The sequence below is a fragment of the Trachypithecus francoisi genome, unplaced genomic scaffold, assembly GCF_009764315.1.
Source record: "Trachypithecus francoisi isolate TF-2019V2 unplaced genomic scaffold, Tfra_2.0 Lachesis_group8, whole genome shotgun sequence".
Lineage (NCBI taxonomy): Eukaryota > Metazoa > Chordata > Mammalia > Primates > Cercopithecidae > Trachypithecus > Trachypithecus francoisi.
The window spans coordinates 32030682-32319039 of record NW_022681473.1 but is presented as its reverse complement, the minus strand read 5'-3'; the positions used below and the strand labels follow the sequence as shown (position 1 = coordinate 32319039).

At 39.4% G+C, this 288358-nt stretch overlaps 2 protein-coding genes, 1 long non-coding RNA gene and 1 pseudogene across 4 annotated transcripts; 3 read left to right on the top strand and 1 right to left on the bottom strand.

The window, feature by feature from the left end:
- The first annotated feature begins 106404 nt into the window (after window positions 1-106404).
- Window positions 106405-125768, top strand: EIF3M (eukaryotic translation initiation factor 3 subunit M). Of its 2 annotated transcripts, XM_033208039.1 has the most exons (11): window positions 106405-106561; window positions 109627-109759; window positions 111194-111332; window positions 111934-112057; window positions 112457-112551; window positions 116693-116776; window positions 117743-117842; window positions 118804-118885; window positions 123838-123981; window positions 124897-124957; window positions 125420-125768. In XM_033208039.1, the coding sequence occupies exons 1-11, from the start codon at window positions 106520-106522 to the stop codon at window positions 125538-125540; spliced, it is 1125 nt and encodes a 374-aa protein (XP_033063930.1). In that variant the 5' UTR covers window positions 106405-106519; the 3' UTR covers window positions 125541-125768. The 2 variants fall into 2 exon arrangements, with proteins under 2 accessions (XP_033063930.1, XP_033063932.1); XM_033208041.1 differs by lacking the exons at window positions 109627-109759; window positions 111194-111332 and having other exon boundaries at window positions 106435-106561.
- CCDC73 (coiled-coil domain containing 73) lies at window positions 125381-270608 on the bottom strand. The gene is made up of 17 exons (XM_033208038.1): window positions 270465-270608; window positions 239627-239698; window positions 224151-224222; window positions 221469-221504; window positions 220432-220506; window positions 202706-202744; window positions 195076-195211; window positions 194755-194834; window positions 176418-176546; window positions 175551-175610; window positions 174687-174791; window positions 163325-163435; window positions 157676-157810; window positions 139318-139504; window positions 136803-138323; window positions 134477-134610; window positions 125381-126147 (listed from the first exon to the last, which is right to left on the bottom strand). The coding sequence occupies exons 1-17, from the start codon at window positions 270597-270599 to the stop codon at window positions 125944-125946; spliced, it is 3231 nt and encodes a 1076-aa protein (XP_033063929.1). The 5' UTR covers window positions 270600-270608; the 3' UTR covers window positions 125381-125943.
- Window positions 193239-237682, top strand: LOC117081728. The gene is made up of 4 exons (XR_004436254.1): window positions 193239-193322; window positions 223566-223619; window positions 229280-229326; window positions 237195-237682. It is a non-coding gene; the product is annotated as an uncharacterized LOC117081728 (long non-coding RNA).
- LOC117080500 lies at window positions 268629-268990 on the top strand (annotated as a pseudogene).
- Window positions 270609-288358: the final 17750 nt, after the last annotated feature.

Below are 288358 nucleotides of genomic sequence, written 5' to 3'. Positions count from 1 at the left end.
GTCACATTTTTATTAAAGTTGCAAGTCCCAGCATCTAATACCAAAACATTTCTGGACGTTTGTATTATTAGTGATTTAAATTTTCTCTCTGAGCTTTTTTAGTATTCCAAATTGTCTACAATGAGCATGTATTTCTTTTACATATTTTTAAAATGCCTTTTCAAAACGTAATTCCTAACTATAACATGTTAGGAGAAAATCTGCAGGACTTAGCGCTTGAAGAAGAAAAACACAACACCAAGAAGTACAATCTATAAAAGAAAAAATCAGTAGATTCAATTTTATAAAAATTAAAAAACAGCCAGGGGCGGTGGCTCACGCCTGTAATCCCAGTACTTTGGAAGGCCAAGGCGGATGGATCACCTGAGATCTGGAGTTCAAGACCAGCGTGGCCAAAATAGTGAAACCCTGTCTCTACTAAAAATACAAAAAATTAGCCAGGCATGGTGGTGCATGCCTGTAATCCCAGCTACTCAGGAGGCTGAGACAGGAGAATCCCTTGAACCTGGGAGGCATAGGTTGCAGTGAGCCAAGCTCACACCACTGCACTCCAGGCTAGGGGACAGAGTGAGACGCTGTCTCAAAAAATAAATAAACAAATAAAAATAAAAAAGTTTGCTCTGGGAAAGACCTTGTTAAGAGGATGAAGAGACAAACTGCAGGCTCATAGAAAATATTTGCAAACCACACATTATGACAAAGGACTTTATGGTAGATATATATATCTCATATCTACAATATATAAGTAACTCAAAATTCAGCAGTGAAAACAATCTAATTAGAAAACAGACAAAATATATGAAAAGGATTCCCTGAAAAGCACATGATAAGCTATTCAACATCCAGCATCACTGTCGTTAGGGAAATGCAAATTAAGACCATGAGGAGTTATCACCCTTTACACCAGCTAAATTTAAAAATAATGATGGCCTTTGGGAAGCTGACATGGGAGGATTACTTGAGCTCAGGAGTTCAAGACCAGTCCTGGTAACATAGGGAGACCCTATCCCTAGAAAAAATAAAAATAAAATAAAATAATAGAAGTAGCAATGGTAAGGATGCAGAGAAACTGAATCATGCATACATTGCTCGTGGAGTATAACATGGCATAGCCACCCTGGAAACTGATTTGGCAGTCTTTCCGTTTTTAAATTAAATTTAAATTTTTTCAGACGGGGTCTTGGTCTGTTGCCCAGGCTGGAATGCAGTGGCACAATCACGGCTCACTGCAGCCTCAACCTCCCAAGCTCAAGTGATCCTCCCATCTCAGCCTCCTGAATAGCTGGGACCACAGCCACTTGCCAGCAAGCCCAGCTTATTTTATCTTATCTTTTTTTTAGAGAGAGGGTCTCATTGTGTTGCCCAGGCTGGTCTCAAACTTCTGGGTTCAAGCTAGCTTGCCATCTTGTCCTTCCAAAGTGCTGGGACCATAGGCGTGAGCTACTATGCCTGGCCTAGCAATTTCTTAAAAAACTAAACACATGCTTACCACATGACCCAGCAATTGTACTCTTAGGCATTTATCCCAGAAAAATGAACACTTAAATCTACCAAAAAATCTGCACATGAATGTTCATAACAGCTTTATTTGTAAAAGCACAAATCTACCAACAACTGAAATACCCTTCAAGGCCAGGCACGGTGTCTCACGCCTGTAATCGCAGCACTTTGGGAGGCCGAGGCGGGCGGATCACGAGGTCAGGAGATGGAGACCATCCTAGCTAACATAGTGAAACCCCGTCTCTACTAAAAATACAAAAAAATTAGCCAGGCGTGTTGGCAGGCACCTGTAGTCTCAGCTGCTGGGGAGGCTGAGGCAGGAGAATGGCGTGAACCCAGGAGGCGGAGCTTGCAGTGAGCCGAGATCGCGGCACATCCATACCATAGAATACTATTCAGCAATAAAAAAAGGGCAACCCTATTGACATACACAACAAGCTGCCGGACCTCAGGGGTATTACGCCAGTGAAAAAAGCCCATCTCAAAAGGTCACGTTCTATATGATTTCATTTGCAGAACCATCTTGAAATGGCAAAATCACAGAGATGTAGAACAGATGAGCAGCTACCCAGTTAGGATTGGTGGAGAGGAGGACAATGGGTTACTATTATTATTTTAAGACTCACTCTGTTGCCCAGGCTGGAGTGCAATGGCATGATCTTGGCTCACTGTAACCTCCGCTTCCTGGACTCAAGCGATTCTCCTGCCTCAGCCTCCCAAGTAGCTGGGATTACAGGTGGCCACCACCACACCCCACTAATTTTTGTATTTTAAGGAGACACGGGTTTCACCATGTTGATCAGGCTGGTCTTGAACTCCTGACCTCAGGTGATCCACCCACCTCAGCCTCCCAAAATGCTGAGATTACAGGCATGAGTCACAGTGTCCAGCCGGCAATGGGTCATTCTAACGGAATAGACTGAGGGAGCTCTTCGTGGTGATGGAATAGTATTATGTCTTTACTGCAGTGGTGATTACACAATCTGCACCTGTGAGAGTGGCATAGAACTATACATATACATTGTATCGATGTTGACTTCCTGGTTTTCATTCTACTATAGTTATGCAAGATTGTAATCATGGGCAAAACTGAAGGTACACAGGACTTCTCTGTACTATCTTTGCAACTTCCTGTGAATTTATAATTGTTTCAAAATTAAAGAGTGTTTTTAAAAAGCAATTCATCCATATGTAGAAAATTTGGTATATGCAGAAAAATAGAAAGAATGATAGTTTTAAAATTCATAAGCTTTATGATATTCATTTCATAATGCTGGAATGTATTGCTTAATTTTTGTTTTTAATTTTTCTGAGATAAAATTCACATATCATAAAACAACATTTAATGCGTTTTTTGTTTTGTTTTTTTTTTTTAGAAGCAGGATCTCTCTCTGTTGCTCAGGCTGGAGTGCAGTGGCACAAACAGTTCACTGTAGCCCCGAACTCCTAGACTCAAGGGATCCTCCCACATCAGCCTCCCAAGGAGTAGGTGGGACTTCAGGCATGCACCACCATGCCCAGCTAATTTTTTTTTTTAAAGAGTTAAGTGTCTCACTATCAGTTGCCTAGGCTTGTCTTGAACTCCTGGCCTCAAACTATTCTCTTGCTTCAGCCTCCCAAAGTGCTGAAATTACAGGCGTAGGCCTCCTCACCTGGCCCACTTTAAGCATTTTAAAATGTACAATTAAAGGGTAGTTTTGTTATATTCATAATATTGTGCAATCATCACTACTACATAATTCCAGAACCTTTCACCACCCTCAAAAGAAACCCCATACCCATTACCAGTCACTCCTCCTTCAGCCCTCCCGCAAGCCTGTCGCAAATGCTTTCTGCCTTTCTGCCTACTCTGGACATTTCGTATAAATGGACTCACACAGTATACAGCCATCTACCTCTGCTTCTTTCACTTAGCATCTTGTGGTCAGGGTTCATCCGTGTATGTAACATGTATCAGCACATCATTTCTTTTTACAGCTGAAGAATATTCTGTGAATATGCTTAATTTTTGTCTTTATTTTATTACACAAATTTTTTTCCAAGCAATCCTCCTGCCTCTGATTCCCAAAGTGTTGGGATTACAGGCATAAGCCACTACACTCAGCCTAATTTTTGTTTTAAATAAAATTCTTCACTCCCCTCTTTTTTTTTTCTTTTTTTGTTTTGTTTCGTTTTGTTTTTTTGAGATGGCGTCTCTATCATCCAGGCTGTAGTGCAGTGGTACAATCTCAGCTCACTGCAACCTCTGCTGCCTGGGTTCAAGCAATTCTCCTGTCTCAGCCTCCGGAGTAGCTGGGATTACAGGCGGCTGCCACCACGCCCAGCTAATTTTTGTATTTTTAATAGAGACGGGGTTTCACCATCTTGACCAGGCTGGTCTTGAACTTCTGACCTCGTGATCCACCTGCCTCAGCCCCTCAAAGTGCTGGGATCACAGGCATGAGCCACCATGCCCAGCCTTCACTCCCCTCTTGTAGTCTCTTTTACATGTGGTTACTTTGGTGAAATCTCTCCAGCCTTGATGAATGACCTGTGACCTCTGTCCATTCACAGTGAGGCTAACATATGTGGGCAGATGAAGGCCCTTAGCTTGCATCTTCCCACTGTCCAGAATCACCTGCTGACATAAAGATGCTTTATCAGGTGGATCATTACGTGGGATCCACAGGATCTGTACAGGTGGGACTCACCACGTGGCCCATCTGAGATGATACGCCAGCAGAATGAATGACGGCGGGAGTGGAAGGGAGGAGAGACTGGCAGCATGGCTACCAAGCAGCAGGACAATTTCAGGGGCCTCCTACTCACAAGCTTGACCACCCCCCCACCCCCAGAAGACTAAGCATGGAAAGTCTTTCCCAAAGCAACATTTTCCTAACCCCTCGTGGAAGACTGAACCCCTTCCCTTAGTGTCCCTCCTCTCCTCATTGTCCTCCGAAGTCTGGAGCTGGCCTCCGGTGATGCAGTCACCAGGAGCCTACTGCCAACCATCTCTCCCTTCTGTCCATGACATCAGAACTGGGCCAAAATGACTGCGTCTACAACCCACTTGCATCTTAGTGGATGTACAGTCCATTCACTGAGCCCTCATGATGTGCCAGGCACCATACTGAGACTTAAACATTTGTTATCCCACTTAAATCTCTCAGAAACCCTATCAGGTGAATGCTTTTATCATTCCTGTAAATGATAACAGATTCGGTGGTGGAGACTCAGAGGGTTTTAGGGTCCAATCCAAGATCTTATCACCACTGAATGGCAGGATCAGGATTCACCACACGCCTATGTAAACAGCCAAGCACATGAAGAGTGTATAGTCTGGGCGGGGTGCCCCCAGTGGCTCACACCTGCAATCCCAGCACTTTCAGAGGCAGAGGCAGGTGCATCACCTGAGGTCAGGAGTTCGAGACCAGCCTGACCAACATGGTGAGACCCCCATCTCCATGAAAAATACAAAAATTAGCTGGGCATGATGGCAGGCACCTGTAATCCCAGCTACTCAGGAGGCTGAGGCAGGAGAATTGCTTGAATCCGGGAGGTGGAGGTTGCAGTAAGCCAAGATTGCACTACTGCACTCCAGCCTGAGTGACAGAGCAAGACTCTGTCTCAGACAAACAAACAAAAAAAGAGTATATACTCGAGCCAGACTTCCTGGGCTCAAATCCAGGCTCCTTGTTAGTTATTTGACTTTGCCTCTGTTTCCCCATTTGTAAAATGGGTGAATAATAATACTTGCCTCTTAAGATTGTGGTAAGGATAAAATACATGAATCTGTCTACAGCACTGATAGCTACATGCCTGGTATGTAATAAGGGCCATGTAAGTGTTCACTATTGCTGTAGTTATTGCTGTTACTATACGGCCTCTTAAAAATGAGATAGAAAAGCAGGGAAAGTGCAATGATCCATTTCCCTTGCCTAAAGGGATTTCTCCTGGCCAAGTAACACAAGAAGTGCTATCTCTAGGCTGCTGCTCCCAGCCCCAGCCAGGGCTTACAGCAATAGGCAAAGTGAAACCAGCCATTTCTAAAGCTGGCATTAAGTCTTTAAATTAACAGGAAAGTGGGGGTGGGCAAAGCAGGGAAGGACAGTTCTTTTCTTATAAGAGCCAGCAATGGATTTCCTTTGAAGAGACATTACATGGTCACTCAGAACCCTGCCCATGATAAGCATTTGATTAAGAGTATCTAGTGGTAATATTTTGTAGATCTCTATTGCTACAACAAATCATGGACTATCAGTGCTCTTTACTACTGGAAATAAATCATTAGTGCCTTTAAATCAAGTCAGATTAGAGAACCAATTCCAGAAACTCCAGAACCAATTCAGAAATCTCATTCTTAAGAATCTGTTCCAGCCAGGCACAGTGGCTCACTCCTGTAATCCTAGCACTTGGTGAAGCCAAGGCGGGCGGATCACGAGGTCAGGAGATAGAGACCATCCTGGCTAACACGGTGAAACCCCATCTCTACTAAAAAATACAAAAAAGTAGCCAGGTGTGGTGGCGGGTGCCTGTAGTCCCAGCTACTCAGCAGGCTGAGGCAGAAGAATGGTGTGAACCTGGGAGGTGGAGCTTGCAGTGAGCCAAGATCGCACTACTGCACTCCAGCCTGGGTGACAGAGCCAGACTCTGTCTCAAAAAAAAAAAAAAGAATCTTTTCCTTTAGAACCACTCTAGGCACCTAGCAAGGAGCAGTACAATTCAATAACAGATTGTTGTCCAACACCACCACTCGCCATTGAATTCTTTCTTGGGTAAAGCCAAGAACCCTCCCAGGCTAAGCCTCAATTTTGGGGCTCACCTGTCCTATAATATCTGGTGATCATGAAGGGACAAAGACAGTGAGTGAGAAATGAGGCAAAAGACTGGCAGGACCTCTTTTCTGGTCACAATCCTGCTGACCAAAACAGTATCTGGTCCAGACAGGATAACATAAATAAACCAGCAGGAACCAGCAGATGGCAACGAAAGTGACTCCCAGCTTGCTCATTGGCATAAGACACTCCAGCCAGCAACATGACAGTTTACAAATGCCATGGCAATGACCTGGAAGTTACCGCCCCTTTCCATGGCAACAACCTGGAAGTTACTGCCCCTCCGCCCCTTTCCTAGAAAGTTCTAAATAACCTGCACCTCAATTTGCATTGACCTGCCCCTTAATTTACATGTAGTTGTTTTTTGTTTATTTATTTTTGAGACAGGGTCTCATTCTTTCGCCCAGGCTAGAGTGCAGTGATGTGATCACAGCTAACTGCAGCCTGGACCTCCCTGGCTGAAGGGATCCTCCCACCTCAGCCTCCTGAGTAGTTAGGACTACAGCACATACCACCATGCCCTGCTAATTTTTGTACTTTTTCTAGAGACAGAGTTTCAAAAAAGAATGTTACCAATTGTGCCTAGGTTTACAGCTCTGAGTCCCTGATGAAAACTCCAGGTTCTCATTGCCTACAGGAAGCACAGGATTGACAGCTGATCTAGTTTAGGCTGGAGAGGCTTTTACCAGAATCCCAGAGTACAAGGAAGGTCTGACTTGGAGGAAAAAAAATCACAGCTAGGACTTGCATCCAAGAGAATAGCTCTTAGCATCCTTAGGATTTTTTTTTAATCTCTATAAAGAATCATATGCCTTTAGGACTATGGAGCCTTACGTTAGTTTGATTGTATTAGCATCTTTTATCCCATGCACCAGTTAGTAGAGGGCACTGCTCTCCATGCCACAAAATCCCCTAGTTGAACTCTTTATTTTACAGTCAAGAAACGGAAGCCCAGAGTCATCCAGCAATGTAGTAATAAAAGCTTAGAACCCAAGACCCCTGACTTCAGTCTATTTCTCTACCATCTGAGCCACACTGACAAAAGACAATTTTTTAAAGTTCTTCCTAAACAGATCACTCCTCCTCTCTTTTACAGGGCCAGCAGGTCACCTCACTGAGGATAATTCTATCCACAAGCTAATTCAGAACAGCCTGAAGCATGTTTCATCATGAGCTAGAGCTTCTGCCGGGATGAGGAGGGAGGATTCAGCTTTGGTTTTCGGTACTGAACTGAACTGAGGGAAAAGTTCAATTAAACAACCCTGTTGATTCAGAATGACAAGGGAATGAGCTCTCTGAATTATCTAATGCTTCTGCACATGTTTGTTGAATAAATGAATATATGGAACATTAAAACATAAAGCAAGATGGGCATTGTGGCTCATACCTATAATCCCAGCACTTTGGGAAGCTGAAGCATGTAGATCATGAGCCCAGGAGTTCAAGACCAGCCTGGGCAACATAGTGAAACCTTTGTCTCTGGGAAAAATAGAAAAAATTAGCCAGGCGTAGTGACCCGTGCCTGTAGTTCCAGCTACTCAGGAGACTGAGGTGGGAAGATCACTTGAGTCTCAGAGGTTGAGGCTATAGTGAGCCATAATTACAAACTGCATTCCAGCCTGGGAGATAAAGAAAGACTCTATCTTTAAAAAATCATAAAAATAGACCGGGCGCAGTGGCTCATGCCTGTAATCCCAGCACTTTGGGAGGCTGAGGCAGGTGGATCACGAGGTCAGGAGATAGAGACCACTCTGGCTAACACGATGAAACACCATTTCTACTAAAAACACAAAAAATTAGCTGGGCGTGGTGGCAGGCACCTGTAGTCCCAGCTACTCGGGAGGCTGAGGCAGGAGAATGGCATGAATCTGGGAGGTGGAGCTTGCAGTGAGCCAAGATCGCTCCACTGCACTCCAGCCTGGGTGACAGAGCGAGACTCTGTCTCCAAAAAAAAAAAAAAAAAAAAAAAAAAAATCATAAAAATAAAATATAATAACAACAATTCTACCAGTTCTACCAAATTTAATTCAGTCTTTCTTCCCATAGTGTCTCAAGGTCATAACAATGAGTATGGATCAACCTGCAGAATTCAACTGATGGAGAACAGGGATTTGCCTGGCAAGGTGGCACATTCCTGTAGTCCCAGCTACTCAGGAGGCTGAGGGAGGAGAATCTTGAACCTGGGAGGTGGAGGTTGCAATGAGCCCGATAGTGCCACTGCACTCCCGCTTGGGCGACAGAGCAACAGTCTGACTCAAAAGAAAAAAAAAAAAGATATCTGATGCAGGACAGGTGAGCCCCAAAGTTGGGGCTTAACCCACAAAGGTTCTTGGCTTTGCCCAGGAGGAAAGAATTCAATGGTGAGCCAATCGGGAGACAGGGATAGAAGGAAACATCCTTATTGAGGCAGCAGTGTTAGAGCTCTGGCAGAGTTACCGCTCTGTGACTGCTCCTGCAGAGCCGGGCTACCCCACAGGCAGTGTGCTGGGAGTAGCAGCTCAGGGCAGTTTTGCAGTCATATTTATACCTTCTTCTTCTTCTTCTTCTTCTTCTTCTTCTTCTTCTTCTTCTTCTTCTTCTTCTTCTTCTTCTTCTTCTTCTTCTTCTTCTTTCTTCTTCTTCTTCTTCTTCTTCTTCTTCTTCTCTTCTTCTTTTTTTGAGACGGCGGCCAGGCTGGAGTGCAGTGGCGCGATCTCGGCTCACTGCAGGCTCCACTTCCCAGGTTCACGCCATTCTCCTGCCTCAGCCTCCCGAGTAGCTGGGACTACAGGGGCCGGCTAATTTTTTGTATTTTTGGTAGAGACGGGGTTTCACCATGTTAGCCAGGATGGTCTTGATCTCCTGACCTCGTGATCCACCCGCCTCAGCATCCCAAAGTGCTGGGATTACAGGCGTGAGCCACTGCGTCCGGCCATTTATACCTACTTCTAATTACATGTAGATTAAGGGATGGTTTATGCAGAAATTGCTAAGAAAAGGGTGGTAACTTTTGGGGTCCTGCATCATTGTCATGGAAAGGGACAGTAACTCTTGGAGGTTAGCATGGCAATGGGAAACTGACATGGCACACTGGCCAGTTTGTCTTATAGAAAGCTGCCTCTGACCGAGCATGGTGGCTCATGCCTGTAACTTTGGGAGGCTGAGGTGGGCAGATCACCTGAGGTCAGGAGTTCAAGACCAGCCTGGCCAACACAGTGAAATCTCATCTCTACTAAAAATACAAAAGTTAGCTGAGCGTGGTGGTGCATGCCTGTAGTTCCAGCTACTTGGGAGGTTGAGGCAGGAGAATCACTTGAATCCGGGAAGTGGAAGTTGCAGGGAGCTGAGATTGCACCACTGGACTCCAGCCTAGATGACAGAGTGAGAGGCTTGTCTAAAAAAAAAAAAAAAAAAAAAAGGACCAGTTGCCGTGGCTTATGCCTGTAATCCCAGCACTTTGGGAGGCTGAGGTGGGCAGATCACCTGAGGTCAGAAGTTCGAGACCAGCCTGACCAACATGGAGAAACCCCATCTCTACTAAGAATACAAAAAATTAGCTGGGCATGGTGGCGCATGCCCGTAATTCCAGCTACTCGGGAGGCTGAGGCAGGAGAATCGCTTGAACCCGGCAGGCAGAGATTGCAGTGAGCTGAGATCATGCCATTGTACTCCAGCCTGGGCAACAAGAGCAAAATTCCATCTCTAAAAGAAAAAGAAAAAAAAAAGAAAAGAAAAAAAAGCTTCTTTTGCCTGGTCCCTGTTTTAGCTAGTACCCAAATGGATCCAGTGTCCAAGCACTGCCTCTGGAGTTGAGTCCCACCTCCTACCTCAATATAGAAAAGGTATGGGATCAAAACCCAGAGTCCCAAGTTTTTCTTGCTGTATTACATCTTCCTTAAGCATTTTTTTTCCTCAAACTCCGTGAGTCCCAATTCCTTTGTCAGTAAAATAATAATTGTAGCATCTGTCTCCCAAAATAATGCTGTTATTTGAGAATAACATTTTTATCATAATAGTGGATTTATGACAGGATAGAAGGCCCAAAACCCAAGAATTAACAGTCATACCATTGTAGCTGCATATACTACTAGATTTGTGTTTGTTTGTTTGATTTTTTATATGTCAAACAAAACTTTAATAATGTCTTTAAAGTTTTTTAGAAGGCATTTCTTCACTCTGAATAGTCTTGTGCTTAAAATTCAAGCTTAATTTTTCTCTGTACCATAAATATTTCTCCAAGTGGGCTTAAAAGGGGGCACGAAAGGATCAGTTCCATGAAGAAGGCAAAAATACTTTACCAGAATGCCATGCCAAATTGGATAGCACTCTCAAAGCAGATTAAAGTTGTTTCAAATGCTTCAAAGAGGAAGACAAATCTAATCCCTCAAGGCTTCCTTTAAATCCATATTCCTTAATTTCAGAAAATTTCCCAAGTCTTTTAAAAGGCCCAAATATCAGTTTACAGTTTGGAAGTAGTCATGGAGAACATTTCCAATTTTTGAGACCATGCTTCCTTCCTTACAAAAGGGCTCAGTGAAGCTGGGTCTCCTTCATAAAGAAACCTGCCCCAGTGGACCATGACCCCTTGTTTTAGGAGTAGAGTGGGACAGCCATCTTTGGGCCCTGGGTCTGGAGCTCGTGACTAATGACTACCTGGAGAATTCCTTAAAGAAGCAGAGTCAGGCCAGGCACGGTGGCTCAAGCCTGTAATCCCAGCACTTTGGGAGGCCAAGATGGGCAGATCATGAGGTCAGGAGATCAAGACCATCCTGGCTAAGCCGGTGAAACCCCGTCTCTACTAAAAATGCAAAAAATTAGCCGGGCTTGGTGGCACATGCCTGTAGTCCCAGCTACTCAGGAGGCTGAGGCAGGAGAATCTCTTGAACCCAGGATTTGGAGGTTGCAGTGAGCTGAGATTGTGCCACTGCACTCCAGCATGGGCAACAGAGTGAGACTCCGTCTCAAAAAAAAAAAAAAAAAAAAAAGAAAGAAAGAAAGGAAAAAGAAGCAAAGCCAGGCATTCTCCCTGTGATTTCTGGGCGAGATCTGCATGTCTGTCATTGTGTGGAAGAATGCCCAGTCCCTCCACTATGTAACACCAATGGAAAGAAAGTTTCCAAATGAGAAGAAAAACAAGGCTGGGTGCAATAGAGGCAAGTGAGACCATTTTCACAGCTTCAGAAAACAGCTCTTCTGAAGCCACCTTCACCTGCTCAGAGAAGCAAACTCTTTCCCCAATTCTTTTCTTGCTGCCATATCCACACAGCAGTTATAACAGACCCATTATAATGAATATTTATGGAGACTACCAATGTGCCCGCACTGTGCCAAAGGTCTTACATGCAGGGTCTCTTTACATCCTCTCAATAGCCTGGAAGCAGATACACTTCCTAGCCCTATTTACAGATGAGGAAGTTGAAGTTGTAGATGGCTCGTTAAGCTGCCAGTGTCATCGCTACTTAGTGGTTACGTGAGACTCAAACTCAGATCTTCCTGACTCTGAAGTCTGTGCTTAACCAGAGTGATGCGCTGCCTAAATACAGTCTCGTGGCAGTGCAGGGTTGGACCCGTGTTGAACACTTCTTTTGTACCTCCGCTCTGGAATTTTGTTATAATTAACAATAGCTACCTGTGTCCCAGCTAAGTGTGCTGAGTGGTTTACATGCATGGTCTTCAGCAGGTTTAAATGGCATAAACTCCCCTGACCCCGGAAACACTTTCTACCTCCTCTGTCAGACTCTTTTCTCCTTTCTCTCCTATTTCCTTCCCTCTCCCCGTGTAGCTCGGAGACACTGGGTGAATTCTGGTTGCCATTTTACCTTGCCTCCAACCTGGCCTAAAATGCAAACTGTGTTGTTAATGAAAATAGGTGTATCTTTTCTGCTGTTTTCTGTTTTAGTGTGAGGAGAAGTTACAAGTGTCCCTCTCTGCTCTCCATATTCAAGACATCTCCCTGTAGACACAGTGCCAGAACAGTGACCTCAGACCACAGCTTGGACGCTGATTACAAGTAATCCAGCTCCAGAGGTGATAGAGTGTCCTTTCTTTAAAACGGAGATAAAAATAGCGAAGAAACAACACTTTCCTTAGTTCTCTGAAAGGTTGGCATTCTTCCAGAGTAGACTTATGTACTTTTTGTACTTGGAGGAAAAAAAGAGATGGGATCTGGTCCAAGAATAGTCCTGCAAACAAGAGAAATATGGAGCAGGCAGCTGGAGCTGAGCATCCAAGTGGTACCACCAGCTGCAGGCCCATTAATTAACGATCCCTGGTATGTAGCGGTTCCCGTGACCTTGATTCTCGTTGAATTCACAGAGATAATTTTTACAGAGTCTCTACTTTTCTCACTGCAGTATATTTATCCAAGGAGTACCTTGCATATTTCCCCCCATCTCTCCAAGCAGTAAATTTATTCTAATTGCAAAGAGATACAGTAAAAGCCTGATTGAATACTTGGCAGTTTATAGAGATTTATTTCGGGAGCTTAAGGGGGGTTTTAGAGTGTGTGACTAGAGCAGGGTTGAGGGGAGCTGGGGAAGGGAGCCCAAGAGAAAATGTAGATTTAATGGATCTATAAAATGACCCTGCTGTAGATAAATGCTTGTTCCAAAGAAGTTTAAACAGCCTGACCCAAACCAGGGTCTGTGACAGCCAGTCCAACATGAGGTGTCTGTAGCATTGCATGTTTTTCCTCGGGTTTTCAGGTTTCCATATGAAATTTGTTATTCTTCAGGCAGAGATGAGGTGGTGGGGAGTAGAATTTGTTTTCCAGAGGGAAGAAAGCATATTGAAGCACATGTTTCTTAGTACTAAAAGCTATGAAAAGAGGCAAAAGTAAACCTCCAGCACCTGCCCTTAAAATCACTCTGCCTTTTCTCTAACTTCCTTGAAGCTGAATTCTGAATTTTAAGCCTAGGATTTTGGAAGGCAGATCATGAGAGTGAGAGCCTGCTCTTTATACCAGGAATGTTGAACAACAATGGGGAGCCTTGCAAAGTCCACTTATCCCAGGCACTTCCAGCTGATAATGAGACAGACGGACACTCTATCCCGTAACCGGGCCTTCTGCTAAGAATAGGCTTTGCATGTACACACTACTGAACCTTTCCCCGAAAACCTTCTAGGCTTTTCATCCCATGAGTGACATTCATCTTTCTTGCAGCTGCCTTGCAAGTTCTGCTGAGGATGAATTTTAGGCTTTCAACTGTTAAATTGGTTATATTGTAAATCTAATCACCGTACTAAAATGAAGACATTTGTTCTGGAGGGAAAGGCAACACAAAAAAGGGTTTTAAGTGGACATTCTTGGGGAGGAAGAAGGAATGCACAGGCCTCTTTGGGCAGAGGCTGCCTGAGGGTCAGCAGTCTGTGGGCTTCCCGGCGCTTTTGCTTTCTTCAGGAATTGGCAGGAGATCTTGGGGGGAAATTTTAAACTTATTTGATTGTGAGATATAACCGTCATACACAAAAATGCGGTTTAACAAGTTGTTATAAAGTTAACCCCCATGTCAAGAAGCATAATATGGCTAACCCTCCCTCAAAGCTTCTCCCATGCTCCTGGAGATAACAATTATCATGGCTTCTACGAGAATCACATCTCTGCTTTTGAAAACAATAATTTAGCACCAAAGTTTGCACCTAGATAAAATCCGGTTTTGAGCTTTATATAAATGGGAGGAATGCATTGTTCTTCTGCGTCTGGCTTCTTTTGCTCAACCTTGTGTTTGTGAGAACCATCCACCTTTCATGTAATTGCAATTTAGATTCATTGCAGACAGTATTTTTTTATTTGTCCATGTACAGTTGATGGACATTTAAATTATTTCTAGCTTGGGGATGTTACTGGTAAGCCTGCTGGGAACACTCTTGTGCATGTATGCTGATGCACATGAACATTTGCTCAGTCTCCCTGGTTGAGACCAAACAATCCTATTAGAACACAGCTTGGGCTGGGTGCAGTGGCTCACGCCTGTAATCTCAGCACTTTGGGAGGCCAAGACGGGCAGATCACTTGAGGTCAGGAATTTGAGATCACCCTGGCCAACATGGTGAAACCCCAATTCTACTAAAAATACAAAAATTAGCCGGGCGTGGTGGTGCCTGCCTGTAATCCCAGCTACTCAGGAGGCTGAGGTGGTAGAGTCGTTTGAACTTGGGAGGCAGAGGTTGCAGTGAGACGAGATCATGCCATTGCACTCCAGCATGGGCAACAGAGCAAGACTCCATTTCAAAAAAAAAAAAAAGCCAACTTTGAGACAAGGATGTGGGTATAGGAAATCTGTTTGAGAGGTGGTCCCAGGAAGCAGAAAGTAGAAAGAGAAAAAGACAAAAGCCAGTCAAAGGTGCATTAACAAGCAGGTAGAGCCTTGGGAAATGATGGCTTAATCCCTCTTGAGACCCTCTGAGAAGGCATGTGGGGTACACCTCAGAATTTTCCCACCAGCGAACAGAAAGACTGGGGCATTTATCCAATGACCCCCATCCCCCACTGGTTGTGCCTGCAGCCCAGCACATTCCCCTAGCCAAGGAGAAAGCTCACAGAGAAGCAGAGCTATGTGGATGCTTGGGTGGGGATTCTCCAGCCTGTGGGAAATGGTCTGCCACTATTGCAGCTGAACACCAAGATGGACCAGAGAATCCGGGCAGGACAGCAATAATGCCTGCTGCGGTAACCCTGAGCCAAAGCAAAGCCCATGTCATGGGGTGGCAGGAACCCACAGCCCTGCGAAGAAGGCTGACCTGCCAAGAGGAAAATGAGGTAGAGAAGCACGAGAAGCAAGACAGACAACACAGTCACAGAGAGCAGAGCCTGGCCGTCACACCCACTGTCTTCAGCAGCCACCCACAGGAGCCCACCTGGCAGTCACCAGATGTGACCCAGGACTTGTATTCTGGCAATGACTCTTCCGTTTTCCTCCCATAATTATTTCCAGCTCCTGCTCATACAATTGTTGGTCAGTCTTTCTGAGCTGCACTGACCTGTATGAAGTGCTATGGATGTCAAAGGACTGCCACCTACCCCTGTTTGCTTCCTGAGTTACACCCTCTGCTTCTTCCTCCAATGCCTTGGAGGACCCAGAACCTCTCAAAAAAAACTGCATGCTATTAATAACATCCAGCATAACGCTATCCCTTTTACTTCTTTGCAATAGGCCCAGTGTTATCATCCATATCCCTTAGTCAGTTAGTCTGGGTCAAAACTGTTTGCCAGGACACCAAAGTGATGGCACAAAGCGAGGCCAGGGAAGAAAGGGAGACCAGGAAAGAAGGGGAGGCCAGAGCAGAGTAAACACAAACCTCATGGGACACATTCAATTCCCATGCTGTAGTATCAGCTCATTGGCTGCAGGCAGTGGCAGTCCTGTGCCTTAATGTTCACTGGCTGAGAACAGGATCATTCCTTTGCTCTAACTCTCACTGACTGAGAACAAATGATGACACTCAGAAACTGGGGAGAAACTGTATGGACACATGGAGGATTTTTATTTTGAAAAATATTTCAGATACGAATAATGCTATAATGAATTGGGATTGAGGTAAATATTGAATACTAAAAGTATTTCTTGCCAGGCAAGGTGGTTCATGCCTATAATCCCAGCACTTTGGGATGCTGGGGTTGGAGAATTGCTTGAGGCCAGCAGTCCGAGGCTGCAGTGGCTATGACCATGCCACTGAACTCCAGACTCGGCCACAGTGTGAGATCTTGGTCTAAAACAAAACAAAACAAACAAAAATGTATTTATTATAAAAGTATCTGGCCAGGCGCGGTGGCTCACGCCTGAAATCTCAGCACTTTGGGAGGCTAAGGCAGGCGGATCACGAGGTCAGGAGATTGAGACCATCCTGGCTAATACAGTGAAACCCTGTTTCTACTAAAAATACAAAAAATTAGCCGGGCGTGGTGGTGCATGCCTATAGTCCCAGCTACTCGGGAGGCTGAGGCAGGAGAATGGCGGGAACCCGGGAGGCAGAGCTTGCAGTGAACCGAGATCATGCCGCTGCACTCCAGCCTGGGAGACAGAGTGAGATTCCATAAAAAAAAAAAAAAAAGCTTCACAGAAACTTCTAGAATAGTGTTTGACCACATATCTGGGTACTGTGGCCTAGCCAATTTGACACTTTTGATTGACCCCAAAATTAACCATCACACGACCCATCTCTGATCCCTAACAATGATTGCCTTGAGGTCTATGTTGCAAAGGATTCTGAAGCCACATCCAGATTCAACAGGAAAGAATACCCTTATAAACTAGTAATGTCTGCTCTGAGCACAAAAACGAGGAGCAGCAACCTGTGCCACATATTTACTATTCTTGTAATAGAAGTTTGGTTTGTGTTTATTGGATGAATGAAAAAGTGACAAATCTTGCCAATTTTGCCATTAAGTTACCCTTTATTCAAGCTGTTCTCTTTCTTTTTTTTTTTTTTTTTCTGAGATGGAGTCTTGCTTTGTCTCCCAGGCTGGAGTGCAGAGGCACAATCTCGGCTCACTGCAACCTCTGCCTTCCGAGTACAAGAGATTCTGCAGCCTCAGCCTTCTGCGTAGCTGGGATTACAGGCGCGTACCACCACACCCGGCCTTTTTTTTTTGTATTTTTAGTAGAAATGGGGTTTCACCATGTTGGCCAGGGTGGTCTTGAACTCCTGACCTCAAGTGATCTGCCCGTCTTGGCCTCCCAAAGTGCTGGGATTACAGGCATGAGCCACTGCACCCAGCCCAAGCTGTGTTCTAATAGGATTATTTGGTCTCAACCAGGGAGACTGAGTAAATGTTCATGTGCATCAGCATACATGCACAAGAGTGTTCCCAGCAGGCTTACTAGTAACATCCCCAAGCTAGAAATAATTTAAATGTCCATCAACTGTACATGGACAAATAAAAAAATACTGTCTGCAATGAATCTAAATTGCAATTACGTGAAAGGTGGATGGTTCTCACAAACGCAAGGTTGAGCAAAAGAAGCCAGACGCAGAAGAACAATGCATTCCTCCCATTTATATAAAGCTCAAAACCGGATTCTTATCTAGGTGCAAACTTTGGTGCTAAATTATTGTTTTCAAAAGCAGAGATGTGATTCTCGTAGAAGCCACGATAGTGGTTATCTCCAGGAGCATGGGAGAAGCTTTGAGGGAGGGTTAGCCATATTATGCTTCTTGACATGGGAGTTAACTTTATAACAACTTGTTAAACTGCATTTTTGTGTATGACGATTATATCTCACAATCAAATAATTTAAAATTTCCCCCAAGGTCTCTTTCTGCCAATTCCTGAAGAAAGCAAAAGCGCCGGGAAGCCCACAGACTGCTGACCCTCAGGCAGCCTCTGCCCAAAGAGGCCTGTGCATTCCTTCTTCCTCCCCAAGAATGTCCACTTAAAACCCTTTTTTTGTGTTGCCTTTCCCTCCAGAACAAATGTCTTCATTTTAGTATGGGGATTAGGTTTACAATATAACCAATCTAACAGTTGAAAGTGTTTCGTATTTTTAGTAAAGACAGCATTTCACCATGTTGGCCAGGGTGGTCTCGAACTCCTGACCTCAAGAGATCTGCTCGCCTTGGCCTCCCAAAGTGCTGGGATTACAGACATGAGTCACCACACTGGCCTAAACTGTGTTCTAATAGGATTGTTGGTCTCAACCACAGAGGCTGAGCAAATGTTTATTTCTAGCACACCTGACTTAGAGAGCCTGGTGTTGTGCTAGGCAGTGGGGCACACAGAGAACCAAATCCAGTTTCTGCCCTTCAGGAGTTCTGATAGGAAATAGACTTATAAATATTTATATTTGAAAATGGTAAGTTCATTTTGTGAAAGTATTATGAAAGCAGAATAACCATAGGTTGGGGTGTTGAAGGTTCATTAGATGCTAACCAGGGGAAAGAGTGCAGAGAGGACTTTGCAGGTGGAGGAAATGCTGACAGAAGTAAGGAGAGGTGAGAAAACACTGCTCCTTGGCTGCCTGGCTTTGTCTCAGCTCAGCATCTTCACTTTGTGTCTGGCTTTCTCCAAGGAGGAACAGTGAGGCACCAAGAGAGACCCTCAGAAACTCCGGGTTCAAGCCTCCTATTCTTTTCCACATTGATGGGGAAGGTGTCCATGGGTTTTAAAGCCAGAAAAAATATTACTTTACGGTAAAAGGAGAAAGGTTTGGAAGGGTTAGAAAATGGAAAATGGGGGCACAGAGCCAGTGATAAGTCAGTTTTATGTTGCACATAGCGATTGCTCCTGGAGTCATCACAGGAGTGTTTATAATCAGGATAAATCAACGCTTTGGATGAATTCCTGTGATTCTTCTGCTTCTGAAAAGCCAGATTATCTCTGTCTTCTGAAGATCTGCAAGAGATTTGTCCTCACATGGAAGAGACCCGAGAGCAGGGCTGAAATGCAAAATATTTAACCACTGTACTGTACATACCTGACCAGTCAGAAACCACACAGTGTGGAGACACTGGGGACAGCCAGCCCAAGTGTGTAGAGGTTGAATCCCAAACCTGTCTTTGAGACCTGATATCATATTCAACCCTCCGTTTTGCACAAGAGATCCCAAGTTTCCTGGGATCACCATCTAGCCCTCTCCACTGCAACCCATAGCCTCAAAGTCCATGTAAGACAAGTGCAGGACCTGATTAGGTCTACCCTAAACTTGATTCACATCCAAGGCTGCCCATGGGGAGGATGTCTTATTCTTTAATTGTTTATTTAAAAAATTTTTTTAGAGACAAGGTCTCACTTTGTCACCCAGGCTGTAGTGCAGTGGTGCAGTCATAGCTCACTATAACCTCGAACTCTTGGGCTCAAGCGAGCCTCCTGCCTCAGACTCCTGAGTAGCTGGGTCTACAGGTGGGGGCTGTGGTTCTCAGCTAATTTTTTATTTTTCTTTTTGTAGAGACAGGGTCTCACTATGTTACCCAGGCTGGTCTCGAACTACTGGCTTCCAGTGATCCTCCCTCCTCGGCTTCCCAAAGTATTTGGATTACAGGTGTGAACCACTGCTCCCAGCCAGTGTCTTACTCTTCACGCGTCTCTGGATTCTTTGCTGCTCGTAAGTTAGCGTGTAAAATCCTTTTTAAGTGGTAAATAAGTCTGCCATTTTTCTGCAAGACTGGTTTATGGAACATATTATGAAGGATGCAAGGGAATAGTCAGTTTAAAACAACAGACTCAGGCAGGACGTGGTGGTTCACACCTGTAACCCCAGCACTTTGGGAGGCTGATGTAGGCAGATCACGAGGTCAGGAGTTCAAGACCAGCCTCACCAACATGGTGAAACCCCATCCCTACTAAAACTACAAAAAAATTATCCTGGTATGGTGGTGTGCACCTGTAATCCCAGCTACTTAGGAGGCTGAGGCAGGAGAATCACTTGAACCCTGGGCAACAGAGCGAAACTCCATCTCAAAAAAAAAAAAAAAGCTCTCAGGTGTGCAAGAAAAGTCATTTTAAAATTTTTAGTTTTAGAGACAGGGTCTCATTCTGTCACACAAGCTGGACTGCAGTGGCACAATCATAGCTCACTGCAGCCTCCAACTCTGAAATGCCATTATTATATATTCCACAAATGAACCTAAGTCTGACACCAAGCCCTCATCCTGCCAGGCTCTTGAGAAAGTTAACCGTCTACCTCCCTTCTCTCCAGTCCACAGGCTAGTGCAGAAGTCCAGAGGTTTTATATAACATAAAGCCCTGCTTTGCCATGGTCATTCATTTAGCTAACACATATGTATTGAACTCTTACCACATGTCAGGCCCTGCTCTAGGAGCTGATTAGTGGCGATGTACAAAAAGAGGTAAAATCTGTACCTCTCCTCCAGGCTGAGCAGGCACTTTTGTACCTCGCCTACGGCCAGGGAAGGACTCTTTGGGGAGGCAGCCTTAGGCCTCTGTGGGAGCACATGCAGCCTCTCCCCACTAAGTGCTGTCCATCCAGCCACTGCTCAGAAGTGGGAGGCAGATCCCATCTAGAGGAATCTGCACTCTTTCCTGGTCAGGCATCGCTTCTCCTAAACTCATCTCCTCAAAACCATCCTCCCTTGGCCCTCCCTCTCCAGAACACCCTTCGTGGTGCCTCAACATGGAAAACCATTTTTTTTATGATAGTAAATGCTATATCTATTTCTTGTTATAACACATATATCAGAATACTCCAAGCAAAATTGTTTGGTGTTATATTCAAAAATTTAAATAGTGGTAAAATATACACAACATAAAATGTACCCTCTGAACCACGGTTGGGTGTTCAGTGGCATTAAATACCAAGGGCAAAATTTTTCTTTTCTTTTTCGTCTTCTTCTTCTCTCTTTTTTTTTTGAGTCGGAGTCTCACTCTGTCGCCCAAACTGGAGTGCAGTGGCAGGATCTCGGCTCACTGCAGCCTCCACCTCCTAGGTTCAAGCAATTCTCCTGCCTCAGCCTCCTGAGTAGCTGGGAGTACAGGTGCGCACCACCATGCCCAGCTACTTTTTTGTATTTTTAGTAGAGATGCGGTTTCATCATGTTGACCAGGCTGGTCTCAATCTCCTGACTGCATGATCCACCCGCCTTGGCCTCCCAAAGTGCTGAGATTACAGGTGTGAGCCACCGCGCCCAGCCAAAGTGCAGAATTTTTTATTCCAAATTCCCACTCCACACATTTGGTAAAGACATAATTGTGTGCACATTCTATGGCTGGGCCTCAGGAGACCCGTGAAGGCTTCAGTGGTTGATCTGGTCCCTCATCACATTCTGTTCAGAGTCCAGTTCCCTTTTCCTCATCTCCTGAATAGCCCTCAAGCTCCAACACACCAAACCTGGTGCCTATGCTGGGTACCACCTCAGCCAGCTAAAGACGATGCTCCCTGATAAGCCTATATTGAGTAAGGCATCATCGATCAGAGTCTAAGGATTATTTGGGAGTTTCTGTACTGTAACTGGAGACATTGGGGACTAAAAAGCCTCCAAGACATAGGGGAATGGATCTGTACAGATGACATTTCATTTATTGTGACAGGATAAGACTTTTGGATAGAAGGGTAGTTTTGTGTTTCACTGTCTTATCCTGTGATGAAGTCCTGTGATTTTCTTTCTTTCTTTTTTTTTTTTTTTTTTGAGAGAGAGCCTCGCTCTGTCACCCAGGCTGGAGTGCAGTGACATGATCTTGGCTCACTGCAACCTCCGCCTCCTGGGTTCAAGCAATTCTCTTGCCTCGGCCTCCCAAGTAGCTGGGACTACAGGCGTGCATCACCATGTCCAGTTAATTTTTGTATTTTTAGTAGAGATGGGTTTCACCATGTTGTCCAGGCTGGTCTCAAACACCTGACCTTAAGTGATCCACCCCCCTCAGCCTCCCAAAGTGCTGGGATTATGGGTGAGAGCCACTATGCCCGGCCTCCTGTGGTTTTCATATGTTCATCCTGCATATTTTTATTTTCCTTCCTTTTTTTGCTTTTTGAGACAGGGTCTCACTCTGTTGCTCAGGTGAGAGTGCAGTGGCTGATCATGGCTCAGTGCAGCCTGAAACTCCTGGGGTCAAGTGATCCTGCTGCCTCAGCCTTAACCTCCCTAGTGGCTAGGACTACAAGTGCATTCCACCACACCCAGCTAATTTCTTTTCCTTTTTTTTAGACAGGGGTCTTGCTTTCTTGCCCAGGCTAGTCTTGAACTCCTGACGTCAGCCTCCCAAAGTGCTAAGATTACAGGCTTGAACCACCGCACCCAGTTGATTCATCCTGCAATTTAAAAAAAAAATGATTTTGTAGCTCCCTCTGCAATCTTATCTTCTGTAAATGGTGTAAACAATTACTGCTGTGCAAGGACTCTGATTTCTGACTTCTTCCACGAGTTCTGTTTTCATATATTTAACTCGTTGCTGGATGCTTCCATCTGGATATACAGTCAGCTCTCTGTACCCCTGGGATCTGCATTTGTGAATTCAACCAACTGCGGATCAAAGATATTTGGAAAAAATAAAAAATAGAAAATAAAAAAACTATGACAATTTAAAATAATACAAATTTTAAAAAATGCAATGTAATAATTATTTATATAGCATTTACATTGTATTAGGTATTGTAAGTAATCTAGAGATGATTTAAGGTGTATGGGAGGATGCGCCTAGGTTATATGCAAATAAGATGCCATTTTATATAAGGGACTTTGATATATAAAGGATTTTGGTATCTGCTGTGGGTTGTGGAATCAATCCCCTGTAGATACCGAAGGACAACCGTACTCATGGAATCTCAAATTCAATGTATATACAACCAAAGATATCATCTTTTCCCTCACACCAAGTGCTCTTTCTGATATTTCTGTTAATGGCACCATTTTCCATCACCTTCATGTTTACAAGCTTCATAAGATCCCCGGGTCTTTCCTTTCCCTTGCTTCCCATATCTGGATAATTGGAACATTCTACAGACTCGACCTCCGTAAGACCTCTCAATCCACTCCTTCCTTTTCATCTCTACTATTAGTCATCTGGTTCTGGCCCTCCTGAGCTCCTGCCTGGACAGTAGCCTCCAAGTTGGTTTATTCACATTGGTGCCTGGTCTTCCCACTATAATCTAAATCAGTCTTCGTAGGTACATTTGTAATTATGTTACTAAACTGTAAGCTGCTTGAAGGCATGGACTGCATTTTATTCATTTTTATATCCCTAATGCCTAACATAGTACCTGGTACATGGTATATATTCGGTAAAGGCTGAATTGAATTTATGTTACCTTCCGGCTGAAAAATGTTCAATGACCTTGTATTCACTACTGAATGAAGTTGCCCCCTGGCATTTAGAGCCCTCCATGGTACAGTTGCTGTTTAACTTTCTGTTCTTTTTTTGCCATTAATACCGTATTTGCAGAGCAAAACAGAATGACTTGCTTTTCTGCAAACATTCTTTCCTACCTCATTATCTTTGCTGGTACTTTTCTTCCTTTTTGGAATGCACATCTATTAAAATTCTAGTAATTCTTTTTTTTTTTTTTTTTTTTTGAGACAGAGTTTTGCTCTTGTTGTCCAGGCTGGAGTGCAATGGCGTGATCTCAGCTCACTGCAACCTCCACCTCTCAGGTTCAAGTGATTCTCCTGTCTAAGCCTCCTGAGTAACTGGGATTATGATGCCCGCCACCACGCCCAGCTAATTTTTGTATTTTTAGTAGAGACAGTGTTTCACCATGTTGGCCAGCCTTGTCTTGAACTTCTGACCTCAGGTGATCCACCCGGCTCGGCCTCCCAAAGTGCTGGGATTACTTTGGGAGTAACAAATACTATAGAAGGCAATGACTTAGTTGAAAGTGTCCAAGGCTGGGTGTCAACACCTTGGATTCTGGGTCTGTTACCAGCTAACCACATAGTTAGTTTTAAGTCATTTGTTCTCAGGTTCCTTATTTGTGATATCAGCAACAGGCAGCCCCTTCTGACTCTGAAATTCCATGAATTAAAGGTCCTTGCCTCTTACATTCAGTCATTCAGTGATTTCGCATATGTTAAACTCCTACTATATGGCAGTGTGCAAAAGGCTGGGCATATAGTGGTGAGCAAGCTTGGCATAGTTACTGTTTCATGGAGCTGCCAGTTGAGAATAATTTTCTACAGCCCACGATCAGAACACCATTTTGATTTCCAGAATGAAATTTCTTCAGGTTAAAAACTGGTAATTTGCCATCTCATTCTTGTGTGTTTCAAGTTGTGACATGAAGCTTTAGAATCTAAACTTATGGTCTATCTAGGCTTACCATTCTGTTTCACCAAACAGTTCCATTGTAAGAATAAAAAATTTAACGTGATCTCTTAGGTGCATCTAGTTTTTAAATTTCATCTTTAACTTTCTTTGTAAAGATTCAGTCCTCTACAATTTAGAAAGCAAATTCTAATGATAGAGCATCAACTGAGAGCTACTGTGGGCAGGCTCTGTTCTAAGCATTTTGCATGTAATATTACCTCATTTAATCCTTAGAATAACCACCAAGTGATAATACCGTTTCCATTTTGTAGAAGTTAAATAACTTGCCCAAAGTCACACAGCTGGTGAAACTGGGCTTTGACCACAGGCAGTATGTCTCCCACGTCTGAGCTCTGAGCTCCAATATTAAACTGCTACTGTTGTTAATAATTAATTGAATATTGTCCAGTAGATTTTCTGCTGGGAATGTAAGGGTTAACAGCTCTGGAATAGCTGAACAATCATATGGGATTTTTAAATGTCTCTAACTCCAGCCAGGTAGTGTACAAAGGAGGTAATGAAACATTAAAAGCTTTTATTTTTTTGGCTGAGAACTAATCTTCAAGGTTATGGATATATCTATATGCCAGAGAATATTGCACTTTAGATAATAAGTAACTATAAAATTGGTGGTACTGTTTTAAACCCGACAGCTCCATATGTCTGATGTGTTTTCTGAAAGTATTTCAAAGATAAGACTTTACTCTCAAATCTGAAATAGGTTCTTTAAAGATTTCCAACACTATAGAGTATTTATATAATTGGATCAAATATATGGGGGAAAACTATAGTACTAAGAGTAGAAGAGTATTTTAATCATAAAAATATCTTCCTGTCAAAGAGAAACAAAATATAGTCAAGGAAATGCAAACCACACCATGTCAGTGAGAATTCTTGGCATTTCATTTTAGAAGCCATTTTGCATGGAAATGAATAAAATATAAACACAGTACTTTATCTTGGATATGACAAGAAACTTCAAGATTGTAATGTGCATTAAGATAACATTCCAAACCTATCCTTTCAAGTTTTCAGCCAAGAATTTGTTTTTATAATTTCTTTGCAGTTGGCAAACAGCTAACCTCTACTTGAGATATCAATTTTCATGCTTATGATCCCAATCCCATTGTGTGTAACTATTAACTTGCTGTGTGACCTTGACTAAATCACTCCCCTCCACCCCGACTCAAATGAAGGGGTTAGATCTCTCAGTCTCCTTCCAGTCTTAAAATTCTGTGATTCTAGTCTATAGATTATGACACATGCCATAAAAAATACTACAGAGATTGAATTTTTTTAAACTTGGGCTATGTAAGTATTTTGTAAATGACCAAGCGTCAGCTATGAAGAGAATATGAACTGTGGCATCCAGGGTCTGCCAGTGATTTACTTGTCTTTGGTGTTGGTTAGCAGCTGCTGTGCCTATTTCAAGTCACCAAGCACTTTCTTTTCTTCCTTTCTTTTTTTTTTTTTTTTTTTGACAGTGTCTTGCTCTGTTGCCAGACTGGATTGCAGTGGCGTGATCTCGGCTCACTGCAACCTCCACCTCCCGAGTTCAAGTGATTCTCCTGCCTCAGCCTCCCAAGTAGCTGGGCTTACAAGCATGCACCACCATGCCCAGCTAATTTTTGTATTTTTTGTAAAGACGGGGTTTCACCATGTTAACCAGGATGTTCTCGATCTCCTGACCTCATGATCCACCCCCCTTGGCCTCCCAAACTGGTGGGATTACAGACGTAAGTCACGCACTTTCTGTAGTTTACAGAAACAGTAGACCATCCATGTGCTTCCTAGACTGCCTGACATAGTGGAGTCTGAGAGATTCAGGACAAAAAGAGCAGTGATCACACCCTACTTGGTCCATTAGCTTACTTTGAATACCTTCCTCCTAAGCTGCAGCGGGATGTGGACCTTGTGACACGCTGCTCACATTCCCCTGTAGACTGAAGCACTGTGCCTGCAGCTGCTGGGAGCCTTGGCAGCTAAGAGCCTCGCTGGAGCTAGCCCTTGGCTGAAAGGAGCTGCTTTGCCCAAAGCCACATATCCTTCTGAGGCAGCCTACATCCAAGGACAGAAGATTCAGTGGAAGGGTTGGTTAACCGCTGGCCTCTTGTCCCAATGGGTCCAACTCTGGAGGGTCACGCCCTTGCCAGAGCTCCTACAAGGTAAGCCGAGGCCTTCATTGTGGCCACTCCCACCACACTGCAGCTCAGCGTTTCCCTCCAGCCACAGATATTGCCCGGAGCACTCCCCACTGAACTCCCTGCACGGAGATCTCTGTCTCACAGTCTGCTTCCTGGGGATCCAGACCTGCTACAGAGACGTACAGACCTGAGTTCCAAATTAACCTCTGCTTACTTCTAGCTATGGGGCTTGAAGTAAATTCCTTCCTCAATAAAATGGGAATAACAATAACTACCTCATAGCATTTTTTATTATAACGAAATCACTCCAAAGCACATAGTAGATGATTCATAACAATAAGTTAGCATGCATTGAGGCATACTTCACATTTATCATGTGTCATGCATTGTTTTAAGTACTTTACTACCCAAGAAGTAAAGAAGTGTGAAGAAGATAATATCCCTATTTTGCAGATGAGAAACAAGTACAGAGAAGTTAAGCAGCTTCCCCAAGTTCGCACAGCCAATCAGATGTAGTCAAGAATTCAAACTCAGGCAGCCAGACTGCAGAGCCAGTGTTCATAGTTAAAACTCTGCTGCACCTCATTGGTGAAGAAAAAGTAAAAAAAAAAATTTGGATGATGATAAACAAAAGCCCAGTAATGTCACCTTATTTCAGAAGTAGCTTTAAAACAAGGCAACAACTTCCCTTGTGCTCCCTTTAAACTGGTTGTCCATTGGCAGCCAGTAGAAGGTGTTCGTTTCCCATTCCCCTTCTAGTCCAGGCAGGTTTATATCATAATTTTTCTCACATAGAAAAAATGTGTTAACAATGCTGGTTTGGACCCCTGTTATACTTTTAAGGTCAGAGAGATCTCTTTTACTGCTTAAGGCACAAGTCTGTTAAGGTTTTTATGATTTGCAAATGAAGTGGTTTTTTATCTTTTGCTATTAGACAGCTAGCGTATAAGAGAGTGCCTTCTACACCAAATAAATTAATCATTTAAATAATTTACAGCTCCAGGTATGTTTGCCAGACTAGCATAACTGAATAAAGTCAACAGATTAAATGTTCCCTTGGCAATTGGTGAGGGTCTGAGACACAGCACCTGGGCTGCACCACTGGGCCTCTCATTAAATCATAGGTAAGAGTTCAGAATGCTGGGGTCCCAGGTGACAGACAGGAGCTGATTTGGGAGGATAGAGCTTTTGTTCCCATCTAGGCGTCATGGCGGTCATTACCCTTGATTCTGGGCAGTGGAAAACTCTCAGAAAAATAGAGAGAGAGAAGGGAAAGAGAGGAGAGAGAAAGGAAAGAGAGACAGAGCTAGAGGTGAGACTTCTTTCTCTTTCTTTTTCTTTTTTCTTTTTTTTTTTTTTGAGACGGAGTCTTGCTCTGTTGCTCAGGTTGCAGTGCAGTGGTGTGATCTCGGCTCACTGCAACCTCTGCCTCCTGGGTTCAAGTGATTCTTGTGCCTCAGTCTCCTGAGTAGCTGGGATTACAGGTGTGCGTTATCACACCAGGCTAATTTTTCCATTTTTAGTAGAAACAGGGTTTCACCAGGTTGGCCAGGCTGGTCTCAAATTCCTGACCTCAGGTGATCTGCCCACCTCAGCCTCCCAAAGTGCTGGGATTACAGGTGTGAGCCACCATACTTGGCTGCGAGTCTTCTTTTTTTTTTATTTTGAGATGAAGTCTTGCTCTGTTGCCCCCACTGGAATGCAGTGGCACAATCTTGGCTCACTGCAAACTCTGCCTCCAGGTTCAAATGATTCTCCTGCATCAGCCTCCCAAGTAGCTGGTATTACAGGTGCCTGCCACCACGCCCAGCTAATTACAGTGTTTTTAGTAGAGACGGGGTTGCACCATGTTGGCCAGGCTGGTCTTGAACTCCTGACGTCAGGTGATCCAACCACCTTGGCCTCCCAAAGTGCTGGGATTATAGGCATGAGCCACCACGCCTGGCCGCGAGTCTCCTTTCAATGTGAAAACACTTTATTTATGTCACTAAATTTGGAATTTATCAATATAAGAGTGTCTGTTCATATAATCTCAGAGTAAAAGTCAAACATAATTTGGAAATATTTTGTATATGAAATCACTATTTATCACTGTCATGGTCAGAACAAGAACTAGGCAGAAAAATTGAGAATATTTCCCTCTCTCCAGTTTCTAGGTTTTGACCAGAACCTGCTTGTGCCTAGGAAGAAAAGTGTAGTCTATAAAACTGATAGCAACAGCAGAAAAACATCAGAGGACAAGATCCAGGAACCTATGCATAATATCCAGTTTACTTCTTGGGAAGGTTTTAAGTGTCAGAAACCAGTCATTTGATCTGTAGCAAAGGGAATTCTTACATGAAAATATGGTTTTAAATTTGCCCATTTAGTGATGGGAGGGTTCAGATGACCAGTGAGAAGTTGGGGCGGGGAGGCAGCAGATAATATGTGTTTAGCTGGGGGAAATTCCACTTTTCGATCATATTCATTGCACCCAGTAGACACACAAGGCCCTCTCTCGAGGTATCATAGGAAGCTAAGTGCTATAGGGAACATATGAAAGGCAGAGCTGTGCTTACGCTTCTTAACCATTGTTGGCACAGCTTCTCTGGAGATGAACGAGATAGGAAAAAGCCATTCCAGGTATATTGTACACTGACACTGCTAGTGATTACTAGACCTGGTCCTCTGATTGTCCTTTTAGCGAGGAGGTGAGAATTGGAGGGAAAGAATGTAAGAGTGGTGGTGGTGATGATTTAGAGTACCTGACTCGTAAAGCATCTGAATTTAAGGTAAAAACATTAAATTGGATTCATTGCTGAATTCTCACTGAACACACAAATCTTGTTATTTTCCCTCGGAAAGAAAAGGTGGAAGAGAAGCTTCCCATGCCTAGTTTATGACTATGGCCTTGAAAATGTCAACAGATGTATTGTCTTGTTGAGTCTGCAGCCAGGAAGGCAGAAATCAACTGCAGCAAAGCAGGTGTGAATGTCCCCCAACTTCAGAGGCAGCTCACTTTGAAGCTGGAAAATCAAGGACGCTAGTACCTTCAAGGAAACAAGAATATAATTATCACAACACCCAATTTGCCAGTGACCTTCCATTCCTCAGGCCTGCCCTACTCCCTTTGCTGGCACCAACCCAGGTCCTCACAGACTGAACTCTGTGTCCCAGGCTGCTCAGATGGAGGAGCAACCCACTCAAGCACCCTTTGAAAGTGTTCTTAATCTCTTTCTACTACACTGCTTTTGCTGACATAAATCCGCCAGCCCAAGGGGCCTCAGACCCCTCCACAGACGGAGGCCCATTCAGGCCAAGTGGAGTCAGAGCGGCTAAGCTGTAGAATTTATGCTTCCTCTCACCTGTGCCGTCTGTCTATGGCCTCAGCCCCGGTCTGTTTTTGAAGGTTTGAGCATAACCCCGCAGCTTCTTGCCAAGTCGGCCATCATCACCTCCGTCATAGAAGCAGATTTCGCAAGGCCATTGGAAGCTAACAACAGTGACTCTTAACTTCATTATTGTGTTTGAAATGTTGAAAGCAGAAGCCTAATAAAAATGAGTTCAGGAAAGAAAGAAGAGCTATAAATTATTATTTGAAAGGAGTGGCTAAAAAATTCATCTACTCAAAATACCTAGGGGCTAGTTCTCAGTTACAACAATAATCTAATATTTGGTTTCCTTTCCTTCACAGTGCAAAAGGCCCTTTCTCTTAGCACGTACTCTTTTCTGCTTCTACAAGTCAAGTGTTCAGAGTCAAGAGGCACATAACACTCCCTACCCAGCTCCTTTGCACACACACGTATGCACATACACACATGCACACACACACATGCACACATACACACAATCTTGGTCTCAAGGGGTTCACTAAATTGTACTAATTCTTTTAGACTACCAGCAACTTATCCTGCATTATTACCAATGAGTACATGTTGCAGTTTAACATTTTATTTGTTTTAAAGTAAGAGTAAAATTCTATTTCCTTGATTTCACAAAGACTGCCTGTGCTAATCTGTATATTTAATGTAAAAATGCCAGAAGCATTTGTGCCCTGTAAAATACAAAACAAACTGTGGATGGCCATATCACTATGATTATTATATAGGGTTTTGAAAAGTACAGATTAGGCCTGGCGTGGTGGCTTATACCTGTAATCCCAGCACTTTGGGAAGGCGAGGCGGGTGGATTACAAGATCAGAAGTTTGAGACCAGCCCGGCCAATATGGTGAAACCCCGTCTTTACTAAAAATACAAAAAAATTAGCCGGGTGTGGTGGTGCACGCCTGTAATCCCAGCTGCTCCAGGGGCTGAGGCAGGAGAATTGCTTGAACTGGGGAAGTGGAGGTTGCAGTGAGCTGAGATCGTGCCACTGCACTCCAGACTGGGCGACACAACGAGACTCCGTCTCAAAAAAAACAAAAAACAAAAAAAGGAAGAAGAAGAAAAGTACAGATTAGTGGTTCCTAAATGGTGAAAATTCTCCTTCGCAGGGGACACTTGGCAACATCTGCTGGAACCATTTTTGGTTGTCACAACTTTGGGGAGCAGGGTGCCACTGGTGCTCAGAGACCAGGAATGCTGCTAAACATCCTACAGTACACAGGACAGCTCCCATGACAAAGAATCATCCAGCCACCCTGTTCTACACAATGCAACAAAGCATAAACATAAGAGAGATAAAGTTTAGAAAATAACTGACTTTCATTGTCATTAATTGCAAATGACATGTGTCACCTAGAAAAAAATCAAAAACATTAAATAAACATTAAAATCCACAAAAATAGTAAATAAGGTAGCTGGATAAAATGTTTTTGATTGCCGGGTGCAGTGGCTCATACCTGTAATCCCAGCACTTTGGGAGGCCGAGACGGGCGGATCACGAGGTCAGGAGATCGAGACCATCCTGGCTAACACGGTGAAACCTCGTCTCTACTAAAAATGCAAAAAATTAGCCGAGCGTGGTGGTGGGCGCCTGTGGTCCCAGCTACTCAGGAGGCTGAGGCAGGAGAATGGCGTGAACCCGGGAGGCGGAGCTTGCAGTGAGCCGAGATCGCGCCACTGCACTCCAGCCTGGGCGACTGAGCGAGACTCTGTGTCAAAAAAAAAAAAAAAAGTTTTTGATTATGTGACAGAGGATGTCTTTAATTTTCCTATGAGTTTAATCTATTGTACAAAAATTTTCTGACAATGAAAGGAATAGTTTTACAAAAGAATACTTAGGAGGTAAGATCACAGTTTTTATGAAGTTATAAGTTATAGTTATACAAAAGTTATAATGCATTTCAAAACTATGAGAATAATTTAGAAATTTTAATGACCTAGAGCAGGGGTTCCGAAGCCCAGGGCTATGGATAGGTACCCATCGTGGCCTATAAGGAACCTGCCTATGCAGCAGGAGGTGAGTGGTGGGCAAGCAAGCATTACTGCCTGAGCTCCGCCCCCTTTCAGAACTCCTGAGGCGGCAGGAGAATCTAAATTCTCATAGGAGAGCAAACCCTACTGTAAACTGCAAATGCGAGGGATTTAGGTTGGACAGACACTCTTTATGAGAATCTAACTGATGATCTGCCTGATGATCTGAGGTGGAACAGTTTCATCCTGAAACCATCCCATCCCCCACCCCACCGCCTGATCTATGGAAAAATTGTCTTCCACGAAACTGATCCCTGATGTCAAAAAGGTTGGGGACTGTTGACCTAGAGTACAACACGGAATATAAAACATTATAGGAAACCCAGTTAGACATAAGTTTTCAAACCATAAGTTAGACTTTAGGACATTTTTTAAAAGGTTGTTTAGGCCCGGCATGGTGGCTCATGTCTGTAATCCCAGCACTTTGGGAGGCCGAGGTGGGCAGATCGCCTGATGTCGAGATTGAGACGAGCCTGGCCAACATGGTGAAACCCCATCTCTACTAAAAATACAAAAATTAGCTGGGCTTGGTGGCAGACGCCTATAATCCCAACTACTCAGGAGGCTGAGGCAGGAGAGTCACTTGAACCCGCAAGGCGGAAGTTGCAGTGAGTTGAAATCACACCACTACACTCCAGTATGGGTGACAGAGCAAGACTCTGTCTCAAAAAAGAAAAAATATAGTAGGAGGTAGCGAAGGTACGCATATGTGTGTGTATATATGCATACACACACACACACACAAATATACATATATACATACACACATACACATGCACACATACATACACATACATACATATAAATATATAAATATGCACATATAGCGTACACATACATACACATGTAAGCATCTCTTTTAGAAGAGAACTATTTCCCAAGTGTTTTTGAATGAGGGTAGTCTTCCAACACATCGTTGGAAATCAAGAGATAGTCTACAGCAATAGATCATGATGATCCACTAGACATAAACTTTTTTAGGGGAAAGCCCATATTTTATTCATCTTTCTGTCTCCATAATTGACACATATCAGGAACCCAGTCAATGTCCACAAATTAATGCAACAATGGAGTTCTCACTACAGCGATGGAGAGGTTCTTGATGTCTGTTAGACATTCAGGAGGAGTGGAGCAAGCCAGGCTGCAGGGATCAATATGCCTCAAGGCCCAGGCTCTAGTTAATACCTTCAGAACTTGAAATTTGAGGATTTGTACCTGTTTACAGGGGTGGAAGGAACAGATTTCCAGAAGTAATGAGAATAAAAAAAATTAGAAAATTTCAAAATCTCAACCAGGTTTGGTGGCTTATGTCTGTAATTCCAGCATTTTGGGAGGCCAAGGCAGGAAGATCACCCGGGGCCAGGAGTTTGACAGTAGCCTGGGCAACATAGTGAGACCCTGTCTCTAAAGAAAGAAAATGAGCTGAGCATGGTGGCGCACACTTGTAGTCTCAGCTACCTGGGAGACTGGGGTGGGAGGATGGCTTGAGCCCCAGGAGTATGAGGCTGCAGTGCATTGTGATTGCACCACTGCACTACAGCCTGGGTGACAGAGACCCCACGGAAGGAAGGAAGGAAGAAAGGAAGGAAGGAAGGAAGGAAGGAAGGACAGGAAGGAAGGAAGGGGAAGGCAGGGAGGGAAGAAAGAAAGAGAAGAGAGAGAAAGACCGGAAAGGAGAGGAGAGGAGAGGAAAGCAAAGGAAAGGAAAGGAAGAAGGAAGAAAAGAAGTAATGAAGGAAGGAAGGAAAGAAGGAAAGGAGGGAAGGGGTATGGGGGAGGGAGGGGAAAGAAAGAAAGAAAGAAAGAAGAAAATCTCAAAATCTCATTTGAGCTATGACTTTTAAACTTCTGCTCTTCCGAAGCTTTTTCTAATTATCTAGTCTTTTTTCCTACCCTAATTGCTACCTCCTCCCGCCCCAGATAAAATCTATGTATGTTCAAGTTCAAGTTGGTTCCGGCATGGTAACAACAAGGCCATCACTGCCAGCAGGACTGAATGGACCTTTTACAGTACACTCTAGAAACCAGTGATTCTCTGTTTGCTGACACTTTCTTAGGACCACCATGAACTCAGGCACTCCTTCCACATTTCAGTTTATTGGGTTACTGGCTGCCTGGGACTTCTTAGTCATTTCAGTTTTTCTAGGTTGGCAAAGGAGGAAGATTGGGGGTCGATCTTATTCAAACAACCCTGCAATGTGTCAGGAGATTCATCAGTGTCCTTATCACTTATGTTTTCTTATATGGGTTGTAAGTCAGGGTCACTGTGATTTTTTTAGACAGCATATGAAAGGGGAGAGGCAATAGATCATTGCAGAAATAAAAGACAGAGCTACCCCTAAAAGCAGATGTCTTTTCTCATGAATGTGGGAGATTTATGTGCCCAACTCTTCACTATTCATTGCTTGGGAGGTGGGTAAGAGATTTGGCTTCAATATTTATTGACCTATGCAGCATAGGGTAAGTACTCTTGCTTATGTTAATTTCATTTAATTCTCAAAACCACACTGAGAGGTGGTATTATTATTTCATATGAAAGTAAGAGAGTGCATTAAGTGCATGCTTGGGGAAAATACCATATTAAATGCTTTCCATGCCTCAATTTTTGCATCAATCCTGTGAGGCAAATATTATTATCTCCCCTATTTTACAGATGAGGAAACTGAATCCTTAAGGTCAAGTATCTTACTGGCAGTACCCAAAGCTTGTGAGGTCGGACTCAAGATTCCAACCCAAGTGGGCCTAAGTAACGTTCCATTTTCTCTGCAGCCTTTTGCACACCATTTGAAAACAGAACTCCTGTTGAAACGGCCACTCTGAAATTTTTACTCATGGTGTGAAAGTTGGTAACTTTCAGGCTGACTCCTTAGTGGTTTTGATCCAATCATAAAAACAGGCTTACTCTTTTGGCCTACCAATTTCATTTCTAGGAGTTTTTCCTGAGGGAATAGTCAGATACATAAGTGCAAATGTTGTACAAGTAAATTCTATACATTGTTACTTAAGTTATTTATTACTGAGTTATTTATATTGTTACATTGTTACTAATCTATTATTTAAGCTATTTGATGCAAATGTCTAATAAAAGATAGGGCTAAATTCATTATGGTACATTTATACTGTTTTTTCTTTTTTTTTGTTTTTTGTTTTTTGTTTTTCTCTGAGACGGAGTCTTGCTCTTGTTGTCCAGGCTGGAGTGCAATGGCGTGATCTCAGCTCACCGCAACCTCCACCTCCTAGGTTCAAGTGATTCTCCTGCTTCAGCCTCCTGAGTAGCTAGGATTACAGGCATGCACCACCACGCCCGACTAATTTTGTATTCTTAATAGAGATGGGGTTTCTCCATATTGGTTAGGCTGGTCTTGAACTCCTGACCTCAGGTGATCCACCTGCCTCGGCCTCCCAAAGTGCTGGGATTACAGGTATGAGCCAACGCTCCTGGCCTGAAAATTTTATGACGTCATTGAAAGTTCTGTTGTAGGCCGGGCGCGGTGGCTCAAGCCTGTAATCCCAGCACTTTGGGAGGCCGAGATGGGCGGATCACGAGGTCAGGAGATCGAGACCATCCTGGCTAACACGGTGAAACCCCGTCTCTACTAAAAAAAAAAAAAAGAAAGTTCTGTTGTAGATGACTATTTGATGATATGAGGACACTCCTGTAACATATTAAATACATAAGCGGATGCCATCCCAATTATGTAATATTCATACAGGGTACATAATTTGCTTTTTTTGTTGTTGTTGTTGTTGTTGAGAGAGAGTCTCGCTCTGTCGCCCAGGCTGGAGTGCAGTGTCCGGATCTCAGCTCACTGCAAGCTCCGCCTCCCGGGTTTACGCCATTCTCCTGCCTCAGCCTCCTGAGTAGCTGGGACTACAGATGCCTGCCACCTTGCTTGGCTAGTTTTTTGTATTTTTTAGTAGAGACGGGGTTTCACCGTGTTAGCCAGGATGGTCTCAATCTCCTGACCTTGTGATCTGCCCGTCTCGGCCTCCCAAAGTGCTGGGATTACAGGCTTGAGCCACCGTGCCCGGCCTGCATTTTAAATATGTATATGCATATATATGTTTGAGATGAGGTCTTGCTGTGTTGCCCAGGCTAAAGTGTAGTGGTGCAATCTTGGCTCACTGCAGCCTTGATGTCCTGGGCTCAAGCGATCTTCCCATGTCAGCCTCCTGAGTAGCTGGGACTACAGGTGCACACCTCTATGCCTGGGTAACTGTGTTATTTTTTCATAGAGATGGAGTCTCACTGTGTTGCCCAGGCAGTCTCAAACTCTTGGCCTCAAAAGAGCCTTCTAGCTCAGTCTCCCAAAGCACTAGGATTACATGTGTGAGCCACTGTGCCTGGCCTTGAAAAAAATATTGAAAGAGATATACTACACTTTATCAAAATATATGACTATGTTTAATTTGGCTCAAGGCTGACAACAGGCCTTCTTTTAGCCAGAGGTTCGATGCAGGGTTTTTATGAGGTTCTGTAAGGGTCAGCATGTCTCCCCATTGCACATGGGAACAAAGTCCATACTGCTTAATATAGGATGCAAAACCTTAAATGAATCTGGCCTTCTGACCACCTATGTACTTTTGCATTGTTCATGATGCCTCAGCCACAAGGTCTTTTTGAGCTCCTGGGTTGCACCTGCTCAACCCTACTCCTGTGCAGGGCCTTTGCACATGCTGCCCCTTCTGCCTAGGGCACGTTCCCCCATTCTCCCAAGGCTGCCTTATTTCTTCAGGTCTCAGCTTACATGGCACCTCCTCAGGGCGTCCTTCCCTGACTGCCTACTGTAAAGTAGGCTTCCCCTTTTATTCTCTCACACAGCATCCTTTTCCTTTTGTATTCAAGCACATACCACAGTTTGTAATTTTTTCATGTGTTTACTTATTCAATGCCTACTTTCTTGTAGAATCTAAGCTCAGTGAGGGTAAGAGCCATGACTTTTTCTTCAGGTGCCTACTAAGAGATTATTAATGGTAGGCACTCAATAAATATTTGTGGAATGAATGTACAAAATTACTACGAAGTTATTAGGCACTGACTCCATTGCTTGTTGGAGAAAAGGCCAGGTGCGGTGACTCACACCTGTAATCCCAGCACTTTGGGAGGCCAAGGCAGGCAGATCACCTGAGATCAAGAGATCAAGACCATCCTGGCCAACATGGTGACACCCCGTCTCTACTGAAAATACAAAAATTAGCTGGGCGTGGTGGTGCGATTCTGTAGTCCCAGCTACTCAGGAGGCTGAGGCAGGAGAATCACTTGAATCCAGGAGGCGGAGGTTGCGGTGACTCGAGATCACACCACTGCACTCCAGCCTAGTGAAAGAGTGAGACTCTGTCAAAAAAAAGAAAGGAAGGAGGGAAGGAAGGAAGGAAAAGCAAAGAAAAAAAAAGAAGCAACTTGTTGGAGAAGGAAGGCAGGGACTAGACAGTAGTAGGCTGTATAATCAGAATAACACACAGGCTGCAACCATCCCTGCAAGGAAATGCTTCACTTATTTCTAAACCATTCTCCAAAAATGGCTCATTGGATCTGAACTGTCTTACGTCCTACAAGTAATATAAACTGAAGAGAAATATCACTGAGCACAGGCCTCCTATTATTCTAAAGTATCTGGGGCCAGGTACAGACATGATGTGGAACCAGCCTGTGCTGCTCTGGAAGTGCTCACAGCTCCTTTTGTCCCACGCAGTCCCTCTAAAGCTGACTCCCTTCTTTGAGCAAGGAGAGAGAAACTGCCAGACTATAGTCTGAGGGCTTCTCCCAAAGTCCTTGAAAACCACTGTGCTTCTCTAGGGCCCCGGTTCTCAAGTAGACATCATCACGTGCCTTGAAGAGCCACATGGAAAACTAAAACGGTGGGTAAAGGAAAAGACAAATCCCCTGGGCTGGGCGCAGTGGCTCACATCTGTAATCCCAGTGCTTTGGGAGGCCGAGATGGGCAGATCATTTGAAGTCAGGAGTTCAAAATCAGCCTGGCCAACATGGTGAAATCCCATCTCTACTAAAAATACAAAAATTAGTCAGGCATGGTGGTGCCTGCCCAGCTATAGTCCCAGCTACTCGGGAGGCTGAAGCAGGAGAATCACGTGAACCTGGGAGGCGGAGATTGCAATGAGCAGAGATTGCACCACTGCACTCCAGCCTGGATGACAGAGCAAGACTCCGTCTCAAAAACAAAACAAAACAACAACAACAACAAATCCTTTTTGTATTAAAAGAAAAAACTTCATATGTAAAATCCCGTAGCAGCTTTAAGGACAATTATGGGAAGAAATAGAACAGATAAAGCTAAACATTAACTTAATATTTTTTCTCCTGTAGATTGGAAAATGGCAACCCATATCTGACTCCAGAAGCTGAACATGTAGGAGCAACTTAAGGCCCATCAGTGTCCCTGGGGAATGTTGTCCATAGACTAGAAAACTGGGTGTGGGGTGGGGGCTGGGGACAACGTTAATATTTTCCAAGCCCCATTCAAATAGCAACTTCTATCTCCTACCATGTACTCTATGATGCTATCAATTTTTCCAGCAGTTGATGGCAAATTCACCTCATAAATCAATCTATACAAGAGGTCAGAGGCCAGCCACAGCCAATTAAAACCTCTCTGCAATAATTCATCCAAGATCTGAGTAAGGATTTTTTTTCAAGTCCTAGGAGGCTCTTGTTTATTCTAATCAGATCAGTAGAGGAAGAACTAAATTCTAATCAGAATCAGTAGGGCAGGACTTGCATTTTTCTCTTATCCTAGAGCACGAAGTCAGATATTTTTATAAGAGAAGGAAGAGGAAAAGGAGAAAGATATGAGGAAAGAGTGGACTGAAGAAATAGAGGCCTTTTCTCTACATTAAGAAAAAGCTCTCCCCCAAGTTGGACCTGCTTCTAGTGGTTTCATCTTGGAGAGGTTCTATTCCAACCTGCTGGAGCTCTGAGTCCTGCCAGTGTTATGTTCCACAAATACAACAAAACTGCTATTTAGTGAGTGCCTGCAACATGGAAGGGACCCTGGAAGATTAAAGAGTCCAGTAAGTTTGTTGCTTTTCGGAAACTTCAGACTATAGGTTACCCAGGTGTGAGAAAGTACTAAAAAGCTAGGAGGCTATATGGCATATGCTATAAGTATATAAATATATAACTGCATACACACACACAAACACACACACACACACTATAGCGATATGATCATAGCTATCTTTTCACCTGGACAAATTACTTAGCTTTTGAAACTTGTGTTTCTCATCTGTAAGATGGGCAGTAATAACAGTACAAACCTACAGGCATGTGGTAGATTAATGAGATGTTTGCAAATTCTAGCATGCTCTCTACCCCCCAGAGTGCTCACTGAATGCTGGCTATACCTTAAAACAACATTAGACTCTAGGCTCTGCTGCAGGGCTCCCTGGTTATCAGCTCATTCGGTTTCAAGTTCTTCCCTCCAGACCCAGGTCCAGCCTACCTCTTGACTGAGTCTCCTGGTACTTGCAATGATATCTACTGGAGGTCGGGACTGAGGAACTGCAGTCTCCTGCAGGAGCAGACCAATGGACAGCCCAGCACACCCCCATGTGATTTGCAAGGTTCTGATTTAATCTGTCTCCCAGACAGCATCAGGCACATAAGCAGACCTTCTAGCTACTTTTGAAAACAAAATACCTTATTTTTATTTTCTAAATGTAAATATTTTTTAAATTGCTTATTATAACAGTTTGCCCAGATTTGAGGTATATAATGAAAAAAGTTAAGTTTCTCTATCTCCACCCCTTTTATGTTACCTCCCATTCCATTACCCCCATCCTCTGAGTCAAGGGTAATGGTTTTGTGAATATCCTTCCACGACTTGTAAATACTTTTAAAATACTTCTAAAACGTCGATACACACACATGTAATCATGTAGACGTATGATAAATATTACTCTGTAGCTTGCTTTCTTTCTCCCCACTGGCCAAAGTATCATGGACATCTTTCCCAGCTATTATCCAGAAACTCCAGGCAAAGCTGTGAGGTCTTTACCAAGTTCTACAAGAGGCTCAACAAAGTAACTCGAAACATCCGCTTTGTCTTGCTCATTGTTACTATCTTCAGTTTCATCCAAGGAGGTCCAGGGCATTAGGTTCCAAAGCCTAGTTTGGGGTAAGGAATTATGTCGAAGAACCCATAACTATTTTATTTCTCCATAAAACTAGAGAAGCTATGGCTATTCATGGTCTGTTTCTCTCTTTCCTGGGAAATACTCGTTGACATCAGCTTTTCTCTAGATTTTAAGACATATGCAAGGGAAAAGTGGGAGCAAGTGACACTCTTCCTCTTAGAGGTCTCTCTGCAACTACCAACACCACACGGCCCTATCTGAGGACGAAGAAGTGGTGTGTGTGCTTGTGCAGACAAGTTTCGCCCACTCTGGGGTTGCCATGTACAGGATGGGTAGGACCTGAACGACATCAGTCAAGTACGCACGGCCCTTAGAAAGCACATCACAATAAACAGTACAGCCAAGACTTTACTCCAATGTCGGAATAGCTAGCATTTTAATGAAACTGGCGGGAGTGAGTCCAAGAGTAGACTTAGAAGTCACCTTTCTCTTCAAGTCATAGGCAATTTCTGAAAAAACAAACAGGAGGTGGAATCCTGTCCTACACCCAGGACTCCAGAGAGGGAGGAGGAAGAGCCGAAATTCATAGTGGTTGTGCCAACCCAACTGTTCTCTTCTCTTGTTCTGTATCAAGTCAACACCATCAGGAGGGGAAGACCCATCTAGAGGGATAAGGATGTTTTGGGGATGAGAACATGAGTGTCTCTCAACTCTGCCAGGAAGACAAGATATCAACACACCCTCACATCCACCTTGTGTTGGTACAGGAGAATGTGTAAAGAGACACTGGGTGAACCAAGATATACCAGAGACATATGAAAGAGACACAAAGGAGAGTATGTAAAGAGACACACCTGAGTGAATCAAGATAAGAGTAAAAAAAGAAAAAAGTTAAGTATCTTGAGAGAGAAAAGAGTGCTCTGACACCAAACTCAAGCCCCTAAATCCTACCTAGCTCTAACAAGGAGGATAAGGCTCCTTCCTACTGGAAACAGACCAGTCTTCGTAGAGTTATCACATCCACCTTGTTTATTATTGTCTGAGAGCCAGAGAAAGGGGCTGTGTTTTCGGTAGGCTAAAGGGAAATCAGAACACTTCACATGGGATTCATGAGCATCATGGAGCCTGATAGAGACTAGAAAGCAAAGGTCACATGGCATGGAGAACTTCGGCAACAAACACACATATACATTCTCTAATCACACTCTGGGTGTATGTTTATCATTAGAACATAAGTTTCCCAAAGAGGGGTGGGTGTTTTATTCCCTGTCCACCCTGGGTCAGTCATCCTTTCACGAAAATGAGATTTATGAATCAGGAGCTCAATAAACATTTGTGAAATGAACTCAGTCAGAGAAGAGGCTCTGTTCTGATTGTCAGTAGAAACAACTTCATCTTCAGCTAATAATGTTCAGAGTCTGGCATATAAGGGACTAGACTAGCCAGGGCATGAGGAATAGACAAGCAAAAGTTAAAGAAGATGTTGCCTCCAGCCTTCCCAATGGATTGAACAGAGTAGCCATCTGCTACTTTGTGGATGACTTCATCTGTTTAAATTTTTTTTTCAACTTTCTCGCTGAAATTATTTTAACATGGTGGTCAAATTTCCTTCATTCCCAATTTTGGACATGAGACTTAAAATATTTATATAATTATTTATTTTTGAGACAGGGTCTCCCTGTGTTGCCCAAGCTGAAGTGCAGTGGTGCGATCACAGCTCACTGCAACCTCAACTTCCCAGGCTCAGGTGATCCTCCCACCTCAGCCTCCTGAGTAACTGGGACTACAGACACACGCCACCATGCCCAGCTTACTTTTTGGGTTTTTTGGAGAGATGGGGTCTCACTATGTTACCCAGGCTGGTCTCAAACTCCTGGGCTCAAGTGATCCACCCACCTCAGCCTCTCAAAGTGTTGGGATTCCAGGCAAGAGCCACCATGCCTAGCCTAAAAATATGTATATCTTTATAAATACATAAAATATTATTTATAAATATTATAAAATACATATATATACATTTTTTAAGGAGTATGTGTAAGTCCCTTAGCCTAGAACCTGATGTGTGCTCTCAAATCCTGGTTCCTTCTCTTTCTCCCATGCTTTGAGCTTTACTTCATGAAAATTTGAGTAAAGGCATGCAGATTCTTTCCTGAGAGCATGATTTGACAGGATAAAGAGTCATGAAGGCCAAGGAGGAGTTCAGTGGGGAGCTGGGGGAAAGGTGCTGTTTTGGTGAGTGCTCCTAGCTTGCTAGCAGACAAGGAGTACTCATGGGAACAGCTGCAAAATCAAGATCACTGGATGCTTAGAAGCCAGACTGAACATACACAAGACCGTGTTTCAAGAAAAGTCCAACTGACGGGAACCTAACTCAGACTCTCCTCAGAAAACTCCTTCTGTAGTAGACTTTGTTATGGTTATCATGTATCTAGTTCATTCCCCACTGTAAAAAACAAAAACAGGCCGGGCGTGGTGGCTCACACCTGTAATTCCAGCACTTTGGGAGGCCGAGGGGGGCGGATCACGAGGTCAGGAAATCGAGACAATCCTGGCTAACATGGTGAAACCCCATCTCCACTAAAAATACAAAAAATTAGCTGGGTGTGGTGGTGGGCGCCTGTAGTCCCAGCTATTTGGGTGGCTGAGGCAGGAGAATGGTGTGAACCCGGGAGGCAGAGCTTGCAGTGAGCCGAGATCACACCACTGCACTCCAGCCTGGGCAACAGAGCAAGACTCCGTTTCAAAAACAAACAAACTAACTAACAACCTGTTGACAGACTTGATGAAGAATGCTATGCTTACTTTCTCCAAACATGACCCAGAAAAAAGTGACAATGGAAGATGTCCCACTGTAGCAGATAATAGAAAGAAGTGAAATGTTTCTCCAATCCCACCCCCATTTTTAACAATGAAATTTACATTATTTAGAAATTTAAATTATCTGTGGCCAATTATAACATTTTCTTTCCACAGATTTATAATGTGAAATAATTAAATGTGTTATTTTGTTTGAAAGTGTTTAAAGGGCCGGGCGCGGTGGCTCAAGCCTGTAATCCCAGCACTTTGGGAGGCCGAGACGGGCGGATCACAAGGTCAGGAGATCGAGACCATCCTGGCTAACACGGTGAAACCCCATCTCTACTAAAAATACAAAAACTAGCCGGGCGAGGTGGCGGGCGCCTGTAGTCCCAGCTACTTAGGAGGCTGAGGCAAGAGAATGGCGTAAACCCGGGAGGTGGAGCTTGCAGTGAGCTGAGATCCGGCCACTGCACTCCAGCCTGGGAGACAGAGCCAGACTCCGTCTGAAAGAAAGAAAAAAAAAAAAGAAAGTGTTTAAAGTTCTACAGTGAGACACAGGAAACAAAAGGAAGACTCTTCAGTTTCCTTAGAAATAAGGAAACATGAGGATAAGAAAATGGTGTGATAGGGGCTGGGTGTGGTGACTCACACCTGTAATCCCAGCACTTTGGGAGACCAGTAGGCGGATCACTTGAGGTCAGGAATACAAGACTAGCCTAGGCAACACGGTGAAACCCCGTCTGTACTGAAAATACAAAAATTAAGTGGGCATGGTGGTGCACACCTGTAATTCCAGCTACTTGGGAGGCTGAGGCAGGAGGATTGCTTGAACCCAGTTGGCGGAGGTTGCAGTGAGTCAAGATCATGCCACTGCACTCCAACCTGGGTAACAGGGTGAGACTCCATCTCAAAAAAGAAAGGGGGGAAAAAAAGAAGGAAAATGGTATGATGGGTAATTCTGCCTTCTGGCTAACTTAAACTCTGATATAGGCACTGCCCAGTCTTTGTGAAGGCTTTGACAACCTGGCATTTCTCAAATTTGTGCAAGACTCCTTAGAACTCCTGGTTGAAAAGGTATAAAATTCAGTGAGGAACTCCAAAGTAAGAATCTCATTTTTTTTCCTCTGATTTCATTTGATTCTATTAACATTTGTTCTCCTAGTATTTTTTCTTTCCCAGCCACATTTTCCTATGTCATCATTTCAGTTTCCAATACTGCTGCAACTATGCCTTTAGAATATCAAAATTGTTGGCCGCACGCAGTGGCTCACACCTGTAATCCCAGCACTTTGGGAGGCCGAGGCGGGAGGATCATGAGGTCAGGAGATGAGACCATCCTGGCTGACACGGTGAAACCCCGTCTCTACTGAAAATAAAAAAAGAAAGAAAGAAAGAAAGAAAACAAATTAGCTGGGCGTGGTGGTGGGCGCCTATAGTCCCAGCTACTTGGGAGGCTGAGGTGGGAGAATGGCATGAACCCAGGAGGCAGAGCTTGCAGTGAGCTGATCGCGCCACTGCACTCCAGCCTCACGGAGGTTCACACCTGTATTCCCAGCACTTTGGGAGGCCAAGGCGAGTGAATCACCTGAAGTCAGGAGTTCGAGACCAGCCTGGCCGACATGGTGAAACCCCCGTCTCTACTAAAAATACAAAACTTAGCCGGGCATGGTGGAGTGTGCCATGATATATCTCATAATAGTAATAATAAAACAAAAACAAAAAATAGTTCCTATGGGTACAGTGTCTCATATCTGTAATACCAGCACTTTGGAAGGTCCGGGTTGGTGGGTCACTTGAGCCCAGGAGTTTGAGACCAGCCTGGGCAACGTGGTGAGACCTCTTTACAAAAAATACCAAAATTAGCTGGGCGTGGGGGTGCAGCCTGTAGTCCCAGCTACTCAGGAGGCTGAGGTAGGCAGATTGCTTGAGCCTGGGAGGTTGAGGCTGCAGTGAGCCATGATTTCACCACTCCACTCCAGCTTGGGTGACAGAGCAAGACCTCGTTTCAAAAAAAAAGAAGACTTCATCTCATTTTGCTAAACAGGAAACTGAGTCTCAGGCAGGAAGCCAAGTGATGAAAGCAGAGACTGAGAACCACCAGCTCTGGTTGTGACAGTCTTGGGGACCCTGGATGCATCTCTCCACACATGTGGAGCAAAGCTCACCTTTCCTCAACCATTCTAGCCCTGCTGGCCCCTTGCCTACAGGTCTGATATGCTCAGGAGCCATTACAACTCACTGCAGCCTCTTATTCCCAGGCTCAGGTGATCCTCCCACCTCAGCCTCCTGTAATCCCAGCTATTCAGGAGGCTGAGGCAGGAGAATCACTTGAACCTGGGAGGCAGAGGTTGCAGTGGGCCAAGATCATGCCACTGCACTCCGGCCTGGGTGACAGAGCAAGACTCTGTCTCAAAAAAAAGAAAAGCACTTGGGACTACAGGTGCATGCCACCATGCCCAGCTAATTTTTGTATTTTTTGTAGAGATGGGATTTCACCATGTTGCCCAGGCTGGTATGAGGTTTTAATAAAATAAAATAATGAGAGTAAAGTGCCTGGCATGCAGCCAGGAATTTCTGCAAATGTTTAGGCTAACTCCACCCATGTCTTTATTTTATTTATTCTTTACCACTGCCCTAGGAGGTAGGTGTTATTATTATCCTCATTTTTACAAATAAGGAAACTAAGGTTCAGAGAGTTGGGGATATTTGACCAGGGTCACACAACTATTAAGTGTGGATCCAGAATTCAAATCCAAGGCTGTCTAAGCCCAAATTTTATGTTCTTGGGTTTTATGCCATGATGCCTGTGGGAAGGAGAAAGTCTGAAAATGATTCTCTGTTCCTTGATCCAAAGGAATGCACTGACCAATAAAGCTTTTTCTTTTGATAGTTTGAGTTCATTACATCTTCGAATTTCTTGACATTATTTCTTTAAACTAGGAGTTGCAAACTCTTCCTGTGGCCGATTGCAGGTAATGTAAGTGAGGGAAGCAGGCGAGGTGTAAGACAAGAGGGAGTGCTTACCTGCTTCTCTTGTTTGACATCAGAACTGTGGCCTTTGCATAAGGTTTTTAGGTTTCTTCTATTTATTCTTCTTCTTCTTCTTCTTTTTTTTTTTTGAGACAGGATGTGGTTCTGTCACCTAGGCTGGAGGACAGTAGTGTGATCAAAGCTGGCTGTAGTCTCCAACTCCTGGGCTCAAGCGATTCTCCAGCTTTGGCCTCCAAAGTAGCTAGGAATACAGGTGAGCACCACCATACCTGCCTAATGTTCTTTATTTTTTGTGGCGATGGAGGTCTCACTTTGTTGTCCGGGCTGGTCTCAAACTCCTGGCCTCAAACAACCCTCCTGATTCATCCTCCCAAAGCACTGGGATTACAGGTGTGAACCATCAGGCCTGGCCTACTTATTCTTTTAAAAAAGATGTGATTATCCACAAAAAGACTTACAGCAGCATTATTCAAAGAGCACAAAAAGGCCAGGCAGAGTGGCTCATGCCTATAATCCCAGCACTTTGGGAGGCTGAGGCAAGTGGGTCATTTGAGGTCAGGAGTTTGAGATCAGCCCAGCCAACATGGTGAAACCCTGTCTCTACTACAAATACAAAAAAATTAGCCAGGCATGGTGGCAGGTGCCTGTAATCCCAGCTATTCAGGAGGCTGAGGCAGGAGAATCACTTGAACCTGGGAGGCAGAGGTTGCAGTGGGCCAAGATCGTGCCACTGCACTCCAGCCTGGGTGACAGAGCAAGATTCTGTCTCAAAAAAAAAAAAAAAGCACAAAAGAATTGGCAAAAACCCGAATGTCCACCAATGGGTGAATGAATAAACAAATTTTGGTAACATCCACACAATGGAATACCACTCAGCAATCAAAAAGAAGAAACTACTGATGCATGTGGCAACACGGATGAATTTCAGAAAACATTTTTGCTGGCCGGGCGTGGTGGCTCATGCCTATAATCCCAGCACTTTGGGAGGCCAAGGAAGGCAGATCACCTGAGGTCAGGAGTTTGAGATCAACCTGACCAACATGGCAAAACCCGGTCTCTACCAAAAATACAAAAATTAGCTGAGCATGGTGGCGGGCACCTGTAATCCCAGCTACTAGGGAGGCTGAGGCAAGAGAATCACTTGAACCCGGGAGGTTGCGCTCCAGCCTGGGTGACAGAGTGAGATTCTGTCTCAAAAAAAAAAAAATTTTTTTGCTGAACGAAAGAAGTTTAATATTAAAGAGTACACACCTTGTGAGTCTATGTATATGAAATTCTAATTTATCACAATGGAAAACAGTTACCTGGGGCTGGAAAGTGGAATGGATTGTGGGGATTGACTGTGACAGACACCAGGAGGTTTTGGGGGTGACAGAAGTGTGTTATATCTTGATTGTACCAGTGGGTTCACTACAGTGTGCATGAGTGTCAAGACTCAGAACTACACACCTAAAATAATGCACTTAATTAAATGTCAATTATGCGTCAATAAAGTTGAATTTTTTAAAAAGCACTCTTGAGTCTCGTTTTCTTTTTATTCCCCCTTGCTGTCAGAACCATGCGTGTGGTTCGTGTTCACATGTTGTAAAGGTGTTCTGAAGAGATTGAGTGTCAGAGTTGCCACATCCTATAACCCACATCATTCTGGGAAAGATCAGATGGGTCTGTTTGGAAGTCAGTGCTGTTTTCCATCACCAAGGGAACTGCTGCGGAACGCCGCCCCCAAAGTTCATTATCTCAGCACTTCATGTTTTGTTTTTGTTTTTTCAAAATACAGAAAAGTAATTAGAAGACATGATGAGCAATAACCTCTGTGCCAAATTACCTTGTTTTAATTTGATGATGCTTTTGAATTGTTCAAGCTCAAATAATTAATTTTATAACTGCCAGGTCTTGATAGGATTTTTTTTTTTTTTTTTGGAATGTGCATGCCAAGAATCATAAGGAATGTTTTTCACGGTAAAATCTTAACCCCCTAAGACACACAATGACCACCGGACCACTGATCTGCTTCAAATATTCGAAAGATAATAAGCCACAAGTTCACAGGAGGAAATTATTGTCTGGCCAACCTCTAGCAGTTGAGGTTTCACGATTTCTTTAGTGACATTTATAAAAGCCCATTGCTTTAATCAGACCATAAGAAGACTGAATCAGGTTTCAGATTCACTCGGGGTTGATAATTGAACTCATTCCTGAAAGGCCTCAGGAGCACTAAAGCACTGAAGTGAAACCATGGAAATTAGGGATTTGAATAGGAGAATCGTGAACTTTGGTAAAGAAAACATTCCCCATGGAGGCTGCTCATGGAACAAACTTTGCCAAAACCTATTAATAAGATTAATGAAGATAAAATTAGGGAAAACACCATGAATCTTGTTGTCTATGGGAGGAAAGAAGAGAAAAGGGTAAAAAAATCAGGCTTATTTACACACTTGACTATGTCATCATGAGCCCACAAGAAGGGGCCCAATACCATCTTCCTTTCTGCAGAGAGAATGCAATGTCCAGTTCTTTATCCTGCTGGCTGCTAGGATTTGCCTTTGGTATAGTTGGCCTGTCTAAATGAAACCGGAACAAAATCCCAAGCCATCTTTTACAAATGTTTGTTCTCCACAAGGGCAGGGGAACTTCCTAAGTGGGTAAGCTGGCTGAAGATCTGAGCCAAGCTTGGAAAAGAGGAACCAGGCCTGTCCTTGAACTCGCAGAGCTGAGCACAGCAGCACACACATGGTCCACCCTGGCTTGGAGCCCCGAAGTGGAGCCCAGCCCAAAACTTCTCTGGAAAGGTTATGGTGCGTTCGAAGCACAGGCCTCACGTCTACCTCTAAGTGTTAGCCATTATTGGTAAGGGCAAGTAGGGGGCAAGCCTTTTTAAATCAGGTTTTTACTGACACAACCTTAGAGGATGGCCTCACAACCCCTAGACACTGCTATTAACTGAAAGAGTGGCCAAGTTTTAATCTCACCTAGAAGATGGCTGACAACCACTGGGGCATCTCATGAAAAATGGATCTGTAAGCCACATGCAATCCATTCCACTTTCAGACTATTCATCTATTCTATACATTTCTTTTCTTTTCTTTTTTCTTTTTCTTTTCTTTTTTTTTTTTTTTTTTTTGAGACGGAGTCTGGCTCTTTCACCTGGCGATCCCAGCTCACTGCAACCTCCACCTCCCAGGTTCAAGCGATTCTCATGCCTCAGCCTTCTCAGTAGCTGGGATTACAGGCATGCAGCCACCACGCTCGGCTAATTTTTTGGATTTTTAGTAGATAAGGGATTTCGCCATGTTGGCCAGACTGTTCTTGAACTCCTGACCTCAAGTGATTCATCCACCTCGGCCTCCCAAAGTGCTGGGGTTACAGGTGTGAGCCACTGCGCCCAGCCCACTGGCCTTTTCCTATTTTTTTAATGCATATAAGGCATATTTGCACCATAGGGCCTTTGCACATGCTATTCCCTCTGCAGATAACTCCTTTGCACTCGGTCTTTAAATGTCACCCCCTCAACCATTCCATGGCTTTGAGGCCACATACAAATGGAGGGAAAGGATGAGTTCATATTTTGGTACTGGTTCCATGCCCCAAATTTGATTATTCCCAAGGATGGATAAGCTGATGTTAGATAAGGAAAAAACAGTGCTACTTACAATAGTCTATCCCATTGTTTGATCATTTTATTCTAGTATGGGGTTCAGAAATCTTAGACATGTTACTTCAAAAATCATAAGATCATTAAGATCTACAGAGGTGATAAAAATCACAGAGTTGAAAAAATGTCTTTTATGGAGTTAGTGAAAATTGACTGAAAAGTCTCTGCTCTTTTATTCAGAGTCTTTATCTAAATAGATCGCTATCATGGTTTTCAGCAGTGGATGCCTGCGTGACCAATCAAGACCTCTTGAAACCATGGACTGAACTTTCGTCAGTTTTCACATCAGGTTAAGAATGGCTTAATTTTAAAAGCACCTCAGCGAGATGCTTTAATAATCTTTTCCTTGATTTATATTTTTAATGTTCTTACTTCTTTAAGAACTTGTGAATATTTGGCTTTGATAACTCTTCATTGCCAAACCTACCAATTTCTTGGTGGGCCAAGAATGCCCATGTTTTACTGATTCTGTGTTTTCAATCATTAAAGCGTTCTGTAGCTGACCACATTCTGTTTTCTGTTTTTTTCTAGTCATCTTAACTGATTCAGAAAAAGCTAAGTTTAAGTGGCCTTTGCTGGCTGGTTGGTCCTGGAGCCACTTCCCTGGCTCCTCCAAATCATCAATCCTGTCCCATGCTGTGTCACCAAGCACCACTAAGCAGCCTCTGGGGCGTGGACAAGTCTCCTTAGACAGGGTGGCCTATCCCAGGTTGGATCCAATCCAGAAATGTCCAACACAGGCTCAGCCAAGTTGACGATGGAGTAGAAGCAATGTTAGACCAGGTGGTCTGAGGGTGTGACATTGAAGACCCAAAGCAAAGTAATTATCTGCAGAGGGAACACCATGTGCAAAGGCCTTACAGTGCAAATATGCCTTATGTGCAAAAAAAAAAAAAAAAAGAAAGAAAGAAAGAAAGAAAGAAAGAAAGAAAGAAAGAAAGAAAGAAAGAAAAAGGCCAGTGGACCGTGCACGGTGGCTCATGTCCTGTAATCTCAGCACTTTGGGAGTCTGAGGCAGCAGATCATTGGAAGTCAGGAGCTGGAAACCAGCCTGGCCAATGTGGCGAAACCCTGCCTCTACTAAAAACACAAAAGATTAGCTGGGTGTGGTGGCATGCACCTGTAATCTCAGCTACTTGGAAGGTTGAGGCAGAAGAATTGCTTGAACCCAGGAGACAGAGGTTGCAGGGAGCTGAGATTGCACCACTGCACTTCAGCCTGGGCAACAGAGTGAGACTCCATCAAAAAAAGAAAGAAAGAAGGAAAGAAAGAAGGAAAGGAGAGGAAGGAAGGAAGGAAGGAAGGAAGGAAGGAAGGAGGGAGGGAGGCAGGGAGGGAAGGAAGGAAGGAAGGAGCCAGTGAAACCGGTGTATGGTGACTAGAGGTCACATGGATGAATCACTCTAAATACATTCTAATACTCTTTTTTTTTTTTTTTTTTTTAGATGGAGTCTCGCTCTGTTGCCCAGGCTGGAGTACAGTGGCACAATCCCCGCTCTCTGCAAGCTCCGTCACCTCCTGAGTTCACGCCATTCTCCTGCCTCAGCCTCCCAAGAAGCTAGAAGTACAGGCACCCGCCACCACGCCCAGCTAATTTTTTTGTATTTTTAGTAGAGACGGAGTTTCACCGTGTTCGCCAGGATGGTCTCAATCTCCTGAATTTGTGATCCGCCCGCCTCAAGTCCCAAATTCCTGAGATTACAGGCGTGAGCCACCGCGCCCGGCCCATTCTAATACTCATAATAATAATACAGCCTTGATACAGATGACAGGACCAGCAATGAGAGAACTGAAAATTTTCACTCAGGTTGGGACTCCCCAAGACAGTGACTGGATCAAAATCCTATTTCTGAACTTCCTGGATTGACTAATCTTTAACTGGTGGTTGTTAAAATAAAGTTTCTCTATCATGGCCTCATTTCTGCGTAGTCCCTTCGCATTCTAATACCTGACTCTCTTTTTCCATCCTGGACACTTCGGGCTGCCAGCATCCCTACAACGTTCACGTTCTAGAACCACTCAGGACAGCTTGTATCTCTCTCTTGACCTGCCAGAGCTTCTTATGGCCTAGCAAGTCATTTTCCTGATTATTACCTCTCCTTATCCCTAATATCTAGTAGTTTCTACCCATTGTTCAGCTTCCACTTCTTTGGTTTTTCCCCCAAGCTCCACACCTCTGGAGCGACATAAATACTCTACCTGGCCCAGTCTGCTTCTAGATACACTACTCTACACCTGATGGAGAGCTCGTGCCTAGAGTTCACTACCCAACCCTTAGGACCAGAAAGATGGCAAGGCACTTAGGGAACCAATAATGGTTTATAAGCAATGTCAGAATCAGGATAAAGAATTTGGGCTGCAAGGCCTGGCGTGGTGGCTCACGCCTGTAATCCCAGCACTTTGGGAGTCCGAGGTGGGCGGATCACGAGGTCAGATCGAGACCATCCTGGCTAACACGGTGAAACCCCATGTCTACTAAAAATACAAAAAAATTAGCAGGGCGTGATGGCAGGTGCCTGTAGTCCCAGCTGCTTGGGAGGCTGAGGCAGAAGAATGGCATGAACCCGGGAGGCGGAGCTTGCAGTGAGCTGAGATCACAGCACTGCACTCCAGGCAGGGCAATAGAGTGAGACTCCATCTCAAAAAAAAAAAAAAAAGAAAAAGAATTTGGGCTGCAATATCTAAATATGTTCTCAGAAACAACCTGCACAATATTTGCTGACAAATGAATACCAGCCACTTCTACAGCAAAACTTTATTCAGCTCAATCAACTTCTCTAAACTCAGCACCTCCTTATTTTCTGAACCACTCAATTCAATATTGTGTTATTTATAAAGTTTTGCACTTTTTGTCTTGTGAATATTTTAATATTAATCCTGAAAAGATTTAAAGTTCTCGAAGAGCAAGAATGGTGCACTGCATTTTATTTGTAAATTTTGTAAGTTTCACAAGCGTGTTGCACACACATAGAGTTAGTGCCTGACAAACACTGACTGATGGATATTTCACTGTTTTAATTTAGCTTTAAGTTTTTGGCAGTAGAGCAGAGGTCATGCAAAGTGTAAGCCTCATTGGTAGATTCGTGTCACTGGAGCTAAATGCTACCTCTAAAGTGGTGGCTAAAGTTAGAAAGATGGGAGGCAGAGCAGGATAGCACTCCCACATCCCTGGAAGCCTGCAGTTTCACAATTGTGGACAAAAGGGCAGCCCTTCCTGCTTTATGTGATGATTAGATTGTTCATTCATTTGTTAATTCAGTGAATTATTTTTGAGTCATGAGCATGCACTACGCATAAGGCAATGTACACATTATGGAGGATACACAAAAAAATTCCGAACCATGATGTCTGTGTGCCCTAGCTCAGCCTGAATTACGATCTGATAAAATCCCAGCTCTTTCCCATGAAGAACCTTGGGAACAGGATCTGCAAACAATGGGCATCCCACATCAGTGTCTGGGCTGTTGTCCGGACCCCTACCTCCATGCTGGAACAGGTTGTCCTGGTGGAAGTAGAAACCATGGATCAGGACTTTTGAGTCAGGACACTTCAGGACTTTGCTCTTCTTTTGTAGCAAGATGTCAAAAGCATTCTAGGAAACCACAAGAAACCAGAAGGAGGGAGAAATAAAGATTTTAAGCTACTCCATGTACATTGACTTTATCTTAAGTTGTACTTGGGAATTAACCAATGATCACAAATCAAATGAAAATAAAAAGAACTTAAAAATCTGTTTCGCTACTTCATGGGTGCCAACAGATCAAAGACAGTGGTAACTACACTCAGCACGCATGCTAAATAGAGTTTTCTTTTCTTTTTTTCTTTTCTTTCTTTCTTTCTTTTTTTTTAGACAGAGTATTGCTCTGTCACCCAGGCTGGAGTGCAGTGGCATGATCTCGGCTCACTGCAACCTCCACCTACCAGGTTCAAGCAATTCTCCTGCCTGAGCCTCTTGAGTAGCTAGGATGACAGGTGCGTGCCATGACATCTGGCTAATATATATATATATACACATATATTTTTTTTTTAGTAGACAGGGGTTTCACCATGTTGGCCAGGTTGGTCTCGAACTCCTGGCCTCAAGTGATCTGCCCGCCTCAGCCTCCCAAAGTGCTAGGATTATAGGCATGAGCCACCTCGAGTTTTCATTCATGGATTCATTCATTCATTTGTTGGGTCATTTGCTCTTTCTTTCACATATTCATTTATTTAACAAGTGCTTATTGAGTGCATACTCAGTGCCAGGTACTACAGTAGGACCTGAGGGTGATATAAAGATGAATAAGATACTATTAATACCACTGGCCTTAAAGCACTTGGAGGAAAGAAGAGGTGATAAAATGTGCATTTAAAAAATAGGGATTTAAAATGTGATAAGTTAAAGAGAATTAAAGTGCTACGGGGACAAAGATCTGGCTAAAAAGAAGGGCTTCCCACTTTGGGAGTCCGAGGCAGGCAGATCACCTGAGGTCAAGAGTTCGAGATCAGCCTGACCAACATGGCGAAACCCCGTCTCTACTAAAAATGCAAAAATTAGCTGGGTGTGGTGGGCGCCTGTAATCCCAGCTACTCTGGAGGCTGAGGCAGGAGAATCGCACCACTTCACTCCACCCTGGGCGTAAGAGTGAAACTCCGTCTCTGGAGGGAAAAAAAAAAAGGACTTCATAGTGGAGATAGCTGGGACCTTGGAGAAAGGGCAGGAAACAGTTACGTGGATGTGGGAATGGGGCTGAAGATTGCTTACTTGGATGTGGAAAAGTGAATAGTTCCATTTGACAGGAGCAGAATGGGTATTAAAAAGCAGAGATTCACGAATACCCAACTATGGAAGTTTGTGTTACATTCATAGACCAGATGACTATATAATAGAGATCATGACACATTTGAGAGTGAAAAGGGTCATAAAAATCATTAAAATTATATATATATAAATTTATTGACTAAAAATTTTTTATTATATAGGTAAATCTTTTTTAAAAGTTCTATTTGAAAACTATTTTCAAAAATGAAATTATTTTAAAATACTAAAACGTATCTATCTACATCTAGATATGTAGATAGATAGTGGGGGATATTCAAGCAGAATTTTTTAAACTCTTAATATGTTGATCATCAAAACATTAATAAATAACATAATCAGAACAATCATCCTTGGTGAATAGTCACATACTTGAATCAGTTCCTTGGGTGGAATTTGTTTTTAATACGACGGCACTAGTATTTTTCTGAAAAAGGTATTATTTTTTAAATTTTCAGAAAATTGATCTTCAAAGTTGCATTTTAAAGTTAGTTTGAAACTTTTGAACTTTTAGTCGATTACTTTTTGTAGACTCTAATGCTTCTTTAAAAACAGGCTTTCTCGGCTGGGCACAGTGATTCACGCCTGTAATCTGAGCACTTTGGGAGGCCAAGGCAGGCGGATCACAAGGTCAAGAGATCCAGACCATCCTGGCCAACATGGTGAAACCCTATCTCTACTAAAAATACAAAAATTAGCTGGGTGTGGTGGCACACACCTGTAGTCCCAGCTACTCAGGAGGCTGAGACAGGAGAATCACTTGAACACAGGAGGCAGAGGTTGCCGTGAACTGAGATCATGCCACTGCACTCCAGCCTGGCAATAGGGCGAGACTCCATCTCAAACAAACAAACAAACAAACAAACAAACAAAAAATGCTTTCTCTATAAGTCCTGAGGTGCCTGTTAAATCACAGAATAAACTATACTAAATGGAAGACATTATCAATTCTATTTTTAAAGTAAAACTTGTGAGCATTTTATCCCTATTTTACAAAATTAGCAATTTATAAAATGCCTTTTTAATCAACTTCAATGAGGTGTAGCTTACCTATAATAAAATAACCTATTTTAAGTGTACAGTTTGATAAATTTTGACATATGCACCCACCCATGACACTACCAACACGATTAAGCTACAGAGTATTTATATCACAAATAATTTTTTCTTTCTTTTTGGACGGAGTCTTGCTCTGTTGCCCAGGCTGGAGTGCAGTGACGTAATCTGCCTTAGCCACCCGAGTAGCTGGGACTACAGGCATGCACCACCACGCCCGGCTAAGTTTTGTATTTTTAGTAGAGAGGGGTTTTCACCATGTTGGCCAGGCTGCTCTCGAACTCCTGAACTCAGGTGATTCACCCACTTCGGCCTCCCAAAGTGCTGGGATTACAGACCTGAGCCACCATGCCCAGCCATATTACAAATAATTATTTCAAAAAGTCATTTTCATAATTAGTTTCACCACCCCATGTCCCCCTCTCAGAACCATTATTTCTTTCCCTTACTGTAGATAAGTTTTGCCTGCTCTGGAATTTCATATAAATGGAATTATACATGATATAGTCTTCTGGATCTGGCTCCTTTCACTCAACATAATTTGTTTTTGTTTTTGTTTTGAGATAGAATCTTGCTCTGTCACCCAGGCTGGAGTGCAGTGGCATGATCTCACCTCACTGCTACCTCTGTCCCCCAGGTTCAAGCGATTCTCCTGTCTCAGTCTCCTGAGTAGCTGGGACTAGAGACGCCTGCCACCACACTCAGCTAATTTTTCTATTTTTAGTAGAGATGGGGTTTCACCATATTGGCCAGTCTGGTTGTGAACTCCTGACCTTGTGATCCACCCGCCTTGGCCTCCCAAAGATTACAGGCATGAGCCACCATGCCCAGCCAACGTAACGTTTTTATTTTCCTCTGTTCCCCAAGCTGGAGTGCAGTGGTCTGATCATGGCTCACTGCAGCCTCAACCTCCTGGGCTCAAATGATCCTCCCACCTCAGGCTCCAAAGTAGCTAGGACTACAGACAGAAGCCACCATGCCTGACTAATTTTTGTATTATTATTATTTAGAGACTGGATTTAGCCATGTTGCCCAGGCTGATCTCGAACTCCTGGTCTCAAGTGATCTGCCTGCCTTAGCCTCCCAAAGTGCTGGAATTACAGGTGTGACAACATAATGTATTGAGATTCTTTCATGCAGTTGCATACTTCAGTAGTTCGTTCTTTTTATTGCTGAGTTGTATGGTTACCGCACAATTTCTTTATCCATTCACTCGTTTTCCAACTTTGAATTATAAATAAAGCTGCTATGATTATGGATAATAAATACCTAGGAGCAGAACTGCTGTGTCATACAAAAAAATGAATGTTTAATTTTGTAAGAAACAGCCAGACTCTCTTCCAAAGCAGCTATACATTTTACACTCCCACCATCAGTGTACAGGTGGAGTGAAGAGAATTCCAGTTACTTCACCTGCACTCACACTTGGTATTGTGTCTATTAGCCCTTTTAACAAATAAGTAGTGCCATATCATTGTGGCTTTAATTTGCTTTTCTTTGATGCTAATGATGTTGAGTATTTTTTCATAGGCCTGTTGGCCATTCATATATCTTCTTTAAAGAGGTTCCTATTCAAATATTTTGCCTTTTTTGTTTGTTTGAGATGGGTCTACTCTCATTCCCCAGGAGTGCAGTGGCACGATCACAGCTCACTGCAGCCTCGGCTTTCTGGGATCGAGTGATCCCCTAACCTCAGCCTCCCAAGTAACCAGGACTAAAGTCACACACCACCATGCTCAGCTAATTTTTGTATTTTTAATAGAGATAGTATTTTGTCATGTTGCCCAGGCTGATTTTGAACTCTTGGGCTCAAGTGATCCACCTGCCTTTGCCTCCCAAAGTGCGGAGATCACAGGGGTGAGCCACCACACCTGGCCATTTTTGCCCATTTTAAATTGTTATCTTTCCTACAATTGAGTTCTAAAGACCCATTATGTATTTTAGATACGAGTCCCTTTTCAGGTATACGTATTATAAATATCGTGTTTTAGTCAGTAGTTTACCTTTTCTTATTTATTTATTTATTTATTTATTTATTTATTTATTTTGGAGACAGAGTCTCACTCCGTCACCCAGGCTGGAGTGCAGTAGCACAATCATAGCTCACTGTCATCTCAAACTCCTGGGTTCAGCGATCTTCCCATCTCAGCCTCCCAAGTAGCTAGGACCTGGCTAATTTTTTTTTTAAGAAATGCGATCTTGCTATGTTGCCCAGGCTAGTCTTGAACTGCTGGCCTCAAGCAATCCTCCCACTTCAGTCTCCAAAGTATTGGGTTTGCAGGTGTGAGCCACTGTGCCTGGCAAGTTTCTCAATTTAACACCAGTTTTATTTCTACCTCAATACTGTGCTCCACCAAAATTCAGATTTTTACTATCACCAGAAACATAATTTTATCTTCAATGATGGATGTTTCACCTTTGACCAAATGAACTTCCAAATATTTTACTGATTTCATGAATTGAATTAAAAAGTGGAACCACCATTGAAATGAATTTAACTGGGTTTCTATTTGAAATGTCTGATTCACGCTTGAACCCAGGAGGCAGAGCTTGCAGTGAGCTGAGATCCTGCCACTGCACTGCAGCCTGGGTGACAGAGCAAGACTCCATCTCAAAAAAAAAAAGAAAGAAAAGAAAAGAAAAAGAAATATCTGATTCAGTCCCTATAATCAAGTATCATCACTTGACTATAAGTTTTCATTCATCTAATGGAGCCAACACATTAACAGATTTTGCTGTATATTTCTTACACATGCACAAGAAAAACACACACACATATATATGTATCAGGTACCTGTTGTGCACTACTTCAGTTTCTCAGCCTCACCAGTTCTGCTCACTCATCACATTGGAGCATCTAAACTTTCACCTCAGACCTGCACCTTTGGTTTTGGTTTCTTACTTTCTTTCCCAAAGCTTCTCTGTGAACATCTGGACAGAATGTTTGACATGCACACACAGCCTGGAAGTGAGAGGAGGTAATGGTCCCTGGAAGGAACCTTTAACCAACAGGGAACAGGGGCCAGTTTTTTTTTTTTTTTAGATGGAGTCTCACTCTGTCGCCCAGGCTGGAGTGCAGTGGCACGATCTCGGCTCACTGCAAGCTCCGCCTCCCAGGTTCACGCCATTCTCCTGCCTCAGCCTCCCGAGTAGCTGGGACTACAGACATGCACCACCACGCCCAGCTAATTTTTTATATTTTTAGTAGAGATGGGGTTTCACTGTTTTGGCCAGGCTGGTATTGAACTACTGACCTCGTGATCTGCCTGCCTCCGCCTCCCAAAGTGACACTTTTATCTTTATAGCAATCTCACAGTATTGTGAGAATTACTATTACTAGTTTTCTATTTGGAAGATTTAGAAACAGTGACAAATTTCAGAATAGACATAGTTTATTGGAAACTTTTCAAGCAACCATTCAGACATCTGTTTGGGTTTTTTCTACTCATTATTCATTTACTCAGCAAGCATTTGTTGAGCACCTATTCATTATAACTATTCTGATTATTCGAAGTTGGTTGTCATGCAATCAATATAGTTTATCACATCAACATATGATCAGTACAATTCTATTGCTGCATCTCATTCTTTTACCAGTCTTAACTGAATCAGATAAACCATATAATAATAAAAACTTAAGAATAAATTAGTTTTTAGATTAAATGAACTCACTCTGATGTTCAATTTCCAGACAATAATTGCCCTTCAGAAATGCCAGCAGGACACAAGAAGCTGTAAAGTCAGAGAAACGTGAATATTAACTGAACAGCCGGGTCAGTTATGATGTCATTAAATAAAACACACACTCACATAACCAAAGCCAAATAGACCATAAAACGGCTGATTTCTTTCCACATAGAAAGACCAGATGCATCTACCTTAAGAGTGAGCACTGGTTTTACCAATTAGGTTGTATATGGTAATTTCCATAAATTAAATGAGTATAATCTGAAGCTCCAAAGATTTGGTAAAAATATATTGAAAGCATGTGGCAATATAAAATAATTTTAGACCAAAAAAGCACTAACGAAGGAGTATTGAAATAGAAAAAATTGATATTCCCAACGCTTTCTGAATCTGATGGTTGAATAGGATACATGATGACATCATAATCAAGAGAATAACAAATATAATTAACAATCATTTGATAAATTTTGGCCAAAACTTTGGGTTTACCTCCCAAATTAAGACGTCAAATGATTCTAACAGCTGAAGCATAAGTCCTTTTACAGATTAAAATGGACATAATCTAGTTGTTAGCCAATAGAACAGTTTTTTTAAAAATTTTGATGCTAGATAATTATGTTATTTTTAACCCATAGTTTGGAAAGAGTTTAAAATATTAAATAACATTGCCCAAATAAAACTTGTTTTCTTCAATCTGTAAGTGAAGTTTTTTGATGCTTACATGCAAAAGAAAAATTAGAATAGAAATATTGCAGAAAATCTGTTTCATTTTAGTAGTAAGTAATAGTCATCCATGGATCTATAAATTGTTATAAATGTCTATTGGGTCAGGCATGGTGGTTCCCGCCTGTAATCCCAGGACTTTGGGAGGCTGAGGCAGGCAGGTCACCTGAGGTCAGGAGTTTGAGACCAGCCTGGCCAACATGGCAAAACCCTGTCTCTACTAAAAAAAAATACAAAAATTAGTTGGGCATGACTATGTAATTGTAATGAAGACTTTATTGAGAAGAAAAATTTTAACTCATAGAGGTTTATGATTATAGGAATTTTTAAAATGTTTTATTTCAATTTACCTATTTCTATGGTAGAGAAATATGAAGGAATGATCAATGAAAGAATTTTGAGGTTAAAATAATTTACATATGATGAAATTCTGTGGTGGGGGAAGTAGAATGAAATATAAGCTCACAGGCTGGGCGCGGTGGCTCACACCTGTAATCCCAGCACTTTAGGAGGCCAAGGGGGGAGGATCACTTGAGGTCAGGAGTTCAAGACCAGCCTGGCAAACATGGCGAAACCCCGTCTCTACTAAAAATACAAAAATTAGCCCTGCATGGTAGCACATGTCTGTAGTCCCAGCTACTTGGGAGGCTGAGGCACAAGAATCACTTGAACCCAGGAGGCGGAGGTTGCAGTGAGCCTAGATCATAACACTGCACTCCAACCTGGGCAACAGAGCAAGACTCCATCTCAAAAAAAAAAAAAAAAATCCCTTGGATACACTTACAAGAATAACAGTTTATTTTTAAATGCCAATGTTTAAAATAAGTTAGAAATTATATTCTTTGCAACTATCTAAATGTATGATAACACTTTCTGATGATCAATCAACATAAATTGTGCAAGGGGTGCATTGTCTCTCAAAATAAATTCGGTAGATATGGGAGCAAAAGTATTGGAAGATCCCCGCTGTGGGATGTAATATCCACCCTGAGGTGAAACGGTGAGGGAAGGCTGGCCAGGGAAAAGAGGCTGGGGGCTGGGTGGCAGTCCCTGTAGGGCATGAGCCGAGGCTGGGAGACTGAGGAGAGAGACTGCTGACACATTTAAAGGAACAGGATTTTAGTGAGACTTGGGGAGGTCTCAGACAGGTGGCCGATGCCATGGGAGTAGGCAGATCATCTGAGTGAAACATTAGAATAAGCAGAGCAGCAGTCAAAGAACAGAGCCTAAAGCCACAGGTGGAGAGGAACCCCTGAGAGCACTAAAGTGTAGTTCAAGGGGTGGGAAGAGAATGGGGAGGGACATCCAAGATGGGCTGAACCCGCCAATTCAGAACCCCACAGATACAGAGGACTGAGCTAGTAAGTGACAGGATCAGGACCGACCCAGGCTTTCCTGATTTTTCCTAATCTTGTGTTCGTTCCATTTAGTATGCTACTTCTAGTATTTGACTTATGTGTTGAAGTATAACGTGCTATTTCTTCTATATCATATGTGACTTTTTTCCAGTCTTTCCATTACGATCAAATCTACTTCTTTGGAAGTAAAGAGAGGTGTCTGTACTGCATAGTCTCAAATGGGAAGAGATATTTCTGTTAGATCACAAGTCCTTGCCTTCCAATTAGAAGATAGAGAAGTCACACTGGTATAGCTAAAGCGCATGGCTACTCAGGGCCAACAGCAACTCCAAAATATGCAGACTTCTTGGGAGCACTGGTCTGAATCTTGGCAGGTTCAACGTGAGAGCTTAACCTTTTAAGACAGATAAATTGGGTCCTTGGAATGCCCCTGTTTAGTGGGCTCATAGGAGTCTTTCGGATGAGTCCCTTGCTAAGTAAAGCTCAGTCTGTTTTGTGTCAGCTCTACACAGTCTCAAGATAATCTCAGACTGGATTTTCATGAAGCCAAAGCCAGCAATAGGAAATTCAGTCTGTCAACTCTTTATTTGTCATGACAGAAATTGCTATACTGTTCGCTGCAACACAACCTATCATAGTGAAGTTTGGAAACTGCCTATGCATCCAAAAATTAATAAATATTTGAATAAATTATGATCCATTTATAGGAAGAAATAGCATGCAGCCACTGAATATTAGACTTTCTGAGAATCCCAGAATCTTACATAGCTAATTTTTAAAATGACCAAACTTATATATATGTATATATATTTTTTAAGCAAGATCTTGCTCTGTTGCCCAGGCTGGAGCGCAGTGGTGCAATCATGGCTCACTGTGGCCTCAGCCTCCTGGGCTCAACTGATTCTCCTGCCTCAGCCTCCCAAGTAGCTGGGACTACAGGCACTTGCCATCACACATGGCTAATTTTTGCATTTTTCATAGAGATGGGGATCTCCCTATGTTGCCCAGTCAGGTCTTAAACTCCTGGCCTCAAGTGATCCTCCTGCCTCAGCCTCTGAAATTCCTGGGATTACAGGCACGAGCCACCCTGCTCAGCCTCTGAACTTACATTTTTGACACATATTGTCAACAGTATTTACACAGCATTGATGAGTACCTTTATAACATCTCCATTTACCAAACATGGTATTAATTTGGCATATCCTGTAGCCTCTTAACCATGACTATGACAGAAAACGTCTAGGTTCCAATGGATTCATGGAATGGGAGAAGTGTAGTTAACTTTAGAAGTGGGGTTTTAATCCTTTACAGTATACTAAAAGATGTGAAACTCTTGAAAAGTTAAAAGTGCCATATAAATGTGTTATCTCTGTTAAATGCTTTTTCTAATCTAATTAAATAAATATTTCTTTGGCCAAGTAAATACTTTTTCTAGCCTAATGCTTTTTCAGTGTCCAATTCTGACATCGTAACAATAGCACAAGTGAAGTCAGAGAGGCTATAATGAAAAGACTGTAATGAGTTTCATGGAGGATGTGGAGAAATTGGAGCCCTCATACATTGCTTGTGGGAATGTGAGATGGCACAACTGTTTTGGAAAACAGTTTGGCAGTTCCTCAAAATGTTAAATTTAGAGTTACTGTACGACTTGGAAATTCTACTCCTCGGTATATACCTAAGAGAAATTAAAATGTATGTCCACGAAAAATCTTGCATATAAATGTTCACAGCAGCATTATTCATGATAGCCAAAAAGTGAAAACAACCTAAATTTCCATCAACTGATGAATGAACAAACAAAATATGGTCTATCCATATAGTGGAATATTATTTGGCCATAAAAACGAATGAAATACCAATACATGCTACCATGGATGAACCTTGAAAATATTATGTTTAATGAAAACATCTAGTCAAAAAAGACAACACACTGTATGATTCCATTTCTGTGAAACATCAATAGTCAATTTATAAAGACAAAAGGTAGATTAGTGATGTGTTAGTCTGTTTTTCTCGCTATAAAGGAATACCTGAGGCTGGGTGTGGTGGCTCACGCCTGCAATCCAGCACTTTGGGAGGCCAAGGCAGTGGATTACTTGAGCCCAGGAATTCAGTACCAGCCTGGCCAACAGAGTGAAACCCTGTCTCTACTAAAAATGCAAAAATTAACTGGGCGTGGTGGTGGGTGCCTGTAATCCCAGCTGCTTGGGAGGCTGAGGCAGGAGAATCACTGGAACACAGGGGGTTGAGGTTGCAATGAAATGAGATTGAGCCACTGCACTCCAGCCAGGGCGATAGAGTGACTGTCTTAAAAAAAAAAAAAAAAGAAGAAGAAGAAGAAGAAAAAAGGGAATACCCGAGACTGAGTAATTTATAAAGAAAAGAGGTGTATTTTGGCTCACTGCTCTGCAAGCTGTACAGGAGTGCTGCCAGTATCTGCTTCTGGTGAGGGCCTCAGAAAGTTTATAATCATAGCAGAAGGTGAAGGAGGAGCAGGCATCACCTGCCCATAGAGGAACCGAGAGAGAGGTGAGGGAGGGGTCACAGGGCCACACTCTTTTTTTTTTTCTCCTGTCACCCATGCTGAGGTACCATGGTGCGATCTTGGGCTCACTGCAACCTCAGTCTCCCAGACTCAAGCGATCCTCCCACTTCAGCCTCCCAAGTAGCTGGGACCTCAGGCATGCACCACCATGCCTGGCTAATTTTTGGCATTTTTTATAGGGATGAGGGTCTCCTGATGTTGCCCAGGCTGGTCTCGAACTGTGGAGCTCAAGCAATCTGCCCGTCTCAGCCTCCCAGGTGTGAGCCACTGCGCCTGGCCTGCACTCTTTTAAACAACCTGCTCTTGAGTGAACTCTGAGTGAAAACCATAAAGTGAACTCATTACCATGAGAAGGGCACCAAGCCATTTACGATGGATCCTCTCGCAGGACCCAAACACCTCCCACCAGGCCTCACCTCCAACACTGGGGATGACATTTCAACATGAGATTTGAAGGCAACAAAACATCCAAACCACATCAAGTAGTTGCACAGAGCTGGGGGAATTTGGGGAAAAATGGGAGTGACTGCTAGTGGGTATAGAATTTACTTCCAGGGTTATGACCTGTTCAAAAATTGATTGTGGTGATGGTTACACAACTCTGTGAATATATTAAAAATGATAGAATCGTACACTTTATTTGGGGGAATTCTGTGGTATGCAAATCTGGTAAGAAATAAACTCAGAGACAAAATGCTCTTTGATTAAATGCAATGGAAAGTGGAGCATTTGTTTCTTCTCTGAACGTGAAAGGTTAGAAGTACGTGAAAGCCAGGATTTCAAAGGAATGGGAAAATGTATATTTGGAGCCACCAGCAACAGGGGACAATACTCACTCTAGAACTTGGATCAGAAATGCAACACATTCAGACTAATTTTATTTATTTATTTATTTTTATTTTTTATTTTTTTCTGAGAAGGAGTCTCACTCTGTCGCCCAGGCTAGAGTGCAGTGGCGCGATCTTGGCTCACTGCCAGCTCTGCCTCCCGAGTTCACGCAATTCTCCTGCCTCAACCTCCCTAGTAGCTGGGACTACACGTGCCCACCACCACACCTGGCTAATTTTTTGTATTTTTAGTAGAGACGGGATTTCACTGTGTTAACCAGGATGGTCTCGATCTCCTGACCTCGTGATCTGCTCGCCTCAGCCTCCCAAAGTGCTGGGATTACAGACGTGAGCCACACCTGGCCTATTTATTTTTTGAGATAGAGTCTTGCACTGTCACCTGGGCTGGAGTGCAATGGCACGATCTTGGTTCACTGCAACCTCCACCTCCCACATTCAAGTGATTCTCCTTGTCTCAGCCTCCCAAGTAGCTGAGATTACAGGTGTGTGCCACCACATCTGGCTAATTTTTTTGTATTTTGAGTACAGATGGGGTTTCACTATGTTGACCAAGCTGGTCTCGAACTCCTGACCTTGTGATCCGCCTGCCTCGGCCTCCCAAAGTGCTGGGATTACAGGCATGAGCCGTGTGCCCGGCCATTCAGACTAATTTTTAAGGCACCATCCACAAAGTTGATGCAATTAAACAAACTAAATATAAACCCAAACTGAAGTTTTAGACCTCCCCAGTAAAAATAATTTAAACTATCACCCATCTCAGTGGAAAATCATAATTTGCATGGTATTTAGAAATGCCAGCTCTGCCTATCACAGGAGCCTAATCTGCCCATCAGAAGTGGATGCAATTTTGATATATCTTTGACTTTAGCCAGGGGGAGGAAGACATTCCCACATAATAATCACATCCTTATAGAAATTGAAAACGTATGTTCGAGCCATGGTGGTCCTGCAGAAATATAACTCAGAAAGGGTCTCTTGATTCATTGTCACCATTCATTTTGTTCACTGGAATAACCAGAGTTTTACCAGCCTTATACCATGACTGATAGCTCTTTCATAAAAGGATATTTTATAAAATATTGAAATGTAGCCTATTTCTACTTGATAAATGCCTGGACCTGTAAACTTTGAACCCTCGTTGGCCTTTGTTGCTTGTGACCTTGTTTAAATGATTAATGTTCTTTTAACGACTGCAGGCTTTAGAAGGCAGCATGCATTCGCCATGCGCAGGTCCTTTATTCGAGGCAAAATGAAGTTGTTCAAGCATAAAACTGCTGATAATATGCACTCTAGGACATAGTTGCATCATTTTTTAGTTTCAGATATCCCACTAAAGAGGAAGGTTTTGTAGGTTATGTATTCTTGAGATATATACTTTTTTTAAACCGTTGTAAAGGGTCCTTCAGTTTTTTAATTTCTGAAAAAAAATATGAACACTATGTTGACACAATTTATTCATCATCTCTAAACTCAAAATGAATGGATAATTAGGATTACTTTGTCATACTTTTTTTTTTTTTTTTGGACAGGGTCTCACTCTGTTGCCCAGGCTGGAGTTCAGTGACGCGGTCATGGCGCACTGCAGCCTTGACCTCCCAGGCTCAAGTGATCCTCCTACCTCCATCTCCCAAGTAGCTGAGACTACAGGCTGTGCCACCATAGTGGCTAATTTTTGTATTTTTTGTAGAGACGAGGTTTCACCATGCTGCCCAGGCTAGTCTTGAACTCTTGGGCTCAAGGTATTCTCCCACCTCGGCTTCCCAAAGTGTGGGATTACAGTCATGAGCCACTGAGCCCGGCCTTAACAGACATTTTAAATTTTTATTGTTTGATGAAGGTTTTGCAGCATTTTGTACCACTTTGGTATTATCATCAAAGTTGGTGAGTTACATGATTATTGAACTATGCGAAGTCTCAATCCCCCGCCCAACTCCATCTCCTGTTAAAATTCAAAACTTAAATATCAAAGGTCTGCATTTATCAGAAGTCACTAGAATTACTTTCAGAGACTGGATGAAAAATGGACTGGATCTTTCTTAACTAACATAACTCTGGAAATGGTGAAGACATAACAAATTTTTGTCATTGGCTTTATACTAGCCTTGAAAACAAAAGCCAAAAAAAAAGGAAAAGTGAAGAAAGGAAAAAGGAAAAGAAGTTCTATCAGCCTACTAAATGTTTTATGAGCCCAGTGTCCCCTGAAAAGGTTCACAGGGAACTTTTTTTCAAATAAAATCAGTCTTTAGCAACTTGCTTGGTATATGTCATTATTCTCAGTGGGTAAAGGGGTATTTGCAGCTCTGAAAATGAATGTGTTTCATAAAATACATTTTCTTATGACTATGGTAAGCAAAGCCCTTTTGTTTATGGATGGGGAGCTGGGTGGAGAGAAGCAAGAGGGTTACCCTGTCACAATTAGGGAGAATGGCTTTGTTTTAAAGAGCCCATTTCCCCTGAAATCAATAGATTATTACCTCAGCACTACAAACAAGGTATTTCCTACCTCACCCAGGATCCACACCACTATTTGTAGGGTTTTTCTTTTTTTTTCAGCAGTTTACATAAAATATTACTAGAGGTAAGGTTTTTTTTTTTTTCTCTAATGGCTCCAAGGTTAAAGTTGAAAATACCAGCTTGATGTTGTGCAGAGATGTGGCTATATTGAATGTCATTTCCACAGTTTCCAGTAAATCATTTCATTATCCATAATAATAATCTTCATTGGCTTTACAAATAATTGCTTTGCTAAACTTAAAGGAAGTCTGATTTTAATTTGCTATCTACATCTGCATTCTTATATTCTTTTTATAGATTTTTAACAAGTTATCAGTAGAATCTTCCTTCACTCAAACATAAGTGAAAGTTTTATCTATCTTGAGATATCACTGAAATAATTTATTGCTGGGGAAACAAAACCTTTTGTCTCAAAATAGATTTCTTCCCGACAGCTGTGGTATTTCAGGGAAAGCACCAAAACTATGATGGTCTGGACTGCAATCAACTGTTCTTAATAGGAAATTTTACAGACTTTTAATAAGATATCCTCAAATAATTTATGGAGAGAGGTTTTGAAGTGAAGAGGCATTGTTTGGCAATATGTTCTTCCTCTAATCTCAGGAAATTTAAATAAAAGAGTACTCATTTCCTCTGAACTCAGCAGTTCTCCTTTTATGAAAGACTTAAAAAAAACACCTGCTGCAAGAGTCCCAAAACATGGTTTACTTGCTTCAAACAAAATTGTACAGAAATAAATAAACAAACAAACAAATACACCAGCACTGGAATTCTCTTGTAGACTTCCTGACCTGTGACAGGTTAGGAATTTTCACTAAGGAATCCAAAAGGACAGGGCTGTTTGAAAATCAGAAAAGAAATATCCTTTGTTTACAAACTGTATGTAATCATCCCCAAATATCCTGTTCCCTTGGACCAGTGGTTTCCAATCTGTCCCATATGGCAGGGATCCCCAACTCCCGATCTGTGGCCTGTTAAGAACCCCGCACCAAGGCAGGAGGTGAGCAGCGGACAAGCAAAGCTTCGTCCATATTTACAACCACTCCCCATCGCTTGCATGACCACCTGAGCTCCGCCTCCTGTCAGATCAGTGGCAGCATTCGATTCTCATAGGAGCATGAACCCTACTGTGAACTGTGCATGTGAGGGATCTAGGTTGCACGGTCCTTACGAGAATCTAATGCCTGATGATCTGTCACTGTCTCCCATCACCCCCAGATGAGATTGTCCAGTTGCAGGAAAACAAACTCAGGGCTCCCACTGATTCTACGTTATGGTGAGTCGTATAATTATTTCATTATATATTACAATGTAATAATAATAGAAATAAAGTGCACAATAAAAGTAATGTGTTTGAATCATCCCAAAATCATCCCAGCACCCTCCACACTCCAGGGTGTTGGTGGAAAAATTGTTTTCCACCAAACTGGTCCCTGGTGCCAAAAAGGTTGGAGACCGCTGCCATATGGGGATCCCTATCCCCCACCAAGCTGTTTTCTTGATGTTATCTAGATACTATTGCTAATTCTTCCCATTAAAGCTTCCACACTCATTTAATTTATCACCATTTTGTTGCAAGTTTTGTTTTGTCTGGTTTGGTTTCGGTTTATAACATTGTTGTTTTCTGACTTAAAAATTGAACTTTAGGCCAGGCGCGGTGGCTCACACCTGTAATCCCAGCACTTTCGGAGGCCAAGATGGGCGGATCACGAGGTCAGGAGATCGAGACCATCCTGGCTAACACGGTGAAATCCCGTCTCTACTAAAAAAACAAAAAATTAGCCAGGCATGGTGGTGGGCGCCTGTAGTCCCAGCTACTCGGGAGGCTGAGGCAGAAGAATGGTGTGAACCCAGGAGGCAGAGTTTGTAGTGAGCAGAGACCCCGCCACTGCACTCCAGCCTGGGCAAGACAGCAAGACTCTGTCTCAAAAAAAAAAAAAAATTGAACTTTAAACTCTCTTTACCTGTATTTATAATGATAAGTTCATTATCACGTTAAGCCAACATTCATTCCATTTGGTTCCTGAATGGTGTAGCCAGCAGATGGACTAGATCTGTGCCTGTCGTGCTTTAACACAGCATGTGTGCACAAATCACTTAGGCTTTGTGTTTAAAAAGGTGATTCTGTCTTAGCAAGTCTGATTTGAGGCCAGAAATTTCCCATTTCTAACAAGCTCTTGAGTGATGCCAATGGTGCTGGCCCTCGGACTGCACTTAGAGTAGCAAAGAAAGGTCCCTTCCAACTTCAGATGTCATTTCCTAGGGTTCCAGGCGGGTTCTTGTAGAGTCACTGAAGAGTTTGTGAAATGGTCCCAAATCCTGATGAGAAATGTTAAAAAGTTTTGGCAGCTACATATATTCCCTTCTTTAGGAAATGCAATCAGGAGAAGCAAAAGAAGCCCAGCATTCACTGATGAGCAGCAAGTGTGATGTCTCGGGTCAAGAGAAAACGGCTTTGTTCATTTTCATGTTATCGCCTTCTCTCCCTCTCTCCCTTTTCTTCCAATAACCTTGACCTCTCTCCCCCACACACATTCAGTTGGGTAGCTCCTGTACTTACATAAATTTTGCTTTTATTCACCAACAATCATTCAGAAACTCACAACTGCACTGTTAAAAGAAAAGAAAAAAGATACTGAGCTGTGCCTCTGACAAGATATATACAAAGTTACTCAAAGCATCACTGATCACTGTGTTCTCAAAGAAGGACGGGAGGCAATGTAGATTCACTATGTATGTTCCTGAGATATCCTGAGGCTTTAGCCACTAATACACGAGGCTTCTTTCTCCAGTGTAACTCATTCCTACCTTATTCATGGTATACTTGTAGCTAGGGATGAATGATTCTTAAACCTGCAGCCAAGATACAAATCAAAAAGCTTCCCCAAGGTTAAAAAATAATTGGCTAGCCTAAAAGCTACTGTTATGGGCCAGGTTTCATGGATTATTCTTTTTTTTCCCCTTTAGGGCAAGAGGTATACTAATTTAGAAAGGTAGAAAACTTGTATCTTAGTTTTCTGATATCTTGTTTCCATTTTTCTTTTCTTTTTTTTTTTTTTTGAGACACTCTCGCTCTGTTGCCCAGGCTGGAGTGCAGTGGTGCCATCTCAGTTCACTGCAAGCTCCGCCTCCTGGGTTCACGCCATTCTCCTGCCTCAGCCTCCCGAGTAGCTGGGACTACAGGCACCCGCCACCACACCCAGCTAATTTTTTGTTTTTTTAGTAGAGACGGGTTTCACCGTGTTAGCCAGGATGGTCTCGATCTCCTCATGATCCGCCCATCTCAGCCTCCCAAAGTGCTGGGATAACAGGCGCGAGCCACCACGCCCAGCCTTGTCTCTATTTTTCAAAGGTAAAGGTCAAGTGGCCAGGCACGGTGGTTCACACCTATAATCCCAGCACTTTGGGAGGCTGAGGCAGGCAGATCACCTAAGTTCGAGACCAGCCTGCCCAACATGGTGAAAACCATCTCTACTAAAAATACAAAAATTAACTGGGCATGGTGGTGGGCACCTGTAATCCCAGCTACTCAGGAGGCTGAGATGGGATAATAGTTTGAACCCAGGAGGTGGAGGTTGCAATGAGCTGAGATTTCACCACTGCACTCCAGCCTAGGCACAAGACTCCATCTAAAAAAAAAAAAAAAAAAAGCCTGAGCATGGTGGCTCATGCCTGTAATCCCAGCACTTTGGGATGCCAAGGCAGGCAGACCACAAGGTCAAAAAGTCAAGACCATCCTGGCCAACATGGTGAAACCCCATCTCTACCAAAAACACAAAAATTAGCTGGGCATGGTGGTGCAAATCTGTAGTCCCAGATACTTGGGAGGCTAAGGCAGGAAAATCACTTGAACCAGGGAGGCAAAGGTTGCAGTGAGCCGAGATCACACCACTGCACTCCAGCCTGGTGACAGAGCGAGACTCTGTCTCAAAAAAAAAAAAGTACAGGTAAAGGATAACGACCTGAATTTCCCATTCCACTTTGTAGATGAATACCCAGTTTAATGAAAGAAGAGACTTCAAGAACATTCATGTTACATTGGGTGAATGTAAGTGGAAATAATTTTTAAATCTTTGAAGATACTATTTTTTCTAAAATTCCAAATCCATTCATGTAAGCCTTAGACCAGACCATTTGTATCATTGAGAAACTAAAGCAACGAATGTCTGACATAAATTCGAAAGCCCTTCAGCAACTGCAACAAAGCAAACAAAATGATGGAGAATGCAGCAGGGAACGAGGGAGGGGAGAGCAGGCTGGAGTTAAACAGTTATCTCCTTCTGGGAAGGTTTCCTGTTGGAGGAACATTTAGAGCTATGAGGGAGAGAGGGAATGCCCACTCAGCCGGTATAATCAATTCAAAGGGTCAGTAGTGTGGCAGAGGATACCGACAGATGACCCTCAGTTCCAGTTATTTATTGCTGCATAACAAGCGATCCCAAGACTCAGTGGCTTACAACAATAGCTCTTTTTCTTACATCTCACAATTTTGTGGGTCAGGATTTTGACCAGGGTATAGCTGTTCCATGTGGTGTCAACAGAGGTCACTTGGAAGTATTCAGCTGGTGGGTGAGCTTATCTGCAGGATCCAAGATGGCGTCACTCAAACGTCGGGAGACTTGACATGAGGACGTGAGGGATGGCTGTAAGACAAGGCTCAGCTACATTTGTCGACCAGAATGCCTTCATGGGGCTTCTTCAGCATGGCAGCTTGAGGAGTGGGACTTCTTACAAGAGCCACCACATGAGTGATCAAGGGGGAATCTATATGACCTTTTATGATCTATCTTTGGAGGTCACGGTCACATAGCATCACTTTCCTGTACTTTTTGTCAAAGCGGTGATAAGCCTGCCCGTTTTCAAACAGAAGTGATACAGACCCCATCTCTTGAAGGGATAATATCAAAGAATTTGTGGCCTCTTTAAAAACTGCCACACCGTAAAACTCATGAAATACTTCTAGAAATGGTGGAGCTCAGTAATTAACTATTGGTTACCAAGTGAATGTAAACTCAAACAAATGTACCTTATTTCTCAGTGTATACATAAAAATATATATTTAAAATAAAAGCTGCTGCTTCTTTGTCTCATTCTATCACCCAAGCTGGAGTGCAGTGGAATAATCTTAGTTCACTGCAGCCTCCAACTCCTAGGCTCAAGCAATCTTCCCACCTTAGATTCCTATAGAACTATATAGGAATGTGCCACCACACCTAGCTAATTGAAAAATGTTTTTTCTAGAGATGGGATCTCCTTATGTTGCCCAGGCTGGCCTCAAACTCCTGGCCTCAGGCAATCCTCTGGCCCTGGCCTCCAAAAATACTGGGATTACAGGCATGAGTCACCATGCCCAGGCGAAAGTTGGATATTCTTATTCACATTATATTCAGATGTACCAAATAAGTCCTTTAAAATTTTGTTATTCAATTTGGCAAAAATTCAGTTGCTTTTTTAAATATTACATCACAGCCCTGTCTTATTTTATTGCCATCTACTTTGTAAAATAAGCAAACAATGGTATCTACTGTCAATTACATGACAATAAATTGTAGCTTTTGCTAAGAGCAATATACTATCGCTTATTGTAAAGTATTTTTCATGTTAGAATTTTATGCACTTCCTCTGAAAAATAGATAATGAGTGGATTACAAAGTGTTTCCATGTCTATGAATTTCATTACATGGGGGAACAAATTAGTGTTGTTAGAAGCAGTAGTCATAGTTCGTTTAATGGCCTTGTACCAGATATCACCTTCGTTTCTTTACTAACCATTTCTGAAATCCTGCCCACAACTTTGCAAGTAGGTTATTAAATTTTTATTAACAAAATAAATTAAAATTTGGAAAAGATTTTTTCGAGAGAATGATGTAAAATGAGGTTCTTACACGTCAAGTTATTCACTGTCCATATTGGTCTCTCTGCTCTGGCAGCAGCTGAGATTTGCATACAGTTAATAAAAATAAAATTGGCAAGAATTTGAAAAATCGAGACCCTGGAATAGTCTGGCTCATCAGAGAAAGTGGCAGCCTCACACCATCTTAAGGGGACTGCCTAAGCACTTAATTCTCTTAGATGATGTGTTCCTAGATAACCTCTCTCTAGCCTTTTATATGTAGGTCAATTAAATATAAATATTCTTGGGGAGTGGGTACAGGGTTTCTTTGGGGGGTGATGAAAATGAAATTAGATAGTGGTGATAACTGCACAAGCTTCTGAAAAAAATACTGAACTGTACATTTTTTAAAAAGTAAATTTTATAGTATGTGGATTATATCTTAATAAAAATATAAACATTCTATTAATAATACAGGATCCTTATAGAAAAATGTGGAAAAGAAATGTTAACAACTGAAAACCTTTAAAAATACTTTAACAAGTGAAGTTATTATATACAATCTGTGTAGAGCACAATCTAATTTATATTTTCTACCATGTGTTGACAGTACCGGCAACAGTGAGGTATTAAATTCTGCAGTCAGGCAAAATGAATAGTGAGTTAATCTTTGCCACTTGTCCCCACTTACAATCACCACGCCAACCACCCTCCCTAAACTGTTCATTAAAATGTCATGGAAAGAATGTGACCTGGCCTCTACAGCCTTGCTTTAATAAGACTATCGGCACCACCAAATCAATATGTAAACCCACATACTCCATTTTTATCAGCTATTCAAAGCAGTGTTTATGTTGAAACTCATTTGAAGCCACAGCACCCAAAAAATGCCCACTAACCTGAGAATTGCTGCTTGTAGCTGTTAGCATTTGCTTGTTTGTGTAACATGGATAGCTTCCCTTTCTGTCATTTCTTCACTTCAATGGTTTTACCCATTATTAAGGCTCACTTTGTGTTAAAAATACATTTTTATCGGTCTCTTCACTCCAAAAAGGCCACAAGAATGCCTGCCAATAACTAGTACTTAGAGAATATGATTTGCTACTAAAGTACTGAGATGATCACAAAAAAATGTCTTTCAAATTCCAAGCATAAATTGTCAAAGAAAAGTTCATGAATTAAATCATCAAATGCTAGCGTTGTAGCCATAATACAAAAGCCTCCACCATACTCTTCCACCACAAAAACACTGTCCCATTTTCACCACTGGAAATCAATCTATGCTGGATTTGCTTCTGAAAATAGAAGGGACTATGGTGCTGCTAAGAGCACTGAGAGAGCAGATCAAAGTCATGTACAGCAGCGCAGCCAGTAGGGCAGGAACTCACTGTGAGTCGGGGGCACAGACACTGAAGTAGCGAAGTCATTGGGGGCGTGCTTTTGCCTGCAGCACTCCCTCTCTGGTGTTCTCAGAACCCCTGGGGGCTCTGACTACCCTTGTGATGCCTGGAGCCCTTTGATGTGTCTCCCCACCCAAGCTGTCACCTCTGACCATGCCCTGTGCTTCCAAATGAGTCCTCCCATATCCCTATCAAAGCTCCAATTTCCTCATTGACCCCTCCCCATCGATGTTAGAAAAGTGATATAGAACACATACATGATGATGCTTTGAAAACTGCACAGCTCTATATAAATGGCCTTTGTTATTGTAACCAACATGTTAATCCTCAGTGTGGTTTATGTGCATATTAAAAGAGGCTGCTTGTGGTGATACCTTGACCCAAGGAATAAATCTCTAGTGGTAGAATGGTAAATGGGAGGAACGTTTTGGGAAACAGAGGTTTCCCAGCCAGCCAGCCAGCCAATTAGCTATAAATCACAAGGTATAGGTGTTATCTACTCTGCAACTTTGTTAAACAGACAAGGGTTCTGAATTTCATCGGTGTATAGTTAGACGCTAAACTTGGCATCTTGAGTGTTAAATTGTTTATTACTGGGTGGATACTATCCACATGGCTTAAAAAATGTCTATCACCTCAGTGAGTTTTCCACTATATTTATCAAAAATTTATTATTTTCTTGGAGCATTGGTTGTCCAAGGGTGTCCCTTGTACCCTGGCCCTTTGTTTAACCCACCAGGCACCATGACCTCACTCTTCCTGAAAGGAAGGCACAATCAGCAGCAGCCTCGTGGATCCCAGATTGTCTCATCACTTCTGTCATCTTTCACTCTACTGTCTCAGATTCTTGGCTCCACATCCTGACTTCAGTTAAGCTAGTTACGCTACTGTCTCTTCTGTTTGAAGATCCACCCACACACATCTCCTGGTTTTTTGAGCTTTGGATTTTCACAAGATTCTAAACTCCATTCCCTCTCTTAGTTTTGGTACCCCACTTAGTTTCTGATGAGAAGATCCTTTAAATTCGCTCCTTTAAATTCAGCCTTACCTTGGCCTGGCACAGTGGCTCACACCTGTAATCCCAGCACTTTGGGAGGCCAAGGTGGGCGGATCACTTGAGGTCAGGAGTCCAAGACCAGCCTGGCCAACATGGTGAAACCCTGTCTCTATTAAAAATACACAAAAGGGCAGGGCACAGTGGCTCACGCCTGTAATCCCAACACTTTGGGAGGCTGAGGCGGGCAGATCACAAGGTCAGGAGATCGAGACCATCCTAGCTAACAGGGTGAAACCCCCGTCTCTACTAAAAATATAAAAAATTAGCCAGACATGGTGGCAGGCGCCTGTAGTCCCAGCTCCTCGGGAGGCTGAGGCAGGAGAATGGTGTGAACCTGGGAGGTGGAGCTTGCAGTGAGCCGAGATCACATCACTGCACTCCAGCCTGGGCGACAGAGCGAGACTCCATCTCAAAAGTAAATAAATAAATAAATAAAAATACACCAAAGGCCAGGAGAGGTGGCTCATGGCTGTAATCCCAGCACTTTGGGAGGCCGAAGCAGGTGGATCACCTGAGGTCAGGAGTTCAAGAACAGCCTGGCCAACATGGTAAAACCCTGTCTCTAAAATACAAAAATTAGCCAGGCATGATGATGCATGCTTGTAATCCCAGTTACTGGGGAGCTGAGGCAGGAGGATCGCTTGAACCTGGGAGGCAGAGGTTGCAGTGAGCCGAGATTGTGCCACTGTACTCCAGCTTGGGCAACAGAATGAGACTCTGTCTCAAATACCACAAAACTAGCTGGGTGTGGTGGTGCATGCCTATAATCCCAGCTACTTGGGAGGCTGAGGCAGGAGAATCACTTGAACCTGGGAGGTGGAGGTTGCAGTGAGCCAATATCATGCCACTGCATTCCAGTCTGGGTGACAGAACAAGACTCTGTCTCAAAAAAAAAAAAAAAAAGGAAAAAAAGAAAAAGAAAAAGAAACATCAAGCCTGTATTCCCAGCACTTTGGGAGGCTGAGACGGGTGGATCACGAGGTCAGGAGATCGAGACCATCCTGGCTAACATGGTGAAACCCCGTCTCTACTAAAAAAATACAAAAAACTAGCTGGGCGAGGTGGCAGGCACCTGTAGTCCCAGCTACTCGGGAGGCTGAGGCAGGAGAATGGTGTGAACCTGGGAGGCAGAGCTTGCAGTGAGCTGAGATCCGGCCACTGTGCTCCAGCCTGGGCAACAGAGCCAGACTCTGTCTCAAAAAAAAAAAAAAAAGAAAAAGAAAAAGAAACAAAATCTTACCTTTAACACTACTGATGGTTACGTGAGATAATAATTTGTTATATAATGGCCTACTTAACCTCATTTTACTGGGACAACCTGAGAAAATGATTCTTTTATTTTGTACAATTATAAACACTATTTAACTAAACTTATATGGTGCCAAAAGCGTGACATATTTTTGCATGTCTTAAACAGAAAGTATTTTCATCATATGGTATTTAATGCCTCACATTTAACTTGAGGAGACATTTTGTCATTACCATTTACGCTTGCTGTGCAAGCAGCAGTGGAAATAAATAATGCCCACGATTTTTTTGTTTGTTTGTTTTGGCAAAAATAAGTTGCTTTTTGACACTTCAGATATCAAGGTAAATTCAGCCAATTTAGACTTGGCCCATCTTTATACAACATTTTTAAAGGAAGAGGGCACTGTTACTGGTATTGTACTTTATGTGTGCATGGTTGGTGGCAGTTCATTTAAGGGGTAAACATCAAGGCTAAATCTGTAGTTTTATAAACGTAAACAAACTGGTTTGATTTTAGCTGTGACCAAACAGATACACTCGGAAGAAATCTTTGTTCCATCCCGATCCATATAACTTCCAATTTCCAAGTGGTACACACGATAGATTAGCACTCTGCGTCTGTCCAAGTTCCTTCTAAATAGTAGCGTTCTTATACAGCAGAGGCCAGGAAGCAGAAATGACACCTCCTAGAGTCACCTGAAGCTAAGTTTGTGATTTCCTAGCGTTGCTGTAACAAATTACTACAAATTAGGTGGCTTAAAACAATAGAAATGGCCCAGGGCGGTGGCTCACTCCTGTAATCCCAGCACTTTCAGAGGCTGAGGTGGGTGGATCACAAGGTCAGGAGTTCAAGACCAGCCTGGCCAAGATGGTGAAATCCCGTCTCTACTAAAAGTACAAAAATTAGCTGGGTGTGGTGATGCATGTCTGTAATCCCAGCTACTCAGGAGGCTGAGGCAGGTGAATCGCTAAAACTCGGAAGGCAGAGGTTGCAGTGAGCCGAGATCGCCATTGTACTCCAGCCTGGGCGACAGAGCAAGACGTCGTCTCAAAAAAAAGAAAAGAAAGAAAAGAAATGAAAGAGAAGAGAAGAGAAAAGCAAAGCAAAGAGAAAAGAAAAGAATGATGTCACAGCTCTGGAGGCCAGAGGTCCAAAACCAATGTGTTGGCCGGGCTGTGTCCCTCTGGGGGTTCTAAGGGAGATTCCTTCCTTGCTTCTCCCAGTTACCTGTGCCTCCAGGCATTCTTTGGTTTGTGACTGCATCACTCTAATTTCCACCTCGTCTTCACACACCCTTCCCTTCTCTCTGTGTCTTCTCTTCTGTCTCCTATAAGGACACTTATCATCGGATTTAGGGCCCACTCAGGTAATCAGGATGATCTCATTTAAAATATTTAATATAAATGCATTTGCAAAGGCCTTTTCCTCCCCAAATAATGTCATATTCTCGGGTTCCCGGTGGACCAGACTTCTGGAGAGCCAGCCTTCAACCCACTGCGCCAGGGCTTCTGTATGTAAACTAGGCTCTGTCCGTGAGATGCACCGTGTGGAGTTGCAAGGCAGAAGTGAGGAGGGAGCTATCTTTCTACTGCTCCGGCTGAAGCTGTTGGCAATCACGGGTATGGTGACCTTGGGATTTACTGAAACAAGTTAACAGGGAACAGCCTTTAAATTAGTGAAGGTCAAAGGCAGTTGCAGGACCGTGGGGTGGCTTCTTGATTTCGAGAGTGCAGCTCTAGCTCTGTGTTCTTCACATCAACAGGGGCCTGATGATCCCCACCTTCCCAAGTGGAGCAGATACAGCTCCCTTTTGAGTCAGTTCTTCGGTGTTGTGCTGGGAGCTTCTGGGGTCCAACCTAGAACCTACAACTTTAGTATATAATTCCCTGTATTCAATTTCTTTCTGCTTAAAATAATAAGTTAGTCCTGTTTCCTGCAACTGAACTCTGCCAATACATTTTTTTTTTTTTTTTTTGCAGCTGAAAGTAAATTTTTAATATTTAAAATAGTATCATTTTACCCAGCACTTTGGGAGGCTGAGGCGGGTGTAACACTTGAGGTCAGGAGTTCAAGACAAACCTGGCCAATGTGGTGAAAGCCCGTCTCCACTAAAAATACAAAAATTAGCCAGGTGTGCTGGTTTGCACCTGTAATCACAGCCACTCAGGAGGCTGAAGCAGGAGAATAACTTGAACCAGGGAGGTGGAGGTTGCAGTGAGATGAGATAGTGCCACTGCACTCCAGCCTGGATGACAGATCAAGACTCTGCCTCAAAAATAAAGTAAAATAAAATAAAATAAAATAAAACAAAATAGCATCACTTTAGATTCAGCTCTATACACTCTCTTAGGTTTGGCTCATGGTGAGCAGGCCAAAAAATGATTTGAATAATGAAGCATAAGAGTTTTTTGGTTTTTTTTGTTCTTTAGACTGAGTCTCGCTGTGTCACCAGGCTGGAGTGCGGTGGCACGATCTCAGCTCACTGCAACCTCCACCTCCCGGGTTCAAGCAATTCTCCTGCCTCAGCCTCCCAAGTAGCTGGGACTACAGGAATGTGCCACCACACCTGGCTAATTTTTGTATTTTTAGTAGAGACATTGTTTCACCATGTTGGCCAGGACGGTCTTGAATCCCTGACCTCATGTGATCTGCCCGCCTTGGCCGCCCAAGGTGCTGAGATTACAGCATGAGCCACCGCGGCCAGCCTAGGAGATTTTTTTAGGGTGATAAAACTATTCTGTGTGATAGAGTAATGGTGGATAAATGATGCTATACATTCGTTAACACTCACAGAATTTCACAGCACCAAGGGTGAACCTTAATGTATACAGATCTTTAAAAACTCACGTAGGAAGCTGGGAATCTTCTGAAGAATATGACCAAAGAATCTAATCTATTACAATTATATGAAACAAGCCCAGGCACAGTGGCTCACGTCTGTAATCCCAGCACTTTGGGAGGCTGAGGCTGGCGGATCACCTGAGGTCAGGAGTTCAAGAGCAGTCTGGACAATGGTAAAACACTGTCTCTACAAGAATACAAAAATTAACCGGGCATGGTGGCCTGCGCCTGTAGTCCCAGCTACTCGGGAGGCTAAGGGGGAAGAATTGCTTGAACCCAGGAGGCGGAGGTTGCAGTGAGCCGAGATCATGCCATTGCACTCCAGCCTGGGCAACAGAGTGAGACTCTGTTTCAAAAAAAAAAAAAAAAATCAGCTGGGTGTGATGGTGGGCACCTGTAATCCCAGGTACTTGGGAGGCTAAGACTAGAGAATCCCTTGAAACCAGGAGGTGGAGGTTGCAATGAGCTGAGATCGCACCACTGCACTCCAGCCTGGGCAATAGAGCAAGACTCCGTCTCAAAACAAAACAAAATAACTACATGAAACAACTTCATTGAAGGATTGGGAAGGAAACATGCCAACCTAAGTAACTTTGAACATGAGTAAAATCTCTAAAACTAGAGGCAAAAGGAACTTTTTTAAAAAGTATTTTTTTTAAATTCCCTTTTAAGTAATTATTTCTTTTCTTCATTCTTACCTGGGGCATTCTGTGTAGAAGATATGAGTCCTGTCTTTTTCTCATAAATAAACTGCATATTCTCAAAAATGTAAAATGTTTTCCTAAGCTAATGCAAGTGTTATACAATGGTGGCCCAAGGGCCTGATTCAGCCTACGGATATATTTTATTCAGTTTTCACAATGTTTTAAGAATACTGGAGTTAGTTGTTCATGTTTCAAAAATCCGAGGATTATGCATAGAGATACGGACTCCCAGTTTTTCTGAAAAAAATCAGAAGCTCCAACAGGACTAAGCCCATATTTGCATCTCACAGTGTGCATGGCAACAGTGGTTACAGCTAAGAAGATGCTGGATTCTTCTTTTTTCTTTTTTTTTAGAGATGGAATCTCGCTCTGTCACCCAGGCTGGAGGGCAGGGGTGCGATCTCGGCTGACTGTAACCTCCACCTCCCAGGTTCCAGCAATTTTCCTGCCTCAGTCTCTTGAGCAGCTGGGACCACAGGTGCATGCCACCACGCCCGGCTAATTTTTTGTATTTTAATAGAGACAGGATTTCACCATTTTGCCCAGGCTGGTCTTGAACTCCTGAGCTCAGGCAATCCACCCACCTCGGCCTCCCAAAGTGCTAGGATAACGGGCGTGAGCCACCACACCTGGCCGATGCTGGACTCTTTAGAGAAGGTTTGTTACGCAGTTTGTCACGATTTCCACTAATTAGGCCCGCATCACTTCAAGTAAGTTACCTGCATGCCCCACATGCATCTGACTTTGCCATCACCACGATATTGGAAAGATTCAGGAAAATCCAGCCCTGCACCCATCTGACAGCTTCCCCTTACCCCTGTTTCCCAACGCTTCCTAAGTTGCTTCCTGTTTTCCCAGAGAAAAGAAACCTGACAATGTGTGACTTCAAATAGCATCCTTTGCATTTCAGAGAACATCTAAAAAAGACTCTTTAACTGAAAGCAGTGACTTTTGTTTTGTTTTGTTTTTTTGTTTTGAGACGGAATCTTGCTCTGTTGCCCAGGCTGGAGTGCAGTGGGGCTATCTCAGCTCATTGCAAGCTCCACCTCCTGGGTTCACGCCATTCTCCTGCCTCAGCCTTCCGAATAGTTGGGACTACAGGGGCCCGCTGCCACGCCCGGCTAATTTTTTTGTATTTTTAGTAGAGATGGGGGTTCACCGTGTTAGCCAGGATGGCCTCAATCTCCTGACCTCGTGATCCGCCCGCCTCGGCCTCCCAAAGTGCTGGGATTACAGGCGTGAGCCACTGCGCCCGGCCAAAAGCGGTGACTTTTTTTATGACACCCATCTAAGCACCATAGGCCTATTCTTGCCCACAAGAGTTTACCTCACTATTCTACCTATTTATGAGCTAGGTGTTAGGCATATTCTCTGTATTGAAGCTTGAGAGGTAGTATGTTCTTAATTAGAATCAAGATTCTTTTTTTTTCCTTAAAATAGGTGTAGTAACAGTGAAACAGACCAACTAGTGAGTCTTTATCGCTGAAAACTACTCGTTAAATTTATTGGTTCTTTGATGTCCAATTCATGGCAAACTCTCATGGTTATTTTGCCAAAGGAAGTCAAAGTCATCAAGTTGCATATTTTAATGGGGATTGATACACTTTGATGAAAGGAACTTAGTGCGATTTTTAAAGAACATCCATTTCTCTTCTTCCTAAGTACAATAACCTTGCCGTGGCCCCTCTAGGCCACTCAACACCGGTGTGAATTTGTTGTTCACAACCCATCTGACAAAGTGTTCTGACTTTTTCACTTAAATATCAACAACTTTCCATTATCCAGGAGAAAAAAACATCATTATCAAAAGTCTTTCTCATACTGATTCTACGGAAACCACTGGCCATATATAGGAAAAATAACAAGCAGCAGAAGTTTAGATTGGGACATTCATCTTTCCTTTGTGATAAAAAGTTAGGCTGTGACTTGGGAACTCACGACATGCTTCATTGGCAAAAACGCTCTCTTTCTGCTTGAAAGCGTGGGTACTTCAGAAGGGCCTCCCCTTGCTGGGACGAGTAAAAACAATATCATTTTCCCTGATAGCTGCCGAATTGAAGTGAAGGCTTATTTATTTAAACTTTTGAAGCATGAAGCAAAATGCAGCCAGTATGTACAATGTCTGTCTTAGAGACCATAAGTCAGAGATAAGAGTTTATGAAGCGTTAGGTCAGCAGGATGAGTCCTGCTTTCTCATGTAAACCACACAGAGCCGAAGGTTGCAGCATTGGCCTCTGAATCCCCCTTAAAAAGCAATGGTTTCAGCTCCATCATTCCCACTATTACACAATTCCATTACTGCTCCTTTCTTTACAAAAATATGTTTTGAATTATTCCACTACTGATTGTTGGTGAAAAGCTCTTTTATTACTTGCTAACAGCATTTGTTATTACCAAGAGTAGTGAGTCTGAAAGCCTTTGCTCTTCATCCATCCGAAGGTCAGCCCCACACAACACCGTGGGGTTGCCAAATCCCATCACATCAGCACCTGACTGCTCCTGTGAGCTTCACATATTTCTTAAAATCTGGCTTGGAGGCCTGCAGCCTGACCTCCTGCAGTGGAACCTCCTAGCGAGTTATCTCCAGGGCTGCTTGAGCAAAAGTTCAAGTTGCTAAAACAGGTGTAAAAGGTGAACTTTAACAACCGCCCTGTTAATTAGTCCTTTTACTTTCACCTAAACACAAGCCCTGCACTAGATCCCAGGAACCTTCTAAGGCGCACAATTTTTCTTAATTTTTTTTTGTTACGCTCCAAAATACACTGCCCTACCTCCCATCACTCCTTTTAGGATGAAGTTCTATATTCCTTTCCTATTGTGGCTGTAACAAATGGCTACAAATATAATGGCTTAAAATAACAAAACTGTATGCTCTCCTAGTTCTTCGTTTGTTTTTATTTGTTTTTTGTTTTGAGACAGAGTCTCACCCTGCTGCCCAGACTGGAGTGCAATGGCGTGATCTCGGTTCACTACAATCTCTGCCTCCAGGGTTCAAATGATTCTCCGGAGTCAGCCTCCCGAGCAGCTGGGATTACAGGCACCCTCCACCACGCCCAGCTAATTTTTGTATTTTGAGTAGAGACAGGGTTTCACCATGTTGGCCAGGCTGGTCTCAAACTCCTGACTTTGTGATCTGCCCGCCTCGGCCTCCCAAAGTTCTGGGATTGCAGGTGTGAACCATCGAGCCCGGCCTAGTCTCTCCTAGTTCTGAAAGACAGAAGTCTAAATTGAGTTTCATGAGGCTAAAATCAAAATGTCCACATGGCTGGTTCTTTCTGGAGGCTCTAGGGGAGCGTTTGTCCTGTGTCTCTCCGGCTTCTGGAGTCTCAGGCGTCCTTTGGTTTGTGGCCACAGCACTTCAGTCCCTGCTTCCTTTGTCACATTGCCTTCCCTTTCTATTGTCAAATCTCCGTCTCTCTCCCTCTTGTAAGGACACTTGGGATTATGTTTAATGTCTACCCAGATAATCCAGGATAATTTCTGCATCTCAAGATCTTTAACTTAATAGTATCTGCAAAATGTCTTTTGTCATATAAAATAACATTCACAGGTTCCAGGGATTAAGTTATGGACATCTCTGGTGGGAATGGGGATGTCACACACAATTGGCCTATCTTAGACCCTAAGTGCAAATTAATGCTATTGCTATTATTTTCTTCTATATAGTAAGTTTTCTTTTTAAACTTGGATGTTCAAAGAACACGATGCTTTATTAATGTAGCAATTCTCTAACAAAAAAATCTTCAGGAGTCTGTGGATCCTTACAAATGGATGGAACGCTAAATATTCAAAGGTTTTGATATTAAATCTAAAAAAATTTAATTCAATTTAAAAAAAATTTAATTCCCCTACTTCTCAGATTGTGGTTTCTAAATACCATTTTCCTCTAAAATGACCCAAACCTTCTTGGAGAAATAGCTGATTCTAGGTCCATGGTTGGAAATCCACAAGATGAGCCTGCAGCATCTTTCTGTGAAAGTTAGAATGCCTTCAAAGATGGTCTGAGGTGTCTTAAAAGGATCGAAGAGACAACTTGAAAAAGTTCCCACTGGCCAATAATCCCAATGGATACATCAAATATACATAAATTCGTGAGTTTAAACTGATATTTTATTTTATTTTATTGTGACAGAGTTTCACTCTTGTCACCTAGGCCGGAGTGCAATGGCATGATCTCAGCTCACTGCAACCTCTGCCTCCTAGGCTCAAGCAATTCTCCTGCCTCAGCCTCCCGAGTAGCTGGGATTACAGGGGTGCACCACCACATCCAGCTAATTTTGTATTTTTAGTAGAGACAGGGTTTCACCACGTTGGCTAGGCTGGTCTCAAACTCCTGACCTCAGGTGATCCGCCTGTCTCAGCCTCCCAAAGTGCTGGGATTCCAGGCATGAGGCACCGCACAGGCCTAAACTGCTATTTTAAAAAGACCTCCCTTGTTAGCTTTGAAGAATGCTGGGGAATCAATTTACTATTTAAAATTTGGTAGATAAAGGGAAAGAAACAAGAATTTATCCTGCTTTTCTTGTGCAAACTATATCCCAGAGTAATCAAATAGTTGATGAGAGCAAGTTTCTTTTTATAGAATTATTTCAGCTGATACATGATGAAGGAATTCTGGAATTAGAAACATCAAGCTAACCCCTAATTAATTAGAGGATTGTGCAACACCTAATGGATTAATGGATCTAGATAATGTTGATTTGTGGCTGCTAATATCACAAAAACTGAAATAACCAGGCATAGATGCCTCCTGGTAGAGATACAAACCCACAAACCATTACCTATAAAGCATCTCTCACACCTGTAATCCCACCATTTTGGGAGGCCGAGGCGGGTGGATCACAAAGTCAGGAGATCGAGACCATCCTGGCTAACACAGTGAAACCCGGTCTCTACTAAAAATACAAAAAATTAGCCGGGTGTGGTGGCGGGCACCTGTAGTCTCAGCTACTCAGGAGGTTGAGGCAGGAGAATCACTTGAATCCGGGAGGCGGAGGTTGCAGTGAGCTGAGATCGCACCATTGTACTCCAGCCTGGGCGACAGAGTGAGACTTCGTTTCAAAAAAAAAAAAAAAAAAAAAATCCCACCAAAATGAATCTAATCAAAACTCTAGACCTAATAACCATATATATACAGGAAATACAGGGGAGAAAAGAACATGTTAAACAATGCTATATAGGTACAGTTTATAACATTCATATGGGAAATACTCTACAGAACCAAATTGCAAGAAAAAAAAAGATGGAGGGGTAAATTTATAAATTAAAAGAGATTCAATGACCAATCACAAGGTTTAAATTCTAGTGCATCCTTGTTCAAATATATGTGAAAATTAAACAATAAGACAATCAAGGAAATTTGGACTCTGACCAGATAGTTGATGATGTTAAGGAATTGTGATTTATTTATTTAAGAGGGTTTTTTTTTTTTTTTTGGTTTTTTGTTTTGTTTTGTTTTGTTTCTGTTTTTGTTTTGTTTTGTTTTTTTCAGACAGAGTCTCACTGTGTCATCCAGGCTGGAGTGCAGTGCTTCTGTCTCTGATCACTGCAACCTTCACCTCCCAGGTTTAAGCGATTCTCGTGCCTCAGCCTCCCGAGTAGCTGGGATTAAAGGTGCATGCCACCACACCAAGCTAATCTTTTGTATTTTTAGTGGAGATGGGGTTTCACTATGTTGGCCAGGCTGGTCTGGAACTCCTGGCCTCAAGTGATCCTCCCACCTCAGCCTCCCAAAGTGCTGGGATTACAGGTGTGAGCCACCGAGCTTTGCCTTAAAAGACTTTTTTTTTTTTCTTTTTTTTTTGAGGCGGAGTCTCGCTCTGTTGCTCAGGCTGGAGTGCAGTGGTGCGATCTCCACGCACTGCAAACTCCAGCTCCCAGGTTCACATCAGTCTCCTGCCTCAGCCTCCCGAGTAGCTGGGACTACCGGCGCCCACCACCATGCCTGGGTAATTTTTTGGTATTTTTTAGTAGAGATGGGGTTTCACAGTGTTAACCAGGATGGTCTTGATCTCCTGACCTCATGATCCACCTGCCTCAGCCTCCCAAAGTGTTGGGATTACAGGCGTGAGGCACTGCGCCTGGCCAAAATACTATTTTTAAGGGCAGCTCTAGGTTCACAGCAAGATCCAAAAAAAGGTACAGAGATTTATTTCCCATTATCTCCCGCCATCTCCACACAATCACAGCCCACTCCATTATCAACACCTCCCACCAGAGTGGTACATTCCTTACAACTGATGAACCTACGTGGACACATCATAATCCCCCAAAGCCCCTAGTTGACTTCAGGGTTCACTCTTAGTATTGTAAATTCTATGGGTTTGCACTAATATATAAAGGCATATATCCACCATTATGGTATCATCCAGTGTATTGTCACTGCCTTAAACAGTCTGTGCTCTTCCTATTCATCCCCGCCCCACACCCATCCCAGACCCTGGCAACCACTGAGATTTTATTGTCTCCATTGTTTTGCCTTTTCCAGAATGTCATGTAGTTGGAATCACACAGTATGTAGAGCTTTCAGATTGGCTTCTTTCTCTTAGAAGTATGCATCAAAGTTTCCTCCACACCTATTCATAGCTTGATAGCTCATTTCTTTTTAGCACTGAATAATATTCCATTGTCTGCATGTGCCACAGCTTATCTGTTCACTTACTGAAGAAAATCCTGGTTGCTTCCAAGTCTTGGCAGTATGAATAAAGTTGATATAAACACTTGTGTGCAGGCTTTTGTGTTTTCAGTTCATTTGGATAAATATGAAGGAACACAACTGCCGAATCATGTGACAAGAATATGTTTGGTTTCTTAAGACACTACCAAACTGTCTTCCAAAGTAGCTGTAGCAATTTGTAATGGTATGAAGAGTTCTGTTGCTCCACATCCTGGCCAACATTGGGTGTTATCAGTGTTCTGGGTCATTCTAATAGTTTAGTAGTGGAATCTCCTTACCGTTTTTTGTTTGTTTGTTTTGTTTTCCTTTCTTGAGACAGAGTCTCACTGTGTTACCAGGTTGGAGTGCAGTGGTGCAATCTTGGCTCACTGCAACCTCTGCTTCCTGGGTTCAAGTGATTCTCCTGCCTCAGCCTCCCCAGCAGCTGGGACTATAGGTGTGCACCACCACGGCCAGCTAATTTTTGTATTTTTTAAAAGAGACGAGATTTCACCATGTTGGCCAGGATGGTCTCGATCTCTTGATCTCATGATCCACCTGCCTCAGCCTCCCAAAGTGCTGGGATTACAGGTGTGAGCCACTGCGCCCGGCCTTTCCTCACTGTTTTAATTTTTATTTCCCTAAGGACATATGATGGGGAGCATCTTTCCACATGCTTACTTGCCACTTTCTCTAGTGAGGAATCTGTTAAGGTCTTTGGTCCATTTTTTAATAGAGTCTTTTTGTTTTCTTATTGTTAAGTTTTATAATTAAATTTTTAGATGTGGTAAGTTAAAAAAAAGAAGTCCTTCTCATTGAGAGCCACCTACATAAATATTTATAGACAAATAATATAGTGTTTGGGATTTGCTTCAGAATAATCTGGGTTGGAGTGAGGACCAATGCATGAAACAAAATTGGTCATTAGTTAATAACTTGTGAAATACTATTATTTTCACTTCGGGGAATCTTGCTTTAACTCTTGGCTTAAACCTAATAGCAACAATGTTACCAAACACAGATCATTCAGGGCATTTGTTTTAAGTTATACACAGTCAAACATCATTAGCTGCAGCGCATTAGTAATCCAAAATTCCCCATGAACTTGTTAGCAGGCAACATAAGATTCCAAGTTCAGGTGTTGGGGCACCAACTAGCTCTTCCATGTACCTTACATTTTATATGAATTTCACTTGAATGTCCCATTGTGTTTCGTCATATGTTAGGACTAAACACAAGATTTAAACATGTAATAAATCTTAATCAAGTTCATAGATTGCTCTTATTACCTGTTCTCAAATGTATTGATAATAGTCGAGGTTATAAATCTCAGATTGGTTTCTCCCCTACTGTGCCTTGACATTGGAAAGAAAATTACAAGCAAAATTCAGATCATCTCCTAATGTAAACTTTTATTAAGAAGAAAGGATATGGCCGGGCACAGTGGCTCATGCCTGTAATTCTAGCACTTTGGGAGGCCGAGGTGGGGGTGGATCGCCTGAGGTCAGGAGTTCAAGACCAGCCTGGCCAACATGGTGAAACCCTGTCTCTGCTAAAAACACAAAAATTAACCTGGCATGGTGGCATGTGACTGTAATCCCAGCTACTCCAGAGGCTGAGGCAAGAGAATCACTTGAACTGGAGGGGCAGAGGTTGCAGTGAGCTGAGATCGCGACACTTCACTCCAGCCTGGGCATAAGAGCGAAACTCTGTCTCAAAAAAAACAAAAACAAAACAAAACAAAACAAAAAGGCCGGGCGCGGTGGCTCACGCCTATAATCCCAGGACTTTGTGCTGGGCGGATCATGAGATCAAGAGATCGAGACCATCCTGGCTAACATGGTGAAACCCCATGTCTACTAAAAATACAAAAATTAGCCAGGCATAGTGGCGGGTGCTTGTTGTCCCAGCACTTTGGGAGGCCGAGGTGGGCGGATCGCGAGGTCAGGGCGTCGAGACCATCCTGGCCAACACGGTAAAACCCCATCTCTACTAAAAATACAAAAAATTAGCCGGGCGAGGTGGTGGGCGCCTGTAGTCCCAGCTACTCGGGAGGCTGAGGCAGAAGAATGGCATGAACCTAGGGGGCGGAGCTTGCAGTGAGCTGAGATCGTGCCACTGCACTCCAGCCTGGGTGACAGAGCAAGACTCATCTCAAAAAAAAAAAAAAAAAAAGGAAGGAAGGAAGGAAAGATTAAAAAATTAAAAATGTTCAAAACAAAACAATAACATGCTTATTAAGTATAAAGATCTTCCAACTAAAGAGTTAGCTGTCTCTCAAGAGTCACGCCATTCTCTCAGTAAACCAGACTCAACATCTTGCAGTCATCATTGATGTATCTTGTGTGCTATTTTGGTTAAATATTTTTTAAGTGGTTACTATTTGCAGGCACTGATGATACAGAGGGAATAAACACACTCTTGTCGGTGAAGGAGTAAGCCTAGTGGGCGAGAGAGATGGATGAACAAAACTAGCTGGCACTCATATGACTCAAATGCTTATGGGGAGATGTTGATCAAAGGGTAGAGACTTTCAATTATAAGACAAACAAATTTGGCTGGGTGCTGTGACACACATCTGTAATCCCAGCACTTTGGGAGGCTGAGGTGGAAGGATTACTTGAGGCACGGAATTCACACCAGCCTGGCCAATGTAGCAAGACCCTGTCTCTACAGAAAATTTAAAAATTAGCTGGGTGTGGTGGCACGTGCCTGTGGTCCTAGCTACTCAGGAGGCTGAGGCAGGAGGATCACTTGAGTCCAGCAGTTAGAGGTTACAGTGAGTGGTGATCACATCGCTGCACTCTAGCCTGTTATCTAGCCTAGATAACAGAGTGAGACCTTGTCTCAAAAAAAAAGAAAAGGAAAAAAGATGAACAAGCTCTGGGGATATAATGTACAACATGGGTGGCAATGGATGTGTACAGCATGGGCAGCTCTATCCCAATGCAGGATTTATTTTCAAACATCGAGGGTTCTGCCACTTTTTTTTTTTTTTTTTTTGAGATGGAGTCTTGCTCTGTCACCCAGGTTGGAGTGCAGTGGCACAATCTTGGCGTACTGCAACCTCTGCCTCCTGGGTTCAAGTGATTCTCCTGCCTCAGCCTCCTGAGTAGCTGGGATTACAGGTGCCCGCCACCACGCCTGGCTAATTTTTGTATTTTTAGTGGAGATGGGGTTTCACCACGTTGGTCAGACTGGTCTTGAACTCTTGACCTCATGATCTGCTGGCATCAGGATCCCAAAATGCTGGGATGACAGGTGTGAGCTACCGTGCCCAGCCGGTTCTGCCACTTTTACAAAGATATACACTTTGTCATAATCTATAAAGGAATGTACAAATGTACATACAATGGAAAATGTAATAATAGTACACGTATGGAATTACTTGAGATAGTAGGGGATAGAAAGATATTATTCAAAAGATATTATTACTCAAACTTGACTTCAAAAAGAAGCCTAAGACATAATTTAATGGGGAGTAACTAATTAGTGTAGGCTTTATTTTGGGGATGATGAAAATGTTCTAAAACATAGTGGTGTTCTTTGCACAACTCTGTGAATATATTAAAAACATTGAATTGTAAAAAAAAAAAAAAAAAGACAAAATTTAATATGCCTAGGATCTGTTTATACCCAACAAATATCAGAGAAGAAAAGCACTTGGTAGACTGAGCCAAGGTGTTTCTGTAATGAGGCTTACTCAGGTTTGTAACCAAGAAACTCACGATTTTGAAAATATCAAAATGTCATTATTTGTTTATAAAGCATTGCTTTTGGAAAAAAAAAATGGATTGCATCATGCAACCAGTTATAAAGTTTTCTACCTGGTAAAATGTCTCCTGTTTTCTCCTCCCACTCTGCCTCATCTAAGGGAGTGGAGCAATAGAGGTGTTTTCAGCAAATCATCATCACCTAATTAGGGCAAATTACGTGACTTCCATTTCTTCTTTCCTTCCTTCCTTCCTTCCTTCCTTCCTTCCTTCTTCCTTCCTCTTTCTTTCTTTCATTTCTTTCCTTCTTTCTTCTCTTTCTCTCTCTCCCTTTCTTTATCTCTCTCTCTCTCTTTCTTTTTTGAAACGGAGTTTCACTCTGTCACCCAGGCTGGAGTGCATTGGTATGATCTCGGCTCACTACATCCTCTGCCCCAGGGCTCAAGTGATTCTCCTGCCTCGGCCTTCCAAGCAGCTGGGATTACAGGCATGTGCTAACACACCTGGCTAACTTTTTGTATTTTTAGTAGAGACAGGGTTTCACCATGTTGGCCAGGCTAGTCTCAAACTCTTGACCTCAAGTGATCTGCCCGCCTTGGTCTCCCAAATTGCTGGGATTACAGGCGTGAACTACCGCAGCCAGTCGACTTCTTTTTTTTTTTTTTTTTTTTTTGAGACAGAGTTTCACTCTGTTGCCCAGGCTGGAGTGCGGTGGTGCAATCGCAGCTCACCACAACCTCTGCCTCCCGGGTTCAAGCGATTCTCCTGCCTCAGCCTCCCTAGTAGCTGGGACTACAGGCACACGCCGCCATGCCTGACTAATTGTTGTATTTTTAGTAGAGACGGGGTTTCATTATGTTGGCCAGGCTGGTCTCAAACTCCTGACCTCAAGTGATCTGCCCGCCTTGGCCTTCCAAAGTGTTGGGATTACAGGCGTGAGCCACCACGCCCAGCCAGGGCTTCACTTTCTTTTAGGGAGTCCAAATGCCCCCAATCTCCATCCCTCTCTAGCTTCTTCCTCTTGCATTGGATCATATTGTCATGTACCTGGTACTTCTTTGAGTGGGTATGTTTTCCTTTCCTTGAGGTACTGCATCTCTCCAGACTATAATCTCCCCCAAGGGTGGTTTTCTCTCATTTCTGTAAAACTTCCTTAGCTCTTTGTACAGTGGAGTGATGAAATAGGCATTTAATAAATTAAAGTATCATTGGGTTTGATTCTTCTAGGGAGATAGGAATGGGGTCATTCCTCTGCTTCTCTCCTTGATTCTGTGGGCTTCTCTAAAACAACATTCCCAAACACAGCACAGCTGAAATAACAACAGCACCAGCTTGCAGTTTTACAGTACCACATACTTTTCAAAGTGTTTGCACATCTCTTATCTCATTTATTTCTCACCAAAGTCCTAGGAGGTAAGCAGAGCAGATACGGTTCTTCTTCTTTGATAGATGGTAAAACAGAGGAAGAGAGAGGTTAAGTGACTTGTCCAGTCTCTCACCACTCCAGTACATCTGCCAGAATTATCTTCCTCAAAATGAATATAAACATGTCATTCTACTGCATAAAATCATCAACAGGATTCTGGCTGTCTACAGGGTAAAGTGCAAACTCCTTAGCGGGACATGTGAGTCCCTCCGCATCCTGGCCCCTGATCCTCTCCAGTTTCATCTTCCATGACTTCACACAGCCTTCCACACTCTCCCAGCCTCACAGAGCTCCCACCAGCACCCCTGCATCATCAACTCTCAAGACTGCATGCTTTTGGACACGTGGCTTCTTCCTCTGCCTGGAACACCCTTTTGGGTTTAAAACTCCCACTACCACCTTCCGAACTAAGAAATTCCTGCTGAGTCCCCTACAGGTAGTAAATGAAACCTCCTTTACATTCTCCATTCAGACCTCCCCTCTGCTGGCTAAGCTGGCCCTTAATTGCAACTCCTACTTTGATGCTTCCCCTGGCCCTGTTCTAGTTTTTTCTCCCATAGAAATTACTGTCTTCTCACATACTATAAGATTTGCTGGCCGGGCGCGGTGGCTCAAGCCTGTAATCCCAGCACTTTGGGAGGCCGAGACGGGCGGATCACGAGGTCAGGAGATCGAGACCATCCTGGCTAACACGGTGAAACCCCGTCTCTACTAAAAATACAAAAACTAGCCGGGCGAGGTGGCGGGCGCCTGTAGTCCCAGCTACTCGGGAGGCTGAGGCAGGAGAATGGCGTAAACCCGGGAGGCGGAGCTTGCAGTGAGCTGAGATCTGGCCACTGCACTCCAGTCCGGGCGACAGAGCGAGACTCCGCCTCAAAAAAAAAAAAAAAAAAAAAAAAGATTTGCTTATTTTGTAAGTTTTCTTGTCTGTGTTCCTCTGCTACAATGGGAACCCCACAAATAATGCAGGGCCCTTTGCTGGTCTTGCCCACTGCTGTATCAAAAGCATCTGGAATGGTATCTGACCCATAAGGCATGTATAGTACATTCCAAAACCATTCATTAAGGAACTGCTGCTCTGACACTGATGCTACACTGGTGGAATACAGTCCCTTTGGTCCAGGAGAGAGAGAAGTGAATGAAATCATTGCAATACACAGGGTAAAGGCAGGACAGAGGCACGCACGCTGGTGATGGGAACCCAGCTAAGGAGCAGCCCAGGAGACAGGGGCTGGGGGCAGGGTGTAGATGAAAGCAGCAGTCAGGAAACACTTAGGCTTCATCCAGGGGGCCATATGTGAAGAGAGGCTTGACAACCATATATAAGTCAACCAACTTCAGAAGGAATGGGGAGAATCTTTGCATTTGAGGAATTACAAGTAATTTTTAATAGTATAATTAGGTTGTATATGGGAGTAGGAGATAAAACCAAAGAAGTGACATGTTTTTATCATTAAGGAAAAGGGAAACAAAACTTCTAAGCAAGAAGGACTGTGTGTGTGTTCGCCTCAGATTCAAATGTAATTGTGTTGTTTCTACCTCCAAAACAACTATGCTTTACAATACACTTTCTCTGTAATGAAAAACTGCCAGATATTGGGAGGCCGAGGTGGGTGGATCACCTGAGGTCAGGAGTTTGAGACCAGCCTGGCCAACACGATGAAACCCCATCTCTACTAAAAATACAAAAATTAGCCAGGCGTGGAGGTGGGCGCCTGTAATCCCAGTTACTCCGGAGGCTGAGGCAGGAGAATCGCTTGAACCCAGGAGGTGGAGGTTGCAGTGAGCCGAGATTGTACCACTGCACTCCAGTCTGGGCAACAAGAGTAAAACTCCATCTCAAAAAAAAAGAAAGAAAGAAAAGAAAAGAAAAGGAAGGAAGGAAGGAAGGGAAGGAGAGAAAGAAAAACTGCCAGATAAGATTAAAGATTAATTCCGATTTTAATAGTTTAGAGAGGAAAACTGTCTGGATAGGGGCATTTCATCTTGATCCCTGGAGACTTTAGAAGAAAATCCTAGAGCGTGTATCCTGAAATATTAATCCTGCTCATTCAGGGAGCTTCTGGATCAGCAGAAATTTGATATATTTTGCCTTATTAGGCCCCTTCTTTTGCCCTTTTTAGTTTGAAAAGAGCTTTCATAGCTAGAGATCTACTGAGTTAGAGATGAATTGTGGTATGTGGCTTGATTTCAAGAAGGTAATATTTTTATTCTTTGATTGGCCCAATATTTTTAAGCCATCTCATGAATATCAAGCACTGTGCTAGGCCCCTTGCTATAAGGGTGAATAACACAGGGGCACTGCTGTTAAGGGCTCATAGACTGGTAGGGAGAGGCATGCTGTAGAGATCAATGCAGAGGGCAGATAAAACAGGGAGTGCTTCATTCCTCTGGGGAGAGGGAGAGAGGGAAGTGGGCATACAAGGTGTTTTAGAGGAGCATGCTTAATCTGAGTCTTGAAAGTTAGTGTGCATTCATCAGTGGACATTGGACAGTGAATGTCACGGTAAAGAGAGAAGTGCAAGCAAAGGCTTGAGGATCTGAAACAGGCTGCTGTGTTCGGGGAAGTACAAACAGTTCAATGTGTATGTGTGTGTTTGTGTGTGTGTAGGCACTGAGGCATGTGAGTGCTGTATACGCTACGTTAAGGAGTTGGGATTGTATTCAATAGGCCAGTGTTTCTCAAATTGAAATCCAAGAAACACCTGCATCAGACTCTTTTAGAGCTGCCTCCTTAAAATACAAATCCTGGCCAGGCAGGATGGCTCACACCTGTAATCCCAGCACTTTGGGAGGCCAAGGCGGGTGGATCACCTGAGGTTGGGAGTTCGAGACCAGCCTGGCCAACATGGCAAAACCCTGTCTCTACTAAAAATACAAAAAGTAGCCGGGCATGGTGGTGCATGCCTGTAATTCCAGCTACTGGGGGGGCTGAAGCAGGAGGACCGCTTGAACCTGGGAAGCAGAGGTTGCAGTGAGCCGAGATCGTGCCACTGCACTTTAGCCTGGGGAACAGAACATAGTGAGACTCCATCTCAAAAAAAAAAAAAAATCCCTGGCTGGTCACGGTGGCTCATGCCTGTAATCCCGCACTTTGAGAGGCCAAGGAGGGCAGATCGCTTGGGTCTAGGAATTTGAGACCAGCCTGGACAACGTAGTGAGACTCCATCTCTACGGAACTTTTTTTTTTTAATTAGCTGGGCATGGTGGCACAAGCCTGTAGTACAAGCTACTCAGGAGCTGAGGGAGGAGGGTAGCTAGAGGCCAGGAGGTTGAGGCTGCAGTGAGCCATGAGTGCACCACCGCACTCCAGCCTGAGCAACAGAGTAAGATCCCGTTTCAAAAAAATTTGCAGATAGCCAGCCGGGCACGGTGGCTCACGCCTGTAATCCCAGCACTTTGGGAGGCTGAGGCAGGCAGATCATGAGGTCAGAATATCGAGATCATCCTGGCTAACACAGTGAAACCCCATCTCTACTAAAAAAAAAAATACAAAAAATTAGCCCAGCGTGGTGGTGGACGCCTGTAGTCCCAGTTATTCGGGAGGCTGAGGCAGGAGAATGGAGTAAACCTGGGAGGCAGAGCTTGCAGTGAGCCAAGATCGTGCCTGGGCCACACAGGGAGAGTCCGTCTTGGGGAAAAAAAAAAAGTTCCAGGTAACCAAAAAATATGAGAAAAAATCCATGATACCACACCTGTCAGCTATTCAACATCAATAGGTCCTTATTCTATAAACTTTTTTTTTTTTGAGACAGAGTCTTACTCTGTTGCTCAAGTTGGAGTATAATGGAGCAATCTCAGCTCACTACAACCCCCACCTCCCAGGTTCAAATGATTATCCTGCCTCTCAGCCTCCCGAGTAGCTGGCATTACAAGTGGCTGCCATCACGCCTGGCTAATTTTTGTATTTTTAGTACAGACGGATTTCACCATGTTGGCTAGTCTGGTCTCGAACTCCTGACCTCAAGTGATACACCTGCCTCGGCCTCCCAAGTGCTGGGATTACAGGAATGAGCCACCGCGCCACCGCACCTGGCCCTCTATACTTAAACCTTTTTTTTTTTTTTTTTTTTTGAGACAGAGTCTTGCTCTGTCGCCAGTCTGGAGTGCAGTGGCACGATCTCAGCTCACTGCAACCTCCGACTTCCTGGTTCAAGTGATTCTCCTGCCTCAGCCTCTCAAGTAGCTGGGATCTCAGGCATGCACCACCACGCCCAGCTAATTTTTGTATTTTTAATAGAGATGGAGTTTCACCATGTTGGCCAGGATGGTCTCAATTTCCTCACCTTGTGATCCGCCTGCCTCGGCCTCCCAAAGTGCTGGGATTACAGGCGTAAGCAACTGCACCTGACCTATACTTAAACTTAATAACAACACAAGAACAATCACAAGAAAATTCTCCCATCTAACATAATGCAAGTATGCCTCATACAAATAAAACACACTCACTCTCTGTCTAAAAGAGAGACAATCTTTAAAAAAAAACTCATCCAAATATTGCATCTAGCTCATAATCTTAGTGAACAATGCGCAGATTCAGATATGTTTCCTCAGGGCATAGTGAACTTAATGCTAAAAGATAAAGTAACTGTCTCCAACACACTGACTGGATAAGAGAAGGAGCAGGAAGGAGTCACAGCTTCAAGTGAGAACAAGACACTGGGAAACGCATGGCAGTCGCAGCAAATCTCAAACCATGGCTTCTGGCAGAGAGAATGAGGAATCCTTGCCTTGGTGGTGATGAGATCTTGGTTAGTATATTAGGCTGTTTTTGCATTGCTATAAAGGAATACCTGAGATGGGGTATTTCTAAAGAACACAGGTTGAACTGGTTCACAGTTCTGCAGGCTGTACAGACATGGCACTAACATGTGCTCTGCTTCTGGTGAGGGCCTCAGGAAGCCTTCGATCATGGCGGAAGGTGCAGTGGGAGCAGGCATGTCACACGGTGAGAGCAAGAACAAGAGAGAGGGAAAAGGGGCAAGTCTCACGCTTTTACACAACCAGATCTCTTGTAATGGAGCAAGAACTCAGTGATCACCAAGGGGATGGTGCTAAACCATTCACGAGGGATCCACCCCATGATTCAGTCACCTCCCACCAGGCCCCACCTCCAACACTGGGGAATACATTTCAACATGAGATTTGTAGCAGACAAAGATCCAAACCCTATCAGTTAGCATGTCTGGTAGCCCCTGGTTCTGCCCTCTGAAGGAATCCTCAGAGTTCATTATTATCCATGACCTCATCTGAGAAGAGCTTTGGAAAGGATGCCTTTCCCAGGGGTGTCACAGAGCCTTCACAGCCTACTTCTAATTAGTGTGAGTTTAGGGGCCTGGCATGGCCTTAGGTGTTGAAAAACCAAAGGCTGTTGCCCAACAAATCTGGAGTTTATTTGCTAATATGCTGCAGGGAGACAGTTTTCCACGGGTCTCTTGTATCTCTACGTATCTTGATATCAGAATCACTATTTTTTGTTTCAGACTATGTTTTCAAGGATGTTTGTAGAGTATATAGTCTAGGATGATAGAGATGTTTTCATACCGAGCAAAGGGCAGGCAAGCTTATTGTTCATCATAAAATATTTGGGTTCCCTAAGCTTGTGGCTCCTTATCTGTAATGCTGCCTACAGTGTGTGTGGACACATGTCTGGGCACATCCACATAGCCTCCCATGGGACTTGGGGATTAGGGAAACTGATGCAATGTACTGTTGTGCTCTGTTGCTTACTCTGCTGTAATAAAACCCTTTGTCTCTGATACATAGACCTTTTGTCCTCTACCAACACCCATGAAAAATCAGCCGGCCAGGAGGATCACGAGGTCAGGAGATCAAGACCATCCTGGCTAACATGGTGAAACCCCGTCTCTACTAAAAATACAAAAATTAGCTGGGTGTGGTGGCGGGTGCCTGTAGTCCCAGTGACTCGGGAGGCTGAAGCAGGAGAATGGCGTGAACCTGGGAGGCGGAGCTTGTAGTGAGTGGAGATCATACCACCGCACTCCAGCCTGGGCGTCAAAGAAAAATCAGCCTCGGCGGGACATGGTGGCTCACGCCTGTAATCCCAGCACTTTGGGAGGCTGAGGCGGGCAGATTGGGAGGTCAAGAGATCGAGACCATCCTGGCCAACATAGTGAAACCCCATCTCTACTAAAAATACAAAAATTAGCTGGATGTGGTGGTGGGTGCCTATAATTCCAGCTACTCGGGAGGCTGAGGCAGGAGAATGGCTTGAATCCAGGAGGCAGAGGTTGCAGTGAGCCAAGATCACACCACTGCACTCCAGCCCGGTGACAGAGTAAGACTCCGTCTCAAAAAAAAAAAAAAAAGAAAGAACAGAAAAGAAAAATCAGCCTGGTGCAGTGGCTCATGCCTGTAATCCCAGCACCTTGGGAGGCCAAGGTGGCAGATCATCTGATGTCAGGAGTACCAGACCAATGTGGCCAACATGGTGAAACCCCATCTCTACTAAAAATACAAAAATTATCTGGGCGTGGTGGCACACACCTGTAATCCCAGCTACTCGGGAGGCTGAGGCAGGAGATCACTTGAACCAGGGAGGTTGCAGTGAGTCAAGATCGTGCCACTGCACTCCAGCCTGGGCAAGAGAGTGAGACTCTGTCTCAAAAAAAAAAAAAAGTGCAAAGCTTCCTGTAAGCTTCACACAGTACTAGCCATGGGCAAAGATCTTTCCTAGAGTCTTTATGTCTTTTCTTCCACCTACCAGACAACGTGTTCTGCATTCCTCTTGCCTTAGATTAACAATTTTGGAGGCAATTTGAAACCATCGGCCCTGGTGGGAAAGGATGTTTAATCTAATTGTTATTAGTAGGTTGAGATGTATTCTGGCTGAGAACTCCTACAAGGAGATTCTTTAGAAAGGCCTGAAGCCTGTTTTTATCCACTTGCTGCAGCTAGCCTTGCCAATTTCAGGCAGGGGCCATAAACTGGCATTTCAACCCGCAGGGCTCTAGAGCAAGGAGTTCTCAGTCAGTTGAGATTGGAGGCTCTAGGCAGAGAGTGGCTCTCACCCTAGCATATTATTAACCATCTCTTCTTACAAAGTAGCTTTTTACCCCTCTCCTTTGGGACTTTGCTGGAAGTGGCAAGAATATTATTCTGGCAAGAAGTAACCAGGATCTGTCAACATAAATTATATCTACTTTTCCCCCTAACAGCAACATAAAACATCATGGTTTATGTTCCAAGAAACAAAAGGAGACAGGTTTCCATGAAGAATGTTTTGATGTCATATAACAAGGCTCCTTCTAGCCGGTGAAATCCTTGTGCTCATTGTCAAAGCCTGACTTCTTTCACTAAACCAGTGCCAAATTATAGGTTCTATTACTTAAAGCACTGCACTTCTGGTGCCAAATCTGTTGTCCATAACAAAACAAAATTGACATATAGTGGCTTAGGCAAATAAGGTGTACTTTCCTTACAAAACGAGAAATCTAGAGGTAAATTCCGCAAGGCTGAAAAGGCAGTTCTGTAATGAACAAACCCAGGTTCCTTGTAGCTTTCTAGGTGATCCTTTAGCATGTGGAATGCAGCCTTCTCAGCGTGTTACCACCAGGCTGCAAAATGGCTGCCCCACCTCCAGCTCCACCTCTACATCTAAGGTAGGAAGAAGGGGAAAGGCAAAAGGGTAAGGCCTCCTCTAAGTATACCTCAGTTTAAAAGCTTAGCCAGGCGTGGTGGCTTACGCCTGTAATCCCAGCACTTTGGGAGGCCGAGGCAGGGGGATTACCTGAGGTCAGGAGTCCAAGACCAGCCTGGCCAACATGATGAAACGCTTTTCTACTAAAAATACAAAAATTAGCCGGGAATGGTGGCGGGGCCTGTAATCCCAGCTACTCTAAGGCTGAGGCAGGAGAATCACTTGAACCTGGGAAGAGGAGGCTGCAGTGAGCTGAGATCGCACCACTGCACTCTAGCCTGGGTGATGGGAGTGAGACCCTGTCTCTACAACAACAAAAAAAGAGAAAAACTTTTATATGATAGCCATTCTTGCTATTGTCTTTTTTATGAAGTGGTATCTCACTGTGATTTTCATTTGCCTTTCCCCGATGGCTAATGAATGTTCTTTTTTTTTTTTAAACCCGAATGATGAGTACTTGTGTATGTTCACTGTGATAACTCACCAAAGGGTACGCTTATTATAATTTGTGCATCTGAATATAGTTATACTTCAATACAAAAGTTTATTTTTATTTTTATTTATTTATTTTATTTTATTTTATTTTTGAGACGGAGTCTCGCTCTGTCACCTGGGCTGCAGTGCAGTGGCCGGATCTCAGCTCACTGCAAGCTCCACCTCCCAGGTTTACGCCATTCTCCTGCCTCAGCCTCCCGAGTAGCTGGGACTACAGGCGCCCGCCACCTCGCCCGGCTAGCTTTTTGTATTTTTTAGTAGAGACAGGGTTTCACCGTGTTAGCCAGGATGGTCTCGATCTCCTGACCTCGTGATCCGCCCGTCTCGGCCTCCCAAAGTGCTGGGATTACAGGCTTGAGCCGCCGCGCCCGGCCAAGTTTATTTTTAAATTACATGTTTTACATCAAGAAGTCTTACATTCTATTTTTAAAGTGAAATCACCGAAAAGGAAAGAGACAACAGCAGCAGCTGTTAAATGAGACAGACCTGAACAGGAATTGCTGGCCAATGCTCTGCATCTCTTAGTAGCAGAGGTGCCTTACTCCTCTGAGCCTCTATTGCTTCATCTTCTCTCTCTCTCTCACACACACACACACACACACATACACACCCCAAAACAACATTAGCTGGGCGCGGTGGCTCGCACCTGTAATCCCAGCACTTTGGGAGGCTGAGGCTGGTGAATCACTTGAGTTCAGGAGTTCGAGACCAGCTTGGCCACCATGGTGAAACCCTGTCTCTGTTAAAAATATGAAAATTAGCTGTGCGTGGTGGCACAGAATCCCAGCTACTTGGGAGGCTGAGGCAGGAGAATCACTTGAACCGGGAGGTAGAGTGAGCTGGGACTGCACCACTGCACTCCAGCCTAGGTGACAGAGACTTCGTCTCAACAACAACAACAACAAACACTCACAGGGTTGTGGTTAGTGTGGCACCTACAGGAACTCAAAATAATAAGAGTTTTTTCCCAAAAACTTAAAAATTATTAGCTCATAAAATTACTCTTGCATTCGCATTATTTGCAGTTGCTAAACCTTTTCCCTAGCGCATTAAGTTTCCTACTCTGGTATAGACAAGCCTTGCTAAAATCATTTGAAAAGCATGAATGATGAATATGTCTTCCTTGGAATCAACAAATTTATGCATGTTTCAATAAATGCCTATATCATTTGAAGTGAGGAGGTTAACCTTATGAATTTTCTCTTAATACAAAGACTAATGTGAAGATGAATGCTTTCTAATGGTCAAAGTGTTTTGAGATTTATGGTGCTGCATGAGTTCTACTGCTGGATCTACTGCTCAGGTGCAATATATTTCAGTAAGTCACCAATCAACTGACTTAAATATCCTTTGTTTCACCTATAAAGTCAGTACAATCACATTTGCATCGCTAGTATACAATTTAATTATTAGCTATAAATCTCTGAGATCCTAAGATGGTAGCTTTGTAAATTCAGTGTGACACTGCAACAGCACTAAGAGAGATTTCAAGATTCCCACCATCAGTATGCATTATACAAATTTGTTAACTTGCCCTAACATAAATCTTTTATTTACAAAATTATGACTTTAGACTTCAAACTTTTCTCTCTGTGTCAATCAAGATTAGTTTTGCCTGTATAGAAGAAAAAAACAATATAATAATGCACTAAACAATATGGAGGTTTATTAAATTCATGGGTAGGCCGTCATGGGCTGGCATCACACTCTCCTAATGTCGTCAGGGATATGGGCTCCTTCCATGTTTCCTCTCCACCACGTGGCCTCCACCAAGGCCAAGTCTTAGTTTTAGTTTGGTTGCTGTAGCACCCACCATCAAGTCCATGTTTTAGGCAGGAAAAAAAAAAAAAAATAGTGGGAGGTGGCAGGGGGGCAAGGGCAAAAGAGTCAGTTTCTAGAAACTGCTCTCAAAATTTCCATCCACATCTCACCAGCTACACCTAGGTATAAGAAGGCTGATCAATTTCGTTTCATAGAAGGGTGCATTGTGGCACCTACAACTACACCTTAGTTCTGCTGCTAAGGAATAAGAGGGTGGATATCAGGTTGACAGTCTTCGTCACACTTAAAAAATATATTTTTCATGTGTTCCTAGAATGTTGTGATCACTCATTTTGATTCAAAATTAAAATTTTTTCATTCAAAATTAAAATTTAAAGCAATTTTCAGAGATTTGTCGCAAATCAATCTAGCGAGTTAACATTTAGAGTATCATTCACTAATGCAACAAATACCTTTGCACCTTCTCTGTATCAGGCACGTTGATAAAAAAGGGATGGAATGCAATAATGAACACATCTCAACTTTTTCAGAGCTCATAGTTTATCAGCTCAGTAAAAGTATGATGTGCTAATTAATATATTATAAAAGACACCCATTTAGAATGGATTACCCTCTATACATAGTATTTAGGTAATCAACTACATATACTATTTTTTCTTTTTTCAAGACAGAGTCTTGCTCTTGTCGTCCGTGCTGGAGTGCAGTGGTGCGATTTCAGCTCACTGCAACCTCTGCCTCCCAGGTTCAAGCGATTCTCCTGCCTCAGCCTCCCAAGTAGCTGGGATTACAGGTACTCACCATCACGCCTGGCTAATTTTTGTATTTTTAGTAGAGACGGGGTTGCACCATGTTGGCAAGGCTGGTCTTGATCAAACTCCTGACCTCAGGTGATCTGCCTGCCTCAGCCTCCCAAAGTACTGAGATTACAGGCGTGAGCTACAGCGCCCGGCCACATATACTATTTTAGCATAAAAATATCCTTTCATTTATCAGATGAATAATTCCATTGTTTTGAGATGCTGATACAGACTTGAAAATAAATATTAGATATTACTGTCATGCAAAGCATTCTTGTAAAAAAAAATAGCTTTGCTCCAATAATAAAATTTCAAGTGAATATATTAATATGGCTCTTGCAAATATAATACTTAAAAACATACTTAAATCCACATTTTCCAGAATTTTTAATCAGAAAGGAGATAACAAATGGAACACAGACAAATTGAACAATAAAGAAAAACTGTAAATATTTGGTTGTATTTTTCAGGTAAAAATTAGGGGCTTTGTTCAACTCCCTGGTGATTTCTTTTCCTTTTTTTTTTTTTTTTTTTTAGATGGAGTCTCACTCTGTCACCCAGGCTGGAGTGCAGTGGCGTGATCTCGGCTCACTGCAACCTCCACCTCCTGAGTTCAAGTGATTCTCCTGCCTCAGCCCACCAGGTCCCGGCTAATTTTTGTATTTTCAGTAGAGACAGGGTTTCACTATGTTGGCCAGGCTGGTCTGGAACTCCTGGCCTCAAGTGATCCACCTGCCTTGGACTCCCAAAGTGCTGGGATTACAGGCATGAGCCACCGCGCCAGCCAAGCTTTTAAAGAATTAAAGTTAGGTTTATTCAGAGGTCTTACTGAGGATTGCAACCTGGGAGAGTCTTCCAAAGTTTCTGTTAGACTGCTCCAAAGCATTGTTTCAGCACACAGCTTGTGTACGTCAGTGGTGGCTCTGCTTGTGCTCAGAAGTTACATTAAATGTGCTCAGAAGTTACATTAGAGCGAAATCTCATAATGGTTTGGGTGCCAGGGTCCATCTGGTTACAGATTTTGGAGGCATAATCATTATTGCTGTCAGACATTATCTCATGCACACGAAGAGGCAGAGGCTAAGATCACTGAACTTATCTTTTCTAAAACTGCAGTGATTCAGGCAAGAGAATGGGGACCTGTGCTCTATCCCGTTTATCTTTAGGGTATTCTTCCAGAGGGTTGCCCTCAGTCACAGAGTCAGGGGCTTTGCGAAATTCTCTAGCAAGCAGAATGAGCAAACATACCTTCTTAGGTTTGCTACTTTGTCTCACAAGATTCATCCTGACCTAGGTGAGGACAGGCATTTCCTGCCCAAATGTTGCATTTCCCAAGACTACTGGGCCTGCCACACCCCCATCCTGTGTTTGTGTATGGGTGTGTGTTTTTGAATGAATGAAAGTTTAAAGTTTTAAATAACTGTCCATATCCTCTCACCACCCCTCTCAAGAATTTCCCTGGGTGTTCTTTTACTTCACAAGGATCACAGAATGAAAAAATAATAATAAAAACAATAGTAAAAAAGAGACAAGTCTTTTAAATATTTGATAAAATGGTATTGTATTTTTGAGTTTGTATTCCTCCAACTTTGCAATAATGATTGGAGGGGAGGAGCTCAGGGATTATTCCTTCAGAATCAACTGGTATTTGTTGACTATCTGCTGTGGGCTGGGCACTGAGGTGGGTGTGGAAATGCAGGGTGAACATGACACAGGTTCCCTGCCTTCAGTTTCAGTTTCCACATTGTTAAGGTTATTCCATGCAAGAATGAATCCTTTCAAATTCAGTCTAGCCAGATGTTTTGTGTCCTCTGTCCCCTCAACCTTGTTTTTTTCCTTTGCTTGGCACTTATTTTATATTGTAGTATAATTGTGGTATCAATAAACTGCACATTTTTAAACTGCACAATTTGAAAAATTTTATGTTTATAAAATTTTATCATGACACAATCACAATCAAAATAATGAACACATCCATAACCCCCAAAAGCTTCCTCAAGCCCCTCTGTATCCATCTTTCCCTCCACTTTACCCAGTCCCTGCCCCCAGGCAACAGCAGTCTATAAAGCTGTCATTATAGTTTCTATTTTCTAGAGTTTTATATAAATGGAACCATACAGTATGTCTGGCTTCCTTAACTGAGCAAAATTATTTTGGGATTCTCAACTAAAGAACAAAAATCAAACTTTTATTTTAAGAGATGGAGTCTCACTCACTTTGTCACCTAGGCTGGAGAGACTGAAAAAAAAAAAAAAAAAAGATTCATCTGTGTTTTTGCATGTATAAATAATTCATCCTTTTTTGTTGAACAGCAGTATTCCATTAAGCAGATGTATAACAATTTCTTGATCCACTTTATTCATCTGTTGATGAACATTTGGATTGTTTCCTGTTTTTTGGCTATTGAAAATAAAGTGTTAACTTTCTGGAAACTGCCTCCTAAAAAAGCTAAACATAAAGTTACTATATAAGCCACTGATTCCACTCATAGGTACATACCTAAGAGAAATATACGTACACACAAAATCTTGTGCACTAACGTTCATGGAAACATTATTCATAATAGCCAAAAAATGGAGACAACCCAAATGTCCACCAACTGATGAACAGATGAACACAATGTGGTATATCCATAACAATGCAGTATTATAAGCAATAAAAAGGAATATAGGACTGATACATGGACTAGCTTTGAAAACATTATGCTAAACTTAGTAAGTCAGACAGGCCACTGTGTATTTTGTGATTCCACTTACATGAAAAGTCCAGAAAAGGCAAATTCATAGAGACAAAATGTAGTGTTTGCCAGGGGCTGGAGAGGGGTGGGGCCAGGGGTCTGGAGAGGGGTGGGCCCAAGGGGTCTGGAGAGGGGTGGGGCCAGGGGTCTGGAGAGGGGTGGGGCCAGGGGTCTGGAGAGGGGTGGGGCCGGGGGTCTAGGGAGGGGTGGGGCCGGGGGAGTCTGGAGAGGGGTGGGGCCGGGGGGGGTCTGGAGAGGGGTGGGGACGGGGAAGGGGGGGCTGGAGAGGGGTGGGGCCGGGGGTTCTGGAGAGGGGTGGGGACGGGGAAGGCGGGGCTGGAGAGGGGTGGGGCCAGGGGTCTGGAGAGGGGTGGGGCCGGGGGTCTGGAGAGGGGTGGGGCCGGGGGGGGTCTGGAGAGGGGTGGGGCCGGGGGTCTGGAGAGGGGTGGGGCGGGGGTTCTGGAGAGGGGTGGGGACGGGGAAGGGGGGGCTGGAGAGGGGTGGGGCCAGGGGTCTGGAGAGGGGTGGGGCCAGGGGTCTGGAGAGGGGTGGGGCCGGGGGGGGTCTGGAGAGGGGTGGGGCCGGGGGTCTGGAGAGGGGTGGGGCCGGGGGTCTGGGGAGTGATCGCTGATGGGTAGTTTCTTTTTGGGGTGATGAAAATGTTCTAAAATTAAACAGTGGAGATGGCTGTGCAACTGTGAAAATACTAAAAAACTACTGAATTCTATACTTTATGAGATGGAGTGTCGCTCTGTCGCCCAGGCTGGAGTGCAGTGGCACGGCCTGGGCTCACGGCAACCTCCTTCTCCCAGATTGAAGCGATTCTCCTGCCTCAGCCTCCTGACTAGCTGGGATTATAGGCGCACGCCACTATGCCCAGGTAGTTTTTGTATGTTTAGTAGAGACGGGGTTTTGTCATGTTGACCAGGCTGGTCTCCAACTCCTGACCCCAAGTAATCCGCCCTCCTCGGCCTCCCAAAGTGCATAAGAGCCACTGCGCCCAGCCAAAGCTGCTATTTCTTAAAAGCGGCAGTGAACATTCTTGTACAAGTCTTTGTAAGGACACACAGTTTGGGTAAATACTTAGTAGTATAATAGCTGGGTCATATGCTGGGTGGATGCTGAACTTTTTGAGAAACCGCCGCTCCTCTGCAAAGTGACTGCACCATTTTATGTTCCCAACAGCAGTACAGGAGAGTTCCAGGTCCACACAAACCCATCCATACTTCGTAAGACACAATAAGCTTAACATTTCAAGGGAAGGTGGACTTGGGGAGGCGCCAGCGGGAGGCAACATCAAAGCAGATAGCTACACGAGCCTGGAACCTGAAGGCCGCGACAAGCGTCGCTGGTGGAGACCCAGTAAGTCCCACCTACTAGGCCAGCCCGAGAGCGTACGCCACGCCCTGCTGCGCTCCGCGGCGAGAGCGCGCGGTAGGATTGGCTCTCAAGGCCCCGCCCCAACAGGTCCCCGCACAGGGTGACCCGGAAGCAGTTGCGCGGCAGCGTAGCGCGGTCCAGTTCCCTTTTCCGGTCGGCGTGGTCTTGCGAGTGGAGTGTCAGCTGTGCCCGGGTCTTCGCCATGAGCGTCCCGGCCTTCATCGACATCAGTGAGGAAGATCAGGTGTGCCTTGGACTGCGGGTGCCGCCACAGTGGGGTGGGGGATGTCTCAGTAGCGCGAGGGACCGGTGCCGAGCCCGGGCCGGGACGGCCGGGGCTGACACCCGCAGCTGTCCTACACGCCAGAATGGGGAGGCCGCGTGGCTGGGGCGCGCGTTCCTGGCCTCGATTCGCACCAGCTCGCCTGCCGGCCGTCCCCGCGCGGGTCCCGACGCTCCACCGCCAGCTTCCTGGTCCGCGTCGGGACTCACTTCTGACGACATAGTATTTTTAGACTGATTAGGAATGATGTCGGCTTCCTTTCCTCAAATGCAGCCACATCCGGAGTAGGAGGTGGTGAATCTGTAGTCAGCATAAGCAGGGTAGGGAAAAGTAATTTTGTGCTAAAGATCAAAATGCCGGGCCGGGCGCGGTGGCTCACGCCTGTAATCCCAGCACTCTGGGAGACCAAGGCGGGCGGATCACGAGGTCAGGAGATCGAGACCACCTGGCTAACACGGTGAAACTCCGTCTCTACTAAAAATACAAAAAAATTACCCAGGCGTGGTGGCACACGCCTGTAGTGCCAGCTACTGGGGAGGCTGAGGCAAAAGAATCGCTTGAACTCGGGAGGCGGAGTTTGCAGTGAGCCAAGATCATGCCGCTGGGCGACAGAGCGAGAGTCCCTCTCAAAAAAATAAATAAATAAATAATAAAATAAGATTAGAATGCCCGTATTACTGTGCGATTACAGGCGAAGACGACCCGTATTTTATACTTGCTTTCTGTTCCTACTTGTACGAGGGTGAGAGTTGTTCTGTACCCCGGAAGTATGGTATCAGTTCAGCTCTTAAATTCTGTGAGGCATACACCTGATGGACCATACTGATATTTTTAAATTTCCCGTTTGGCGTTTGCTCTTTGGTGTACAGGGCTGATGGTTCTCATTTTCCCCATAACAAAAGTTTAACCTTAATTGGGAGTTAAACATGACATGGTATTCTTAAAGTTAATTTTGTGTTACTGAAAACTCTTCTGTGGAGTCCAAGTTTGTCGTTTTATTTCTGTTACTCTACTAACATGGAAGTAACTTCCAAATGATTGAATATCATATAAACTTCGCATGTCTAAGACAACTTACAGAATTGCGGGAGGGAGTGATTACCCCTCCCCCCCATGGTAGGAATGCAGTTCCGATGCTCAGAAGAGCAAAGAAAGAAGGGAAAATGCAAAAGGTGGAGAAAAGGTCAAGGATGGGGAGGGGATTAAACACAGATAGGAATATATGAAAGACAAAAAAAAATACCTGATTAGAAATGGAAGCATGTTACCAACAGTTGGCTGTTAGGTTAACTGAGAAAGTATTTGGATTTTCTTTTTTTTTTTTAACATACGAAGGGATTTGTGAATGGAGAAAGTTCTTGTCATTGATCATATCTTAAAGTGCCTTCTCAGGCTGTGTTTCTGTTCTTGTAACATCAGTTGCATTGTAGCCAGTCCTTTCAGGGAAATATGAAATTGCTCAGGATTAGTTTAACTTTGGTCAAATTCTCAGCTTGGTTAGAGTTAAAATGGAATTCTTAATCTTTTTTTGTTTTCTTTTGCTTATGCTGCTCCACAACCACTGTGGCAGTGAGGATGACAGAAAAACAGCAAACGTGGTTGAATAATTCTTAGAAAAAGTTTACTTTGTATCTGTTTCCTCCATAGAGAAGCATGAAGCATAATTTCTGGTGGTATTTTTGTTTTCTCTGACATGGTGACAGTTTGTTTTCTTTTTTTAATCTTGCTTATAATACCAACTCCTATATGAAGTTACTGTGTGCTTGTTACCTGAAAGGATAGTACCGTCAAATCTGCAGGTTTAATACTTTCCTGAGGCAACTAAACATGCTTGGGGGTTTAAAAATCTTGATGGTTTTGATTTTTTTTTTTTGGCTTGGTCTAGAAATTGTAATGCCAGTGCATTTACTAATGGTATCCTTTCATCTTCCTGTTGCACATTCTCATTTAATTATCTTTAAAACCAGGCTGGGCATGGTGGCTCATGCCTATAATCTTAGCACTTTGGGAGGCCAAGACCAGTGGATCACTTGAGGTCAGGTGTTCGAGACCAGCCTGACCAACATGATGAAACCCTGCCTCTACTAAAAATACAAAATTAGCTGGGCATGGTGGCGCATGCCTGTAATCCCAGGTACTTGGGAGGCTGAGGCTGGAGAATTGCTTGAACCCTGGAGGCAGAGGTGGCCGTGAGCCGAGATTGCGTCACTCCACTCACGCCATTGCACTCCAGCCTGGGCAATAAGAGCAAAACTCCATCTCAAAAAAAAAAAAATCTTCATTTGTTTGGCTGCCATAGATAGAGTCCCAGGAGAAAAATGGAATAGATGTATATAATTTGGTAGTAGGGTAGGAAATGTCCAAGTGACTGAATGTGGTACCGTAATTGTGTTTTTATAGGTCTGAAGATGCATGCTGACTCGGGTATGCATTTCTAAGAGATTAGTTGCATAGTAGATGCAGTTCGATGTAATTTTAAGGCAATATTCACAGGCATTACCCTTTTGTGAACCAAAATGCTTATTATCTCAAATAGATTCTCAACTAATTAACAAATGATTACCCTTTTGCCAAGGTAATGTCTGTAACTTTTCTAGTAACCGTGGTTAATGCGTGTACTTGAGAGCAATACTATTGTTCATTTCTTTCAAAAAAGAGAAATCTGCCAAGTCAGATTGATTTCTTCTCCCCAGCAACCACACCCCCACCAAACTCTTTGGGTTATATTATCAAAAAGGTTTTTGCTGTGTGCTGGAAGTCCAGCAGGGTGCAGACTACATGAGAGAAATTCTGAAGGTGATCCATGGGGGCTGTAGCGTCTCTAAAGAGCCACTGAACCTTGTGGAGGAAAACCTGTGGCTCTTGTGGGATTGCCAAGATGGATGAGGTGAGGGAGGAGTCTTCAACATTATTTGAAATAGTTGTTGAATACAGTATTTGCATTTTAGTTTTTCAGAAAGAGGACAGAATTTGAGATTGTGCTTTGTCATTTATAGTCAGTTTTATAATAGAGCAATCCTCAACAGGCTGCTGAGCTTCGTGCTTATCTGAAATCTAAAGGAGCTGAGATTTCAGAAGAGAACTCAGAAGGTGGACTTCATGTTGATTTAGCTCAAATTATTGAAGCCTGTGATGTGTGTCTGAAGGAGGATGATAAAGGTTTGTTTTTAATTTTTTCTTATATTTCCCAATAAAATCTTTTGAATTTTTCTTGTGAATTATACAGTCGTCCCTCATTATCCGAGGCAAGGAGGATTTGGAACCCTCAGATACAGAAGGCTGACTGTATTTATGTGTTTTGAATTTTAGACTTAAGGACTTTTAAATAGATGGGTAGTGGTTGTACATATTTTGGAGGCACAGGTGATATTTTGATATATGTATGCAATGTGTAATGATCAAACCAGGGTAATTGGAATATCACACATCTTTTATGTTGGAAATATTCAACAGTTCTCTTCTAGCTATTTCAACTATACAATACACTGTTAACCAGAGTCTAAACACTGTTGTTTTCAATCTTACCTTCACACATGCTTTCAGTTTGTGTAATCTATTATGCCTATCAAGTAAACCTATTTTGAGAAAACCTCTATTTTATGCACAGGTATATTTCTTAAGTGTTACTACACTAAATGCTGATAATCTCAGAAAAAAATGAAGCTCTTTCCTGTTCATAAGTTTTAGATTAACATCAAGTGGGATACAATTTCAAGTAATCTAATAGCCATGTAATTACTAGGCCAATTTCCTATTTATTGAGATAGAATGGGAAATTTTCAGAATTGTGAGTTCAGAAATCTCTAGTTAAGGTTTAGAGATCAAACTTGGATGCTGATTTCGGCAGCACGTATATGAAAAAATTAGAGATTAAATTTGGGATGTGATTAATATCTGTAATACTTACAAATAACTAATTCAAGCAGAGAGTTGACAGCTTTAATTTCTGATTTCCTATATGTATATACAAAGTTTTCCTTAATTAAGAAAGTATCCTAGCCCCAAATCATGCCAGTAACTTCCAAATGATTGAATATCATGACAGTAAAAATTGAAACTTTATATACATGTAAATCAGTCTCTGTTTTACCTAGTTAGAAACCACATCTTAGGCCAGGTGTAGTGGCTCACACCTGTAATCCAAGCACTTTGGGAGGCCAAGACAGGTGGAGCACACGGTCAAGAGTTCAAGACCAGTCTGGCCAATATGATGAAATCCTGTCTCTACTAAAAATGCAAAAATTAGCCGGGTGTGGTGGCGGACGCCTGTAGTCCCAGCTACTCGGGCAGCTGAGACTGGAGAATCGCTGGAACCCGGGAGGCAGAGGTTGCAGTGAGTGGAGATTGTACCACTGCACTCCAGCCTGGGCGACAGAGCGAGACTTCATCTGAAAAAAAAAAAAAAAGAAAAGAAACCACATCTTAGGTAACAATTTCCTTCCTCTTTAATAAAATATACAAGTTGCTTTCTGAATGCAAAAGTGTCTTATATTTGATGGTCTTCGTTGTATTAAAACATTGGAAATGCATACTTAACTAGACGCATTGAGTATTGTAGTATCACTGTTGATTTTGTTATCCATACTTGTGTAGATGTTGAAAGTGTAATGAACAGTGTGGTATCCCTACTCTTGATCCTGGAACCAGACAAGCAAGAAGCTTTGATTGAAAGCCTATGTGAAAAGCTGGTCAAATTTCGCGAAGGTGAACGCCCATCTCTGAGACTGCAGTTGTAAGTTGAAATCTGAAAGAAACTCGGTTTTTCAAGGGGCTATTTTCATGTTACTAACTTTTTTGCTGCTGTTGTTGAGACAGAGCATGGCTCTTTCGCCCAGGCTGGAGTGCAGTGGCGTGATCTCGGCTCACTGCAAGCTCCGCCTCCCGGGTTCACGCCATTCTCCTGCCTCAGCCTCCCAAGTAGCTGAGACTACAGGTGCCTGTCACCACGCCCGGCTCAATTTTTTTCTTTTTTTTTTTGGTATTTTTAGTAGAGACGGGTTTTCACTGTGTTAGCCAGGATGGTCTCAATCTCCTGACCTCGTGATCCGCCTGCCTCAGCCTCCCAAAGTGCTGGGATTACAGGCATGAGCCACCACACCCGGCTCATGTTACTAACTTTTAATGGTTCAGAGCAGGAATTCTGAAACTTTACTTTCAGCTGTGGCTCTTATTAGCTGTGACCTTGGGCAAGTGGCTTGACCTTTCTGTGCCCTAGTTTCTTTCTTTGTAATATGAAGTTATTAATGATATCTGCCACAGGTTTGTGGTGAGAGCTAACCTCAACTTAAAACTGGTTGCTGATTTCAAACCTTGTTTATTTGTTTGTTAACCAGGTTAAGCAACCTTTTCCATGGGATGGACAAGAATACTCCTGTAAGATATACAGTGTATTGCAGCCTTATTAAAGTGGCAGCATCTTGTGGGGCCATCCAGTACATTCCCACTGAGCTGGATCAAGTGAGTTACTGAGTGGAATAGTTGTTCTGCTTATAAAAGATGTACTTTTTTTTTTTGAGACGGAGTTTCACTGTTGTTGCTCAGGCTGGAGTGCAATGGCACAATCTCAGCTCACCACAACCTCCGCCTCTAGGGTTCAAGCAGCTCTCCTGCCTCTGCCTCCTGAGTAGCTGGGATTACAGGCATGCACCACCATGCCCGGCTAATTTTATATTTGTAGTAGAGACGTGGTTTCTCTATTTTGGTCAGGCTGGTCTCGAGCTCCTGACCTCAGGTGATCCGCCCACCTAGGCCTTCCAAAGTGCTGGGATTATAGGCGTGAGCCACCATGCCTGGCCAGAAATGTACTTTTATAATAAATGTGTTACTCAGTTTTCTCCTTTTGTCAATCTCTTGTAGGTTAGAAAATGGATTTCTGACTGGAATCTCACCACTGAAAAAAAGCATACCCTTTTAAGACTACTTTATGAGGCCCTTGTGGATTGTAAGAAGAGGTATTCAAAAGTAATGAACTAACTTATAACTTAACAGGCAGTATAAGTAGATGGGGATGTTTTTTAAAGAGAAGTAGGGTCAGTAATTTTGCTTTACTCTGTTCTCCACAGAGTTGCTCTAAATCTATTTTTATAAATTTGACCTACTAAGTTAAAGATAACTGTAAAGATTAGAAGTGGTTTTCCCTCATCTTTGAACTTTTTAAAAAGTGAAATTTGGCTTTTTTTCCTAGAAAAAGAAAGGATGGGGGGCCTTTCCAACATGGGCTTCAACCTATTGCTGTAGCGTGAGCTTGGTGAATGTGGTGAAGCATCTCATCATTTTTGGATGGTGCAGTGGCAGACTACAAAAAACTTTGTGTTAATTCCCTCTCTCCACCCATGTCCTTCCTCTTGCTTATCACACCCTAGACATAGCGAGCCTATGTCAGGTATAAAAGCACCATGCTCTTTGCCAGTCTGGACCAGGAGCTGACCCTGGTTCTTGTGTAGCCCGTGTACTAAGAATGGTTTTTACATTTTTAAATGATTGAGAAAGAAAATCAAAGAAAGGGTTGTATTTCATGATATATGGATATTATATGAAATTCAGATTTCAGGGTCCATAACATTGGTATTACATCCATGTGTATTCATTTACATATTGTCTGTGCCTGCTTTTGCCAAGAGTTTAGTTACAACAGATACCATTATAGCTTGCAAAGCTTAAAATATTTACTCTCTGGCCCTGTACAGAAAGTTTGCCTGCCCCTTGTCTAAGTAGTCTTATTACAGTCAGCTTCATTTCTCTGCCAGAAACACCCCTCCCGTATTTCGGTGAGTGCCTCCCTTTTACAGCACCCTCTACCTGTATGCTAGCGTTTAACACCCTTGGTTGAAAGTAAGGTTGTAGGCTAAGTGAAGGCAAGGAACCTCTGCTAACCATCGCATTCCCAAGAAGATAGCACTTATTGGGCACTGAGTGGATAAATGCTATCCACAGTAGGGCACTGGAAGGGGATACTTGCTTAAACATGAAATTTCTGACATTCTGCCGATCTAAATGTTGAGAGTTGGTTTTCTTCTTTAGAACACATAAAATACATATTTTAACATATTTTAATTAGTAAAATTTGAGAGTTTGCCTAGCAGTTAAGTAAAAATGCTTCACGTTTATAGGTGCCCCCTTCATGACTTTATTTATATTGGTGGTTGATGCACGTGGTGTCTGTTGTGCATTTTAAAGGGTGATACTGGTCACTAAGCTCTTACATGTCAGACACCATGATGTGTGCTTCAAATGGATTAAAAAGATTTCTTTAGCTGAGAAGATTGAAGTACACTGTGGTTGCTAAAACTGGAAAATGACTTGTACCTGTGCTTACAGTGTGGTACAAGATAATGAGTAAGATGTGGTTTTTTAAAAAGTTTTTCTTTGCATTTTTATAGTTCAATCATTATATGTTTTAATTTTTATTGAAAAGTTAAAAATTCCTTAGTTTTTTATTCCTGGTACCACTACACTACCATAATTTTACAGGGCAACACACCTGATGTAAAGGAAAGAAAAAGACAAAGCTACAACAGATAAAAGACCTCAGGAATGTACATCTAATTGACACTACACTGAATTCATGAATAGCTGCACTTTTTACAAACTTTGGCTATGACAGTCCTGAACAAGAGAAGGCTTTCCTGTTTAAGCTGCAGTAACTTTTCTGACTGTGGATCATCATTCCTCGGTGGCAGACTTGTACAGTTCCTCTAATGCATTTGGATGATTGCCTCAAAGTAACTTGTGGCTTTTCTGACTTCTCCTTGCTTGTGCTCCTGCTAAAAACTGTAGCCCTTTTCTGCTGTTTGTAGAACCTTGTGCTACCATATTTACCACCATAGAGACTGCCCAAGCATTATCCACCAAAGCTGCCCCCTTTCATGCATGGGTCCGTAATTTGATTGTCATTGTCCACTGTAATATCCACAATCATTATAGTTCCCACCACCACCATAATTACCACTCCCCAAATTTCCTTCTTCATTGTAACTATCATGCCCTCCACTGCTGCCACCATATCTACCACCACCATACCCGCCTCTACTATCAAAACCAGGACAACTGCTGTAGTTGCCACCATCACCTTCAAATCCATTATATCCAGCAACCCCTCCTCCATAACTACTACTGCTGCCACCACCCCAGCACCATAGCCTCTTCCACCAGAGTGTCTACCCATGGCCAAAACTGCCATCTCCAGAGCTTCCTCCACAACCCATAAAGTTGCTAGATCCACTCTACAACGGCACCTGTTGTTTAAAAAGGGCCCTTTTCACTTCACTAACGCCTGTTAATGGAGTGTTATTTCTGAACCACAATTTTACCAACTGTATCACGATCATCAAAAGTTACAAAAGCAAATCCTATCTTTTTTCCATTCTGCCCGTCCTCCATGAACTTCTGTGGTTTCAATCTTGCCATACTTTGCAAAGTAGTCTCTCAAATTATGTTCTTCTGTATCTTGTTTAACATCACCAACAAATGTTGAATGGGCGTTGGCCTTCCCAGAACTCTCTCTGGAAACAGCTGTCTTTGTGTGATCGAGCACACATTGCTGCATCCACCTCTTCAACACAAGAGTAAGTCACAAAACCACAGTCTCTGGAACATTTTGTTTGGGGGTCTGATTACCACACAACCTGTGAGTGTGCTCCAATTTCTTAAAATATTCTCTAAAACTACTATCTCTAGTTTCAAAGCTCAGACCACCAGTAAACAAGTTTTTCAGCTACTCTGGCTCCTGTGGATCATGGCCTCTTTCAGGTTGAGTTCAATATTAATTTTTTATTTTTAGAGGCGGGGTGTGGCCATGTTGCCCACGCTGGAGTGCAGTGGGTATTTGGCTGTTCATAGGTGCAGTTGTAGTGCAAAAAGCCTTGAATTCCTGGGCTCAAGCAAGCCTCCTGAGTAGCTGGGACCATTGGCACGTGCCACTGTGCTTAGGCATTTGTATCACTACATTTAAGATGCGGGTTACCGGCTGGGCGCGGTGGCTCACACCTGTAATCCCAGCACTTTGGGAGGCTGAGGCGAGCGGATCACGAGGTCAGGAGATCGAGACCAGGCGTGCTGGTGGGTGCCTGTGGTCCCAGCTACTCGGGAGGCTAAGGCAGGAGAATGGTGTGAACCCGGGGGGTAGAGCTTGCAGTGAGCCGAGATCACGCCAGTGCACTCCAGCCTGGGCGACAGAGCGAGCCTCTGTCTCGAAGAAAAAAAAAAAGAAGAAAAAGTTGTAGGTTACCACTTAGCCATGCTTATAGTGATATTTCTGAATCTTAGTAAACCTTAGTTTTGAGAGAAGTTTTAGATAGCATTTATCATTTTAAAATAAATGATACCGTTCCTGCTGATTTTACCCAGGTTGAACTCAGATATGGGGAGTAAGTATTTTTAGAAATTGAAAAAAGGAAAAAAAAAAACCTCTTCCTCCTAGTTAACAAAGCTTTCTATAAGCTGAAGATTCCACAGTTTAAAGGAAGTCATGAGGAGTAAAGATAAACATTTTCTAAAAGTCCAGTTTGAATGACTGCATTTATTTTGCCCTATTTACTGCAGTGAGAACTGATCATCTATCTAACTGTAAGAATAACTTAATTGGAAGGGTATCTTAAGTAGAGTTACTTAAATATTTGGTCTTGTCTCAACTTCAGCCATACTGTCCTAACAGTTTCTGGGACACAAAACTTTTTTTCCACCTAGGGCCTTTATACTTGGTCTTCCCTCTGCTTGGAAAGTCATCTTACCCCACTTTCATGAACCCAGTTCTTTTCATGGCCAAGAAAAGGATATTTTACATCCTTTTGGTCTCAGCTTACATGTCATCTCTTCTGAGGGAGACTTTGCTTTCTCACTGTACATAAAGTAGCCTTTCCTTTCTTGTTGCTTTGATTACATCACCATTTATTTCCTTCATAGCACTTACTTTCCTTAGTTGTCCATCTTTCCTACTAAAAGGAAGGTTTCATGACTTTTCCCATAGACAGGGATTTTGTCTCTCTTAGTCACCATTACATATGTCATCAGCATAGTACCTGCCTCTTAAAAATATTTTTAAATGAATGAATAGCAGTAATACTTTCAAGTTCCTAAAGCAGTATTTCTTTTTAGTGATGCTGCTTCAAAAGTCATGGTGGAATTGCTTGGAAGTTACACAGAGGATAATGCTTCCCAGGCTCGAGTTGATGCCCACAGGTACTGTTAAACGTTACTCTACTGAGGGTTTGTCAGCAGTTTAGAGGTGAGCTACAGTATTAAATTATGTAACTAAAATCATGTTTGCAACCATGAGTGATCCAGAGCCATTTGATAGTGTGCATTTCCTGGTGATTCTAATGTAGATACTAAAATTCAAGGTTTGATATTGGAAGAACTTGTAGCTTGAATATGAAATAGCTGCATGGTGTTTACTGGGTGGGGGTATTGCTGGTATGGGGATGATGATCCCAACCCAAGAATTAGAACCTAATCTTGGGCCAATTAACCCTAATATTAAAGCTTATAGGTGGAAAGTTGATGGCTTGCCAAGAATTAACCCATTGCTAATGAGAATAAGGGCTTTTAACAGTCTTAGATCTAACTGGTAACAAGAATAGAATCAGTTTTCTAAATCTTTGTAATAAGGATTGTGAAACTTCTTGACATGGTCATTACTTTGTGTGAACCTCTACATGATAGGAGTTGGTAAAAAGGAAAGTTGGTGGTAAAGGTCCTTGGCTTTGAGGTCAGACTGCCTCCATTCACATTCTTACTCCACCTCTTAATTAGCACTTCTGAGCTGCTTCATAGTTGATAAAGGGGGCATAGTTAATACTGTTTGTCTCCTAGGTTGTTCTGAGGAATAAATGAGATATAAGGCAAGTGAAGCACTTAGTGTCTGGCATATGGTTCTGGCTGCTGCTTGCTATTTGATTACCTTGGTGCTTTCTCTCCAGCTGTGTTTTTTTTCTACAATTAATATATTTCATTTTGTTAAAACAGATGAACCTGATAAATTTATTGGCCTGTCTTAACCCTATCCTGTAACTTTTTTAATGTTGTATATATGTTTTGGACTGTTAGATATTTTACTGAATTAAGTATATTTTATGATCTGCAAAAACTCAGTGAAAAGCTAGCATTTCAAAACCCTGAGCTTACATTTTTTGTTCTCTAATTAAGGTGTATTGTACGAGCATTGAAAGACCCAAATGCATTTCTTTTTGACCACCTTCTTACTTTAAAACCAGTCAAGTTTTTGGAAGGCGAGCTTATTCATGATGTAAGTAGTTTATCCTTTAATGTGAAAAATGTTCTCCTTTCCTAAATTTTCCAAAGAAAAGCAGGACTCTTTTTCTTTGCATTAATAAAAGTGACTAATGGCAAGATATGGAAAGATAAAGAACTATTTATTTTTATATCAGTAACAGACATATTTAGGACCAGCTTTTCTCCAACCACTGAGCACAGTCCTATTCTTCCTCCCTTTCTTAATTTCTTTCTTTTTTTTTTTTTTTTTTTTTTTTTTGAGACAGAGTCTCACTCTCACCAGGCTGGAATGCAGTGGCATGATCTTGGCTCACTGCAACCTCCAACTCTCTGGTTTAAGCGATTCGCCTGCCTCAACCTCCAGGAGAAGTAGCTGGGGTTATAGGCACATGCCACCACACCCAACTAAGTTTTGTATTTTTAGTAGAGACAGGGTTTTGCCATGTTGATCTGGTCTCCAACTCCTGACCTCAAGTGATCTGCCCACTTTGACTCCCCAAAGTATTGGGATTACAGGCGTGAGCCACTGCGCCCGGCCACCTCCCTTTCTTTCATCTTCTCACTTACTCACCATTATAGACTTAGATAATACAAGTTTCTTTTTTATTACATATATACTGTTCCTAGCCCCACTTAGGAAGATAAATCTGATATTTAAAAACACATGAACATTTTTCAAATGCAAGTATAAATATATTTTGGACTGTTGTGCATCTGGACTATGCCATTAGCCACCATCTTTCAGTGTGGATAATTTAGAGCGCAGTGTATTTACTGATTCATTTTAAAAGTGAGCCATATGAAAGCAGATGGTTTGGTAATTTAATGAAACAGATGATATTTCTGCATTGAACAAAATGTAGGAGTGTCTTTAAAATATCTTTACAGTATCTTAAAATATCTTACAATATCTTAAAATATCTTAAATCTTAATTCTGTATTGATGGTATCTTTTTTGTCTCTTATCTGTATAGCTTTTAACCATTTTTGTGAGTGCTAAATTGGCATCATATGTCAAGTTTTATCAGAATAATAAAGACTTCATTGATTCACTTGGTAAGTTTTGGGGTTTATTCTTTGAGGCACAGACAGAGGTGGGAATATGCTACACTAACAGTTATGTACTATGTGGTCCAGCAAGTATGGTTGTGGCCTTATTTGTAGATAATCCTAAAAGGAGTCATGTATGATAGAACAGCACAAAAATAGGTAGTTTAAAATATTACTTAGAGTGAATTGAGAATCAGAAACCAAGAAGGTGTAGGAGGTGGCATTTGTGATAGAGAATGAAACTGGGAGTATGAAAACAAGTTGGGACTGGGCAAGGTGGCTCACAGGTGTAATCCCAGCACTTTGGAGGCCGAGGCGGGTGGATCACAAGATCAGGAAGTAGAGACCATCCTGGCTAACTAACATGGTGAAACCCTGTCTCTACTAAAAATACAAAAAAATTAGTCGGGTGTGGTGGCGGGCGCCTGAAGTCCTAGCTACTTGGGAGGCTGAGGTAGGAGAATCAACCTTGGAGGTTGAACCCGGGAGGCGGAGTCAGAGGTGGAGGTTGCAGTGAGCCAAGATCCTGCCACTGCACTCCAGCCTGGGCAACAGAGCAAGACTGCGTCTCAACAACAACAAAAAAAGAAAACAACTTGGTGCCTGTAATCCCAGCACTTTGGGAGGTTGAGGTGGGTGGATCACTTGAGGTCACGAGTTCAAGACCAGCCTGGCCAACATGGCAAAACCCCATTTCTACTAAAAATACAAAAATTAGTGGGCATGGTGGCACACACCTGTAGTGCCAGCTACTCAGGAGCTTCAGGCAAGAGAATCACTTGAACCCCAGAGGCAGAGGTTGCAGTGAGTTGAGATCGCATCACTACACTCCAGCCTGGAAGACAGAGTAAGGCTCCGTCTCCAAAAAAAAAAGAGAAAACAACTTGGACCCTTTTTGTCTCATTTAAGAGCTTGCTGAACTTTAGGCCCTTCCAGCTCTTCTGTACCACAATTCTTTGAGGTAAAGTTATAGCAAGAATCGGGTGCTTAGAGAAGACTGAGATAGAAATGGTTCCATTGGTACATTTGTTTTTAAAATTTAGGGATGGAGTGAGCAGAAAAGCAACTGAAAGAATTACCATTATTTTGATCATAATGGTAACTTTCAGAAATGTTTTAAGAGCTGATAAAATTTGATGATTAAAGGTACTTTATTAAGCTAAACATTCTTAAAATAATATTGTTTCTTTGTAGAAGACCTTATTCCTTAGATATCTGGTTATTTCTATTTTTGGTTCCTTTTTTTAAGCCATAGCCACAGAATGGTAACAAATAGTTTTTTCCCCCTCTACTGTAGTATTTTATGCTTGGATACCCCCGCCATTAACAAATCACAGAAGTATATATAGTATTGCCAGTTAGATCTGAAAGATGGAATTAGATATTGGAAATGTAATTTTACATGATAGTAAGACTTTTCTAACTGCAGTTTGTTGAAAACAGCATAGTCTTTATTATTTTTATCTTTGAATTTTCTTGTCTAGCATATCAGAGTTCAGCAAATGTTTGTCAAATTGAATCAAATCTTATTCTTACTGAGCAAACCCTATATATGTTCAATATTTTAATTTCCTTCTGGAGCATGTTTTTAACATGTTAAAATACAAAGAGAAAACTTAGAAAATCTGCAGTTGAACAGATTTTAAATGTTGTAAACTACCAGTTTGTTTTACACTGGAGTCAACTGTGAAGCTAAGCTGCTTTGTTTTCCTAGTAGGCAATACTCAAAATACATTAGAGATTGATTATATTTTCCATATTAAGACTGAATTTTTTTTTTGTTTTTTGAGACTAGTCTTCCTGGTTCTTGAGGATACAGATGAATATATGATCTACTTTGATTATACTTAGTCTTCAATTTGGTAATCATTAATGTTTGTCACCTCTAAATTGTGTGCCTCTATTGGAATTGGGGACTTATTCTGAACATAATAGGGCATTTGAAATACACCAAGATAAAGTAGATGTGTGTTTGTGTACAAAGCTTTGCCAGGTGCACTAGACCCAGAAAACCACATTCTGTCCCAGTTAATTTGTTTTGTGGCATGAAGCTATGTGATGGAATGTTAATGTCAGCAACCTCTTTATTTATGCACCAAGGAAAAAGGAGTAGTAATTAACACTTTGACACTCCCCCATTGATGTGTAATTGACTGTTTCAAAGGAGCACTGGTTCATAAGCTATTGCATGCATTAAAATTGGGTTTTCTATATTGCAGCATTTTAAGACAGGGGTCAGTGACAATGCAGAAATTGCTCAATGATGCACTTTTTTTATTACTGCATTAAGGTTTTGACATATTAGTAATGAATAAATGTTTCCATAAATTAGATTTTTTATAACTTTAAAATTGAAATACGACACAGCACACTGTGACTTCCTCCTTGAAGATAGTATTTTAGTTTTATGAAACAAAGCACAGCTTCCTACAAAATCTTTAACTCATACTGCACTGCCTTAGTAGTTTGATTTTTCAGAACAAGAGTCCTAAAGGTTTTAACTTTGGTTCTCTGTTTTAAAGTTAGTTTAAACATCAATTTAAAGTGTTTTTAGATGCAAGTTTTCACGTATAAAATAGATAACGGTTTTATGGAATTCTGCCTAGAAATAATCTTCATTCCTCTGATAAGTTTTTTCATTTACGGTAAGATTGTAACTGCAGAGAAGATGAACAGTAAAATAGATTTAATTTTAGGAGTATTTAAAATAATACAGATTTCAGAAGTTTCTATCATTTTATCATATTGAAAGAGAATTGTCTGTCTGTACCAGTAGAACTGAGAATGTTAAGGAATTTTTGAAAAAATCTTGAATACTTGTTCATTGATAGGAAAAAATTCGTAACATTGCTTATTGTGCCAACTAGAATTCAAATTCCTTCATTTGCCTTACATTTCTTGAACATCTGTGCACATCAGTATTCTATTAGAAATTTGTTTATATGCTTTTCAGAAAACATCTTTATATTAATGTGTATTTTTTAAATTATATAATTAAACATTTATTACAGCTGAAAGCCTAGTGACAACTATCTAGATTCCACAAGTTGCAATCAGTTTGTCAGAACATTTTCTTTTATTAACACTGACAACTTAGGCCAACAGTAGCATTATCTTGTGTCAACTGAATTGCCCTAACATGTTCACATGTAATCCGGTGTTATCCAGTTGCTACCTTTTGCTTCAGAAAGTTAATCAGCATCTAATTTGCATTTGTTAATTAGGGTTAATGTGCACTAATTGATTTCTTGATGCCTGTAGATTTCCATTAAACCCAGTTAGCAATACTTACTTGTGTACCTCATTCATTTGAGTTATGATGACCATGTTTTTGTTGAATCTGTGCCAAATAGGAAGCCTGTATCATAATTACAGCTAATTAACAGATGATCATGCCCTATGTTAATGGGCTTCCCTAATCTTCCACTAATATAGGAGTGTTATAAATTTAAAATTTATTTATGGAGTGTTTAGAGAGATAACTTTTTAAACAATACAGACTTGAAGCTCTGAATGTATTAGAGGGCACTTGATCATTTGCTGATGTTACATAATTTAAAAGTTCAGTGAAAAGGAACATGTAAATCTAGATTAGTTTTAGAAACTTGGTTTTATAATTAATAAATTAGCATCAAAACAGGTATATATGATATTGTGTTAGAATTCTGCTCTTAGGACTAGGTTATATATTTAGGATTCCTAATTTTTAAAGTTTCTAGCCCTTTATTTTAGAAATGAACCTATTCTAGGCCTATCACTGCTACTTTTTTACTATGTCACCATTTAATCTCTTTGCTCCCTAGTTTTGTTTTTAAAGTGAAAGGATCAGGACTGGGTAATTCCTTAAGTTTTCTTCTAGGCCTAACACATTGTTATCTGAATAATTATAACAGCATATTTCATTAGAAATTATAATGCAGGCTGGGCGCGGTGGCTATAATCCCAGCACTTTGGGAGGCTGAGGCGGGTGGATCACGAGGTCAGGAGATCAAGGCCATCCTGGCTAACACGGTGAAACCCCGTCTCTACTAAAAATACAAAAATTAGACGGGCGAGCTGGCGGGCGCCTGTAGTCCCAGCTGCTTGGGAGGCTGAGGCAGGAGAATGGCGTGAACCCAGGAGGCGGAGCTTGCAGGGAGCCGAGATAGTGCCACTGCACTCCAGCCTGGGCAACACAGCAAGACTCCATCTCAAAAAAAAAAAAAAATTATAATGCAAAATTTGAATTATTTGTGCAGTTTTCTACTTTTGCCTTATAAAGAACAATTATCACTGTTAATGGTACTCTTTATACCTAGTACTAACTGTTTTGGCCTATAAATGTTAAATGATACACACACCTCAACAGTTTTGATTTGTAAGTAGTTTTGAGTTTTAAATAGTGACCTGAAGCAAAATGGAATGTTTTTAATAACTGAAAATGTTTGTGAAAATATTTTAAAACTTCACGTTTACCAGTAATAGTAACACAGAAAAAACTAGTAAGTAGATGAGAAATCCTCTGTGTTTAAATGAAGAGCTGTTAGTGCGAAAAATAAGCTTAGGTAATTTAACTAAATATAAATTGTTCTTATGAAATGTACTTTGTAGATTTTATCTCCTAAAATGTATAACTATTTAAAAATGTAAAATGTACAAAACTTTTAGGGTCTAAAAATAATCATTTTATGGCCCATTCTTAACTTTGAATCTATCACCTATGGTACTATAGAAAAATTATTTTTAATACTCCATGGAGTCAGTTTATAGTTTGCAAATAAATATAAGAAGCTTTGTCAAAATTATTCTGTGTAAGTGCTCACACAATAATTTCCGCAATTACAAAAGTAAAAATAATGCCCGCAGCTTAACATGAGATGTAATTGGATCAGGACTGGGTAATTCCTTAAGTTTTCTTAAAAAGTGCAGCTCTTTCATTAGTATGAACACTCATCAGGCTTCACTATTCTGTTATGTAGGCCTATTACATGAACAGAATATGGCAAAAATGAGACTACTTACTTTTATGGGAATGGCAGTGGAAAATAAAGAAATTTCTTTTGATACAATGCAGCAAGAACTTCAGATTGGAGCTGATGATGTTGAAGCATTTGTTATTGACGGTAAGACAGATAGAACATTTTCATTTATTTCTAGAATTTCTCATCTACATGGATCATAGTAAGATTTTTATCTGGAAACTGAACCTTACACAACAAAAATTTGTTTGTAGCAGATGTGTGTTTAGTAGATTAGTGGATATATTTGTTGTAGGGTAAAAATTAGTAGAAATACAAACTGCTATATTCTATCCCTTGAAATCACATAGAAGAAAGACACTTACGCAATACACCATTGTGGTTTTAAGACGTGGATTTAAGACCAGGCCCTTCCTTTGTGAAACAGGAATGTAGGAATTCATTTGTGGTTGTAAGGATTAAATGAATTAATACAGGTAAAGCACAGTGCCTGGCACATAGTATCTACAAGTGATCTGGCAACAAGTGATCTACAAGTGTTAACCATTACCAGTTTTTTTATGATGAGCCTAGAAAGAAGAACTTCTTCCTGAACAATTGGATTATAAAGCAACTTAACTGCTCAGGAGTTTTATCTGAGTTTTTTAAATTTGAAAGTTGGGATTATGTAATTAAGATTAATAAAAGATTCAGAACTATTGACCTTTTTTCCCCTAATGATCTAAGTCTTCTATAAAGAAGTAATAACTTAGTAGGAAATTAGTTTATTTCCCTATATGAGATGGTAGGGGAAGAACACCTAGAATACTAAAAAAAAAAAAAAAAAACTATATGCAATATTTATTTAATATAGATGATCCCAGCAGCCATACGAGAAACGCATGACCTTCCACTTGCTTGCCTCATACTGTTTTGCTTATTAGATTTAAACAGTCAGTGTGCAGTGTTGGGAAACAGTATAAAGTTTTATTATGGCTCACTTGGTCACAGTTTTCATACCTTAGCTATTTTTCTTGGAAATTTTCCATATAACATACAATATAAAACATCTTTTTTCAGCGGTAAGAACTAAAATGGTCTACTGCAAAATTGATCAGACCCAGAGAAAAGTAGTTGTCAGGTAAGATATTTAATGCTTTGCGGCATTTTATAGAACGATTTAGTTTGTTTCAATTATTTCACTTAAATGTTTAGAGAACCAAGGTGGTGTTATCAGTTGACTGTAGTTAAATAGTTGCTATTTATCATAATTTTATTAAAGTTCAGACTGAATGTGATTAGCTTATTTAATGAAAGAGTCCTATTTTCCAGCACATTTCATTTAATGGCTTAGCATTGGCTAGAATACTAATGACTTTTATGTCTGCTTTATATAGTTGTTCAGGAGAATTAGAAGGCTTAGGATCAATACAGTAAAGATTTTTTAAAAATAATTATGTAATTCTTAAATTCTTTTACAATTCTAAATTATGTCTGTTGTGTATATTTAATATTGCTTTTAACTGGATTCAAATCTGTAGTAGTATAAAAAAAAACAGGATAATAGATTGACTAACACTGTGTTTAATTCTTCAATTTTTAGTCATAGCACACATCGGACATTTGGAAAACAGCAGTGGCAACAACTGTATGACACACTTAATGCCTGGAAACAAAATCTGAACAAAGTGAAAAACAGCCTTTTGAGTCTTTCTGATACCTGAGTTTTTATGCTTATAATTTTTGTTCTATGAAAAAAAAATCCCTAAATCATAGTAAAACATTATAAACTAAAAAAATTTGCCTAGTCTGGACAGTTATTGTCTCAAATTTATACTAAAATCACAAACTCCAGAGGATATGAAGTAATAAATTACAAAGTGTCACAATGTCTGTCATACAATACATAAATTCTGTTCTGTAAAAAAAGATATTGAAGAAGCAATGAGCACTTTAAAGAAAGGATAATATACAGAGGGAAGACAGAAGTAGAATAATACAATTTCTTCACATTAGAAAAACTTGGAAAAGTGAAGACAACTATAGAGTTACATTTTATTCTAGTAAAAACTATACCAACATTTCAGTTATATAATTTCACTGCAGAAAGCACTTATCTATATTATTTTAATCTGTTTTTTTTTTCTCCAACATCTCTTCTGCTTTTCTTTTTTTTGGTTGGTTGTCATTTTCTAAAGTTAGTAACTTTTCAGTTTCACTTAGTTGATTTGTAATGAGGCTCTCCCAGTCATCATCACCAGAAGTATTTTTAGTCTTGATTGCCTGTAAATGGCTTTGTAGCGGAGTTGTTATCAGAGGTTTTGTTTTCACCTAGGAAAGACCAAACTAATTTTACTTTTGAAATTATACAAAAGACTTTAAAGAGTCTGTAAAGCCTCTGCAGTTATGAGTATGTGGTAAAACCACCATCTCTTGGCTGATGTTCACTACCTTAGTAGTTCTGGCACCAGAAAACTATGTAATGTGAATGTGTAGGCTTATGTAGTAGATCTTCAAAATCTCTAATATGTAACGGAAGTAAAGTGTACAAAAACTGCCTTTTACTTCATGTTTCCTCCCATGCTTCAGAGCACCATTGTTGAAGAAACAGGAAGGAGCAATGAGATAGTTGGAAGTTGGCATGTTTTCAAGACACTATATTGGGTAATTTTAAAAATAGTGTGTTAAATAACTTTTTCATTTTAAGGTTCTTTTCTGATGTTAAAATACTTACTGGAAATTTAGAAAATAGAGTAAAGTAGAAAGAAACTAAAAATCATTAGTAATCCCTTATCCAGAGAGGCTTGTTGACATTTTGGTGGTATTTGCTGCTAGCCTTTTTTTCTATTTTTAGCCTATTTGATCATTCTATAGAATTTTATGTATTTTCCTCTGTGAGCAGTTTCTTAGGTCATTATAAACAGTTGTCTGTGGCTGCAAAATACTCCCTTTTATGGATGTTTGATGATTTATCACCTACTATGGAATATTTGTTTCCAGTTTATCCCTACCAAAAATTAATTTTAGTTCTTTTTTTTTTTTTTTTTGAGACAGTCTCGCTCTGTCACCCAGACTGGAGTGCAGTGGCACAATCTCTGCTTACTGCAACCTCCGCCTCATGGGCTCAAGTGAGTCTCCTGCCTCAGCCTCCTGAGTAGCTGGAATTATAGGCGCGTGCCACCACACCCGGCTAATTTTTGTATTTTTAGTAGAGATAGGATTTCACCATGTTGGCCAAGCTGGTCTCGAACTCCTGACCTCGTGATCCACCCACCTTGGCCTCCAAAAGTGCTGGGATTACAGGCGTGAGCCACTGTGCCCGGCAATTTGAGTTAATTTCATGCAAAACAATCTTTGATATTTTTGAGAGATTCCCAGATAAAATCTTCTCTTCAGAAGGAATACTGGGCCAGGCATCATGACTCATACCTGTAATCCCAGCACTTTGGGAGGCTGAGGCGAGTGGATTGCATGAGCTCATGAGTTGAAAACTATCCTGAGCAACATGGCAAAACCCCATCTCTACCAAAAACTAGCTGGGGATGGTGGCACGCGACTGTAGTCCCAGCACCTCGGAAGGCTGAGGTGCAAGAATCACTTGAGTCCAGGAGGTGGAGGTTGCAATGAGCCAAGATCATGCCATTGCACTCCAGCCTGGACAACAGAATGAGACCCTTTCTCAAAAATGAACAATAGATAAAAGGAATACTGAATTGTTTTCATTTTTTTTATTTTTATTTTTATTTTTATTTTTATTTATTTTTATTTATTTTTTTTTTTTTTTGAGGCGGAGTCTCGCTCTGTCGCCCGGACTGGAGTGCAGTGGCCGGATCTCAGCTCACTGCAAGCTCCGCCTCCCGGGTTTCCGCCATTCTCCTGCCTCAGCCTCCCGAGTAGCTGGGACTACAGGCGCCCGCCACCTCGCCCGGCTAGTTTTTTTGTATTTTTAGTAGAGACGGGGTTTCACCGTATTAGCCAGGATGGTCTCGATCTCCTGACCTCGTGATCCGCCCGTCTCGGCCTCCCAAAGTGCTGGGATTACAGGCTTGAGCCACCGCGCCCGGCCCTGAATTGTTTTCAAAATAACAATTATGGTGGCCTTTTTTTTAGATAGGGTCTCACCCTGTCACCTAGGCTGGAGCTCAGTGGCACAATCACAGTTCACTGCAGCCTTACCTCCCCGGGTTCAGGTGATCCTCCCACCTTCACCTCCTGAGTACCTGAGACTACAGGCGTGTGCCACAACACCTAGCTAATTTTTGTATTTTTTGCCATGTTGCCCAGGCTGGTCTCTCTAACTCTTGGGCTCAAGTGATCCGACCACCTCGGTCTCCCAAAGTTCTAGGATTACAGGAATGAGCCATACTGTGTTGTGTTTCAGTTGTAAGGGGTATACATGTGTATTTTAGAAATCTGGAACAGGATAAGAATTGCATTAAAATCACCCAAGATCCCAACCACTATTAAAGAATTTGTGTAAATCTTCTGGTCTCTTTTCTCTATCCACTTTTTAAATATTGGGGTTATATTTTTATTGGTTTATATGCTGTATTAAACATTTTTAGCATTTCCTCCTGTTCTTAAGTTTGTTAAGAGGATAGCTCCATCATATTCTGTGTTCTGTAATTCATTTCTGGACATTTAAATTGTAAGAAAATGGTCACTGTTAACTAGGCTGCAGTGAATATCATTTGTTCATAAATTTTTGTGAAGATCTTTGAGTACTGCCTTACGTTAAAATCTTCTTCAATTTGACTGGTAAAAGTGGCATGTTAGTAACATTGTCATTTTCAGTGTTAGATTATGTAGTAATAAGTTTATTTTATTTTTTTGAGATGGAGTCTTGCTCTGTCGCCTGGGCTGGAGTGCAGTGGTGCCATGTCAGCTTACTGCAACCTCCACCTCCCAGGTTCAAGCGATTCTCCTGCCTCAGCCTCCCGATTAGCTGGGATTACAGGTACCCACCACCATGCCCAGCTAATTTTTTGTAGTTTTAGTAGAGACAGGGTTTCACTATGTTGTCCAGGCTGGTCTTGAACGCCTGATCTCATGATCTACCTGCCTCGGCCTCCCAAAGTGTTGGGATTACAGGCGTGAGCCACTGTACCCGGCCTAGTAATAAGTTTATTTTTAAAATGAACTTAAATGTTTAGAATGGTAAGTTCACGGCTCCCTAAGGAGTATTCTTTTTAGATTGCTCTTTTTGGTTCCCTCCCTGAAAATTCTGTAGTCAACCACTAGTCCCCTCAGAGTTTTACCTCTGATTTTTGGGGTGATTCTTTGTTCATATTTGTCTAATTGGCTTTGTTCTTCCAAAAGTGTCTGCACAGGACTGCTAAGAGAACCTAGGCAAGTCATTTAATTTTTCTGGGCTTCAGTTTATTCATTAGCTTCTTTTAGTTCCCAGATGCTATTATCACAAAGAATAATTGGATAAAAATGTACATAAATATTTCTGATAGTGTCTGCTATGTAAGTGTGTTCACCATATTTCATTTAGCCCATGGGGCCAGAAAGGATTCTAATTCATGCAGTATGAAAAACAGATGGGGAAAACTAGATAAAATCTAAATCTAGGTTGCTACTAATTCTGAAGTAAAATGACTGATGATCTGTATGATTTAATGTTTCTCTTTTGCCATCAAAATGCTAGGTTCATTTTGGTGTATTTGGCATCCAAGTACAAATTAACAGTTTCCCAAAATCCTGATTCTTTGACTTTTTTATCTTGATGATGGAAAGGAAGAACACATTTACACATAATTGCTTTAGTGTCCTTCCCCTTAACTACCCACTTGCTGAGATGGGTAGGAGCAGGGATTGACTTTAGAGAAACAAGATATAGTGTAGATTAGCTAATGTTTGCACTTAACAAAACTTGTCCTGTTTAACTTACCTGAGGGTTCTGCAGCCTACTGCAGTAATTTTAATTCTAGCTGTTGTCAGATATATTGCCTTGTATCTTTGTTCTTTCCCCTTTATGCTTTTTAGAAATGTACCACCTGTTTCTCTTTCAGCCTGACTTGCAAGATCTAATTTTTGGCCTAAAAATTTCCCCTAGCTTGGTGTACTAGTCCTTTTATTTCTGCCTGGGATTATATTTTAAAATTTAACTTAAATGAATCTAATTCATTGGATATATTAAAAAAAAAAAAAAAGTAAGTGGCTTGCTTTGCTTACTCTGGTCTTCCATCCTCATTCCTGGATATAATCAAGATTGCAGTAGGCTAACAACCTAATGCCAAAAACAATGAAAAACATACTATCTTTTCAAGTTACTTTGAACCCATAGAGAGAAAGTAGATTGGTACTTAATACCTTCCCTGAATTTAACAGAATTGATGTGGACTGTACATAAAATATGTTGAAAAGTAAAAAACTATTTTTTGGCTATAAGTCTTCATAAAATGCATTTATAACAGAGGTTGGTAAACTTTTTCCGAACAGGGCCAGAGTGAATATTTTCAGCTTTGAGGGCCAAATGGCCTCTTAAAACTGCTCAATTCTCAGTGCTGTGCCAAAATAGTCTTTACAGTGTGCAAAGGAATGGGTGCGGCTGTGGTCTATTAAATTTGTAAGGAGATCTACTTTTGGATTTGCCCCACATTACATGATAATTTGCAGTCAAGCTTTAAGCTGGGACAATGAAGCTTACCATAGTACTTGCACATAGTAATAAGCACTCAGAAAATGTCTATTCAGCCAGTGAATTGAGTTTATTTTATATGCGCCAATCTTTGAGAAGAAACTTTTTCTATGTGAAAGTTAAAGTATAATATAGCATTTGACTAAGAGCCATGATACCTAGCCTGGGTCCACCACATGTTGTGACTTAATGACCCTGGAAAGTTATTTCACATTTACGTCACTGTTTAATCTATAAAAAATTTACCTTGCTGATGAAAAAGTTAAAAATTCTATAAAAATAATTTTTTTTTTTTTTTTTTTGAGACAGAGTCTTGCTCTGTCACCCAGGCTGGAGTGCAGTGGCACGATCTTGGCTCACTGCAATTGCAACTTCAGCCTCCCAAGTAGCTGGGACTACATGCACATCCCACTATGCCCAGACAGTTTTTGTATTTTTAGTAGAGACCTGGTTTCACCATAATGGCCAGGCAGGTCTCAAACTCCTGACCTTGTGATCTGCCTGCCTTGGCCAAAGTGCTGGGATTACAGGTGTGAGCCACTGTGCCCAACCAAAAATAAATTTGCCTGCCTCGGGCTCCCAAAGTGCTGGGATTACAGGTGTGAGTCACCACGCCTAGCCAAAAATAAATCCTTAAAAGCAACATTAGTTGCAGATAGAGCATTATGAATTAGACAAAAGGAACTCCCCTATTAGATTAATTATAAAAATGGGCTTTCAAGTGAGATGTGAAATTTCCGCTGTTTGAAAGTAGAACAGCTATCTTATAAGGGTTAAGGATTCACCCTAATTAGAAACGGATGTTTCGTTTTGATGCCCTCAAGCTTCATGTTTGTTTTGATTCTATGACTTACCCAGTTGGGCAAGGTTACAACTTAGATTTTCCAATGCCAGAGTTACTGCCCTTTAGTCAACACATTTTAATGATACACACTTATACATACCAAGTGGAAACTATACTGTTGCTTATGAGTTCAGTTAGGAAAATGTGACAAGGGTATATTAGTTCGTTCTCATGCTGCTAATAAAGACATACCGGAGACTGGAAAAAAAAATAGGTTTACCAGACTTAACAGTTCCACATGACTGGGGAGGCCTCATAATCATGGTGGAAGGCGAAAGGCAATTCTTACATGGCGGCAGCAAAAGAGAGCTTGTGCAGGGAAACTCCCACTTTTAAAGCCATCAGATCTCATGAGACTTACTCACTATCACGAGAACAGCACAGGAAAGACCGGCCCCCATGATTCAGTTATCTCCCACCTGGTTCCTCCCACAACATGTAGGAATTGTGAGACCAATTGTAATTCAAGATGAGATTTGGGTGGGGACATAGCCAAACCATATCATTCTGCCCATGTCCCCTCCCAAATCTCATGTCTTTACATTTCAAAACCAATAATGCCTTCCCAACACTCTCCCAGTTTTATTTCAGCATTAACTCAAAAGTTCAAAGTATCATCTCAGACAAGGCAAGCCCCTTCCATCTATAAGCCAGTAAAATCAAAAGCAAGTCAGTTACTTCCTAGATAAAAAGTGGGGGTACAGGCATTGGGTAAATACAGCCGTTCCAAATAGGGTGGCCAAAACAAGGATCTACAGGCCCTATTAAAGTCCAAAATCCAGCATGGCAGCCAGGGCATGCTAATGCAAGAGGTAGGTTCTCATGGTCTTGGGCATCTCCACGCCCGTGTGGTTTTGCAGGGTACAGCCTCCCTTCCGGCTGCTTTCACGGGCTGACATTGAGTGTCTGTGGCTTTTCCAGGTGCACAATGCAAGCTGTTGGTGGATCTACCATTCCGGGGTCTGGAGGATGGTGGCCCTCTTCTCCCAGCACCACTAGCCAGCACTCCAGCAGGGACTCTTTATGGGGGCTCTGACTCCACATTTCTCTTCCACATTGCCCTAGCAGAGGTTCTCCATGAGAGCCCCGCCCCTGCAGCAAACTTCTGCCTGGACATCCAGGCGTTTTCATACATCCTTTGAAATCCAGGAAGAGATTCCCAAACCTCAATTCTTGACTTGTGCACTCACAGGTTCAACACCACATGGAAGCTGCCAAGGCTTGGGGCTTGTACCCTCTGAAGCAATGGCCTGAGCTATGCCTTGGCTCCTTTTAGTCATGGGTGGAGTGGCTGGGATGCAGGGCACCAAACATGGTGGGATTTGGCTGGGATGACAAAGCCAAACAGCACAAAGGGACCCTGAGTGCAGCCCACAAAACCAGTTTTTCCTCATAGGCCTCTGGGCTTGTGATGGGAGGGGCTGCCGTGAAGACCTCTGACTTGCCCTGGAGACATTTTGCCCATTGTCTTGAAGATTAACATTCAGCTCCTTGTTACTTATGCAAATTTCACAGCCAGCTTGAATTTCTCCTCAGAAAATGGGATTTTCTTTTCTATCATATTGTTCAGGCTGCAAATTTTCCAAACTTGTATGCTGTTCCCCTTATAAAATTGAATGCCTTTAACAGCGCCCAAGTCACCTCTTGAATTCTTTGCTGCTTAGAAATTTCTTCTGCCAGATACCCTGAATCGTCTCTCTCAAGTTCAAAGTTCCACAAATCTCTAGGACGGGGGCAAAATGCTAGCAATTTCTTTACCAAAACATGATCAGTAACCTTTGCTCCAGTTTCCAACAAATTCCTCATTTCTATCTGGGATCACCTCAGACTGGATTTCATTGTCCATATCAACATTTTGGTCAAAGCCATTCAACAAGTCTCTAGGGAGTTCCAAACTTTCCCACATTTTCCTGTCTTCTGAGCCCCCCAAACTGTTCCAACCTCGGCCTGTTGCTCAGTTTCAGAGTTGCTTCCACATTTTCGGGTATCTTTTCAGCAACACTCCACTCCTGGTACCAATTTACTGTATTAGTTTGTTTTCACCCTGCTGATAAAGACATACCCGAGACTGGGAAGAAAAATAGGTTTAATGGATTTACAGTTAAATCTGGGGAGGCCTCATAATCATGGCGGAAGGCAAAAGGCAATTCTTACATGGCGGCAGCAAGAGAGAAGAGAGCTTGTGCAGGGAAACTCCCATTTTTAAAACCATCAGCTCTTGTGGGATTTATTCACTATCATGAGAACAGCACAGGAAAGACCTGCCCCCATGATTCAGTTACCTCTCACTGGGTCCCTCCCATGACACATGGGAATTGTGGGATTGACAATTCAAGGTGAGATTAGGGTGGGGACAAAGCCAAACCATATCAAGGATAGTTCCTGATTTTTGTCTCAACTCTCCCAGAAGAGTTATACTATCTCACTTGAGGTTTCTCCTATTTATAAAGGAAAATAAAATACATTGTTAATAGCTGTTATTTGTTAAGGATGTGTTAGTACTATAATATTCGTTTTGTATGTGCTAAAGAGAAAGTTGTTTAATAGTTTGAACACTACAACCTTTTTCTTGCTAAAGTTCTACACACTATGATATAAAACTTACACATTTAACCAGATAACCTTCCTGCTATAGTTAGTTGATTTCCTTATGACAAATAGACTCTTGGAAGCCATATAATTTCTACAAATACTTTAATACATATATCCATACAGTATCACGTGGGTACTTGATCCTTTCACACGTGTTCTAATTGAAATAGTTTTAAATTCTTTCAATCTCAGTTTCCAAAAATAATGTAAAGTAACTTAAGCATTATTAAAAACAATTGGACTTGATTAGCTTTTAGACATCTTTTATTAACATAAAATTTTAAATGCTCAAATACCACTATTTCCAAATTTAGATGAGTAAAAAATAGAAGTACATATCTGATGCCTCACACTCTCCTTCCCAAAACAGGCTGGATTGTATCTATTTGATTTATACACTGTGACTTTTTCCTGCTGTTTTCTATCAACCTTAATTGTGAAAAATGGTGCCATGTTGCCCTCTTGATATTATTTTGGAGATCAGTTAGGTCTTAAAGCATCCAGATGCATACAGTTCTACACATATCTGTAGAATTAGCTCACTAAGGTCTGCTCGGCAATATTTTTAATTGACTTACATGTTCTGTGGGAAAAGAAGAATCATAAAAAGTCTTTGCAATTGCATTCTTCTCTTCACTGGGTTCTCCCGTGGGATCTGGATGGATACTCCAGTTATTCAAAGTGTCAGCAACTCTGTTAATGCTGGTAGTATCTGATTGACAAAGAGGAAATGGCAGCAACTGAATTTTTCTCTAGGTACTCATTTTAGTGACTGAACTTGTTTCTGATCTTTTGCTTTTGTATTTAAAAAGCAACAAATTTCTATTTTAATGTTGACTATTTTGCAGTTTTCCTAGACTTTGCTCTTATATTAGGCATTTCATTTCTGAAAACAAACAAGATTTTATTATTGCTACTTTCTAAAACCTGATTACTAAAATTCCACATCAAAAGCAGTGAAAGAAATGGTATAAATACCTTCTAAAACAAAATAACTCCTAAAATGTTATCATTATTCCCCTGGTTACTGTATTTCCCACACATGTAAGCATTTATATAGTGAACATTTTACCAACTGAGATTAATGGAAAAAGTCAGAACCAACTACATGCCAGATTTATAAACTATTTAAAGAAATTGGCCACAGTGAGAAGTCCAACAAAGGGTTGTTTAGAAGGGGTCACACTGAGCTTTAATAAATTGATAGAAATTAGTTAGAGAAATATGTAAATTATAAAGGTTAAAAGATACTGATGGCATATTTAAGAGTATTTTACAAGTTGAATTTCTACAGAATTTTAGGTATCGCCCTTTATATCTTATATATCACTGAAATTTAATTTACAAGAAAGGACTTCAGAAAAAAATGGCAGATTTTTAGACCAGCACCTAAAGCAGTACCTAACCAAAAGTTAACGGAATTTTAAGTAATATATTTTGTGGCATTGAAAAATTGCAGTTTGGGAAATGAGGTTATAGTGTTTTGGTTATTTGATTTTTGCCTACATTATTTCCCATTGGTATTAGTAAACAAGATACATTTTTGTTTTTAATCACCAAATATTCTCTTTACATTTTTCTCAATTTCCTTTTTAAAAGAAGCCTGTTAAATCTGAGGGCCATACAAAAGCTTTCCTTGGAATCTGCATCTTTTTAAGGTGTCTAAGTGCACAATGTTAAACCCACAAAGTTCCCTTAAAATCTAAGAATGCCTTTAACAACCTCAGCAACTTTTGACTATGAGATTGCTATTAAAAGAAAACATGCTGTCCTGAAAATAAAAACAATAAAAAACCATTTTCCTCATGATCATACTTCTTAAACTACTGCTTTTTATTTTCAATTTACATTTATACAGCACCAATTCATGATAATGTAGTATGTGTTTGTTTTTAAATTCTTTTGTAAAAAATTTCCAGGCCGGGTGTGGTGGCTCCCAGCAATTTGGGAGGCTGAGGCAGGAGGATCACTTGAGCCTGGAAGTTCAACACCAGCCTTGGCAACAAAGTGAGATCTGTATCTACAAAAAATTTTAAAAATTAGCTGGGTGCAGTGACGTGTCTGTACTCCCAGCTGCTCAGGAGGCTGAGGCGGGAGGATTCCTTCAGCCTGGGAGGTTAAAGTTGCAGTGAGCTGTGATCACACCACTGAACTCCAGGCTGGGTGACAGAGCAAGACTCTATCTCAAAAATCAATCAATAAATAAAAAACAAAACAAAAACGTAGACAGCCATGTATTTCAATGTATTCCATCAATATTAAGTCATGTATTTCATCCATTTACCTCTCCCCCTATTTTTTTCTGGAGTATTTTAAAATAAAACTTGGACATTATGTCATTTCATATGGCAGTTTTTAAGAACAGAACACTCCCTCTATTCTCTTTAACATCTGAATGCATTAATATATGTTAAGGAATTCAATTTAAAGTGTTTTCAACTGACAAATACTGGTCATAGGAAATATATTAATGTTATGCCTCATTATTACTTATAAAACAGAAGGAAGAGGTGGATTTCTGGTGTGGGTGAAGGGACAGATAAAAATAGAAACGGAAAGGTAGAGAAAATTGGGCAAAGAAAGACAACACAGGAGAGAAACTAAAATGTTCTGAGGGAAGGAATTTTTTCAGGATGAATGATGAGCATATAGAAAGAAGAGCAATAAATATGCATACTTGGCAGAAGCCTTAACTACTTCACTGCATTTGCTCTAAAAGTTAAAAAACAAAAGAATATTAGGTAGTTGTTCCTAATTTAAAATAATGACCCACATCTGTTGTTTTTGCTATTCCTTAATTAAGACAAACTTTTAAAACAAAATTTACAAAATATGACTGTACACATTTATCAAGAATAAGTAGAAAAATATTTTAAAAATTAAAATACTACTTTTTTTTCTTACCTGGTCCAATATTCTTTCCAACATCATCCACACCAATATTTTTGCAAAGAGCCATTGGAATGATCTTTTTGTTTTCTGATGGATCTAGTGGTCTCTCCTTCAGCAACAAAGAAATGCTAGGGGTTGAACTGCTCGCTGTTTGACTTTCAATGTGATTTACTTTTGACCAAGGACCGGGGTCTGAAAAATTCATGTATACTGGAGTTTTCTCAGTTTTTTTATCTGAAGTTGAAAGATCAAAGGTTGACCTTCCGCTTCTGTTTACTAAATCTCCAGATGGCTCTATGTGAAATGAATGTGATTCCTCCAGCTGTCCTTTACTGAACATTTTTCCTGAAACGATGTCATTTAATGACTCTGTTTTCTCTGTATTATTTAACAATATATGCTGTCTTTCATGAATGCTCACAACAAGGAAGAGGTCATTTTTTGTGGCTTCAGTTACCTGATTCTCATCAATCTGATTCTTTTTATTGGAAAACTGTATTTCTGTGCAAGTTTTCATGTGAACAGCAGTTTTCACATCTTTGGCTTGTAAAGAATGACTATTCTCATTGTTAAGATGAAGATGGGAAATGTTCACATTATTGTTTTCTAAGTATCCCAAACAGTTATTAAATGGACTGTTTTGCATATCACTCATATTTTCCCACATAGTTTTTCTCCCAGGGCTTGAGTTGGGTTTCACCAACATAGGCATACTATTAACATTTTTATCTGAGTTCTTAAGAAGTACTTTTGAATTATCACTAAAAGCAGCAGATGAAACGTGGTGGTCGATTACTGTATCACAGGTAACAGTTAGTTCAGGTTTCTCTGAAGTATCATTACAGACTTGCAGAAAATCTGAAGTTTGTTTAGAAAGTAATATGCTGCACTCACTTTTTTTAGTTAACAGTTGTATTTGTTTTATTTTACATTGTTTATCATCTAACATAACATTACTTGAATTCTGTAAACTATATTTCTGACATGGAACAAGATTTTTTTTTATATCTAGAGATAAATCCAAATCTGCTTTGGTTTGGTCACTATTGGTAATTTCCTTCTCCAGAGCATGTTCTCGAGTCCCTGGACGCGATCTGAATTGTTTGAATGGCTCATTTTCAGAAACATCTTTATTATTATTATTATATATATTGTGTGCTGTCTCATTTAAAATACTGTTAAATGGTGTTTTGTTATTTTCAACCTCTGGTTGTACATCTGTATGGTGAACATCTAATCCTCCGGTTCTTTCTAGGTGTATTTTTTCTGTTTCTGTCACTGTATCTAACACAACAAAAGGATTATTTGGTGATTTAAATTCTGTACATCCATTGTCTTTTTCCAAGCATATCTTGTCTTTTACTTCTGTAGTAACTGATTTTTTATTGTCCGTAACATTCGAGGTTTGTACTTGACTAATTACTTCTTTATCTAAGGAGAGGGTTTTGCTTAAGGAGATTTCACTTTGATTTTCATCCTGAGAAACAACAGTATCAATTTCATTCTTGAAGCTTTTTTCAAAAAGCTGTAAATCTGTCATGATGGGAACACAGTAAAATTTTATATTATACACTAAAGCCTGATTTCATAAAACATATTTATCACCTATTTTTATAAAAACAAATTTAACCTTAAATATTTTATGGGTCAATAATTATACAAACTTAATGACATCAACATTACCTAAATACTGGGTTTCCTTTGTTATAACAAGTATATCTTTAGCATGCTAAATATTTGGCTGTACCCATATTAAACTTTAATTTCATAATAGCAAAGTATTTTTGGTTTTGTAAAGGGAAAGTGAGTTGAGGTATTACAAAATGGTTTATTTTTCTCGTCTGTTTGCTTCATTTAGGACATACAGTACAATCCCACATAAATACATAGCTGATAAAAATGAATTTATCCTAACAGGTTATGCTCTGATTTCCATTACTACCTAGGTCCAGCTGTATCTAGAAATTGCTAGCTGGCTTCTTCAAGACTGACAATCATCACTTTTATTCATTACCCAGTGAATATTTTTAACTTCTTGAATAGTTTTTGGACAAGTATATAGAATTATCTACTTAAGACATAAATTTTATTCATCTATATTCTAACAAAGATTTCAACTTTTTAGTATAGTTAATCTAGAATATAAATTTCAGGTTTTTGAAAGATTTTTTTCAAAGTCCAATCATTCTCTCTACAACATCTCCACCAAGTGGTTGTTCAGCCTAGGTTTGAACACCTCCAATCAGTATCATCTTTAAACAATACTTTTTCAAGATGGAAGGATTAATAAATTACTCCAATGGTTACAGAAAGGTTATCTGAATTCAGAAAAATGCCCTAGGTCTGGTCATCAGGTTACTGGTGACTCCAAGAACATTCTCAGCAAAACAGTGAAGGCAGAAACCGGAATGCAAAAAGACTAGGAATAAGTCATGAAGAGGGGAGACAGAAATGTAATTTTCTCAAAAATACTTACTGTAAACATCAACATACAAATTAGAAAATACCAATATAATTTTAAGGTTACCTTCTATAATGATTTCCTCTATAGATGAGCCTTCTTTCTTTTCTTTTTCTCTGTATTCAGTATCTGAACAAAAATTCTCCATATTTTCTTCCCTTATTTCTTGCTCAGTATTATATTTCTGTATAATGGTGTTTTCTGATTTTTCAGTTGACATTTCACTGTTTTCATTATTTACTTCTGGAGCATTCTAGTGTAAAATGGAAGAGATTCTTTTAAAAACATTGTTTACAAGTATAAAACATTTAAGCAAATGTGATAAATGTGGAATCTGCGTTTCAGTTCAACCATTCAGCAATTTCTATTTGAAAGTCAAATGATTTTTTAGTAAGTTTAATATATCATACTCTATAACGACATCACTTTACATTCCTTTTATATAGTCTATCATTTAAGCAAAATGGAGACATTTATACATTTTCAAACATGCATACCACATTATTATATAATAGCACATATTACATGTAATAGAAGAACCACCCTATTATTAAAAACAAGATAGACATGGCAGGTAAATTGTTTTGAGCAGGAGTCTATTTTTTAAAGAGGTAAGTTCTTGCTATGTTGCCCAGGCTAGAGTGCAGTGGCTATTCGCAGGTGCGATCATAGTGCACAACAAGCCTCAAAATTCTGGCCTCACACTATCCTCCTGCTTCAGCCTCCTAAGTAACTGGGATTACAGGTACTCACCACCATGCCAGGTTTAAAACAGCGAATCAGTCCAACATGCTTTTTCTTCCCCTATATATTGAGCACATGTTACATGTGAAGCACTGTACTAGGCTTTCGGATACAATGATGAACAAAATACAGTCTTTGTCTTCAAAAAACTTACAGTCTGGTATGAAAATAAGAAAATAAGTAACAGGCAACTTTAATAGGATGTGGTAAGTGCTCTGATAGGGATAAATACGGGTTACCACGGGCACATACAGGAATAGTCCTGTCCCTGTTTTGGAGAGTCAAGGAAGGTTTCTTGGAGAAGGTGTTAGCTAAACATACCTGAAGTATGATATGGAGTCACAGATGGGGATAAGGAGGCACTCCAGAAAGAATAAATGGCATATAGCAATGCTTAAGAGCAAGAAACATTAAGAGTATATTTATGGAACTATGATTTCATTTGGCTAGAGCTTACATGCAGGAAGAAGAATGAAGAGAAATGATGCTTGAGGTAAGCTGGGCCTAGGTCATTAAGGGCCTAACACAGCATGTTAAGGAGTTTCAGCTCTACCAGGAAGACACTGAGAAGTCACTGAAGGGTTTTAAACAAGGAGTGAATAACATGATCTGACTTTCCAGACCATTTTGGCTGTAGTACAAAAAAATGGACCAATGTTTTCGAAACGTCATTGATGGAAACCAGTAATGAGAAATATTTTATAACTCAGTAGGCACATCAAACAGTACTACTGTTATACACACTAATGTTTCCTATGCTATTTCATTTTAAAAAGAATTCTGGTCACAAACCACCAAACTAATTTCCATGAACCACTGATAGGTTGAACCTAGAAGTCTGAAAAACACTAAAGGGAGAGAACACATGGGGCAGAGTGGTGCATCAGGAGAGTGCTGCAGCAGTCCAGGTGACATCAGTAAAAACAAAGAGCTGTGAACCCATTGGTAATTTATGGAACTAAAGTTAATAGGACTTGGTCAATGATTGCATGTGAAGGCTGAGGGAGAAGGTGAGTCAAGATTGACTCCCATAGTTCAGATTAGGTAAGTAGATGACTGGTGGATGTCATTCCTTGAGCGAGAAAACAGGAGTAGTAGTAGATTTGGAGGAAAATATCATGAGTTCAGTTTGAACCTGCTGAGTTTGAAGAGTTAGTAATACATTAAGGTGGTGATATCTAATGAACCTGTATTTATTTATTACTTTTGCCTTTTAAATAATTCCAACTTTTAGATTTAAGAGTATACATGTGCAGGTTGGTTACATGGCTATATTGCATGATGCTGAGGTTTGGGGTATGACTGATCCCATCCCTCAGGTAGTGGGCATAGTACTCAATAGTTTTTCAACCATTGTCTCCTTCCCTCCCTACCTCTTCTAGTAGTTCCCAGGATATATTGTTGCTATCTTTATGTTCATGAGTACCCAATGTTTAGTTCCAACTTGTAAGAAAATTGGTATTTGGTTTTCTGTTCCTCCGTTAATTTGCTTAAGATAATGGCCGCCAGCTTCATCCATGTTGCTGCAAAAGACATAATTGCATTCTTTTTTATGGCTGTGTAGTATTCCATGGTGTATATGTACCACATTTTCTTTATCCAATCCACTATTGATGGGCACCTGGGTTGATTCCATGTCTTTGCTATTGTGAACAGTGCTGCATTGAACATAAAAGTACATGTGTTTTTTTGGTAGAGCGATTCATTTTCTTTTGGCTATATACCCAGTAATAGTTTTGCTGGGTCAAATGGTAGTTCTGTTTGAAGTTCTTTGAGCAATCTTTCCACAATGGCTGAACTAATTTACATTCCCACCAACAGTGTATAAGCTTTCCCTTTTCTCTGCAGCCTCGTTGGCATCCGTTGTTTTTGACCTTATTTTTATTTATTATTTTTTTTTGAGATGAAGTCTCACTTTGTCACCCAGGCTGGAGTGCAGTGGTGCGATCTCAGCTCACTGCAACCTCTGCCTCCTGGGTTCAAGCGATTCTCCTGCCTCAGCCTCCCGAGTAGTTGGGACTACAGGAACGTGCTGCTGCGCCCAGCTAATTTTTTACTTTTAGTAGAGATAGGGTTTCACCACGTTGGCCAGCTTGGTCTTGAACTCCTGACCTCAGGTGATCCACTCGTCTTGGCCTCTCAACGTGCTGGGATTCCAGGCATGAGCCATCGCGCCCAGCCTCTTCTTTTTTTAATAGTCATTCCAACTGGTGTGAGATGTTATCTCTTTGTGGTGTTGATTTGCATTTCTCTGATGATTAGTGATGTTGAGCATTTTTTCATGTTTGTTGGCAGCTTGTATGTCTTTTTTTGAGAAGTGTCTGTTCATGTCTTTTGCCCACTTTTTAAACAGGTTATTTGTTTCTTGCTTGTTCAATTGTTTAAATTCCTTATAGATTCTGGATATTAGACCTTTATCAGATACATAGTTTGCATGGGTTGTCTATTTACTCTGTTGATAGTTTTTTTAACTGCTTACAGAGAGTGTATTTTGAGAGGAAAAGAATCTAAAGGATAAAATGCTGATGAAAATCTCCAAGGGAGAGGCAAAGAAAGAGAAAATTGTAAAAGAGATTGAGAAAAACAGTATGTTTTTTACCAGAAACTTTGGATTGGATTAATATGAGTTCAAATTTTGGTTTCAATATTTATTAGCTGTGAAATCCTAGAAGGAAACTTGTGGTAGTTTGTATTAATAGTAGCTATTGCTCTATAACAAATTATCCTAAAATGCACTGGTTTACAACAGCAAACATCCCACAGTTTCAATGGGTCAGGAATTCAGGAGTAGTTGGCTTGATGGTTCTGACTCGGCATCTCTCTTGAGGTTCCAATCAAGCTATCATCTACAGCTCCATCATGTGAAGCCTTAACTGGTGCTGGAAGAGTCTCACTCATATAGCTGGCAGTTGGTGCCAGCTGTTGGCTGGGGTGCCTAAATTCTCTTCCAGGTGGTCTTTATCGTCCAGGACCTCTCTTCACAGGACAGCTTAGACTTCTTTTCATGATGGTTGGGAGGGTGGGAGAAAGAAAAACACACATGCACCCAAGACAGAAACCATAGTTTTCTTATAATGTAATCTCAGAAGTGACATTGTATTACTTCTACTATATTCCACTCATTAAAACCAAGTCATTAATCCAGCTCACACTCAAGTGGAGGGGATTACAAAAGAGCAATGAGTAACAGGAGGTGGGAATCACTACAGGCCATTTTAGAGGCTGACTACAACAATATTTACACTCTGTGAGGCTGTTTTCTCATCTATAACAAAAACGCTGTAAAGACAAAAATCAATGTGCAAAGAACACAAGCATTCCTATATGCCAACAATAGACAAGCAGAGAGCCAAATCATGAATTAACTCCCATTCACAATTGCTACAAAGATAATAAAATACCTAGAAATACAGCTAACAAGAGACGTGAAGGACCTCTTCAAGAACTACAAACCACTGCTCAAGGAAATAAGAGAGGACACAAACAAATTGGAAAACATTCCATCCTCATGAATAGGAAGAATCAATATCGTGAAAATGGCCATACTGCCCAAACTAACTTATAGATTCAATGCTATTCCCATCAAACTACCACTGACTTTTCACAGAATTAGAAAAACTACTTTAAAATTCATATGGAACCAAAAAAGAGCCAGTATAGCCAAGACAATCCTAAGCAAAAAGAACAAAGCTGGAGGCATCACGCTACCTGACTTCAAACTATACTACAAAGCTACAGTAACCAAAACAGCTTGGTATTGGTACCAAAACAGACATAAAGACCAATGGAACAGAATAGAGACCCCAGAAATAAGACCACACATCTACAACCATCTGATCTTCAACAAACCTGACAAAAATGAGCAATGGGGCAAAGATTCCCTATTTAACAAATGATGCTGGGAAAACTGGCTAGCCATATGCAGAAAACTGAAACTGGACCCCTTCCTTACACCTTATATAAAAATTAATTCAAGATAGATTAAAGACTTAAGTGAAAAACCCAAAACCATAAAAACCCTAGAAGAAAACCTACCCAATACCATTCAGGACATAGGCATGGGCAAGGATTTTATGATGAAATCACCAAAAGCAATTGCAACAAAAGCCATGGGATCTAATTAAACTAAAGAGCTTCTGCACAGCACTAACATCAGATCGAGCAGGCAACCTACAGAATGGGAGAAAATTTTTGCAATCTATCCATCTGACAGAGGACAAATATCCAGAATTTGCAGTGAACTTAAACAAATTTACAAGAAAAAAACAACTCCATCAAAAAGTGGGCAAAGGATATGAACAGACACTTCTCAAAATAAGACATTTACACGGCCAATAAACATATGAAAAAAAGTTCAACATCACTGATCATTAGAGAAATGCAAATCAAAACCACAATGAGAATACCATCTCACACCAATCAGAATGGTGATTATTAAGAAGTCAAGAAACAACAGATGCTGGCGAGGCTGTGGAGAAACAGAAATGCTTTTCCACTGTTGGTGGGAACGTAAATTAGTTAAACCATTGTGGAAGAGAGTGTGGTGATTCCTCAAGGATCTAGAACAAGAAATACCATTTGACTCAGCAATTCCATTACTGGGTATATACCCAAAGGAATATAAATTATTCTATTATAAAGATACATGCACACGTATGTTTACTGCAGCACTATTCACAATAGCAAAGACATGGAACCAACCCAAATGTCCATCAATGATAGACTGGATAAAGAAACTGTGGTAGATATACACCATGTAATACAATGCAGCCATAAAAAGGAATGAGATCATTTCCTTTACAAGGACATAGATGAAACTGGAAGCCATCATCCTCAGCAAACTAACATAGGAACAGAAAACCAAACACTGCATGTTCTTACTCATAAGTGGGAGCTGAGCCATGAGAACACATGGACACAGGAAGGGGAATAACACACACTGGGGCCTGTCTGGGTAGGGGGCAGCAAGGGGAGGGAGAGCATCAGGACAAATAGCTAATGCATGCGGGGCTTAAAACCTAGGTGACGGGTTGATAGGTACAGCAGACCACCATGGCACATGTATAACTATGTAACAAGCCTGCACATTCTCCACATGTATCCCGGAACTTAAAGTAAAATAAAATTAAAAAAAAAAAAAGAAAGAAAGAACCTCTAGGGCATAGCCCACTTGGGCGGGGCGGGAGGGATGCTATAAAGATTAAATTATGTATATAATACACATAGTGGATAGTTGCCCAATTAATGCTGTAACTATTATTATAATAGTATTCTTACCACCATAAAAACGTGGCCTAAGAGGTAAAGAAAAAAAAAATCAGATGAAAGAAATAGAAGAAAAGGAAAAGAGAATTCAAGAAAGAAATAGTATCAAATGCTTTGAAGGGACTGAAAAATGTAATATCCAAAGGGACTGGATGCAATACCCATTTTATTTTATTTTATTTTTTAATTTACCTTTTTATTTTTTGAGACGGAGTTTCGCTCTTTCACCCAGGCTGGAGTGCAGTGGTGTGATAGCTCATTGTAACCTCTGCCTTCCAGTTTCAAGTGATTCTCCTGCCTCAGCCTCCCGAGTAGCAGGGATTACAGGCGCACCACCACATCTGACTGATTTTTGTATTTTTAGTAGAGACAGGGTTTCACCATGTTGGCCAGGCTGTTCTTGAATTCCTGACCTCGTGATCCACCCGCCTCTGGCTCCCAAAGTGCTGGGATTACAGGCGTGAGCCACCGCGCCCGGCCATAATATCCATTTTATGGAGCAAAAGGGCAAAGCCAGACTGCCCTATGTTTTGGTTTGTTTTTGTGACAGGGTCTCCCTCAGTCCTCCAGGCTGGAGCGCATTGGTGTGATCATGGCTCACGGTAGTCTCAGCTTCCCAGGTTCAAGTGCTCCTCCTACCTCAGTCTCCCAAGTAGCTGGGACCACCAGTGTGTACTGCCATGCCCAGCTAATTTTATTTAAAAAATTATAGATTCAATGCTATTCCCATCAAACTACCACTGACTTTTCACGGAATAGTGAGACAAAGGTTTCACTATGTTCCCCAGGCTGGTCTTGAACTCCTGCACTCAAGCAATTCACCTGCCTTGGCCCCCAAAAGTGCTGGGATTACTTACACGCATGAGCCACCATGCCCAGCCCAGATTGCCCTATGTTGAAGGATAAATGGGAAGTAAGAAAGCAAGAAGTACAAGTTTAAACCAATCTTTCAAGAAACTTTGCTCTACAAAGAAGACACTTAGGGTATTTAGAAATGGGTGTGAGATCAAAAGTATTTCTATTATTTGTTTACTTTTTAAAATGGGAGGGACTTAAGCATGTTTAATTGCAAATGGGAATATACAAATGAACACAAAAGGAATATAACTGATAAACACATAAAATATGTTTAATAAAACAAAAATGCAAATTAAAACTGATGAAGTATTAAGAAGGTTGGAGAAGACAGGTACTCATATACATGGTTGGTAGGACTATAAACTGGTACAACCTTTCCGGAAAGCAATCTGGCAATATGTGTCAAAAATTGTAAGTGAGAGGGCAGGGCGCAGTGGCTCATGCCTGTGATCCCAGCACTTTGGGAGGCCGAGGCGGGCAGATCACAAGGTGAGGAGATTGAGACCATCCTGGCTAATACGGTGAAACCCCATATCTATTAAAATAAAATAAAAAAATTAGCAGGATGTAGTGGCATGCGCCTGTAGTCCCAGCTACCCGGGAGGCTGAGGCAGGAGAATCGCTTGAACCTGGGAGGTGGAGGTTGCAGTGAGCTGAGATGGTGCCATTACACTTCAGCCTGGGTGACAGAGCAAGACTCCATCTCCAAAAAAAAAAAAAAAAAAAATTATAAGTGAGAAAGCTCTTTGACCCAGCAATACCATTTCTTGAAGTCTATCCTAGAAATAGTCACAAACATACACAAAGACATTTGTACAAGGATGCCCAATAGGGAAGTGGATAGATTAATTACAGCATGTCCTAGTCACACAATGGAAACTATGATGTAGATCTATTTTTATGGACTTAGAAAGATATCCACTATTTAGTAAAACTTTTTAGCAGTTCCTCAAAAAGTTAAATATAGAATTACCATTCCTCAAGGATCTAGAACTAGAAATACCATTTGACCCAGCGATTCCACTACTAGATATATACCCAAAGGATTATAAATCATGTTACCATAAAGACACATGCACACGTATGTTTGTTGCGACACTATTCACAATAACAAAGACTTGGAACCAACCCAAATGTCCATCAATGATAGACTGGATTAAGAAAATGTGGCACATATACACCATGCAATACTATGCAGTCATAAAAAAGGATGAGTTCATGTCCTTTGTAGGGATGGATGAAGGTGGAAACCATCATTCTGAGCAAACCATCACAAGGACAGAAAACCAAACACCACATGTTCTCATTCATAGGTGAGAATTGAACAATGAGAACCCTTGGACACAGGGCGAGGAACATCACACACCAGGGCCTGTCGTGGGGGCAGGGGGGAAGGAGAGCATTAGGATAAATACCTTATGTAAATGATGAGTTAATGGGTGCAGCAAACCAACATGGCACATGTATACATATGTAACAAACCTGCACGTTGTGCACATGTACCCTAGAACTTAAAGTATAATAAAAATAAATAAATAAAAAGAATTATCACAGGACCCAGCAATTCTACTACTAGGTATATACCCCAAAGAACTGAAAATATGGACTCCAATAGATGCTAATGTTCATAACAGCATTATTCACACTAGTCAAAGGGTGGAAACAATCCATGTATCCATCAACAGATGCATGGATAAACAAAAGGTGATATATCCGTACAATGGAATATTATTCCACATAAAAAGGAATTAAGTTCTGATACATCCTACAGATGAACCTTGAAAACATCGTGCTAATAAGCCAAACAAAAAGGACAAATACTGTATGATTCCACTTACATAAAATATAGAGAATAGGCAAATTCATAGAGTCTGAAAGTAGACTAGAAGTTACTAATAGCTGAGGAGAGGGGGTAATGGGGATTTACATTTAATAGTTACCAAGTTCTTGTTTGAAGTGATGAAAAACTTTTGAAAGTAGATAGTAATGATAATTGTATAACACTGAAAATGTAATTAATGCCACTGAATTGTAATTTTAAGTATAACCACTTGAAAATGGTTAAAATGGCAAATTTGTAAATGAAAAAGGCTACAAAACATCACAGTAAGTATATTAATTTTTTAAGTGCACATACATGAGTATCTAGGTGTACTTGTCTCCAGATGAACACATGTACAGAAAAACAACTGGAAGTTTGTATACCAAAATCTTAGCAATCACTTCTAGGTGGTGAGACTGCATGATCTTCACTTTCTTCTTTTAAAGTTTCTATACTGTCTACATTTCCTAAAATGAAAATATATGACTTATGAAATGATTAACAAGCTACTTTTAATTTGAAAGTGAATGGATGCTGAAAGATTTATTTATGAATGCAAGTCCATATTTATTGCTATAAGGAATCAGAGGGTGTATGAATCACTTGCCATTTATCACTCTCAAGCTATGTTGTATTAATGAATATTAAAACGATAATATATATCTCCTGGCTGGACTACTGCCATGTTCTCCAAGCTGGTCTATGTGTCTTTAGTTTTGTCCCACTCTAGTCTATCACATCATCAATAAAATGATCTTTCTGAAAGGTAAATCTGATCATTTTACTCCCTTGCTTTGAAGCCCAAAGTTCAAAGAGTCAAGAACAAACTTCTATGAATGGACTATGTGCCCTCTTTAGTCTGTTTTCTGCCTATTTTTTTCAACCGTTTCTGCTACTTATTGCATTGCCAGCATCCTATATTTGCAACTATTCCAAACTACTTCTAGTTTCTATATTGAATAATGATATTACACATTTCTGTTTGCCTATGTTATTCCACATACTTGAAATGCTATCTCTGTCTGGAAATTTCTTATTTTTGTCAACTCAGCTAAAAATTCTCCTACAGTGTGAGGTCTGCCTTGAGCAGCCCGTTCTCATCTAAATAGAGTTAATCTCTCCTTCCTTTGTGCCACTACTCTTACTCTGAATATGCTGCTTTAAGCACTTTTCACACTACACTGCAATTACTTTTTAACCCGTTTCTTCTACTAATTGGAAATTCCTTGAAACGTCATGTGTTTTTTACTGTATTCCTATAATTTTCCACTGTATGTGACACAGACAATAGTCAATAAATATTTATTGAATATGTACACAGATAAAATGAAGTAAATGAATGTTAGCAAGCACATGTATTAAGAATATCTACTTTATTAAAGACATGTATATTATAAAAATAAAAATATCTGCTTTAAGGACTAATTACAGAGCTCTTTAAAAATAGTATACTTCCCTAGAATGTATATTATATGATTTTTAAAATTTAGATTTCCAGCCATACCAGAGTACTTGACTTGCCTTCCCACTGTAAATAACTAGAAAACTAGATATAGTGTATGAAACAACAGTTTTCAGACAACGAACTACAAACAGGGAAAAATTGTGTTCTCTGAGAGAAAGAGGAAAAAGTGAGATGAACCCTATGATTACACAGGCTTACTACCTAGACACTTTCTACACCATAGCACAAGGAAGGGGCACTCTTGCAAAGCAAGATGATCTGAGTTGAGAAGACAGACATCAGAATTTAAAGAGGCTAAACTGGCTGTCATGTGTGAGGCAATGTACTGAAGATGAAGGAGCTACCCAGAAAAAGAGCTCTAGACATCTGCTATTTAATCTGTTGCTGAATATTAACTGGGACATATGAGGAGTAAAAGTCCATGAAGACATACAGGGGAGCCACAAGCTGAGCAATTTCCAGAGCTCCCACAGGTCTAGGTAAACTCTGAGTTCCAACAAGCCAGACAGGAGCGAACTTACTGAATACCTGGGACATTTTGTAGAGATCCCCAGCAGATCATGCCTTTCTAGCAGGTATGAAGTAGCCTCAGAGTTAAGGGCTATTCTAGATGCTTCCATAAGTTTAAAAATAAGCCTCAAAATGATGAAGCTTATCAGCAAGTAACTTAACCTCCTGCGAAACTTTGACATTCTTGAAATAAAGATAGCAAAATCTAGCAATCAGCAATGTAAAATTCAAAATGTTCTAATACAATAAAAAATTTACTAGACAGGTAGAGAAGCAGGAAAATGTTACCTGCTTATGTCACTTTTTATAACGTAATAAAAACAAATACAGAAATGATAGAGCTAATAGAATTAGCAAAGGAACTTTAAAACAGCTATTACAAATGTTCAAGGATTTAAAGGACAATGATACGAACATAATGAAGAGAAAAATTTTTAATCCCAAAAGAAAAAAATGAACCAAATGGAAATTCTAGAGATGAAACTTACAGTAAATAAAATTAAAAACTCACTGAATAGGCTTAATAGCAGATTAGACATTTTAAAAAGAAGTATAAATGAACTTCAGGACATAACAACAGAAACAATCCCAACTGAAGCAGAGAGGGAAAAAAAGACTGAAAAAATACGCAACAGAGCCTCAGTAACCTGTGGGACAGTATTAAGCAGTCTAACATATGTAACTGAAGTCCCAGAAAGCAGACGAAGGGGACAGAAAAATAATAATTGAAGAAATGATCAGGCCGGGCGCGGTGGCTCAAGCCTATAATCCCAGCACTTTGGGAGGCCAAGACGGGCGGATCACGAGGTCAGGAGTTCGAGACCATCCTGGCTAACACAGTGAAACCCCGTCTCTACTAAAAAATACAAAAAGCTAGCCGGGCGAGGTGGCTGGCGCCTGTAGTCCCAGCTACTTGGGAGGCTGAGGCAGGAGAATGGCGTAAACCCAGGAGGCGGAGCTTGCAGTGAGCTGAGATCTGGCCACTGCACTCCAGCTCGGGCGACAGAGCAAGACTCCGTCTCAAAAAAAAAAACAAAAAAAAAAACAAACAAACAAACAAACAAACAAAAAGAAATGATCAAAACTTTTCCAAATTTAATGAAAACTATATATAGCAAAGAAATTTAATAAATTCCAAGCAAGATATGCACCAAGAAAACCATACCAAGGTATATCATAATCAAACTACTTGAAAACAGACATGAAGGAAAAATCTTAAAAGCAACCAGAGATATAAAGACACTTATAGAGATGGGTTAGAAATATCAGAATTGTCACAGCCTCTTGCCAGAAGCAATGCAAGCAAAAAAAACATTGGAATGGCATCTTAAAATTAATGAAAGAAAAATTATCCATCTAGAATTTTATATCCAGTGAAAATATTCTTTAAAATTAAGGAGAAATAAACCACCTTTTCAGACAAAAGCTGAGAAAATTCCTTCCAGCAGATATGCACACACACACACACACAAACGTTAAAAGGTAGTTCTTCAGGTTGAGGAAATATACCAGGTGGACACATGGATCTAAACAAAGGAATAAAGAGTGACAGAAGTGGTAAAAGTGGTGGTGAATATAAAAGATACTTTATCTCATTTTTAATTTTCTTTATCAGGTAATTCTTTGAAATAAATAATATATGGTGGGTTTTATAACATATAGAAGTAAAATATATGATAACAACACAAAGGACAGGAAGGAGAAAATGATAATGTAGTATTGTAAGTTTCTTAACTTATCATAAACCTTGGTATAATATTATTGGAAAGTATACATGATAAACTCTAGAACAAGGGTTGGCAAACTACAGTCAAAGGGCCAAATGCAGCCTGCTGCCTGGTTTTTTTTTTTTGGGTGGGGGGTGGTGGGGAGGGAGATGGAGTCTCACTCTGTTGCCCAGGCTGGAGTGCAGTGGTGGATCTTAGCTCACTGCAACCTCCACCTCCTGGGTTCAAGTGATTCTCCTGCCCCAGCCTCCCAAGTAGCTGAGATCACAGGCGCAAGTCACCACACCCGGCTAATTTTCGTATTTTGGTAGAGATGGGGTTTCACCATGTTGGGCAGGCTAGTCTCAAACTCCTCACCTCAAGTGATCCACTTGGCTCAACCTCCCAAAATGCTGAGATTATAGGCATGAGCCACCACACCCAGTTGTTTCTGTAAATATAATTTTATTGGTACATAATCATGCCCACTTCTGAATGTACTTAATGCCACTGAACTATACACAAAAAAATGGTTAAAATAGCAAACAATGTGTACATTTTACTACAATAACAAAATACAATCAATAGTTCTCAAAAAAAGAGAACATTAAATATTTCCTCATGTTAAAATTCAACATAAGAAAAGGAAATATGACTACTCCCATAAAAAAGTAACAAGATGAAAAAAGATATATAATGCAAATGTTAATCGAAAGATGAAATAGCTATATTATTATCACACAAAACACACCTTAAGACAAGCAATATTACTAGGACAAATATGGATATTTCATAATGATAAAAAGGTCAATCAGGAAATCTGAACAATAATAAATGTGTCATAACAATCACAAATCATATACCTAATAACAGGACTTACAAACACATGAAGCAAAAACTGACTGAACTGAAAAGAGAAAGATAAGTTCACAGTTATGATTAAAGATTTCAACATTCTTCTTCCACTAATTGATAGAACAATTACACACACACACACACACAATCTGTAAGGATAGAGACTTGGGCAATACCAACCAACTTGACCTAATTGACATTTATAAAACATTCCACCAACCAACAGCAGAATACACATTCTCTTCAACAGCACATGAAATATTTACCAAGGTAGACAATACACTTGGCCAAAAAATAGGTCTCAGTTCATTTAAAAGGATTAAAGTGTTACCTAGAATGTTCCCTGACCAAAACCAAATTAAATTTGAAATCATTAATAGGAAGATATTTGGAATTTTCTCCAATGTTTGGAAATTAAACAACATATTTCCAATGGGTGATACTCATACCCATGGGTCAGAGGAGGCACCACAAGAAAAATCCTAAAATATTTTGAGCCTGGGCAACATGGTGAAACCTCATCAAGAAAGAAAGGAAGGAAGGAAGGGAAGGAAGGGAAGGAAGGGAAGGAAGGAAAGAAGGAAGGAAGGAAGGAGGAAGGAAGGAAGGAAGGAGGAAGGAAGGAAGGAAGGAAGAAGGAAGGAAGGAAGGAAGGAAGGAAGGAAGGAAGGAAGGGAGGGAGGGAGGAGGGAGGGAGGGAGGGAGGGAGGGAGGGAAGGAAGGAAGGAGGGAGGGAAGGAAGGAAGGAGAGAGAGAGAGAGAAAGAAGGCGAGAGAGAGAGAAAGAAAGAGAGAGAGAAAGGAGGGAAGGAAGGAAAGAAAGAGAAAAGAAAGAAAGAGAGAGAGGGAGGGAGGAAGGAAGGAAGGAAGGAAGGGAGGGAGAAAGGAAGGAGGAAGGGAAGGAAGGAAGGAGACAGAGAGAGGAAGAGAGAAGGCGAGAGAGAGAAAGAAAAAGAGAAAGAGAAAGGAGGGAAGGAAGGAAAGAGAGGGAAGGAAAGAAAGAAAAGAAAGAAGGAAGGAAAAGAAAGAAAGAGAGGGAGGGAGGGAGGGAAGGAAGGAAGGAAGGAAGAGAGAGGAGAAAGAAGCAAGCTAGCTGGTATGGTGGCGTGCACCTATAGTCAGGCTGAGGTGGGAGGATTGCTTGAGCCTGGCAGATTGAGGCTGCAGTGAGCTGTGATCACACCACTACACTCCAGCCTGGGTGACAGAGAAAGACCCTGTTTCTCTCTTTCGATAGACATATAGGCAGGCAGATAGATAGATAGATAGATAGATAGATAGATAGATAGATAGATAGACAGACAGATAGGCAGGTAGGTAGGTAGGTAGATAGATAGATAGATAGATAGATAGATAGATAGACAGATAGACAGACAGACAGGCATAAATGGGGTTTTGCCATGTTGCCCATGCTCAAAATGTTTTAAGATTTCTCTTCTGAGGTCTTCTCTGACCCATGGGTATGAGTATGAGTATGACCCATTGGAAATATGTCGTTAAACTTCCAAAAATTTGAGAATTTTCCAAATATATTTCTGTTAATGACTTCAAATTTAATTTAATTGTGGTCAGGGAACATTCTAGTTAAGACTTTAATCCTTTTAAATGTACTAAGACTTATATTTTGGCCAAGTGTACTGTGTATCTTGGTGAGTATTTTACGTGCTGCTGAAGAGAATGTGTGTTCTGCTGTTGGTTGGTGGAACGTTTATTTTTGTTGTTTGTTTTGTTTGAGACGGAGTCTCACTCTGTAGTCCAAGCTGGGGTGCAGTGGCACCATCTTGGCTCACTGCAACCTCTGCCTCCGAGGCTTAAGCAATTCTCATGCCTCAGCCTCTCAAGTAGCTAGGACTACAGGCATGTGCCACCATCCCTGGCTAATTTTTTCTGTTTTAACAGAGGTGGGCTTTCACCATGTTGCCCAGGGTGATCTCGAACTCCTGAGCTCAGGCAATCCACCTGCCTCAGCCTCCCAAAGTGCTGGGATTACAGGTGTGAGCCACCGCGCCCAGCCAGTTGGTGGATTGTTTTATAAATGTCAATTAGGTCAAGTTGGTTGGTATTGTCCAAGTCTTCTCTATCCTGACAGACTGTGTGTGTGTGTGTGTATGTGTGTATATTTGTTCTATCAATTAGTGGGAGAAGAATGTGAAAATCTTTAATTATAACTGTGAATTTATCTTTCTCTTTTCAGTTCTGTCAGTTTTTCCTTCATGTTTATATGTGTGTGTGTATGTTGTGTATACTTTACTAAAATACATATATATATTATATATATATATATATATATAGTTTTTTTAACTGAATGAAAATGAGAAAAGTACATATCATAATTTGTGGGATGGAACCAAAGCAGTGCTAAGAGGAAATGTTATAGCTTTAAGTGCTTATATTAGAAAAGAAAAAAGGCAAATAATCTGTTTCAAGCTTAAGCAGCTAGAAGAAAACCAATTTAAACCCAAAGTAAGCAGAGTAAAGGAAATAAGAAAATTAATAGCAAGAATCAATGAAATAGCAAATAAACATGGCAGAGAAATGAATGAAACCAAAACCTGTTTTGTTTTTTTGTTTTGTTTTGTTTTTTTCCTGAGACGGAGTCTCACTCTGTTGTCAGGCTGGAGTGCAGTGGCACAATCTCGGCTCACTGCAATCTCCGCCTCTCAGGTTCAAGGGATTCCCCTGCTTAGTCTCCCGAGTGAGCCACTGCACCTGGCCCAAAACCTGGTTCTTTGAAAAGGTATCAATAAAACTGAAAACTTCTAACTAAAATGATCAAGAAAAAAAGACAGCAAGAGAGAGAAGATATAAATTACCAATATCAAGAATGACAGAGGGACATCAATTTGACCCTAGAGGACTAAATAATAAGAGAATATTATGAGCAACCCTAGCCAATAAATTTGACAACTTATGAAAAGGACAAGTTCTTTGAAAGATAAAAAGTACCCAAACTGGCTCTTTTAGGGGTCCCACAACACCCAAAATCAGTTTCATTAGGAGGACTCATAGGACTCAATATATACCCATACACACAGCTAAGATTTATTATACAGAAATAATACAAAGAAAAACAGGTAAAGAAAAAGGCACATGAGTTGCAGTCTGGAGGAAACCAGACTTCCAAAGGTCATCTTCTAGTAGAGTCACATAAGACAAGCTTAACTCCTACAGCATTTAATTGTGACAACATATGTGAATTGCTGTCTACCAGGGAAGTTCATTAGAGACTCAGTGCCCAAAGTTTTTTGGGGGAGGGTGCTGTTCATGCAGGTACCCTCTATCTAGCATGTGCCAAAACTCTAGAATCCCAGGAAGAGTTGTTGTTCAGAATAAACCACATTGTTTGTACTAACAGTTTAGGTACAGTGAGCCACTCTTGTCAGGAAATGGTGAGAATCCTCCCAAAATTCAAGTTTCCAGGCATCAGCCAGGGGCCAACTTTACTAGTGGGACTTTCTAAGTACAGCATTCATAGGGGTGCTATGTTAACTCTTTCCTGCACACCAACATAAGAAGAAATGAGAATCTGAATAGCCCTGTAAATAATTTAAATACTGAATTTGTTATTTAAAATATTCCCACCAAGAAAGTCTACATAGCTCCACTGGTGAATTCAACCTAACATTCAATAAAGAAATCATACCAACTCTACACATTGAAAGGAATATATTCCAACTGAGTTTACTTGACCAGTATTACTCTTGATACAAAAACCAGTTCAAAGATTGCAAAGAAAAAACAAACAAAACTTATAGATCCACATTCCTCATCAATACAAAATCCTTAACAAAGCACTAGCAATTTAAGTCCAGTCATATATAAAAAAGATAATATATTATGACCAACTCAAGTTTATCCCAGGAATGCAAGGTTATTTTAACACCTGGAAATCAATTGATGTAATTATATGAAAAGAATAAGAAAAACAATCATCTTAATAGACACAGAAAAAAGCATTTGACAAAATTTAATGTTCATTTGTGATAAAAGCTCAGCAAACCAGATATGAAAGTAAACTTTCTCAAACTGATAAAGAGTATAAACAAAAACATATAGCTAAATTGATAAGAAATGGTGAAAGACTAGTCTCCATTTAAGATGAGAAACAAGGCAAGCATGCCCACTCTCACAACTGTTATTCAACATTAGAGGGTACTAGCTAGTGCATACATTGAGAAAAAAAAATGTATACAGAGTTTTAGAAATAAAGTAAAACTGTCTTAAACTTGCAGACAATATGATCATATATTATAGAAACTCCCAAAGTTCAACAAAAACAACTATTATAACAATAACTTAATTTAAGAATGAGGTCAATATACAAAAACCAATTGTACTTCTAAGCTGGGCATGGCAGTTCATCCCTGTAATCCCAGTTACTCAGGAGGCTGAAGTGGGAGGATCACTTGAGCCCAGGAGTTCATGTACAGCCTGGACAACATAGTAAGACCTTGTCTCGAAAAAATGTACTTGTATATATAAGCAATTAACAATCATAAAAATGTTAAATACTGTTTACATTAGGATCCCAAGACATAAAATATCCAGGAATAAATTTAACCTAAAATTTCCAAGACCTATATGATAAAAACTATGAAACACTTCTGAAAGACATTTTAAAATATCCAAATAAATGGAAGCTATACCATGTTCATTGACTGGAAGACTCAATGCCAAACAAAACCCCACAGACTTTTAAAACAGAAATTGAGACACTGATTCTAAAAGTGATAAGAAAATATAGGACTTAGAATAGCAAAAAGCTGTTTTTGGAAAAAGAACAATATTGAAGGACTTAGCTATGTTTTATAGCTTCTTTAAAAGCTATATTAATAAAGACAGTGTTGTATTGGCTTAAGTATAGACATATAATCAATGGATCATAATAAAGAGTCCAGATATAGATCCACACATATTTGATCAACTGATTTTCAAAGAAAGTACTAAGGTACAATGGGAGAGAAAATAGTATTTTCGACGTATATTTGTGCTGGGACAATTGGAAATTCATATACAAAAATGACCTTCAATCCTTATGTCATACTGTATACAAAAATTAACTAAAAATGTATTAGAGACCACATGCATATACTCATTTTTTTAAAGTTGAGAAACTTAAAGTATAAAACAGGGGAAAAAATCATAGTGACAGTCTTAATTTCTTTGATAGTTTGTACCCCACAACATACTTAAATTTTACCTGAAACTTTTTGTCTTCCTCAAAAGTTTTTTGATTGCATAATTTGTTATAATGTTCTTGTAACTTAATATGAGTTTCTTTAAGGGATGATAATTCATTTTTAATCTTATTAATTTCTCCATTAAGTTCTTCAGCCTATTATAAAATATAACCAGAATAAACAAGTATATCAAGTATATAAACATGTTTTGTCTGAAAATATTTCATTAACGAAAGTTTCAGGAAATAGTCAAAGAATCAAAACAATCACAAAGTCATTATTAATATTAAGAGCTACCATTTATTGGATTGGGCTGACTACTTAAAAAGAATAATTGCATACTCATCAAAACCCTGAGGTATTATTATGCCCAATTTACAGGTAAGAAATGTGAGGCTCACAAAAGTTAAGTAACTTGTCCCAGATCAAGCAGATACAAAACAGCAGTGAGGATTTAATTCCAAAGCTAAATCTAAGGACTGTGTCCTTAATGACAACATTAAACTAACTCATCTCATAAAACAAATTTATTTAAATTCATTTAAAAAAACAAAAAATTAAATTCATAAATAAGAACTTATGAATTTTACATTCTACAAATATTATACTTTCATTGTTTTCTTAAAGTTTAATTTTCTTGTTACAAATTGCATATACAGATTTGAATTCCACTAGATGAATACTAAGCACTAAGTGGTACCATAGAAACTGACATGTCAGCTGGATATTTATATCTATAAATTAGACTTTCACTCCCTATAAAATTTTGTAATCTTCATTTTGAGGGAAAGGAGTACTCTCACAGAAGTCTCAAATATGAGACACGGTAAGTTCCACTGAGGAGAAAAATATCCTTTTGTCATGGAAAGGCATATTTGTGGTTTTATAAAAGTTTGCAAGTTTCTTATAAAAGTTTCTCTTGAATAATTTTAAAACTCCTACCACAGATTCATTCCACCACTGTTTGTAATATTCCTTACTACAAATACTATAATTACTATTCCTAATATTTTTATAATTAATATTCCTCTATAAAGCCCTATACAGAGGCCAGTAGATGTAAACTCATGTTACTTTCTGTTCATTTCACCTATTTTTAATCATCTCTAAATCTATCTCTGCAAGGCATTTCTTCTCCAAGGCTAAACTTTCCATGTGTTCTTTATTCCTTCCTCTCCTATCTCCCTTCATCCTAATTCTAGAAATTTTCTCTTTCCTTCTGCCTCTCACACTATATCAGCATCTTCTCATCAGCCTACGAATATGCTCTACTCACATTCCTAGTATTTTTCCTCTTTGACCCAGTTCCTCTGTCCCTCTCACTTTTTTTTTTTTTTTTAAGAGGGAGTCTCGCTGTGTTGCCCAGGCTGGAGTGCAGTGGCGTGATCTTGGCTCATTGCAACTTCTGCCTCAGCCTCCCGAGCAGCTGGGCTTATAGGCTTGCACCAACACACCCAGCTAATTTTTGTGTTTTTAGTAGAGACGGAGTTTCACTATGTTGGCCAGGCCGGTCTGGAACTCCTGACCCTGTGATCTGCCCGCCTCAGCCTCCCAAAGTGCTGGGATTACAGGCGTGAGCCACCGAGCCTGGCCCTGTCTTTCTCATTCCTTAAAATAAAGTCTGTACTTGCTACGTTCAAATTCTAACCTATCACTCCTTAATAGCCTGACTTCTGCCCTCATTGTTCTACTGTTTTCTCAAGTATCACCTGAAAATTAGCAAAAGGATTTTTTCCAAGTCTCACACCATTTAATAGCTCTGTAACATTTGACCATGTTGACTACTCTGTTCTTGAAATAGCTTCCTTTCTTGACTTCCATGCTAGTACTCTCTCTTTATCCTCCTACCTTTCTTACTGGCTCCCTCTCCCCTCCTGCCCCCAAACACACACACACACACACACACACACCGCTCTCCTCTGTTTCTCTCTGTCTCTCTCTCTCTCTCTCTCACACACACACACACACACACACGCACCACTCACAAAATGTTGGCTTTTCCCAAGGTTCTTTCTTCTTTTGTCTTGGCTCCTGGGATAAGAAACCCAAGTTTCTTTCTTCTGAAGCAGTCTTCCTTCAAGTGTTCCATTCTTTCCACAGATTATCTTATTTCACCTATAACTTCAAATTTCACCTTTATGCTAATAAATCTTAAATCTATATCTCCTCCCCAACCTCTCTCCTAAGATTAAATTCACATCTCCAAATGGATAGTATGCACTTCAAGCTAGATGTTGTGAAAGCACCATAAATTCTACAGTTCTCAAATTAAACTCATGATTTTCATCCACCAAATCTGCTTCTCCTTTTACATTCCTTAAGCTAGTTAATGATATTATCATTCTATGAGTTTTACTAACCTCACAATCACATTTGATGTCTTTTCCTCTCCCAGTACCCATTATATATAAAATGTCACTAACCATGCCAAGTCTACTTCCAAAATTCATCCTACCTCTATCCCTCTTCATTGTTCTATTGTCCTAATTCACACACTCACAGGTTCACGATTAGATTATTACATTCTTCTTATTGATTTCTTTCCATACAGCCATCCTCCACACTGTTGCAAGAATTATTTTTTTAAAACACAACCTGCCTGTGTCACTTATTTGTTTTAAACCCTTCAATGGCTTCCCATTACTTAAATTCTAATCTCCTAGTAAGGAACTCTTCAAAAGCTGATCTCAATCTGTATTTCAATGTCACATTCCACACATCCCATTTTTAATTCAGAGCAGACTACTCATGGTCCTTGAAAATGGACTTTCATGCCTCCATGATTGTTCTATTCTTTCTTAAATGAAATGCCAACAGGATGGAATGGGAAGGGTGGAGATGGGTACCTTTTGCTTAAATCCCATTTCATTGGCCGGGCGCAGTGGCTCATGCCTGTAATCCTAGCACTTTGGTAGGCCAAGGCAAGTGGGTTGCCTGAGCTCAGGAGTTCGAGACCAGCTCCTGGGCAACACAGTGAAACCCCACCTCTACTAAAATACAAAAAGTTAGCTGGGCGTGGTAGCATGCGCCTATAGTCCCAGGTACTCGGGAGGCTGAGGCAGGAGAACTGCTTGAACCCGGGAGGTGAAGTTTGCAGTGAGTCGAGATGGTGTCACTGCACTCCAGCCTGGGCGACAGAGTGAGACTCCATCTCCCTCACAATCCCCCCAAAAAAATCCTATTTCATTTTTCAAGGCCAAATTATAGAGTCATCTTTCCTCTAAAACTTTCTCAAGCCCAACTAAAGAAAAATGATTTATTCTGTGCTTTCATAGTACTTTGTTAATAATACTAAAAAGTACCTTGCACTGTTGTGATTAATTACGTAGTTATCTGTCCCTGCAGAGTGTAAGCTCTTTGATAATCCTTGTATTGTAGGCATCTTTGAAAACCCAGTATCTAGAATAGTGCCTAACACATAGTATACGCTCGATAAGTGTTGTGAATTGAATTTTTTTTCCTTTTTTTTTTTTTTTTTTTTTGAGACAGAGTCTCACTCTGTTGCCTAGGCTGGAGTGCAGTGATGCAATGTTGGCTCACTGCAACCTCTACCTCCTGGGTTCAAGCAATTCTCTGCCTCAGCCTGCCAAGTAGCTGGGATTACAGGCGCCCGCCACCACACCCAGCTAATTTTTGTATTTTTAGTACAGACGGGGTTTCATCATCCTGCCCAGGCTTGTCTTGAACTCCTGACCTCAGGTGATCCACCCGCCTTGGCCTCCCAAAGTGCTGGAATTACAGGCGTGAGCCACCAAGCCTGGCTGAATTGAATTCTTTTTGTGACCTCCCATTCCCTAATTTCTGAACATTCTCACTTATTGTCTTTTTGTCTCTGTAACAACCATTGGTTATATATCTAGTCAAAATAAAAAGATACACATAACATTGTTATTTTTAATATTTCAATGAACTTTAAATATACTATCTGATAATATGCAAGTTTTATTAGCATAGTATTTTCTTTCACTGTTTATTTTTTTGAATGACCAAATATGAAACAGCAGTTTATATGATTCCAATTTATTTTTATCAGTATCTTTGTTTTTTTAACCTATCTTGATCCAATCTCAGTAGCCACACTACTATTGTCCTTCACTCAAGAATGGTGAAAAACTTACAGATAGAAATACAATTAAAAAGTAAATGTGATCTCTCACTGAAGAAAACTCTTACAGAACCAAGGCAGCTTTTTCTTACTTATCTATATTCTGTTGAGTACAAAAGCATAATGGAAGCAAAATGATTGCAGAACTTAAAAATTCTAAGATGAAATCAACTTTATCCACATTTATAGATTGAGGCCTCACCAGTGAAACTGTTTATTTTTTCTTAATAGTTTTCTTTTTTTTCTTGAGAGAGGAGCATGGTTGTAGTCTCAGAGAAAATGAATGTTTAATTTTCTTAGCTAAACTGATCTTTTTTGTTTCATTTTGTTTTGTTTGTTTGTTTGTTTGTTTGTTTTGCATGTTTGGCATATTTAAGTTTATATTTCCTTTTCACTTAAACAGTTTTCCTTATTCTGATAGCACCATTTCCTTGGGCTTTTAAATATTGGGGATGAAAAGAAGGTACAGGGATAAAATGTAGATTAACTGATGCTAAAATGAACATTATTATGCTTGTTGCTTAATGATAAACTGTACTAGCATACCAATTAAGGATTTTTTAGTATTCTGATACAATTAAATACAAAATTTTTCTTAGATTTAAGTAAAACTTATCAAAACCATCAGTGAAGACTTGATCTCTCCAAACTATAAATTAAGAAAACATGTTAGTTCCAAAAGAATCAAATCAAGAGTTACTTAGGTAATAATTTGAATCAAACAAAATAATCTACAGGAAATATTATCAAGCTGGTATTTAGATATCCATTACTATAATATATTGTATAGTATAATTAGCACAACAGTCTAAAACATAATCATACTTTCCCAAAATATAGCTTCATAAACTCATAGTGACTTTCTACTCTGTCATTTATTTTAAAAAATTTTTAAATGCAATGAAAATTGATATTAACATGGAATAATCAGTTTTGGGGTCTACCAATATTTAAAGTGAAACTTTATATTTCATAACTTGAATTTACCTCATTTTACACTATTATCTACTTTGCTGAATTAAAATTTATTATAAAATAAACAAATATGACTTAAGGAAATAGCCACATTTAGAACATATAAACTCTTATGATATGTTGTTAATATGATAAAATGGTAATACTACAGAAATCAACTACTGCACACATGTTCTAAACATGGCTGTAATATAGCTCAACAAAACTGCTGAGAAAAGCAAAAGAGATCAGTTAATAATAGTATAATTATTTATTTTAATCATTTACTAAAATACTATGCAATGGTTTTATGAAAAAGTAAATTAATTTTTCTTTGTCACATATGGGAGCTCAAATTATATATATATATGCATGCATGTATACACAAACATGTATTCCTGTGGTCTTCCATGCATAAAAGCATTACAGGGAATTTCATTAAATTTACTTTTAAAAAGCATTCACCTTTTTGGAAATACGAGACCAAAAAAAAAATGTGTCTGATTTTAGTCCTCTAATATTTTTGCAATATTTTCTTAGCATTTATAGTTATTTTAAATGTCTAAAACTATTTAAAATATTTTAATATTTTACTATTTAATAAACATACATGTCTTTTCCAAGTTCCTAGTGCTTTTTCATGCTCGTTTTGAAGATTAAGAAACTTTTCTTCATTTTCTTTTACCTTCTCCCTTTGCAGCTCATTATCTCTTTCAAGGGTCTGCAATAAAATTAATTATCCAAAAAATAATCAATACCACATTAATGAATTTTGATGTGTTTTATGTTGCTTGGACCTTTGCTTCTAACATGCTGAAAGTGCCATACAGATCAGTGATAATGTGCTATCTCAACAATAATTTTCATAAATTAATGGAAAGGTGCTTATACTTTAGCTAACAGAAAATAGGGGGAGGTTATGATAAAGAAATGGCTATAAAAGGGTATAAAAACATTGCCATTATTCAGTTTCACTGCATAAGTTTTAATGTGCTGAAAAAGTAATATAAAGTACAGCACTGAAAAGTATGAAATGTAGCACAATCCAGCCTAACTCTACTAAAGAAATTTAACTACCATAGAACATTTTTTCCATTATCTGTTTATTTTAGAAATTAACTGGCTAGAAAACTCTTAAATACAATTTTCATTTTAATTTCAAATTAATACTTAAGCATAACTTAAATATTTACCATATTAACTTAATTACTTCATTGAACTGACATAACAGAATCACTACCACACTCTCCCTCCCACAAAATAAACTTATAGAGTAAAAATACTACCACGTGTTTTATAAGACTAGGTTTTTAAAGCTATTAAATCAGTGTCATCAATATTATTAGGTTTTTCCAGTGTCTGCTGATAATCCAAGTAAATTTCTATAAAAAGATAAACAGTGATAGAATTCCTACCTACACGCCTAATACATCTGGAATCTTTAAGTTGTTTACAGAGCTATGTACATTCAGGTTAAAAATGTCAAGCCACACAAAAGGATATTTTTTTTTAAAAAAAAGTAAAGTTATTCTCTCAGTTTTCCTCCCCAGAAGTAACCACTTTAGCAGTTTCTTGTATATCTTTCCAGAAATTGCCTATATAACCATAAAAGTATGTAAAAATACATATATATTTTTAAATACAGATGAGACCATATCATATACTATTCTGTCATCTGCTTTTCTTTTTTAAAAATATCTTGCTTACTTTCCGTATTACATATATATATCCATCTCATATGAATTCCATATTATTCATAGTACTCTATTTAGAGAATTCTCAGTTACATCTAGAGTATCAATATGCAAAGATAAATTATGTAAAATTATGGCAACATATCTAATATGTTCTGATAATTCCATCATTAGGTGATTTTGCCACTGTATGAAGGTCATAGAGTGTATGTACTTACACAAACCTAGATGGTACAGCCTACTATACACATAGGCTATATGGTATAGCTTATTGCTCCTATGCTACGAACCTGTACAGCATCTTTCTGCACTGAGTAGTGTAGGCAATTGTAACACAATAGTATTTTTATAACTAAGGCTATCTAAATATAGAAAAGGAACAGGAAAAATGAGGTATAAAAGATTAAAAATGGTACACATGTAACTATATAAGGTACTTACCATGAATGTTGCTCTGGGTGAGTCAGTGAGGGAATGGCCAGTGAATGTGAAGGCCTAGGACATTATTACTCACCAACACAGGCTTTATAAACACTGTAAACTTAGGCTACAATAAATTTTTTTAATTTTTTCTTTCTTCAATAATAAATCAAGCTTAGTTGACTTGATAAACTTTTTTTTTTAACTTTTTGACCCTTTTGAAATAACACTTAGCTTAAAACACACAGATTGTTCGTTCTTTATATTCTTATTCTATAAACTTTCTTTCTATTTTTAAATTTTTTTTTTTGAGACGGAGTCTTGCTCTGTTGCCCAGGCTGGAGTGCAGTGGCACAATCTTGGCTCACTGCAAGCTCCACCTCCTGGGTTCACACCATTCTCCTGCCTCAGCCTCCTGTGTAGCTGGGAATACAGGCGCCTGCCACCACGCCTGGCTAATTTTTTATGTTTTTAGTAGAGACGGAGTTTCACCATATTAGCCACGATGGTCTCAATCTCCTGACCTTGTGATCCGCCCACCTTGGCCTCCCAAAGTTCTGGGATTACAGGTGTGAGCCACCACTCCCGGCCTCTATTTTTAAATTTTTACCTTTTTCCTTTTTAAACATTTTGGTCAAAAACTAAGACACATCATCACAGCAGTATTCACAGTAGCAAATACATAGAGTCAACCTAAATGCTCATTAACAGTAGACTGTTAATGAGTAACACTGTAGACTGTTAATGAGTAACAGTAGACTGTTAAAGAAAATGTAGTACATTTTCTTTCTCCACATCCATACACCATGGAATATGACACAACCATAAAAAGAATGAGATCATGTCCTTTGCAGCAACATGGATGAAGCCATTATCCTAAGAAAACTAACACAGGAACAGAAAACCAAATACCACATGTTCTCACTTATAAGTGGGAGCTAAACGTTGAGCACATATAGACACAAAGAAAGGAACAATGGACACTGTGGCCTACTTGAGGGTGGAAGGAGATTGAAAAACTACCAATCAGGTACTATACTTACTATCTGGGTGATGAAATAATCTGTACACCAAACCTATGTGACACTCAATTTACCTATGTAACAAACCTGCACATGTACCTCTGAACCTAAAATAAAAGTTAAAAATACATACATGTAACATAAAATTTACCAGTTTAACCATTTTTAGGTGTGTAAGTCAGGGGCACTGAGTATATTCACAATGTCATGCAACGATCACCACTATCCATGTTCAGAACTTTCTCATCATCTCAAATAGAAATTCTGTATCCATTAAACAGGAGTTCCCATTTCCCCTCCCCAATTGTTCGTTCTAACAAATACATATGTCATGTAACTCCCAGAAGATATAGAGAGCAGTTTTATTACTCCCAAAAGTTCCCTTGGGCCACTTTGCAGCACCCCTATTCTTCACTGCCCATCAATAATCTGTTTTCTGTCTCTCTAATTGTGGCTTTTGTCGAATGTCCTATAAATGGAATCAAGGAACAACACTGTATGTAGCCTTTTGAGTCTGGTTTCATTTACTTAGCAAAATGCATTTGAGATTCATCCATTTTGTTGTGTGAATCAGTAGTTGGTTCTCTTTTACTGCTGAGTAGTCTGTTGTATGGATGCACCACAGTTTGTTTATACATTCACCTCTGGGTTGAACATTTGTGCTGTTTCTAGTTTTTAATGAGTATTAATAAAGCCACTGTAAATATTATTTAAAAAAACTAACACACAAACACACACATTAGCCTAGGCCTACACAGGGTCAGGATTATCAATGTTACTGTCTTCCACCTCTACATATTTTCCCTCTGGAAAGTCTTCAGGGGCAGTAATATCCATAGAACTATCATCTCCTATCATAATACTCCCTTTTCTGGAATGCTTCCTGAAAGACCTGCCAGAGGCTGTTTTACAGTTAACTTTTTTTTTTTTTTTTTTGGAGATGAAGTCGCTCTGCTGCCCAGGCTGGGTTGCAATGGCATGATCTCGGCTCACTGCAACCTCCATCTCCAGGTTCAAATGATTCTCCTGCCTCAGCCCCCTGAGTAGCTGGGATTACAGGTGCGTATCACCACACTGGCTAAGTTTTGTAGTTTTAGTAGAGATGGGGTTTCACCATGTTGGTCAGGCTGGTCTCAAATTCCAGACCTCATGATCCGCCCGCCTCAGCCTCCCAAAGTGCTGGGATTACTTAACAGGCATGAGCCACCGTGCCTGGCCAACTTTTTTTTTTCCTTTTTTAACAAATAGAAGGAGTAAACTAAAATAATGATAAGAAGTATAGTATAGTAAATACATAAACCAGTAACATAGTCATTATTATCATTATCAAGTATTATGTATTATATATAATTGTATGTACTACACTTTTATATGACTGACAGTGCAGCAGGTTTGTTTATACCAGCATTACCAACAAACGTGAGTAATGTGTTGTGCTATGACAATATGATGGCTATGATGTTAGCAGATAGGAATTTTTATCTCCATTATAATCTTATGGGGCCACCATCTTATATGCGGTCTGTCATTGACCAAAACCTTGTCATGTGGTGCATAACTATAAAACAGAGTAGTTTCTAAATATTTATAGGGTGTATAATAGATGCTTAGTACTTTAACATTCTAACAAATTTTTTTATTGATAACATACTGTATTTTAGAAGATAAATAGAACTTTAGAGAAGATATGGGAGAATAAACCACAGTCTCTATCCTAGTAATAATAAATGACCAAGAACATCATGCTCTTAAAACAATGCACTAGCAATGTCAATCATTTCTTGTCAGCACCCAATAACTCCATCTAAAGGAAACTGCCTACTTCAGGTACTCTCTCGATTTCAGTTTTTTGGAGACATCCATCCTTCCATTACAATTTTGACTTACTTCTCTCTGTCAGCTGTACAAATTAGGTTATCTCTGAGGATGCCCTTTTTCAGTTCTGTCGTGAGTCTCCTGTTTCCCAGATCTCATAGTTTCCTTTCTTGGTTTACTCCCTTGTCTTGGTAGAGCAAACATTCTATTACTTCTTGATAAAGGAGGCATAGGGTGGTAAATGTTTTCAGACCCTATATGTCTGAAGATGTCTTGATTCTACCAATACTTGGCAATTTGTTTGGCTAAATACAGTACAACTCTGCTTTGGAAATCAATTTTTTCCCAATATCTGAAGGCATGGTTCAATTGTCTTCTACTTTTCATTGTTGCCACTGAGAAGTCTGAAACCTTATGTTACCATTCTCATTCTTAATCCCTGTATATGACCTACTTTCTTGTACAGTTTTAGAATATTTTCTTTATGTGTTGTACAAAATTTCATAATGATATGCATTGGTATTGAGCAAGACAAACTTAATCTGTCAGGCCTAGATAACTTTTTTGTATTAATTCTTTGGTCATTTCCTTTCCCTCTATTTTCTCTCTTCTCTCTCTGACACTCACCAGACATCTTGAACTGACTCCCCAGTTTCCTTTCATGTTTTCCATCTTTTTGTCTTTTGGGTCTACTTTTTAGAAGACAATATTATCTTCCAACCTTTCCTTTGCACTTTTTATGTCTGCTAATATATTTACCTGAAGGGGTCTCTTTTATTCTCTAAGAGTTTCTTTATATACTCAAAATTCTTATTTTGTAGATTAACATATTCCCTTTAACTAAAGATACTTTCTTAGTTTCTACAAGGTTTTTTCATTATCCTATTTGTTTTGTCAGTTTTTCATATTGAAGGCTGTATTAGGTTGTTCTTGCATTGCTAAAGAAATATTTGAGACTGGGTAATTTATAAGAAAAGAAGTTTAATTGGCCCATGGTTCTGCAGGCTGTACAGGAAGCATAGCACTGGCATCTGCTTCTGGCGAGGCCTAAGGAAGCTTTTACTTGTGGTGGAAGGTGAAGTGGGAGCTTGCATATCACATGGTGAAAGCAGGAGCAAGAGCAAGGCAGGCAGGTGCCATACACTTTTAAACAACCATATCTTGTGAAAATGAGATCATTCACTATCCTCATTCACTATCCTGAGGACAGCACCAAGCCATGAGGAATACGCCTCCATGACCCACACACCTCCCACAAGGCCCCACCTACAACATTGGGGATTACATCTCAACATGAGATTTGGGCGGATAAATATCTAAGCCATATCAGAGGCTTTCTCCAAATGTCCAGTGATCCTTAACTACTTATTCATATTTTAAAATGAGGTATTAAAATACCAGCTGAAAGTTTTGTCAAATGGTAGGTTTCACTGTGAATGGATCTGGCTGAGCTATTCCACTGGGAAAGCTTAACTGTATCAGTTAGTCTATTCTTTTGAGCAGGTTAGTTTCCCCTGAAAGGAATCTTACATTTTTCTGCTGGGGAATTAGGCTAGCTGCCCTCTAAATGAGGATACTGGGCTGGAAGGTCTCACCATTCAGAATTCAGACTTTCCAACCTCTTGTCAATATCATACTCTTAGTCGTAAACTGATAAACTAGCTCTCAAAAAATAAAAAATAAAAAAGCCTGATTTGAAGCATTTGCCATTTTTCATTCATGTTAAATATTCACATCATAGTTAATTTCAAACTACCACTGGTTTAACAACCAGTTCACAAAATTCCTTAATATCTAACAACCAGCTCCCACTGGCAAAAGCTGGCTCCAGCAAACCACTAGATCCCCTTCCCCCCAAACCTCAGCTGTCCCTCAGATTCTACAACAGAAACCTCCAGTCTTCTGCAAAGTAGGAGAGGAGCATTGTCTACTTGTGCAGGGTGGGAAAGAGAATATGGGGTTGCAATGGCTTCTTACATAGATCTAGTTTCTGGCTTCAGTTGCATACTATACTTCTAGAGGCACATGATACTTCCAAATCCTGACCATTTCTGCATCTTTGATTTCGTTTCTACTTCTTCTCTTGTGCTAAGTAAATTACCATTGTCCATCTGGTTCCCACTTTTTAGTACTATTACTGTTTCCTCCCCATTTCCTTGTCCTTGTAGATATATTAGTGTCATTTTATTGTAGTTTCAAAAATATGTAATGTGGGGTTAAACATGTTTAACTAGAAGTCCTGACCAGACAATATCTAAACTTGGAAAGACTATGAGTTTATTCATGTTCATCTTTCATTCATTAAGAAAATTTAGTTTAAAATTTAAAATTTAATGAGCTCCTATGATGTGCCAGACACTGTTTTAGGTTTTTATGCTACATCAGTGGAACTGTTACTGTCCTTATGGAGTCTATATACACACACACACACACACACACACACACACATATATATATATATATTTTTTTTTTTTTTGAGACAGAGCTTCACTCTTGTTGCCCAGGCTGGAGTGCAATGGTGCAATCTCAGCTCACTGCAACCTCTGCCTCCCGGGTTCAAGCAATTCTCCTGCCTCAGGCTCCTGAGTAGCTGGTATTACAGGCTTGTGCCACGATGCCCATCTAATTTTGTATTTTTAGTAGAGACGTTGTTTCACAATGTTGATCAGACTAGTCTCAAATTCCCGACCTCAGGTGATCCACCCACCTCAGCCTCCCAAAGTGCTGAGATTACAGGTGTGAGCCACTGCACTGGGCCATGGAGTTTATATTCTATCAGGGATTGCTTCCTGGCCTTTTGGCTATATTCCTATATTCTATTAGGAAATTATTTGGGATATTTTGTATCTGGATAACAGAGAGAGCTGATCTAGTAATTTTGTTAGATCAGCTATATTAAGACCACAACTCCTAACTTGCCCCTTCATGAGCTCTAAGCCCAGTACTTATGTACCGTTGAATTCTACAGAGTCTAGGGTAGTCATAAACATACAGTTATGTGTTTCTCTGAGTTAATGGTGACTGTCAATATAATTCCAGGATCTTTTGACTATGACTACCAATAACTTAGATAATCCAAATGCCTCTCTTTTGAAAACCATCTCTGAAAAAAAATGGATATTATGAAGATTCAAAGTGAAACCATTTGCTAATGCTTTAATCTTCCAAAAACTAACTAAATGATCCTAGTTAATACTATGAAAAAATACTATGAAAAAAACTAAGTAAATTATTCTTGTTAATACTATGACTATAGGAACATAACTATGTGTATAACTGGACTAAACTATAATTAAATCACAATAGAAAATATTTCCTATCATGAGAATTTAGCTTTCTGTGCTCTAAATTTTACTACTAGAAAAGTAAGACAGATGACAGCATGATTGCAGAGCACTGAAAAACAGTTGGCCATTATCAAAAGTAATGATCCCTTTTAGTACAGGTAGAATGAGAATGCTCCTCAAGAAAACACTTGAGATATCTATGCAGCATAATCCTCAGCAACAGTTCAACATTAATATTTTGTTATGCTATATTTCAGTGGTTCTCAGATATCAGAATGCAGACAAGTACTGATCCATGACAAAATATTCACTAGTCCAAGGCAAAAAATGTCAATATAAGGTCATCAAATGTCTTTTCTTATAAAGGACTAGCCTTTATTCTGAGATTATATCCTTAATATATGTTTGATGTTAAAATGTTCTCTTTCATAAAATGATAGTAATGATAGATTGTATTGTTTGCATTCTTAATATCCTTACTTATCAAAATAAAAAGCTGACAATTCTATCCTGTTTTTGACAATACTTTAAAATTTTAGTTTATAAAATCTAGCTTCTCTATGTACTATCAAGGTTCAGCTAATACTTCTGGCAGTTAAAGAGAAAGGCATTTGAGGGAAAAAGAGAGAGGCATTTGATTATCTAATGATTGGTAGTCATAGTCAAAAGATCCTGGAATTATATTTATAGTCACCATTAACTCAGAGAAACACATAACTATATATAGGCTCTGTAGAATTCAGCAGTATGTACATACTGGACTTAGAGCTCATGAAGAGGCAAGTTATGAGTTATGATCTTAGTATAACTGATCTAACAAAATTGCTAGATAAGCTCTCATAGATCTCAGAAAAATATCTTAACAGTATGTTGTAGAAATAGTGCTGGATTAGAATCACAACAGATCTAATCCTAATTTTATCACTAATTTTGAGGCTTTGAACCACACTGCCTACATTTTCTGGGTCTCTCTTTTTATTAAACAAAATGGTTGGATTAGATGATCGTTAATATTTTGTTTGGCCTAAAAATCTATGTTTCAACTCATTTATTTGGATTAGAAGATGCTCTTGGTAACAGCTATTCATAAAGAACCTAGTTAAATTATATCATATGTTGCTTGGGAGAAGGTTCAACATATTAGAGAAATAGTTCCAGTTATCTAACTACAGAGTGGGCAGGGGAGATGGGAGGTGAGTACTTGCTAACAGCTGGACTTTCAGAGAAACTTATTTTGCTAGTCTTATATTGGAATAGGTGAACAGATTAAAAGAAGGGAGATGTCTGACGATAGGATGCTACCCCTCCCCCCCCCTCTATAGTATTAGGGACACATAAGAGAAATAAGGAAGGCAAAACTTTCGTTAAATGATAAGCCATAGAACATCAATGGTGAGGAGATATTAATAAATTTTGCATTGCTGAGGTTCAATTTGGTTCCATTCAATGACAGACTCTGCATAATTTGTTGGCCCTGGTACAGGGAAAACAGTGCTACTAAAGGTACTAAAATATAAAACTTTTTCCCTTCTTTGCAGCCCCTCTCTCTTTCAATTTGTCATGGTGCTTTTCATTTTCTATTTAATATCATGATCCCCTAGGCTTGGGGATACTCACGAGGCAAATGCAGACCCTCATAACATGCCTAAGGGCCTCATCACACAACTCAGCATGACTGAGAGCCAACAGCTACCAGGTTCCCTGTCCTGCCAGCGGCTAGACCTATCTACTATGTCCTGGACATGGGTGGGGAAGTGAATCTTCCCTTCCCATGGGCCCTTCACTCCAACCCATGGCAAATGGGTGACTCTCAAGAGACTGCAACTGCCAGGAGGTATGCACTCAGTACCTGGACTGGGGATTCATCCTCCCTGCAGACTCCCACCAAGTCACCTGCCTAACACTTTAAGGTACTGCCAACCTGCAACAAAGACAACTGTTGTTATGCTTTACCCCAAGATACTGTGGGGTATAGGCACCCCACCTAGGCCCTCCCCGCCTGCACCTACACCCTAACCAAAGACCTAACCAAAGGTCAACAGTAGAACACAGACCTTTCTCCGCAAATGTGACCCAATCAAACTATACCAGTGGCAGGACAGGAACCAGGAGTAGGAGGCAAAGCAGGATGTAGGTCCCCAGAGGGTGGAAGAGCCAGCAGCCAAGAACCAGTACTGGTAGGTAGTGGAGACAATACCTGAGCTGAAGATCTAAGCCCCTAGCACATGCTTCATTACCATTAGACTTCATTTACAAAATGTAAATTCAAAATAAAATCTTCAAGACAGTGACCATGAAACATTAAACCTGAAGCAGGAGGCCCTTCTGAGTGTGGATCCCTATGATGCCAGTGCACTGGTCACATACTCATGAAGCTGGCCCTGGCCTTGACTGATGGTAGTTTTTATGTAGGAGGTAATTGTAGTTTTCATGAGAAATGTTCAGCTTTACCCTGAACCCTTTCAGAAGGATAGAAGTATCTTCTACTGGCCACCCCAGTGGAACATACCCCCAACCCCTTTTCTGAATTGGACATCTCATCACTTGGCCCAGTGGCATACAGGGCAGTTCATGCTCCTCCACTAACCTCCATGGTTCCTTCATGTGAAGCCAAATAACCACTAAGGTTTTTTAAGAATAATACACTTCAAGCTCCATTGGCACAGATTACTCTAAAGACTTTTCTTTTTGAAACTTGTAGACCAAAACTGGGCATCAGTTGATATGTTCTTGGCGAACTTTCAAACTTCAAGAAACATATGCCTAGCTGGCTATGGTGGTGGGCACCTGTAATCCCAGCTACTCGGGAGCTGAGGCAAGAGAATCACTTGAATCCAGGAGGTGGAGGTTGCAGTGAACCAAGATCATGCCACTGCACTCCAGCTTGGGTGACAGAGTAAGACTCCATCTCAAAAAAAAAAAAAGAAAGAAAGAAAACAAAACAAAACAAAACAAAAGAAACATATGCCAACCGCTTCCACATGAACTTATCACATTTTACTCTACTGGTAACACTAGAGTGGACCTTCACCTTTCAACAGCATTTCAAGCATCTAGCCAAGGAACAAATGGCAGTCTCCCCTTCTTGTATCTCAATCCCTACAAGAGACTTTCTTGTACATTTCTTCATTTAGCTTTATAAGGGGAAATGCACCGGCCTCTGCTAGGGATGTAAGAGAAAAGGCCTCTCTTTTTGAACCCTGCACTCCCAAATTATCAATGGCCAACAATGTCTTCTCCTTCCCAGTCATTTTCTTATATATATTGGAAAGAGGATGATGAGGTGATTGTTGTGGTAACCGTGCCAATTTTATCACTTTCCTGTGAAGAGAGATCTACCCCAAACTTCTGAGAGCTGGCTGAATGCTCTCTTAAACTGCAGTTGACACTTTCACCTTTTATTTTCAGTGTTGGATTGTGACCACAATTCTAAGAAAAAAAAATTCCTATTCATTCTGTTGTAACAGAGTGGATTTTTCACTTTGTAAAATGAAGTCGGATACTTGATAAAATTTAACATTTCACTAGTGACATAAATGTTGAATAATATATGTTCATTACTTTAGACACTGAAAACAAGTTGATGAAGGAAGTCAATATCTTACCCCTAGAATTCAAAATAATTTCAATAAAACTGGACAGAAGAATAAACTAAACAGGGGAAGTTAATTAGATTAAAATATACTAAAACATAGATAGATAGATAGATAGATAGATAGATAGATAGATAGAACCTGATTGTTTTCTTTTAGCATCTTCAATTCTGCCTCCATTTCAGTATTAGCTTGAATTTGTTGCTGAAGTAACTGCTGCATATGTTGGAAAGAAATGATGATATCCTTTGAAAATACACAAATATGATATATCAATTTAAAAGTTTTAAGATAGTAGGTATGTTTCCAAGCTCATTCTTCACATACATTTTCTAGTTTCCTAACTCATTGTATTTATAGTTTAATTTCAATATATTAAACTAATGACACATCTAATGGTATCTAAAATAATTTCTATTACATTATTTCCAAGAGTCCCTCAAATAATTAACAAAGTTTTTTGGAATAAACTGTGGATTCTAAGACACATGTGAATAATTCAAAACTAAAAAAAATTTGTTGGCTACCAACCCCCCAACAGTAAACATATCACTACTAAAATGTCATATGAGGTATAATATTATAAAATGTCATAATGAGCTAGGGTGTCATGGCATACATTCAGAGTCAAATGGAGGAAAAGCAGAAGAGAGAAAAGAAACAAGAGGAATATTCTTTCACACATCTTTTTAAAAATGGAATAATTATCAGCATCAAATAGATTCAAATGAGAATATAATGTCCTGAAAAAATATGCACTACACATAAATAAACTTCAATAATTATCTATTAGGGTATCACTGGTTTAATCTATCAAGGAAAAAATTAAGGTATTTTTAATGAAAGTATATTGAGACTGATTTTTAAAAGTATACACATGTATATTTAATACACATTAACTGAGTGCCTACTATGTGCTATGCATGATTCCACTTAATTTATTTTTCACATTTTATCTGATTTTTAGAATATTTACTGACTTCCAAATATCTTATGATTGCTTACCTGTTTTTCTTCTTGAATACGTGTAATCTCTTCATTAATCTTCTTGTTTAATTCCAATTCCTTTAAAATTTGAATAGTTTTAAAGTTATGATAGAAAATTCAGCAAATTCTACATTCAATTCAGTACTAAACAAACTTTGGAGTGTTATGACCTATTACTACCCCCAGAGTACCCACATTTGTTTTTTTGTTTGTTTGTTTTGAGACTGTGTCTTGCTCTATCACCCAGTCTGGAGTGCAGTGGTGTGATCTGGGTTCACTACAACCTCTTCCTCCCAGGTTCAAGTGGATTCTCATGCCTCAGCCTCCCAAGTAGCTGGGATTACGGATGCCTACTAACATGCACAGTTAATTTTTGTATTTTTGGCAGAGTCGGGTTTTCACCATGTTGGCCAAGCTGGTCTCGAACTCCTGACCTCAAGTGATCCACCCACCTCGGCCTCCTAAAGTGCTGGGATTAGAGGCATGAGCCACTGCACCCAGCCCAAAGTATCCACATTTGTTTGTGGTTTAAACAGTGACTTCAGTGAACTGAAGAAGATATTATATACCAACATAAGTTGGTGCAAACTTGTAAATGTTAAAAACTATAAAATTTATCATCTCCAAAGCTGTCCTGGAAACACCATTGTACCACAAGATTATTCAAAACCATATTCAAGTGGAAATAAAATAGTTCTAGCCAAATCTTATTGTTCTAAAGTCTATGGCAAAAATTATCTAATAAAAAGAAAACAGATTCATAATACCTTTAACTATGCATATTGACTTTGCAAAGAAGGAATGTTTTTTGTGCCATAATCCTGAAACTCTCATAAGTTTTATTGAAAATATTAATGTTATAAACAAATACATTTAATAAAATACCATGTTGAGTCTTTCTTGAAGTTCTTGAAATTTTTGTTCTTTAATTGTTAGATTGATGTTTTCTTCTCCCATCTTATATTGACATGTGACTTTGGACTTTATCAAGTCTGAGGCTGCTTTTTTTAGTTCCTTAATAAGAAACATATTAAACAGAAAATTCAGTACACATAATTCACTTAAAAAAAGTATTTTCCTGACAGTGTCAAAGTTCCTCCTTAAGCCTATAATTATAATTTGTTATATTTCATATATCAAAATAATACTGTTGGTCCATTAAAGTGTATTTTCCCTAGTTCCCTTGCAAGATTAGCCAAGGTGGGAACATAATCTGCAGTTGTGGATCAGGCAAAGTTAATCAATCATAAAGAGATTGACTGCATGATTTTGAATCTTAAAAGGAGTGTACTAACATAATCAACTAACCAGAAGTACAGCGTTTCCATTATTTATTCAACAAACATCTTCTGAGATAAAAAGATAACAAGGAAATCTCAATTCCCAAATTTATTAGCCTCTAATAGGAAAAAGTATGTAAGAAATTATTACAATACAATGTAATGAGTGCTACATTAGAAAAATGTATAAAAAAATAAAGAAACTGAGGGTATCAACAAGGTATTACACGCAAAGGTGGTATTTGAACCCAATCTTTAAAGATAAATTTGCAAAGAAGACAACAAAGGGGTAGGCATTCCAGGCAAAAGGTTCTACACGCACAAAGCCACAGAAACATGAAAGAGCATGATATTCTTCAGGGAAACAGAACTAATAAGATATGACTGGAGCTAATGTGTTATTTCAGGCGACAGAGTAGAATATTGGTAGTTGTGGCTAGAAATTTGGCAGGATTCAAATATTGAGAAGGACTTGTATATCACGCTAAAGAGTTTGAATGTTACACTATAAAAAATGGGGAATTAACCACTGAAGGATTTTGAGTAGAAGAATGACATAACAAAATTTGCATTTTAGAAAAATAACTCTGGCAGTGTTGTGGAGGGTGGAACTGAAGGATGTAAAAGTAGTCTTCATTTATGAAGTTACATGTTCATTAAGTTTAGTAGATACCAATCAAACACATTAAGATCTTGAAATACCAACTTTTGAATTAGTGTGCAATTGATTGTGCTGTTCTTCTGTGTATACTGACTATATTAAATACTCAAGAATCTGATTTTCAGTCTTGGCTACACAGTATCTGAACTCCGTTATAAAGTTAGTACCTGGCATCTTTGTTTCTCTGGTAGGCAGTGCGCAGTTTTTCTACATTCTACGAGCCCACTGCCTATCAGAGAAGCAAAGATGCCAGGTACCAGCTTTATAAGCATGAGACCAGGCTCTGCTAATCTGATGCGCCAGTCTTGGATATCAGATTAGTTATCACAAAAAAGCAAGGACTATTGCAAATCCATCTGTTAGTAGACAGGGAAGTATAGTAACTTCAAGCTTCTATAGGTGACAGTGATACAGCAGCAGCAGCAGCATCCACTATGGTCAGCAATGATGGTATAAGCTGTGATACACACTATTCAAGAGTGGAAGTTGGTTTTATGCTATGGCCTTTGATACTGCATAACCTCCCTTCTTTGTAATCATTTTTCAAGTGTGAGATGACCAATGCCTTTCCAATAAATTCCTTTGCTGACTAAATCAGTGTGCAATTAAGAATCCTGACTACTTCATTTTTTAAAGGTCTTAAGAACTGGATAAACAACAAACTTTTGACTCTTTTGTAGAAATAAGTTGATTTATTAGAGTGATGAGATTATAGGAAATTTTTATTTTCTTCATTATGTGATTAGCATTTTCTATTTTGCCTAAAATTAAAACATTTTTTATAGTTTTAAAATAGTATTTAAGCTGTAAAAACAGGTACTATCACTTAGAGAGTTATTAGAGGATAGAAAATGGAAAATGACTTAATCCTAAGGAAAATTCATAGATTAAAGAAGAACCCAGTATATAAGGGTGAGAAATAAAGTCAACTGAGATAGGAGGAAACCCAAAAGGAAACTGAAAGAGGAGCAGCAGAAAACAGGGCTACTAAAACCTTCAAAGTTCTACATGTTACAGCTTCAGCCACCCAGGGAAAAACTCACCCAAGTATATCCTAACTCCAAATTCAAAATCCAGGAGAAAGGACTCATTGGTCTTAGTTCGAATACCACCTTTGGATGTGCACACCACATAAAATGACTGCTAAAGTAACCACGTGAGTCAAGAGATAGGGCTCTATTCTTAGAAAAGCAGGCAGACAAATTGATGTCTGGCATAAAGAGAACAATTAGTATATATCGAAGTAACGAACGAAAGTTTGAATGAAGGGGGCAGACCTTGAGCTGGGCCGTGAAGAATGAGTAGTATACTGGATATCCTTCATTTGTTACTCCTGATTCACTTCCCACCCTTTCTCCACACTGCACTGTGCCCTATGTGGCTGATCTCTGTGGGTACAGCAAACTGTCTTCTGGCTCCTGATTGGGTTAAATTTGTGGGAGGTACTAGTGTATCAGTAGGCCAGGAAGAGAAAGAGAGGCCCGGCGCGGTGGCTCAAGCCTGTAATCCCAGCACTTTGGGAGGCCAAGACGGGCGGATCACGAGGTCAGGAGATTGAGACCATCCTGGCTAACACAGTGAAACCCCGTCTCTACTAAAAAAATACAAAAAACTAGCCGGGCGAGGTGGCGGGCGCCTGTAGTCCCAGCTACTCGGGAGGCTGAGGCAGGAGAATGGCGTGAACCTGAGAGGAGGAGCTTGCAGTGAGCTGAGATCCAGCCACTGCACTCCAGCCTGGGTGACAGAGCAAGACTCCGTCTCAAAAAAAAAAAAAAAAAAAGGAAGAGAAAGAGAATGAGGTATTTTACCAGCTCCCTCCCTACTGACCACAAATCAGCAATAGCTGTATATCTTTATCAAAGATCACAGCTAATCCTAGTGATTTGGGAGGCTAAGGTGGGAGGATTGCTTGAAGCCAAGAGTTCAAAGCTAGACTGCGCAACGAAACAAGACCCTATCTCTAAATAAATAAAAAAATAAGCCAGGCATGATGGTGTATGCCTCTGGTCCTAGCTACTTGGGAAGCTGAAGCTGGAGGATCACTTGAGCCTAGGAGTTCAAAGCTGCAGTGAGTAATAATTGTGCCACAGCGACCCCCCACTCCCACCCCCATCTCTTAAAAAAAACCCACCCCCCCCACCCTCGTCTCTTTAAAAAAAAAGAAAAAGAAAAAAAAGGCCGCAGCTTCTGCCTTGAGGCTTTCTTTTACAGCTATAGCTACAGCTCTTTCCAGATTCCAGCATCTGCTTCATTCCCTTCTCCCTTCTGGTACAGGTGTGTTAATCATTCTCCCACTACTTTTATCTGTGGGGTGCTTCACCATCCCTTGTTGGTTTCCCTTACCTCTGACTACAACTACGTAAATAGCTTATTCATTAATCTTTTCTCAATTACCATTCCAACATGCCATCTGTTTCCTGGCCCAACCCTGTTTGGTACAAGTACATTGAGAGAAAGCATTTCAAGTATGGGAAGGGATGTAGAGAAAAACAAAACCAAAAGGCAGAAAGAACTAAGAATTATGCTAGTGGCAACAAAGAATTTTGGCTAAAATAGAATGGGAGATGCTTGTTAAGAAGCAATAGCAAACAATATTGAACATGTAGAATGGACCAGATCATGAAAGCTCTGGAAAGCCAATTAAAGAAGTTGGGACTTGATTTGGTAGGCAAAGGAGAATTATTTATCATTCCTTCTACACATACCAAGTACCTCCTGTGTGTCAGGCACATAGAAGTTAAATCAGTATCTTGGTAAACTTAGTCTGGCAAAAAGAATGAATAAAAACTAGAGAAAAGAACACTGGCTAAGAGGCTATTACATTAATCCAGGCATGAGATGATGAGTGTCTATAGTACTGAAAAATGGAAAGGAAAAAGGAAAAGGAGAATAAAGGAAAAAGATTAGTCAAAAATGAGTCAAAGATGATTCTAGAGTGACTAAGTGAAACTGGAAGAAAGGAAAAGGGGACCATGAAATGTGAAAGGAAGAAATATAAAAATGGAAAGGAGATGCAAAGTGTGCTTCACTGATGGGAGAGATAAAAAGTATATTTAAAATTATGCAAAATAAGAGACAGAAAATGTCCTGAAACAGACTCTTTAAAAAGCCAAAAAATACAAATTATCAAACCTGAACCAGAGGTTGTTAACTATTCTCAAAAAAGTCCTTCATTTACATTTTTTTCAAATTACAAAAGGCTGAACATGAATTCCCTCAAATAAAGTTTCAGTGTATCAGTGATGATTCATTTTCACAGGCAGCAAGATGGCTTCCTTTGAAAGGAGAGTTGCATGAATTTTTTTTTCAGAGGTAGAGTGGATGGGAGAGTAAAGAATCCAACGTATGACCTGTTAACCCTGAAGTTACAGTAAGTCACAAAAGGAGATGATCTACAGGTAGCTGAACATATAGAACCAGAGATTAAGAGAAATGTGAGACTGAAAAACTATGTATGCCATCATGCACATGAAGTGAATGGTTGATTTAAGAAGTCTGAGCTCACTGAAAGAAAGACTTTGAAAAAAGCAAACAGAGATCTTAGGATAGAGTTGTGGAAGAATGGAGGAAAAAGATAATCAGGGAGTCAGAGAAATTTATTTTGTAGTAGATGAACTTGGAAAAGTTAATTATGACATAAATGTCATAAAACCAATCATTTTATGTTTTAAATATCCATAATTTTGTACAAAACACATTATTTGGTAATGAAAAACACAAAGTGTCAGTAACAGGATGCTTTAGCTATAAATATCAGAAAGCCATAACTAAACCACAAAATAATCAGAAAATGTACTATCCTATAACAGGGACCACAAAGTTAGGCAGGGTGGTTGACCCGGATACTCAGTATAGTTCAATATAGACTAGTTATTTTCATGTCTCCACTTTCCATTCTTGGGTCTCTTCCTTAGACTATTAACAAGAGGCCAATTGAGGTATTATATGGCAACTGTATCATTCTGGGACTCATTAAAGAGAAAGAAAATGTTTCCTTGAACTACCTCTTGCTTGCCAGAATTGGATCACATGCTCATTCCAGCACCAAACACTGCCATGGGGAACGGAGTAATATTAATTGGCTTGGAGACAGAATGAAGTGGAATGAATGTTGGGGAATTGTCACAATGTCAGTTACAAGAACAGTGTCAGCTAACATTGTAAAAATTACAGATTGTTTAGAATACTACTGATTACAACCATCATGCAAAACAAAGTGAGGCAAGGTGGAAAATCTTTTTTATAAGCTGCTTGACATTAATTCACCCAGTCTCTCTGGGTCTCAGTTCCCTCTACAAAAAAAAAAAAAAAAAAAGGAAAAGGTTGGATCCAGTTAACAATTTTCAAATCATGCCCTGAGAAATTTTAGCAGTTCCATGGTACCCCTCCAGGCCTGCTAACAGAAAAGAGAAGCCAACAAGTATAGCTCCAGGGTTCATCCAACCCTTCCTTCAACCACAAAGGCTCTACCTTTATTTGCTGCAATATTGAGCTTCTACATCTTTTCAAAGTGCTTTTTCATACATTTTATAATTTTATGTTTATTACACATATATAAAACAGGAAAGGCAGATATTATTGTATTTACATTACAAATGAGAATATATGTGTGTGTGTGATGGCTCACACCTGTAATCCCAGCACTTTGGGAGGCTGAGGCAGGAGGACTGCTTGAGCCTAGGAATTCAAGACCAGCCTGGGCAACATAGTGAGACCCTATCTCTGAAAAAAACAAAAAAAAATTAGTCAGGCATGGCAGCATGCCTGTGGTGGTCCCAGCTACTCAGGAGGCTGAGATGGGAGGATTGCTTGAGCCCAAGTGTTCACCAGCACTACAGTGAGCTGTGATATTGCACCACTGCACTCTGGCCTGGGCAACAGAATGAGACCCCAACTCAAAAAGAGAGAGAGAGAGGTCGAGAATACAAAGCAGGTAAAAAAGAAAAGCAACACCACTATGCTGTGGGTCATGTACCTCTTTGGGATGGCTATAGTTGACAGGTTTAAGTTTTAAAGAAAAGGTCAAGTAATAAGTTAATACGAACACTTGGGGAGGCCAAGGTGGACGGATCACGAGGTCAGGAGATCGAGATCATCGTGGCTAACGTGGTGAAACCCCGTCTCTACTAAAAAAAATACAAAAAATGAGCCAGGCATGGAGGCGGACTCCTGTAGTCCCAGCTACTCAGGAGGCTGAGGCAGGAGAATGGCGTGAACCCAGGAGGCGGAGCTTGCAATGAGCCGAGATTGCGCCACTGTACTCCAGCCTGGGCGGCAGAGTGAGACTCCCTCTCAAAAAAGAAAAAAAAAAAAATCACAGGTTCTAGAAACAAAATTTGTCTGTATTCCAATCTTGGTTCTCTTTTCCTTGTTGTGTAACTTTAGGCAACTTACTTAATAGCTTCATTTTGCTTTAAGTTCCTCATCTATAAAATGGAGATAATAAATAAAAAGTCCCTGGCATGTAATAATCCACGCAACCAGTATTTGAGCATCTACCATGTACAAGGCACTGACTGTTACCTATTATTTCTACTAAGCTGAATTCAAGGGATTCTATGATTGCTACAGCTGCATTGTGATGTAGAATTATTTTCCCTACTTGTAAAATAAAGTACTCTCAAGTATTAATAAATGGCATGAATATTTAAGTATTCCTTTATGTATTTAAATAGTTAAGATTAATAATCTCATAGCTGGTAATAATAAAGATTTTCCTATAGACTATAAGTTCCTCAAGAAAAGGTACAATGTTTCATATTTAAATATCCCGTAGTAACTTAACAGATTCAAACATCTAAGAGAAACTAAAAATTATAATAAATATAAGTACAAAAGAGTAATGAACATGATATAAAGAAAAATGTAATTTACCTTTAATATAAAAGTTGATAAAATCAACGGTTTGATTTACTCAGGATAAAAGAAAATGGCAAAAAAAAAAACCACTTGATGAGCGCAGTTGCATCACTTAAACATACTATTGTTAATGACACAAAGATTCACGGTCAATTTGCAAGGTTGATTAGAAAGTCGTAGGTGTACCCTTCAAAAAATCAATGAATCCAGGAGCTGGTTTTTTGAAAAGATCAATAAAATTGATAGACCACTAGCAAGACTAATAAAGAAGAAAAGAGAGAAGAATCAAATAGACACAATAAAAAATGATAAAGGGGATATCACCACCGATCCCACAGAAATACAAACTACCATCAGAGAATACTATAAACACCTCTATGCAAATAAACTAGAAAACCTAAGAGAAATGGATAAAATCCTGGACACATACACCCTCCCAAGACTAAACCAGGAAGAAGTTGAATCCCTGAATAGACCAATAACAGGTTCTGAAATTGAGGCAATAATTAATACCCTACCAACCAAAAAAAGTCCAGGACCAGATGGATTCACAGCCGAATTCTACCAGAGGTACAAAGAGAAGCTGGTTCCATTCCTTCTGAAATTATTCCAATCAATAGAAAAAAAGGGAATCCTCCCTAATTCATTTTATGAAGCCAACATCATCCTGATACCAAAGACTGGCAGAGACACAACAAAAAAAGAGAATTTTAGACCAATATCCCTGATGAACATTGATGCAAAAATCCTCAGTAAAACACTGGCAAACCAAATCCAGCAGCACATCAAAAAGTTTATCCACCATGATCAAGTTAGCTTCATATCTGGGATGCAAGGCTGGTTCAACATCTGCAAATCAATAAACATAATTCATCAGATGAACAGAACCAAAGAAAAAAAACCACATGATTATCTCAATAGATACAGAAAAGGCCTTTGACAAAATTCAACAGCCCTTCATGCTAAAAACTCTCAATAAACTAGGTAGTGATGGGATATATCTCAAAATAATAAGAGTTATTCATGACAAACTCACAGCCAGTATTGTACTGAATGGGCAAAAACTGGAAGCATTCCCTTTGAAAACTGGCACAAGACAGGGATGCCCTCTCTCATCATTCCTATTCAACATTGTGTTGGAACTTCTGGCTATGGCAATCAGGTAAGAGAAAGAAATAAAGGGTGTTCAATTAGGAAAAGAGGAAGTCAAATTGTCTCTGTTTGCAGATGACATGATTGTATATTTAGAAAACCCCGTCGTCTCAGCCCAAAATCTCCTTAAGTTGATAAGCAACTTCAGCAAAGTCTCTGGATACAAAATCAATGTGCAAAAATCACAAGAATTCCTATACACCAATAACAGACAGAGAGCCAAATCATAAGTGAACTGCCACTCACAATTGCTTCAAAGAGAATAAAACACCTAGGAATCCAACTTACAAGGGATGGGAAGGAACTCTTCAAGGAGAACTACAAACCACTGCTCAGCAAAATAAAAGAGGACACAAACAAATGGAAGAACATACCATGCTTATGGATAGGAAGAATCAATATTGTGAAAATGGCCATACTGCCCAAGGTAATTTATAGATTCAATGTCATCCCCATCAAGCTACCAATGACTTTCTTCACAGAATTGGAAAAAATTACTTTAAAGTTCATATGGAACCAAAAAAGAGCCTGCATTGCCAAGACAATCCTAAGCCAAAAGAGCAAAGCTGGAGTCATCACGCTATCTGCCTTCAAACTATATTACAAGGCTACAGTAACCAAAACAGCATGGTACTGGTACCAAAACAGAGATACAGATCAATGGAACAGAATAGAGCCCTCAGAAATAATACCACACATCTAAAGCCATCTGATCTTTGACAAACCTGACAAAAACAAGAAATGGGGAAAGGATTCCCTATTTAATAAATGGTGCTGGGAAAACTGGCTAGCCATATGTAGAAAGCTGAAACTGGATCCCTTCCTTACACCTTATACAAAAATCAATTCAAGATGGATTAAAGACTTAAATCTTAGACCTAAAACCATAAAAACTCTACAAGAAAACCTAGGCATACCATTCAGGACATAGGCATGGGCAAGGAATTCATGACTAAAACACCAATAGCAACAAAAGCCAAAACTGACAAATGGGATCTAATCAAATTAAAGAGCTTCTGCACAGCAAAAGAAACTACCATCAGAGTGAACAGGCAACCTACAGAATGGGAGAAAAGTTTTACAATCTACCCATCTGACAAAGGGCTAATATCCAGAATCCACAAATAACTTAAACAAATTTACAAGAAAAAATCAAACAACCCCATTAAAAAGTGGGCAAAGGATATGAACAGACACTTCTCAAAAGAAGACATCTATGCAGCCAACAGACCCATGAAAAAATGCTCATCATCCCTGGCCATCAGAGAAATGCAAATCAAAACCACAATGAGATACCATCTCACACCAGTTAGAATGGCAATCATTAAAAAGTCAGGAAACAACAGGTGCTGGAGAGAATGTGGAGAAATAGGAACGCTTTTACACTGTTGGTGGGATTGTAAACTAGTTCAACCATTGTATTAGACAGTGTAGCAATTCCTCAAGGATCTAGAACAATAAATACCATTTGACTCAGCCATCCCATTACTGGGCATACACCCAAAGGATTATAAATCATGCTGCTATAAAGACACATGCACACGTATGTTTATTGTGGCACTATTCACAATAGCAAAGACTTGGAACCAACCCAAATGTCCATCAATGATAGACTGGATTAAGAAAATGTGGCACATGTACACCATGGAATACTATGCAGCCATAAAAAAGGATGAGTTCTTGTCCTTTATAGGGACATGGATGAAGTTGGAAACCATCATTCTGAGCAAACTATCACAAGGACCAAAAACCAAACACCGCATGTTCTCACTCATACGTGGGAATTGAACAATGAGAACACATGGACACAGGGTGGGGAACATCACACACTGGGGCCTCCCAGGGGATGGGGGGAGGGGGAAGGATAGCATTAGGAGATAAACCTAATGTAAATGACTAGTTAACAGGTGCATGTATACATATGTAACATATGTTATATAACATGTGTAACATATATACATGGCACATGTATACATATGTAACAAACCTGCACATTGTGCACATGTACCCTAGAACTTAAAGTAAAATAATAAAAAGAAAATAGTAGGTGTAAGTATAGTGAGAGTTCAATTGTTGATTGAACTAGCTACTTTACTCCATCCAAGGTAACAACCATAGCCCTTTAGATCACCATGTTACAAATAGATGTTCCTGATTTAAGTGTGAACAGACAAGTGCAGTTTTATTACCAATACTGCCAAAATGATGAGTGATAAACATTATGTTAAATATGTTAACAGCATATTTTATGGCTAGAGAAAAACCTTTACTGTTGTAACCAGCAGCCCTAAACTGTGAGTTTAAAATAAGTAAATTTTGAATAAGTTCAGATGCAAGTACACAGTAGAAAACAAGTATAATAAATAATTATTCAAGTTCATAGGCCAGATGGTCTTTGACTTAACTTACTGAACAAAATAACTTATTGAATTCATAATTACCACTGCGGAAAAATATTCAAAAACATGAAATAATAATTAAAACAACTATGGATACTGAAGGATATAAAAATAAATCTAGTTGTTTCAGTAATTAACATCTTAAAAAATTACGAAATTAATTCAAAGGTAAAATATCTGGTACAGAACCCTAAATATTTTGTCCCAATTCATATTTATAGGATGTTTGACTGATATTTATATTGTTATGCAGTATAGAGTTAAACATCAGAATACTAAAAGGAAATCTTTTATGCTCAACTGATTTTTTAATTTTTAATTTTTATGGGTACATAGTAGGTGTATATATTTATGGGGTACATGAGATGTTCTGATATAGGTATGCTGTGTGTAATAATCACATCATAGAAAATGGGGTACTCATCCCCTGAAGGATTTATCCTTTGTGTTATAAAAAATCCAATTATACTATTTTAGTTATTTTTAAATATACAATTAAATTATCATTGACAATAATCACCCTGTTGTGCTATCAAATACTACGTCTTATTCATTCTTTCTAATTTCCTTGTACTCACTAACCACCTCCACCTTCTCCCACCCTGCCCCTCACTACATTTCCCAGCCTCTGGTAACCATCATTCTACTCTCTATCTCCATGAGTTCAATTATTTTGATTTTTAGATCCCACAAATAAATGAGAACTGTGATGTTTATCTTTCTGTGCCTGGCTTATTTCACTTAACATAATGACCTCTAGTTCTATCCATGTTTTTGCAAATGACAGGATCTTATTCTTCTTCATGGCTGAATAGTACTCCATTGTGTATGGGTACCACATTTTCTTTATCCATTCATCTGTTGATGGACACTTAGGTTGCTTTTGAATCTTGGCTATTGTGAACAGTGCTGCAACAAATATGGGAGTGCAGATACCTCTTCAATATACTGATTTATTTTCCTTTGGGTATATGCCCAGCAGCGGGATTGTCAATTGAGTCTACTTTTTAAAAAAGATATTAATCATATTGGCTTTAAAATAATGTATACCTTTCTTTACACAACAGAGTTTCTAACAGCTTGCTTTAAAGGTGCTTTCTTATGCACTAAGATAAGTTTCAAAGGAAAACAAGCAATAATTCCCTGAACTTTTGATTTTTCTCTATTTTTTCCTAAAGCAATATACACCTGGATGAACTAGATATCCACATGACTTAGAAAGTAAATTATTAGATAGCGGCCAGGCACGGTGGCTCATGCTAGTAATCCCAGCACTTTGGGAGGCTGAGGCAGGTGGATCATGACGTCAGGAGATCAAGACCATCCTGGTTAATACAGTGAAATCCCATCTCTACCAAAAATACAAAAAATTAGCCGGGTGTGGCAGCGGGCACCTGTAGTCCCAGCTACTCAGGAGGCTGAGACAGGAGAATGGCATGAACCCAGGAGGCAGAGCTTGCAGTGAGCCGAGACTGCGCCACTGCACTCCAGCCTGGGCAACAGAGCAAGGCTCTGTCTCAAAGGGAAAAAAAAAAAAAAAAAAAAATATATATATATATATATATATATATATAGAATAGCTTATTTTATACTAGTGATCTGTTCCAGGTTCACTCCTAAAATGCAATGTCTGTTGATAAAAGGTATATGGGTAAAACTTGTATTTGGATAAAATGGCTTATAATCTTCTGCATAAAGATTGGTTTTCTAAAATGTTTTTCCTCTTCTAGATGACAAAATGTGACAAATGTCTATGTTTTTCTACATTTTTCAACAATTGAAAATATGGAGCTGTTATAATCAGCTAAGTCTTATAGGAGATACTCTAAAATGCATCAATTCCTGTTACAATTATTGCTATGAGACAATAGGGAGGCTGGGAGGAGAAGGGTATAGAAAATCAGTATATGACTGACAAAAGTAAAAACTAATAATTTTTTATATCTTTCTTTTTCTTTTATATATAATTACTTAATCTCAAGAGTATAATAAATTAAAATCAGAGACCTCACTAAAAGATCTTCCACTGAAAAATATGCTTTTGATTTTATAGACTTTATAAGCCTTTAAATATCTTGAACTTTTAGTACACTGTCTGTTTTCTAACCATTTTATTCAAAGCTATTAGTGCAGCAAATAAACAGCAATGCTTTGATCTCATTAAATTACAACTTATAGTTCCTGGAGTCATAAATATTGCGCTCTTTTCTCCTTCACCCCTCCCTTTCTGGTATGGGGTAGTCTGTTTAATATCACTATCTCCTTGAGTGCTCTGACATTTACTCAGACAAATAGCAGAGGTTATGAATGCTGCTCATAGATAGTATCAGGAATTCTTCATGATTGCCATAATGGTGAACTCAGCATTCAGAATGGTAATACCTAGTTTTTATCTAACCACTAAGTTTGGTCTGTTTAACTCTGCTCCACAAAAAAAAAAAAAAAAAAAAAAAAAAAGGAATTCCATCTTATCACAATAACAACTGTTCTGGATAAAATCATAGAACAGTATAAGAGAAATGGAAATTACCTTTGGGAGAATTAATGATTAGAAGTTTTAAATAAGTGATACAACCAATGTTACAAAATTTGATTCTCTTCTGAAAAAGAAAGCTAAAAAAAAAAAACAAGCTTTTCCCAAAGTTAAAAATCAAAGCTACATAAGATATATAAAATATAAAATTAGTGTACTTACAATGTCTACAATATTAAAAATTGGCTCTGAATATGTATTTTAAAATTCTCACCCTTTCAGTTACTTGAACTTTGAAGTCGCAAAGGTAGTTAAATTTTCTCACTTTACCATTCTGTAACAGTCTGTCTTCCAAGAACAACTTTGCAGCATGAACACTGACACTAATGGTTTCTAGAGTGACAGAGACCACTACTACATGACATGTTAGTACATTTAAGTAGCCCTAGCCTAGGCCCCAAGACCTGAGAGAAAGAAGCAAGTGTCCTCATGAGCAACACCATTCTTCTCACACATAGAAAGACATTCCGCATCTTCTTACATAAATCCACTAAGGGTATCTTTCCATGAATCTACATGAGCCTCATCTCCATCTATAGGTCAGAGTCTTAAATTGTGCACTAGAAATATCATAGGCAGGCCGGGCATAATGGCTCACATGTGTAATCCCAGAACTTTGGGCAGGTGGATCACTTGAGGTCAGGTGTTCGAGACTAGCCTGGCCAACATGGTGAAACCCTATCTCTACTGAAAATACAAAAATTAGCTAAGCATGGTGGTACATGCCTGTAGTCCCAGCTACTTGGGAGGCTGAGGCAAGAGAATGGCTTGAACCCAGGAGGCAGAGGTCACGGTGAGCCGAGACTGTGCCATTGCATTCCAGCCTGGGCAACAGAGCAAGACTCCGTCTTAAAAAAAAAAAAAGAAAAGAAAAAAGAGAAGTGAATGTCTGTTCATATCCTTCACCCACTTTTTGATGGGTTTGTTTGTTTTTTTTCTTGTAAATTTGCTTAAGTTCTTTGTAGATTCTGGATATTAGCCCTTTGTCAGATGGGTAGACTGTAAACATTTTCTCCCATTCAGTAGGTTGCCTGTTCACTCTGATGGTAGTTTCTTTTGCTGTGCCTGAAGCTCTTTAGTTTAATTAGATCCCATTTGTCAATTTTGGCTTTTGTTGCCATTGCTTGGTGTTTTAGTCATGAAGTCCTTGCTCATGCCTATGTCCTGAATTAGAAATATCATTTGACCCAGTCATCCCATTACTGGGTATATACCCAAAGGATTATAAATCATGCTGCTATAAAGACACATGCACACGTATGTTTACTGCAGCACTATTCACAATGGCAAAGACTTGGAACCAACCCAAATGTCCATCAATGATAGACTGGATTAAGAAAATGTGGCACATATACACCATGGAATACTATGCAGCCATAAAAAAGGATGAGTTCATGTCCTTTATAGGGACATGGATGAAGCTGGAAACCATCATTCTTAGCAAACTATTGCAAGGACAGAAAACCAAACACCTCATGTTCTCACTCATAGGTAGGAACTGAACAATGAGAACACTTGGATACAGGGTGGGGAGTATCACACACCGGGGCCTGTGGTGGGGTGGGGGCGGGGGGAGGGATCGCATTAGGAGATATACCTAGTGTAAATGACGAGTTAATGGGTGCAGCACATCAATATGGCACATGCATACATATGTAACAAACCTGCACGTTGTGCACATGTACTCTAGAACTTAAAGTATATAACAAAAAAAGAAATATAATAGTCTATTATGTTACAATGAAACATGTTTTCATTTAATGCAAAAAAATTAGTACAAAATTTATGAGGCATATTTTCATAAGAATGCATAAACTAATTGTATAAAGGCTTATTAATATGAATGTTATTTCATTAATATGAATGTTATTCATTTGAAATTAATGGATATGAATTAATATTCATATCCATTAATTCCAAATTAATTATGAATGTTATTTAATTACTAAAGTCATTGTTAAAAATATTAAAACATAAATGAACCAAAGAGACATCAATGAAAATGTGTTTATTCACAACTACTGATTTAATAGTTATTTATATTTGTATTTGAAATCTATATTGATAGAAATGAATGGTCCTTTTAATAATTCTTACTTGGGATTCCAAACAGATTTTTTAAATTATAGCTTTTTCTCTTTATATTAAAAAGAGCCACCTCTAATTTTCGAGGATGTATCTAAAAAGAAATGTTTTCTACATATATATTAATTGTACTCTTAAGTAGTTTGCTAAATAGACTTTTAAGGGCCAGAAATATGATTATCACCACCCATTCTAATGTTCTGTACTGAAATACACCTATGCTTTTACTCTCTGATCCCTCAGGTATAAGAATAAAGTCCAAGGAATATAAAACCAATGTACTGGCAGTTATAACAGTGAAGATATACATATCACAGTCAATAGTATTCTAATATTAATGGTCTTCAAACTCTGACTTAGCATTTAGAAGGAACTGCTACCCAAAATATACAAAGAACTCTTTTTTTTTTTTTTTCTGTTGAGACAGAGTCTCGCTCTGTCGCCCAGGCTGGAGCGCAGTGGCCGGATCTCAGCTCACTGCAAGCTCCACCTCCCGGGTTTATGCCATTCTCCTGCCTCAGCCTCCCAAGTAGCTGGGACTACAGGTGCCCGCCACCTCGCCCGGCTAGTTTTTTGTATTTTTTTAGTAGAGACGGGGTTTCACTGTGTTAGCCAGGATGGTCTCGATCTCCTGACCTCGTGATCCGCCCGTCTCAGCCTCCCAAAGTGCTGGGATTACAGGCTTGAGCCACCGCGCCTGGCCACAAAGAACTCTTAAAACTCAACAATAAGAAAACAAAAAACCCAATTAAAAAATGGGCCCAAGGCCTGAGCAGACACTTTAACAAAAAATATACACAGATGACAAGTAGGTGTATGAAAATATGTTCAATATCATATGTCATTAGGGAATTGCAAATCAAAACAAGATACCACTATACACCAGTCAGAATGACCAACATCCAACCCAACACTGACAACACCAAATGCTAGTGAGGATGTGATAGTGAGAGAGGCTGTGCACGTGTGAGGACAGGGAGTATACGGAACTCTGTACTTCCCACTCAGTTTTGCTGTGAACCTAAAACTCTCTAAAAATTGTTTATTAATTAAAATATATTAAATTATATTAAAATAGTGAAAGTCTATGTATATATAAAAGTAAAATGCTTGGATTTTTGGTATTTTTTTCCTTTTAAAAATAGGATCCTTTAGAGTCAAGACAACGGCATTGACCCAAATTAGTAGAAGTTATTATTTTCCTCAGAATTAATGGTATATCTGAATGATGCCATTCATATTCATTTATCTCTTGAGTCCAAAATATACAACTAAAAATATAGATGAGGTTTAGAGTGCAATCTTTGACTGTGAAACAATCTTCTCTGTACTGAATCAATTAGCCAATACAAAACTGAATTCCTAACTTTGGCCTCACTAATGTTTTACCCTAAACTAGTGTATGTCAGAATCCCAACAGAAACAGATGGCACACATAAACTAGGATAACCTGAAGATGGGTTTATTTGCAAAGGTGCAGGAGGATATAAAGGAACCACAAGGGATGGCACAAGTTCCACTGACTAGCAGCACTGTAGCTGTCACCACATCTAGACCCAGAAGGTCAAGAAGAGAGGTTACTGGAACCCCAAAAAGAGACAGGATCATGTAGATTAGGCCAATTTGAGAGAAATAGTGATCTATTGAGGGACATGGCCAGCCTGAAGTTATCTCAGAGGGAAGGAATGGGGTAATAAACATCCTGATTCACTCTCTCCTTCCTCCCATCTCCTGCCTAGGCTCTCCACTGGCCCAGCTCAACAGGAAGTCAGAAGATATGGAAGCCCATTGATGCAACCCATATACATAAGTCTTCAAAAGGTAAGTACAGATCTGGAGAGGCAAACAGAAGATTTTTTTGCATACCAATATAATAAATAACTACAAATTAAGTGCATTTTAAATGATACTCAGTAAATATTGTTTCAAAATATTTATGGAGTACCAGTAAGCATAGGTACTTAGTTCTCTCAGAGGTAGGGAGGTGGTCCTAAAATGATTCAAAGTGGTATTGAGAGAGGGATTGGAAGGGAGTGGGAAAAGGAAAACAGATGTCATTCTCTATAGCAAGAACAAAGCCTTACCTACTCCTATCGTATCAACTCTTCCTTTGTGTCAGTTGGAATATTTTTAGTTGCAAATCATGGAAAACTGAATTGGCCCTAACCAACCTGGTTTACATAATAATGGGGACTTATTGGTTCACATAATTCAAATGTCTAGAGGTAGGACAAGATGCAGGGTTGGTTGATTTAGTTAATAATGTCATCAAAGAATGGGTTTCTTTATATCATACCAATCTGGCATCCACATTGTCAGGTTCCTATTTGTTGGCTTTTCTCATGGTTGTAGGCTGACTGCCAGCCACGGTAGAGGTTACGTTCTTCCTAGTTTATAACCAGAAGCTAGCTAAAGTCATTTATCCATTCCTGAACCAATGCCTATGGTCAGAGGAAAGAAATATATTTGTGCTCTCCTGCCAATTTGGGGCTCAGCTCTAAAGCTGGAGACATCAAAACAAAAATCTAGATAAGGTTAGGAAGAAGGCAAAGGGATACTGAAGCTCAGTAAGCAACAAACAAATGCTCAATTCACAGCTTCATTCATGATGCTCCAGCCATATCAGACGTTTTTTAGTTCTTCAAATATACTAAACTCTTTCCTGTCTCAAGACTTTTGCACATGCTATTCCCCTTGCCCAAAACATTACTCCCTTCCCTCCTCTACCCTCTTACCCCAATCTAATAAAGTCACCTGTGATGTCCTCACACCTTTTACTTTTTCTTCAGCTAATTTATAATAGTTTTATATTATTTAGTCTGTGTAATTATTTGTTTTATATCTGACTCCACCACCAGACTCTAACTTTCATAAAAGTAGAAACATGTTTTATTTTCTTCATAGCTGTATCCTTAGTGCCACATAGCAACCAGTATATAAAAGTCACTCAATAAATATTGAATGAATGGTGCTAATAAGGATGACATACAATGAATCCTTGTAAGGTATTCATGTCACCATAAAAATGCATGCTACTGGTCACAAGTCAAAGAAATAATATTTTGAATGGATTACAACAAATGCACTAATTACCTTTACTGGAATCATAACTCAAAACTTATGCATCTGTATTGAAAACATTTTATTTATCCTTCTACCAAAAAATTCTACCCAACTGTCCTCTAGTAATAGCCCATAAAACTATTTTACATTACAATTTTTACTTAGTAGTGTGAAACTATATCAGTCATACCTTCTTTAAACTGCATATTTCATCTTCTTGTTTTTTATTTAAAGCTGAAAGTCTTTTGTTTGATTGTATTGCTTCCCGTACTGCAACATTAAAGAGACTTAAGAAAGCATTATATTCAATGTGTATTTCAAAGAAAGTACCATTAAGATAAACAGGGAAAACAGTAACAATGCAATACATATGTTATTAAATTTAGGTAACAGTCATTAACTGCCATTTACTATTATCAGTATTATCATAGAAATTCAAAGTACTCCTAGTAAATAAGTCCATTCAAACATTCTCTACTGAATATGTATATTTAAATAAGATAGCACATACCATTTTGTTCTAACTTTTCATGATTCTCTTTTACCAATCCAAATTGACCTGTTATTGTGGCATAGTACTTCTCAATTTCACTCAGTTGCTTATGATAGTCTTCTTTAGCCAGAAGATGTAACTGGACCTTTTGTTCCTATTTTGAGGAGTAATTTTAAATGTTATACATATAACACACACACGCTCCCCTACACAACAAATATATAAAAATATATTGTGGTAAACAACTGCTGTTAACATAAATAAATGTCATTTAAAAGCACTCTCTGAGTAAACTGCAAGGAGGAAATATTTGTTAGGAGACATTTCTAAATCTGTGTAAAACTAAAGCAAACATATTTTTCCTATAGCAAAATAATCACTTCATGTTATGTTTCCCTTGTTTGCAATTTCTTTTTCAAAATCTTTTTATAAAAAACACTAATCAGCCTAACACTAAGAAAAGTGAGGAGAAAATTAAAGCAATATTTTTAGTACTTTAGGAGATATTTTTTCTTTCTCTAAATCATTTAAATAATCAGGATCTATCTAGATCACTGTTTTGATTCTTTGTCCTTTCAATTTGCTAGAATAATTTCAATGTGCATTACTAAAATTCAAGTAATTTTTCTGACATAGATTTTAATTAATATAGTACCTTCTCACTGCATTAAGAAATGAAATGATGAGGCAGGAAGAATGCTTGAGGCCAGGAGTTTGAGACCAGCCTAGGCAACATAGCAAGACCCCATCTCTACAAAAATAAAAGTTAGCTGGGCGTGGTGGCACATGCCTGTAGTCCTAGCTACTTGGGAGATTGAGGTGGGAGGATTGCTTGAGGCTAGGAGTTTAAGGCTGCAGTGAGCTATGTTTGGCCACTGAACTCCAGCCCAGGTGACAAAGCAAGACCTCATCTCTAAAACAGAAAAAGAAATGACAAGGATAATATCTCTCAGTGACAGGGAGGCAACATAGGATAGTAGATAGTCTACTTAAACTGGAGACATAATTGGTAAAAATTAGACCCTACTTATATAATATTATATGGGCCTCCACTGCTTTCAGCTAAAGGAACTACTCTTACCATACTTAGGAATATGACTTCTAACTCTAAAAACTAAATATTATGTTAATAAAAATCAATAACACTTGTTAAAAGTTTTTTATCTTCACTTGACCTTAGCAGAATCATTAATTGGTTTCACATCTTTCATTCATTTTTTTCCCCATCTGCTTCACCTTCTATGATGAGCAGTTCTAAACAAAGAACAGTATAGGCCCATCAATTAGCACTCAATAATTGTTTTCTGGATGAACCGTTGTTGTCTTATACAGGGGGTTCTAATAGTAAAAATTTGATTTTGCCTAACCAGCATCCATTTCCCTTATCTAACAGCACCACAATTTACTGTATTGAAATATTTTTTCTTCATTACAACGTGGACTAAACTTCATTACAACGTGGACTACACATTACAACAGGACTAAAATTCAGGGGTCTTATTCCTCCCTGATCAAGAGAAGGGCATGTTCTCAAATTAAACCAATTGATAGCTACCTTCTTGGAATTTGAATGTTGAGCAAAAAGACTATATAAAACTAAAGAGTTCAGTAGTGATCCTATCCAAACTGATATGAGACCTCTGTTGTGGGTTCCTACATCCTGCCTCATAAACTCTGGAATTACTCTGAGTCCCTGTTCATTCTCAAACAATTCTTTATTCTCTGGTTGATTGTGAATGCCTCCCCTAAGTTAACCAGAGGCATTTTTTACTGCTGAAAACCAAAGTACAGGCCGGACACAGTGGCTCACACCTGTAATCCCAGCACTTTGGGAGGATAAGGTGTGTGGATCACAAGGTCAGGAGTTCGTGACCATCCTGACCAACATGGTGAAATCCCGTCTCCACTAAAAATACAAAAATGTGCCAGCCATGGTGGCACGCACCTGTAATCCCAGCTACTCAGGAGGCTGAGACAGGAGAATCACTTGAACCCAGGAGGCAGAGATTGCAGTGAGCTGAGATCGCGCCACTGCACTCCAGCCTGGGCGACAGAGCAAGACTCCATCTCAAAAAAAAAAAAGAAAAGAAAAGAAAAACCAAAGGACAGGTAGTAGAGCATAGTGGTCAAAACCTAGTCCGCCTATGTTTAAATCTTGTTTCTGCAATTTAGGGTGACCTTGGGTAAATTACCTACCCTATTTTTAGGATGAAGTTTATAATAGTATTTCACTCATAGGTTGCTGTGAGGATAAAATGAATTAATATACATAAAGCACTAAAAAACAGAGTCCATCATGGCCGGGCGTGGTGGCTCATGCCTGTAATCCCAGCACTTTGGGAGGCCAAGGCGGGCAGATCATGAGGTCAGGAGATCGAGACCATCCTGGCTAACACAGTGAAACCCCGTCTCTACTAAAAATATAAAAAATTAGCCGATGTGGTGGCAGGCGCCTGTAGTCCCAGCTACTCGGGAGGCTGAGGCAGGAGAATGGCGTGAACCTGGGAGGTGGAGCTTGCAGTGAGCCGAGATTACGCCACTGCACTCCAGCCTGGGCAACAGAGCAAGACTCCATCTCCAAAAAAAAAAAAAAGCAGAGCCCATCATATAAATATCACAATAAAATGATTTGTTATTATTCCTTAACTGATAAAAATATCAATAGTTTTAATTAACTTTTATTTAGAATAAGCATGGCCTTTTAAAATATTCATGAAGGGCCAGGCACTGTGGCTCATGCCTGTAATCCCAGCACTTTGGGAGGCCAAGATGGGTGGATCACAAGCTCAGGAGTTCGAGACCAGCCTGGCCAACATGGTGAAACCCATCTCTACTAAAAATACAAAAATTAACCAAGCATGGTGCCACACACCTGTAATCCCAGCTACTGGGGAGGCTGAGGCAGGAGAATCGCTTGAATCCAGGAGGCACAGGTTGCAGTGAGTTGAGATCAAGCCATTGTACTCTAACCTGGGCGACACAGCAAGGCTCTGTCTCACACACACACACACACACACACACACACACATATATTTATACAAGAACACACATTACCATTTTAGTTGTACCTAACTATATTATCTTGGCAAGTCTGATGACAGTCTTAACTTTTTCAAAGCTATTTTTTAAATGATTTTTAAAATGGTAATATTATTGGTAATAATTATGATATATCAGTTGAAAGTTTCTCATGTATGTCATCAGGCTTTTCACTACTTATTTGATTTAATTGTGCAGCAGTTATAAATGCAAACAAGTTGATAAATGTACTTAGTCCTGGAGAGCTTATGCCTACCTGGGTAGTTACTATTATCAGTAATGGTAAGCAATAATGAACCATATTCCTTTCTTCTAAAATACCCCTTAATTTTTGATTGAGAGAATTATATTAGCTCTCAGCACATGTCTAGAAACCTAACACAATTTCACTGAAAACCGGGTTAATGGCATTTTTTCAATTCAAGGAAGTATTTATTATGTTTTTTTTTTTTTTTTTTTTGAAACGGAGTCTCTCTCTGTCGCCCAGGGTGGAGTGCTGTGGCATGATCTCGGCTCACTGCAACCTCTGCCTCCGGGTTCAGGCAATTCTCCTGCCTCAGCCTCCTGAGTAGCTGGGACTACAGGCGCATGCCGCCACGCTCAGCTAATTTTTTGTATTTTCGTAGAGACGGGGTTTCACCGTGTTGCCCAGGCTGGTCTCGAACTCCTGAACTCAGGCAATCCACCTGCCTTGGCTTCCCAAAGTGCTAGGATTACAGGCGTGAGCCACCATGTCTGGCCAATTCAAGGAAGTTTTAATTTTTTATTCTAATCAATATTTATGTAGCCTTCTTTAGAATACTATCTACTACATAATACATCATCCAACAAAAGCTTTCTTAACCTTTCAGCTAAAAAGTGATGAATAAAATAGGTAGTCAATGCCTACAAAGGTTAACAATTCTGTTCACTAAAAATGTAGCAAAGATCAAAGAGATTTCATGCATTGAGCTTTGTATACATTAATTTCTGATATACTCTATTCCAACATCCTTTGTTTAAGACAAAAATTGCAGTTTCATTGCATTTGTTTGCATGACATAATTCTGATTTTCAAACACAGTAGCATATTCAATGGCCATGATATATACCATTAAGACTTCTAAATCATATGGGTACCTACAGCTTATTAGCCCATATATGCCTATATGAACCTAGTTTACTACACTGATTTAGTTTTGAAAATGAGATAAAGAGGTCCATTGTCCAGTTTGCCACTAATTTCATGACTATCAACAAATAGTTTAAATTCTCTGAAAAGCAATAACAAAAAGTAATTGGTAATAACACTTTAGAGATGTAAGAATAATTTAAAGAATACAAATAAATTGATTTTTACTATTATTAAAACTTTAATGTATTATAAGGCTATTTTATTGAGATGATTAAGAAATAGTTAAGTACATATTGTTTGGTTATTTTTACCTGCATGAATCGATTCAAATTATTTTTTCTTTTACACAGTTTTACTATCAAATGCAAAGACAGCCTACAAAAAATGTCAGCATTCATTGCTTTGTAAACACATGCACACCTCGTTTTAAACAAATCTAACCTATGAAAGTCAACATTAGAGGAAAAATAGCATATCCATAATTGTATGTGTGTGTAGTCTAAAAGCTTACTTTAAAGCCTTGAAGCATTTAAAATGGGAATAATGTAAAAATATTTACACACAACTGTTTAGAAATATATTTACTGACAAAATGCACAGCTTCACATTTCCCCCTTTTTCTGTTTACTTAAGGAGACTGATTTGAAAACTTCTGGAGATAAAATTAGTTTCCCTTAAAACAATCAGTTTGTTAAGAGTAAATTTTAGAGGAAAAGATAACAATCAAAAAATAAATTTAACATATTCATTTCCAATTTTGTAACTAATCTTCTAATTTCTTCAGTATGAACCCAGACTAAATCAATGGAGTTATAAAACTCAATTTTCAAAAACCTATGGCATCTTTGTTAAGATATCCTTACCTTTTCAGTTGCAAATATAAGGCATAGATTACTTTAAAAACCTAAAGTCATGCTGCTAATGTATGTATGTACATATATACATAATATTTATGATCATGAAGTTACTTCCAGATAAGTCTTCAGTTTAAAAATATTCTACTCTGAAAGAAAGTATGTGATTATTCTTAATCTATCAAAACCTTAAACATAGAAATTGCTTTAATTTCCTAAAGAAAAAAATCTTTTTTGTAAATCTTTTATTTAGAGGAAAATGATATACAGAAGAGAAATACAATATGACAATGGTTTGATAAGTTTACTTCCTTCATTAAGCCGTATTAGCTATTCAGTTTTACAACACAGACACCTATAAATTCAATTATTACCCAACATGATCATCTACATAGTAATCACTAAACACAGCAGGAAAAATTTGTATCAATGACCAGATCACAATGATGGTAAATGTAATGTCATAAGATTTCTCTCTCACATGTTTTTATTGCATCCTTTTTATTGGTAATGATTGAGATTTTTTTCCAAAGGGGAGGTACTTTTAGGGATGGAAAAATCGTTTGATTTGTGATTATGTTAATTTATCTCAGAACATATCACCACCTCTAAAAGATAATCAGCTTACTGAATCACAGAAGACAGAAACTTACTAGCAGTTAAGTAGTCACCCATAGGAGCTCATAAACTTGAAATTTTCTTAATACTACTTTTCAAGCTATTTCTTTTAGGACCCTAACTTTATTACTCCCCAAAGTCCTGCCTTCACACTAGTGGCTATCTTGCTTCCTGTCTTGCCCATGGAAACAAATAACATAAAAGAATAATGTACTGCTTGGAATAAAATAAGATTAACTGAATTACTGAATACTATACACACTTAGAATAAGGAACAAGTTATCTGAATTATATAATAATAATGTAACAGGAATAACGTAAAATGAATATATGTAAGAATGCTTAGAAAAAGGAGTACTTCTAACTTTTAAATCCAAAATATAAATGTTCTGCCAGAATGAATATAAAATATTAAATATATATATCAATATATAAAATTTTTTAAATTAAAATGGATGCAATGCTTTAAACTGTCAGAAAAAAATATTATGACTATAACTGAAATATCATTTTAGTAGGTATAAATGTTATAATTCACAATAACAAAAAGCTTAGAAGTGACCAAAAACTAGAATAAGTATATAAATGTTTTTATGTTTTTTTTAAAGATCGTAAGTATCTGTTTGATGAAATTTGAAAGTGGAATAAAATAAAACACATTTTATGTTGCCTTTGATCTTTAACTTGTAGCCTTATCTCCCAGGTCAAAGGGCACATTATTCAATTTCACTATATTTTGTGTAAAACCCCTGTAGCGTTGAAGATGACTTTCAGTACAAATGTCATGGTACTTAAAGCTAAACCAGAATCTAGTTTTTCAGCTTCTTAATTAAAATCATGGTTTAAAATAGTCTGACAACATTATTTTTATTCTTTCCAGTTGAACGGCAACAGAATTTTCACATCTTTTATTCAATCAAGCTTAACAATCTCTCTATGGCTCTTTTATTTTCTAACACACCAAACAATTTCAAGAAGCAAAATACTTTATGTTTTTGTATGTAATGTCAGAAGGGGTGATAGTTCATTTCTTACTTCTCATATATATAATATATAAGCCTTACTCAAAAATTAATTTTACTTGCTTTAAAGTCTGCTCCAAAAAATGAAGACTGAATAGCATAACCCCACCCAAAAAGCCCTTTGACAATTTAAGTGGATATAGGAAAATTTTGGTCAACCAAAAACACAGAAAAGAAAATCCTTCTGAGTAAAATAGGGCTAGAAGGGAAAAGTATCAAAGTAAATATTCCCTAAAGTGTTATGCTGTAAAAGCAAAAACATCAGTTTTTTAAAAGACTATAAAAGAGGAATGCACAGCAAATAAATACTTGTTGAACAATGTAGGATCAATACCATATCCCAAGTGTAGACTGATAAGGGATAAATATTATATCCCAAATACTGCTTCATATATTTTGTTCTTTTCAGGCTATAATTAATAATTACATGTTTACATAAATATCTAGAAGAGATACCATTAAAATAAGAGGTTTTAGAGTTTTGTTGTTTGTTTTTACTATAAGACCCTAACAATAATTTGGGAACTGTGTAAAATTTATTTTAAATATACAGGTTGAATATCTCTAATCAGAAATGCTGGGACCAGAAGTATCTCATATTTGGGATATTTTTGGATTTTGGAATATTTGCATTATACCTACGGGTTGAGTATCTCAAATGCAAAAATCTGAAGTCCAAAATACTCCAATGAGCATTTTCTTTGAGCATCATGTTGACGCTCAAAAAGTTGCCAATTTTGAAGCATTTCAAATTTTGAGTTTTCAGATTTAGGATGCTCAACCTGTATAAGTACTATGTAATCTAGAAATAAATTTGTGAAATAATTCATGTATGCAACACGTGAAATTGCAAATATCCCCTTTAATATTACTGGGGACAGTAATATCCAGTTTCAACAATTAATTTTTTCACTATATATGTCACATTTTATTCACAAAAATACTAATCCCCCTAAGTACTAATCCAGATGGGGGAAAAATATGTTTTGTAATTTCCTTACCATTTCACTCACTTTCTTCTGTAAAGAGTATTTAGAAACCTTGAAAAACAAGGGGGAAAAATCTCATTAAAATACTTTAATTATCTACAACAAATTCCTCTGGTATCAAAATTACATGCTATAAAATGTGGCATTTATCTTCTATGTACCATTATTGATTTATTCAACACATTTATGGCACCTACTATATGGTAGATACTTTCCTAGACTCCTGGAATATAGCAATGAACAAAACAAAGTCCCTACCTTTAAGAAACTTACTTTCTAGTGGGGGATGATTAAAAACAAACAAACGAAGCAAACAAACAAAAACTGGTAGTACCAAAGTGTTAATGACTGTTATCTGTGGATCATGAGATGATTTGTTTGTTTTGTTTGTTTAAAACAGTTGTTGGCCGGGCGAGGTGGCTCAAGCCTGTAATCCCAGCACTTTGGGAGGCCGAGACGGGCGGATCACAAGGTCAGGAGATCGAGACCATCCTGGCTAACACGGTGAAACCCCGTCTCTACTAAAAAATATAAAAAACTAGCCGGGCGACAAATATAAGTAAAATGTATGCATGTTAGAGAGTGATAACCACTAAGACAAAAATAAAGCAAGAGAGATACAGAGAGCAGTCTAGGGGAGTTTGTTACTTCATATTAGCTCTTCTCTGAGGAAAAGTTTTAAAAAAACAAGCATAACAACTGTTTTATTTATTTATTTATTTATTTTTTTGAGACGGAGTCTCGCTCTGTTGCCCAGGCTGGAGTGCAGTGGCCGGATCTCAGCTCACTGCAAGCTCCGCCTCCCGGGTTTACGCCATTTTCCTGCCTCAGCCTCCCGAGTAGCTGGGACTACAAGCGCCCGCCACCTCGCCCGGCTAGTTTTTTATATTTTTTAGTAGAGACGGGGTTTCACCGTGTTAGCCAGGATGGTCTCGATCTCCTGACCTTGTGATCCGCCCGTCTCGGCCTCCCAAAGTGCTGGGATTACAGGCTTGAGCCACCTCGCCCGCCCAACAACTGTTTTAAACAAACAAATCATCTCATGATCCACAGATAACAGTCATTAACACTTTGGTACTACCAGTTTTTGTTTGTTTGCTTCGTTTGTTTGTTTTTAAGATAGGGTCACACTCTGTTACCTAGGCTGGAGTGCACTGGGATGATCACAGCTCACTGCAGCCTCAACCTCCTGGGCTCAAGCAATCCTCCTGCTACCTCAGCCTCATAAGTAGCTGCAGACTATAGGAACATGCCACCACACCTGGCTAATTTTTAAAATTTTTTGTAGAGACAGGGTTCCACTATGTTGCCCAAGCTGGTCTTGAACTCCTGGACTCAAGACCTCCAGCCTTGCCCTCCTAAAGTGCTGAGATTACAGGTATAAGCTACCATGCCCCACTCTACCAGTTTTTAAAAAACATATATTTATACTTTAAAAGAGAGCCAGAGGAAAGTGATAATAAATATCTATTTTGCAACCTACTTTACTTAATATATAATAAACACATTTCTGTGACAAATTAATGTACAATATAACTTTTTAATGGCTACACAGTATTCCATTTTTTAACTTTACCATAGCTTACCTAATCACTCATGTTTACAGGTTTACTGAATTGAGTTTTTCACTATTATGAAATATTCTGAAATAAACATGCTTATATCTAGACTTTTATAGTTATTCTTTTTATTAGGATAAGTTCCAAGAAGCAGAATTTCTAAGACTTGTTAATTTTTATAGGCTTTTAAAAACTGTTACATAAGCCAGCGCAGGGGCTCATGTCTGTAATTCCAGCACTTTAGGAGGCTGAGGCGGGTGGATTGCTTGAGCTCAGGAATTCAAAACCAACCTGGGTAACATGGTGAAAGTCTGAAAACAAACAAAACTAAGCTGGGTATGATGGTGTGTGCCTGTAATCCCAGTTACTCGGGAGGCTGAGGCCAGGATGATTGCTTGAGCCTGGGGGGATGGAGGTTGCAGTGAATTGAGACTGCATCACTGCACTCCAGCCTGAGTGACAGAATGAGACTCTGTCAAAAAAAAAAAAAAATTGGTACATAGTCTTCTAGAAGATTGACCAAGTTAAATGCCAACCAGCCATGTATGAGTGCTCATCTTCTTAAATCCTACTTATATTTTTTAAATTTTAAGCAAAAGTACAATAATTACTACACATTTCCTACGAAATAAATTTTTTAGCCTACTGCCATGAATGACCTGATTTTTATTATATTATATTTTATTTTATTTTATATTAATGGATGGGTTGTATATGATTCATTTCTTCTATAAATGTTGAATGCTTATTGTAAGTAAAGCATTGATATAGACACTGGGGGTACAACACTGGACCAAAAGAAAAAATCCTGTCCAGCTTAAATTCTGGGCAAGAAAAAAAGCAATATAAGCTAAAACATATGGTATATTAGATATTGATAGGTGTTAAAGAAAAACAATAAATCAGGAAAGACGATTACACAGGATGGTCAGGAAACTCCTTTCTGAGATAGCAAATTCTGAGTAAAGACCTGGATAGAAGTAAGGAAGAATATTTCAGTTCCCTAACGTGGAATAAGGTCTAGCGTGTTCAAAGAATAGCAAGGAAGTCCATGTGGCTGAAAGGGAGTAAGCAAGGTGAAGAACAGCAGAGTTCAGAGAGGGGCAAGGGAAGGCAAGAGAACCCAAATCATTGTAGGCCTCGTTATGTGTGATACAGATTTGGTTTTTATAACTAACGAGATGGAAAGCCACTACAGAGTTCTGAGGACAAATGTGACAAAGCCTGACTTAGCTTTTTTTTTTTTTTTTTTTGAGATAGAGTCTTGCTCTGTTGCCAGGCTGGACTGCAGTGACGTGATCTCAGTTCACTGCAACCTCTGCCTCCTGGGTTCAAGCAATTCTCCTGCCTCAGCCTCCAAAGTAGCTGGGACTACAGGTGCATGCCACGATGCCTGGGTACTTTTTATATTATTAGTAGAGACGGGGTTTCACCATGTTAGCCAGGATGGTCTTGATCTCTTGATCTCATGATCTGCCCACCTCAGCCTCCCAAAGTGCTGGGATTAGAGGCACGAGCCACCGCGCCAGGCCCTGACTTAGCTTTTTAAAGACTCACTCTATTACATTCACATTAGAAGGGAACAAAGGTTGTGGCAAGAAAAACCACTTAATAAGCTACTGTAATAATCCAGATGAAAGTGGATAATGAATGAGGACTAGGATGTTAGTAGTGGATGAAATAAGAAGTGGTTGGAAAGTAGATACACTCTGAGGGAGAGCCAAAAAAAAAGTAACTGGAAAAAGAGAGTTGTCATTAATAAGGATGGAAAAGATTAAATAAGCCAGTTTTCAGGAGGCAGGACTTTAGAAACTTAGTTTTAACTATGTCAAGTTCGAGGTGTCTTTTAGATATCCAAGCAGAGACAGCAAACAGTTAATGTAGGATGGATTAGGGGTTAGGAGATAAACATTTAGAGGTCTTCTATATGTAGATCCCATTTTAAAGACACGAGTCTGGATGAGATCAGAGTACTTTTTAAGGCATTCAGCACAAAAGCAAAGGAAAATGTTTTGAGGTCATCTAGCAAAATAAGAGGAAAAAATGAAAAGACAAAATTCAGAAGACAATGTATTACTCTAATCTGGAATTTATTATCTGCTACCATTAGCCAAAGATAAAACTATATCTAGAGCAAATTTACCAAATAATTTCAGGCCACTGTTCTTCACACACACCTCTGCATTTATTCTTTCTCAATTATAGTCCACAGCTATATTTTATCAATAGCTCTAGAGCACTGCCCAACTAATAAACTCCCACATAGCTGCATTTCTGACACATAGATGAATTTGAAAATAATATAATTGGATTGACATGCAGTATTTTTATAGATGCTATATTTAATATTTTTAATTATTTAAAAATTGGTTAATATCACATATAGGCATACCTCTAATATCAGAACAAAACTATACTAATGCTAATGCATTAACTATAGAAGGCAACTTCAAGAATAAAATACAAATGTTTTCCTATTATAGTTATCCTTCACTTTATGGAAAATTATAAGAAAAGCTGACTGAAAAGCACACTGCTTTAGAGAAAAATCTTATTTTCCTATTAATTTTCCATTTATTGAATTTATTTTAGTTGAGAATAAAGTCCCCCAAATACTATGTTTAAAACATTTAACCCCTTCCTCTTCTTTTTTTTTTTTTTTTTTTTGACACGGAGTCTCGCTCTGTCGCCCAGGCTGGAGTGCAGTGGCCGGATCTCAGCTCACTGCAAGCTCCGCCTCCCGGGTTCACGCCATTCTCCTGCCTCAGCCTCCGGGTAGCTGGGACTACAGGCGCCCGGCTAGTTTTTTGTATTTCTTTAGTAGAGACGGGGTTTCACCGTGTTAGCCAGGATGGTCTCGATCTCTTGACCTCATGATCCGCCCGTCTCGGCCTCCCAAAGTGCTGGGATTACAGGCTTGAGCCACCGCGCCCGGCCCCTCTTCTTAAACAGTTCAGCCCTGAAATCCATTAGGTTAGGTAGTATAAGGTAGGGGTATGTGAGGAAGTGGTGAGGGGTTGTGTCTAGAGCATTCCGGAATAGAATAACAGGCCTGAATGGAGAAAAGAGGATTTCCCCATGTAAGGGAGGGCAGTCTACTGTGGGGAGTCAGAAACTAAGTAAGGTGAGGAGGGTGACCCTGCAAAAGGGCAACCCCGCTGAAAGTGTCAGACTCCAAGCAGGAAAAGGAGGACATCCACATAAGGAAAGAGGGGGCAGCAGAATGGTGGACTGGTTACATAACAGGGTGTTTTATGGAATAAGTCAACGTCTTAGTGATAATGAAAGTCAGATTTCTCATTGAAAGAGAAGTACTAAAGAGAAGAAATAAACTAAAATAATCCTTGTAGTTTGGGATTATAATTTGCAGTAGTGCAAATTAATGGTTTTCAATATACATACATAGATTGATATAAAAATATATGTAACTGTAAGTATATGTGTATATGTATGTATGTAAATATATACATATATTTCCTAGCTCTGTCCACTGAGGGGGTCTGAGAACAATGACATTCCAACAGTAATAATTGTAATAGCACTCAGACTTTGGTTTCTATATACCTTTTTTTCTACTAAAAGGAACCAGGGCAACATGGAGAAATGGTTTATTACAGGGCAAGATCAGATAAAGTACGAGGTGATCCTGGTACATTTTATTTTTATCTGAAAGCAGAAAAATCCTAAACGAATGATGAAGACATGTCAAAAATACCCAGCAGCCAGCATGAATGGACTCCAACTGGCCAAACCAAGAATAATTTGATAAAAATAAATGATAGTCAAATATTTTAATCCATTGTACAAAACAAGAAACTATGAGCCTATATTGATATAAATAAATCTATTAAAAGTTTGGTGAGAAATGACATATTTACATAGTTTCAAAGTGCCTCTCCAAAAAATACACTGATTACAAAGGAGAAAAGAGTAACCTTACAGTGGAGAAATTTGTCAGATACTTCCTTAGTCAAATTATCAGAGTGAACATCACCAATAATAAAACAAATTGAAACCATTAGCTATCTGATAGGATTCAATAAGAAGAATATGGCATTACTTCTGTGATATTTCTTCCAGAGATAAATAAACTGAATCTAACCATGAGGAAACATTGTACAAACAGAAACTAAGGAACATTCTACAAAATAATGGTCTGTTATCTTCAAGACTGTCAAAGTTATAAAAATCAACCAAAGACTAGGAAAGTCTTCCAGACTGAAAGAGATTAAAGAGCTATGACAACTAAATACAAACACAGGATTCTAAACTAGACCCTTTTGTTATGAAAATACTTTAATGTGACAATTGGTGAAACTGAATGAGTCCTGAACATTACAGTTATATACCAGTGTTAACTTCCTGATTTTGATTGCTGTGTTATGGTTTTACAGGAGAATGTCCCTGATTGTAAGAACGATATACTATATTAATGAGATGATAGAGCATCAGTTTGGCAAATTATTCTAAAATCATTCAGGAAAATAAGTTCTTTCTATTGTACTTCCAATGTCTCTAAAAGTTGATGATACTTTCAAAAGAAAAAACTTAAGTGATTCTTAAAAACATTGTGGAATGAACTAATGTGAAATGTTTGAAAAATATATAGCATCAATAAAAAAAAGTTAACATACAGCTGAAGTTCAAAAGAAAGATAAGGAAATTTTCAGACATCAAAAATAAGACAGGAAATCCATAGTCAGAGTTGTAAGTATACAAGGTGATGCTCTAGTAATCCAGAAACCCCTACAAACAGATATAGGCTGTCATGGCAAAGTCAGGGTTTTAATATCCATGTGGGCACAAAGCCAGGGGATCTAGAACACTGGTATAGAGAAAGGACTCTAGAAAAACAGCTAACTTCAAGAAAGGAAGACTAGAAGAACTCAGCCTACTAGCACAAAAAATGTCTTTGCCTAGATCACTGGTCCAAAACCAAAAATTATTCCATGAGAAATAGAAAAACCTAAACTTGTAGTACAAAAGGGTATAAAGTCCTAATAATAGATGCTCCCTGCATGGTATGTACATCCTAGATGATAAATTAAGGTAACAACCAGAAACTGTTTTGTGAAACACTTGAGGCTCAGAACAGAAGCAAATTCAAAAGAGCTCTGTAGGAAGAATTCCACAAGTTCATCAGAAAAATACAACCTCCACTAAAGAGGGGCTCACAATTTAAAATTTATGAACCACATTAAAAAGGAAGATTTACAATGAAGGAGCATTAGCAGGCAGCCACTGCAAACAGGAAGACTTGTACCCACCAATATTTAAAAATAACAGAAGAATCTCAAAGATATTATTAAAAATATTTTTAATGATTAGAGACATAAAAGATAAATAAGAAATATGAAAAAAATATAGGACACTAGAAAAAGGCAGATTTTTAAAAGCACCAAATAGAACATCTATAAAAGAAAAAGGTCATTATAAAATAAAAAACTTAAAACATAAGTTATATGGCAGATAAAACATAGTTGAAGAATTAGTGAACTAAAAGATATATCTCAGAAAATTACTCACGCCTGTAATCCCAGCACTTTGGGAGGCCCAGGCGGGCGGATCACGAGGTCAGGAGATTGAGACCATCCTGGCTAGCATGGTGAAACCCTGTCTGTACTAAAAATACAAAAAATTAGCTGGGCGTGGTGGTGGGCACCTGTGGTCTCAGCTGCTTGGGAGGCTGAGGCTGGAGAATGGCGTGAACCTGGGAGGCAGAGCTTGCAGTGAGCCGAGATTGTGCCACTGCACTCCAGCCTGGATAACACAGCGAGATTCCATCTCAAAAATAAAGAAAGAAAAAAATTACATAAGATACAGCAAGCCCACAGGCATAAAGAAATAGAAAGTGTATAAGGTATAGAGACATGGAGGATGAATGAGAAGATTCAAAATATACCTTCTTAGGAGGTTGAAAGGAGAAAATATAAAGACTCATTGGGGAAGGTAATACTTGAAGTGGTAAAGACTTAAACTGTTCTCAGAAATAAATATATTAATTTTCATGTCACAAAAGAACTCTTAAATTGTAAAACAAAGAAAATAGACAAATATTTTAGTAATAAAAATAATTTTTGTAATTCAACTTAGAAAGCTGTAGGACTGAGAATGATTTTTAAAAGAGTTTTTTAGAGAAGATTGAGGTTCACAGCAAAATCCAGAGGAAGGTAAAGAGATATACCATATACTCCCCGCCCCACACATACATAACCCCCCATTATTAAAATCCCCCACCAGAGGGGTACTGATATGGTTTGGCTCTGTGTCCTCACCCAAATCTTATGTCAAATTGTAATCCCCACATTGTTGGAGGAGGGGCCTGGTGGGAGGTGACTGGATAATGAGGGCAGTTTCTAATGGTTAGCACAATCCCTCTAGTGTTATCTCATGATGGAATTCTCATGAGATCTGGTTGTTTAAAAGTGTGTAGCACTTTCCCACTTAGCTGTCTCTCTCTCCTGCTCTGCCAGGGTAAGACATGCTTACTTCCCCTCCCACCATGATTTTAACTTTCCTAAGGCCTCCCAGTCATGCCTCCTATACAGCCTGCAGAACTGTATGTCAATTAAACCTCTTTTGTTCATAAATTACGCAGTCTCAGGTAGCTCGTTATAGCAATGTGAGGATGGACTAATACGGGTACATTTCTTACAATTAATGAACCTACAGTGACATCATTATCACCCAAAGTTCACAGCTGACATTAGAATTCATTCTTGGTATTGTACATACTATGAGTTTGGACAACTATATGACATGTGTCCACCATTACAGTATCATACAGAGTATTTTTATTGCCATAAAAATCTTCTGTACTCTGCCTTTTTATCTCTCCCTCCTTCAACCCCTGGAAACCACTTTTTTTTTTTTCTTTCAAGATGGAGTCTCGCTCTTGTCCCCCAGGCTGGAGTGCAATGGTGTGATCTCGGCTCACTGTAACCTCCACCTTCCAGCTTCAAGCGATTCTCCTGCTTCAGCCTCCCAAGTAGTTGGGACTACAGGTGCCCACCACCACACCCCACCAAATTTTTGTATTTTCAGTACAGACGGGTTTTCATCACGTTGGCCAGGCTGGTCTCAACCTTCTGACCTCAGGTGATCTGTCTGCCTCGGCCTCCCAAAGTGTTGGGATTACAGGTGTGAGCCACTGCGCCTGGCCATAACCACTTTTTTTTACCGCCTCCATCATTTTTCCTTTTCCAGAATGTCATATAGTTGGTGAGTACTGTATCTTTGTTGTTTTAATTTGTATTTCCCTGATGACACATGATGTGGTGCATCTTTTCATAAACTTATATGCCATCTGTATGTATATCTTCTTTGGTGAGGTGTCTGTTAAGATCTCTGGCCCATTTTGAAATCAGATTGTTTTCTTATTGTTCAGTTTTAAGAGGTCTTTGTTATTTTGGATAGCTGTCCTTTGTCAGAGGTGTCTTTTGCAAATTTTTTTTTCCTATTCTGTGGCTTGTCTTTTCATTCTCTTAACAAGCCAGAGTAGGTAAAGTTTTTAATTTTAATGAAGTCCAGCTTATCAATTCTTTCAGAAATCATGCTTTTGGTGTTGTATCAAAAAAGTCATCAGCAAACTCACGGTCATCTAGATTTTCCCCTATGTTATCTTCTAGGAGTTTTTTAGATTTGTGTTTTACATTTTGGTCTGTGTTCCATTTTGAATTAAATTTTGTGTAAATCTGTGTCTAGATTCATTTTTTTCTATGGATGTCCAGCTGTTCCTGTACCATTTGTTGAGAAGGATGTCTTTTTTACCTTCCCAACTTTGAGAGCTTTCCTTTTTTATTACATTTCCTTCTATCTTTCTCCAGACTATAAAATTACCCAAATATCTAAGAATTCCTCATGCATAAATGTATAAACTCAAAGCTCCAGAAACCTAATTTCCTTTTGTCCATGTGATTAGGTATGGCCTAATAAAATTAAGCTTCAAAACTAGAAATAACATGTTATATATTAAATATCCCTTCGGTTCTATAAGAGGAATTAATATAATATATAAAATTAAGTAAGTTTATATTTAATGAAGTAAAATAATAAAATAGAGCTTTGGAGCTGAATATCTTAGAGATCATCTATCCCATTACTCCCAATCTGGGTTTTACGACATCTACCTATCCTCTCTTTATTCATGCCTCTTCTGAGAGCGTGAATGGAGCCCTCTCCTCCACTTCCTCACTCCTATTATCCAGGGTAGAGAATGCAGACACTGTTTCACAAAATGGTCTTGTTTGGGAAATGCTGATGGAGTTCAATTTCTTCATTTTACCTAAAGGAAAACTGAAGCTGAGAAAGAAAGTATCTTACCACAGGACTATGTAATAAGTCATTAATAGAAACAGTTTACTTAAAATCTACAGAACAATCAGCAAAGTGTCTTTATTAAGCCCTCTAAGCATACTGTTTTCATACACAAAGTTTTATTTGTCAGGTAATTTAGATGTAGGAAGGTTGCCCTGCTCTAAGCCCATCCCTTTGAAATGAACTAAGAAGGTACTATGTTTAAATAGAAATGGAACACATTGAAAGAATCCACTAAAGCAAAAATAATTAGTCTTTTTGGAATATGATTTTTGTTTTCTGTGTTAGAATTCAGTAAGCAGAGTCTCTTGACTATGAGCACCATTAAGAGAGGGCACTACCTGGTTTCTTGTTCCTGTACCTAGCACATACCAGAGTATGATCTTATGAAGGAAAAAGGGAGAAAGAGAAGTAGTAACTACCAAAGTAAAGGAGGGAGGGAAGATGCTACACGTTGGTTAAGAGGCTTCCTTGCCTAGTGGATTTATATCAGATCCTTAAATTGAACAGAAATTTTACTTAAGTTTCAATTTAGGGGGTTGGGGGAAATCACAAGTATCTTCATTGCTCTACTCTATTCATGTATCATGTTCAGCAGACCATGAGGTACCCTATACATCTACCTATACTATGTTCTGGGTTGAATAAGGCAAATCCTTATGCCTCTTGCATAGAAAGTCAGCCATATGAAGGAATTTCTTTTGCGTTGAAAATACTCTCTATAGGGAATCATTCCTAACTCATTTTATGAGGCAAGCATCATCCTGATACCAAAGCCTGGCAGAGACACAACAAAAAAAGAGAATTTTAGACCAATATCCCTGATGAACATCGATGCAAAAATCCTCAAAAGACACTGACAAACCGAATCTAGCAGCACATCAAAAAGCTTATCCACCACGATCAAGTGGCCTTCATCCCTGGGATGCAAGGCTGGTTCAACATATGCAAATCAATAAACGTAATCTATCATACAAACAGAACCAAAGACAAAAACCACATGATTATCTCAATAGATGCAGAAAAGGCCTTTGACAAAATTCAACAGCTCTTCATGCTAAAAACTCTCAATAAACTAGGTATTGATGGAATGCATCTCAAAATAATAAGAGTTATTTATGACAAACCCACAGCCAATATCATACTGAATGGGCAAAAACTGGAAGCATTCCCTTTGAAAACTGGCACAAGACAGGAATGCCCTCTCTCACCACTCCTATTCAACATAGTGTTGGAAGTTCTGGCCAGGGCAATCAGGCAATAGAAAGAAATAAAGGGTGTTCAATTAGGAAAAGAGTAAGTCAAATTGTCCCTGTTTGCAGATGACATGATTACATATTTAGAAAAACCCATCGTCTCAGCCCAAAATCTCCTTAAGTTGATAAGCAACTTCAGCAAAGTCTCAGGATACAAAATCAATGTGCAAAAATCACAAGAATTCCTATACACCAATAACAGATAGAGAGCCAAATCATGAGTGAACTCCCATTCACAATTGCTACAAACAGAATAAAATACCTAAGAATCCAACATACAAGGGATGGGAAGGACCTCTTCAAGGAGAACTACAAACCACTGCTCAAGGAAATACAAGAGGACACAAACAAATGGAAGAACATTCCAAGCTCATGGATAGAAAGAATCAATATCGTGAAAATGGCCATACTGCCCAAGGTAATCTATAGATTCAATGTCATCCCCATCAAGCTACCAATGACTTTCTTCACAGAATTGGAAAAAACTACTTTAAAGTTCATATGGAACCAAAACAGAACCTTCATTGCCAAGATAATCCAAAGTAAAAAGAACAAAGCTGGAGGTATCACGCTACCTGACTTCGAACTATACTACAAGGCTACAGTAACCAAAACAGCATGGTACTCGTACTGAAACAGATATATAGACTAATGGAACAGAACAGAGGCTTCAGAAATAATACCACACATCTACAACCATGTGATCTTTGACAAACCTGAAAAAAAACAAGAAATGGGGAAAGGATTTCCTATTTAATAAATAGTGCTGGGAAAACCAGCTAGCCATATGTAGAAAGCTGAAACTGGATCCCTTCCTTACACCTTATACAAAAATTAATTCAAGATGGATCAAAGACTTAAATGTTAGACTTAAAACCATAAAAACCCTAGAAGAAAACCTAGGCAATACCATTCAGGACATAGGCATGGGCAAGGAATTCATGACTAAAACACCAAAAAGCAATGGCAACAAAAGTAAAAATTGACAAATGGGATCTAATTAAACTAAAGAGCTTCTGCACAGCAAAAGAAATTACCACCAGAGTGAACAGGTAACCTATAGAATGGGAGAAAAGTTTTGCAATCTACCCATCTGACAAAGGGCTAATATCCAGAATCTACAAATAACTTAAATTTTCAAGAAAAAACAACCCCATCAAAAAGTGGGCAAAGGATATGAACAGACACTTCTCAGAAGAAGACATTTATGCAGCCAACAGACACATGAAAAAATGCTCATCATCACTAGCCATCAGAGAAATGCAAATCAAAACCACAATGAGATATCATCTCACACCAGTTAGAATGGTGATCATTAAAAAGTCAGGAAACAACAGATGCTGGAGAGGTTGTGGCGAAATAGGAATGCTTTTACACTGTTGGTGGGAGTGTAAATTAGTTCAACCATTGTGGAAGACAGTGTGGCGATTCCTCAAGGATCTAGAACTAGAAATACCATTTGACCCAGTCATCCCATTACTGGGTATATACCCAAAGGATTATAAATCATACTACTATAAAGACACACGCACACGTATGTTTATTGTGGCACTATTCACATAGCAAAGACTTGGAACCAACCCAAATGTCCATCAACGATAGACTGGATTAAGAAAATGTGGCACATATACACCATGGAATACTATGCAGCCATAAAAAAGGATGAGTTCATGTCCTTTGCAGGGACATAGATGAAGCTGGAAACCACCATTCTGAGCAAACTATCTCAAGGACAGAAAACCAAACAGCGCATGTTCTCATTTATAGGTAGGAACTGAACAATGAGAACACTTGGACACAGGGAAGAGAACATCATACACCAGGGTGTGTCATGTAGTGGGGAGCTGGAGGAGGGATAGCATTAGGAGAAATACCCAATTTAAATGATGAGTTAATGGGTACAGCAAACCAACATGGCACACGTATGCCTATGTAACAAACCTACACATTGTGCACATGTACCCTAGAATTTAAAGTATAATTTAAAAAAATAAACAAATAAAAAAATACTCTCTATATTATCCAGATAATTAAATATGTATGAATGACAACAAAACAATTCACGAAGGAATTTTTTTTTTTTTTTTATGAGACAGAGTCTCGCTCTGTCGCCCAGGCTGGAGTGCAGTGGCGCCATCTCTGCTCACTGCAAGCTCCGCCTCCCGGGTTTATGCCATTCTCCTGCCTCAGCCTCCCGAGTAGCTGGGACTACAGGCGCCCGCCACCGCGCCCGGCTAGTTTTTTGTGTTTTTTAGTAGAGATGGGGTTTCACCATGTTAGCCAGGATGGTCTCAATCTCCTGACCTCGTGATCCGCCCGTCTCGGCCTTCCAAAGTGCTGGGATTACAGGCTTGAGCCACCGCGCCCGGCCAAGAAGGAATGTTAAAAGAACAAAGTACTTAAGCAAAATGAACATATTCTCTTACTGACTTTTTAGTAGGGAAAATGTAGTATTTTTCAAGATATACCAAGAAAAAAAATTAGGTAAAAGATGTAAGTATGACCAGTTCCAGAGACTGTAAATAAAATTAGGTGCCTCATGTCACTTAGGCCATGACTGGATTTAATGTCAGAAGTCATTCCACAAAGTGGTGTACTGCAGTGTGTCCAGAAGTTAGAGAACTGTGAAAGGGGGCTACCAAGGCTGGGAAGATGCAACTGTTGCCGTGAGTGACTTTCAAAGACCCTGATGCCTTATGGTGCCCTTCTGAAACTCAAACAGTAATGCAGAAGTGTTCTGTTTTGGAATTTATGGTGCATAAAGTTCATGTTTTTAAAAGAGCTTGCTCTCCGGGTGTGGTGGCTCACGCCTGTAATCCCAGCACTTTGGGAAGCCAAGGTGGGTGGATCACTTGAGGTTAGGAGTACGAGACCAGCGTGGCCAATGTGGCAAAACCCCATCGCTCCTAAAAATACAAAAATTAGCTGGGCATGGTAGCAGGTGCCTGTAATCCCAGCTACATGGGAGGCTGAGGCAGGAGAATTGCTTGAACCCAGGAGGTAGAAATTGCAATGAGCCGGGTGTGCCACTGTACTCCAGCCTGGGCAACACAGTGAGACTCCATCTCAAAAAAAAATAAAAGCTTGCCTACAGCTGGTTTCCACACCTGTAGTGTTATGCTCAGCAAATTACATAGCTGGAAATTAAACGTTCAATTCTACCTTGGCTCCAATTTAACATTTGGTGCTCTCTGGAGTGGATTGCATGTGTTGAGGCTTTGCAGTTTCACTTGTGGTAAAGGCATTAGCATTTTCCATTTCTATGCAGATTTCTTTGAAGCAGAATTTATTGCCTCTTTCTTCTCTGTCTTCACAGTAGGTAGAGTTTCTTTCAAACTTCACTGAGGCATCAGTTGCTCTTTGGCAATGTCCCTTACCGTGATTATTAACTATAAGTGTGTGGCTTGAGTTTAAAAGTTTTACTTGTTTGTTGCATTGATGTTCCCATGTAGTAATTTTTAGTTTGGTTGTAAAAAAAAAAAAAAAAAAAAAACCCTGGGCTGAAGTAAGAGTTTAAGTTGTTGTATTTTTTTTTTTAAACTAGTCCCAGATTTAAAAACTTGTAATAAAATTGAAACTTGAAAAAATGAAAAGAAAACAGAGAGGGGTTTTTACATTAGCTACAATGGTCATTTCTGTTTTCTCAATTCTAAAAATTTTTTTTAATTTTTCCAAATCATGAGAAAAAACATTTAGCTACTAGTATCATCTTAAACTGATGTATGGTTAGAATGACTAAATTTTATAGCTATGTAAACTTCAAATAGTAAACTTGGACCTTTATTTCTTGTTTCATCAGCTTGAAAGATTATTGCTGGATATCAACCTCAACTTCTTGCTACATCATTATTTTTGTATTAACAAACTTAATAATATTTAAGTCTTACTTGGTAACCATAAGTAAGTTTTCCATGCTTCATTTACAGGTTAATTCTAAAAATGGAAACCAACAGTGTTTACATTATTACAATCAATATAGGTAGCATTTAATGCATGAGTCTAACGGGGGTACTAATACATTTCCTTCCATATAGTTCTAGTGTGCTACTTAAAGAACTATTTTACTATGATCGGGACCTAAGTATCTTCTCTTTTTTACTACGTTCAGGACCTACATATCTTTTTTTTTTTTTGAGACAGGGTCTCACTCTGTCACCCAGGCTGGAGTGTAGTGGCGCAATCACAGGTCAATGCAGCCTCAACCTTCTGGGTTGAAGCGATTCTCCTATCTCAGCCTCCCATGTAGCTGGAGCTACAGCCACACACCACGATATCTGGCTAATTTTTGTGTATATATTTTTTTGTACAGATGCGGTTTCACCATGTTGCCCAGGCTGGTCTTGAACTCCTGGGCTCAAGCAATTCGTCCACCCAAAATGCTGGGATTACAGGCATGGGCCACCATGCCGGGCCTCTTCTCTTCTTACATTCCATCAATTGCTCAGAACCATCCCAAATTTTAACTTGCTTTATATCTTTCTCATATAGTTATGTTTTCCCTAGAGTTTCTGATCACTACTTTTTTGTTGATAAAAAACACAAGGATTTTTTTTTTTTTTTGAAACAGAGTGTAGTGGCCTGATCATGGCTCACAGCAGCCTCAACCTTGTAGGCTCAAGCAATTCTTCCACCTCAGCCTCTGGAGTGGCTAAGACTACAGGTGCTCACTACCACACCCAGCTAATTTTTTTTTTCAATTTTTTATAGAGACAGGATCTCCCTATGTTACCCAGGCTGGTCTCGAACTCATGGGCTTACGCAGTCCTCCAGTCTCAGCCTCCCAAAATGCTGGGATTACAAGCATGAGCCACCACACCCAGCCTAGGATGTATGTTAACATTTTTCCATACTTTTCTTTGTGTTTATATATACACATACTTTTCGTTTTTTCTGAACTATCTGAAAGTAAGTTGCAGCTAATAGGTGATTTCACCCTAAATACTTCATCATATATTTTCTAAGAATAAGAACTTTCTTTTATATAACCATAATATTATGCCTAGGATAATATTATACCTAGGACATTACTATATTATTATACCTAGGAAAATAATTCAATAATATAATCTAATATATGTCATATTCAAATATCCCAATTGCCCTCTCCAATTTTTTATGGCTGGTTTTATTCTTGATCCAGGATCCAGTGAAAGTTCACATATTACATATTCTTTTTTTTTGAGATGGAGTCTCGCTCTGTCACCCAGGCTGGAGTGTAGTGACGTGATCTCCACTCACTACAATCTCTGCCTCCCAGATTCAAGCGATTCTCCTGCCTCAGCCTCCTGAGCAGCTGGCACTACAGGTGCCCGCTACCATGCCTGGCTAATTTTTGTATTTTGGGTAGAGACAGGGTTTCACCATGTTGGCCAGGCTGGTTTCCAACTCCTGACTTCAAGTGATCTGCTGCCTTGGCCTCTATTATTTTAATCAAAAGTAGCTCCCCTTTCTTTTTTCATGACACTGAAGTTTTTTTTGTTTTGTTTTGGTTTGAACTTTTAGGTTCCAGGGTACATATGCAGGTCTGTTATATAGGTAAATTGCATGTCACGGGGGTTGGTTGTACAGATGATTTTACCACCCAGGTAATAAGCACAGAACCCAATAGGTCCTTTTTTGATCCTCACCTTCCTCCCATCCTCCATGCTCAAGTAGGCCCCAGTGTCTAGTGTTTCCTTGTTTAACAATGAAGTTTTCTGAGTCCAGCCTAGATGTCTTATAGAATGTGCCACACATTGTGATTGTGTCAATTGTTTCATCATAATTAGATTTCAAATAATATTTTTGGCAAGAAAATTACATAGGTGAAGTTCGGTCCTCCTTATTGCATAATAACAGTGGATCCACGGAAAAGCTGTATCATTAACATTGCTAGACTTGATCACTTGATTAAAGTGGTGACCTTCAGGATCCTTCTAATGTACAAATACATTTTGCTCTTTGTAATTAATGTTATCTGTTTGAAATTGCATGAATATTGTCTTCCCAACAATCATTATTCCACTAATTACTTCATTTTACTTTGTGTCTTCCCTACTAGGCTAAGCTTCACAAGGGCAGAGATTTTTGTCTTGTTTATCATTGCTGTATCCTCAATGCTGAGAAAAGTGTTTGTACATAGTAGACCCTCAATATATATTGAATGAATCATCGTTAGTTAAATACTTCTGTATTCTCTAAGAGACTATGAACAACTTAAGGACAAAGGTAATGTTTTCTTAGTTTTTGTATTTGTAGAAAATAAGCACAGTACTTAGCACATAGTAAAAATTCTATCTATTTTAATTTTTAAGGACCATGGGTAAGTCAGTTACAATATATATGCCTTACTCATTTTCCTTATGTATAAAATGTTAAAAATGCATCTACTTAACTATATTAATAAGATATACTAAAAATTATTTTAATATTTCTTTTTAAAGTAAAATATGGTAAAGCAAAACTCCTAATTTTAAAACAAGGCTCTCAGGAAAAAGTATTAAATTATGTAAACATTAAATATAAATTTCTGTCAGCTTTTCTTTGTAGCTTACATATCTAAAGGCATTTTACTGATACAATGTTAAAATACCAAACTACTTTTTAAACAGTACATACTTATTTTTACCTGTAGTGCTTTTAATGTTTCCTTCAATCCTTCTATTTCTTTTTCCTTTATTTCTGTAGCAAGCTGATATTTTCCCTTTAAGTAAAAAACTGTATTTCAGTACTTTCCAATGTAAATGATAATACAAAAGGGTAAAATATAAGAGCTCAAGAACGAAAATCTCTATTTTAAACCAATATTTCACAGGCTTTAACCTTCTATCTGTGTGACAAATTACACTTCTAATGATTTCAAAATACAAAATTACAATAAGACCTTTATATGGTTACAATGATCATGAAATAGAATATCTTATTATAATGACAAATCATTTTATCAGTAGAGCATCCTACCCAAGAACTTACAGACACTTTATAATTACTTAATTCATACAACTAGAATAAATACATTCTAATTAATAAGTACAGATGCATTTGTCTAATGAATATAAAAATATGGGAGAATTTTTTACAGAAGATCTTTGGCTAAAAATAAACTATAAGTGATTATTACTAACGGTATGTTCATTGAGATAATAAAAACATGTATTAACTATTAAATAGCTAGAGAAAATATTTAATGTCAGATAAATTTCTAGGTTTGTTGGAGCTTTATCCCCTTTGCCAGTTGGTCTGCACCCAGTTGCAAGTCATTTCCATATTTTTTAAAGACAGTAATTCCAGTGAAAAAGCACTAAAAACATACCATGGTTAATAGAAACACTGCAGTAGAATGGTAAGAACATTAATTTGGGACCTGAAGAGGTCTGGGTTCTAGTCCCAATTTTGCCACTTCAAAGTGAGACCTTTGGCAAGTCATTTAGTCTTGTTAGGCCTCTGTATTCTGAACTGTAAAATGACGGAAGTGAAGTAACATGATTATATCTTCAGTCCTTTCTAAGATTTTAAGCAGTTAACCACCTCCATTAGTTTGTTACTAATGCTCTTTTCTCTTATGGTAAACAACAGATAATAAAAGGCATTTAGCTATGTTTTAAATTATTTTGTAAAAATAAATACCTTTTAATAGATAGAAAATTTTTAAAAAATTATAAATACCTTTTCTTCTTCCAGAGCATACATCTTCATTTGCAACTGATAAACAATTTTAAAAATTAAAATAAAGGGAGATAAACTGTTAACAGTGATCTACACTGGTCACTGAGACTAAAGAAACACTTTATATATCTATATTGTTTGAAATGGAAATAATGTGAACGTTATTTTCAGATTCGGAAAATAAATAATAATGATATAAAACGAGAAAAAAAGCCAGTCACTAAAGTAAATGAACTTTGTATTTATTTATTTGAGATGAGGTCTTGCTATGTTGCCCAGGCTGTACTCCAACTCCAGGGCTCAAGGGATCTCCCACCTCAGCCTCCCAAGTAGCTGAGACTAGAGGCACACACCACTACACCCAGTTCAAAATTAGCAATTTAATCACACTGATCAGAGACACCAATTATCCTTGAAAGTTTTGTTTTTTCCTCCAGAAGTTTTTCTTAAATGTCTGAATATTTTGCCATCCACTCCTAAATCACAGCTTTTATCATTTTCCAAAGGTACAATTTTATAAATCAGTATCATTTGTATTATCATTGACAGTATTTATGTTCAAAAATTTGTGCAGCCTAACAAATTAGGACCTGTTTTAAAAAATAATAACATTTAAAAGCCCAGGCATGGTAGTTCATGCCTGTAAACCCAATACTTTGGGAAGCTGAGGCGAGAGAATTGCTTTAGCCCAAGAGTTTTGAGACCAGCCCGGGCAGTATAGTGAGACTTCCTTGACAAAAAGTCCCAGCTACTTGGGAGGTGGGAGGATCGTTTGAGTCCTGCAAGTGGAGATTGCAGTGAGCTGAGATCACGCTACTACACTCCAGCCTGGGCTACAGGGCGAGACTGTCTCTAAATAAATAAATAAATAAAAATAATGACATTTTAGAACAGAAAAACTAAAGTACACACACCAAAGGAAAATTATGAAATACTCTAAGCAACACAAGCGTATTAGGCAAAATTTTCAAGAAATGAAATTTTTCTTAGGAAATTCCCTATTTCCTTTTTCTTTTTTTGTGTGCGAGACGGAGTCTTGCTCTGTCGCCCAGGCTGGAGTGCAGTGGCGTGATCTCGGCTTACTGCAAGTTCTGCCTCCCGGGTTCACACCATTCTCCTGCCTCAGACTCCTGAGGAGATGGGACTATAGGCGCCCGCCACCACGCCCGGCTAATTTTTTCTTTTGTATTTTCAGTAGAGACGGGGTTTCACCATGTTAGCCAGGATGGTCTCGATCTCCTGACCTCGTGATCCGCCCGCTTTGGTCTCCCAAAGTGCTGGGATTACAGGCATGAGCCACCGCGCCCAGCTGAAATATTTATTTATTTATTTATTTATTTAGAGACAGAGTCTTGCTCTGTCACCCAGGTTGTACTGCAATGGTGTGATCTCAGCTCATTGCAACCTCCGCCTCCTGGGTTCAAGCAATTCTCCTACCTCAGCCTCCCAAGTAGCTGGGATTACAGGCTCCGGCCACCATGCCCGGTTAATTTTTGTGTTTTTAGTAGAGACAGAGTTTCACCATATTGGCCAGGCTGGTCTGGAACTCTTGACCTTGTGATCTGCCCGCCTTGGCCTCCCAAGGTGCTGGGATTACAGGCAAGAGCCACCGCGCCCGGCCTCCTATTTCCTTTTTCACACTCCTCACATTCAAGATCCCTTTCTTTAAACACACACACACACACACACACACACACACACACACACACAAATTAAAAAACAAAGAACCCAAGAGCACTTTCTCCTCTACCCTTCAGATATCTGAGTATCCTTATCTTGCCCAAAGTCCTTTGTGACAGCAGAGATGTGGACTTGCTCTTTCCTAGAGAATACTATGCTACACTTCGGGCTTTTGCTTCCCTAACCTTCAATTAAAACTCCCATAACCTTGGTTAGGCCTAGCTCAGATTAAAGGAAGAAAGTCATTTGCTTAAAAAAATTCATACATCTACACACACTGTATTATAAAGATGAAGATAAATACAGGAAAGGAAAAAATGAAGAAAAAATAATGATGTGAGATAGAGATAAGGAAATTTTCAGAGGATATTTTACATGAGCACATTTTCTTAAACTATTACAATATTTTCTTACTAGGAACTGAAGAGAAATTTTAGTCAAGAAGAGCTACAGAATTCAAATTAGCTGAAGGTATGTACAGTGATTTATGTCTTGATTTTTTTCTCATTTTCGTACTACTATTAGTTACTGATGATTGATATTTATGGAGGCTACAGTGCATAATAATCATCTCTTCTAATCCTTGACATCTCCCTACTTGCATCTCAGATTTTGATCATAATGTTATAACTCTACTTTGGTAAAAGGGTACTATGGAAGAGGCAAGAGCCTAGGAAGTTCTACTAAAAGAAAGAGGAAAGGGGAAAGAAAGAACAACACACACATCCCACTCACCTAAATTATTTAGGACAAATGAAAATATATCTCCATCTCCAAGAAAATAGTTTTCCCAATTTCCCTCCTTAACAAACTCATTCTACTACTTTACATTTTATTGTCAGTTGTGATTAAAATTATTTTATTCATTTCCTACTTCCCATAATACCTTGTTCTCCTTTTTGTCTTTGGTGAGTATGGAGAACAGCTTGCCATAATATTCATGGGAGGGGGAGGAAATGCAATATTTAAAATGGTAGTATTTGTCTATCCTTATGAAATTACCTGCTTTTTAAAAACTGCCATTGCTTCCTTGTGTTGCTCTGCCAATGTTTCCTTTTGATTCTGAAGAGTTTCCTGTTTTAAAAATTATGACAAGTTAAAATATACATTCTAGCAACTCTCTTTCAGCTTTACATCTTAACTGGGTTCACAATTTAAAGTTAACCATACCTTTTACATATATTATTTTGTGCTCCTGGAATTCCACTTTAAACCAATTTTATGATTATTTTTTGAGACAGGGTCTCACTCTGTTGCCCAGGCTGGAATGCAGTGGCACAATCACAGCTCACTGCAGCCTCTACCTTCCCGGGCTCAGGTGATTCTCCTGCCTCAGCCTCTCTAGTAGCTGGTATTACAGATGTCTGCCACCATGCCCGGCTAATTTTTGTATTTTTTGTAGAGACAGGGTTTTGCCATGTTGCACAGGCTAGTCTCAAACTCCTGGACTCAAGTGATCCACCCACTTCGGCCTTCCAAGATGCTGGGATTACAGGCATGGCCACTGTACCTGGCCCAATTTTATAGTTTTTTAATTGTCATAGAATCATCACATAACCTTTTGCTTTATGTTGCTTTTTTCATGGAAAAAAACCACATTGCTTCTAAAATTTTTAAACTTTGGACGTTATTTGCTCCAAAGCGTTCTCTAAGAAAAATATCTTTTAGCCAAAAGTAATTAAAATTAACAAATTAACAGTCCTAGTATACAGACTATTGTCTTAGAGTTTCAAAAACAACAACAATAACAACAAAAACCAGTTTTATGATCTAAGCAGAAATGCTTACCTGGCATCATATACACCTTTAAGTTCGTTGGAATAATTTTTTACAAACCAAAACTACCACAGAGAATTTCTGAAAAAAAATCTATATATGATTCCATTTCTTTTTTTCTCCTTCTCCCACCTTTTTGGTGGAAGTTGCATGTTCGGTTCTTTCTATTCTAGATGACTTTAACGTTCTTCTATTTTTATCAAAGTTAATAATTCTCATCATTTAAAAATTAGGTGTAAAAGTGGCAACCACTTTCAAATTTTTCTGCTGTTTGCTCCAGATTTCTAAATAATACATTGAGTTAGCAATTTAAAAAGTTTATCTTTTGACCTCTTATTGATGACAGTAGTGGCCCATCTGGAGCCACCGTTGTGAGGATGCCAGCTGCAGCAAGGGAGGTGCAGCCAGGGCTACGGCTCTGCGAAGTCATTTGGGGCTGGGAACAGGTGATCCCAGCAGGAGCCCTGCACCCTACTAAGTTGGCGGGGCAGGAGCCCATGCTCTCAGGTGCAGCTACAGCTGTCCGGCCACAGCTCTAAACCCTGGTATCCCTGCACTCTGTACTCTCTGTGTGGTGGGTGGCAGGTAGGGGAAGCCCCCTTGAAGCTGAAGCTTAAAGTACCTGTTTCCACTCCCTGGCCTCTCCCTGCTCTCCATGTCTGCTCCACTGTGGAGCAAAGTTGTGGACATGTCCTGATAGCCGAGCCTGGGCACTGTCGCAACCAGGACAGGTATATGCACACTTGGGGCAGTGCAAGAAGGAAAAAAGAAATGGAATCATACCAGACCCTGGCTGCCTTGGCTCCCTCTGGAAGCTGCTTCTGAGGGTGAAACTTAGGGCACCAATGAACACAGGAGGGAGGCCAGAGGGCTCAGGGTGGCTCAGCATGGGCCCGCGGGTACCCCTTGGGATGGACAGCCTGGGTGCTACAAACAGCATGTTGATGGCGACAGGAGGTGCCCCTAGACAGGAAAGGATGTCCCCAGTGAAACCCCACCTTCAAGCCACAGATGGCCTGAAGCCTGGGGACCAGGGCTGCCAGTTTCAGGTGAAGTGGTGGCAGGGGAGTGAGAACTTTCTTGATGCCTTTGGCCAATCAAGTGGTATTTTCTGGACCCACCCATGGGCCAATCAGCACACACTTCCTCCACTCTGAGCCCATAAAAACAGTCAGATGCAGACACTTATCTGCACTACCTGCCTGCAGAAAGGAGCTGCCCATTTCAGGTTTACTCTCCACTGAGAGCTGTTTGGTCACCCAATAAAGTTCTTCTCTGCCTTGCTCACCCTCCAGTTGTCAGTGTAACCTCATTCTTCCTAGACATGGGACAAGAACTCAGAACCCACCAGACGGCAGGAGCCAAAGAAGCTGTAACACTTTCCTGGCGGGCTTGCCAATCTGCAGGTGGGAGCTAAAAGGGCTGTAACACTATAGCTCCCCAGCCTTTGCCAGTGCTGGCTAGGCCAGCCCAGGAACTGCGGGCCAAAGCAGGGCAGCAGGACTGAAATAGCTGTAACACAAACAGGCCGAAACACTCCCCATTGCTTGCCACACTGCAGGTGACTAGAGGAAGAGAGGGAGCCCTTCTGCGAGCACAGACCTCAGGGCTCCCCAAGCGAGAGCTGTGATGCTTTGGGACTCTGCAGTTCCTAGCATCTCCAAGCTTTTGGGCACCACCACATTCCCCTCATCCAGACACTGGTGCCTGCAGTGGAAGCTGCTTGCAGTATGTCTGGTCCAGTCATAGCCTCACACAGAGCTGGCACCTGTGCCGGCACCTGGAGCTGCCTGCCCTGCCACAGCAGCCGGCATGCCTGGCTGTACACAGAGGCTGGACCCCAGGTTCGCTCGCTCACACACCCCTCGCCACTCTGTGCCTGGCTTGCTCTTGGCAGGCATGGGATCTGAGCCAGTATTGTGAGCCAAGTGCAGCCTGCCAGGTCAAGTGAATGGAACAACCCCAGCAGGTGTGAACAAAACTCAAGCAGAGAAACCGCCAGCCACAGAGGCTTTTGGCTTGTGAAGTGACACCCAAAGGATCCTGTGACACTATTATGATAGTTGGAAGTTTAACTTTCTTATACAACTATTACCCCACAACTCCTCCCCTATTCTTCCAACAGAGTTATATCAAAATTGGCTTAAATTAATAGTCAGTATTTACACTGTTATGACTATGTAATTATTATGTAATATTGAGTCACACAGTATGCCATGATTACATTTTTATTCTCATACAACTTTGTTTTTCTGCAGTTAGTAATTAAAAATATTATAATTCCCATAGCTAATTTTAAAAAATAATACTGTCTCTACTCAGATCTATATCAGCTGAAAAAAAAACTGAATGAAAAAGGCAAAGTGAGAACATCCCAAGAATGACTTAAAAGTCTCAAACCATTTAGGAAACCAGGCAGATTTAGAAAAACTGTAGATGTTTGACTAAATCTTTCAGAGGCTATCCTCAAAGTTCTTCCTGTGAAAATAAAGTTGACTCTAACCACATCTGCAAGGACAGAAGGAAAGAATGAGTCCATTGGAGACTTCAGGGATAGGTTCCTTGAGGAGCAGATTCTGAAGATGTGACCTCCAGCTCTTTCCTCACTTTTTGTGAACAGCCTTAAATACAGAAGCAGGGAATTTAATATGTAACAAATTTGTAATGGTAAATAGCTCTACTAGTAGATCTCCAAATCCACTTCAAAAAAAGGCTTAGAACACAAATAAAATAAACTAATGGCTTCACAGATAAAATAACTAAATGCTCCCACTATAGTCATCAAGCACTAGAGGAGGGTGCCTCTTGGTAAGACACCTATAAATACTTATATGCATAAAGTATATTAGAAAAATAATTGTCATGGTCTAGCCAAGAAAATAAAGGAAAAAATCAGTGAGCAAATCAATGACACTACTATGGGGAGAAATCGTGTATTCAATTTCTCATTTTATTCTCAAACTTGCAAAGAGAAATTTCTCTAAATATTAAAAGTAACCTCTCCCTTGGAGTCAATGAGCTACTCAGACAGGGGTATCTCAAATAATCCACAGATATTCTCCCTGTTTCAGCCTGTTAAATGCTAACCTCAGATCCCCAAATGAGAAATATTATTTTCCCTTATGACATCATGCCCATCAAATTAAAAGACAGGGATTTATTATGTAAACAGAATTGCAAAATTAAGTTCTCTCTTGCTTTTTTTTTTCTTTTTTTTTCCCCCTCAGATTCTTGATGACTTTCCTGGTCATAATCAGATCATAGCTAATTTGGATATTGACTTACTGGTAATTTTGTGTATGATCAAACCAAAGTGAAGATCTCCATGAAGTGGCACTTTTGTGGGCAAAAAGTTTTACTGATATCGGCAGTAAGGTTCAGATCCACCTATCTAAACCTCTACCTAAGTTTACAAAATACCTCTAAAACCAAATACTAAAGAACTAAAGCCAACAGTCCAAAGGCCTAATAGAGAAAAGAAGAGTCATACCTTATGAGTATGACTGGTATAAAAACAGGCACAGTAAAAATAAGTCAGTCTTTAAACAATGTTGTTTCCCAGTCAAAAAACCCAATGAATGAGGATAAAGATTTGTTGAAGACCTAAGACCATAAATAAAATAAACATTTTACCCACTTCTTTGTAGTACTGAGCCCAAGTACTATTTTAACTTCAGTGCTACCCAATGCTACTTTTTTTTTTTAACCACTATAGATATGTGTTGCACTTTCTACAGTATCGCTTTAGATCAAGATAGTCAACACCTAATTAGTTTTTTTCTGGGAAAGTAAAAAATTTACCTGGACAGTGATGCCTCAGGGATTTACTGAGGAACTTTAAGGATATTAAATTTACCTGTAACACTATACTTGTGTAATAATGGGGACAAGTTTTTTCTATGTTCTGAAGATGAGGAGAGTTGTAAGACTGATTCCATTTATCAACTTACTGTTTTAGCAAGGTCATGAAAATTCCAAAAAAAGTTTAGAAGTTTGTCAGAACAAAGCACATTATTTAGGGTATGACTAATCTCAAGAGGGTAAATGTATCACTCCTGATGAATTATAAACCATTCAATACTTCCAAGGCTGGTTACTAAGAGATAATTAAGATTTTTTCTGGGTTTCACTGGTTACTTCAGACAACAGGTTCCAAACATTTCTGAAATCACCCCACCTCTATATAATTTACGTGCTCAATAATGGAACATCTCCCTCAGGAACTTAAACATGAACAAGAATGTTGTGGCTTAAAAGTAACTTTGGGTTCTTGTCATGAAGTCTTTGCCTAAGCCAATGTCTAGAAGGGGTTTTCCAGAATTTTTATGGTTATTCTATAATTTGTATGGTTTCAGGTCTTAGATTTAAGCCTTTGATCCATCTCGAGTTGATTTTTATTACGGTAAGAGATGAAGTTCCAACATCATTCTTTTACATGTGGCTTGCCAATTATCCCAGCACCACTTGTTGAAAAGGATGTCCTTTCTCCAGTTGGCTGTAAGTATTTGGGTTTATTTCTGGGTTCTCTATTCTGTTCCATTGATCTATGTGCCTATTTTTATACCAATATCATGCTGTTTTGCTGACTATGGCCTTGTAGAATAATTTGAAGTCAGGTCATGTGATGTCTCCAGATTTGTTCTTTTTGCTTAGTCTTGCTTTGGCTATGCAGGCTCTTTTTTGGTTCTTTATGAATTTTACAATTAGTTTTTCTAGTTCTGTGAAGAATGATGCTGGATTTTGATGGAAATTGCATTGAATTTGTAGATTGCTTTTGGCAATGTGATCATTTTCACAATATTGATTCTAGTCATCCATGAGCATAGATGTGTTTCCATTTGTTTATGTCATCTGTTATTTCTTTCAGTGGTGTTTTATAGTTTTCCTTGTAGAGGTCTTTCATCTTCTTGGTTAGGTATAATCCTACTTTTTTTTTTGGTTGTTGTTGTTTGTTTTGCAGCTATTGTAAAAGGGGTTGAGTTTTTAATTTGACTCTCGCTTGACTGCTGTTGGTGTGAAGCAGAGCTACTGATTTGTGTATGTTAATTTTGTATCCTGAAACTTTGTTGAATTCATTTGCCAGTTCTAGGAGCTTTTTGAATGAGTCTTTAGGGTTTTCTAGGTATACAATCATATTATCCACAAACAGTGACAGTTTGACTTTCTCTTTACCAGTCTGTATGCCCTTTCTTTCTTTTGTCTCATTCCTCTGGCTAGGACTTCTAGTACTATGTTGAACAGAAGTGGTGAAAATGCGCATCCTCGTCTTGTTCCAGTTCTCAAAGGGAGTGTTTTCAACTTCTGCCTGCTCAGTATAATGTTGGCTATGGGTTTGTCATAGATGGCTTTTATTACCTTAACGTATGTCCCTTCTATGATGATTTTGCTGAGGGTTTTAATCATAAAGGGATGCCGGATTTTGCCAAATACTTTTTCTGTGTCTATTGAGGTGATCATGTGATTTTTCTTTTTAATTCTGTTTATGTGATATATGACATTTGTTGACTTATGTCAGTTAAACTATCCCTGCATTCCTTGTATGAAACCTACTTGATCATGGTGGATTATATTTTTGATATGGTGTTGGATTTGTTTTTTGTTTGTTTTTGAGATGGAGTCTTACTCTGTTGCCCAGCCTAGAGTGCAGTGATGTGATCTTGGCTCACTGCAACCTCCATCTCCCAGGTTCAAGTGATTCCTGTCTCAGCCTCCCAAGTAGCTGGGACTGCAGGTGCATGCCACCAAGTGTGGCTAATTTTTGTATTTTTAGTAGAGACAGGGTGTTGCCATGTTGTCCAGGCTGGTCTCAAACTCCTGACCTCAGGTGATGCACCACCTTGGCCTCCCAAGGTGTTGGGATTACAGGCATGAGCCACTGTGTGCAGCCTGCTATTGGATTTGGATCACTAGTATTTTGTTGAGGATTTTTGTGTCTATGTTCATCAGGAATATTGGTCTGCAGGTTTTTTTGTTTGTTTGTTATGTCCTTCCCTGGTTTTGGTATTAGGGTGATACTGGCTTCATAGAATGATTAAGGGAGGATTCCCTCTTTCTCTTTTGAAATAGTGTCAGCAGGATTGGTACCAATTCTTCTTTGAATGTCTAACAGAATTCAGCTGTGAATCTGTCTGGTCCTAGACCTTTTTTGTTGACAATTTTTTTTATTACCACTTCAATCTAACTGCTTGTTATTGGTCTGTTCAGAGTTTCTATATCTTCCTGGTTTAATCTAGCAGGTTTGTATATTTCCAGGAATTTATCCATCTCCTCTAGGTTTTCTAGTTTATGCACATAAAGGTGTTCATAGCAGCCTTGAATAATCTTTTGTATTTCTGTGGTATCAGTTGTAGTATCACCTGTTTCATTTCTAGTTGAGCTTATTTGGATCTTCTCTCTTTTCTTGGTTAATCTCACTTATCAATTTTATTTATCTTTCCAAAGAACCAGCTTTTTGTTTCATTTATCTTTTGTATTGTTTTTCTTGTTTCAATTTCATTAAGTTCTGTTCTGATCTTTGTTATTTATTTTCCTCTACTGGGTTTGGATTGTTCTTGTTTCTCCAGTTCCATGAGGTGTGACCTTAGATTGTCTGTATATGCTATTTCAGACTTTTTGATATAGACATTCAATGCTATGAAGCTTCCTCTTAGCACTACTTCTGCTGTACCCCAGAGGTTTTGATAGGTTGTGTCACTAACTTCATTCAGTTCAAATAATTTTTAAATTTCCATCTTGATTTCATTGTTGACCCAACGATCATTCAGGAGCCGGTTATTTAATTTCCATGTATTTGTATGGTTTTGAGGGTTCCTTTTGGAGTTGACTTCCAATTTTATTCCACTGTGGTCTGAGAGAGTACTTAATATAATTTTGATTTTCTTAAACTTACTGAGATTTGTTTTGTGGTCTATCGTATGGTCTTTCTTGGAGAATGTTCCATATACTGATGAACAGAATGCATGTTCTGCAGTTGCTGGGTAGAATGTTCTGTAAATATATGTTAAGTCCATTTGTTCTAGGGTACAGTTTAAGTCCATTGTTTCTTTGTTGGCTTTCTGTCTGGATGACTTGTCTAGCATTGTCAGTGGAGTATTAAAGTCCCCCACTATTATTGTGTTGCCATCTATTTCATGACCAAGTACCCAAAGCAAATGCAACAAAAACAAAGATAAATAGATGGGACTTAATTAAACTAAAAAGATTCTGCACAGCAAAAGAAATAATCAGCAGAGTTAACAGACAACCCACAGAGTGGGAGAAAATCTTCACAATCTATACATCTGACAAAGGACAATATCCAGAGTCTTAAAAAAAAAAAAGACATGTAAATGGTCAACAAGCATATGGAAAAATGCTCAACATCACTAATGATCAGGGAAATGCAAATCAAAACCATCATGTGATACTACCTTACTCCTACAAGAATGGCCATAATCAAAAAATTAAAAAATAATAGATGTTGGTGTGGAGGTGGTGAAAAGGGAACACTTTTACACTGCTTGTAGGAATGTAAACTTGTACAACCACTATGGAAAACAGTGTGGATATTCCTTAAAGAACTAAAAGTAGATCTAACATTTGATCCAGCAATCCCACTACTAGGTATCGACCCGGAGGAAAAGAAGTCATTATACAAAAAGGATACTTGTACATCCAGGTTTATAGCTGCACAATTTACAATTGCAAAAATATGGAACCAGTCCAAACGCCCATCAATCAACAAGTGGATAAAGAAAATACGGTATATACACACCACAGAATACTACTCAGCCATACAAAGGAACGCAATAATGGCATTCACAGCAACCTGGATGAAATTGGAGACTTTATTCTAAGTGAAGTAACTCAGGAATGGAAAATCAAACGTTGTATGTTCTCACTTAAAAGAGAGAGCTAAGCTATGAGGACAGAAAGGCCTAAGAAAAATACACTAGACTTTGCAGAATCAGGGGAAAGGATGGGAGAGGGGTGAGGGATAAAAGAATACACACTGGGTACAGCATATACTGTTCGGGTGATGGGTGCACCAAAATCTTGGAAATGACCACTAAATAACTTATTCATGTAACTAAACACTACCTGCTCCCTAAAAACCTATTGAAAAAAAAACAAAAACAAAAACCTTAACAGCGCCCCTTTCTGGGTCTTCCAACTGTCATAAAGCTTTCTACCTATTTGTACCTCAGCAGTATAGACAAGCCCTTAATGCTCTAACAGAACACCATGGTAGTCATCAGGGTCTAATTGCTTATTACAGTCTTCCCTTAGACCTAGTGGCAAAAGCCAACTCCTTATCAAGGGCAGTATTAGCAGCTGTCAAACTAGTACAGGCTTCTACTAATGTGGTTTAAAGATTTATTTAGACTTCATGATACCTCATGCTGTGCAATCCTTGTTATTGACTAAAAACACATTTCTCAGCAAGCAGGTTCACCTCCTATGAACTTTTATTACTTTCTCCCCTACACATTTCCACCCAGTGCTGTAATATCTGAAAGTCTACTAACAGGAAGATAACACATGATCTCACTTATATATGGAAACTAAAAAAGTCAAACTTATACAAGTTGAGAGTAGAATGGTGGTTACAAGAAGCTGGGGAGGTAGAGGTCTGGGGTGGAGGGAAGGGAGATGTTGATCAAGGGGTACAAAGTTCCAGTTAGATGGGAAGAATAAGTTTGAGATCTACTGCACAGCCTGTAGTAAACATAGTTAATAAATATGTATATTTCAAAATTGGTAAAAGTAGATTTTAAATATTCTCACTACAAAAAATTAAGTATTGAGGTGATGGATACATTAATTAGTTTGATATAAACATTCCACAAAAATGTATACATACACAGGTATATCAAAACATCACACTGTAGCCCATAAATATATACAATATTTATTTTTCAATTAAAATAAAGATCTAAATAAAAAATAAAGAGGCATAAAAACTGAAAAAGAAAAACTCATTGCTTATTTCTCTTTAATTTTTAATTGCACAAACTATGCAATAATACCATTTGACAACTGCCCCCTAAAATTGCCAATAAGTCTGTCATATAATCTTACCTACGCTTACATATGTATATAATAATTTACTTTTTATGTGTTATTCATTATAAATATGTATATATATACTGTTCATTTTTTATATAGCATATATAAATGCTTGAATAGAAACAGGTTAAAATGCTTTTATATCTTAATGAAAAAAATATACTAATGTAGTAAGAGAGATGGGGATTGAACAGAACACCCACCAAACTTTCTTTCAAGAAATATTTTGATAATCAATAACTTCCTACATAAAGTATATCTCTTTGATCTCTATTTCTAATAAATGTTACTCATAGACAAGTTTAACAAAAAGCCTGGTACTGTTTTCCCAGTACCCAAAGAAAGGGAAACCTATAATGAATTAGTCTCTGTCTGAACAATAACTGTGCTTCAGACAGATATATTAGAAACTCCCCCAGATTAAATTTACATGTAATCTTGTTTGTTGATAGGTCATTTTTTGAAAGTAAAACGGAAAAAATATCAGGCAGGATATACTGCAACAGTGTCAATTGACCCCTAAATCATGACTCCTTACCAGAGGTTAAACCAGCCCAGACGACAAAGTACTCCAAGGGACTAATGTAATATGTTAATCTACTCAGCAAAGCTTGCCAATTGTCAAGACATTAGAGAGTTAACATTAATAGCAGCTATGCCTTTGGTGTAGCCCATGATTTTGGAATACTGTACAAATAATTAGGGTTTCTGATCTCAGTAGGAATCCCAATTTCAAGTAGTCAACCATTTTAAGTTTTCTAATGCTTCCTTAGGGGATGGTTATCATAAAGTCACACTAAAAGGGATAACATTAAGGCTAGAGGAGATATCCTAGCTAATCTTATGACATACAGTCCTGGCCCCCATGATATCCAAAAAGTCAAATCTTTGAAGACGTTTTAAAAGGTTATTTTGGAATGCCTACAACTGGCTCCAGAGTCTGAAGAAAAAAACGTGATGATAAATTACAAAAAGAAAATATCTTTCAGGACACTTTCAGGACAGACACTTGGTGCCACCAGAGGACCTCAACGGAACTTTGTAAAAATTTTATAGGAAATTACCCATCAGAGCAAGGACAAACTGAACATTATACTCAATTAGCATTGGTGGTGAAATTTTACTAAAATTGCTGAGGATGTCTCTGGTGTACAGCTGTCATTAGCACTGTCCTGGTAAAACTGTTATCCTTGTAAATCCAAGCCTTAGGGTCCCTATAAACACTTCCAAATGGATTTCCTAAAATTAACCCCTAGAACGCATTCTGAATATGTTCATCATTGCTTCCATCTTCTCAGGATGAACTAAAACTTCTTGCCAGAGAGCTACAGTTCTGTGAGTAGAAAAAAAATTACTTGATTTTGTGTTTACAACCTGAGGATCTCCAGGGACTGGGTTACTCATTTTACTGGGACTGTCATTACAGAACTTTGCAAAACCTTGTCATTTACTTAGAAATTCATTGCCCCCATCATCCTCAAACTTGAAGAAAAGTAGAGAGGACTAATGGCACACCGTATCTGACACTCTTAAACTTCCATGACCAAGAAGTCATAACATCATGAAGTCCATACTCCCCTACATTCACTGGCTTTTACCATATAAACTTGTTAAGAGTTTGCCCTATGGGCCGGGCGCGGTGGCTCAAGCCTGTAATCCCAGCACTTTGGGAGGCCGAGACGGGCGGATCACGAGGTCAGGAGATCGAGACCACCCTGGCTAACACGGTGAAACCCCGTCTCTACTAAAAATACAAAAAACTAGCCGGGCGAAGTGGCGGCGCCTGTAGTCCCAGCTACTCGGAAGGCTGAGGCAGGAGAATGGCGTGAACCCGGGAGGCGGAGCTTGCAGTGAGCTGAGATCTGGCCACTGCACTCCAGCCTGGGTGACAGAGCGAGACTCCGTCTCAAAAAAATAATAATAATAAAATAAAATTAAAAAAAAAAGAGTTTGCCCTATGAAGTTGGCTACTTCGCCCTTCATTTTGGACATTTCTTTACTTCAGACAAATGTGGCAAAGTACTCCAAGGGACTAATGTAATATGTTTCAGAGTCTAATCACAAACAGATAAAAGTTGCTTTTCTTCTACATGACCAAAAGCTCAGAGGTAGTGTCTTCTGGAAATGACCTCAGAGAGGAAAAACAAACATCCTGAAACCATATTGGAAATAATCCTACCAAGAACTTTGACTGCTAGCACAGTGGCTAAACCCCCGGGGAATAGATCCTTGAATTCATGTCTCCCAGATGAACAGACACTAGGTTTCACTAATACACAGAATGCCATTCCATCAAGAAATTTAAATCTAAGGAGTCTTGAGAAAGCTTCAGAAGCAGACATCTTCAGAAAGAAACAGCTACCATTCAAGAGGTATGGATCAAGACAGCCTCTACCCAAGACCTACAGAGTCTGTTTTTATATGGACCGTGAACCAAGAACGGTTTTTATATTTTTAATGGGTTAAAAAGAAAAATTAAAAAAGAATAACATTTCAAGTCACCTGAATATTGTATAAAATATAAATTTTAGTGTCCATAACATTTTATAGGAACATAGCCATGCTGATTCATGTAAGTACTGTCCGTGGCTGCTTTTACACTATAACAACAGAGTTGAGTGGCTGTGACAGAGACCATACCGCCCACAAAGCCTGAAATATTTACTAGACGGCTATTTACATAAAAAGCTTGCTAATACCCTACCTCAGGCTTTTGTTCTTTATTTTCTGAGATACTTTCTTTCCCCTTTCTTAATCCAGCCCCTTAAGTGAGTAAAAACATATCATTTATTAACCATGATGGTTTCAAACACCCTTATCCTTAATATTGCTCTCTATATTCTTGGCCACTCTATGGTGTGAGTACAATTACTAATGGAAATTTTTGATTTGGGGATGGCCTCTGTTCTCTTGGTTTAATATAGGTATTCCTGGCTGCTGGCTTAAAAGTGATCTACAAGTTCTGATAATAAACTTTTCCTTAGTGGTTTTCCATGTTGGTGTGTTCAGAAATGTGACTTCTGGAGTCTTAAATACTGTTGCATAGCCACTGTCCTATAAAATGATCCAACAAATTATGATCCAACAAAAGGAAAAACTGATACACACACACACACACACACACCACCAGAAACCACCTACATGTCATCATGACTCTTCATCAAGCAGCATAAATCTTGATTGATCACATCCTAAATAATAATGGTTTATTTTTTTTTCCAGCTCAGGTTGAAGAAGCAAAAGGGGACTGAGAACTGAAACCACCTGCATCAATATAACAGAGATATTTGGAGTGAGAACTGAGAATACCTGTGTCAACACAACTTAGTTTTTGTTCCAGGAAATCTTTGCCCAGTAAATATAAGACTATAAAAACCAATAAATTATATCACTGTTTGTTTCAGACAACTGCTGCAAAACAACTTATCTGAGACAATGGTTTATTTGGGTAAACATCTGGTTTATCAAACAACTATTCTCAAGAGTAGCTTCAAGAGCCTCAATGTTGCTACATTCACAATCCTAAATACTACATTACAAAATTTGCCCAATTCCCATCAACATCCTGCCTTAAAAGAACTGCCTAAATCTACTTGCACCTAGACCCTATAACCCTCTACGTAGTCCAATACTGATTTGTACCTTTTGAAATACTAAGACTCTGTAGTGTTTTCACTTATTGCAATGAGTTTCAATAAACACACCTGCTTTATTAACAAGTTCTTTGGTGATATTTGCGGGAATGCAACAAGGCAGTTCTAATTTACACTGCTAACAACAAATGAAAGTTCTTGTTTTTCTAAAAGTTGGTAAAGGTAGGAATCTGGCTTTTTCTTCAGATGAAATCCAGCTCTAATACCATTTCTCAAATAATCTGTTCTTCCCCACTGATTTAAAAGCCACCGTTAACATTCACTAAATTATGTATTTGGAACTATTTCTAGATTCTGTTGTTTTACTAAATAACTATGTACACTGCACCAAGCTACTTTAATTATGACAATTTATATTATGTTTAAGAATCAAGTATGACTATTTCATTCCCTTCTTTTTAAAAAATTTCCCAGTCACTCTTACATGTTTATTTCCACATAAACCTTAGAATAAGCTTAAGTACCCTAAATATGTTCTTGACATTGTAAATTGGATTTATTTATTTATTTTTAGAGACAGTGTCTCACTCTGCACTCAGGCTGGAGTGCAATGGCACAAACATAGCTCACTACAGTCTCAAACTCCTGGGCTCAAGTGATCCTCCCACTTCAGCCTCTCGAGGAGCTAGGACTACAGGCACATGCCACCATGTCCTGCTAATATATGTATTTTTAAATAGAGACAAGGTCTCACTATGTTGCCCAGGTCTTGAACTCCTGGCCTCAAGTAACCCTCCTGCTTTGGCCTACCAAAGTGCTGGGATTACAGGTGTGAGCTACTCACTGCAGTTGGTTGTTAAATTGGGTTCATTAAACTTACTGAGTACCTTAGGGATTGTGATAACTTTATGCTGTTAGCTCTATGCAGAAACAAGATATAACTTTACATTTTTAAAATCTCCTAGAAAATTAGTTGTACTTAGGATTTACCTATTCTTTCCCTCCACAGATAGGTCTGTTTCATACTTGTCCTTCACATAATTCAACCCTGATTTTACTCCCATAATCTGCACAACCTTTGGATCTGTCTAACCTCGAAATTTCAATTATTTCTGGTTTGGTCTATCCACTATCACCTGGCTTCTGATTCTGATGTTACCCCAATTCCTGTTTCAATATTACCAAACAATGAGAACAGAAATCAGCATAATTACACTTCCAGGTTTTAGTTGTTAAGATTACTCTGATGGAACAGCAGAAGAAGCACTATCATAAATGCTTCAATACAGATAAGCTACGGAGAAAAGAGCTGACACTATTTTTTAATATTTGGTTACATTATGTAATAACACCCCGGGAAAATATGGTACTACTTATGAGGTTTCATTGCTTTCAAAATATTCTCACTCCCCTATAGCACACAATGTGTTTCTCAGATGTAAAACAGTTTTCAGAGTTATTCACGGTGCTGTATCAAAAAGCCTGAACAAAATTCTTATTCTCAGTTTTCTGGAAGCCTAAATGTTACCAACAGCTTTAGTTGGGATTTTCTTGAGATTTTATTTAAATAATCCACTAACCCCTGAATCTGTTAGAAAATTTAAAAATTAACTTGGCAATAAGGATTAGAATACATTTTAAAATAGATGCTATAAATACTAATCTGAGAGAAAAAAAATACTCACTGTATTAGTCAGCTTTCATACTGCTATAAAGAACTGCCCAAGACTGGGTACTTTATAAAGGAAAGAGGTTTAATTGACTCACAATTCAGCATGGCTGCGGAGGCCTCAGGAAACTTACAATCATGATGGAAGGAGAAGGGGAAGCAAGGCACCTTCCTTACAAGGTGACAGAAAGGAGAAGTGCTGAGCGAAGAGGGAAGAGCCCCTTATAAAACCATTAGATCTCATGAGGACCATCAGGAGAACAGCATGGGGAAACCACCCAAATGATTCAATTACCTCCACCTTGTCTCTCCCTTGACATGTGGGAGTTATATGGATTACAATTCAAGATGAGATTTGGCTGGGGACACAAAGTCTTAACCATATCACTTACCTTTTGCCATTTAAGTTCCTGTGTCTCCACAATAATTTTACCAATCTGCTCTTCATAATGAATTTCTGCTTCCTAAGTCAGAAAGAAAAAGAAAAGTGCTATAAAAATAAAGACTTCAAAACTTCCAGTTTCAGCTCTTTCTGGAGAGATATAGAAATAGCATACTCCCACCTTTACAATAAGAAAAAAATCTAGACAAACTGCAAATTAAATAGACAAGTCCATCATAGAACTGAGGTCCCAGATCAATCAAGTACCCAAAATCTGGATAGAGACACATGCCTAGAGAAACGGAATCCTGACATTTGCTTACCTGGGACATAAGCTACCGAGGACTGGTAAGAAGCTTCAATGAAAAGTCCTTAATAAATTGCTAAAGGTAGAATGTAGGCTACTGTAAAAATACGAATCTCCTGAAATAGAGAGATTTACACTTTCTAGCAGGCTTTTCTTCTAGGAAACACACCAGGTGCTTACAGAAAAGATTGAGAAAAATCCTATAAAAACTTTCCCCTGCAGCACTGGCTATGCAGGGGAAGAGCACTCACAAGCCATCTTCCCTATTTCCTCTACAGATCAAAACCCTTAATCTGCAGAGGGGAGGGCAACAGAAACTATAGCTAAAAGCACTAGTGGAAACCCTCTGCAGCTAGGCAAGAGGACCAAAAGTCATCACTAAAAATTCTACCTAGGCAGACCTATCTTCCTTATCTACTTTAAGCAGCATTTGGGAAGAGGAGGACTGGGAAAACAAGGCAACAACAGTTCTTTCATTGTGAGAGGGGCAGGGATACATGCTAGGCCCAGCATTACATACGAACGAGGGACCAAACACTCATGAAGATCTCATCCTGAGACTCAGGTTCACCTAAGACTAAGGTTTAATGAAAATATCAGAGAATGCCCTTCTTCCCCTATCTTCTACCACCACCATGCCAATAAGCATCAAGTAAAAAGAACAAGGAGATACAGCAAGGAGAGCTGCAAAGACAGAGTTTCTCTGGGAAGCAAGACAAAGAGAAGATTCAAAGTCAAGTGGGGAGGCCCAATGCCAAGCAGGAAGCAGTCATTTAGAAATACTCTCTGGATTTGTTTAAAATAATGTAATACTCCTGAATTCGCCCACATCATAAACATAAGGTATCACTAGAGAAATCTGAAGCTTCTGCTGAAAACTTTAACAGGCAGAGTAGAAAACTACCTGGTTTAAGTATTGAAGGTGTGCCTCAACAAACACACACAGATCTCTTCTGCAAAAACTAGGAGATTTTTTTTCCCCTTTGGTTCCTTTGGTATTATTTAAAGAAATCTCTGCAATCACTAGCTGACTACTAACAGCAAAGTCAGTAGCCACACACAACAAAGACAACAGACTACAAATTAGTTCAAATACACACTAAACAAAGACACCAAGAAGCAAGAACCCTAGAAAGTGAGAAGAGTCTGATTTCCAGAGCTGCCATATATCCAAAATGTTTTCAACAAAAGTTACAAGGCATGCAAAGAAAAAACAAAGAGTAGCCCATTATAAGGGAAAAACATTAACGGAAATTATACTTTAGGAAGCCCAGAAATTGGACATAAAACTTTTTTAAAAATTATTTTATGTTCTAGGGTACATGTGCACAACGTGCAGGTTTGTTACATATGTATACATGTGCCATGTTGGTGTGCTGCACCCATTACCTCATCATTTACATTAGGTATATCTCCTAATGCTATCCCTCCCCGCACCCCCCACCCCACAACAGGCACTAGTGTGTGGTATTTCCCTTCCTGTGTCCAAGTGTTCTCATTGTTCAGTTCCCCCCTATGAGTGAGAACATGCGGTGTTTGGTTTTCTGTTCTTGAGATAGTTTGCTGAGAATGATGGTTTCCAACTGCATCCATGTCCCTACAAAGGACATGAACTCATCCTTTTTAAAGGCTGCATAGTATTCCATAGTGTATATGTGCCACATTTTCTTAATCCAGTCTATCATTGATGGACATTTGGGTTGGTTCCAAGTCTTTGCTATTGTGAATAGTGCCGTAATAAACATACGTGTGCATGTGTCTTTATAGAAGCATGATTTATAATCCTTTGGGTATATACCCAGTAATGGGATGGCTAGGTCAAATGGTATTTTTAGTTCTAGATCCTTGAGGAATCGCCACACTGTCTTCCACAATGGTTGAACTAGTTTACAGTCCCACCAACAGTGTAAAAGTGTTCCTATTTCTCCACATCCTCTCCAGCATCTGTTGTTTCCTGACTTTTTAATGATCGTCATTCTAACTGATGTGAGTTGGTATCTCATTGTGGTTTTGATTTGCATTTCTCTGATGGCTAGTGATGATGAGCATTTTTTCATGTGTCTGTTGGCTGCATAAATGTCTTCTTCTGAGAAGTGTCTGTTCATATCCTTTGCCCACTTTTTGATGGGGTTGGGCAAGGACTTCATGTCTAAAACACCAAAAGCAATGGCAACAAAAGCCAAAATTGGCAAATAAGATCTAATTAAACTAAAGAGCTTCTGCACAGCAAAAGAAACTACCATCAGAGTGAACAGGCAACCTACAGAATGGGAGAAAATTTTTGCAATCTACTCATCTGACAAAGAGCTAATATCCAGAACCTACAAAGAACTCAAACAAATTTACAAGAAAAATACATAAAACTTTTAATCAAACTATTTTAAATATGGTCAAAGAGCTAAAAGAAACCATGTACAAAAACGTAATTATTAAAAAGATAATAAGCAAATGCTACAAAAAACTTCACAGTCATAAATTTGGCAACTTAGAGAAATTGGCCAATGTCTCGAAAGCCACAAACTATCAAAACTCAACCAAGATAATACAATCTAAATAGCCCTGTAACTATTAAAAGAGCTGTGTTTTTAATAAAAAGTCTAAGAAATCTTCAGACCCAGATGGTTTCACTGGAGAATACTACCAAATATTTAAAGAATTAGCTCCACTTTTACACAGTCTTTTCCAGAAAAGTAGAGGAGGAAACACATGCTGATTTTATCAGACCTATTTACCATAATACCAATACCAAAGACAGCACAAAGGGATTACCCTGACCAATATTTCTCAAAAATTTTGATGCAAAAATCCTTAATAACATATTAGCAAATAGAATCCAACAATGTAATTTTAAAATTATACACCACGATAAGTGGAATTCATTGCAGGTATGCAAAGCTGGTTCACAGTTGAAAATCAATCAGTGTAATTTATTACATCAATACGCTAATCATATGATTGTATCAACTGACACAGAAAAAGCACTTAACAAAATTCAACATCTATTCTTGATAAAAACTCTGAACAAGTTAGGAATAAAAGATATTATCCTTGCTTTTTGTAAAGAACATTTACAAAAACCCTACATTTAGCATCATATTTAATGGTGAAAGATTGAATGCTTTCACTTTAAGATCAGAAACAATGCAGGGATGTCTATTCTCATTGTTCTTATTAAATATAATACTGAAAGTTTTAGCCACTGCTATAAGGCATAAACAAACAAACAAACAGATTGGAAAGGACAAAATAAAACTACCTCTATTTGCAGATGATATGATTGTATGCATAGAAAATACCAAGGAATCTACAAAAAAACTCCCAGAACTAGTAAGTGAATTTAACAAGGTCACAGGATACAAGATTAACACACAAAAAACAATGTCACATTTCTGTATTTTAACAATGAATATGCAGAAACCAAAATTTAAAATGCAACTTATAATCACATCAGAGAAAATGAATTATATAAGTATACACTTTGAAAAGCATTTATAGAATTTGTATGCTAATATATACAACATAAATTAATTAAAAACATGCTGAGTGAAAGCACCCTTACCCAAAACAATACACAATGATGATTCCATTTAAATGAAATGGCGGAACAAATAAAACTAATTGAGTTTGGTAAAAAATCAAGAGAGTAATTATCCCTTGGGGTGGGCATTAAGGATAGAATTTGCCTGGGAAGAGGGATGAGGGAGCTTTCTGGGTTGATGAGAATATTTTACATCTTCATAAGGTTTCAATTATACAAGTGTATTCATCTGTCAAAACTCACTGAATGTACAGCTAAGATGTGTACATTTCATTGTATATAAGCTTTAGTATAAGGAAAAACGCTGTAGAGAAATAGTAAACTCTTTGTAATGATATTTATTTTATTTTTTATTTTTTGAGACAGAGTCTCGCTCTGTCACCCAGACCCAGCCTGGAGTGCAGTGGTACGATCTCGGCTAACTGCAACCTCCGCATCCCAGGTTCAAGCAATTCTCCTGCCTCAGCCTTTCAGATAGCTGAGATTACAGGTGCATGACACCATGCCCGGCTAATTTTTATATTTTTAGTAGAAACGGGATTTTACCATGTTGGCCAGGCTGGTCTGGAACTCCTGACCTCAGGTGATCTGCCCACCTCAACCTCCCAAAGTGATGCGATTACAGGAATGAGCCACTGCGCCTGGCCCATAATATTCATTTTAAATATCAGGAGGAAGTATACTGATGTCTGCAATTTACTTTGAAATCATCAGAATGAAGTCAAAAGAGGGATACATAGATATGTGATAAAGCAAAAATAGTAAAATGTTAATGTTGTATGAGTGTTCATTGGAAAAATTCTTTCAGTTTTGCTGTGTGTTTGACAACTTTCATAACAACATGTTGGAGAGAAACCAAAGAGTAGATATTAACAGATAAAATATGTGCTTTTTAAATGAAAATATTTTTCTATGACTCACTCTTTTATTTTATTTTTATTTATTTATTTATTTTTTTTTTTTGAGACAGAGTCTCGCTCTGTCGCCCAGGCTAGAGTGCAGTGGCCGGATCTAAGCTCACTGCAAGCTCCGCCTCCCGGGTTCACGCCATTCTCCTGCCTCGGCCTCCCAAGTAGCTGGGACTACAGGCACCCACCACCACACCTGGCTAATTTTTTGTATTTTTAGTAGAGACGGGGTTTCACTGTGTTAGCCAGGATGGTCTCCATCTCCTGACCTTGTGATCCGCTCGCCTGGGCCTCCCAAAGTGCTGGGATTACAAGCGTGAGCCACCATGCCTGGCCTATGACTCACTTTTATGTCCTTTGATTTATTATACATATATACACATATACACACTTATGCTATGTTACTCAAAGGTAGACTTTCATGAAAGTTGTCTCATTTAGAACTTTTTTAGCAGCAAGTAACAACAAAATCCAGCTCACAATGGCTTATGGGAGTTAGCATCTCATATGAACAACAGTTTAAATGTAGAGTGCTTCTACAATTGACTATTTCAGAGGCCCACTCAACAATATCATCAATACTATGATTCTGCCCATCTTTCCATTTTGCCATTATCAGTGATTTTCATCATGCTTTCCACCCCTCATGGTTGCAAAATGGTTACTTTCCTTTCAGGCATTAATGACAAGTCAGAGAACATCTTGCAGTAGAAAAAGTATATTCTCTTAATAAAAGGTTAACAAAACCTTTCCCAGAAGCTTCCCAACACACATTCCCTAGTATTTCATTGGCCATAACTGGGTCACATACCCTCTCCTAAGCCAGTCATTGACAGGGGAAGTACATTGGATCTTTATAGGTGATTAATACCAGTGAGGACTTATCTGACTCACATTCATGAGAGGTGGACCCTATGACACAATTAGGGTTTTTCCAACATGGAAGAAGGGAGGAAATCCCTACCAACAGTATATACTACAAGATACACAAATGATGAGAGATTACAATCTCCTACAGTAATACCTTTCTATTATCAAAACATATTGAAAAAGGAAATAAATGTACATATATACATTTGTTCTAGAAAGGACTGTACATAAAACATGCATCTCTTCTCAAAGCAGCTGGACTGAAAATATACAAGATACTGTTTTCATCATGTAGGTCTGGTTCTCTTTTAACGACTTCTCTTTCATTGGTTAGAGTGGGTTCTGAGGTCTTACCATGATCTAGATATTATTCTAAGTACTTTATATTTATTGATTAATTTAATCTTGGACATAATATGAGGTAGGTTCTCTTACTATTGCCATTGTATACATAAGGAACCTGAGATAGCAAGAGGGTAAATAGCTTGCCTAAAGTCACACAGGAGGTAAACGGCACAGCCAGTATTCGAACTCAGATCATCTGTCTCCAAAGTCTCTTAAATACTGCATTACATTACCTTGAAGAGATTGTGGATGCTGCAGAACAGTATGGGTTGTTATGATACATATTCCTTTCCTTCAAAAACTTCAGAAATTAATCTTTATATCCCCTCAAATTTAGGAAACCATTCAAAATCATTTTACCTATGTTAAATATGCAAGCACAATCTGGTTATTTGGTAAAATGTCTCCAAATAAAAACTAGAAATATTTGTTGAATGAAAAACAAAAGAATTTAAGAATTGCTATGAATGTTCTAATACTAATAGACACTTTTCTATATCAGAAATCTTTGTCATAGATTAAGTTGACAAATGTGAAAATAGTAGTTTAAATACTATTAAGAAAGAGATTTGTTTAAATATAAACTTTTAGACTAGCCCATGAATGTTAGAAATATTTATCTTGAGTACTTTTCAGACCAAGAAACTATCTGGAAGAGTGATTAGTATTTTCTTAGACAACATGAGAAACTGAGTTGAGCAATTTCGTAGGAGGTGGCTTATGAGTTTGAAAAGGAATGTACAAGTACCCAGTTACAATTTTGGCTGCTTGGACATGTGCCTGGTGTATGTACCTAAATCTGTTCAGGGTCAAGAATTGAAGAGGCCTGACCAATACATAGCCCATCTTGTAAAACTACAGCCTGAAGCAAACACTTTAAAAAAGGCATGACACTTTCTAAAGGTTATAAAGAGTAAATAAACCATCAAATTACTCCTCTTTTATTGTTTTTATAAAAACACTTATATCCTTGTAGTCCTAAGGCATCTAATAAAAAATAAACACTTTTAAGATTCTGTATTCTAGGTACTTTATTGAAGTTAGAGATAACATTTTTATTAAATTTTTTTCTCATTGACATTTAATAATAATTTTTATTAATAACTTTTTAAAGCAGCTTAAAGAATAAACAGAAGAAAAATTAAGGCTCTAATAAAAAGTTAAATAATAATTTTTAACAGAAAGCATAAAGTTAATAAAATCCTACTCTAGTACAAGCATGTTCTAATGCTATTTTTCTGCAATGTGGCTAAACCATTTTATCCGTTTTCCATGTGGTATAAAGATATACATTCTACAAATCATAATGATCAGAAAGGGATATGATTCTATCCATACCGTTTTTAATTTTATGGGGTATTGAAATGCTGCTTAATGTTATTTACCACAAATACCATCAATTACCCAGTTTTCCCTCATACTTTTCTTAGAAAGTCATTATTTTAAACCACTCAAAACTCCACTGACTTTTATTTACTGCTAATTTAGAATTCAAAAATTTATTCTTTGGATATTTAACAAATTTAATGTGCCCTTTCTGAACTACCCTAACACTTTGCTCATGATTCTATTATGATACATAATAATACACACTATGTGATAGTATAGTCATTAATTTGCATGGCATGTGATGCCCATTACATTTTCCATTCTCTTAAGGCATAGATTGAGAAATGGCTTATAAAAGGTTATCAAATTAATGCATAATTTAAAAGCCTAAAAGATTTGTGGTAGAGATCTTTTATCCCCATTGTAGAGATGATTTGGCTCAGAAATATGTTTTGTTTTAAAACTTTCAACTTACTTCCTGTTTTTAGAATCCAGTAGATTTCATGTTGAAATCTGGATTTCTAGGTTCTCTTCAATAACTGAAAAAGCTGGATAGCACAGAGCTTATTTTTCTACATGCCAATAATTACTTGGAACTGAATGGCAGATGTAGGTTGAACTGAAGATATAGGCTTTCCAGGTCAAACAAATTCCTGCCCTACTCATATCACGTGCCAACTGCCTGAATTCTGAAGGAAGGTGTCTGTTACTTGTTACTTCTGTGCTATATTACTGTGCATCCCCACTCCTTATCAGTAATTCTATCTATGTGATAAGGACATGTATCAAAAATGATGTCTAACTTCTAAAATGCACATATTGTGGATTCAATATAAACTATTTTGTTGATTCGGACTGTTAATTGGTAGATCATTATAAATTTTAAACATTCCATTTTTTTCAAATATTATTACCATTTTAGGTTAATACAGAAAAAAATGAGTAATGTCCCCTCTTTTATTAATTACTATACAGTTAAGAAGTGAAATATAGTTTAGCAAATAAAGAAGATGTCTTTTTTTTTTTTTTTTTTTTACTTTTAAGTAATCCCCCCTTATCCATGGGTTCACTTTCTGAGGTTTCAGTTACCTGCAGTCAACCATTGTCCAAAAATAGGTTAATATAATACAATAAGATATTTTGACAGAAAGTGAGACCACATTTGCATAATTTTTATTATAGTATATTGCTATAATTGTTCTATTTTTAGCTGTTTTTAACTTCTTATATGCATAATTTATAAATTAAACTTCATTACAGGTATGTGCACATAGGGAAAAACAGTATACATTGCACAGAGTGTGATGCTATCTGAGGTTTCAGGCATCTGCTGCAGGTCCTGGAACTTACCCCCATAAAAATAAGGAGAGACTACTATATCTTGTTGTCCTACCTTCTAGCTTATAAAACACTTACGTGTTTTGCTCATTACAACTAAAGACATTTTGCTATCTAACCCTTTACAATATAACTCAATTTTATGTTAATAACTTTATTCATTTCAGCTAACTTATACATGTTAATGGAAGAGCACTGGACAAGGAATGGGGAGATGTCAGTATGAGTCTCTGGGTTTTAGGTTGCTCTAGAAGGTATCTCAGGTCACTTTCATCTCTAAATTTCTACAATTTCATGATCCTGCAAAAAGACTGATGATGTAGAATACATCTCCAAGATCATACAGAGAAGAGAACCATAAAGAAGTAATCCTGATAATCAGCATCTGATAGTTCACTAGAGGCTGAGAAACAGGCAGATCCACCAGCAGTCTTATGAGTATAGGCTTAGGGTTCAGGGCCCGCCAAGGAGGAGGGACTCTGGCAAATATCCTAGAATTTTAGTTGGAACTCCAAAGAGCTACACTCTTAGAGTAGAAAGTGGAAATAAACTACTCCTCACAAAGATGAAAACAGCTTCCAGGTAACTCAATCTCTGACTAGTAAAATAATCTGCCCAACTCCAACTTCCAGAAGCAAAAGTAAATCTCTCTAAAGAAAGATAATACCATCCAAAGCCTCAAATTTCCTTTACAATTTTTCATGCACAAAGTCAGTCACTGAATCAAAATTTACTCTATTTCACCGAAGATAAGGTCAAATGACCAAAAACCAAGAGAAAAAGAGAGACAATAGAAATGGATCTACAAGAAGTCCAGATATTGGATTTATTGACATAGACTTTAAAACATATGTGATTAACATGCTCAAGGAAATATATAACAAAATGAATTTCCACAGAGGACTGAAAATTATAAAAGACAAACCAAATCGAAATATTAGAACTGAAAAATATGATAAATCAAATTAAGAACGCAATAGATTGAGTTTATCAGCAGATTAGACAAATTGAAGAGAGGATTAGTAAAGTGAAAGGACAGAAAAAAATAGCTAGACCGAAACAGAGAGAAAAAATATGGAAAACATAGACAAAATAAACAGTAATAATATAGAAGACTTTAACAAGACTGACAAAGTTGATCTATATAATTCATATTCACAAAACACTGCACCTAAGAAAATGCAGAATACACATTCTTTTCAAATTAATCAGTGTTAGAATATTTACCAAAATCAATTATATGCTTGGCCAGAAAGCAAATCTCTACATATATTAAGTGGCTGCAATTATATGGACTATATTATCTGATACACTAGAAATAAGCTAAAAATCAATTGTTTAAGTTGGCAAAAAATAAAATACTCAAATATTCTTAAAAGAAGTATACTTCTAAATAGCCCATATGTTGAAGAATAAATTATAAGAAAATTAGAAAATAATTTGAATAATAAAAACACAATATATAAAAATTAGGATCCAGCTGAAGCTATATTGAGGAAAATTTATAGTCTTATAAATGCCTAAATAAGCTAAATACACATCTCTACAATTTTAAAACAAAAATAACAGCCAATTAAATAAAATAAAGGAATGAAATAATGAAGATAACAGCAGATATTAACAAAACATAAAACAAATATACAATGGAGAGAATCAAAGCCAAAACTTAATTCCTCGAAAAGTTTAACACAACTAATAAATCCTTGGAAAGACTGATCCAAAATTCCTACTCATCCATCACGTCCCAAATGAGTTATTCCTTCCATGAAGCTTCCCTCAATCCTCCAGTAAAGTTATGCATTTCCTTATCCATACTTTCAGAATATTTTGTGCACACCTTTTTTTTGCATGATACTATAATAAGCACTAAAACTTGGCATAATAAGTCCTCACTAAATGTTAAATGAGCCACCAAATATAGTTTGCTTGCTTAATATCTCTTAAAAATAAAAAAGAAACCGTATTCAATTTGTACTGTACTATTTATTGAATTTTCACTGTTTCAAAGTCCTAATATTTTTAAACTTTTTATTGTGAAACAATTTTAGATTTACAGAAAAGTTGCAAAGATAGTAGAGAGTTCCTGTATACTCTTCACCCAGCTTCCCCTAATGTTAACATCTTAGGTTACAATGATACATTTATCAAAGGCTGAGAAAATAACATTGGTACTACACTATTAATTAGAGCACAGAGTTTATTTCAGATCTCACTACTTTTTCCACCAGTATCTGTTCCAGGATCCAGTCCAGGTTACCACATTGCATTTAGTCATCGTGTCTCCTTAGATTCCTCCATTCTGTCAAAGTTTCTCAGTCTTTCCTTGTTTTTACTGATTTTGACACTTTTGAAGAGTATTATTGAGGTATCTTGTAGAATGTCCCTCAAATGGGGCTTGTCTGATATTTTTTCATGATTATACTAGGTGTGGGGGAAGAATGTCATAGAGAATAAAGTTTCCTTTTCATCACATCGCATCATGAATATTTGATATTCATGTGAATCACTGATACCAAGATGAATTATTTCTGGAGATTTTAACTTTAATCATTTAGTTAAGGTAGTGTCTTCCAGGTAACTCCACTGTAAACCTAGTATTTTTTCCCTTACATATTCTAGTCATTAGAAACAAGTCACTTATTCCACAATAGGTGGGGTGTTAGGGCATAGAATTAAGCTCTGCTTCCTGGAGGGAGGAATAGCAAACAATTCTGAACAAGATATAAAATCACTATAGTAAATTACTAAATAATCTGGAAAAAATATTGTGTGACTGTGTGACTACCTTGTATTGCCTTAAAGTTTCAGCCATCAAATTTGGCATTCATCAGTGGATACTGCCTGCAGCAATTTTTTTTTTTTTTTTTTTTTTTTTTTAGATGTTGTCTCACTCTGTTGCCCAGGCTGGAAGGCAGTGGAATGATCTCGGTTCACTGCAACCTCCGCCTCCTGGATTGAAGCAATTCCCTGCCTCAGCCTCCCGAGTAGCTGGGATTACAGGCACCCGCCACCATGCCTGGCTAGTTTTTGTATTTTTAGTAGAGATGGGGTTTCACCATCTTGGCCAAGCTGGTCTTGAACTCCTGACCTTGTGATCCACCTGCCTCGGCCTCCCAAAGTGCTGGGATTACAGGAGTGAGCCACTGTGCCTGGCCTGCAGCAATTATTACTGTGATTTTCTAAGGGTGATTTTTCTATTTCTCCTTTTCCTCCTACATTTAGTAGCTGAAATTCTTTTGTAAATATTTTTCCCAGCTGAGTGTGGTGGCTCACACCTGTAATCCCAGCACTTTGGGAGGCCAAGGCAGGTGAATCGCTTGAGCCCATGAGTTTGAGACAAGCCTGAGCAACATAAGGAGACCTCATCTATACATAAAATTTAAAATTTAACCAGACATGATGGTGCCACCTGTGGTTCCAGCTACTCTGGAGGCTGAGATAGCAGGATTGCTTAAGCCCAGGAGGTCAAGACTGCAGTGAGCCATGGTTGTACCACTGCACTCCAGCCTAGGTAACAGAGCAAGACCTTGTCTCAAAATAATAATAAATAAATAAATAAATTCCCCTCTCCCCAATTTATCTATTTAATCACTTATTTATATTAATAGGGGATCCAATAATATCATTATTTTGTGGTTCAAATTGCTCCAGTTTTAACCATGGGAGCTCTTTCAGGCTGTCTTGTGTATCCTTTTGACATCATTTTAAGTACTTCCTTACTTTCCAGCACTACAAGATGCCCAGCCCTGAAATAAGTCACGTCTCCTGGTTCCTTTTACTAGAAGTCCTGGTTTCTTTTACTAGATAATAATATTTAGATCCCAAGATCTGGGTGTCAGTTTTTCTAGGCCCCCTCAGCAGAGAAAGCTAGAAAATATATGTATATATGCTAACCCATGTATACACGTCTATATTTATCTTGCTATCTGTATATAATTAAACCATGAATTCATACTGATATCTCCAATTCTTTTTTTTTTTTTTTTTTTTTAATGGAGTCTCACTCTGTTGCCCTAGGCTGGAGTGCAGTGGTGTGATCTTGGCTCACTGCAACCTCTGCCTCCCAGGTTCAAGCAATTCTCCTGCCTCAGCCTCTCAAGTAGCTGGGACTACAGGAGTGCGCCACCACACTCAACTACTTTTTGTATTTTTAGTAGAGATGGGGTTTCACCATGTTGGCCACACTGGTCTTGAATTCCTGACCTCAGGTGATTCACCCGCCTTGGCCTTCCAAAGTGCTGGGATTACAGGCATGAGCCACCCCGCCCAGCCCAATCCTTTTTTTTTTTTTCAACTTTAAGTGCCAGGATACATGTGCAGAATGTGCAGGATGTGCAGGTCTGTTACACAGTCATAGGTAAAGGTGTGCCATGGTGGTTTGCTGCACAGATCAACCCATCACCTAAGTATTAAGCCCAGCATCCATTAGCTCTTCTTCCTGATATTCTCCCTCCCCATCCCTGCCCCAATAGGCCCCAGTGTATGTTGTTCCCCACTATGTGTCCATGTGTTTGCATCATTCAGCTCCCACTTATAAATGAAAATATGCAGTGTTTGGTTTTCTGTTGCTGCATTACTTTGCTGAGGATAACAGCTTTCAGCTCCATTCATGTCCCTGCAAAGGACATGACCTCGTTCCTTTTTACAGTTGCATGGTATTCCATGGTGTGTACATACCACATTTTATTTATCCTGTCTATCACTCATAGGCATTTAGGTTGATTCCATGTCTTTACTATTGTGAATAGTGCTGCAATGAACATATGTGTGCATGTATTAATATCTTTATAATATAATGATTTATATTTCTTTGGGTATATACCTAACAATGGGATTGGTGGGTCAAATGGTATTTTTGCCTTCAGATCTTTGAGGAATCACCACACCATCTTCCACAATGGTTGAACTAATTTATACTCCCACCAACAGTGTAAAAGCATTCCTTTTTCTCTGCATCCTTGCCAGCATCTGTTGTTTTTTGACTTTTTAATAATCACTATTCTCACTGGCGTGAGATATCTCCAACTTTAATGCAGCAGCAAAGAGCTCATTCTAGACTTCCCCTTTGCTTATTTGTAACTTCTTTCAACAGTGAAAAAATCTACCTAGCTCTCAGTATCTATTTGCTTATTTGTTCAACCCTAGCATACCTGTAGTTTCAGAATTGCTGACATGTACCCACTCAAGAAACAAATTTACCAAGTAGAGAGGAGACACTGTTTATGTACCCTTCTTTTTGTCTTTAGCCTTACAGTATCCAGTCAAAATGCCGTTTTCCCAAGTTACTTAAGTCAACTTCTTTTCCCCCTACTCTGCTCACTGAGGTATTTATGTTACCTATTTGTGAAAGTTTGTTACATTTTCATAGTATAAATTCCACACTAGAATTCTCCTGCACATCCTTGTAAATTTGCATATAGTACAGTTTACTCTTTATGGTGTCATTTTACGTTTGGCAGAAGAATGCTGTGGTGGACCACTACTATATAATACAGAAGAGTTACATCATCCCCTAAATTTCTCATGCATTTCATATAGCAAACCCCTCTCCTATCCTCCAATACCTAGTAATCACTGATTTATTTTCCATTGCTATAGTTCTGTCTTTTCCAGAATGTCATATAAATGCATCATATAATATACGGCCTCTTGGATCTGGCTTCTCTCAGAAAATTTCATTTAAGAGTCACACCTCCATTTTTGAGGATTTTTTGCTGGGAATAGAATTCTAGGTTGGTAGTTATTCTTTTAGCATTTTAAAGGTGCCATTCTATTGTCTTCTGGGTTGAGTAATTATTACTGAGAAGCCCACTATCCATCTTCATCTTATTGTTGTTACTTTGAAAATAATGAATCTTTTCCACTTGTGGCTGCTTTCAAGATTTTCTGTTTGTTTTTCAGTTCTTCCATGATGTAGCTGGGTATGATTTTCTGTGTATTCATCCTACTGGGCATCACAGAGCTTCTTGAATCTCTGGGTGGTATGTTTAATCCATTTTGAATATTTTCTAATGCCATGCAGTTCTACAATCCTGTCTTCTACTGTGTCTAATCAGCTGCTAAATCTATTGAGTTATTAATTTGGATATTGTATATTTCACTTTCAGAATAAAATTCTCCACCTCTCTCCCTATTTTTCTCAATTCCTCTGATTTCTTCAATGTATTAATTAATTGTTACAATGGATTAGTACATTAATACAATGTATTATTCATAATAATATTAAATGACCCTTTCTATTTAAATGTCCTTTTCTGTTCAAGCTCCAATATGTAAATCACATAAGTTTTATTTTTATTGTCTGATTTTTCTACTGGTATTGATCATATAGTGTATCTGGCATGTCTAATCCTTTATTACTTTTAATCTTGATTGTAAAGCATCTCAAATTGAAAGAAAAAGTTCAAGAACACAATGAAGAACTTTACTGAAACATTCGGGGATAATTTCCCAACATGATAGTCCATTATCTTCAATACTCTAGTGGGTTTTACTACAAATAAAGACATTCTTTAATAAGTCCATAATACAAACATCAAAATCTGAAAATTAACATTGATACATTACTACTATTTCTCAGACCTCATCCAAATGTTACCATTTGTCTCAATTGTGTTAATTAATAATGCTATTTTTTGGTTTTAAAAAATATATAGGTGAGCACAGTGGCTCACACCTGTGATCCCAACACTTTAGGAGAACAAGGCGAGAAAATCACTTGAGTCCAGGAGTTTGAGGCTAGACTGGGCAACATGGCAAAACCCCATCTCAACAAAAAATATCAAAAAATTAGCCAGGCATAGTGGCACATGCCTACAGTCTCAGCTAGTTGGGAGGCTGAAGTGGGAGGATCGCCTGAGTCCAGAGGCTGAGACTGCAGTGAGCCATGACTGTCACACTGCACTCCAGTCTAGGTGATAGAGTGAGACCCTGCCTCTCTCTATATATATATGTGTGTGTGTGTGTGTGTGTGTATGTGTGTGTGTATGCATATATATGTGTGTGTGTGTGTGTATTTTAAATTACTTTTACACATTCCAACAATAAATTTTAGTAAACTGCAAATTTTGTAATAGTGTTTATCTAATAAAATGTAACTGAAATAGAGTAATTTAATTTTCACCTTACCAAATTCTAACATTGTACCTGTTTCTCAACGTACTTATCTGACCACTGACAGAAGAGTAGTGCTTCTGTATGTATGTAAAATGAAAAGTAAAAATTCTTCCCCACATGCACAACACACACACACATACATCTTTCTTTTCTCTCTTCTAAGGTAACTATGGTTAGTGGTTTAATATACATACTTCCAGAACTTTTTTCTATCATATCCAAACTTCTTTATTTTTATTTTTGCTTTTTACAACTTGTGTTTTTCACTTAACAGTATATAGACAGTCCTCACGTTGCAAGTTGCTGAATTTCAGTTACTATGGTTTCATTAAACAAAACTAATTCCCCAACAATATGGTTCACATTTCAGTTACCATGGTACATTATTGTGAGTAATTGTACAAACCTTACCATTAGCTCCTTAGTCCCCAAACTGCTACATAAATAATGCATGTGCATCCTAATCAGTGATCAAACGTGTCACTTCTACCACAGTCTGTCAATGACTGGTCACTGTGTATCTGTCATGCAAACCATGTGCAGACAATAAAGTAGGTTGTTATGTTCCTTTCTTGCTACCTGTGAAAAATCCATATGACATTTTATGAAAATGAATCATCAGAAATGGGAACTGGCCAATGAAGATGAAACTGTTGCAAGAAAAAGAAGGAAAGAAGGGACAGAGGAAGAGAGGGAAGGAAAGAGAAATTTTACTGGAAGTAAAATTCAAATAAAATATAAATTGAGTTATTGAAGAAATGGCTGAACATAGGAATGTTAACACTGCCATTTGAGAGACTAGATATGCAGCTAGAAGAACACAGAAAAGGTATCTTATCAACATAAGATACCTAGGAACTTATCAACATAAATGAGAAAAGTGACTGTGATAAAAGGATTAAGATGTCTCAGAGGAAGTGATGCCAGCAAAGATATCATATTAAACAACATTGAAAGTGCAAAGGACACCATGTAGGAAGCTAATCCAAACTTGAACAGGAGTATTATAATTTGCAAAGGCAGAGAAATTATGCTTATTCTAATATTGTAAGTTATACAACAATAAGGCAAGCATTGTCCGAACTACCTTGGCAAGTTTCTCACAAAGAAATAAAACACTTTAATTTTTAATGTTTCTAATGTTTTGAATTACAGTATACTAAATATTTAATTATTTTTATTATTTTAGTGTATTAACATTTAAATTATAATAAAAATATACTGAGAGTATATAATGTTTTCACAAATATTTTTAACCGTCACAAAACAATCATAACTTTGATCATTGATTATTCAAATTGCTTTGCATGAAACCATTTGGGAGGCCAAGGCACGAAGATCGCTTGAGGTTACGAGTTCAAGATCAGCCTGGGCAATATGGCAAAACCCTATCTCTACAAAAAGTACAAAAAATTATCCAGGCGTGGTGGCATGTGCCTGTAGTCCCAGTTATGCAGGAGGCTGAGGTGAGAGGATTGCTTGAGCAGGGGAAGTCAAGACTGCAGTGAGCTGTGATCACGCCATTGCATTCCAGCCTGGGCAACAGAGTGACAGCATGTCTCCAAAAAAATTAAAATTACTTTGCACAGTCTTAGCTTGCAGGGTCATTTTTTATGGTTTCACACTACCATGCAAGCGAAGGACTTCCTCTATCACACACATCTTCCATATCAGTATATAGGTACCAACCTCATTTTTTTTTTTTAAAGATACGGGTCTCACTCTATTCCCCAGCCTCCCTAGTAGCTGGGACTCCAGGTGTGCACCCACTTCACCTGCCTCCTTATTTAATAGCAACAAAATATTCATATTTGATTGAATCATCAAATTCTGCACATCAAACTTCCCCAAAATTTTGTGACTTTTTAAACTTTTTAAAAATTCTTTATTTTTAACATCTGTGGGTACATAGTAGGTGTGTGTGTGTATATATATATATATATGGTCCATGGGATATTTTGACACGGGCATACATTACATAAAAATCACATCAGGGCCAGGCACGGTGGCTCACACCTGTAATCCCAGCACTTTGGGAGGCTGAGGTGGGCGGACCACTTGAGACCTGGTCAAGACCAGTCTGGCCAACATGGTAAAACCCCATCTCTACTAAAAATACAAAAAATAGCCAGGGAGAGCATGGTGGCACATGCCTGTTATCCCAGCTACTCAGGAGGCTGAGGCACGAGAATCACTTGAACCTGGGAGGCAGAGGTTGCCTGGAGCCAAGATCATGCCACTGCACTCCAGCCTGGGCAACACAGCAAGACTCTGTCTAAAAAAAAAAAAATCTCATCAGGGTAAATGGGGCATCCATCACCTCAAGCATTTGTCCTTTATGTTACAAATAATCCAATTAATACTCTTTTAGTTATCTTTAAATGCACAAGTAAATTATTAGACTATAGTCACCTTGTGCTATCAGTTACCAGATTTTATTCAGTCTTCCTATTTTTTTGTACCCATAAACCATCCCCAGCTCATCCCTAACCCCACTCCCACTACCCTTCCCAGCCTCTAGTAACCATTATTCTACTCTCTATCTCCATGAGTTCAACTGTTCTAATTTTTACCTCCCACAAATAAGGGAGGACATGCAAAGTTTATCTTTCTGTGCCTGGCTTATTTCACTTATAATGACCTCCAGTTCCATCCATGTTGTTGCAAGTAATAGGATCTCATTCTTCTTTATGGCTGAATAGTATATTCATATACACTGTGTATATGTACCACATTTCATTATCCATTCATCTATTTATGGATGCTTAGGTTGCTTCAAAATCTTGGTTACTGTGAATAGTGCTACAATAAACACAGGAGTACAAATATCTCTTTGATATACTGATGTCCTTTCCTTTAGGTATATACCTAGTGGCAGGATTGCTGGATCATATGGTAGCTCTATTTTTAGCTTTTTAAGAAACCTGCAAACTGTTCCCCATAGTGGTTATACTAATTTACATTCCCACCAACAGTGTATGAGGGTTCCCTTTTTTCCACATCTTCAACAGCATTTGTTATTGCCTTTCTTTTGGATAAAAACCACTTTAACTGGGGTGAGATGATATCTCATTGTAGTTTTGATTTGCATTTCTCTGATGATCAGTGATGCTGAACACCTTTTCATATACCTGTGTGCCATTTGTATGTCTTCTTTTGATAAATATTTATTCAGATCTTTTGCCCATTTTTAAATTGGATTGTTAGATTTTTTCCTATATAGATGTTTGAGCTCTTTATATATTTTGGTTATTAATTCCTTGTCAGATTGATCATTTGCAAATATTTTCTCCCATTCTGTGAGCTGTCTCTTCACTTTGTTGTTTCTTTTCCTGTGCAGAAGCTTTTTAGCTTGATGTGATCGTATTTGTCCATTTTTGCTTTGGTTCCTGTGCTTGTGGAGCATTACTCAAGAAATCTTTGCCCAGTCCAATGTCCTGGAGAGTTTCCCCCAATATTTTCTTTTAGTCATTTCACAGCTTGTGGTTTTAGATTTAAGTCCTTAGTCCATTTTGATTTTATTTTTGTATATGAAAAGAGACAGTGGTCTACTTTCATTCTTCTGCACATGCATATCCAGGTTTTCCAGTCATTCCTCAATGTATGTTCTTGGCACCTTTGTTGAAAATGAGTTCACTATAGGTGTGTGACTTTGTTTCTGGGTTCTGTATTCTGTTGCATTGGTCTTTGTGTCTGTTTTTAATGCCAGTACCATGCTGTTTTGGTTACTATAGTTCTGTAGTATAATTTGAAGGCAGGCAATGTGATTCCGGCAGTTCTGTTCTTTTTGCTCAGGATAGCTTTGGCTATTCTGGGTCTTTCGTGGTTCCATTTAAATTTTAGAATTTTTTTTCTATTTCTCTGAAGAATGCCATTAATATTTTGATTGGTATTGCATTAAATCTGTAGATTGCTGTGGGTAGTATGGGCATTTTAACAATATTGATTCTTCCAAACCATGAACATGGAATATCTTTCCATTATTTTTTGTGTTCTCTTCCATCTCTTTCACCTATGTTTTACAGTTTCATTGTAGAGAGCCTTCAATTCTTTTAAGTTCTTCCCTAGATGTTTAATTTTATTTGTAGCTATTGTAAATGAGATTACTTTCTTCACTTCTTTTTCAGATTGTTTGCTGTTGGCACATAGAAATGCTACTGGTTTTTGTGTGTTAATTTTGTATTCTGCAACTTTACTGAATTTGTTTATCAGTTCTAATAGTTTTTGGTGGAGTCTTTAGGTTTTTCCAAATATAAGATCATATCATCTGTGAACAAGGATAATTTGAATACATCCTTTCCAATTTATTCATTCTTGTCTGATTGCTCTAGCTAGGGCTTCCAGTACTATGTTGAATAACAGTGGGCATCCTTGTCATGTTCCAGATCTTAGAGGAAAAGCTTTCAGTTTCTTCCCATTCAGTATAATACTAGCTCTGGGTCTATCATATATGGCTTTTATTGTGTTGAGGTATGCTCCTTTTATATCCAGTTTTTGAGGGTGTTTAATTATGAAGGAACATTGAATTTTATCAAATGTTTTCTCAGAATAAATTGGAATAATTATATGTTTGTTTGTCCTTCATTCTGTTGACATGCTGTATCACACTGACTGATTTGCATATGTGGAAACATCCTTGGATCCCTGTGATAAATCCCACTTGGTCATGATAAACGATTCTTTTAATGTGTTGTTGAATTCTGTTTGCTAGTATTTTATTGAGAATTTTTGTATCAATGGTCATTAGAGATACTGGCCTGTAGTTTTCTTTTCTTTTCTTTTCTTTTTTTTTTTTTTTGTCATGTGTCTCTGTCTGGTTTTGGTATCAGAGTAAATACTGGCCTCATAGAATGAGTATGGAAGTATTCCTTCTGCCTCTACTTTTATGGAATACTTTGAGTAGAAATGGTATTAGTCCTTTTTTAAATGTTTGACAAAATTTGGCAGTGAAGCCATTGTGTCCCAGGCTTTTTCTTTGCTGGGATACTTTTTATTATGGTGTCATTACTTGTTACTGGTCTCTTCAGGTTTTGGATTTCTTCATAGTTTAATCTTGGTAGGTTATATGTGTCTAGAAATTTATCGATTTCTTCTAGGTTTTCCAACTTATTGGCATACAGTTGCTTAGAGCCTCTAATGATCCTTTAAATTTCTACAGTATCAGTTGTGATTTCTCCTTTTTCATTTCTGATTTTATTTATTTGGGTCTTTTCTTTCATTAGTCTAACAGATTGTCAATTTTATTTTTTCAAAAAAACTGTTGCTTTTTTGTATTGTTTTTCTTGTTTCAATTTCATTTATTTCTGCTCTGATCTTTACCATTTCTTTTCTTATACTAACTTTGGGTTTGGTTTCCTCTTGCTTTTCTAGTTCCTTAAGATGTATAATTAGGTTATTTATTCGAAGTTTTTCTTCTTTTTAGATGTAGACACTTAGAGCTATAAAATTCCATCTTACTATTGATTTTGCTGTATCCCATAGGTTTTGGTATGTTGTGTTTCCATTATTGTTTGTTTCAAGACATTTTTCAATTTCCTTCTTGATCTCTTCATTGACCAACTGATCATTCAGGAGCATATTGTTTAATTTCCATGTGTTTGCACAGTTTCCAAAATTCCTCGTTATTGGTTTCCAGCTTTATGCCATTGTTGTCAAAGAAAATGCTTGATATTATTTCAATTTTTAAAGTTTTAAGACTTGTTTTGTCGCCTAACATATGGTCTAACCTTGAGAATGATCCATGTGCTGAGGAGAATAATTTGTATTCTGCAGCTATTGGATGAAATGTTCTATAAATATCTATTAGATTCACTTGGTCTACAGTACAGATTAAGTCCAGGGTCTCTTTATTGATTATCTGTCTGGATGATCTGTCCAGTGTTGAAAGTGGAGTGTTGAAGTCTCCAACTATTTTAGTATTAGAGTCTGTCTCTCTAGCTCTAGTAACATTTGTTTTAAACATATGGGTGCTCCAGTGTTAGTGAACATATTTTTACAACTGTTATATCCTCTTTCTGACTTGATCCCTTTATCATTATATAATGACCTTCTTTATCCCCTTTTATAGTTTTTGTTTTGAGAAACAAAAACTCTATTTTGTCTGATATAAATATAGCTACTCCTGCTCTTTTATGGTTTCCATTTGCATGGAATATCTTTTTCATCCCTTTATTTTTAGTCTATGAGTGACTTTATAGGTGAAGTATGCCTCCTGTAGGCAATAGATTGTTGGGTATTCTTTTTTACTCTATTCAGACACTCTACATGTTATATATATATACACTTTAAATTCTGGGTTACATGTGCAGAACGTGCACTTTTGTTACATTGGTATACATGTGCTATGGTAGTTTGCTGCACCCATCAACCCATCACCTACATTAGGTATTTCTCCTAACGTTATCCCTCCCCTACCCCCACAGACCCCTGTGTGTGATGTTCCTCTCCCTGTGTCCATGTGTTCTCATTGTTCAACTTCCACTTATGAGTGAGAACATGTGTGTTTGGTTTTCTGATCTTGTGATAGTTTGCTGAGAATGATGGTTTCCAGCCTCATCCATGTCCCTGCAAAGGACAGGAACTCATCCTTTTTTACGGCTGTATAGTATTCCACGGTGTATATGTGCCACATTTTCTTAATCCAGTCTATCACTGATGGACATTTGGGTTGGTTCCAAGTCTTTGCTATTGTGAATAGTGCCACAATAAACATATGTGTGTATGTGTCTTTATTGTAAAAATGATTTATAATCCTTTGGGTGTATGCCCAGTAATGGGATTGCTGGGTCAAATGGTATTTCTTGTTCTAGATCCTTGAGGAATCACCACACTGTCTGCCACAATGGTTGAACTAATTTACATTCTCACCAACAATGTAAAAGCATTCCTATTTCTCCACAACCTCTCCAGCATCTGCTGTTTCCTGACTTTTTAATGATTGCCATTCTAACTGGCATGAGATGATATTTCACTGTGGTTTTGATTTGCATTTCTCTAACTTTTTTCATAGATCTGTTGGCTGCGTAAATTTCTTCTTTTGAGAAGTGTCTGTTCACATTCTTTGCTCATTTTTTGATCAGGTTGTTTGCTTTTTTCTTGTACATTTGTTTAAGTTCTTTGTAGATTATGGATATTAGCCCTTTGTCAGATGGATAGACTGCAAAACTTTTCTCCCATTCTATAGGTTGCCTGTTCACTCTGATGGTAGTTTCTTTTGCTGTGCAGAAGCTCTTTAGTTTAATTAGATCCCATTTGTCAATTTTGGCTTTTGTTGCCATTGCTTTTGGTGTTTTAAAGTCTTTGCCCATGCCTATGTCCTGAATGGTATTGCCTAGGTTTTCTTCTAGGATTTCTATGGTCCTAGGTCTTATGTTTAAGTCTTTGATCCATCTTGAGTTTTGTATAAGGTGTAACGAAGGGGTCCACTTTCAGTTTTCTACATATGGTTAGCCAGTTTTCCCAACACTATTTATTAAATAGGGAATCTTTTCTCCATTGCTTGTGTGTGTCAGGTTTGTCAAAGATTAGATGGCGGTAGATGTGTGGTGTTATTTCTGAGGCATCCATTCTGTTCCATTGGTCTATATATCTGTTTTGGTGCCAGTACCATGCTGTTTTGGTTATGGTAGCCTTGTAGTATAGTTTGAAGTCAGACAGCGTGATGCCTCCAGCTTTGTTCTTCTTGCCCAGGATTGTCTTGGCTATGCGGGCTCTTTTTTGGTTCCATATGAACTTTAAAGTAGTTTTTTCCAATTCTGTGAAGAAAGTCAGTGGTAGTTTGATGGGGACAGCATTGACTCTATAAATTAATTTTTATTAATTAGTCAGGCCATTTTCACAATATTGATTCTTCCTATCCATGAGCATGGAATGTTCTTCCATTTGTTTGTGTCCTCTCTTACTTCCTTGAGCAGTGGTTTGTAGTTCTCCTTGAAGAGGTCCTGCACATACCTTGTAAGTTGGATTCCTAGGTATTTTATTCTCTTTGTAGCAATTGTGAATGGGAGTTTACTCATGATTTGGCTCTCTGTTTGTCTGTCATTGGTGTATAGGAATGCTTGTGATTTTTGCACATTGATTTTGTATCCTGAGACTTTGCTGAAGTTGCTTATCAGCTTAAGGAGATTTGGGGCTGAGACAACGGGGTTTTCTAAATATACAATCATGTCATCTGCAAACAGAGACAATTTGACTTCCTCTCTTCCTATTTGAATAACCTTTATTATTTTCTCTTGCCTGGTTGCCCTGGCCAGAACTTCCAATACTGTGTTGAATAGGAGTGGTGAGAGAGGGCATCCTTCTCTTGTGCCGGGTTTCAAAGGGAATGCTTCCAGTTTTTGTCCATTCAGCATGATATTGGCTGTGGGTTTGTCATAAATAGCTCTTATTATTTTGAGATATGCTCCATCAATACCTAGTTTATTGAGAGTTTTTAGCAAGAAAGGCTGTTGAATTTTGTCGAAGGTCTTTTCTGCATCTATTGAGATAATCATGTGGTTTCTGTCATTGGTTCTGTTTATGTGATGGATTACATTTATTGATTTGTGTATGTTGAACTAGCTTTGTATCCCAGGGATGAAGCCAACTTGATCTTAGTTAATTCTTGTCTTCTGCTAGATTTTGAATTTGTTTGCTCTTGCTTCTCTAGTTCTTTTAATTGTGACATTAGGGTGTTGATTTTAGATCTCTCATGCTTTCTCTTGTGGGCATTTAGTTCTATACATTTCCCTCTATAACACTGCTTTAAATGTGTCCCAGAGATTCTGGTACATTGTATCTTTGTTCTCATTGGTTTCAAAGAACATCTTTATTTCTGCCTTCATTTCATTATTTATCCAGTAGTCATTCAGGAGCAGGCTGTTCAGTTTCCATGTAGTTGTGCGGTTTTTAGTGAGTTTCTTAATCCTGAGTTCTAATTTGATTGCACTGTGGTCTGAGAGACAGTTTGTTGTGATTTCTGTTCTTTTATATTTGCTGAGGGTGTTTTACTTCCAATTACATGGTCAATTTTAGAATAAGTGTGATGTGGTGCTGAGAAGAATACATATTCTGTTGATTTGGGGTGGAGAGTTCTATTAGATGTCTATTAGGTCTGCTTGGTCCAGAGCTGAGTTCAAGTCCTGGATATCCTTGTTAATTTTCTGTCTCGTTGATCTGTCTAATATTGACAGTGGGGTGTTAAAGTCTCCCACTACTATTGTGTGGAAGTCTAAGTCTCTTTGTAGGTCTCTAAGAACTTGCTTTATGAATCTGGGTGCTCCTGTATTGGGTGCATATATATTTAGGTTAGTGCTTCTTGTTGAATTGATCCCTTTACCATTATGTCATGGTCTTATTTGTCTCTTTTGATCTGTCTTGGTTTAAAGTCTGTCTTATCAGAGATCAGTATAACAACCCCTGCTTTTTTTTTTTTGCTTTCCATTTGCTTAGTAGATCTTCCTTCATCTCTTTATTTTGAGCCTATGTGTTTCTCTGCATGTGAGGTGAGTCTCCTGAATACAGCACACTGATGGGTCTTGACTCTTTATCCAATTTGCCAGTCTGTGTCTTTTAGTTTGAGCATTTAGCCCATTTAAATTTAAGGTTAATGTTGTTATGTGTGAATTTGATCCTGTCTCTATGATGCTAGCTGGTTATTTTGCCCATTAGTTGATGCAGTTTCTTCATAGTGGTGATGGTCTTTACAATTTGGCATGTTTTTGTGGTGAATGGTACCGGTTATTCCTTTTTTTTTTTTTTTTTTTTTGAGATGGAGTCTCGCTCTGTCGCCCAGGCTGGAGTGCAGTGGCTGGATCTCAGCTCACTGCAAGCTCCGCCTCCTGGGTTCACGCCATTCTCCTGCCTCAGCCTCCCGAGTAGCTGGGACTACAGGTGCCTGCCACCTCGCCCGGCTAGTTTTTTGTATGTTTTTAGTAGAGACGGGGTTTCACCGTGTTAGCCAGGATGGTCTCGATCTCCTGACCTCATGATCCGCCCGTCTCGGCCTCCCAAAGTGCTGGGATTACAGGCTTAAGCCACTGTGCCTGGCCCCAGTTATTCCTTTCTATATTTAGTGCTTCCTTCAAGAGCTCTTGTAAGGCAGGCCTGGAGGTGACAAAATCTCTCAGCATTTCCTTGTCTACAAAGGATTTCTCCTTCACTTATGAAGCTTAATTTGGCTGGATATGAAATTCTGGGTTGAAAATTATTTTATTTAAGAATGTTGAATACTGGCCCCCACTCTCTTCTGGCTTGTAGGTTTTCTGCCAAGAGATCTGCTGTTAGTCTGATGGGTTTCCCTTTGTGGGTAACCCAACCTTTCTCTCTGGCTGCCCTTAACATTTTTTTCCTTCATTTCAACCATGGTAAATCTGACAATTATGTGTCTTGGGGTTGCTCTTCTCAAGGAGTATCCTTGTGGTGTTCTCTGTATTTCCTGAATTTGAATGTTGGCCTGCCTTACTAGATTGGGGAAGTTCTCCTGGATAATATCCTGAAGAGTGTTTTCTAACTTGGTTCCATTCTCCCTGTCACTTTCAGGTACACCAATCAAGCATAGATTTGGTATTTTCACATAGGCCCATATTTCTTGGAGGCTTTGTTCATTTTGTTTCATTCTTTTTCTTCTAATCTTGTCTTCTCACTTTATTTCATTAATTTGATTTTCAATCACTGGTATCCTTTCTTCCGTTTGATCAAATCAGCTACTCAAGCTTGTGTATGCTTCATGAAGTTCTCATACTGTGATTTTCAGCTCCATCAGGTCATTTAAGCTCTTCTCTACACTGATTATTCTAGTAAGCCATTTGTCTAACTTTTTTTCAAGGTTTTTAGCTTCTTTGTAATGCATCAGAACATGCTCCTTTAGCTTGGAGAAGTTTGTTATTACTGGCCTTCTGAAGCCTACTTCTATCAACTCATCAAATTCATTCTCTGTCCAGTTTTGTTCTCTTGCTGGCAAGGTATGGTGTTCCTTTGGAAGAGAAGAGGCATTCTGGTTTTTGGAATTTTCAGCCTTTCTGCTCTGGTTTCTCCCCATCTTTGTAGTTTTATCTACCTTTGGTCTTTGATGTTGGTGACCTATGGATGCGGTTTTGGTGTGGATGTCCTTTTTGTTGATGTTGATGCCATTCCTTTCTGTTTGTTAGTTTTCCTTCTAACAGACCGGCCCCTCAGCTGCAGGTCTGTTGGAGCTTGCTGGAGGTCCACTCCAGACCCTGTTTGCCTGGGTATCACCAGTGGAGGCTGCAGAACAGCAAATAGTGCTCCCTGATCCTTCCTCTGGAAGCTTCATCCCAGAGGGGCACCCACCTATATGGGGTGTCTGTTGGCCCCTACTGGGAGGTATCTCCCAATCAGGCTAACGGGGGTCAGGGACCCATTTGAGAAGGCAGTCTGTCTGTTATTGGAGTTCAAACGCTGTGCTAGGAGAACCACTGTTCTCTTCAGAGCTGTCAGGCAGGGACGTTTAGGTCTGGAGAAGCTGTCTGCTGCCTTTTGTTCAGATATGCCCTGCCCCCAGAGGTGGAATCTAGAGGCAGTAGGCCTTGCTGAGCTGCAGTGGGCTCTGCATCAGTTCAAGCTTCCCTGCTGCTTTGTTTACACTGTGAGTACAGAACCGCCTACTCAAGCCTCAGCAATGGCAGATGCCCCTCCCCTGTCAAATTTCAGCATCCCAGGTTGATCTCAGACTGCTGCGCTAGCAGCAAGAAAGGCTCCATGGGCATGGGACCTGCCAAGACAGGCACGGGAGGGAATCTCCTGGTCAGCCAGATGCGAAGGCCATGGGAAAAGCGCAGTATTTGCACAGGAGTGTACTGCTCCTTTTTTTCCTTTTTGATGTAAATTAATATAGATAATGGATAGAAGTATTAAAAATTTGCAATAAAGATTTGGGAGGGCATGAGACAAAATCAGTATCTCATAAGTAGTTCCTGAATAAGATCTGTTCTTGCTTACTTGTCACACATGCCTACAAAATGTCTGGTACAAGAATATGCACAGCAATATGAATAGCAACTGTTTTCATAAAAACCAACAACTGGAAACCACTTAGGTATCCATAACTATGTTAATGAAAACAACAAACCTTGGTACGTTTACATTATAGATACTACTCAGTGATAAAAACAAACTGATTACAAACACACACGACAAGAATAAATCTCAAAAATACTACACTGAGTAAAAAAAAAAAAACCCTACACAAAATAATATATACTGAATGATTCCCCTTATATGAAAATCTAGACCAGAGATATACTAATCTATAGTGAAAAAAAATTAGAACAGGGGCTGCCTCTGGATGAAAATGGGTGAAGAATTTTATTCTACATAAATTTCATATTGAAAGAAAAAAATAAACAAATATTAAAATCTAGTTAATAATATACATACTGAAGCATATAATTTCCAACTTATTTGGAAATGAATCCCAAAAATAAGACCAATGACAGACAGATATACTATGAGATCAAGTATAGAATCTGGGTAGTAGGTATATTAGGTTCCTATTACTACTGTAACAAATAACAACAAACTTAGTGGCTTAAAACAACTCAAATTTATTCTGTTGCAGTTCTGGAGGTCAGAAGTCCAAGGTATCTGCAGGGCTGCATACCTTCTATAGTCTCTGGGGGAGAATCCATTTCCTTGCCTCTTCCAGCTTCCACTTACATATGTTCCTTGGCTCATAGCAATTTCCTCCATCTTCAAAGCTAGCAGCATAACATCTTCCAATCTCTTTCTCTTTGACTATAACCTCTACTTCCACTATCACATCTCTTTCTCAGACTCTGATTCCCCTGTCTCCCTCTTGTAAGAATGCTTATGAGTACTCTGGACCCACTTGAATAATCAAGCATAATCCCTCCATCTCAAAATGCTTAGTTTAATCACACCTACAAAATTCCTTTCGCCATATAAGGTAACATATTCACAGGTTCTTGAAATTAGGACATGAACATGCTTGGGTGCCATATTCTGTCTACCACAATGGGTGGATGGGTGTTCACATAGTTCTTTCAACTATTATGTATGTTTGAAATTTTCCTAAAATGTTAGGGGGGAAATCTAGGAATGCAGGAAAAGTACTGCCATCAGGGTAAATGTGAAAACCAGTAACTGTCTTTTTCTAATGAAAGTAAGGGATTTTTTCCCCCTTTTTAAGAAGAAAGCTCTCTTTTCAATGAGGAATTTCATTGTTACTATTATGTACTTTTACATTTGATTATTAAAAACATTGTTCCTCTTCATTCAGGGATGGCATCTAGAGGCACTCAACATGGTCCAGCATTTGATGCATCATCATGGGCTTTCCTACAATACAGCCTCTAACAAAACAAGGTTGTCCCAAACCCGTGGTAATAGAATTGTTTGCCTTTACACCAAGAAGGTTGGGAAAGCAGGAAAAGCACCAAAATCTCCATGTGGCATGCCTCAAAGTAGACTTCAGGGAGTTTGTGATGTGAGACCTAAAGTTCTTATGAGGTTGTCTTGAAAAAACATGTCAGCAGAGCCTATGGTGGTTCCATGTGTGCTAATTGTGTTCATGACAGGCTCAAACATGCTTTCTTCATCAAGGAGCAGAAAATCCTTGTGAAAGTGTTGAAGGCACAAGCACAGAGTTTGAAAGCTAAATTTTAAAATAAAGCTTTCTTGGGTAATAAAAGAAAAAGAAGAAAAAAAACACTATTCCTTTTCTCATCTGAAATTTTTCAGAAGCTTTTTAAAGGAAGCATATTTTTTAAGTTGGAAATATAAACAGACCAAAGTATAAAATTTAAAACACAATAAAACAGAATATTGTTTTAAATGGTGACCAGAAGTTGTTTCACTTAGGAAAGAACATTTTAAGCTAATTTTAAAAAACAGTTCTTTATAATACTTATCCAAAATACCATTTTTAGCAGAATTGCAACTTAAAACAGGCTTTTATTACACCAATAAGTAACTTTAAATAGGATGAACACCGTGGTATTTAAATTTTCTTATTGTAACAATAAATTTCAATATTTTTAAATCCTAGAACAATATTCATATTATTATATAATAAAAACGTTGTTTCAGCTCTTTTTCTCTCATTTATAGCTTATTTCAGAAAGTCAGTAAATTATATTGATTCTTCTCTCTGCCTCTTCTGTTCTATCTTCATGGTCATATATATATCCTAGTGAACTCATTTCTGTATCATTATTGCAATAGTTTTATGGTTTTTTTTTCTCCAGAATCTTCCAAGTTCCAGTCTATCCTACAAAGAGTTAAAATTTAGACCTATACAAGTCTCAGAAATAAAATGCTTTTTAAGGGGATTTGCACAATATAGATATCCTGCTGAAACCAACATTTTTTACTTTATTTTTTTTTTTGAGACAGAGTCTTGTCCCATCACCCAGGCTGGAGTGCAGTGGCGTGATCTTGGCTCATTGCAACCTCCACCTCCCAGGTTCAAGCAATTCTTGGGACTCAGCAGCTGGGACTACAAGCATGTGCCACCAAATCCAGCCAATTTTTTGTATTTTTAATAGAGACAGCATTTCACCATGTTGGCCAGGCTGGTCTCGAACTCCTGGCCTCAAGTGATCCACCTGCCTCGTCTTTTACAATTTTATACTAGACATATGCTTTAAGAAAAAATCCCAGTTGCCACTTTTTAAAATAAAGATATTTGATTCTTTCAACCCAGAATATTTACTACATACATTTATTTTGTCACTTAATCATATACTGCCTTGTTTCATTATTTAATCATTTCATAGGCATCTGTATAATAACCTTAACAAAAATGTAATCTCCCCAAGAGCGATTCTTTTTCATAAGCCATGTGTCTAAAGAGGATGCTATCTGTGCACTCCCAGGGATTCAATAAATACTAGTTGACTTATCAGGTACTTAATCTGAAAACCCCTCTTTTATTTTGTGCTTTAGTTTCCAAATTCTTATTTCGCATTCCTTGATCATTGACTTAATCTGTCCTATTCTCTTTTACTTCATTAATTGGACTATATATTTTATTTCTAAACAAGAGGGATTTTTGTGTCTTTTTTATTCTTTAAAAAACAATAAACTAAACAAAATCAAGTTTTCCTATTTAACAAAAGCATTTTAAAAAGGAGCTTACCCTTCTCATACGCAATTCTTCTAATGCTTCTAGTAAACTTGTTTTGAAATCTAATAGCTGAATAGAAAACAATGTCTCTGAAGAACTTTGAAGAGTAAAGGTAGATGATGACTCAGTATTGAAGTTGTTTTCCATATTAATATTTATTTCCTGTAATGTAAAAAGGTCTTAACTGAAAAAAATAATTTATCTAGGTTTTTCAAGTAAAAGCATAGTTACCATAAAAATATGACAACCTGTATCCCATAATCTGCCAATTTCAGCACTGATTAACAGTGTGTCATCACTCCACTCTAATGTTGACCAAAAAAACACTTAGCAACAATGGTATTATTCTGTTCTCTATGGTTGAAGCCTTTTCTGGCAGCTGAGTACCCTCAAAGGCCAAATTTTCCTCACCAGTCTTCTAAAGGCTGGGTTCGTGACGTTGCAGGCAAGTTGCTTCATGCCAAAGCTGGGATACACATTCTGCTTCCTAAACTTTGCCTTGACATAAAGCTTCTTTGTGAAGATGATGTGAATAGTAATATGAAATCTTCAAACTCAACATAGTTGGAAGATGAAGACTGGAAAAATTGCCTTTTATTAAAAACCAAGATAGTTAAATACCTTTCTCAACCCAGAAAATGCATGAGTCAGGCTGCAAGAAACTTTTCAACTTTTCAATATGAAACAATTATCAATTCACAGGTAGTTGCAAAAGAATGTACAGTGAAGTCCTATACACCATTCACTTAATAACCCCCGCAAATGTTAACATCTTGTATAACAAGAGTACAGTATTAAAAATGTGCATCTGACTTTGGTACAATCCATGGAGCTTATTAGCACTTTACCAGTTATACATGTATTTATTTGTGTGCATGTGTCTGTGTGTATATATGCTTTTGGCAAGTTTATCATATTTATAGCTTCATATAACTATGACCTCAATTTAAGATACAGAACTCTAGCATCAATACAAGCTTCTTCAAGCAGCTTCTTTGTTGTCATACCCACTCTCTTCCCCCATCCTTAACTCCGAGAAAATACTAATCTGTTATCTATCTCCGTAATTTTGTTATTTCAAGAGTGCTCATAAATGGAATCACACATCATGTAACCTATGGCTTTTTTTTAGGTTCATCCAAATTGTTACATGTATCAATAACTCATTCCTTTTTATTGTTTAGTAGTATTTTGTGGTATGGATGTATTATTTACTTAACTACTCACCCACGGAATAACACTTTAGTAGTTTCCAGTTTGTGACTATTATGAATAAAGGTGCTATAAACATTTATGTACACATTTCTCTGTGACCATAATTTTTCATTTCTTAGAGATAAATGCCCAAGAGTAAAATTGTTGGGTTGAGTGAATATTCAGTCCATTTTTAGTTGTAAAGGAAACTGCCACATTATTTTCCAGAGTGGCTGTACCATTTTCCATTCCCACTGGCAATGTGCAAGTAATCCAGTTTCTCCAAATTTCTGCCAGCATTTGGTGTTATCACTATTTTTTTTATTTTAGCCATTCTGATAAGTATTATATTAATAAGCATTCTCCAGAGAAACAGAATAGGATAGGTATGTGTGTATATCCATGTGGGGGGGGGGTGTATGTATATATGTGAAAGACTCATATGCACATATATATAGACACAGACCTACACATACACACACAAGCAGAGAGATAGAGAGAGACATTTTAGGGAACTGGCTTACACAATTGTGGGGACTGCCAACTCTGAAATCTTTAGGGTCAACCAGCAGATTAGAGACTCAGGAAAGAGCTGATGTTGTAGCTCAAGTTCAAAAGCAGTCTGGAAACAGAATTCCCACTTCCTTGGACAACCCTAATCTTTTTCTCTTTTGGCCTTCAACTGATTGGATGAGGCCCACCCACATTATGGAGAGTAATTTGCTTTATTCAAAGTCTGCTGATTTAAATGTTAATCACAGCCATAAAATACCTTCACAACATTATCTAGACTGGTATTTGGCCCAGCATCTGGGTACTATGGCCTAGCCAAGTTGATACATAAAATTAACAGCAGTGCATGTGCATGAAACAAACTTTCTAAAAGGAAAATTTTCATTCCTGAAAATGATGAGGTGTGTTATTTGGACCAATCCTCCTACTAAAAACAACTAAAAATTCTAAATAAAACATTTTAAAATCTTCTCAAAAGCATCAAAGACTGAAAAGATAATAAAAAATTATGGAACCAAATTCTAAATTCTAAAAGAGACCAAGAACCAAAAAGTAGACCAAGCACTAACAGCTATAAGACCCTGTGGGGATTTGACAAATGAGGCAAAATTAAACTATAGCTTCTATGAAGTCTGATTTAAAATGTATAGAATTCAAATTTAGGGCTTACCAAAGTCTAATAAAGAGACTCACTACATTAAGCAGAATTCAAAAGAGTTAAACTCTCAGGTAAGGCTGAACCAAAAGTAACCCACCTTCTACAGGAGAGGTGCCTTGGTGCCAAGCAAATAAAGTATAAAGGAAAAGAAAAGGGAGGGAGAGACAAAGAAAGAGAAGAGGAAAAACGTCTTATCCCAGAAAGTTGTAAACAGTTTAATTTCATATTAATTTTTAAATAAAAGCTGCTTCATAGGATGGTGAAAGAAACCTCAATCTATTAATATAATTTAAAATGCTTCCAGATTGATAATGCCCATAAGAACTTTGCAGATGCAAATTAAAATTTATTCTAGAAGAATAAACTTAGCCAGGTGTGGTGGTGCACCCTGGTAGTCCCAGCTACTGGGGAGGCTGAGGTGGAAGGGTCATTTGAGCCCAGGAGTTTGAGGCTGCAGTGAGCCTTGATCGTGCCACTGCACTCCACCATAGGCGACAGTGTGAGACCCCTTCTCAAAAAAATAAAAGAAAGAAAGAAAAAAGAAAAAGACAAAGACAAACAAATAGAGACATCTGCAAGATGTCTGAACAGGTACTTCATAAAAGAGGATATCCAAATGGCCAATACACCCAGGAAAAGGTACCTAGCTTCATTAGTAATCAAGGATATGCAAATTAAAATGCCAAGATTCCACAACATATCAGATCAGCCAAAAATTTTAGAGTCTGACATTACCAAGAATTAGTAAAGAAATGAAGCAATAGGAACTCCCAAATACCATCAGTATGTAAACAGGTAAGACCACTTTGGAAAACAGTTTGGTAGTATTACATTGAAGATATATACCCTTTATCTGTGTAACAAACCTCCCCAAAACATAATAACTTAAAATAACAATGATTTAAATATTTTTTGCTTTATTTAGCTCAGGATTCTGAAGATTGCTAATTTGTGCTGGGCTCAGCTGGATGGTTCCTCTGTTCTCTGCTGGGTTTATTAATGAGTCTGTGATCAGCTGCCTGTCTGAAGAGTCTGTTTCTAGGGATTCGCTGTCCACTGTGGTACAAGGACAACTGGACCACATATCTCTCATATAGTAAGGTAGTCTTGGTTTATTTATATAGTGACTGGACTGGGTTCCAAGAGGAAGAGCAGAACATTCAAGGCTTTCTGAGACCCAGGTTCAGATATGGAGTAACACTGCTTCTGTCACATTCTATTCATCAAAGCAAATCACAAAACCAGCCAAGATTCAAGAGATGGAGAAATACACTCCATCTTTTGATGTAGGAAGACACAAAATGAACATTTCAAAGAGTGTTACTACAGAGAGGGGAGAAATTGTGGCCATTTAAACAATCCACCAGACATCCCTATGACCCAGCAATTGCTCTCTCCCATATTTATCCTTACTCCCATTTTTATCTATCAAAATCTTACCCATCCTTCAAGGATCCACTAAAATATCTCTTCCTCCAAGAAGTCATTTTGGTCTCACCAATTAAAGTGGTCCCTTCATATTGCTGAGCAACCATTACAATATGTAACTATTTTATTACACAATACATTTTATATCTGGAATCTTTGTAACATCCCAAAGCCAGTGGCATATATTTTAGATTTTTATTATGGTATCCTTTCACTTCCAGTGCTGTTTTCTGTATTAGTTATTGCTGTATAACAAACCACCCAAAAACTAATGGCTTACAGCACTAATTTATTATTTGTCATCATTTTGTGGACTGGCTGAGTTGTTTGTCTGCTGATTTTATGTAGGCTGCTTTATACAAGTTTATTCAGTTGTTAGATTTGCTTAGTTAGGGCTGAATTCAGCTGGAAATGCTAGAACTTATGGGTGTCTTTCTTCACATGGTTTTCACCCCAGACTTCTACATAGCATGGTGATCTCTGGGGGGTATTTTTAAGAGTTCAAAGGCAGAAACTGCAAATCCCCTTGAAGTCTACACTGTAGAGCTCATACAGTGTCAATTCTGCCACATTCTATTAACTAAAGCATTTCATAAAGCTATCCTAGATTCAAAGGGGTGAAGAAATTGATTCCAATTCTAGATGGAAGAAACAAGGTCACATTGTAAAGGGGTGTAGATACACAATGGGAAGAATTTGTGCCCATTAAACAATATGTAACAATATATAAATAATTACCAGATAAGAGAGGTTCTTGTATTTCTAGAACAAAACCAGGATGCTATGAAAACAATTCCACGGCAGAGCAAGATGGCCGAATAGGAACAGCTCCAGTCTCCAACTCCCAGCGCGAGCGACACAGAAGACCGGTGATTTCTGCATTTTCAACTGAGGTACTGGGGTCATCTCTCTAGGGAGTGCCGGACAATCGGTGCTGGTCAGCTGCTGCAGCCTGACCAGAGAGAGCTGAAGCAGGGCGAGGCATCGCCTCACCTGGAAGCGCAAGGGGGAAGGAAATCCATTTTCCTAGCCAGGGGAACTGAGACACACAACACCTGGAAAATCGGATAACTCCCACCCCAATACTGCGCTTTAAGGAAACAGGCACACCAGGAGAATATATTCCACACCTGGCCGGGAGGGTCCCACGCCCACGGAGCCTCCCTCACTGCTAACACAGCAGTCTGCGGCGATGATCCGCAAGGCAGCAGCGAGGCTGGGGGAGGGGTGCCCGCCATTGCTGAGGCTTAAGCAGGTAAACAAAGCCGCTGGGAAGCTTGAACTGGGTGGAACTCACAGCAGCTCAAGGAAGCCTGCCTGTCTCTGTAGACTCTACCTCTGCGGACAGCGCACAGCTGCAGTCCAATAGGGGAAAGAGCGGGGGCCGGTGCAGACGCGAACGACTCTGTCTGACAGCTTTGGGGAGAGCCGTGGATCTCCCAACGCGGAGGTTGAGATCTGAGAACGGACAGACTGCCTGCTCAGGTGGGTCCCTGACCCCTGAGTAGCCTAGCTGGGAGACATCCCCCACTAGGGGCAGTCTGACACCCCACACCTCACAGGGTGGAGTCACCCCTGAGAGGAAACTTCCAAAGGAAGAATCAGACAGGTACACTCGCTGTTCAGCAATATTCTATCTTCGGCAACCTCTGCTGCTGATACCCAGGCAAACAGGGTCTGGAGTGGACCTCAAGCAATCTCCAACAGACCAACAGACAGTCCTTCTGACTGTCAGACGGAAAACGATCAAACAGGAAGGACACCTATACCAAAACCCCATCAGTACGTCACCATCATCAAAGACCAGAGACAGATAAAACCACAAAGATGGGGAAGAAGCAGGGCAGAAAAGCTGGAAATTCAAAAAACAAGAGCGCATCTCCCCCTGCAAAGGAGCGCAGCCCATCGCCAGCAACGGATCAAAGCTGGTCAGAGAATGACTTTGACGAGATGAGAGAAGAAGGCTTCAGTCCATCAAACTTCTCAGAGCTAAAGGAGGAATTACGTACCCAGCGCAAAGAAACTAAAAATCTTGAAAAAAAAGTGGAAGAATTGACAGCTAGACTAATTAATGCAGAGAAGATCATAAACGAAATGACAGAGATGAAAACCATGACACGAGAAATACGTGACAAATGCACAAGCTTCAGTAACCGACTCGATCAACTGGAAAAAAGAGTATCAGCGATTGAGGATCAAATGAATGAAATGAAGCGAGAAGAGAAACCAAAAGAAAAAAGAAGAAAAAGAAATGAACAAAGCCTGCAAGAAGTATGGGATTATGTAAAAAGACCAAATCTACGTCTGATTGGGGTGCCTGAAAGTGAGGGGGAAAATGGAACCAAGTTGGAAAACACTCTTCAGGATATCATCCAGGAGAACTTCCCCAACCTAGTAGGGCAGGCCAACATTCAAATTCAGGAAATACAGAGACCGCCACAAAGATACTCCTCCAGAAGAGCAACTCCAAGACACATAATTGCCAGATTCACCAAAGTTGAAATGAAGGAAAAAATCTTAAGGGCAGCCAGAGAGAAGGTCGGGTTACCCACAAAGGGAAGCCCATCAGAATAACAGCAGACCTCTCGGCAGAAACTCTACAAGCCAGAAGAGAGTGGGGGCCAATATTCAACGTTCTTAAAGAAAGGAATTTTCAACCCAGAATTTCATATCCAGCCAAACTAAGCTTCATCAGTGAAGGAGAAATAAAATCCTTTACAGATAAGCAAATGCTTAGAGATTTTGTCACCACCAGGCCTGCCTTACAAGAGACCCTGAAGGAAGCCCTAAACATGGAAAGGAACAACTGGTACCAGCCATTGCAAAAACATGCCAAAATGTAAAGACCATCGAAGCTAGGAAGAACTGCATCAACTAACGAGCAAAATAACCAGTTAATATCATAATGACAGGATCAAGTTCACACATAACAATATTACCTTAAATGTAAATGGACTAAATGCTCCAATTAAAAGACACAGACTGGCAAACTGGATAAAGAGTCAAGACCCATCAGTCTGCTGTATTCAGGAGACCCATCTCACATGCAGAGACATACATAGGCTCAAAATAAAGGGATGGAGGAAGATCTACCAAGCAAATGGAGAACAAAAAAAAGCAGGGGTTGCAATCCTAGTCTCTGATAAAACAGACTTTAAACCATCAAAGATCAAAAGAGACAAAGAAGGCCATTACATAATGGTAAAGGGATCAATTCAACAGGAAGAGCTAACTCTCCTAAATATATATGCACCCAATACAGGAGCACCCAGATTCATAAAGCAAGTCCTTAGAGACCTACAAAGAGACTTAGACTCCCATATAATAATAATGGGAGACTTCAACACTCCACTGTCAACATTAGACAGATCAACGAGACAGAAAGTTAACAAGGATATCCAGGAATTGAACTCATCTCTGCACCAAGCGGACCTAATAGGCATCTATAGAACTCTCCACCCCAAATCAACAGAATATACATTCTTCTCAGCACCACATCGCACTTATTCCAAAATTGACCACATAATTGGAAGTAAAGCATTCCTCAGCAAATGTACAAGAACAGAAATTATAACAAACTGTCTCTCAGACCACAGTGCAATCAAACTAGAACTCAGGACTAAGAAACTCAATCAAAACCGCTCAACTACATGGAAACTGAACAACCTGCTCCTGAATGACTACTGGGTACATAACGAAATGAAAGCAGAAATAAAGATGTTCTTTGAAACCAATGAGAACAAAGATACAACATACCAGAATCTCTGGGACACATTTAAAGCAGTGTGTAGAGGGAAATTTATAGCACTAAATGCCCACAAGAGAAAGCAGGAAAGATCTAAAATTGACACTCTAACATCACAATTAAAAGAACTAGAGAGGCAAGAGCAAACACATTCAAAAGCTAGCAGAAGGCAAGAAATAACTAAGATCAGAGCAGAACTGAAGGAGATAGAGACACAAAAACCCTCCAAAAAATCAATGAATCCAGGAGTTGTTTTTTGAAAAGATCAACAAAATTGACAGACCGCTAGCTAGACTAATAAAGAAGAAAAGAGAGAGGAATCAAATAGACGCAATAAAAAATGATAAAGGGGATATCACCACTGACCCCACAGAAATACAAACAACCATCAGAGAATACTATAAATGCCTCTACGCAAATCAACTAGATAATCTAGAAGAAATGGATAATTTCCTGGACACTTACACTCTCCCAAGACTAAACCAGGAAGAAGTTGAATCCCTGAATAGACCAATAGCAGGCTCTGAAATTTAGGCAACAATTAATAGCCTACCCACGAAAAAAAGTCCAGGACCAGATGGATTCACAGCTGAATTCTACCAGAGGTACAAGGAGGAGCTGGTACCATTCCTTCTGAAACTATTCCAATCAATAGAAAAAGAGGGAATCCTCCCTAACTCATTTTATGAGGCCAACATCATCCTGATACCAAAGCCTGGCAGAAACACAACAAAAAAAGAGAATTTTAGACCAATATCCCTGATGAACATCGATGCAAAAATCCTCAATAAAATACTGGCAACCGGATTCAGCAGCACATCAAAAAGCTTATCCACCATGATCAAGTGGGCTTCATCCCTGGGATGCAAGGCTGGTTCAACATTCGCAAATCAATAAACGTAATCCAGCATATAAACAGAACCAAAGACAAGAACCACATGATTATCTCAATAGATGCAGAAAAGGCTTTTGACAAAATTCAACAGCCCTTTATGCTAAAAACGCTCAATAAATTCGGTATTGATGGAACGTACCTCAAAATAATAAGAGCTATTTATGACAAACCCACAGCTAATATCATACTGAATGGGCAAAAACTGGAAAAATTCCCTTTGAAAACTGGCACAAGACAGGGATGCCCTCTCTCACCACTCCTATTCAACATAGTGTTGGAAGTTCTGGCTAGGGCAATCAGGCAAGAGAAAGAAATCAAGGGTATCCAGTTAGGAAAAGAAGAAGTCAAATTGTCCCTGTTTGCAGATGACATGATTGTATATTTAGAAAACCCCATTGTCTCAGCCCAAAATCTCCTTAAGCTGATAAGCAACTTCAGCAAAGTCTCAGGATACAAAATTAATGTGCAAAAATCACAAGCATTCTTATACACCAGTAACAGACAAGCAGAGAGCCAAATCAGGAATGAACTTCCATTCACAATTGCTTCAAAGAGAATAAAATACCTAGGAATCCAGCTTACAAGGGATGTAAAGGACCTCTTCAAGAAGAACTACAAACCACTGCTCAGTGAAATCAAAGAGGACACAAACAAATGGAAGAACATACCATGCTCATGGATAGGAAGAATCAATATCGTGAAAATGGCCATACTGCCCAAGGTGATTTATAGATTCAATGCCATCCCCATCAAGCTACCAATGACTTTCTTCACAGAATTGGAAAAAACGGCTTTAAAGTTCATATGGAACCAAAAAAGAGCCCGCATTGCCAAGACAATCCTAAGTCAAAAGGACAAAGCTGGAGGCGTCACGCTACCTGACTTCAAACTATACTACAAGGCTACAGTAACCAAAACAGCATGGTACTGGTACCACAACAGAGATATAGACCAATGGAACAGAACAGAGTCCTCAGAAATAATACCACACATCTACAGCCATCTGATCTTTGACAAACCTGAGACAAACAAGAAATGGGGAAAGGATTCCCTATTTAATAAATGGTGCTGGGAAAATTGGCTAGCCATAAGTAGAAAGCTGAAACTGGATCCTTTCCTTACCCCTTATACGAAAATTAATTCAAGATGGATTAGAGACTTAAATGTTAGACCTAATACCATAAAAACCCTAGAAGAAAATCTAGGTAGTACCATTCAGGACATAGGCATGGGCAAGGACTTCATGTCTAAAACACCAAAAGCAACGGCAGCAAAAGCAAAAATTGACACATGGGATCTAATTAAACTAAAGAGCTTTTGCACAGCTAAAGAAACTACCATCAGAGTGAACAGACAACCTACAGAATGGGAGAAAATTTTTGCAACCTACTCATCTGACAAAGGGCTAATATCCAGAATCTACAAAGAACTCAAACAAATATACAAGAAAAAAACAAACAACCCCATCAAAAAGTGGGGAAGGATATGAACAGACATTTCTCAAAAGAAGACATCCATACAGACAACAGACACATGAAAAAATGCTCATCATCACTCGCCATCAGAGAAATGCAAATCAAAACCACAATGAGATACCATCTCACACCAGTTAGAATGGCAATCATTAAGAAGTCAGGAAACAACAGGTGTTGGAGAGGATGTGGAGAAATAGGAACACTTTTACACTGTTGGTGGGATTGTAAACTAGTTCAACCATTATGGAAAACAGTATGGCGATTCCTCAAGGATCTAGAACTAGATGTACCATATGACCCAGCCATCCCACTACTGGGTATATACCCAAAGGATTATAAATTACTCTACTACAAAGACACATGCACACGTATGTTTATTGCAGCACTATTCACAATAGCAAAGACTTGGAATCAACCCAAATGTCCATCTGTGACAGACTGGATAAGAAAATGTGGCACATATACACCATGGAATACTATGCAGCCATAAAAAAGGATGAGTTTGCGTCCTTTGTAGGGACATGGATGCAGCTGGAAACCATCATTCTTAGCAAACTATCACAAGAAGAGAAAACCAAACACTGCATGTTCTCACTCATAGGTGGGAACTGAACAATGAGATCACTTGGACTCGGGAAGGGGAACATCACACACTGGGGCCTATCATGGGGAGGGGGGAGGAGGGAGGGATTGCTTTGGGGAGTTATACATGATATAAACATCACGCACATGTACCCTAGAACTTAAAGTATAATAAAAAAAAAAAAAAATTCCACAATCACAACAGGGTGGCAGAAAGACTGTTTATGGAAACGGGAAAAGCGATAAAGAAACTGTTACTGGAGTCTGCAAAGACATCCAGAAATAACCGGACAAAGTATTGTCTGCAGTAACTGGAAAGAGAGAAAATGTACCTAGTCAAATTGTGGACCTGACTAAGGTGACTTCTAGGCAGAATACTGGAAGTGTAAACTGACTTTTTTTTAGCTGAATATTGAAAGTATGGGGAGAGAGATGAAGTCAAAAAGAAATTGCTCAGGTTCATAAGTCAACTTTGGAGGATATACTACACAAAAAGGCCCAAGATGTGCTGGGTTGGAAAATAAAATCGTTTAACATCCAATCAACAAAAGTTTTCACTGAAAGAAATAGCTCAAATAAATATCAAAACACAGGTAAGAATGTTAAGAACATTTTAAGACCATGGAAAAATTCAAGGCAGCCTTACACAAGGATCTCAAGGGCATTATCTTAGAGCATCCTGACATGCCCAAGGTAGGAGAAATCTGTCCTAAAAAGATTGACTTTGGAGAAAAGATTCATAGAAACCCCAGAAAGTTTTGTGTTTGTTTGGTTTCGGTTTTTTAAAAATTGTACTGGCAGCAGCACTGCCAGCTTGGACTAAAAAGGACTGACACAGTTAAAAAGAGGCCTTTGGACCACCAAAGAACAATGGGTAGAAAACAAGACTAAAACAACACTCATTTGCAAACAGAGGCCATGTTTCATGGAAAAGGAAGGGCCTTTCAAGCAGCTAAGCCAAGAATTCAAAGGTATGGCCAAGATGAAAACAATGTACTAGGGGACCACTCCCCGGCTGCGGAATGGAGATCTAATCAAGAAATATCCCATGCCCCTGATAAATTGTGCCCACTTGCATTTCAGAAATGCTATGAACTAGTGACTGCTAAATGCCACTATTCCTCCCCTTTTTGAATGAAAGCATCTACTGTGGTTATCATATCCCTGTCTCACCACTGTGTATTGAATGTGTGAGAGGCAAATACTTTTTTAGTCCATAGATCTCTGGATCAAGAGGAATAATACTTGACAAGCTGCAGCCAAAGAGCATGAACCACATTCAAACCAATGCAGATCAAGTAACGCTGAACTTTGAGCCCAATACTGTTTGGGGTTGAGATTTTTAGAAGTCTTGGGACGAAAGTGAACATGTTTTGCTTGTGTGAGAAATGTAAAAGAAGTAAACTGATAAATTGCTTAATGGTGACAAATTCCTCCCATCATCTCATTTGAAATGTGATAGGGTCACTTCTCCATTCCAGAGATGAAATCTATGTCTCCACTCCCTTGAAACTAGGATTGCCTTACAATTTGTTTTGGTCAGTAGGCCAAAGTCTTTGCTCTTTGAAAATATTGCTCTGAACCTGCCATGCCATGTCATGCAAAGAACGAGAAGTTCAGAATCAAAGAGTACATGGAGACAGGAGGCCCAGCCATCCCAAATGTCCCAGCTGGACTAACCCCCACAACAATCTACAAACTCAGGTGCAGTTGCAAGAGAGCCTAGGCAAGACCAGCAGAAAAACAATCCAACAAACTCACAAAATTAGAGGAAATAATAAATCACTGTTATTTTAAACCATTAAATTGGAGGTAATTTGCTATATAGCCACAGACTCAATATTTTTAGTTTAATTTTTTTATTCTGCTTTCTACATTGTCTCTTTTCTCCAAGTTCCTTTTCTCCCATTTGGTTTCATCTCTTTTGTGGTTTTCTCAAATGTCAGATGATCCTCAGCTGTCTGTTTATATTTATAAGTAATGCATTAGTCAATATCATAAAAAACAAAAGCAGGGGGACTGTTCTAGCTTAAAGGACAACAAAGAGACATGACTACCAAATGCAATGTAGGAACTTTAATTAGATCCCAGATTGAAAAAACGAATAGCTATTGAGGGCATTTGGAGGAAAAATGAGGAAATTCGAATATTGAGTATAGTATATTGAGATAATATTCCTAAATCAATACTAGATTTCTTACATGGCTATAAAGCAGAATGTACTTGTCCTTGTTTAAGGAGATACAAGTTTCAAGTATCTCAGAGCAAAGTATCATGATGCTTACAACTTTCAACAGATTCGGGAAAGAGAGGTATATAGAGAGATAAAACAAACGTAGCAGATTTTTAGTAACTGATGAAATCGAGGTACGGTTATAAAGGTGTTAGTTATTCTATTATTTGAACTATTGAAGTTTGAAAATAGAATGACACACTATAATCAAAAAGATAAATAATAACAAGTGTTGACAAAGATGTGAGAAATTGGAACCTTCATAAACTGCTGGTGGGAATATAAAATGGTACAACCAGAAAACAGCCTAGGTAGTTCCTCAAAAGGTTGACCATAAGGTTACCATATGACTCAGCAATTCCATTTCAATTCCCAAGAGAATACTACATATAAATATTCATAATAGCATTAATCGTAATAACCAAAAAATGAAAACAACTCAAATGCCTATCAACTGGTGAATGGATAAATAAAATGTAGCATATCTGTAAAAGAGAATGTTAGTCCACAATAAGAAAGGATGAAGTAATGATACATGCAACAACATGGATGAACCTTGAAAATGTTACATTAAATGAAATAAGTCCATCACAAAGGCCACATATTTAATAATTCAACTTATATGAAATGTCCAGAATAAGCAAATCCACAGAGACATAAAGTAGATCTGTGTTTGCTTAGGTTGCAGGGTTGAAGCGGGATTGCAGGGGAATAGTGAATGACTGCTAATGAGTATGGGGTTTCTTTTTGAGGTGTTAAAATGTTCTCAAATTGATTGTGGTGATGGATAAACAGCTGTGAATATACTAAAAATTATTGAATTGCACACTTTGAATGAGTCAACCATATCGTATGGAAACTACATCTCAATAAAACTATTTTTAAAAAGTGGAATGATACATTAAAAATTGAATGGAACCAGGAGTGGTGGCTCATCCCTGTAATCTCAGAACTTTGGAAGGCTGAGGCAGGAGGATCACTTGAATCCAGGAGTTCAAGACCAGCCTGGGAAATACAGTGAGACCCTCATCTTTTCTCTCTCTCTCTCTCTCACTCTCTCTCTCTCTCTCTCACACACACACACACACACACACACATACAAAGTCAGGCATGGTGGCACACATCTCCCGCTACTTGGAAGGCTGAGGTTGGAGAATCACTTGAGCCCAGGAGTTCCAGGTTACAGTGAGCTATGATCGCATTGCTGCCCTCCAGCCTGGGTAACAGAGCAAGACCCTGTCTCAAAAAAAAAAGTGAATAGAAGCACTGAGGGAGGGCTTATTGATTGATAGGTTTCACTACTAGGTGATCAGGTAACAAAACAGATTTTTCATTAGGGGTTCACCTCCGTAATGTCAATATGTAGACATATTTTCTCTCAGGTGTTTCATTTTCCCCAGAAAACTCTCCATTTTCCTGTCCTGAAGTTTAAAGAGAAGAAGGTAGGGAATTTTATCTGGCAGTATGCCTTCTGACAGAAGCATGATAGTAGAAGGTAAGGATTCCATAGTTCAATGAGTAGATTTTTACTTAATTTTCATTTTCAGCCCCATGCTTCATCCCTGTCATCTGCTTTATCTGGTGTACTCCTAACTAGAATTGCCATGGTTCCATTTTTCCAGCACACAAACTCTCATCTTCTGCAGGGAAGGAGACCTGGGAAGGTTCAAGTACTGTATACATATATTTTCAGCAAGTCTTCCTTTTTTATAAAAGTCTTACTCCTTGGGAAAGTCTTATTCCTGCCTCACAAAATACCTGTTGTTTCCAAGTGCTAAGCAAACTTCTGAACTTTTAAGTCAGTCACAATGCTCCTCTATTTGCTTTCTGACAGATTCTGTTAAATCATCGTCTGTTCTCTTTTGTCCCTGTGAGTTAAAACCCTTTTTATGCATTTTAATGAACGTGAGAAAAATAAATGGATGTGGTCAATCTATCATCTTTAAAGTTCTAAAAAGGATTTCAAAACTCACCTCCTATTTAATTATATAAACTCTACCATGCATAGAACAACTTGAACAACATTGGTCCTCAAAAAATACATGATGGCATTTCAGAAAACCATGAAAGAGATGAAAAGCAAATACAAGAAAAGGAACCCGGAGAAAAGAGACAATGTAGACAGCAGAATTTAAAAAAGTAAAACTAAAAACATTGAATCTATGACTGTATAACAAATAATTCTCAACTTAATTATGTAAAACAATTATTTATTATTTCTCATAATTTCATAGAGCAGTTGATTAAAGAAACACTGATTAGCTTCCTAGCATATGTACAGCACAATGCAAGTTTTTCAGGATAGTGTTCACAATCTGGTTGGAGAGACAGACATGGAAGCCAACAGTGTGATAAGCACCAGAACAGAAACATGTACAAAGTACCTATAAAAATACAAATGACAAAGCAATTAATTCTGTCCACAGGAAGGTTTTAAGGAGAGTGTTATGGAAAAAGTGATATATAGCTAGGCCTTAAATATTCTCTGACAAAAAATATGAGGAAAAAATAACATTTTTAAAATTATATGTTTATATAGTTTATCATTGACATTAAATACATCAATTTACCAATAGAACTGTCTACCAGATGGTACACCAAATACAGATGATTTCTTTGCCACTCAGCTTTAGGAGCCAGTGTTGCCACTTTAGCCACTGTTATATCCCCCAGAGCCTAGCAAAATATTTGGAACACAATAGACACTGAATAAATCTTTCAGTTCAAAAACATATCAAATGTTTTCCAGCTTTAAGGCCTAGAGGCTTGCTGTTCCTTCTGTCTGGAATGCTCTATATCCATATCTTTACACAGAATTTCCTTCATGTTTCTGCAGTCTCAGGTCAAATGTTACTTCTTCAGTAAGCACCACACCTAATCACTCTTTAGCATATTATCTATCCTGTTTTATTTTCTCCAGAGCACTTACCATTATCCTAAATTATCTTAAATTATGTTGATTATGTGTTAATTTTATGTATTATACCTCCTCCTTTAAAATACTAGTTTTGTGAGGTCAAAATCTCCTCTACTTTGGCCATGCAGTGTCTTCAGCACCTAGGACATGACCAGATATAGCATAATACATGAGATCAAATAAATATTAGTTGAATATTAAATAAATCTATCTCACTTACATAGTTCCTGAGGGTATTTAGTTAGTGACCTCTGCTTCATTCAAAGAGCAATATATTGGGAATCCTTTAATATTAACAAATCTGTTAATAGGTAGCTATGTTTTCCCATGCTTTGACCTTTTTGTATCTCCTTTCTTATTTTATCTCTTAATTTACTTCCAGCTCCAAAGTTCTATCACACAACTGCCATGTGACAGATTCCCAATTCATCTTCAGCAATTTGTAAAGTACTCACTTGCATTTTTTCACATCAAATTTAACAAATCAAAATGTGTACTTTTTCTTCTCTCGCAAATCTTTGTGATTTCATTGTTGTCAGTTGTATCATGTATTCTATTTTAATCTCCAGTGAACATTCACAAAATCTTTGACATCTTTCTCTTTCTCTCTCTCTGCTTCTCCACCTCTTGCTCACTTTTTCTGTCAACCACACTGTCACTTTAACTTTCTCCTTCATCCCCTAAATCTAATCTCTAAATAGACCTGTTTGTTCTTCCTTCTAATTTGCTCTTAGATTCATTCTGCATCACTACTCCTACTGCTGTCAATCTAGTCAGATCCTCATTACCTCATACATGAATTATAATCACCTTTTCCTGTTATCCCTTTATTTAATCTTCTCTCCCACTTCAATCTATTGTGCATATTTTCTACAGAATTATTTTGCAAAACATCACCCAAATCTCATAAATTTCCAAAGTCAAGAGAATTCTTTTCGTATACAAATCAAGCCCAAATTCCTGTGCCTAATATTTCAGAGTTCCTTTCTAGTTTTATCCCCTTTTTCAACTTTAATCTTCTGCCCCCAAAAGACTTCCTCTATTACAGTTTCCTTACTGTCTCCTACTAATCCGTGTTCATTTTCACCTCTGTATCTAGAATAATTTTTTACTCACTCCACTTATCTATCCATATTTTATGCCCATTTCAAGGTGTCTTTTCTCCAGGAACCCTTCTCTGGCCATTCTAAACCACAATAACCCTTCCATTTTCTAAATTCATGTTGTGTGCTTAAATTCAACACTATAGTTTAACAAGAATTCTCCAATTCTTTGCATGTTCAATCTGCCTCTCCAATGGGATGTTCCTGAAAGGCAAGAACTGTTTTACTCTCTTTCATTCACTCCCCCAACTCCATGGCATATACATATACGTATACATATGTATATATATACAACCCCTTACCTAACAAAGCAATTTCCCTTATATTTTTCCTTTGATCCTCAAATTGCTTCTCTGGGGTTTATAGAGTATTTCTTCCTACAGAGTATGGCAAAAAAAAAAAAAAAAAAAAAATTCATTGAACTTAAAGTTAGAAGTCTTAGACTTGAGAAAAAACTTGACTACTTTCTCTATGTAACCTTTTTTTCTTTTCTTTTCTTTTTTTTTTTTTTTTTTTTGAGATGGAGTCTTCCTCTGTCACCCAGGCTGGAGTGCAGTGCTGCGATCTCAGCTCACTGCAGCCTCCACCTCCTGTGTTCAAGTGATTCTCCTGCCTCAGCCTCCCAAGTAGCTGGGACATAGGCACACACCACCACACTCGGCTAATTTTTGCATTTTAGTAAAGATGGGGTTTCACCATGTTGGCCAGGCTGGTCTCGAACTCCTGACCTCAACGGATCTGCCCACCTCAGCCTCCCAAAGTGCTGGGATTATAGGTGTGAGCTACCACACCCAGCCATCACTGTGTAACCTTGAAGAAACAAAAACCAGTTTTTCTAAAACTGTTTCCTAATCTGATAACAAATGTTAAGTTTAGTGCAAAAATACATGCTCGTATTTTAAAAGATCAGCACTGTTGAAGGCTTACAACAGATTTTTAGCTGAATTAACAACCCTAATAGGGTAAATTAATAAATAATTCTGAAGAAAATACAGGAAAAATCTACAACTACGTCAGATTTCACTTTCTATATTATTGAGACTCTTTAGAAGTTATTATTATGTATAATAATAATATTTTAAACATTACTAATATTTTATAAGAAAGGTATATTTCTTTGAATAGATCTTATCTATTACTCATATTCCAACTATACAAAAGAG

What these genes read in the sequence shown, in the direction of transcription:
- EIF3M (XM_033208039.1), top strand. Translation starts at nt 106,520, where the DNA reads ATGAGCGTCCCGGCCTTCATCGACATCAGTGAGGAAGATCAG. An exon ending in CTTGTGGATTGTAAGAAGAG is followed by an intron (nt 112,552 to 116,692) that starts GTATTCAAAAGT and finishes ATTTCTTTTTAG; the next exon opens with TGATGCTGCTTCAAAAGTCA. An exon ending in CAGAGAAAAGTAGTTGTCAG is followed by an intron (nt 124,958 to 125,419) that starts GTAAGATATTTA and finishes TTCAATTTTTAG; the next exon opens with TCATAGCACACATCGGACAT.
- CCDC73 (XM_033208038.1), bottom strand. Translation starts at nt 270,599, where the DNA reads ATGGAAAACAACTTCAATACTGAGTCATCATCTACCTTTACTCTTCAA. An exon ending in AAATATGCAGTTTAAAGAAG is followed by an intron (nt 176,547 to 194,754) that starts GTATGACTGATA and finishes TTTCTTATTAAG; the next exon opens with GAACTAAAAAAAGCAGCCTC. An exon ending in TGCTAAAAGAAAACAATCAG is followed by an intron (nt 163,436 to 174,686) that starts GTTCTATCTATC and finishes ATTTTATTGCAG; the next exon opens with ACCCTTGAAAGAGATAATGA.